This window comes from Sinohyriopsis cumingii, chromosome 14, assembly GCF_028554795.1.
Source record: "Sinohyriopsis cumingii isolate HCF-2022 chromosome 14, ASM2855479v2, whole genome shotgun sequence".
NCBI classification, from domain to species: Eukaryota; Metazoa; Mollusca; class Bivalvia; order Unionida; family Unionidae; genus Sinohyriopsis; species Sinohyriopsis cumingii.
This window is the reverse complement of record NC_142974.1, coordinates 51,180,356-51,468,713: the sequence shown is the minus strand read 5'-3', so window position 1 is coordinate 51,468,713 and position 288,358 is coordinate 51,180,356. Positions and strand designations below refer to the sequence as shown.

The 288,358-nt window shown below is 34.7% G+C and overlaps 3 protein-coding genes and 3 long non-coding RNA genes across 6 annotated transcripts; 5 read left to right on the top strand and 1 right to left on the bottom strand.

Moving 5' to 3' along the window:
• Positions 1–59,515: 59,515 nt before the first annotated feature.
• LOC149783790 (uncharacterized) lies at positions 59,516–61,122 on the bottom strand (the record flags this gene model as incomplete). The annotated part of the gene is made up of 3 exons (XM_089932914.1): positions 59,516–60,202; positions 60,461–60,637; positions 60,892–61,122. Coding segments are annotated over 3 exons (912 nt in total), but the record flags the coding sequence as incomplete, so codon positions are not given.
• Positions 61,123–62,198: 1,076 nt separating this feature from the next.
• On the top strand, positions 62,199–100,688 carry LOC149783789 (uncharacterized). The gene is made up of 12 exons (XM_089932913.1): positions 62,199–62,223; positions 64,277–64,321; positions 65,918–66,033; positions 68,254–68,321; positions 71,466–71,680; positions 76,015–77,385; positions 80,151–80,252; positions 83,208–83,329; positions 84,085–84,295; positions 91,401–91,613; positions 97,047–97,397; positions 100,612–100,688. The coding sequence occupies exons 1-12, from the start codon at positions 62,199–62,201 to the stop codon at positions 100,686–100,688; spliced, it is 2,916 nt and encodes a 971-aa protein (XP_089789039.1).
• A 1,629-nt stretch (positions 100,689–102,317) lies between these two features.
• On the top strand, positions 102,318–109,250 carry LOC149783788 (uncharacterized). Its single transcript, XR_016414070.1, has 3 exons — positions 102,318–102,603; positions 105,624–105,737; positions 109,152–109,250. It is a non-coding gene; the product is annotated as an uncharacterized LOC149783788 (long non-coding RNA).
• Positions 109,251–111,619: 2,369 nt separating this feature from the next.
• Positions 111,620–250,460, top strand: LOC149783787 (uncharacterized). Its single transcript, XM_089932912.1, has 36 exons — positions 111,620–112,007; positions 119,040–119,180; positions 121,158–121,205; positions 125,119–125,379; positions 129,544–129,669; positions 132,751–132,777; positions 134,253–134,421; positions 137,518–137,681; positions 141,119–141,199; positions 146,634–146,984; positions 154,232–154,390; positions 156,499–156,638; positions 160,230–160,437; positions 162,257–162,373; positions 164,080–164,439; positions 166,610–166,729; positions 171,385–171,726; positions 175,044–175,124; positions 178,845–179,195; positions 187,470–187,577; positions 190,162–190,317; positions 194,419–194,618; positions 200,977–201,109; positions 209,447–209,563; positions 211,468–211,605; positions 217,987–218,236; positions 220,167–220,456; positions 223,740–223,902; positions 224,091–224,266; positions 227,712–227,849; positions 233,019–233,129; positions 238,823–238,943; positions 239,764–239,865; positions 244,567–244,607; positions 246,351–246,522; positions 250,148–250,460. The coding sequence occupies exons 1-36, from the start codon at positions 111,620–111,622 to the stop codon at positions 250,458–250,460; spliced, it is 6,363 nt and encodes a 2,120-aa protein (XP_089789038.1).
• Positions 250,461–250,533: 73 nt separating this feature from the next.
• On the top strand, positions 250,534–252,488 carry LOC149783786 (uncharacterized). Its single transcript, XR_016413972.1, has 2 exons — positions 250,534–250,680; positions 252,313–252,488. It is a non-coding gene; the product is annotated as an uncharacterized LOC149783786 (long non-coding RNA).
• A 1,397-nt stretch (positions 252,489–253,885) lies between these two features.
• Positions 253,886–280,954, top strand: LOC149783785 (uncharacterized). The gene is made up of 3 exons (XR_016414069.1): positions 253,886–254,036; positions 277,872–277,939; positions 280,232–280,954. It is a non-coding gene; the product is annotated as an uncharacterized LOC149783785 (long non-coding RNA).
• The last annotated feature ends 7,404 nt before the right edge of the window (positions 280,955–288,358 follow it).

The window sequence follows — 288,358 nt, the reverse complement described above, 5'->3', positions numbered from 1 at the left end:
ACATGGGAATTCCCAGGTTTAAATTACATACCATCATCTCATCTATGTTATTATCTGAACATTTACTATATAAGCATATCTATGCATAAAGGATAGTTGGGAGAAGCAGGGCTTTAAGGGACACAAGCTTCCAGGTCAAATACAGGTAAAATTCTCAAAGGATGCACCATTTCACTCTTTAAGGTGTCCAGTGATGTGCCTCATTTTCCTCATGATGCTCCCCCTTTCCATATTTTGGTCAGCCATGGCCGATCTGCTGAATAGGTAAAGGCTAGATTTAAGTAAAGAGGCAAGACTAATTAACAATTAATCCTTATCATTGTAATTATCTTTTGAAAGGGGCTGTCACTCTGAAGGCTACTTTGACCTGCTTCTTAGAATCTGTGTATGTATACATCTATGTTTGGCATTTAAAACAATGAATGCCCTCTTTTGTTGTAATGGTGTTTATATTAAATTGGTGATGACATGAATATAAATCATTGAAGTAATCAAAGGTTGCATAGAGTTTGATTTGGACAGTATTGTCGAATCATAAAAATAAAAATTATTTATAATTATAAATTTGCATGTCTGATGTTTATTCTTAACATTCTGTTTACTGAAGATTTTTCCTTTTATTGTGATATTATAAATAGAAAAAAATTCAGTCATGACATGAAATTATGTGTATCATAGGGGTGCAAAATCCCCTTGGTGTCTGAACTGGGAGTCAGACTGAGTAAAATACAAACCTTGGTATCAAAACTGGGAGTCAAATAAATAAATTTGGGGTCTCTGATACACAAATGAAGGTAAAGGGAAAAATTACAATAAAATAATAGCATGTTCTTCTCAGATTCTGTTTTCTAACTTTTGGAAATAAGGGACTCCTGGGTTCTGTGAATGTAGATTCCATGACTCCTGAAATACTGTTGAAAATGAAGTTCTGTGAAGGGAAAGAGTGAAAGAGCATGGAAGTTTTCAGCATGTTTATATTACCATATTTTCTGGCTTAAAAGCTGAATTTGCTAATTTTGTATTTTTATCTGTTATCCCAATATAAGTCTATGTGGAATATAAGATGCAGCCAGACCAACACCTTGGCATTGTCTTTGTCATTAATAGCATTCGGTTTCATGAATGTCAGTGGTATCACGTTATGTGACTCCAATTGGGAAACTGCAGTCACTGATGCTAACATACATTTACCCTATTTCTTTGGTGGGGGGTGATCAGTTATTGTTGCATGTATCAGTATTGTTCAGTTTTACTGTTACATGATCATTGTGATCTTTCTCATGTACATCTGCATTACTGTATTCTATTAATTTATCAACTGACAGCTCTGAATAAACAGTTCATTTTTATTTTAAGTATGATAACCACTGTCACATGTGGCTGTCCAAATGTTATTTCCATGCTAATTTTAAGTATGATAACCACTATTACATGTGGCTGTCCAAGTGTTATTTCCATGCTAATTTTAAGTATGATAACCACTATTACATGTGGCTGTCCAAGTGTTATTTCCATGCTAATTTTAAGTATGATAACCACTATCACATGTGGCTGTCCAAGTGTTATTTCCAAGCTAATTTTAAGTATGATAACCACTATCACATATGGCTGTCCAAGTGTTATTTCCATGCGAATTTTAAGTATGATAACCACTATCACATGTGGCTGTCCAAGTGTTATTTCCAAGCTAATTTTAAGTATGATAACCACTATCACATGTGGCTGTCCAAGTGTTTTTTCCATGCTAATTTTAAGTATGATAACCACTATCACATATGGCTGTCCAAGTGTTATTTCCATGCGAATTTTAAGTATGATAACCACTATCACATGTGGCTGTCCAAGTGTTATTTCTATGCTAATTTTAAGTATGATAACCACTGTCACATGTGGCTGTCCAAGTGTTATTTCCAAGCTAATTTTAAGTATGATAACCGCTATCACATGTGGCTGTCCAAGTGTTTTTTCCATGCTAATTTTAAGTATGATAACCACTATCACATATGGCTGTCCAAGTGTTATTTCCATGCTAATTTTAAGTATGATAACCACTATCACATGTGGCTGTCCAAGCGTTATTTCCATGCTAATTTTAAGTATGATAACCACTATCACATATGGCTGTCCAAGTGTTATTTCCATGATAAGTTTAAGTATGATAACCATTGTCACATGTGCTGCCCAAGTGTCTTTTCCATGCTAATTTTAAGTATGATAACCACTATCACATGTGGCTGTCCAAGTGTTATTTTCATGCTAAGTTTAAGTATGATAACCACTATCACATATGGCTGTCCAAGTGTTATTTCCATGCTAAGTTTAAGTATGATAACCATTGTCACATGTGCTGCCCAAGTGTCTTTTCCATGCTAATTTTAAGTATGATAACCACTATCACATGTGGCTGTCCAAGTGTTATTTTCATGCTAAGTTTAAGTATGATAACCATTGTCACATGTGGCTGTCCAAGTGTTATTTCCATGCTAATTTTAAGTATGATAACCACTATCACATGTGGCTGTCCAAGTGTTATTTCCATGCTAAGTTTAAGTATGATAACCATTGTCACATGTGGCTGTCCAAGTGTTATTTCCATGCTAATTTTAAGTATGATAACCACTATCACATGTGGCTGCCCAAGTGTCTTTTCCATGCTAATTTTAAGTATGATAACCACTATCACATGTGGCTGTCCAAGTGTTATTTTCATGCTAAGTTTAAGTATGATAACCATTGTCACATGTGGCTGTCCAAGTGTTATTTTCATGCTAAGTTTAAGTATGATAACCATTGTCACATGTGGCTGTCCAAGTGTTATTTCCATGCTAAGTTTAAGTATGATAACCACTATCACATGTGGCTGTCCAAGTGTTATTTTCATGCTAAGTTTAAGTATGATAACCACTATCACATGTGGCTGTCCAAGTGTTATTTGCATGCTAATTTTAAGTGTGATAACCACTATCACATGTGGCTGTCCAAGTGTTATTTCCATGCTAATTTTAAGTATGATAACCACTGTCACATGTGGCTGTCCAAGTGTTATTTCCATGCTAATTTTAAGTATGATAACCACTATCACATGTGGCTGTCCAAGTGTTATTTCCATGCTAATTTTAAGTATGATAACCACTATCACATGTGGCTGTCCAAGTGTTATTTCCAAGCTAATTTTAAGTATGATAACCACTATCACATGTGGCTGTCCAAGCGTTATTTCCATGCTAATTTTAAGTATGATAACCACTATCACATGTGGCTGTCCAAGCGTTATTTCCATGCTAATTAATTATGCTAGAATTGACACATGTGTAAGGGAAAGATGCAACATAAGAGATCAGATTAGCGAGGCTACAAATAGGAAATTACAGAATGTGAAGGCATTTCACAATACAAACAGATGAGCAAGAAAAAGGAAAAACAAATACATGTAAAATCCCTTTTTTTTAATTATTTAAATTAATATATCTGTGAGATACTATAGCAAATTAACACAGACAAGAAAGAGAGGGCTTCATTTGGTATAGTTCTCAGTCCACTTGCGATCATAAAAATGTTAATTGATATGGATTAATGATAGAGAACATTCCCTATTACCCAAAGCCTTTTTAAGGGTTTAAACTTGTCTTCCATTTTAACAATTACAGTACATTTTAACAATTGCGATCCAGTTTAACAATTACAGTCCATTTTAACAATTACAGTACATTTTAACAATTACAATCCATTTTAACAATTACAGTCCATTTTAACAATTACAGTCCATTTTAACAATTACAGTCTATTTTAACAATTACAGTACATTTTAACAACTACAGTCCATTTTAACAATTACAGTACATTTTAACAATTACAGTCCATTTTAACAATTACAGTACATTTTAACAACACTAGTACTTTAAGTGATTTCAATGACATGACTCAGTTTTGAGTACAAGACAAAGCACAGACTTCCATGTCAAAAAGTATCAACTTGTAGGCTGGAAAATGCGGTAAATAATTAATAACTGTGCTCATGTTCATATCCTCTTGTTGGATGAGAGACAATCATCTTATCCGAAGGTGCAAATTCCAACATAACTCAGGCTTTTAGAGCCTATGCCTAATACAATATGTGTGCACAGTAATAAAGTCTTAATTTTAAATAAAATATGTGTGCAGAGTAATAAAGTCTTAATTTTAAATAAAATATGTGTGCACAGTAATAAAGTCTTAATTTTAAATAAAATATGTGTGCACAGTAATAAAGACTTAATTTTAGAAACAATATGTGTGCACAGTAATAAAGTCATACTTTTAAATAAAACGTGTGCACAGTAATAAAATCTTAGTTTTAAATAAAATATGTGGAAAAATTATTGAACAAATGAAACGCAGATTTTAAGATTTTAGTTGTGGTTGGATTTTCCACTGGTAACATTGACCATCGGCTGATTCCAACTACACAGGAGTACCAGTGATAAGACAGATGGAAAATGAAACTTTAAAAACATAAGTTCCCATTTTCTTATAAATTCATATGAAACTATATTTTTTTATAATTTTATTCTTTTTCCCACTCTCTGTTTCCTGCTCTCTCTCTCTCTCTCTCTCTCTCTCTCTCTCATAAAGGGCTGTGTATAAACAATTGTTTACTCCTTTAATAAATTTCATATTAATGACTAACAAATTAATTACCAAATTTAAAAGAAAATTAGAATACATGTGTCATGGATGAAACTGCCTAATTCTTGGTTGGAATTAGCCAGCTTGATTTGATTTGATTAATGTAACCCTTTTTTCAGCTGTTTTTACTTCCATGTTAAATTTAGAGCCAAATTTCATTACTTAGGTTACCACTCATTACCCTTTGACCTACTTGCATAAAATGAGCTGTCAGATATGCATGTGTACATGAAAAAGAGTAAGACTCTTAAGACTGGTTGGAATATAACTGATTATCCTGTCTGTTAATGCATGCTGTAGAAAAAAATAAACATTCCAATGTGAAGTTGCGATAAAAGTTGTCATAGTTTAAACAAATTCATAATTTATGTATATGATGATATTGTAGCAGTACCATTCAAATGTGATTTTGTGATATAAAGATTTTTAAAATTTAAAGAAATTTATTATTTACGTGGTTCAGTACCTATGCAGTTCTGTGAAAGTATGTTTTTTAAATTATTTATTACTCTGTAATGGGCTGTGTACAGTCAAACCTGTCAACAGTGACCATGCATAGGAAAAGGCAGAATGGGTCATTGTACACAGGTGACCTTTGTACACAGGTTCACTATTTAAAATTTTGTTTTGAATAAATGCAATACACAGAATATCATGATTGTTACTGTTATTATTATTAAATTGTTACTGGTAGTAGTAGTGGTACACTATCAACCATGTTTTATTCAAGAAAAGTGTAAAAATGCATTGTTTTGCTAACTTTAAGGCATATTTTCAATATCAGTCATGATTGACTTAAAATAAATCACTCTGTGTAAATTTATCTCTTGAAAACAGCTGTGTATGCTTTAAAAACAATATATGGATAAGCCACTTGCACAAATCAGTGAGATTAAAAGATGTTTAGCTTGGTTCAGAAGGCTGTAACAAAGTAGAAAGCCCAAGAAGCCATATAAGGCTATTTTATGTTATCTATCAAATGAAACTTTGCCTTAGAGACAAGTTTTAAATACAGAATGACCCAACTGAGAGGGATGTTAGTCATACTTCTCATTTTTCAGACGTACAGTAGCTTTTAATGCAAAAGCAAGTAGATGAAGATATCAAACTATACCTCACACAATGGCATATTTCTGATGTGATATCACAATTACTAACCCATCAGACAGGACCACTTCGGTGGCATAAATGGTTATAGCATCTGCTTCAGATGTGGATGGTCACGGATTCAAACCCCAGCCGCATCATACCAAAGACTTGTAAAAATGGTACTAATCGCTGCCTCGCTAGATGCCCGGCATTAAGAGTTAGTGTTAGGACCGGTCGGCCTGCTATCAGGATGATGTGACTGGCTGGGACATGACATTACATGTTTTTGTCATGAGGCCCCAGTGCTGGACATTGCAATAAACTGTCACACTGCAGACATCGTAGTGATATGACTGAATTTTGTTTAAAGCTACATTAAAAATCCAAGAGACACACACCCCAGAATGAATTGCTTTCGCTTGCTAATCTAATGATAACAACTGCCTCACTTTTGAAACTGAGATATTGACATCTTTGAGTTTTACTGTCAGTGTGACTGGAATTGAAAATTCAAGAGAGATAAGAAGCATTTTCACATTGATTCACATGATATTTCTGTAACTAAACAATGCCTACCTCATGACACAAATGTTCAGTTTGTTTAGGAAACACCAGGTCTGAGTTTCCGTCAGATTTGACAAAGGTAATAGTTCAGTATCACTGCCAAATTCCCCAGTTCAATATTATGAATTTAATCCTCAAAAAGCCCAGAAAACATTTTTTGAATTGTCTCCAGCAAACACACACAAAACAGACTGCATGTATCAGCTATCATGTGGTTCATATTCCATACCCTTCCCCCTACCAAAAAAAAATAAAATAATAACCACAATTGGTATATGCCATTTTTCGAAGCAAGAACCTACCTTTCAGAAGTCTGTTTTGATTGGTTAAGTGGTACATTTGAATAATAAAATCCCAGTGGAATATAAGCTTGATGTTTAGCTACTTTCAAAATCTTCACCAAAAATGTACAAAGTCCAAAAGATTCCAAAATATTTTGAAACAGCTCATACAAAATGTGCAGGAGAGTGCATACATTAAAAGTTCTTTACAGTCTATAGTAATAATCATTACTGTGATTACTGATGTTACACTATAGTTATAATCTTTTCAGACCATACTGAGTAGTGGTTACTGATGTTACACTATAGAGTAATCTTTTTCAGACCATAATGAGTAGTGATTACTGATGTTACACTATAGAGTAATCTTTTCAGACCATACTGAGTAGTGATTACTGATGTTACACTATAGAGTAATCTTTTCAGACCATACTGAGTAGTGGTTACTGATGTTACACTATAGAGTAATCTTTTCAGACCACACTGAGTAGTGGTTACTGATGTTACACTATGGTGGTAATCTTTACTGTTTATACTTAGTAGTGATTACTGATGCTACACTATAGAGTAATCTTTTCAGACCATAATGAGTAGTGATTACTGATGTTACACTATAGTGGTAGTGTTTTCAGACCATGCTGAATAGCGGTTACTGATGTTATACTATAGAGTGATCTTTTCAGACCATACAGAGTAGTTTCTACTGATATCTCCCTAGAGTGGTAATCTTTTAAGACTATACTAATTTAGAGTATAGTGGCATGGGCGCCTACAGCCTAGGTCAAGCGGGGATCACGTGACCCCACTTGGAAATCATATATTTTTATATTCTGATATTACACTTGCACACAGCACAGGGCTCATGGGACATCAGTTCAGTTAAAATGTGTCAGCATACTGGTATGGCAGTACCATAATAAAATTATCCCGCGTTTACACATGGCACTACACAACTAATTGTCCTGGCCTTGACTGACTGACCCCCCCCCCCACCGGCAAAAAATTCTGCGGGTGCCCATGTATAGTGGTAATCTTTTCAGACCATACAGGGTTGTGATTATTGATGTTACACTATGGTCATACAGGGTTGTAATTATTGATGTTACACTATGGTGGTAATCTTTTCAGACCATACTGATTTGTAGCCATGTTGTAGCTACCAATACAGAGGTGTGAATTACACTTGACAACTACATGTTTTAGGGGATCAATATTAAAGTGTGTGTGCATGTTTTAGACTTCATCAATTTATTGTGAAGTTTTAGAAACAAAACAAAGAAATATTGTTTGTTCTGGTTGGATTTTATCAATAATTTCACCTCTTTACAATGAATGTAATATAATCATGGTTATCCAAGTAATTGAATTCACTGCAATTGGTGGATTTGCTGTATTCGTTTCAAGTCTTTGGGTGCATTGTCGATAATGGAATGAAACACCGTAAGAAATTTTTATCCTAAATCAACAGAGATGTTTTTGGTAAAGTTTGCATGAACAAATGTAATATGCAGTGTTGCTTAAAGGTGAAATGAAAAATAAAATACACAAAATATGATTATTTGTTTCTACCATTGTCTTGTAAACTTTATTTATTTGAAGTCAAATAATTGATAAGTTAATGAAAACAATTAATGTTCAAAAGAAGCTGTTTTTGTTTCTTTGATTGCTAGTAGTAGGTGGGCCACTTTAGATTCAATGGAAATCCCAGTCAAAACGGTTGTGGACTATTATGGCATCAATGGGAATTTAACATGGGGAAATGTAACATGGAGTGAATGGGGAATTGAACAGTGACAAGGGATTGGGCCACTTTAGCGTCAATGGGACCTTAACGTTAAAAATGGGTGTCACTGGCAATATAACATGGGAATGTCACCTGGAGGTCAATGAGAATTGAACATTGATGACATCATTGGGTTTATAGGGTCAAAACTATTTTTAGAGTGAAATGTATTTGTAGGGACAAAGGGTTGATAGGGACAAACATAGACATACAGAAACAAGCAAATGCACATTCAAAACCACAGAAAAGAGGAATGAGATGTTCCAAAGAAAGACTCACAGACAGAATAGATATAGTAAGAAAAGTCTACTTTATGGGTACAAAACATTTATTCAATTATATACATGGGCTCTCTGGCCTGTGCTATGGTCTGAACACTATCCATTTAATACATACAAACTTGGACATGGAACAAACTTATTCACATGTTATCTATTTCTTGGTTCTAGAAAAAATACTTTTAAAAAGTTCATGCCTTAAAAAACACTTCATATACAACGTATATGCATTTCATAAAAGAATGATACTTTTCGTACTACAATTAATATCCAATTTTAAAAAAAAGCTAAAACATTTAACAAACAATCAAATAGGACAAAGTTCACGTTTCTCTCTATATCCGTCACGTTGTTTAATATCTGGTCAGCTACCACTAATGTCCCAGCGTAGATGTTTCCCATCATGTACTCCCTTTCGTTTGTAAATCTGCTGTTGTAGACCTTTGTGCTAAGTAAACTTATCGATAAGCAGAGCAATGGCAGTTATTGTCTTCATTCCATGGAGGTACAATGTACGCCATATGAAGGATCACTTTTCCATCGGTGATGTCAAATTTGTCGCTCATCGTCTGCACGTCTTCAGTAGCCCTCAATAGTTTGGAAGAAGTTAATTTTGCAGGTGTATTAAACCCGAGATATACAGAAGAGTTCAAACTGTCGTGATACATAGATAGGCTCAAACGACCTCGATCTTTGACTGGACACTGCCGTTTGAGTTCCTCTAACAGTGAGTCAAATAAGTCCGTAATGAAACCTGCTGCTTCGTTGGCTGGACCGTCAGACACTAAGTTTTTAAATTTCACCGTGTAGGTGTAAGTTGTCATCCTAAAGTTTCTCGATGATGCAGTCTGAGTCATTTGAATGCAAAAACACTCCATTAGGTCTACTGAATCCTTTTCCTTGTTGGATGCACTTTGCTGTGATGGTATGATAGTGAAAGATGTCAATGATGTTAGTCCCTTCTGTTTTTTTTTTTTTCTTCATCTGTGTAGAGTAATCCATCTTTTTCGGCGTTTGTCCTCACATTGAGGTGTCATTCTTGGAAGCCGCCCCGTTTTATACTGGGTGATATCAGCGTGTCCATAAGGTAAAGTCGTGTAGTCTGGATGTCCCACTGGTTGCGCATAGTTTTCCATGGCGTTAGTAAATAAACAAGTAAGACGTGGTACTGCATTAATGATGTGATCGTGAGGTACAGCATCGCATTTGAGTTTCTTGTTTAACTTGAGTCTTACGCTCGATACTTTCTGTGCGAATGGATTCATCTTTCTCGCTTGGCAATGGTAGTCGCAACGAACACTCGGTATTGGACGTTGTCCCTTTTTATATACTGACCAATATCGACGTGACCGTACGCTAAAATGAAGTGGTTGGGAAGCCACACTCGCTTCTAGTACACGATTTGATACTTTTTCTAAAGGCAGACTGACGATTTGGTGTGTGGCTAAACGTACAATCTTGTACGGTTGGTAGGTGGTCACTCTAAAACTTCGATCATCTCCAGACTGCAAGGCTTCTTTCAATACTCCAAAGTTCACCACTCGACTGGTGCGACAATTGCGATTCAGTCATTTCACTTTACACTCGGTGTGCCCATCTTGTGGGTCTCGGAATGCGTAGCCGTAAAATTTAGGACGGCCACTCGCAAAACTGAGTATCTTGTCGTCGAGGTGCTCGTCCGTCCAGGTTCCTAAATGGTCTCCTTCAATGTCAGGGTGACAGTGACCTAGCTACGATGACGTAGCCTCAACTTCATTTGTTGTGGATGAGGCTACGAACTGATCCCATATCATGTAATGGAGTAAAAAATAACATCACTAAAGTCAGAAAAACAATCAGTGTAGAAATCTACTACATAAGTATAATCATGTTGTGAAAGAAGTTTGGCTTATTTTGAATTCATTAAGCCCTTACACGATAAAATAAATTGGCATGGTTACACTGACCTCACCATGTCCGACATGACAGATGACGCAAGACTCTCGCCGTGACCTCTTTTCTACGCAAGGCTTGCCAGACCATATTTGGATATTCTACGCTATGTTATTATCAATCAAGTGGCGAATAATCGCTTCTTGGTGGAATTTCAAAGTTTCAAGGAATGTGTTCAAATTGTTATTATTGGGCTAAAAGAGCGTCGGATGTGAATCACACCAGGCTTGCTCCATTGACACGTATATGCTCATAATAGTACCCTGTGTACGAGGTATGAGTAAGGGTGCTAATATTAGTACTAGACAGTGACCTAGACTATTGATGTGCATGCAACTGTCCGTGTCAAAATAAAATACACGATCTCCTAATTGGTGTAACGCTTCGTACAATTTTAAACGAGCAGGTAATCTGCAGTGATGACATTTCAAATTAGTCGGCTTCTACAAAGTCCAGTTCTTCTTCGTAATTGACTAAGACCAAGTCCTCACGAAGGACGTCCACGCGTTTCATTTATTTAGTTTTATCATGAATCATATGTAGGTAGTGGGAAGGTTGTGTCAAACACTCCGTCTTAGGTAAACACGGTCGTTGTGCCATTTTTCCACACAAGCAATTTAACATCATTTTGGCTAACGATCTCCTTCCTTCGTTTTTCTCGATGTGGTCTAAAGTGATACCTTCCTACTCCCAGTATTTCTCTTTGAATTTCTTTTGGTCTTCGGGATTGCGGCATCAGGAAGGATAGCCACTGGCTTCTTGTTTCAGTTTCAAAAAGGCATCCACGTAGTCTGCGAAAATGCCTTTCTGAGTTTCGTTACCCTTGTGGTATTTTTCTGTCTTGGGAAAGCGGTAAATTCCGTACACTTCTAACAGTTGGTATCCCAGGTCCAGAGCTTGGAACAATTCCACACTGACCCACGTTCCTGTAAAGGCGCGTTCTTCCTGTCTGTGCTGACAAGGTCGGTCTTGGTTGCGCGTTTCGGTACGGCACAATGGAAACATCAGCTTTCCTTGGCAATGGTGAGGTAAAATGGGATGGTACAAATCTGTGGGAGTTAAGACTTTGCACTTAATCAATCCTTCGTATTGTCGAATGTTGTCGAGGTCGATTTGTTGCGTCAGTAATTGCGGGTGTCCAGCCAAAAGTGACAATATTTGCACACGTAAGAATACATCGAACACACGTCCAATTATTTGATTTCTTCTTCTTGCTTCTCGTCGGCTTGATGCAGCAAACAGGTGGCATTCGCTCGTCCTCCGTACAAACTATACCGTGGGTTTAGTGGGTCCACCAACTTGTAACTTTCCACGACGCGTTTAATCTCGGTGATCGTACTTGTGTTCTCACATTTCCACCACTTGGTATGCATGCTGTTCTAACTTCAAGCGCCGTTGACAAGTGATCTGGTACAAGTATTACATGGTCCGTTGTAAAATCTGATTGTCGGTGCCACGTTGAGGGTAACAGATGGGACATTCGTGAAATAATCATCCGTTAAACTCGTACTCCATATGAGGGTTTTCTATGTCCCAGCCATCCACCGAATACGTTCTGATGGTCTTTTCCCCTTCTCCGATGCGGACGTTTTGGATCCATTGTAATGTAGCCAGCATAGGGCTTTGACCGAGTATTAGCGTTTGACAAAGTACGTCGTTTGAGATCTTATGACAGCCGGGGTGTTTTCGGGCATGAATCGTTGGCGGTACACTAAGGAACACGCTTTTGCGATGGAGCAGGCTTCTTTCGTATGATTGATTTCTCCGTGCTATATGAAGAATTATCGACATTTTACACAGCAACGCCGTTAAATGTCTACTTCGGAACGAAAATACTTTAACATTTCTTCCTGAAAATTAATGGGGTCCGAGGCGTGAACCTGGTACCAAGCGTAGAAAGCTTCTCATTGTTCGGTACGCATGTTATCGGGGTCGTAGTAGTGAGCCTCAGGCAAATGGGGTAGAACGGTATGTTGATTGGCTTCGGTATTGAAAAAGTGCGGAAATAACCTTTGGACATTTCTGTCATTCCAAATGTTTTAGGCATTCGACTCCAAGGCATGGCCAAGTAACTCATCGAATCTTTAAACTGCACTTGTCCCACTTGCATGGAAATGATTTTGGCTCCGTTCAAAGTCACTTTAGGACGTTCGGTACTTTGTTCCGTACAGTATCTGAGAAGAAATTGCCCGTCGTATCCAGAAAAATTGTGAGCCCTCACCGTGGCATGGCGATGACAATCTCCGGAACGTTCGATGTCCTCTTGGCTCCACGTGTCGCCGACGTGTCTAAGATCCATTGGGCAAAATTGGCCAATGTGTTCGGTCCCCAAAAGACTTTTTAACATCCTCCAGAAATCTTGTTGCATTCAGGGCAATGATTAAAGATAGGCTGTTGGGTGCACTTCTCGCACGCTTGGTTAGCCACGCAGAAATTTAGATTGTGAATACCAGTCTCTTGTATGCATTCGAAATCGAAAAAGATGAAATTGTTTTTCTTCTGGTCATCTTCCTCTTGATGTTTGGAATGGTATTTTTGAATGAAGCAGTCGTGTTACATGTCCACGATTTGGCAACAAATGAGACATCGTTTCTTACCTGGACGTACGTGAGCCTTGGCATTATTGGTATATATGCGTTGTCCACAAGTAGGGCACAATCTCAGGAGTTGAGAAGCACTTTTCCGCTGTGAACTTTGCCCCTTCAAATATTGTTGGTAACAGGTTGGACTGACAAAAGTGCGCTGACAAACTGGACAATGCACTCGTTCTTGTCCTTCTTCAAGACAGGGTTTAGAGGCCAAACATCCCTCATATTTCGATCCTCAATGCTTGAGTTGCCCTCGATTGTTATAATCATAGTCACATTTCTCACAATAATAAATGTATCCCAGGAATCCAGTGATACTGGTAATGGTATCGAAATGTTCATCGTGATGATAGACGTGATGGTATTTTCCGTCTTTGAAATTAAAGTCTTCGCCTCAAAACAACAGAGGTCCACTTCTTGAGGGTGTACTTTCAAGGTGTAGCATGAAGCTAAGACGTCGTGCAATTTTTGCATTTCAGGAATGCCACAGGGTGTGTCTTTGTATAGCCCCTTTTGCTGTAGTAGGAGCTCTGCTTCTCTTTGCTGTTTGGCTCGGTCCGATTGTTGATTAGTTTTACAGGCTCTTTTCCATTATGCCGTGTCGTTCTTTGTCGGCATACGTTCATCCCACGACGATGGCAAGGGCTAAATAAATCTGGTCTTGAGGATTGTTAATTTGGACGAGGCTCTTTTTGGTGCTGCGAAGGTTGGTCCCCAATAACACCTTTTTGCGTCCTGACCTTTAGGGAAGAGAAACATGGGCTATGTGCAGTGATACATTTCTGTGGGTGATGTGAAACGTGTCGTTGGATTGTTGTATGTGTTGAATCTTGTCGATGACTTTGTAAGGTGTCAGTTCTTATGGGCTGCTAAACACGAACCAAACAGGGGACTTCAGACCGTCGTGATCAATTGAAATTGTCAAGCGATCGTCTTCTTTGGATTGGCATCGTAGTTTCAGTGCGGTTAACAAAGAATCCCACAAATCGGTGATGAACCCTTCTGCTTTCTCCAACTGTACGTCTGACTTGAAATCTTTAAACTTCACCGAGTACCTGTAGGCCGTACTTCTAATTTTTCTAGAGGAGCGTTTTCCCTCTCTCAAATGTGGTAATACTTTTCGGGTGCTACTGGTAAACTTTGGCTTGGTATAGGTTCTCTCGGTCTGTTCGCAGACGTGGAAGGTGTTGGTTCAGGTTCGCTCATGTCTTCGATTTGAGCGAACAATTATTTTCGTGTGTGAGACGTTACGTCACGTCGCTCTCTCTTACCTTCTTCTTCTCTCTCACTGAAATCGTGCGATCGTTTCATCACGATTGCTGATTCAGAAATCATTTAACCAAGTTCGTTCTTTCTGTATTTACCGCTTTCTACATCTTGTTGTGGCAATGACTTGGTATATTTCACAAGAGCAAGTGAAAGTCCAACAGTTAGGAACCCCTGACTGATTTATGCGAACGACAATGGTGCGTCTTAAACACCTCATGCATCTTGACGAACCTTCGATTCAAACCCTACCACGAATGAAGAAAATAGCAAGAAAAAACACCCAGACAGTTGGCGTCATCAAGAGAACAAGAGACGGTACTGTGCCGTTAGGACACGTACGTACTCCAGAAAACAACGCTACTCGACGACGATGTCTCATTCTCTCTGTCACTTCTACTTTGTCGTTGATTAGGATTTTAAAACTAGGAATGCAGGACTCCTATTTTGTTAAAAATAGGAGTCCCACCGAAAAACGTTGCGGTCCCCTCCCAGAAGCATATTATGCATGCCTGAAGTGGCCAAATGTCCAGATAAAAAGAACCAGTGGTTGCCACTCAATTTAATTTTCCAAATTCTTTACACCACTGACATATAGCTCTTGTTTGTCCATCAAAGTGAGACTCCATTTTGTCAATCCAATGAATGATCTTATTTCAAACACTAAGCCAGGCATCAGTCCTTTCTTACACGTGGCTACTGTTCTTTCCAATCTATTACTTCTAGAAATTCTTTTGAATCTCATTACAAACTTGTCAGTTTGCCATTTAACACCAAAATACTTATCCAAAATTTGCAAGCATCATGTTGGCTAAGTCCTGACATGTCTTGATTTAGAGGTCACATGTACAATTTATTCAGCTTCACCACAAAATGAACGAAATAATGAAAGCAAAGTTTTTCACTTGATGTACTTTTATAATAACCCGTACATCTCTGGGTCTTTCTGCCTCTGAATTGAGTCATTGTAAATATCAGCACATTTTCCCACCACTCAGCAGCTAGTTGAAGTCTTTGAACTTGCCGCCCAGCTATTGCATCATGTTCTTTTGATGTACTCTTATAATGATGTACAAATGTGGGCCTTTCAGCCACTGAATTCTGTCATTGTAAATATCAGCACAGTTAAAATGATCAATTGTTCAACACTTTTTCCCTACTCAGCAAGTGACTGAAGCATGACTGGCAAACCTTTGAATTTGCATCAAGATACACGTGAGTAAGCGTTTCCGAGACCTCTGGTTTCAGGATAATGCGACTAGGTGGTACATCATGCCACATGTCTGCGGCATGATGCCTCTTACTATATACATCACTATAAATTGCCACACTGCAGACGCCGTAGCAATATGACTTTTTTTTTTTAAAATCCAAATCACACTCACACACTTGTAATAGTCAACAGTCATGATCTTTAGCCTATGGAACCGTTTATTTTTCTTACAACTATTAAGAATTTGATTAATGATTTTTGAGCTGTAATCACTTGCAATTATGATTACACTATGCGATTACATTACCAGTGATGGTCGATTATGATTACAGAGCTTCTGAACTTTATGATATATAACCAGCAATTAAACCACATGCCTTAACTGGTCATATATATATCAATATCCAAAACCCCACAATGACACTACTTACGATCACATGACTGAAGTATTAATGTATGTTGCATATAAAATGACCACTGCATGTTCTCATTTTCTCGCCTTTAGAAGTTTCATTCAGTCCACTGTTTCATCAATTATTTGGTTTAAATATGGTACATAATTAAAACAAATTACACAGAGAACAAAGTACCTGCATTTTATATTGCCATACTATAATTATTAAGTTGCAATATTGTCAATGCTCTCGCCACTTGATAGATGGCTTTCATTGTTCATATGTAATGAATTTGTGATGAGTCAAAACATTAATACAGATAATTTTATGTGTATTTGAGTATGTACATTTGTGATACAATGTGGAGATTGGCGAGTACAATAGCTTGCAACAGTTATGTCTTAATATGCGTCATTAATTATTATCATAGCTGTATTGTATATCAACAATTTATTGATCATGATTATCATAATGAGAAAGTCATGAAAATTTAAAAAATAATTCATAATTTCATTAATTTGACTTGAGTGTTTGCGTTACGTGGAATGGGTTAAAGACCTAATAATGTTTCCCACCTTAAATATTTTCAGCATGTTTTTTTATGTTTTCTAATTTTATGGTGTTTGTTTTTGTAATCATAGCATTATATATGTTTGTTTTTTTTATGTTATAGGTGTTGTCGAATGTTGTAAAGCGCTAAGAGCTTCTAAAGATTAGGCGCTATACGAAGTCCTCATTCTTATTATTATTATTTATTATTAGTGCAGGGGTCACGCTACCAGGTGAAGTAGGCAACAAAGTCATAAAAAATGTGAACTTCACCTACTTTTTTTAGGAAAAGATGAAAATGACTTCGCCCTGTGAATTTTTTTTTTGGGTGGGTGGGTGGGTATGTACATTGAGTGACAGCAGTTTGTGACTTTTGAGATGCTTCCTCACCATAGCCAGTAGTTCCAGTGTTGTGTTGTAGCCCATGGCGAATTGCTGGTTTTAGATAATATCAGAACAATTATAAATCTAGGAGCTCTATGTATCTGTTATTCAGGCCATTACATTACACATGTTCAGTCCATAAGACATTTGTGAGTTTTAAGGACAACAGCATTGTTAGCACAAATACACATAAACCACTTGATTTAGAAAACTTAAACGAAATTGGGAGGGCATATTTAGATATTAATATTTACATGCCCTGATAAATTGTTAGGCCATTAAAGCAAGTTTTGTCATTTGAAATACATTTTGAACTATCAGGTTTGACTTTATCAAGAAGACGTTAGAACTTATAAGCGAAAAACAGTTGCAGGGATCTGTACAAATCTGAGCAAGTGAATTCCTCACCCACCCCTTTAACATCTCAAGTCCAGATTATTCATTCGTTTCAGCCATGATGCTACAGGGTTTATTGGTTCCAGGGTTCCAGGAGCATTTATGTTCGCATTGGCTTGCCACAGTCGATGCGAACATGACAAATTGCTAGAAGAAGGGACTGACACGGACTAACAACTTTGCTAATTGGAATGGCAGAGCTTTCTTTGACGTTTGGGACTAAAACACTATTTTGGGATTATTGTGAATTCATTCAAAAGATAGCCTGGATTATATAATTGTTGGTATATCACTCTAGTCAAGACTATTGGTACATCAGCTCGTTTAATGTTTAAATTCATTCGGAACAATCTATTTCTGGACTTGTGATAGAACAGTTGGGGTTATTTGCGATTTAATTCACAATAGTGGCTGTTCCTCATAAACGTTTTATTTGTACCTTAGAGAGATACGTTATCTGTTAATTTACTAAGCTCATTTCTGTCACTTAACCATAGAGTCGTAACAGATCATTGTCACTAACAGAAGCAGCAGGGAAGTCGTACAGACCAGGTGGCTCAGATAAAATTAAGCCTCCCACACAAACTTTCTCCGTAGAAGCCTCAGATTGCAGAAATAAACCTTCCTGCGTAAATTAATCCGCGAAAATTCGACCCAGGATGCAATTTCAGACATAAAAAAAAACAACAAAATTTGGGGGGGGGGGTCGGAAAATTTATTTGTGATTGCAAGATTGGGCTACAAATTTATGAGTAAATCTGATCAAGACCAACTCGATACCTACTACGCGGATCATGAAGATTAATCGTGACAAAACCATGTGGTGTTGCCTGAGCGTGACTGAAGAAATTTTTTAATTTATTTATGTCCATGTCGCCATTGCACCAAGTTTGATGAATATTCCTCAGCGTGTGAGTATCAACGCCATTGAATACCGATAAAATATTACAATTATCTCTAATTACCTTCGGAATTTGCGTATATCGCTGCGTCACGTAAATCACATCGGTGTTCTTGTGTCGGCCACGCGAGAATATCCTAGCTGGGTTAGTTTGTTTATCCAGCATTACATCATCGAATACGACAAGATTATTAACATCGCCATCTAAATTCTCCACTGATGGAGCCTCATTGATATCCGTTATAAATTCTATCGTGCCATCCTCAGTATTATCGCTAAATTCTTTTAATACCTGATAACATCGCTGATCATCAACAGACGGCGCAACCAAATACAATTTGTCCCATTTTAACCATCGCATAATCAAATTTAGCAACAATTGCGTTTTTCCAGAACCAGATGGTCCAATGATTATCATTCTAATCGAATTTGGTAATGCCTCGATATGTTTTACTTGCTCGCGTTTTTTTGTGGCTGAAAAATCAATTACATTCATGTTATTAGAATAACATGGATTCATATTGTGTTAAGTGTCGCACTCGAACTGCTACGATAAATCCAATCGAAGTCGTTACACGCAACAACAGAAATGCAATCAAGGGAGAATGTGAAGTTTGCAAGACAATTAAGTTTAGATTTGTAAAAAAAAAAGTAGAACCGGAGGAGACATCGCAACCTCCTTAACAAATCTGCCTGGAGCTCCTTGGGCGAAATATCCCGGAGAGAAACATTTACCAGGATATAATTACTGCGGACCTGGTACAAGGCTAGATATAAGACTTAACGATAATAATCAACCAAATCCTGGCGAGGATCCAGTAAACGCTATCGATAACGCATGCTACTATCACGATCTTGCATATCGCAGCGGAGATTTACAACAAAGACATCTCGCTGATATTAAATTAATTCACGCAATAGATGCTATTCCTGATAAAAATTTCAAAGAGAAATTGGCAACTTGGTTAATAAAAGGCGCGATGAAAGGTAAATTAGTACTAGGTGCTGGTAATTTATAATGGAGCAAATATATTATTCTCCGCGAGGATTTTGGCGAGGAAAATCAGCAATTGCCAAACTTGCTAAGGCAGCAAAAGTAAAGCAATCTGTCGCTGAATCGTGGCTATCGAGACAAGCAGTCTGGCAAATTTATCTTCCTCCGCCTAAGAAAATATCATATGCGAGTTTCTCTGTCAGCGTCCCTAATGAAGTCCATCAGGCTGATCTTATGTTTCTTCCTTACGATACCGTCGACGGAGTCACATATAAATACGTGTTGACGGTTGTTGATATCGCTAGCAGATACAAGGAAGCGGAACCGTTATCGAATAAAACAGCAACAGAGATTGCTAAGGCGTTTAGCGAAATTTATTCACGATCTCCATTAACATGGCCGAAGCTTCTCCAGGTTGATCCAGGTCGAGAATTTCTTGGCGCGGTTACTTCACTGATGAAAAAGAATAATGTTAAAATCCGTCGCGGTATTGTAGGTGTTCATCACAATCAAGCTATCGTTGAGAGATTCAATAAAACTCTTGCAGAACGATTATTCGGATATCAATACGCGAGAGAATTTATCCAAGATAAACGATCTCACGATTGGGTAACAAGATTACCTCACGTGATTAACGCACTAAATAACGAAGTAACACGAACAATATCAATGAAGCCCGCAACTGCAATTACAAAACCAAATATACCACTAAAGCGAAGTTCCACAATTCCGCCTGTGCTAGGTAGTGTTATTGTAAGATATTTATACAAGGAAGGAGAAGCCGAGGGTGGCAGAAAAAGAGCAACTGATCCAACTTGGAGCGTTACGACACATAAAATATCAGCCGTAACAAGATCATCAGGAAGGCCAGCAATTTATTTTCTAGATTCACTAGCACCACAACGCGGATTTACCAAAGAAGAATTACAAATAATACCGAGAGATACTCAATTACCGCCGTCGTCACTTATGTGAAATTTAATTCTACCTAGCTGAGATAATTTTCTTACTCGAGAAACTGCTAGATAAACTAAATTTGACCAGGAAATTCTATCATCGACGATCCAGACCTGGCCATCTACTGTTAATCCCTGTGACGAGTGTATCGTTGCTGCATATCCAAGTTTCCATGGCGATCTTTCCGCGTTTATTGCATCATTGACAAGATTAATATCAACGAAAATAATATCGTTTAGTACCAAGATCTTTTCTTCTCCACATGGCAAAATAACATTGATATTTTGTTTCCTAGTATCAGTTGGCCTATAACACAACGGCACCTGCAATGTTGGAAATTTATCACAATGAAGTTTGAATAATATTTCCTGAATAACATCGCGAACAATTTTTCTGCTAGCAACAATCAGATGATCTGGACGCCACAAAGTTAGAAAATTATCCATCGAAGTTTCGTCGATTATTTTTCTCATCACATCACATTGAAATTTATTAGGTTGCAATCGAATCATTTTTTTAAACTCGGTCAGTAAAATATCATTAGATCTATAATCAGCGTCAATTTCTTCATAATAATCTACAAAATTTCTAAGCCACCTGTGAGGAGATTCACCATCAATAGGATCAGGTTGGCCGTGATCTCCGCACATTATTACAGCGGTATTTTTTTCTTCTAGCCAACCCAGGAATAATTTTAACACAACTAAATTTACCGTGCAAATTTCATCAAATATTATAATCTTGTTGATATATTTATTTCCCATTCGAGCTGAATCCCACAATCCACCGCTGTACTTGAAATAACTATGATACGTACAAGAATTAACGCCACGCTGTTTTATTTCTCGCGCTAATCTATGAGTTGGAGTCAACACGATCATATCAGAGTTTGAAAATAAGTTTATCGCTCGTGTTGTTTTACCGCTACCGCCAGGACCATTTAGGTAAACGAATTTGTTTCGTGAAATCGGATCAAACGCAGATACTGCTGTTGATACTTCATCACATTTATCTTTATGAAACTTATCGCAATCTTCCACATCCGCGTCCTCGCAATAATCTAGAATATCCTCGTTTTTTATTCTCCAAGTTCCCCAGGAACCATCGGTGATTAAATTTTCCAGCCTGCACTGAAATTTCTTATCGATATAAAACGAATCCGTTGCAACCCTTACCGCGATATCAGAAAATTTATTTATCATCGACAGCAAATTGATACTCACATAGGCGAGCATTGACGACCTCAAATGAGTATACTGCGCTGACTCTCCATCGAGATAACTAATCACGGTACCCAACTTTTCTCCATCAATAATAATATTTTCTCTGTTACAAAATATTCCACGCGATACTGTATCGGCAATAATAAAATCCATCTCAGCATCATTGATAAATAACCTAGCGTGGCGATGTTTATGATCAACTGATCCTCCTTGAGTAAATTTACCAATTATTTTTCTTCCAATATCTTTCGCGTTTTCACAATCCGTGGGTAACCACACCTCGGTTTGCTTCCTATAGGATATAATCGCTTCACTTACCGTCAACGATATTAACATCGACGAATCCAGCATAAATCTCAACAATACCGTAGGGACCCATCTTCGCTGAGATAAATGCCGACCAAACCAAATATAACAAATTTTATGCAAATTTTCAGCAAGTTCGAATGAAGTAACATGAGCGAATCCTGTCATGACAAAATCAGGTAACGGTCCGTTAATTGCCACTCTCGTCATTTCGTTGGTGGGATGGCCGAATTTAGCAAAGTAATCCGCACAATCGCCATATCCGAGAAAACTTCCAGGATAGCATGCGCTCATATCAACGGAAATCATATCTTCGAAATAATACTTGGTATTCCATAATCCTCCATGGCCGTATTCGATACAACTAAGTTGAATATCATTAAGAAACTCATTCCTCGTAGGTTTCCACGAGTTTCTTTCTCTCGCAGCATGAGCAGCAACAGACGGAACAGTAAAGCAATTTGTCAGTAACCGATCTGGATTTGATGAATACTTCTCCGCGATATTTCTCATTGTTTCGTGTAATATTTCATCACGGTAAATATCTCCGCGTGGTAAGATAAATTGATCGTATCTTTCTTCGCTAGAAAATAACCAAATCGATATTGGATCGGACTTGGCTAATAGTTTGATAAACCTAAACATTGCATCGGAATTGTCTTTCTCAGATTCCACGGGATAAAACTTAACAACACGATCTCGCGGGAATATCATTACCGACTGACTCCACGCATGTGAATTATGATCAACAATTTCGATTGGTGTTCCTCGAGAATTATACGGCGACGAATATAATATTTCACCCGATAGCGTTTTTACTGTGATAGGAAATTTAAGTTTCTTACTTAACGCAGCAACATCGTCAATCGATGCGCCATCAGTAACTGTCTTTGCCCATGAATTAATTTTATCCAATCTCAATTGAGTCAGACCAGATCCACGTCGTGCATTCCTCATATGCTCGATGACGCACTCAGCTACACAATTTATTTTCGGTGATTCCCTCATCGTAGGTAGGTTTTTCACATCAGGATTATTATTCAGCCGATAAATTCCATAGACAACAGCACTAGAAGGATACGCCCTAGCATAATAAGGACCATCAATCCCTAATAACAATCCTGGTTTCGAATTTTTATCAAGAACAACATTTTTCTTACCGCCGCGTACCGGATCTCGTTTATCACGAATAATCCAAATGTCATCGGGCATTTGTGCAATAAATTTTATTCCGAAAATAAATCTCTCTTCTTTGTGTGAGTTTTTTATATGTTCGATTATCTTTTTCGCTCGCTCCAAATTCATCGTAGCATCAACAAAGTTAGTTTTCCATGTCGACCAAACATGAATCGCTCCATCATCAAAAAATTCCTTCTTCGCACGATCAACTTCAGGAATGATATATTCTGCCTCATCGAGATCAAATAAATCCATTATTATATTTTAGACAAATATCTAAATTATAATATGCAATGTTCATGGATAACAGTCGGATCAACAAAATCATGTAACAAATCCTGTAGAGGTGAATATTGTGGCGCTCACATATACGAAATTCGACGAGGTAACAAAGGACCACAGCGATGTTTAATTTGTCAAGTTGGCATTCGAGGAAAGACACGATTGTGTTTCTCCTGTGGAGGGAAAAAATATCGTGAGTTACGAAGATATTATGAAAAAAGATCTTCCTCGATAATAAAATGTGAAGAAGATTATATTAATCGTTTCAAAGCAAATTACGATTTAAACAAAGAGAATATCATATATGGAAATGAAATCAGCGATTCCCACAATGAAAATCACATGCGAGTATAAATCGCATCCCATCATCGAAGGTTACGAAGCATCTGAGGATGGTAATGTCAGAAACATCAAAACAAAGAAACGTGTTGGTAGTATTTGTAATTCGGGATATCTCAAATTTACAGTCCATAAAAGAAATGAAAGAACAGAATGTTATTCGAATCATAGATTTGTGTTCGAATGCTACAAAGGACCAATAGAGATCGGACTTGTTATCGACCACATTGACGGTAATAAACTTAACAATAAACTTTCCAATCTGCGCGCGGTAACCCAGAGTGAAAATTCAAGATTTAGTAATAACCGTGGATTTCCTAATTATTCGAGGACTGTTAAATCAGTGAATCAAGCAACAGGTGAGGAAATCGCGTTTACATCGATGTCTGCAGCAGCAAAACATTTCGTTATTGACTCGCATTCAGTAAAACGAGTGGCAGAAGGAAAATACAACGCAACATTTTCTTATGATGCTGATTCGTGGATCAAATTCTCCTATGTACCAATAATATTTGATTCGGAGAGTGACGAAGAATAATTGAATATCTCCGCAAAACAAAAAAAAAGATTAATTTTGAAAATTTCCCTGGATTTTATTTATTTTTTTCGCCCATTTTTTCCTGGGAGATAGATTTGGAAAATCTCGCTCACGATTTCACCAAAAGATTGATACTTACAGTTTCTCCTCGTATATCAAGTAAATTTCCTTTCTGATCCGTTAGTTTGAAATTTATTCTTGTCAATAATCGATTATGACATCGCAGGTAAAACGGATTCATTGGTTCCTTGATTATCAAGTAACCAGGAGATGCGCTAGGTGAAAATGAATACAATACAAATCCCTGATTCGCTTGATTCGACACTGACGAATCAACATTATAGCTACCCTCGACAACATCCGCGTGAAGATAAATCGCGATAACATCCGTTATATTAACGATACCCGGCGATATGTGCCGTCCACCTTTGTCAGGATCGTTATTGTGTTTAAGAATTAATTCTGAATGTATTTTTTTGGTCCATGCGGCATGTAATTTCGGAAATAAATCATCAATGGTATCAGTGACGGATTTTCTCATCGCATCAAAATCAGAATTGGGAAATTTGAAATTTGGCAGTGTTTCCTCGGTTAATTCAAATACTCTCATGAATTTTTGTTTTTCTCCTGAGTTCTTGATCAACTCGAATTTGCTAATAGGGAGAACATATTCGGCAATTGATATATCGTCGACTATCGCCTGAATAAACATATCATGATAATATTCAATATCATTCGCAAGTTGATTTAAAATTTTCACGTGCTTTATAATTTCGCTACATGAACCAGATTTATTTAGGATGCATTCATGAAATGATCCTCGCAATAAATTTAATTGTAATTCGTGTTCTTGAATAAACTCGTCTAGTGTTCTTCTTACCAAGATACCGTCTATGGGGGCTATTATCCTGTTAATGTGGGTAGCGTCGAAGATTTTCACATCTGGGGGGATTTTAGGAAGAGGTAACCACGAGAGAATTCTTTCGTTAATAAAAGTGAAAGCGAATATTACTAGGTTAGATTTGTAGTTGTTCATGAGATTGATGGCGCTGTGGATCAAAGGTTTGTGTTTGATATCTCCATACCATCCTTCGTCGGTTGTAAAATCCGATTTTTTTGGTTCCGGTAGTTCTGGAAGGGTTTCATCATACCAACCTGGAATAATAACATCCGATTTTTTTGGTTCTACCAGAGGTGCGACCTCGGGCCAACCTAATATATTTCTAATCGATGATTGGTAAATATCTACCACGTACGGTGATTTCACTTCTATCATTGACGATAGTGTTGGATCATGTGAAGATATCTTTATTCCCGGAGTAGCATCGCCGGTTAAATTTGATATTCTAGTGGTAAACTCATTATTCAGCTGATCAATTTCGTAACTACCGGTTGGTATACCAACGACGATCCAATCGGGTGTTCCATCGGGTTTATTTTTATTTGCAAAAACAAGTGAATTATTTGGCATCAAATTACCGAATGATTTTGATCTAACATTAGGCCAGCTATTGTAGACGCGCAATTGTGTTAACGCAATTTCGTTGACGCTGATTGGTGTTGAAAAATTAATGCTAAATTCTGGTTTCGTTGAACTTAACGATATTAACGTTGTTGTCGGCGGTGTCGTGTTTGTCACGATCTGGGCTAGCTCGGACATTATTAATATTCATTTGTTCAATCTCCGAGTAAATACTGATCATTGTAGAAAATTCTAGATCGGATATAATACCATCGTTGAGACTTTCGGAAAGTAGCGATGATAACTTCGAGTACGCGTCACTGATCTTAGTTAGTTTACTTTTGTACGAAGATAACTTTTCACTTGTGCACGAAGATATTTTTTTTGCGATGATATTTAAAACACCGGCGATTGTTGTTGTTGATGATATTATTATTGTTGCTACGATCGGCGCTATCATTGTTACCGCGGATAGAATTATTCCTGCACCGGCGACTACGGCTGATACAGCGTACACAGCAACATCAATAATAACTAATCTTCGTTGATACTTCTTTATTTTTGTCTGATAATCATCGAGAAGTTTTTTTAGTGAATCCTGCCATGATCGCGCCTGATTGTATCGGTAATCCGATGCGGTCATTTATTAATCTACGATAACAATTGCGGAATTACTGCCTATATTCGGATAAAAATTCGAAAATTGCAAAATACTTCACCGGTCCCATGGTGGTTCTATCTGGCGGTTCTAGCGTGAATGTTGGATTGCCATATTCACTTAACGAAATAATAAAAAATCCAGGGCAGAATTCATAAATTTTATTATTCTGATCCGGTTGTACCTTAAATTTTATATCGGAGATAATATGTGCTCGATATACGCCAGCAATTGGCGCGGTAAAGCTAAATGTGTCATTCTGGGGTGTCCAGGTAAGATTATTTATGGTTAACACAAATGTTAGATTGCATCGTATAATTCTGTCTATCAAATGATCTGGCACATAAAATTTCGCCAATCTTGGGATATTCAATGACGATATTTTTGTGTTAATATTGTTAATTTTTGTGGTTGTTTCGATAATTTCCCTACCTAATTGTTTTACGTCAGTGGCGTGACCAGTTTTATCGACGGATTGGTCAATCTTTACTGTTGCAGCAAGAAGTTTCGTGTTTAAATCTCGAATTTCTCCGTCGTACGTTGATATATCTAACTTTTGACGCGTCAATTCATGTACTGTGTTAATTTTATCGTTGATGGATTTTATTTTCTCATCTATTTGTCCTTGCATCACGTTAATCCCCTTGGTAAATTCAGGAACAACAACATCGCCGAGTTTAATAATTTCCTCGTTGATTTTTTTGCTGAGATCGTCGATTGATGGTTTCTCACCCATCGAGATATTTATCTTGATAATTTCCTCGTTGATGGATTTTACTCTATCGATGAGATCGCTGTGTGTATTTGAGGAGGTATCGATGAATTTTTTTATATCCTCGTCGAGTTTTTTTCCAAGTTTACTTGATGCATCGTCGAATTTTCTAATATCGCTAAATAATTTGTTGAGTCGCTTATTTATTTTGTCTTGCGCGTCATCGTGTGATGCTAACGCCGCTGATAATTCATTATTTTTTTGTTTTATATTCACGAGATCGTCCTTTGGTGGAAACTTTGCAATGATATCGGTAATATCAGCAATAGATTTTAATACCGTATCCGATTGACGAGTAAATTGACTGATATGATCATTATATTCTTCTCGCTTAATTATATCAGTTATTTTGATGTTGCTAGTTTGTAATCGCCCTTCGGTATTTTGAAAAACAGCAACTTCACCAGGATCAACTTCTGATAGTGATAGAAGATTGTTAATATCGCTCTTGGTTGCAAACTTTGATGTATCGATGCCGCCTACTACTTCTCTTTTTTCTTTTCTGAAGAGAGATCTACCGTAAATGTCAACCATGATATTTATCTAAGGTATATTCAAATAAAATTTTGCGATAAGGATTGGATGATTTTGAAATTGCATCAAGGACGTTAATTGACTCCGGGCCACATATTGGTGGATCCGCTAATGTTTGTGTTGGAAGTGTTGAATACCAAACCGGAAGTTTTAGTTTTGACACGTATTTGATAAATTCATTTGGTGGTGCTAATCCATACGAGTCAAAGTAAATGATTTCGCGAGTATTAATCGCGTAAGCAACCCAGTGAGTGCCAGGACCAGAATTTTTATCAAGATTTATTATTCCTGTCTCGGTACGATTCGGTTTATCTGGTAGTTGATCTCGCATAAATACGCCTCTGAAAAATTTTATTTTCTTTTTTTTTGCTTCACTGATTAAATCTAAATTTGAGGCTGGTAGGCTCGACTTAACCCGGATCCGTACGGGGGTCGTCTTAGGTAAAGGCCGGATCCTTGTCGTTGCTGCATCATTTTTGTAAGAAGAGGGAGAAGAGGGAATATCCCTCCCTTTTTTTTGCGATATCTTCCTCCCACGATCTTTTTTCCTAATACGGTACCCATCCCACCAAGTGCACCTAATCCTACTGCCTTTGCAATCATGGGGGCCGCTGCAGCTATTAATCCTGGAATAGCGGCGAATAAAGGAAAAATACCACCTACTTTGATCATATCTCTGATTGCTCCTATTGAGAGATTCAGGCGAATACCAGTATTTGCTGATCTGGCTCTGGTGAAATGTCCATGTTGATTTTTAGTTAACGATAGTTTGTTAGGTCCACCGTGAAGCTGATTGCTTTTTAAGGTTAAACTTAAACCTCGTCGCGCTGTTGTTGCCGATTGAAGCTTTTTCACCTGACCGGGGGTCAGAGTTACGCTGACGTGATCGTATGGCATATTAATAATCACTTAATCTAAATTTGGAATTTATTACATGTTCTCTACGGGCGCGTCGATAACTCTCATTCTACCACTGATGCCTTCCAGGATCATTGTTCTATCACTGAGAATAACTGCAATTGCTCTTGCGATTCCTCCTGTGTTAATTCTGGCTTTGAAATGAATATCGACAACCGACTGCTTTACCAAATCGAGATGTTCCAAGGAAAAATAATAGATGGGATAAAGATTATTAAAATCCAGCTGTGATATTTGCAATCCAGTATCAATATTTTGATCGCGACCCATAAAACTTAGTAATCGATGATATGCGCGTGCAGTGGAATAATTTTCAAAATTGATAGCTATTTCTTCGGTTGGCTCCTGTTGGCCATTTATTCTTAATGATACGTTTGTTGCCTCGAATTGATCAAATATCATGTGACTATGTAATTGATCGTATTTATTCATGTTTTGGAGAGCAACAAAGATATGTCTAGGTGCGGAGGAGCCCTGCTGTGAAGCAATTCGCCAGGTAAATATTCCGTTAATATTAACATCGAGGGAGTCGGTCATCGTTGTCAGCCAAGACATAATGGATTTTCCACCTTGATTCATAAATGACAATAATTTTTCTTCTATGATCATCGACGGTGTTATTGCTGGCATCCACAAGGTAATTCTTTCAAGGACAACTTTGCCAGTATCTGGACCAGCTTCTCGCCATAGGGCTCTGATATCATCGGCATCTCGAACAAAAGATATCGTATGTTTTGCTCCGTAAATAACTTTTCTGAAATGTCTGCAAAATCCAAAAATATGAGATAACGGAATTGCACAGGAAAATCTTCGTTCGGCGTCTTTTAACATTTTATTTCGTGTGTGAAATCCAAGGTTGTAATTGGTATTAATGTCAATTATCATATCTTCAACATCGGCATTGGCAACAGCGGGATTTTGGCGATCATTTGGCTGTCTCTTGATAAATGGATCACTATCAGGATTATCAGTGTTATCCTTGGCGAACATCATACTAGGACCGGCCGACCTGGTAAAATCATCAGAGTATCTTGCTAATCCTATGATCGTCGTTGCTATATCAACGTTATTTGTGATTGATTCGATCTCTTTTCCATCGATCATGTAAGTGGCGCTCTTGAATAATGCCATAATACCATTGTTAACAAATCCTATCTTATAACCCGCCGCAAAGTTGGTATCGTCGGTTTTTACAATTCTCCCAACAAATTCGATATACGCCTCAGATGGAAGAAAATATCTTGTTGTATCGTGGACTTGTATTTCCTTTCGATTTCTTGAATCGGGCTCAACTGCATCGTACGAGAAATACTGGAAATCTCGCACTGATGTATCCCTACCTACTGGTTCATCCATGTCAAATACTTCATTTGACACTTGTGCGAACATTTATTATTAATAATATCGTCTAAAACGAAGACCATCACCTGAAACAAAACTTGTATTTACTAGATTTGTCCTAGCAACATCCTGCGCTAGATTTGTATTAGCAACTTCCTGCGCTAGATTTGTTATAGCAGCTTCCTGTGCCAGATCATTTATTTTTTTATTTGCCGCATCATTTATGACCTTACTAACTTCGGGTGGCATTTCTCTGGTGCTAGGTAATTTAACAGGTTGCTTTTTACGTACTAAACTTAATATTTTATTTTTGATAGCGTTGAAGCCTTTACTGGCCAAATTACCGATACCAGAAACAGCAGTCTCACCTATCTTTCCTATCGCTTTCAATCCTAGTTGTTTTACCATTGGTCCAATTTTAGGTATTACTCGCGTGACGAGACTTCCAACGATATCGCCGAATCCATTACCGTGAATATATTTGTATACTGGCAATCGAGAGTTTACTATGCGGACCTGATTAGGTCTGCGTTGATGTTTATGAACAATCATATTATTTCAATTATATTGATTTAATCGATGAGTTCATCGACAAACTCTTTATAAATGTGAGAATCGATGATACCACCACGGAATAATCGCTGACAAATATCTGATGCTTCGTTGATTATCTCACGGGAGTTATTTCCGGCTCGCTTTCCTCCGATTAATACTTCGAGGCGAGATACATCGTTGACAACACTATCGGGACAAACTGAATATCCACTTCCTGTTTTTTTTTATTCTGGAGATTGTAATGGCGTTACGTAGAATAAATCGTCTGACGGCGTTGAAGATGTCCCTGACGACGATAACCCTGACAGCGTTGAAGATGTCCCTGACGACGATAACCCTGATGACGATGACTTCGGTGGCGAATCCCCTGTGGGACTATATTGTTTAGGATATTTATCCCTTATAGTAAGAAGATTACTCAGTTGAGCCTTTTCAGGAGTACCACTTCTTTCAGGTGGCGAACTTTCATGTGACGAACTTTCCTCACCTGTAGGTAATGAAAGGGGAGGGGGACGAGGAGGAAGAGGTCGTAATAAAGTAGAAACATCTGTAGGTAATGGATCGAGGTAGGAGTATGCTGATGCAGGAATATCCTTTTTAGGACTAACCTTTTTAGGTGTTGCTAAATTTGATGCTCTCGCTTCCCCTTTTGATAACGCTATTCTGTAATTACCAACATCCAATGTAAATTTCCCAAAACCTTCATCAGAATATCTTATTGGTTTTCCTAAACTACCAAAATAAATCATCGCATACCAATCAAGTAATGTAACTTTATCAACATTAATATTTTTTCGCAAAAAGAATCTTTTATTTTCCGGAGAATCATCCGCAGCCATTTGAATTCGTTTTTCATTGGTATTGATTAAATACAACAAGTTTGTATCCAAATAATTATCCGCCGATATATTAGGATCAATTTTAAACGAACTACTAGCCGGTGATGATTTATATTCGGGTACAACTATCTCATCACTCTGATCTTTTTTCTTTTTCGATTTTCTCTCTTTTTTCTGAGGTGAAGTTTTTTCTTTTGGTCTAGCTTCTGATTCCTCTGGTTGAAATATTGGCTCCTGTGGTTGAATATCTTCCTGTGGTTGAATATCTTCCTGTGGTATTACTTTTCTTCCTCGTGTTTTAGTTTTTTCTTTTTTTTCTTGTTGTTTTCTTTCTTTCTCTTGCTGTTTTCTTTCTTTCTCTTGCTGTTTTCTTTCTTCCGCCATTTGTTTATTATGATCATATCTATCGTCTGCTGCTGCCATAAATCTTCTAAAAGATGGATCCCTTTCACTCGCTTGCGTTTTTCCATCATAAATTCTAAATAACATACTAAACCAACTTTTACGAGTTGGATATCTTTCTCTTCCTATATCAGACAAATAGTCATTTCGAATACTGAACATATCTTCAGCAAGTTGACCAAATTGATCTAAACTATATATCGTAGATAGCGGTTGTGATATTATATTCCATCCCTCATCGGTGAAATTTTCTCTTAAATCATCGATATCAAATTTTCTTTTTTTTACTCCAGGTTTTCTCCCTCTGGGTTTTCCTACTCCAGGTTTTCCCTTGCTACCTATTTTATAAGCAATTGCAGGTTGTCCACCCTGCTGCGCTGCCGCTGCTGCTATTGCTAATCGATCGGGTAATGTTTGTGATTGCTCCTCAATACCTTTCAACGCGCGAAAAATTCCACGTTTTCTGGCTTCCTCATCTTCCTTATCTTTTTCGTCACCATATATAGTTTGTTCAATTGTTTTAGTAACTGGCTTCAACCATTTTGCCGAAGTTTCTAAAATTCCATGTTGTACATCTTCGTAACCACGAACATTTCTCTTAAATAATTGTTTTGTCGGAATGAGTTTCTTTAATGCAGCTAATTGTTCTCGCGCTAATCTAGCCGAATGAGGTTCTCCAACTGTACTAGTTTTCCGACTCATCTTATTTTCAACTATATTGTTTTATTGTGAGATAAAATTAGCATCTGCAACCTTTCCTTGCAATCGCACATAAATTTTTCCTACCCCCCCCCCTAAATTTTGTTGTTTTTTTTTATGTCTGAAATTGCATCCTGGGTCGAATTTTCGCGGATTAATTTACGCAGGAAGGTTTATTTCTGCAATCTGAGGCTTCTACGGAGAAAGTTTGTGTGGGAGGCTTAATTTTATCTGAGCCACCTGGTCTGTACGACTTCCCTGCTGCTAACAGATCATTCTCACTAACAGATCATTCTCACTTATACAGTTGTATTGTCTTAACTCAGGAAAATGACAACATTGTATAAACATATTAACTAATTTATCTTTCGTCTTTTTATTGTGTCCAATACTGGAACAAGGGACCGCTCCGGCGGCCTATTGGTTAGAGCGTCCACCTCGGATGTGGAAATTGCGGGTTCGAACCCTGGCCGAGTCATGCCAAAAACTTATAACAATGGTACTAACAGCTGCCTCGCTAGGCGCTCAGCATTAAGAGAATAGTGTTAGTACTGATCGGCCTGGTTTCGGGATCATGTGACTGGGACATCATGATACATGTCTGCGGCATGTTGCCCCAATGCGAAACATCACTATAAACTGCCACACTGCAGACATCGTAGCGATATAACTGAATTTATTTAAAGTTAGTTTAAAATCCAAATCACACACACACACACACACAGGAACATGGGACTGACGGTGTAATTAATACGACTATGCAATGCATACATTTAATGAATGCAACATAAGGAAAATTGATGAGAGCTGACAATAAGTTTTCATCAGATTTACGTAAGAAACAATTACAAGTAGTGAACACCACGAGCTATTTAATTAGTCTTGCCATATACATGGTTTTTTTATGACGCCATGATTCATGTTGTCAAAACGGCGTGATGTATACATGATTTGTTAAAGATGAAATGGTTCTAAATGCCAAATCGTTTTGTTGTATGTATCATTTTGTGGAATGTTATGTGACCTCGCAGTACAACAATTTTAAACCACTTTAACTCAGGATTTCCCTTTACGAATCCATAAATGTATCCAATGACTCCATATTACCAACCTAGTGTTCAATATAACATTTTTTTGGTGGGGTCTCTCCATTATTTGATCTTTCCAGACCAATTGACTAGTTCCCACTGCCCAATTTGTATTGTTGCCGAAAGTTTGTTTTACACTTTTGATGTTGCTATATGTGTTGCTATATTTTGATGTTATTTTATCTGTGATATGATTTTTTTTTTCCTTATGGATTATGGCATTATATATATGGTTTTATTATATGTATTTGTCATTGTCAAGTAGATGGTTTTGGATCATCTCTTCATCATCTTGACTTCTACGTCTCATTTTTCTTCTCTTTCATTGAGTAGTATGGTCTGGGGTTCTTTTTCCTTTCCATTTGTGGTGCTGTCCTTGTTCCTTGATTATTTTCTTCTGCGGTTTCCATACCATCTTTCTTGTTTTTGTTTTCCTTGGTGCTGGCATTGGTTCTTCTGTCATTTGCGAAACTATCTTTGTTATTATTGTTCCTGATGTTGTGTTAGAGTCCTCTCTCGTCTGCGGTAATGTCATTGTTATTCTTGGTGCTTTATTTAAGTCTTTTGTCACTTTCGGTACTTTTGTTGTTGTTGTCTGTCATTAATTCTTGCGCCGTTTGCAGTCCTGTTTTTTTCTTGGATATTTGTTTGTCTTAATGTTAAGCTTAGTGCTTCATTATATTCCTTGCTGTTAGATTTTGTCCCACTTGTTTCCTCCTCTGGTTGGATATTCTGTTCTTCTTGCTGCTGTTTTTCTTGTAGTTGTTTTGTTTCCGCTGATCCCGTTGTATTTGGTTTGGATAGTTTGTTTTTCCAGAAACTTCTTTCTTCCTCTCTTCTTTGTTTGTTGGGCAGTTGTGTGGTGCGTGACATGTTTTCCCACATCTGTTACATTTCCTATGGTATATGCAGCTTTCATATAATGACTTGGTGAAGAATCCATGCAAGAAGAATGATGGTTTAGTCCTCACTACCTCTTTTTTTCTAGAATTATTATTCTATTTCTTATGCGAGTAATAGGGATGATATCCATTTTTGTGTTTGTCACTTTCAAGTTTTTATTCAAATCTTTTGGGTATATCAGACAGGAATAACCCTGTCTTCTTTTTAATCTTCCTTAGTATTGGTTCCGGTTCTTTTACCAACACTTTTCCCCTTCTCTTGACATTTCCCCAAACAATAGTATAGGCCTGTTTCCAGGGACGTCATTTCAACTTTTTCTGTGGGTGGGGTGGGCAAAACTTTATGGGCGGGGTGGGTGGGTAAAGCCTGATTCGGTGGAGGGGGGAACCTGACTGGGGGTGGGCCAAAACTGTACGGTCTTGTTAATTTTCATATAAAGGCTACAGCAATTTTACAGCACATGCAAATTCGGGGGGGGGGGCAAATGCCCACCGCCCCCCCCCCCCAATGATGTTCCTGCCTGTTTCCTTTAGACCGCATGCTCTATCGTTTGAATCCTTTTCTATTTAGCGAGTCTGCCAGATTCACAAAATCTTTATTCTGAAATTGTAGTGATACATGATGCATGCCATGCTTGATCTTTGTTTTCTTTCAGTGCGTATCTCTGATAGATCGATCTCCTGTGTGCCTTGTTTATACGCGTACTCCAGAAAGTCTCCATTATCTGTCTCTAACCGTTTTGTAACGAAAAAATTCGCAAGTTCAGTATGTTCCTCGTTGGACGCCATTTTTCCAGAGCTGATCGTGCTGCTCGTGCTACTCCCTGCGTTTTTTTTCAATCAATTCCAATTTTATGATTCACTTTCGTACCTTAGTCTATATTTGCAAGTTTGTAGATTTGTAAAATTTTAGAATTTTGTTTTTTACGTCTTCATTTCATGATTGGTATTTATTTTCCTGTGGACTTACGCGCAGTTTGTTTAGTTCGTGCTAAGACAGACCTTACTTCTCAAGAATGAGTGTCAGAATCCGTGCTGAAAAAATGGATAATTTTAACAAATTATTTCCAGTTATGACCTCATACATTTTATTTGCTTTTTTCCTAATATGACTCCATTTAGCCCATGATCGCCTTGTAGGGTTCATATTAATTGGTAGACACATACATTACTATTTGCCAGCCTTGTACTTGGCGTGTAAATTTAGGGCGTGCACCATATAAGTTTTGGTGATACACGCCAGTGCTGATAAGATCTGAGTGACCAATGGCATGAATCTACTTAATCAACCGGAATATTACGTTTCAAAACTGACCGCTCCTACACAACCAGAAGCGTAGAGGTGAAATATGTTCCCAATTCTCCATGGTAAATGATGTTTTCAAGGCCAGCGGGCAATACATTATTCAGATGATAAAGCATTGCATTTATTTCAAATGTCGATTTAATCTAAATACTTTTATCATCTTTATCTTTACTAGCAGGTGTACAATATTTAGCGAAGAGAATTTCTAATGGTATAGAACGGAACGTTACCAACAAGACAAAACAAAGTACAATTTAAAATTTACTTTGTAAAATATTGTTCAACTTAAATCTCAGCTACTTTTTAAATATTTTTAATTCAGCATGTCTTATTTTAATTTAAATTTAAATTTTGTTTTGGTAAGTTTTTTTTAACTGCTTGTTTTAGTTTTAATTGGCTTTTGTTTCTTACTTTTAATTTTAAGATTGCTTTACCCATGGAGTAACATTTTTCTCTTTTCACGAAAAACACATTATATGCATTATTTTTAATGGCACATCAGCACAACAATGACTATGAAAATAACATGTAACATCCTAATCTCCAGAAAAGACCCTGTTTACCAAAAATAATGTGGATTGAAGATGTGGGATAGGGTGAGGGATGGGAATGCTGTATCATTTATGCCGGATATTAGTCAATTTGGCCCAAGACAAGTCGGCCCAAATTGGGCCGAAATTAAGACAATTCGGCCCAACTCGAAAGACAATTCGTCCCAACTTAACAATAGTTGGAACAAGTTCTTTTTCTTCAAACAACAAGTAGATCCTATGTAAGATATGTTTTAGGGAGAAAAAACCCCTAAATTTAAACAAACCAAACTATTTTGATACTCGTTAAAAGAAAATAATTAATAATAGTTCGTAACGTACATATATATATATATATATATATATATATATATATATATATATCAGAGAAAACACAAACTGGCATATCTTGCTCGTTCTAATTAAAATATTTATATACTTTTATTTTGTATGTTATATATGTATATATATATATATATATATATATATATATATATATATATATATATATATATGCACAACGACATTCTTAATTTAAGTCTTCCGGTCAAATTATCAATATTGATTTATAAAACAATAATACTTAACAGATAACATTCTACATAATACGTATACATTTTTCTAGGGGTAGAGTACATGAGAAATTTTAACAAATATATTTAATGCTAGACTTTATGTTTTAACACTGCTGCATATAATACACACATAATACACACTCGATTATACATGAGAGAGAGAGAGAATAATGTTGAGCATTTTGTCAGTGTTTAGTTGCTGCAATATGAAGCTCTTACCAGTTAATTTTATTGTTTGTTTTTATTTTTCAAGTTGTCTTAGTGTGTGCGCGCGTAAATTGAAAGCTTGTCATTACCAAATATCGTCATTCATAAGTGCTCCTTTTCTATAAAAATAAGAAAGGAAATAATTTTGTGTCCAATTTGTGCCCCCCCCCCCCCAACCCACACGGTACAATACAAATTGGTAAACAAACACTTATTTGAAAATAAATTGAAAGAAAGTAACCTTGCATTGGTATTATTTATTCCTTCTTTTTTCATCATGCGAAACATATTAAAGAAAAAAAATATCCACGAACTCATGTATCGGATGCCGGCTTGCGTATGCGTCCTTACTGTAGTGTGTATCGTTTATGTCAGAAAACAAAATCGTAAAAGAGAGTAAAATATCACCCGATTGTTTGAAATCACCTGCCATTCACGCATAAGTTACAAGGTGCAAACTCACCAAGACTGGATTGTATCCAGGTTAAATAAACGACGGTATCTCACAAATAAATATATAAAAAAAATCATTATTTTAAAATACATTCACTGTTGAGTGCAAATGATAAACTTTTCGCTAGAATGGGTTATAAAGGTAGAATTAAAGCAAGTTATTGTTATTATATAATATTTTCCCTACAAACATCAAGTATGGTTGCATATGGCAAACAAATAGAAGCCCTGGTGATGAATAAACACATCTGGCAGCGAGAAATAAACTCGTTGCTTAAACCTACCGACATGATATCAAACACAAAGGTTATGTTATCACTTTGCAAACTAATTCCCGAAAATGACTTGGTATCTTTAAAGTGTGTCGATTTTTTTTATGAAGTCGGCCGACATAAGGAAGCCATGTTTGGTTCTTTTGGATTCTTTTAAGCGTGCCGATTGTTTTGTTTTTTAAAGTCGTCCGACATAGGGAATGGAGCATTGATTCCCTTTTACCTGTATTAACGGGAATTTTCAAAACAAATTGAAACAATGGAACAGTTTTGAAACCGGCACAATCTAGTGTGTCGCGCACGCATATCGACATAAGGCTAAACGGTAAAGTAGTTTTCAGTAATTTCATCTAAATGTTCCCTATCCATATTTTATAGTGTTCTATTTTCTAACAACAAGAAGCATGCACTTCGTCTTGTGGGGATACGTCTTGTACGTCATTTCCGTTTAGCATCCTCTTTAGGTGGGAAATCGTATCTAAGGAGAAGTAACAGCGTTGTATAGTTCTCTTTCGAGTAATTAAATTATTATATTTTTTTTACACTTGATAATTTTTGGGTATTGTTGTGCGAGTATAACTACTTTTAATCATGTAATGAAAGTCTAATTTAAAAAAAAATGTTGGAGTATGGCCGGTGATCTTTTAAATATATACTTGTGAAGGTCGAGTTACTCGCCCGTGGTATCAGTGACAGCTACGGTTTGAATCTATTACCACTTTGGTGAGAAGACGTCTTCTATGCGTATGCTCATATGTACTCATTTAAAACTGTTTCAAACTAGCTGTTAACCACTGCCACAAATGCAGTCAAGGTGTTCTTATGAGATAGAAATTATTACAATGTATAATATATGCTGTTCTCGTTTGAAGTCTTACGACCCATTAACATGGTGTAAACACCACAATGGGTACATAACGTTTAGGCAACGCTATACACCGTTTAAAGGCGAAATGTTGCGCTGTTAATAACCAAAAAACGCGGCGATTCTAGTCTTGTCAGTAAATTGAGACGTGCATAGCCACTGCATGTATATCACAAAAGACCTCCGAAACGACTTGCAGAATACGTTTGTATTTCAAAAAAACATTATCTTTACCCCGCCACTTGTGTGGATGGGGTATATAGTATCTAAGTTGTCCGTAAGTACGTATTTGCGTCAATGTATGTTTCGCTCTTTATTTCAGTTTCACGGACACATTTTAGTCGCCCCGGGTTGTGGAATTGTCTTAGGCGCTAGTCTTTACAGATAACTGTCATCTTATCTCTGTCCGTGTGGGTTCGAGTCTCAGCTAAGCAAAAGCGGAACGTGACAAAGAATGTTAACATCTTCAAGTGGGTATTTGATACTTCCCGGGGTTTTCAGAGTTCTTTCACCACCAAAGGGATACTGGCCACCGTATTTGGCATATCAAGTGCTTTAAAAATGGTGTTTAACTCACAAACCCGGGCAATTAGTTCATTTTTAAATGGTAAAACTCAGAATACAAATCATATGGTGTGAAAGGCAAGAAATTAGGATAATAGGACTCAGAAGGGGAATTTTGTTTCAAATCAAACGAGGAGGTTGAAGTTTTCCAGACGATCTGTATTTACAGACTATCTTGTCGGGATCCTCAATATTTATTGTCATCCCTTCCAGGCCCGGCCCTAGGATGTGCGGAGTCCATGGCAGCATGCGGGACCCAAGGCAGCAAGCGATGAGGGCGGTGACCAAGCCAAAATGTTGCAATGTCTGAAAGTGCGAGGCCTAAGACGGTTGCCTCGTTCGCTTTGCCTATAGGGCCGGGCCTAATCCATTAAAATGTGGTGACTGGTTCGTGAAGGAAGGGAATAGATGAAATATTTCCTTACAATGCAAATGATCTAATATGAAGTCGTGTCCATTGAATACGATCGCACACTGTTTTCATTTAGAAAATTATCTGATATCCCTTCCGAAATTGATATACATCCCTCTACGGAAATTTAGGACTTGTAAACCATAAATAACATTTGGAAACAGGTCGATGGAAAACTATAACATGCCATGATAGCACACTTAACTTATGTGGAAGGACATAAGTGTGAGACGAGTTTCACTATTGTTTGTCTGTCCACATTTTTACGAGACAGAGTCGCTTGCATGGACTTTGAATTTTGCATTAAACTATATTTAATTTAGCCTCGGGAAATTATCTCCACAAAAATAAATCAAACTTATGAATATATCTGAATTTGTTAAATGAATTATAAGTGTTTCCGTATTATTAATATTTTAAGAATAATAATTTCGATTTTGCTTTATTTTTATAACGATTTTCATTTTATTGGTACAAATATGTGTCTTACATATTTTGTTTTTATTTAATAATATTTCTTTTTATCTAATTTGGTTACAGCGAGTAAAAAAAACCACTAAAGAATGTGCTGATTATGTAAATTTCCTAGTTGCACTTTCGTTGTGTGTTACTTATTATTTAATGGGAATTGAAGCATAATTAACATATACCTTTTGTACAAGGTGACGTATTTCAGCAGTTCTTTAATAAAAACATTAGAATTGTCATTATGTTGTAAGGTCTTTTGTATCATTGCTTAATAAATTAATTCTGTAGTTTTAAAATTGTTTATTGGTGTATTGAATTTACGGTGCCTATGCATGTCTAGTTTGCTCTTTATCTGTATGAATTATGAACATCCGAAGAAAAATGAAAAGTACTTAAGTACTCTCTGTCTGTCTGTCCCTCGCTCTCGCTCTCTCTCTCTCTCTCTCTCTTTCTCTCGATCAAACGATCAATCGAGTGATTGATCTTCGCAGTAAATAACCATTACTTCACTATATGAATACAGTAGGCCACCTACAATGAATTCGGGTTTTATCCAATACCAAATTCATTGTGCTTTATTGTATTGCATTGTATTGTATTGTATTGTATTGTATTGACACTTTCGCTTAGTCATGTTTTTTTTCCTATGAAAATACATTATTTCGAAATTCGTGACCGTCAACTGGCCTTTAGTTTAAAAGGAGTGGTTTACAAAAGATAGAACACGGAGATTAAGCCTCAGTGAGATAAATGTATTGATACAGGTATAACGTGTTGCAGGTCGTGCGGAAACCTGAATTTGTTTTCAATTTTGAGCACCTGTTAAGAGTGTGATAACATTTTACCGTTTCAACATGTGTTGACCACAGACCACATAGACAAAAAGTTAACATTCAGTTCAAGTTAAAGGTAACACGTGAACAGAATCGAATAATTTAATACATGTCAAATTATTCAGAAAAATAAAAAATAAATATAAAATATAAAATAATGAAATAATCAGATGCTAAAGATAAAATGTATATTGCACGCATCGATATTTTTATCAACGTACAAAACACGCATTTGAACATCCAACAAGTAATAGATTTTGTTCATTTTGATTTGTTCTTTTACGGCACAGCAACACATATGGGCTTTTGGCACCCAGCCAATTTGAGTAAAGTTCTTTGCACAAGTAAGCATGCGCCAGCTGATCCGATGGTGTGAATTATGAACACCCCAAACAAAATTCTCTCTCTCTCTCTCTCTCTTCGGTTGCGAGTCAAACAATCTAATCGCTGAGCCACCGCGCCTCGTTCTAGAAATAAAATATGCCGCTATAAGCATAATATGTCGAAATGCAGCATTACCTGTCTTGTAGAAAATTGTAATAGTTTGATTGGCGTGTTAAAAAAAAATCAATTTTACATTTCGTACAATCATTAAATTGTATACCATTACACGATGCACGTTTTGGGAAATGTTCATTTTTCTGCTATAGACAAAACAAATGATAATCATGACCTTAAAAATGAATCATCTAGGTTATACAATAAATAACTTCTATTACTTCTCTCGGTCTCTACATTGGAAAAAAAAGCATTCTAAATGTTGTCTGTGAATTATACATCTGAATATACAAAGATAAACTCTGAGTTGCCGATGGTCCGTTAATGATCAAAATATTTATGCAGGATAATTAATAATAACGAATTCTGTACTCTAAAAATATAATGATCTTAGCTTACAGATGATAAGGGACTTAAGAATAAATATTTCTAAACATGGAGGAATAATATTGGACTGTCTTTCGTAAAATGATGCGAAACAACGATTATCTTATATTGCAAACATAATAGTTTACATGTCTTATGGGGAGCATAAAGTGCAGCGTACATGACAAGGATTGCTTTTGTTTTGCTCGATGATACCATGTATATTTTCAGCTTCATGTGTCTGAATTGGATGGCGGGGGGAGGGGATGGAGTGAACGTAAAAAGCTGTCATTTTAAAACACATGCTCTGAAATAAAACTACTGATAATTAGCTTCAAAAAGATTGATCTTATTTTCTCAGATGATATTCTTTTTCAGTCATATGGAAGTCAGATACATACATCTACCATGATTGATTTGGCTCTTTTCGCCTGTATCACAGTTTGTTGCACACAGTTGCAGGTATGGTAATGCAGTAACAGTGTACGCAACTTCGAGGTGAACGCGACGGATCATATCCCGAGCATATGTGAACGAGGATCACTATTATTTTTCCTATGTTGTATCTACATTTGTTTTTTAATGCTGAACTTTCCACTGTGCCCTAAATTCTAATAAATCATATATTACTCTACAATATATCCATATAAGAATTAACGGTGAAGTTTTTTCATAGATTATACGGCATTTTTGAGAGCCTGGACTGTACAGGAAGCATAGTGTAATCGGTCACAGATCTCACTTCCGGATCAGCATCAGTGCCTCATAACTTACTGTGTAGTTTCGCCAATGCTCGGATTCTAAAGAATAAACAATGACCTTTAAATCAATATAAAGGATATTTCAATCTATCTCTTGTATGACCACCAAAAAAGAGAGTGAGGAAAAATGCTCTAAAACTAGACTCAGACTATATTCGTACTGAAATTTGGTATGATCTAGATGTAGTATATTTTCGATTTGCATTTCGTAATTAATTGTGTTATCTTTAAGCTAAAATCATTTCGTAATTAGTTGAGACAGTAGTCAATTTGATAACTGCCATAAGGTCCAATTAGGCCATTTTTTTCATTCGTAACATCTAGAACAATCCCACAGTTAATCTAATGGCGGAAACAGCCGAGGTGATCCGAACAGACTGCATTTTATGTTTCGGATAACTGTCTGACGAACAAAATGTACGAGCTATCCAGTATATTAACACGTCGATATACATCAAATATATTTTTGCCTCACAGAAATAACGGAGGTAGTATCTAATGGCATTCACATTTATCACTGTAAAATGTCAACTATGGTTGCAATGGCCCACGTTTCTTGCTAAACGTGTTATACCACAATTTTTAATTATGTACCATACAGGTGAAACATCAGTCAACAAAGTTTCGTATCGGTTCCTTCTTTTTGTAGACATTCAATTTTGTACGCAATTATAAGCCTGAAAGAAGAGAACATTCTTTGATATTGATTAATTTAATCATATTTTATACAATATTTCACACGCGTGCACCTTGGTGTTTTATTGTACCAATCGCATTCTTGTCATCCTAAAGTTTATTTTGTACTTGCGCAAAATAGTTGCGTCAATGACCTATAGTATTACGCGCAGTACAGGATTCCCCTTGTGATAAGTGCAAGTTGTTCATTGGATTCCTACTTGAGTATGCAAGTTTATGAAGTTTAGTATTATGCTCTTTGCATTAAGTCCTCATTGTCCTCCTCCTCCTCCTGCAATGAAATGATCTCGAATCTCATTTTGTGTAGGACCATATTTATATACAAACCTGGACGTCACTCTTTTTTAAATATAGAATTTCTGCCATTCAAATGGTAACATCCACAATTTGTTTTATCTCCGTGTGATCCAGCCCTCTCTCTCTCTCTCTCTCTCTCTCTCTCTATATATATATATATATATATATATATATATATATATATATATATCCTTTTTATGCACCATCTACCAAGCAAACTGTCTAGGCACATATGTAAATACCTGTAACTACCAATTCATCCTCAGTCCTCGTGAATTCGACTTTGGTGCATACGTACAAATACACCTGTACCTAGTTTGCAATCTGCAGTTTTCTAAGAATAGAAATTGTATATAATAAATATCTCATGTCTATTCCATTTAAATCCATTGCTAAGAAATACTTTTGTTTATGTTCCCTTCTTTCGCGAATAACCTGCAAGTTTTCTATCGTGAGAGGTAAAACTATGATGGGACTACATTTCATTATTTGCTTTCTTCCAAATTATCATAGAATATAACATTTTGGAGAGTTTTCTAAAAATCGCTAGGATCGATAATAGAACAAAGTATATGCCATTGTATATTCACCTTTAAGCATATTAAACATGTCATTTTGAATAGGTAGAAAAATGCACCAACTGCAAACCAATAACATGATTGTATACATTTGGGTGTTATTGTTATTACAGGTAAAGCGGTCATAAAATCCATAATTTCAATTCACGTTCGACCCTCTCCATGCGATTCCATTTGAGAGAATCATGAACAACGACGTTCTTGTACACGGATAGCGTAAGGACAGATAACTAAGACATTTTGCAGATTTCCAGCCAGACGTTTAGGAGTAGAAGTGCCAGTGATGGACAGATATATAGAGTATCATAATATATTCCTAGTGCTAAATAGTCTGTATAATAATGTTTACGAACCTTGATCATGTAAGGACCAAAATTACTGTTGCAGTTTTCAAGCTTTTCAATAGACAAAAATCGCCTTTCTTTCATTCTTAATTCATTTTATGGCTAAGTAACATGAATATACATTCGTTAATGTATTCAATGGCCCTATATTTATTGGCGGTTCAACTCTAGTAAGTATATAACAAAATAAAATTACATATATTCGTCATCACGCTATGCAAAACATTAATCACTCTCTATATGACAGATCTCGGTCCAAACGATTGAGCTCTATCCCTATTCTGTTAATTTCGTAGCAAAGCTCTGTTGAATAAAATAGACTGAATTACAGCTTTCTACACATGAATTTACACAAATTAACTATTAATTGCTGCTCATTTTTGCATTTATGTCAGAATTGCACGTGCACCAGCTACGATAACATAATTTGTAAGTTGTCAAACTAAATGAAATTAAACGAAAAACTGAAACTGCTCTAATAAGAATGAAGTGACAAGGTCTTTAATTAGTTGATCCGTTTATCAAGGTTTCCTCTATACCTAATCAGAAGGGTTCTTTATTACGAATTTGAAGTTATCACAGCCAGTTTGCAGCCAATAAAATCAGATTTCCAATCCGAGTCGGGGCCCCGAGTGGCCGAGTAAAGCGCTCTCCGTCACGGATCACTGCCATCTCACCTCTGTTTGCGTCGGTTCGCGTCTCCGGCTCTGCCAATGTGGATCTGTGAGAAAGCTTGCCGGTAGCTTATCGTGGGTCGGTGGTTCTTTCTGGGGTTTTCCCGGGTTCTTCCTCCACCATTAATACTGGCCGCCATCTATAGCCTATCTTGCGCTGAAAAATGGCGTTAAACCCTATAGCAACAACAACAACCAATAGTAAAGAATGGCAATTTGCACACAAAAAATAGTGAGATGCTGCGCCGTAACCCCGTGAAATTAACAAGCGTTTATATTGACTGACTTTGATCACAGTTTAGGCCCAGCCAAAATCTTAGGCTTTAAAGTTTTCTTGAGTTTCTGATGCGAAGCTGCGTCTACAATGGACATGTACAACCAGTATTTGCATTCATGTGAGAAACCACGACACAGCAGATCACTGAGTAGAAATTCCACAATAGATAGGCTTCATACATGTATATGCAACACAAGCAGATACAATGTTGTGGAACGCCAAGATAGAACACAATAATATGCAGAAACGATAAAAGCAGTAGAAGAATGTATGTGGGACATCACAACACATTAGCTTACAGTGCAGTGTGTTAGATGTAAGCCCCACGTTCCACTATGCTTTGCAGATAGTTTGCAGTGGGATGGAGCATCATGATACAGCAACGTGGTATGCTAAAACGATAAACAGGTCCAATGTCTGACTAAAAATCCAATAGATTACTTTGTGCGTGAAATCATGATACAACTCTGATGGTACAGGAGTTTACCGTGCATATATAGATCATGTAGCAATTGTACTATACGTAGGCAATATGTCTGGTACTAAAAGAGTTTTACATGAATCTTAAAAAAATATAAACGTTTGTACTCCGTTATGTAATGAAACAATTATTTTTTAAACTAACAAAAGCAATCCTTTTTCAGTTGAGTACACTGAAAATACAGTTTGTAACATATTCTCCAAAATAAATATCCGCAAATGTCTTAGAACATGCTATTTATAAATGATATTTACAAATGTTTCAAATTTACATGAATTACTACATGCAAATTATGTTAATTGTTGTACCAAAAAACATGTATAATCCACGTGCCTCTGGTCATAAGTTATGATAAACACGATAATAATAATAATAATAATAATAATAATAATTATCATTATTATTATTATTATTATCACTCCTATATGATTTAATATGCAGTGTCCCCATTATTCGATTTTGCATTATAGTGACCAATTAATTTTATCATTTCATTATAGAATGTTGCGATCTTGCATAGGGTTGGGTATATTTGTTTTCCTAGTGTTCATTTGCAAGACGCAGAAGAACTGCCAGAAAATGAACACGAAATTATTAATATTTGAAAAAGAAATGCAAACATACAATGTTGAAGGTGGCGTATATGTTATTTTTTGTTTTGTCTTTTTTTATTTTTTGTTAAACAGTCTCGCCTTTTTCACGCTTTATCATAGTTTTCCAAAAACATTATTCCAGAATTGGCTTGCAATTTCTCCTTATTACAACTAATTTACAATTTTATATATATATATATATATATATATATATATATATATATATATATATATATATATATATATATATATAATAGAAAACTCCATATTTTGCTGAAACTTACGGCTATTCAGGGTAGTCAGAAGGTCAGTATTTAAGCAACCAGTCAGCATATCTAAGTGGTCAGCAAAGCGTGACTGTAGAACGTTTAAACACAACTCCCAATTTAAATCGGCTAGATCAAGAAAGCTATGCGCTGCATTCGATAAGTGCTGTTTCGGAAAAGGCTTTCACTTTCAATGGCGAAATACATGAGTGGAAGACAGTGGGGTGAGGTATGTTGGACGAATATTATTTTCAGTTTGTTCTTTTTTTTCGCTTCAAATTAACATGACATTAAAAGTTAAATGACAATGTATTTGGTGTATCAACATTTTCGCAAATTACTTACGGCCTGAATTACATTAAATGATTCTACAATTGATAAATAGACACACTCGAATATTTACGGTATGCAGGCTTGTTACCGATTTGAAAAGCAGCAGTATTTGTACTCAGAAAATTGCGACGGCATTGAGTTACCAAATCAATTAAAGAAACCATCTGCTTACAAGATAGCATGTTGTCGAACACAGTATAAATACCATGTCCAAGGTGGTTTGTATTCTGTCACAAAACAAGAATGAAATTCAATAATGCTAAAATCCAAATCTTGATTCTTACATTTTTTACAGTTGACACTAGTCATCGAATAAATGTCCCTGTATCGTCTTAATGCAAAGTGCGGAACTACTTTATGGTTATAGAAATAATATATAATTGCTTCCAGAGAGAATACTCATTCACATCATGCATATGAACAAGCAGTGAGGTGATGCTCGTTGAAATGGAGGAGGGGGAAAGGAAGAAGACACTGTTTTCAAGCAAAAATATATTTTTTTTAAATTGTTGTAGCTATTGTTTGCCTTCCCCGTCGGTCCATATGTAATGTATGGGAAGCACAGCAAAATTCTGAATTTTACACTACACTTTTGGGCACAGTTGGATTTTCCCCCTCTTATATAACTGTAAATTTCAAGAATGTATGACTAAGTAGAGAAAAACAGTTTTATTAATATTTGCATTATGTATAATGCAAACTTATTAAAGATATAGAAAATAAATAAATAAATTTAAAATAAATATATTATATCTTGATATATCCTTGTCAAATGTTAAATATTTCATCAGAACTCAGTTTATATGATAAAAAATTATGGCGTGCATAATATTTACTATCAAGTATTATATAAATAATTAATAAATTTTAAGAGAATTTCAACGTGTTTTAAAATTTTCATATTCGTTTTAATGATGTGAGTGTAAAACATATAAATAATCTTTAACACGGTAACACATGCAATGCACACAGAATAATAATAATTTTCAACATATACAATGTACACAGAATAGTAATAATCTTCAACACATACAATGTACACAGAATAGTAATAATCTTCAACACATACAATGTACACAGAATAGTAATACTCTTTAACACAAAAACTACACGGAATAGTAGTAATCTTGAACACATAAAATGTAAACAAAATATAAACAATCTTTAAAACATAAAATGCACACGTAATAATAATAATTTTTATCACATAAAATGTACCCAAAATAGCGATACATTTTAGCGTATAAAATGTATACAGAACAGTAGAATCCTTAACAGATAAAATGCACACAGAAAATATTATTAAAATACCTTACTAATGCATAATGTCAAGAAAATTTGACAGGTACAAATCTATATGAGCATAGACATTCACAAAATGCACAGAAGCGTGATTATTAAGACACGTATCAAAACTTCAGCTCGAAGTCCACAACTCTCATTAAATTCTATTCCTTGAATTCGTCACCAAGTCTACAGTTCATATACCTTTTATTAAATTCTATTCCTTGAACTCGTCGCCAAGTCTACAGTTTATATACCTTTTATTAAATTCTATTCCTTGAATTCGTCGCCAAGTCTACAGTTTATATACCTTTTATCAAATTCTGTTCCTTGAATTCGTCGCCAAGTCAACAGTTTATATACCTTTTGTTAAATTATATACCTTGATTTAATCTCCACACCTTACAGTGTATATACCTTTTTAGTAATAAATCTATAGCTGCACTTCATCTCTATGTCCAGTTTATACACATTTTATTAAATTTTGTAGACTGATACACATTCTAGTAAATTCTTAACCAGGATTTCATCTCGATGTCTACAGTTTATATACCAATTATTAACGAGACAAGAAACTACACTTAATGACTGAAAGTGATTCTATAATCGCCAAGTGAGGCAGCTTTTAGTACTATTTTTTTAAGTTTTTGGTATGACTCGGCCGGGTTTCGAACTCGCAACTTCCCGCAACCGAGGCGGACGCTCTAACCATTTAAGGAACATGAGCGGTCTCCACCATTTAGTAAAGTATTAAATACTCCATGACTTTATGCATAAGAATATTGCCTTTAAATGCATCAATAGATTTTCAGATTTTCTAGACTATGATAACAAAGGGACACATACGCAAACTGCTGCTTTTTTGAAAATAGGGACAAAATCTAATACACCTATATGTTGTCACTATATATTAGGGACACTTCAGTGCATCGTCCATTCATATGTGCACTTGATGTCTACATAATTCTCGACAAATACGATGATATTTAGCTGAAAAAATAAATGTTAGATATGTCCTGTTGTTATACTGAAAATTTTTAACGTTTATTCATGACAATGGTCATTTTTTTATTTTACATGTCAGGCTGATGCAATATTTGTTTGTCTGGACTATTAATTCATTTGAAAAGTGTGACACTGTACATATAGAGAAGTAGTATGAAACATAAAATATATTTAGGTTTTGAAGGCATATGTTTAATATGTTTTAGTTGTCTTATCCGTACACGAGGTGGTTGCTGCTGCAACTTATACCATGCTAGTGCCCTGATAATTGTTCATTTCAGTAATGTATCTCACACAAAAATATACTGAACTCTAACCTCATGTTTATTACTACTAATAGCCCTACATATTCTATCACATTGTATTGGATGACCCGTATCATCTTTTACGCAACAACGCTAAATTAATGTTGTTTTTACAATTTTCTTCTTTCATCCAGTTCTTTCATTTTCTTTCTTTCTTACCTGATAGTATTTTACGATTGGGTCAATAAGTGTCAACATGTATACTGCAAGAATATAGACACATTTTTCTACAAAATTTCAACTAAGATTAACTTTTTTTATTGTTGTTATTCGACCCATTTTCCTTGCCTCAAAACTGAAAATAAATCAACCAATAAGTTCTTATTTCTAAAGTATGTACTTAATTAAGGTTAAAAAATTCATGCACAGGAGAACAATTCCTTAAAATACAATTAAAATCTCCTGTTACACAACGATTCATAAAGCTCAAGATTTATTTTCTAAACGGAGACCTCTGTGGCTCCTAACCATATTTCAGTAAGGATGATTAATGGCAGTGACAAGCTCGCTCTGCGCATCTGTGGTCCCGAGTTTGATTCTGTTAACTTTACAAACAAGAATACAATCGTCTTCATATATTACCCCAAGCGAAAGACTAGCATCTGAATAGTTTAAAGTATTGTGTAAATTTAAAAAAGAAAACGCGTAATTCAATTCAAGCACAATAAATAAAAGTTATATTTTAAATCATCTTTTCTATTGAATATTTTCAACAGGACCGCTTCAGCGGGAAGTATTACGATAATCCGGACGACACGCACAGTACTTTGCCGACATTTGCAGTTCGGTACCCCGCAGTCGGACGGCGGAGTTATGACTTACCTTCCATTGACCCGGAACCAACGAACCGAAAACAGACTTCTTCCATCAGCAAAAGCAGGATAGCCATAACTGTAGCAGTAGTTGTCACGATATGTGCTCTGATTGCCGCAATTATCGTTGCTGTATATGTTACAAGCATACGTAAGTAAATCTATATTAGTGTTTGTCTATACGAATGTCTTTCCTTCCTTTATTTGTTTATTACTTTTTGTAGATGCTTATATAAACACAAATGACCACGATGCAGGCACGAACAAATGATCTGACGCAGATGCAGCCATGTACAAACACACATATGCAACACGAATACAGACTCTATTTTTGCTGGAAAATAAGACTTTTTTAAACTAATCCCTTTCTTCATCCAAAATACGACCACTCCGGTGGCCTCGTGGATAGAGCGTCCGCTTCGGATGCGTGAGGTCGTGGGTTCAATCCCCGGCCGAGTCATACCAAAGACTTACATAAATGGTGTTAGCAGCTGCCTCGCTTGGCGCTCGGCATTAAGAGGTTAGTGTTAGTGCCGGTCTGCCTGGTGTCAGGATACTGTGAATGGGTAGACATCATGCTAAATGTCTGCGGCATGATGCCCCAGTGCTAGACATCACTATAAACTGCCACACTGCACACATCGTAGCGATATGACTGAAAAATTGTTAAAAGCTACGTTAAAAATCCAAGTCACACACACACAGACACACACACACACACACACCCAAAATAAAAATTGCTTGTGTCGTTCTCTACCTGACTGCACCACGGATACTACTCCATACTAATGTTATTTATATCTATATTATGTGGTTGACTTTTGTCCTTAATTGCGGGTAGATACCTACTTGACTACTCTACCATTTTATTTTTGTAGTAAGCTATAAAGACGTTGTTTTCTTCGGACTGAGTTTAAGACCCAGCCTTGGTGACAACTTTAGAAGATTATACAAACAAATTTGTTTTCCGTTTGGAGTAATTGTCCTTTAAGATCATATAATATTTTCAGAATAATTTAAATGGGGATCCTCTTTTTATATTAGCCTGTAATCGTTTACGAATGTGTTCAGATATAATTTTAGAGGAATAATTTATTTCAAATATTTACTGGAATTGAGACTTTGAGACTAAGTCACTATGAGGAATTGTGAATTCATTCAAGGATATGTTTTGATTATATCATTGATGTAAAGCAAAGTTATTAGTATATCGGTACATTCAAGGCTACTGACACATCAGCCCAATCAATATTGGAATTCATTCGGACTTGTGATAGATCTTTTAGGACTATTTGGAACTTAATAATTCAAAATGCTGTCAGTTCCTTAAACTTTTAATTTTGTAGTATAGAAAATAAATTATTTGTTTAATTGTACAAAACTTGTCGGTTCTGCTATTTTCTGTTACTTAGTTTAAGACCATGGAATCATAACATTAAAGACGCCATGCTTGCATCACTTCCTGCTAGACTACTCCAAGAATGCATGGATGCTACTTCCTACTATAAAGATGTGATGCTTGAGTCAATCACTACTTGACTACACCATGAAGGCATGGATGCTACTTCCTACTATAAAGACGCAATGCTTGAGTCAATCACTACTTGACTACACTATGAATGCATGTATGCTACTTCCTACAATAAAGAAGTGATGGTTGAGTCAATCACTACTTGACTACACCATGAATGCATGGATGCTACTTCCTACAATAAAGAAGTGATAGTTGAGTCAATCACTACTTGACTACACCATGAATGTTACTTAAAGGAGACCAGAAACCAATGGAAATATAGAATAATAATAAAAGTACTATAGCAGAAAACCTTATTCTGAAGTATCATCTGCGACCGTAATGCCAATATTACAATATTGGCCTATCTTCTAGGAGCTGAATTTCCGTGACCTCGTATGCAAAATTTTCGCGCCTATTCGGTTACTTTCGGGATGTGACGTCATAGTAGCGACTCCAGCAGCCCAAGCGGGAGTTGCCAGAGTAAAAAGACAATACCGTTTTGCATTGCTTACGGGTGTAATAGAACATTAAGAAAAGCCTGTGGACAACATTTTTTTTCTTTTCCGAAAGAATGGATACATTATTTAAAAGGAGTCGATTTCAAAGCAATACCATACAGCACTCTGTGCTCGTTACATTTCTCAAAGGACTGTTACGAGAGGATTCTGAAAAATGGCAGCTCAAGGATACGCAAATGCTAGGCCTAGACTAAAAGTTGGCGCTGTTTCAGACATAACGTTGAATATTTTAAATCCTGGGAAAAGTGTTAAATGTGTGAGTTACGAAAATAGGCAGAAGGTCGAGTAAGTGACCATAAAATGCAACAATCAATTCACAGATCTTTTTTCTACACCAGCAGTGCTAAAAATAAATCTGATAGCTGGACACCCTGAGCCCCTCTGAGTGAGGTGCCCGTCAGGCTTGTCGAAACAAAAATTGTTTGCCTGAGGAAACTTTGATCGCGCTGGTGAAATGAGTAAATGTATTTTCAAGATGTTGACATACATGCCTTAACACGGCACAATCTAAATCAAATCACTACTGTCCAAGGTGAAATTTAGATTTGATTTTAATTAAATAGAGGCTTTGCCAAAAATAAGATTCTAAACCTGTCGTGTTTCGAGAAAACACAATTTTCAGTAATCTTATAAAAATTACAAATTTAAAAAAAAAAAAAAATCATTGTATACATGTAGTATGTATAAACGGTAATCTGTAATGATTGGAACTGATATAAAACTATTCCTTGGGCAGTTTAAATAGCAGCGATTAAAAGAAAAGAGGTCAAAGTTTCACATTAAATGGCTGACAATAGAAACTGGGGGGGGGGCGGACTATTGACCCGAACCCTTGCCCCAATGTGCAAGCGCCCATGGGACGTATCTTTTCTCCATGTGATACGCCTTATTATTCCCCCAGGACAAGTCCATTTTGCATATTGTGGTCAGCTCTGGCTAAACTGGAAAATAGCTAAAGTTTTTTTTTAAGTACGAAAACAATAAAGCCGGTGTGACTAATGAACATACTCCTTATCCTTGCATTGATCTTGTGAAAAGGACTGCCCTTCGGACATACTTCAAAGAAACCATGTTCGACAGTGTGTGTATGTGTAAGCACCAGCAATTGATTGCCAAATAAACTATGCCTATTTTGTTGTTACTTACGATGCCATGGACTTCAGGTTTAAGTCTTAATGCATGTAACACTGTTTGCTGAACAATATGTTTATTCAGAATTAGTTCTTTAGGGCCACATATACTGCATGGTATATTTTGTTTTATTCCTTGTAATTTAATCATGGTAATTAAACTTTACATATACGATAGAGGAATGTCAGGTGTTAACTGGCCGAGTTTCTTTGGCGGAAATGGAGATGCGATTTTGTTTGCAGAGAAAATTTTACAGTGATCATTCTTTTAATTTTTTTTTATACTATAGTACTGTTGTAGTTGTTTAAAAACATCTGAAATTTACTTGAATAATGTTTAATTTTCACGTTCTATTTACTGAAGAAGAAAAAAAAACTGTTGTGTGATATTAATTATTTCGTCCAGTGCCGGATTTAGACGTGTGTGCGTGTGATTTGAAATTTTAGCGTAGCTTTAACAGTTTTTCAGTCATATCACTACGTTGTCTGCAGTGTGGCAGTTTAGACTGTGGATTGCATACGTTATATCTATTTATAAACGGTTTGGGGTTGGGGTTTTTTCTTCTGACAAATGAAAATTGACAGACATAATGTAATAATCGGGACTTCGCTGCAAAAAATTTAGAGTTATTACGAGATCGGGATGTAGATGAGGAAATACCCCTCCCCCCCCCCAAAAAAAAAAAAAAAAAATCGGGAGGTTTTTCTCCTGGCTTGAGAGTTGACAGGTACGAACTGTCCGGGCTTGTGTAATTTCAGTCATGGCTTGAGTTTATTTAAGTCACCAGCCCGGGGCCTGTGCCTAAAAAAATTATTTTAGCACTGACCAGTACAGTACATAAACTGTTATATCAGGCTGCAGATTCAAGTTTTGAATGTGCAACGCAAATGTGGTCTCCTTCCGTCTGCCTCGCTCGCCAATGTTTATGTTTGTATTTGAGGACTGCTAGTATTGCGTCACAGTACCACGTGATCTGTCGTCTCATCAAAACTCGGTAATTTACGGAATCGTGGTATCTTCCATGCAATACAATCACTACCCGCTTACGATATTTAATTTATAAACATGACAGTCGAATTAAAATCTGTCGAGAATTACATACGTAAAAGGAAAATTTTGATTTCTAGTCTCCTTTAATACTAATGATGCCATCCTTTTGTTAATTGCTATTATATCAATGTCTAAAATGAAAACACCCCTATTCACTTCCATACAATCAATTTTAGGAAAGGACTTTGCTTAGTAAGTAGCACTTGCTCATTTAAACACACACACAACAACAAGAACAACAATAAAAACAAAACAAAAATTGCTTAACATCTTCAGAAAGATGCATTGGCATTAACTCAAGAAAATAATAATTTTGATGTGTGCCTGTCAAAAGAATTTGCAGCTTGAAAATTAATTTTATAGTCATAAGGTATTGTTAAAAGAAATCATTCCAAGTAATTATTTGTTACAAACATCAATTTATTTTTCTTTATTATATTTATATTCTTCTTCCGCTTTACACCTTTTCAGTTCGCTCCCCTCCTTCCATCTCCTATTTTAGCGACAAAAGCTAATTCGTGTTATGGCGTTTGTCATTAGCTAGGCCTAACTGTAAGATATAGGCCACTTCATGGGAATAAATCTATAAAATAGAGCTAAATCAGAAATTGCCGTTTATGCTCTGTCACTCTTCCCCCACTTGAACTATGTACGAAATACGGGATATTCACCATTCGATCACTGCTCTATACAGATAATTTATATGAAAAGTTAAAATTTTAAACGACATAGCTAACCATTTCTCACCCACCCGCCCCAAATACCAAGAGTTCTGTTATTTTGCTTCTCCTGCTTCTGGCTGCCACCAGTTTTCGAGGATGAGCTGCAAAATAAGACTAGAAATGTACAGGGCTACAATTTATTTGTCACCCTCACTAGATTAAAAATATATATATGTAATGACTCTAGTAGTTTCGGAGACATTACACACATTCATTACACTTCTAAAGTTGTATTTATTTACAAAACCGCTAAGCTCTACAATTAGACCAAATCAATTTTCACGACTGCTGCGTACCTTATCTGGAAAGACTGTTCGCACGGCCGCCTGTTATCTAATTTGGAAAAATTTCTCGCACTGCATACAAAATTTGTGTAAAACCGTTGGTAAGGTGCGTGTACAAAATATACTAAAGGAATAATAACCAAATGCACTGATTAACTTATTTTGATTAATAGTTAATAGACATTGAACTTTAGGATTTTCATACATGTGAATGAACAGATAAGTCAGTTTAGAACAAATTAGGAGATCTGAAAAATTTGGTCTGGAGTTTTTACTTTAAAAGAGAGGGGACTATCAAGGTGTATGGTGAATTTCCACTGAGTCACGTGTCTTCTATTTTGTTATCTCCACGAGGGCTCAAAGGTTGGGTCTTTATGCAAATATTTTCCATCTGTGTGTATGATAAGTTCGACAGTGCACATAGAAACACTTTTTTTAGACACTGGCCTACGGCTGTTGAGTTTAAAAGATCACAAGCCCACATTCAAATTCATCAAGCCCTTACTCCAATTTCCATATGCTCCAAATTTGAATATTTTGCATAACTATTATTCGTGACTACTTTTTTGCAATTGATGAAATCCAAATATCAAAAGATTAAACAAAATCATTTTAAATTGACTTGTTTTTTCAGGTCTCAAAATATTTCAAGTAAATCAATGTTTTCCTGCAGTTCTCTTTGTGTGTGTGTGTGTGTGTGTGTGATTTTGGATTTTTAACGTAGCTTGTAACAATTTTTCAGTCATATCGCTATGTCTGCAGTGTGACAGTTTATAGTGATGTCTAGCACTGGGCATCATGCCGCAGACGCGTAGCACGATGTCCCACCCAGTCACATTATCCTGACACCAGGCCGACCGGGCCTAACACTAACCTTTTAATGCTGAGCGCCAAGCGAGGCAGCTGTTAGTACCATTTTTGTATGTCTTTGGTATGACTCGGCCGGGGATCGAACCCACTACCTCCCGCATCCGAGGCGGACGCTTTAACCACTAGGCCACCGGAGCGGTCAAGCAGTTCTCTTAAACACTTTTGATGTTTTTGTAGCTGCTGAATAATATGTTTAATCAATGTTGCATTGCATAGGGTTGTTTTCACAGACGTCACGATTGAATACGCAAATACCCACAATGCAATGCGCGCGTACCTTGTGCCGCCATTTTGAGTCCCTAACAAACCTTTGTCAACATTAGTCATCATGTATATTCCAGACAATAATCTGACTTAACTGTCGATAAGGACAATTACTTCATTGAAACAATGCATAGATTAAACTTGAAATTAAGTGCCCTACAGAACGAAAAAAAAAATAAGGCTGGAAGCTCCCTTGCTTTAATCGAAAGACAGTATAGTGAATCTGAACCGTAATCATGTATACTGCTATCAAATAGAAATTCATTCTATGTTTTTTTTACAGACAATATTGACATTTTTAAAAGTGTGTCGTATCATTAAAATTTCATTGTGTTTTATGCCAGAAGTTTTATGTACAAATACTTTCCGCGACAACAGGTGTTTGTACCAAAGACAGTTGACAAACCAGTTTAATTAGTATGGTCAATTATTATATTTGTTGTGGAGATGATGGACGTAGGATGATACTGAATGAAAGCGATAACTGTTCAAAAATACATTTCATCTTCAGTTGTTATTCAAACGAAACACGTGCAAAACGGTACATAACTTTTTGTCGAATGTCAAAACGAAGTATTCCTGAAATGCCTTTAGAAATATGAAATTGTATATTAACAATTAGCTTTTTAACTTGAACGATAACCAAATGATTGATTTCAGCCCAGGAAAATTGAAAATCATTAAATGTTTCTACTTGTTTGTGTATCCATTTGTTTATGCGTTTGTTTATCGGTCGATCTATTTGTTTATTTGAGAATAACAAAGATTGTTGAAATTTAAACGTTTTACTTGAAGAACACAAGTAGAAAAGTCAAGCTTTAAGTCTCGTGCGGTTGACAGGAACAACATAATGTGATGTTTTATTATATTCTTACGCACAAAATGAGACGTGCCTTCGCAATTATGCGGGAAGAACAATGCTATTAGGTACCGGTTTGAGGGGCATGTGACTCAAAATGGCGGATATGGAAGTACACACTTTTTGTGACGTCACGTGAAAACAACGGTAAGAATGAGCAAGGGGACAGAACAATTTTTAATCATTAAACTTTAACTTCAAACAATAAAATCAATGCAATAGCAATTTAACAAAACCATCAATAAATGAAAATACTTACTCATAAGTATTTTGCTGAAATAATTTTTGTTTGGCCTTTCCTTCTTATCTCACATCCACCAAAGGATAGCAGATTTTTGTATCAAAGAATCGAAATACATCACGCACGACATTTGACTGCTTTATTACTTATAATACTTTTTTTTTTTAAACGCATTTGGCCTAAACACTTTAGATAACACCAGTAAAGTAATCAATTAACGGCTAGATGGTTATACATATAAGCTTTAGTCAGTGCCGGTAACCACTCAACCGGTTTTGTCTGGTTTCTGTAATTCACGTAATAAACCAAATTAATAGTTTTATTCTTCTTCCCGGGAACAGGTTAAAACGTACTCAAACCGACACGTACCCAAGTCAAAAACGTACTCAAATCAAAACGTACCTTAGTAAAAAAGGATCCACACTTGAAAAAAAAAAAGAAAAAAAAAAAAGAAGACCCACACTCGCTTCAAATAATGACATGATTTTAGTGTATTTTCTTTCATTTGACAGTGACCGTTCTGACGAGCAATGGAAATCGACAGACGCAAAGGAACCATCTAATCGTATAACTCCAACGTATATTACCTTAGACTGAATCACGCGTATCGTTCGTCACTAATTAAGGTTATCAATTCACAGGTCATATGCTTCGCATTGTGCATACAAATTACGGATTATGGACGTTTCGCCCCATGGACGTTTCGGCCCAGGACGTTTCGCCCCACTTCAATGGACATTTCGCCCCACATGGTACATGGACGTTTCGCCCCATGGACGTTTCGGCCCATGGACGTTTCGCCCCACATCATTGGAAATATCGGACATTTATAGAAATTCACAAGCATTACACCATTATCTTCATTTTACTTTAGGGACCTGTCGTTATGATTTAATTTCATGCCCCATAATCCCATCACTCTCATCCATTTCAATTACATTCAGCGTGCCGTTATATCAGACAATATTTTCCTTTTTTTCTTTCTTCATTTATGTAATAAGACTGATCAGAAAATTAATCTATCGTTTACAGTACTTTTATTTTCGCTGTTACACATACTGATGAAAACCACTTTTACCGTTTGTAGGAAATTGGCATATCGCCACTTATCATGCTGTTCGTTTACCCAATCAGCGAGCGTACATTAGACACAACTTAAAAGGGGGCTTTGTAATTCTAACAGTCAATATCACGATCGTACATATGTAGTTAGATATATTCCTTTCGCGAAACAAAAGCTACGATGATTAAAGACTTGTGGTCGCCAGCAAAATAACTTTTTTTTTAAATGTTGAACTTTAATCATTTTTTTCAAGCTCGGGTTAATTGACTTTTTATCTCCTGCCATTTATTGGCATTGTTACTTTTAATTTTGTAAAACTAGCTATAAATCGGGTCCTAATTACTCGACTGAACTGCTGACAGAAACAGTCCAAATTAATGTATTTCATTTCTATATCCCGATCGTTATACATTACATCTTTTCAAAGCTGTGAACAGAATAGCCCGACATATAGCGAGCAATGAAAAGACAGGAGGAGGGGCGAGGAATGTTAATTGTAATTAACAATAAAGAGATATAAAAATGGTTTCAGAGATTTATATTTTTGAAATATGAAGCATGTATTTGCATTTTTAAATCAAAACACATCACTAATCAAAATTACATCTCATGACAAGGTATAGGTGTCAAATTATGATGTGCAAAAGTATACTTCTAAACAGTAACTATCAATGATTTATTTTTTAATGCATGCAAGTAAAACATCAACTACTGCTATACGAAACTGAAATACAAATATACATATTATCTCTACTGAAGTATAATGTTTTCAACATATGGACAACGCACAAGGCACGTGTATATAAAATATGTCCAGTTTTGGAAAGCATTACTCCGTCCAGCTTTACTGTTGCTATGTCGGACCATACAATCTGGCACAGCATTTAAGCAAGGTGTTCGTGCTGATTTGGTGGTTTCCATACTTCTCCCATGACTTGATAAGGCGACCCTGAACTTTTGTTGTCTGTTTCTTTTGATGTCGTCTTATCTTCCCCTCTTGCAACAGACGAACTACAGATCCAACTTCTCTGGCTTCCTTATGAAGTAAAGTTATGAGGAGATAGAAAGGCAAATTTCCCTTTCTTGCTCTCCTGTTCATACGATTATGCCACCCTTCCACATCATTATTGGTTCGGATGCTTCTGCCATAAACTGACCAGGAGTCAACAGTCCATATGTCATTGTGAATCCAGGTGTCTTCCACATATCGTAGGAATGACTGCACATTCACTGCCTCTGGATCAACTCTTCGTTGTAATTCTGCAAATGACGGTGGTATGTCTTCTGCTGGTAATAGGGGGAGCGCGAAAACCTTTCGCAGATGTTTGTACATACTGTCGTGTTCCTGATAGACCCGCTAGAATTGGAAACGAAAATACAATTATTTTTTAATTAAAAAAAAAGGAATTGGGATGAACAGATTTATACATTATCGTAAATAATTTAGATTTTGACTTCTCAAGATATTGAATTTCCCAAAATATTGTTGAGTTATAAGTGATTTTCAGCATTTCGAAAATAGTTCTGAACTGGCTATCCAAAATCTAAAGACATCGTAACTAGACTAATGAATATTAACATCGCAGCTCAATGGAGTGGACTGAAATGAGTTTACCTGTAATTCCATTTCCTGAACCTTTCTCCAAAGGGCCTGTCCAAAATGAAATGCGCAACCATGTATTTGCGGGGTTTCAAAAGCTGCTCTGATCCCTTGCCAAAGACCCTTTTCGAAGTCAACAACAAATGACTGGACTTTCGTTTCAGGCAATAGGTCCTTGATTGACTGAAAAACCTGAAAATGGAAGAGAAAAAGTAAAACTATTCATGGATATACTGATTATTCAGTATCGTTTAGTGTCTTTTATTTGCTCGTACAATAATTAATTTGATTACTGATTTTCTAAATCACTTTTTGATCTGGACGTGTATATTTAGGATAAATAAATTGAAAATATATTGTCTGTGATAAAATACTGTTCATTATTTTATACATTATGATATTAAAGTAATTATCATAATCTTATCTCATCCTCAGTACACACACACCTTTTTGTAATGTCTCTTCTTCTTTCCTGACATGATGCAAAAACACAGCGGTATCTGTTTTAAGTCATCACCGGATCTCACAAATCCATGTATAGATAGCAGTTGATAAAATGGCTTCTTTACTAATTTGAATGTGCCATCAATATACCAGGTTTTGGTCATTCCGAGAAGCTCCAGCTGTTTGTTAGTAGCAAAGATCAGGTGACGCTTCCTGCCAACGACGACATCAAATCAAAAGAACGGTTCACTGATGGTCGAGTTAAGAAATCCGTCGTCGAGCTGGAATATATATATATATATATATATATATAGAGAGAGAGAGAGAGAGAGAGAGAGAGAGAGAGAGTTATAACGATACAAGAAACAGAACGGCAAGACTTGGCAGAATTTTATAAATATAAATAAATAACACGTAGAGTACGAATTAATATATATATATATATATATATATATATATATATATATATATATATGGAAAAATACAATGCAACTACATATTATATACAGAAAAAAGCATTCACTTACAGTAAACGTAAGATCTCTGGGATCTTCTGGTCTGGTTGCGGACCTGGTCCGGTTGACCATTCTAACTAGGTTCGTCTCCGCTACCCTGGATGCCTCAGGTTGTAATGGTTCTGCATGAACATCTATAAACTCATTAACCAGTGCATGGGCTGTTTCAAACAAATTCTCTTGCCCTAATGCCTTGGCCTAAATGAAAACAAAACCTTATATAGTATATGTACGGATCAATGTATTAATGTATGTTGTGTTTGTATGTATATATTAATGTATGTTGTGTTTGTATGTATGTATTCATGTATGTTATGTATGTATGTATGTTGTGTATGTATGTATGTATGTATGTATGTAAGAACGGATCATTGTATGGATGGATGGATGGATGACGAAATGTCGTTCATTATTGGCAGCGGCGTATAATTTATCAAAAATGCTTATTTAAGATAGCAGAAGCTTGGAAGACGATCTTTACTGTATATAATAAAGCGATATTTCTGGAATTATCATACATTAATTATAGGTATATTGCTTACAATTTAACCATTATATATTGTTGATAATATATTGACAGAATATACGCAGTATTTAGATTAATCATGTTCATGCCAAATACCTCGGTTTTGATTTTGACGGAAGTTAAAACAGGTGCTTGTTCCCAATGCAATTAAGAGTTTGGCATTTTTTTTTGGTATCAAGACCTGTAACAGTGTCATTCAGAGTATGTTGGAATCGTCCCTAATTTATTGTCAGTTCTCAGTGTGGATAGTCGTTGCAACAGTGGGCACATGGAAGCCATGCATGTAGACTTTGGTAAAATCTCTGCATGGCTGCCTTGTGCCCACACTTTATCTCAAGTTTACATTTTTAAAAGATATACTACATAACATTTTTGGACTTTGTGTGATAGTTATTCCTGATCAGATGCTTCTAATTTATATTAAAGATTCCAAGAAAACAGAGAAAGGACTTTACAAACAAAACTATCATAGAAGAAACCAGAAAACTTTATTTTCTTGTATAAGATATCTCCCAATTATATCTGCATGTAATTTTCTAAATATATGGGGCTCTGGCCCAATGTCAAAAGATCTAGAAAAATATCTGGTTCACGTTTATGTAAACCCTTTTGCTTTACACAAGATAAAAACACTTCTGTTCATTGGTACATTTTTTCAGCAGTGGTGTTTGAAAATAGATCTACAGTATGAAATCAAAGGACATAAAAATTATGTACAATATGAAATTGAATGACATAAAAATTATTGCCTAGATTGAGTTATTACTTCCTGTAAAAAATATTGATCATTTCAGACTCTTTCACAACAAAAAGCAAATACATTTAACAATTAATCTTAGTCTGGCACCCTTTCCTATATATTTAGCAAATGATCTTTGTCTGGCACCCTGTCCAATACATTTAGCAAATGATCTTAGGCAGGCACACTGTCCAATACATTTATCAATTGATTTTAGTCTGGCACCCTGTCCAATACATTTATTAGTTACACTTGTATGACAACCGTGAATAGTGTTATATTGAAAGAGTACTTCATACAGATATCTGGTAAAACCACAGCACTAGGTATACTTTATGACTTCATGGATAATATTATACTTAAGGAGTACTCTTTACATATATCTGGTAAAGACATTATAATATCATTGCACTCCGAATTGTAGATTGTAAAGATACACTGCAAGTATTAAGAGGACATTAATGAGAGTTTATTAGGATCATCACAATTTTGATACAGGGGAGGCAAGCACTTTCAGCAGCAAGATTTCGCCTGGCCATGATACCCTAAAACATGGAATGTGATGATTGTGATTTTTATGTTGATATTGCAAAAAGAAGATAATTTCTTTCATCTGAAGTGTTTTAAATGTTTGAAAGTCAAACTTTGTGAAACCAGTTGGGAAGTAATGAATATATACATTCCTGAAAAGCTGAAAAAGTGGCAAAAGCAACTGTTTATTATTATATTGGACAAAGCATCTGACATAGCTGTTCACAATAAGAAAGTGCTGTTTCAAAATTAATTCATCCAATTGATGAGCACTGGTCACTGAATACATTTTAAATTTATATATATATCACCGAATATTAGGTCATAAAAGCCATTTGAATCTAATAGTTTGAAACAAATTTGTTTTGTTATTCTGCTGATATTACTTAATTTTGAAACACCAGATTAGGGACAATTTATTTCCGTATGCACTGAGAGAGTTCTTCATAAGCATAATATAAATACATACCAATTTACATATTGTGGGTTCAGAAAAGAACAAATATAAGACAACAATGGGATCTTTTTTACAATTTTCTCTGCATCAGTAAAAACATCAACCTCATGTTGAAACAAACTACCATGTAAAAATTATTTGTTCACCAATTTCTAACTATTTACTGATTCAGCTTTATGAAGCAAAAACTCCATTCTTAAATGTTTGTTTGTATAGATACAGCTGTGTCAGGAAAGTAGGTGTATTCCCCATTCATGTACCATTTTATAAGAAACCTGCACCATGTATGACATTAGACCACAAAACAAAACAATGATAATTGTAGAGATTTAAAAAAATTGAGAAACTTTTAATTTAAACAAATTTGTGATTTACATTATTGACATTATTTTTAAAATGGGAAGCTTTAATTCAATATTTATATCAATTGACACATGATATTTGAATATTTTCACACATATCAGTAATTTCCAAGGCAATCAGCAGTTGAATATTTTCTGCCCACCTTGGATGCATACAAATTACCAGTTACATGACACTGTAAATTTAGTTGCTCATAAGTACACATTGACTGATACGTTGTGTTCTTTAAATAAAATATACTTGTTTTCTTTTCCAGCTGCCCATAAAAATGAATCAGAGGTGATTATCAGAAAAGTGGAAGGTAAATCTGAGTAGTACCCATGTCCAGAGCAAGAAGGGTCAATGTATTAGAAGTGATTTTACTTGAATGTCCAGTAATTTCAGAGCTTTATCTTTTGATTGTCATGTATGATCAATGACCTTTGCAACAGTTGCATCTGTTGACTAACTTTGATAAAAATCATATAAATAATAGAACTAATCAGAATTGTTTTTCCATATTACATTTGCATATATTTTTAGGCAGTGGCTAAACAAAACCTCACATGAAAGTTTAACAGTTTTGATCCAGGATGAATATCATTGGATTAATGGTACCTTAAAACAATGATATAGAATTCAATAGACATCATATATTGATACGGACTGGGTGGCCATATATCAAAAAGCTGATAGGAAAAATTACATAAACTGATGAAAAGAACACTTATTAAAGTATCTTATTTGTGGTCTCGTGCAAATTAAATATGTATGTAAACTTGTATGACAATTTTGATTAGCAGAGCTGATGTTGACTTACACGTATTGTGTCCAGTAAGGACAAACATCATATGGGACAAAATTTGGTAAAAATGTGGATTACATTCATTTAGAAGCCTAGCCAAAAAATCTGTTGGGCAACCAGATTTTCAAAGTTGGTTACCTTGGGACACCCGTACATTTTTTATTTGTTCTATGTCTGATATATAAGGACTGTTCCAGTAATACATGCTTGGTACCCAGGGAGGGCACTTTGAATATAGAATAGTGACCCATAAATGCATGAAGAATTTTGTGTAATGCTCTAGTGAACTTTTAGTAACCTGAGTAACCTGGCATATATCTGTTTAAGCTGGTATACCTGAGTACCTGGCATGTTTTAATGGAACATCCTTATTATACCAGCTAGCTATATTCATATAATATTTACATAAATTAGTGTACCCTCCTCATCTGGGTCAAAACTTACAAAACCATGCCCTTATTGAGTGCACATTGGATCTGTTCAATAGTCTCATGAATATGTGAAGTGTCCCTATTAAAAATGCTGAATACAACATCTACAACCTCAGGGACAAGTCATTTTATTTTCAGGGTGGGCAGGGTGCTTTTCTTCTATTAATCAGGGCAAGTTTATTTTCTGGTGCTATTTGAGGGCCAGAATTGTTTTCAAAATCGCCAAGGCCCATCCCTTCCCCAAAAAAGAAATGGTAAGTCCCAAAGGAAGCTAAATATTCCAGTATATACATATACATGATTGGGACACTGTTTATATTGTCTGTGCATAATTATCATGAAATTATATGCAAATAAATATTTTCTTTTGTTGCCAGTTGGGATATTATGTCAAATAGGGTACATGTACTTGTCTGTTAGTTAACTCATCAGATCACATTTTATAAGTACCCTCTGTAAGTCAAAGACTCCTTAAAACCCAAATTTGTATTCTCTTATTCATTACTGTATTACTGTACACTTAAAATATTTACTTTAATATACTATTGAATTCCTGTCTTGTATTAGCATCAAATACCATATAATAAAGGACTTTGTATTTCAATTAAACCTTCAGTTTAAAACTATTTTGCAATTCAATAAAGATAGTTCTTGGTGTAACTTTGATATTTCCTGAATATAGTTACCAGATTGAAGACATACCAAGGAGAAGTTGGTTTGGCGAAGGAATGGAATGAAAACCTTACAGACCCTGCTTCACCTGTGTACAAACAGGAAGCCAACAACTTCATATCTGCTGTAAGTTTTATTCCATCTTTATTATACTTTCCCCAATGGTTCTAACCTGTGTAATTGTGGTACATCACTTTCTGAGAGTGCTTATAGCCATGGTGGTGACAGTGACAGTAGTGGCATCAACAGTATTTAGTTTGGGAAAACATTTTGTGTTCAAGTCCAGCAGTGAGATGTGCACACCAGTTGGAGAATTGGGATTCATCCCTTGGAGATGCATGGAGTGTGTGTTTTTTATAATTATAATTGAATGTGTATATTTTCATTAGTTTTGATTGTTAATCTCACCTCTCAAAATTAAGACTTGATAAGTTATTTTAAAAAGATTGGACTCAACAGCTTTGTCAAACAGGATTTCTAGTTGTGTCTTGTGAATGAAGTTCAAACAATTTCTAGTTTTGTCTTGTAAAATGAAATTCTGATATACATCAAAGTATGGATGCTATTGCAACATATCAATTTGTAATTTTTTTAGCATAGCAACTGCTTTTTGTCTTGAGTGTTTCATGATTGAGAAAAACAGTTGGCATTTTTGTCTTGATTGCTTCATGATTCAGTAAGACAGGTGACATTTTTGTATTGATTGTTTCATGATTAAGACAATGTAGGCATTTTGTATTGATTGCTTCAAGATTGAGTAAGACAGAGTAGGCATTTTTGTCTTGATTGCTTCACGATTGAGTAAAACAGTTAGCATTTTTGTATTGATTGCTTCATGATTGAGTAAGATAGAGGTGACATTTTTGTCAGCTGTGATGGCATTGTTGTCAATGATGTTATGACTCTATGTTCAAGCATCATAACTGATACTTAACATGCATCAGAATGTGGTCCTAACACAACATTTTGCTGTAATCTCATAAACATACATTCTTAAGAAAATTTCAAAGACTTCCTGTAGCTTGTTATTAAAGAGAAAAGTTCTTTGTTTTTCTTTTGATATAAATATTATAATAAAATTTTCTGCAACAATTTCCAGAAACAATTTTAGTATAGAAATCTGAGCAGAAATATTTGATCAGCTGTGCCTTAGTACCAGTTTGTTAATGCATGGGGCCAGATTGTTAATGCATGAAACCAAATTGCTGATGCACAGATATATTTTATTGTACAGTGGTAACAATATATTTTTTAATTTTGGGGTTGAAAATACTTACATGAGTTACACAGTTTTATGGCTTGTGGCAGAAATGTAACTCCATGCATGTTTTAAGACAACAGTTCTCAGATTTGGACAAAAGTTGATTTTAAAGTATGTTTCAAATCAGTTGCACATATTAAAATAAATCTCATCTGTTGTTATTTGTACAACTTAAAATTTAATGAAAAGTGTATAAAAATTACACATAGTTGTTTTTGGTATTGCCAGTGAAAACAAGTGGAGCAAAGTATTTTTTTTCAGTGGAAGTTGCCAAATATAGAGACAATGTATTCAGTGACTAGCCTTCACTATATACCTGTATCAGTCTTGACAATGAAGTTCAGCCCTATGTATTGAACAGATTTGACAGAAATAGCATGTCATAGACAGTCAAATGTAGTAATATGTCATAGGCAGTCAATGTAGTAATATGTCATAGACTTTCAAAAATGTAGTAATATGTCATAGACAGTCAAATGTAGTAATATGTCATAGGCAGTCAATGTAGTAATATGTCATAGACTTTCAAAAATGTAGCAATATGTCATAGACAGTCAGTTGTAGTAATATGTCATAGGCAGTCAAATGTGGTAATATGTCATAGGCAGTAAAATGTAGTAATATGTCATAGGCAGTCAAATGTAGTAATATGTCATAGACAGTCAAATGTAGTAATATGTCATAGGCAGTCAACTATAGTAATATTTCATGGACTGTCAAATGTAGTAATATGTCAGGCAGTCAAATGTAGTAATATGTCCTAGGCAGTCAAATGTTGTAATATGTCATAGACAGTCAATTTAGTAATATGTCATAGGCAGTCAAATATTGTAATATTTCATGGACTGTCAAATGTAGCATCATACAGCTCAGACAAGACTATAGGTGACATTAATGTAGAATTTATTGCAGTCTATGTATTTCCTATTAAGACTTTTAAAATGCACATATCTCAGGAAAATAGCATTCTTTACAAAAGTTTCAACTTTGTAAACAACAATTTGAACATTGGTCTTTTGAAAGCTTCTTAAATAATTATGGAATCATTACATTTAAATACCTATTTTTTTTCTTTTTTCTTTCAGATGAATCAGATATGTGGAAACAGTGCATACAAGGACAGGTACAATGGCACAGTTGTGGATGGCTTCAGGTGAGTGTGATTGTTTCATTTCATTTGTAATAGTTAATAGAGATTGTTTATATGAGTAAGGCTGTTCCCTCAGTACAGTGTCCCTCAGTATACTGCAACTTCTTTATAATACAGCAATGGTCATGGCTCCGATTCATTGCTTGAATTGTATTTTGTCCTTGTTTCTAGAATAAGTTCAATTACTCTTGCTCTGGTTAAAGAGAACAAATTATAATGCAATTTTAATTCGATAAATATCCTCTTTTTAAATGTTTGGCTAGGGGAATTTGGATTTCAATCTCTCCATGCTTAAGGCATGGTGTTCATTCTGTGTTCCCAAATATATTCTTCAGTATTAAAAATAGTAACAAAGTTTATGATTTTATTGAAAATTTCATAAAGTGTATATAATTTCACCCTAATTATCAGGTACAATTGTCAAGAGAAGCAACTTTAACTTAGGTAATAATTAGATATGACATTAGTAATTTTCCATGGATATTGTTCCACGAATGGTCATACTTGAAACAGTAGTAGAAAATGCTTTCAAAAGGATCTCAAAACATTTCTCAAAAAATGTGTAATATATTTGTGTAAATTCTAGTGACATGAAAGAAAAGAAAAGTTGGATAAATATAAAGATTATTTATGAAGTATAAGTACAATGGTAATATGACCATGAATAAAAATATTTATGTTTGTTTCCATGTAATCTTTTATAAAGTAGTATATCTATATCTTTATTCAAGCCATTAGTATTTTAAGTACTTTGATTATCTACTTTTGTGATCTGCTCCTCTAATTACTCTTATGGGGGCCCAGAGTGTCTGAGTTATCTAAAGCGCTCTCCGTTACGGATCACTGCCATCTCACCTCTGGCTGCGTGGGTTCGAGTCTCGGATTCAGCCAATGTGGGTATGTAAGAAAGCTTGCCAGTAGCTTCTTGTGGGTCGGTGGTTCTTTCCGAGGTTTTCCTGGGTTCTTCCTCTACCATTAATACTGGCTGCCATGTATAGCCTATCGTGTGCTGAAAAATGGCATTAAACCCTACAATAACAACAATTACTCTTATGCCCTGCCAGTACACCCTGTTGCCTTGAAAGTGTTCCCTTATGGCTTGCTTGATAGTACACCTTGTTACCTTGAAAACATACCCTTATGCCCTAACAGCATACCCTGATGCACTGAGCATGTACCCATTTGCCCTGACAGCATAATATGATGCCCTGAATATGTACTCTGCTTTGAGTATCCAAACAGGAAAATTGTGTCCTTAATCAGGAGAAAATGCTGATATTATGGCTTGGATTCTGAAGTGGAAGTATTGCACCCTATGCACTGGAGACAAAGGTTTATTTTAAAAAATATTTTGAAAAAATGCATTGCAAATACAAAGGTCTTTTGGTACTTGATGTACATCATCTTTGCTAGCCAAGGTTCTGATATGATAACCCCATCTACACCTTGGTAGATTGAACAATTATAATGGTGCTTTGTCCTAGTGACATCTGTTGGATTTCATGAGTTGCCTTCCTTAGTATGTAATGCTAATTAACCAGTTGTGTGGTGCATTGTACACAGGCCAAAAATGGTGGTGGCAATTAACCTAAAAAGGATATTTTGAAAGTTTATCATTGAAAGTATGACTATGTACCAGAGGGAAGCCATTGCAGATGTATTTGAGAGATAGGTATTTGTGCAAACACAGATCGGCTAAGGAAAATGGCTTATTTGTAAGTCCATTCAAGTTGTATGATCCTCTTTTCTTGATCATGCATGAACAGTGTTACCATTTGAACAACTAAATTTTGACTGGATATGGTGGCTTGCTGCCACATCCAATGAAATTCACAGACCCGAAGCACATAAATATCTGCTTGATATGCCAAGGTGTAGATAGGATTATCACATAAGAACCTTGGCCAGCGAAGATGGATTACGTCTGTAAACTTGTTTTCTTTTGGAATTTGCTAACTTGTAGGGTTTTATTTCTGGATTCAACTGAAGACAATAAATTTAGCAGATTTTGTTCATAGCAGTGATTCCAGGAAAATGGACATAATTAGAAATACAATATGTCACTGAGGATGCTAGACTTAAATTCCTACAATAGCGTCAAATACTCATTTTTTCCAAAGTGACATTGTTTCAGTCAACATAACAGACATATCAAACATGATCTGGATTTTTGGGTTTTGCTTTACAATTCTAAATATGTCCTTTTTTTGACAAAAATTGTATCTCACCAGGCACATAGATTTTCTGAAAGATTATGCAATTCATTGTTATTCAAAATCTCATCTGAAACTAAAGTGGCTTTCAGACTGGATAAGTCTGAAATGTTTGTAGAAGGCAAATATTAAATATGTCAGTTCTTATTTGGTCTATGGTAATTTGTTTAATATCACCACATAATATCTAACCTATGTAACAATATTTACACTTGCTCAAAATAATGCATATATCAAATAATAACAAGGAAATTATTCCCTTGCAGCACCTATATATACATATATGTTACAGATAGCTCAATATTGTGAAAATCCATGAAAGTCAAAACCAGACACATCAACTCTGTACTGTATCACGACTTTTTCCACGTCACATTTAAGAACCTAACCTATGTAACATTGTTTTCTCCTGACACATAATAAATTAAATATAATTAATACAATGTGGACAAAATAATTTGTCCTATAATAGAGATAAATCCCTTTAAATGTTTTATATCTTTTTGTGTTATATAAACTTCTAGCTGCCATGACTCCAACTTTGATAACACCTAAAATTTTATACTCGATTCAAGGTAGATACTTATATGCATTTTCTTTGAGTATATCAACACCTTTTATATGAAAAATATCATAAGTCACTCATCAATCACATATACTATTTTGAAATTATATTTCCAATGATATAACCTCCGTAACATAATGTAACGTCAATGTTAAATGTGTATTAAGCATTGCAGTGCTCAATAAGCAATTTTTAGTGCATGTAAGTATTTAAATTTGGAAGGAAAATGTTTTTGTGATTAAGAGCAAAAGGATTGATTATCTTAATTTAATACACAATATTTTTTCTTACTTTTTTCATCCTAACTGAAGCCATTTTCCTGGATTGACTGATTGTCATATTTTTCTATTTTAACCTTTCTTTTTATAGGAATGGCAGTACAGTTGTCGACTATAGGATGTTTTGGACTGGCATGTATATTCAAGAAATTGACACCTCTGTAAAACCTACTAATGGGCAGAAAGTACAGGTAATCAGTGAAGTTGAAATTAACCCAGTAGAAACATCAGCTCTGATAAAACTAATCAAGGATGAACTACCAGATCTACTTGGAACAAGTTTGACAACAACACCAAAAATTCAAGGTAATTGTCCCTTATTTTTTTTGCATTGCATTTTTTTATATTTTTGCTTTGCCTTACAACATAGAATATTGTTTCACATTCTGCAAGATTTGTCCAGTTGCTATACATTTTTCATGTTACACTGATGCCATTGTAGGTATTACTGAGTCGATGGACTATTTTACACTAGTGTCACAGTAGGCAAAGCAGATTGCAGTTCAGTGACATATTGGTGTTGTTATATATAGTTCAGTGTAGTTCAGGTATGAGTTTGTCCATCAGGTCAATAAGGACCATGTCATAGCGGGAATGAACAGTAGACTGTGTGTGCGCAAGTGGCCGAAGAGGCCAATTTGCACCCTGGCTGTTCTCTGGACATGGTATGGCAGCAATGCAGACGGTGGAGTTACTGGCTTGGTATTTCCCGGCTTGCCTCAATTGTTTTGCTTAGTAACAGCTGTCCTGCTGGCCTTGCTATGACTGCAGCATCTTTCCCAATAGAGTAGAGCCACCTGCCCCTGTACTGGGTAGTCTGCTCCCATATGTTGCTCTGCTGACTAAAAAGACAACTTTAACGTCCAGTTCTTATGTACATCTATTTTTTCTTAACTGATGATTGTTGCAACCATCTCTGATATTATTCAGAAACACTGACTCTGAAATACTGTTCAGAGACACAGACATGCTAAATTGGAAACTAATTAATTTCTTAAATGTTTCAGTTAATATATCAACAAGATAAGTCTGTGCATTAATATAAAACTCTTTGTCAAGGTCTTTGACCATGAACCATGTATCATTAGTAGATCATTGATCTTGTCTCAGGCAATGCCATGCTATGCATTCAAGGTATGTTTGGTTTAATCAGATGTACATATTGATATAAAAAAGAATGAAGTTATTGAATTGGTATCATTCAAGTTATTGATGTGGTATCATTGAAGTAAGGTAAAAGAACCAATAATTTAAATATTTTCATAATTTTGTGTTATTGAGTAATTAATTAAGTAGTTTAATTGGTATATTTTTGTGGTTTTATTATATGAGTCAAAGATTTAGTAAAACTTCTTTTTAGCGACTGTTGTAAGTATTCCAAATTTTGAATAATCTACACTCACTTATATATAATCATATTTTCCAATCACTTTGTCTTATTCAGGCATTAGAGAGAAGTTAATTTAACCCAAAAAATTTTGTCCAGCAATCATCTCACTGGACAAAAAGGAATTTCAAAGAAAGTCCATGTCACATTGACTTTTCATGCAGGAGACATAGCTATACTACATTTTAAGATGACTAACTTAGCTGCCAGATTGTTGGTCTGATCAGCACCATCATTTCTTTTGTGCCACATTGCTATCATAAGAAGGCCTTTTAGTGAAATTCCTGTGTCTGTCTGACCATTGACCTAGAATATAGCATATATTTATTTGTTGTCAGAAGGACTAGAATTTAGCATACAGTTATGTGTAGGCCTGAAGAAGGACTAGAATTTAGCATACAGTTACTGGTAGGCTGGGAGAAGGACTAGAATTTAGCATACAGTTATGTGTAGGCCTGGAGAAGGACTAGAATTTAGCATACAGTTATTGGTAGGCTTGGAGAAGGACTAGAATTTAGCGTAGATTTATTTGTAGGCCTGGAGAAGAACTAGAATTTAGCATACATTTATTTGTAGGCCTGGAGAAGGACTTGAATTTAGCACACAGTTATTTGTAGGCCTGGAGAAGGCTAGAATTTAGCAGCCTGGAGAAGGACTAGAATTTAGCATACAGTTATTTGTAGGCCTGGAGAAGGACTTGAATTTAGCACACAGTTATTTGTAGGCCTGGAGAAGGACTAGAATTTAGCATACAGTTATTGGTAGGCCTGGAGAAGGACTAGAATTTAGCATACAGTTATTGGTAGGCCTGGAGAAGGACTAGAATTTAGCATACGGTTATTTGTAGGCCTGGAGAAGGACTAGAATTTAGCATACAGTTATTTGTAGGCCTGGAGAAGAACTAGAATTTAGCATACAGTTATTTGTAGGCCTGGAGAAGGACTAGAATTTAGCATACAGTTATTTGTAGGCCTGGAGAAGGACTAGAATTTAGCATACAGTTATGTGTAGGACAAAGAACTAGAACTTATAATACATTTTTATGTAGCCAGAAATACTAGAAGACTGAGAAATTAAAGCCAGTAGCGCTGCTGAATCTTCACTAATCTTTTGCACAAAATGCTAATTGGTGATAACTGGAACAATACAAGCCATTGGATAATTTAAATTTTAAAAGTTAAATGAAATTTAGTAGCCTTGGGCTAACAAGTAATTTATTAGTCACAGGCATGCAGACTACCACTAATTTCAAGCTCTTCTGATTATCTCATATTGAGAGGTATTATTAATTGCAGGTTAAACATGGCTACCATAGCAGATGTATTGATGTTAGGATTGGCACCATTTGTATTTAGGATCAAATAGACATCATGGCACATCATATAGTGAAAACCCTCAGTGCCCCTGGGACATCCAAAAGGAAAAGTGTAGTGGCCAGCTGGAAGGTCTTGTTTTTGCTGCCTCTCATGTCAGATTGAAATAGGGTTTTAAGTAAAAGATTTATACTTATGTATTGTTAGTTATAAATGATATGGAACAAAGTTGACATCCAGTTTATCTACCATGATGGCCAATCTTGTAAATAAGATACTGTGGCTTCCTCATGAGTTCATATCAATGTTTTGTGGCTTTCCATTCTTGAATTCTCTGTAAATTGATAATTGTTACGTGATGGCATTTTGTGGCTCTTCAGTGCTAGAATTATCTGTATAATTGATAACTGTTATGTGGTGTTTATCCTCTATCTCATCTCACGGAATGATCAACATATTCTCTAATGAAGTATAATTTGCAGATATGCCCAAACATGTTCTTCTATGTTTCTGATTTATTTTTCCTATTCCATTCCTTAAACCCCCTCCCCAATCATAATGTCAGGTAGATTGCCCCCAAGTTATTTTTTTGTAACTCCAGATGTGAGAAAAATATCTCATATTCACAGAACAGTCTTTAATCATCTTGAATAAATAATGAACTAGTAATTGCCTTCCATGTTACTTGTTCTTCTTCACTGATATATTTGATTAATGTCCCATGAATAATATAAATATTGAAAATATTCCAAAATTCCCTATAAGATCAGTTAAGGAAGTTAAAAATAATTATTGTTATTTCTATGGCTGTAATGTAATTCTTATTCTTCTCTTATTTACCATTATTAATGTTGTGAATGCAGTGTAATATGTACAAAATTGTAGGGGTCTCAGAGTGGTCTAAAGCGCTCTCCTTTATGGATCACTGCCATCTTACCTCTGTCTGCGTGGGTTTGAGTCTCGGGTTCGGCCAATGTGAGTATGTGAGAAAGCTTGCCAGTAGCTTCTCGCGGGCCAGTGGTTCTTTCCGGGGTTTTCCCGGGTTCTTCCTCCACCATTAATACTGGCTGCCATGTATAGCCTATCGTGTGCTGAAAAATGGCGTTAAACCCAACAACAACAACAACAACAAAATTGTCACATCAAATAATATGCATGCCTCTTAAAATATAATTATCAAATAATCACTAATTAATCTTCACATTATGTTGGTAATCATGCATTGATCATTACCATATTGTACCTTGTACTTATTTCACATGACCGAGTAAATTCAAGCATACATCAGACATATACTTGGTTCACATGACTGGGAAAATTTGTCCATACAACAGACATACCTGGTTCACAACACTGAGTAAATTTATGTATACAGCAGACTTATGTCTGGTTCACAAGACTGATTATAATATTGCATACAGCAGACTTACACTGGGTTCACATGGCTGAGTAAAGTCAAGCATCCAACAGACTTATACCGTGTTCTCAAGACTGAGTAAATACAAGCATACATCAGACATACTTGGTTCACAGCACTGTGTAAATTCATGCATACAGCGGACTTACACTTGGTTCACTCGACTGAGTAAATTCAAGGATACAACAAACTTATACTTGGTTCACAAGACTGAGTACATTCAAGCATACATCATACTTGTACTGGGTTCACAAGACTGAGTACTATCAAGCATACATCAGACTTGTACTGGCTTCACAAGACTGAGTAAATTCATGCATACAGCATACTTATACTTGGTTCACAAGACTGAGTAAATTCATGCATACAGCATACTTATACTTGGTTCACAAGACTGAGTAAATTCATGCATACAGCATACTTATACTTGGTTCACAAGACTGAGTAAATTCATGCATACATCAAAATTTATTTTGTCTTTTTGACAGTGATCTTCATATTGAAATTGTTCTTCCATTCACAGTGGTGACAACAACCAATGCAACAGTAACCACTGAAAAACCAGCAACTGCTGCCCCTACAACTTTAAACCCAGAAACTGCTGCCCAAACAACTGTACATCAAACCACTGAAAAACCAACAACTTCTGCCATAATAAATGTAACACATATAATTAATAAACAAGAAACCTCCACTGATACCAAAACTGAACCTGTACCCACAACTACAACAGCTGCCAAGAAAACAACTACCACTATGACAACTACACCCACCACACTTACGACAGCAATCACCACAGCTGCTGCTACATCAAAGTCAAGTACTACCACTAGCACTGCAGCAACCAGTACACCTACCACAGTAGGTACTACATCAAAGTCAAGCACTACCACTACCACCACAGCAACCAGCACACCAACCACTGCTGCTACTGCATCAAAGACAAGCATTACCATTAACACCACAGCAACCAGCACACCAACCACAGATACGACTACATCACAGTCAAGCACTATCACTACCACCACAGCAACCAGCACACCAACCACTGCTGCTACTAAATCAAAGACAAGCACTATCATTAACACCACAGCAACCAGCACATCAACCTCCACAACCAGTACTACTACCACCATCATTCCTACAGTTACATATAAACCTATCACAGCTGTCACAACATCAGCACCAACTGCAACAAATACCACAGTAACACCAAACATAGCTTCCACAAGTACAACAACACAAAAAACAACTACAGCAAGTACCACAACAATACAAAAATCAACTACAACAAATGCCACACCAACAACAAAACCAACTACAAGTACCACAGTGACACAAATACCAATTACAAGTACCACTGCAACACCAAAATTAATGGCAAGTACCACAACAACACTACAGCTAACTACAGCAGGTACTACATCAATACCAAAACAATCTACATGTACCACAACAACACAACCAACTACACCAGGTACCACAACAACAGCAAAGCCAACTACAAGTGTCACATCAACAACACAGACAACTACAACAAGTACCACAACCCCTACCCCAACTACAAGTACCACAGCACCAAAACCAACTACATCAAATACCATAACAACAACAAAACTAACAAGTACACCAACAGCAGCTAAACCAACTACAACAATTATCACAACAACACCAGAACCAACTACAACAAGTACCACAGCAACACCAAGACCATATAACAGTACCATAACAACACCAACACCAACTACAACAAGTGCCACAATAACACCAAAACCAGGTAACACAAGTACTACAACATCAAATCCAGCTACAACAAGTACCATAGCAGCACCAAAACTGACCACTAGTGCAGGACCTGAGCTGACAACAGCACCATTTCCATGTGAAGTATCTGGTAAGTTTATCAGTTTACCATTAGAAAATAATTCTGTATTTGATACTGTCATATAATTTTTTTTTAAATTTTAACTATTCTTGTTTTGTTGACCTGGTGATTTTCATGGGTATATCTTGGCCCTAAAAATTGCTGTTTGCATAACAAAGTTTGGTTAATGACCACACACTATTACAAGATATACAGTACAGTTAAACATGCACGTATCATTCACTGTGGAAATGGCCAAAAGTGGTTTACATGTGGCATTTACTAGAGAATGAATAAAAAACCAACTGCCTTTATGTTTATTGCTGTACTGAAACCATTATCATAAACTCAGATATCACCACATTTGACATTAAAGAAGCCTGAACTTATGCAGACCTGACAATTCCATAGACGAACATATACCATATATAGATGCAGGTAAGTCAGGTGAAAGCTGCAAATAACATAGTATGCTGGCAGATAAAGAATTTGTTGTACCGATTACTCCTAAAAAGCAGCATAGACCCAGCTTTGGCAGTGCATTATGTGATGGTGCATTATGTAATGGTAGATCTGGTTCTGTCAAGTTTGCTGTTGGATCACACTTATATGTGAGTATATATGGTATTTTCAGGACTGTTCGATCACGCTTATATGTGAGTATATATGGTATTTTCTGGACTGTTCGATCACACTTATATGTGAGTATATATGGTATTTTCTGGACTGTTCGATCACACTTATATGTGAGTGTATGTGGTATTTTCAGGACTGTTCGATCACACTTATATGTGAGTATATATGGTGTTTTCTGGACTTTTCGATCACACTTATATGTGAGTGTATGTGGTATTTTCAGGACTGTTCGATCACACTTATATGTGAGTATATATGGTGTTTTCTGGACTGTTCGATCACACTTATATGTGAGTATATATGGTATTTTCTGAACTGTTCGATCACACTTATATGTGAGTATATATGGTATTTTCAGGACTGTTCGATCACGCTTATATGTGAGTATATATGGTATTTTCAGGACTGTTCGATCACACTTATATGTGAGTATATATATGGTATTTTCTGTGAGTATATATGGTATTTTCAGGACTGTTCGATCACACTTATATGTGAGTATATATATGGTATTTTCTGTGAGTATATATGGTATTTTCTGGACTGTTCGATCACACTTATATGTGAGTATATATGGTATTTTCTGGACTGTTCGATCACACTTATATGTGAGTATATATGGTATTTTCTGGACTGTTCGATTACGCTTATATGTGAGTATATATGTATTTTCAGGACTGTTCAATCACACTTATATGTGAGTATATATGGTATTTTCTGGACTGTTTGATCACGCTTATATGTGAGTATGTATGGTATTTTCAGGACTGTTCGATCACGCTTTTATGTGAGTATATATGGTATTTTCAGGACTAATTAAGGTGACCACTGATAACTTTGGACAGGTCATTACCAACATTTATATAGAAAAATGAGAGAAGACTTAGTGAATTTGACTATTTATGAGTAGGTGTCTGCAGCAGAACATTTGTGAGATCAGATTTTTGAGTCTGTTTGTTATGAACAGGCAACTGCTACATAATATTTGGATAGGAAAACGAGATGGATCCAAGTGAATTTGACTGTTATGAACAGGCAACTTTTGTATTAGAGATGACTGATACAGGTTTGACTGTTTCAGTACTATTTTGATACTTTTTCAGGTAAATATACAAGTACAACCAAGGGACCATCTACAGCATCTACAACAATGTCGACAGTGCCAAATTATGCCACCACAACTACCATATATAAGTTACATCATTGTACCTAATAATAATAATAATAATAATATTGATAATAATAATGATAATAATTCATTTAGGTAGGAAGAATAACTCAGATTGATTTGGTTTACCTTCATAATCCACATTAAGGTGAAATAGTCATCCTTGAGTTGTTATTTCTCCTAAAGAGGACCTTGAAATGAATATCACTTGACTTTGCATTGATTTATGGCATTCCTCATATGACCTTTTATTTCTATATAGTACAATAATATTCAAATTAAATGTTAAGTTCTGTGTCAATGTTTCAGTCAGAGAGTTAGGGAGCACATATCATTTCATCAATAAATTCCATCTTAGGTCTGATGAATTTTTAACCAAAGATGAAAAAGGTACATGGCCAGTTTTTATTCAACGTACTGTTTGAATTATATCTTAGTTTAGAATTATTACAATCTGAATTGTCAAGTTAGGGGGTACACATTTTTTTATTCAAGAGATATGTCACATTCAAGCTATAGCATTGACTTAAGGTTCTTCTTCTGTTTCTCTACATCTTAAGTGTTACCAATACGTTGCCGTTGCCATTTAACTAGTAGGCTAATGTTGGTAAAATTGTGATTGGGCCAGTTGGATTTGGTTTGATTTATAGACCATGTTACATCAAATGTTGGAATTGCATGTGGCAACTCTTCACAGGATTTTGTATTTTTAATGTAACTTGCATTTGAAGGTATGTTATGTTAATGATTGATTAATAAATAATTGACATGAAAGGATCAGGATCATGGATCAGGTCTTTTTTTTCTTGTCATGATTCTTTTTGTCTAAATTCTACTACTAAATTCTACTTACTTTTTTCAACTCAAACCACCATATTAGAGTTTTAAAATATGTCAATATTTGTATTGACATTTAATGCCCTGTTTCATATGTAGCAAACGTTTTGGAAATGGGCCTTAATTAAATTTTACAGACTTTACTATTCTGCAGTTATAGATCCCATCACCTGCATGGACGACTTCCAGAAATGTGGATTTACCAGAAGTAGTCAAAGTGAGGGCTTCATTTGGAATTGGAATGGGGACTTATATGGTAGGATTTCAAAATTGTATTTGTAGTTCCTTGCTGCTTCAAGCTTGGCTTTTGCAACCAGTTTTTTGATATGGTATGTATGTATGTATGCACGTATGTTTGTATGTATGTTGTTGTTATAGGGTTTAATGCCATTTTTCAGCACAAGATAGGCTATACATGGCAGCCAGTATTAATGGTGGAGGAAGAACCCAGGAATATCCTGGAAAGAATCACCGACCCACAAGAAGCTACAGGCAAGCTTTCTCACATATCCAAATTGGCCGAGCCCAAGACTCGAACCCACGCAGACAGGTGAGATAGCAGTGATCTGTATGTATGTATGTATGTATGCATGTATGCATGTATGTATGTACGCATGTATGCATGTATGTATGTGCATGTGCACGTTTGTGTGTGTGTGTAAGTATGCAAATATATGGCTAAAATGTAAAGCTTGGAGGAAAATACACATATATAAACACATTGGTTAGAAAACTCACTGGAAATGAAAATATAAAAATAAAAATTACCAAGATGAACATGTTATAAAGAGTGCAGATATCTTGGTAACATTGGAATTATTTATGTTTGATTTGACTAGCATGTTTCAAATGAATTATCATGCTCTCTCTTCCTTGGAACACCAGCAATCTAACAGTTGTGAATAATATATATGGTAGTCAAATATGAAATGGGTCAATTGACCTGATATAATGTACACAGGTAATGTCAGATACTCCTAACTGAGAACTAATCTGGCTTTGAATTTCTTACAGTTGTTATCTGCATGTAGCATGCTATCTGTATGTAATACGTGTTATCTGAATGTAACACTTGTTATGTAATACTTGCTCAGAGTGTGAGGATAGCAGATTGCGTCCTCTTCCAACGTACTGTTGATAATGTGACAAATCAAATGCATGTTTCAGGCACTGCTGATTCACACTAGATTATGCATTACAATAACTCTATCTGAATAAAATGCATGGGGAAATCTGCAAATCTTCATATTCACAATTGTATTGTAAGCTGAAGACACCAGTAATATTTGTTGGAGATTGTAGCATCCACAGTTGTCCACTGTTGGTTTAATCCTGATGCTAATAATTGCAACCCAAGAACAAATAATGGATTAACATCAACAGTTGTTGTTGTTGTTGTTGTTTTGGGGTTTAACGCCATTTTTCAGCACGATAGGCTATACATGGCGGCCAGTATTAATGGTGGAGGAAGAACCCGGAAAACCCCGGAAAGAACCACCGACCCACGAGAAGCTACTGGCAAGCTTTCTCACATGCCCACATTGGCTGAAACATCAACAGTCCATTTAACATGTTCGTATATATATAAGAAGATTCAGGTAATGATATACTTAAATTTGGGAGAACATGAAAGTGTGGATGAAAACTAATGTACATCTGATGATAAGATTAAGATGGGAACCTTGTTTACAGTACACATAACATGAAAGTGTAACATGGAAACCATGTTTACATTACACATAACTTGACAATGGTAAAATGGGGACTATGTTTACAGTGCACACAACATGAAAGTAACATGGGAACTGTGTATACAGTACACACAACTTGACATGTACAGGCTGGGAACTGTTTTTACAGTAAACACAACATGACAAGTGTAAGATGGGAACTGTATTTACAGTACACACACAGCTTGACAGGCTTAAGATAGAACCATGTTTACAGTACACACAACTTCAGTTGTGTAAATGGGAACTCTGTCTACAGTACCCATGGCTTGACAAGTACAAGAGGGGACCTGTGTTTGCAGTTCACACAACTTGACAAGTGTAAGATGGGAACTGTGTTTACTATACCCACAACTTGACAAGTACTTGATGGGAACTGTGTTTGCAGTACACACCACGTGACAAGTATAAGATGGGAACTGTTTACTGTACACACAACTTGAAAAGCGTAAGATGGGAACTGTTTACTGTACACACAACTTGAAAAGCGTAAGATGGGAACTGTTTACTGTACACACAACTTGACAAGTGTAAGATGGGAACTGTTTACTGTACACACAACTTGACAAGTATAAGATGGGAACTGTGTTTACTATACACACAACATGACAATTAATGTAACACAACCTGGAAAGTTTCACAAGCCTTTGAATTTAGGTAAATTGTTAATCACTGGGTTAAAACTTTTAATATTTGACTTAGTTTTGTCCCTTGTGAGCAAGCAGTGTCAGCTGCAGTATACAGGCAGTACTAGAGTCTGCCTCATTTAATTACTACCTGACTAGGCAAAAATAGTATTCATGAAAAATTGACAGAGGGGAAAGCATAAGAACTCTACAGATAAAACCAGTTTCATCTGTACATTTGAATTATCAATAAATCCTTTAAGTAATAAAGTGTCATTTGCCTTAAATATTTCAAAATAGGGAGTGGGGGTTCGCTCACTTTCTAGGTTAGGTAAATGTTAATGAAGTCACCGTGTTACATACTTAGCACAGCACAGACCCAGATCTGCTTTCCGGGTGTTGTGCCAGATAAGGTATGTGCTGTTTGTTCTATTTTTGTGAACAACATAGATCCAGATCTACTGGATAGTTATAAGTTAACAGATCTGGAACCATGATGTTTTGTATTTGAAGATTTTAGGATGTTTATAGTGGCTTTAATCTCTTAAATTATCTTTACATGCAAGACAGATATTTATAATATTTAGATGCAACAATTTTTGTACTAGAGTGTTTTACCAAATAATCAAACAAGACTGTTTCCCCCACTTCAACACAGTTTAGGCAGTTGCTTAAAATTAGCAGAAAATTCAATTTTCTTAAGGCACTTGCAGGGAGAATCATGGTGTCTTAATGGAATCAATATTCTGGATGCTACATATCAGATTTGGCTGCTGTAATTATTGATTTTCAACCAATCAGAAAGCATGCTGCATTCAAGGTATGTAAGAATCTTTTTATATTTTCTTCATTAAGATGGGATGAGTGCTGCAGCTGAGGGCCAGGAGGCAGTGTTGAGGTCTCCAGCTTTCCAGCTCACAGGGAAGGCACAGTACCTGATGTTTTACCACCAGATCCTCACCACAGATACGATAAAGGTAGGACTGATGATGATGATGATGAAGATGATAACAGTGATATGAAAATAATGATGGCAGGAATGTCACTAATTATGATGCCTAAATTAATTTCACCTAAACTATTTGGAGGGTTGCCTTAAAATTCTATGCACATGTTCATCAAGTGGCCTGGTTGGTCCTAAATGAAAATGGTGCCACTTGGATATTGAATATGGTCCCAACAGCAGCCATCTTGAAAATCTTGTTACAGCTATTCCTCTGTATAGATGATCATATTTGCACAAGGCTTGCACTAAAAGACTTTTTGTGATGTTTAGTTGGTCATAAATTAAAATGGTGCCAGTCTGACATCCAGTATATTCACCAAGGCAGCATTCATGAAAATCTTGATATCACTTCAATTTCCAAGATGGATGGTCAAATCAATATTTCTTAGTGTGTAGTTGGTCTTATATCTGATATCCAATATGGCTACCATTGAAGCCATCTTGAAAAATTGTCATTGATACTTCTCCAAAATGGAAAGTCATATCAATATGGTGATTCCACCAGAAGGCATCTTATTTCTTTGACAGAACTGTGAACCAATACCCACAAAAAATAAATTCATGGAGCATTTGTAAGTAACATGAGAGATGATATTGTAAATTATATGTGAACATAATAACTACTAGGGTACAATAGGTTTATCTTTTTTACCAGTAAGTTTGACATGGGTGAGGAAATTGGACTAGTCTGTATACTGTTTGGCTCATGAACAATTTCTCTTCCAGACAAAGTTCCTGAATAATCATGATGGCACAGAAACAATACTGTCCAGTCAGTCTTCCATTACTGATGGTCTAGAGTTGGTGTGTGTCAACCTTCCCCAAGTAACAGCAAATTCATCTATATCATTTGAGGCCATAAGAGGAGACAGCTCTATGAAAGACTCCAAGCATACAGCAATTAGAAATGTTGAAATTAAATATGGATACTGTCCAGGTATGTCAAGATATCATGCCCCATAATTGCTGTCCAGGTATGTCAGGATATCATGCCCCATAATTACTGTCCAGGGTATGTCAGGATATCATGCCCCATAATTACTGTCCAGGTATGTCAGGATATCATGCTCCATAATTGCTGTCCAGGTATGTCAGGATATAATGCCTTATAATTACTGCCCATGTATGTGAGGATATCATGCCCCATAATTACTGTCCAGGTATGTCAGGAATATCATGTCTTATAATTACTGTCCATGTATGTCAGGATGTCATGCCTTATAATTACTGTCCAGGTATGTCAAGATATCATGCTCCATAATTACTGTCCATGAATGTCAGGATATCATGCTCCATAATTACTGTCCAGGTATGTTAGGATATCATGCCCCATAATTACTGTCCAGGTATGTCAGGATATCATGCTCCATAATTACTGTCCAGGTATATTAGGATATCATGCTCCATAATTACTGTCCAGGTATGTTAGGATATCATGCCCCATAATTACTGTCCAGGTATGTCAGGATATCATGCCCCATAATTACATTCCAGGTATGTCAGGATATCATGCTCCATAATTACTGTCCAGGTATGTCAGGATATCATGCTCCATAATTACTGTCCAGGTATGTTAGGATATCATGTTCCATAATTACTGGCCAGGTATGTCAGGATATCATGCCCCATAATTACTGTCCAGGTATGTTAGGATATCATCCCCCATAATTACTGTCGAGGTATGTTAGGATATCATGCTCCATAATTGCTGTCCAGGTATGTCAGGATATAATTCCCCATTGTTACTTAATGCAGAATAAGACTTCAACAACTTTAATTTCAGTAACATGATTTAAACAGATTGCATTACCATATTAACCTTAAATCATCTAAATAACAACACATCGATATTTCCTTCATCTATAGCCATGGCTCCCAATCTTTGTGCTGTAGATCCCCAAGGGGTGCAGGGTAATTCCAAGTGGTCTGACAAGACCAAGGGGTCTGTCAAGTCCACAAATCAAATCCTCAATTAACAGGGATTAAAAGTACATGTGGGAGTCAGTGCAATTTTTCTAGATTAAGAAGTGGTCCTCCTACCCTATAAGGTTGGGAACCACTGATCTATGACATTTGTTTTGGTTTAAATGACATATGACCATGATGTTTAAATTTGAGCTATGAGTACATGGCTGCAGTTGACTTCTCCAGTTATGGTGATATATCTTTTAGAAGAATAACAAGGTGTATATGAAAGCTACTGAAAAAAAAAACATTAAAAAAATGCAGACTATTAAAAACCCCTAACAGATTTATTGAATCACTAGATTCTACTAGACATGAATATGAAATTCTGTTTATTGCATTATAGCCAACAGTCCGATTTACTCAATGGAGATGTGTCAGTTTGGCATATAATATGTATACCTTGTGATTAAACATTGTATCTAGACTTTATTTATAGTTGAGAACACAATGTGATAAAACATTGTATCTAGACTTTATTTATAGTTGAGAACACAGTGTGATAAAACATTGTATCTAGACTTTATTTATAGTTGAGAACACAGTGTGATAAAACATTGTATCTAGACTTTATTTATAGTTGAGAACACAGTGTGATAAAACATTGTATCTAGACTTTATTTATAGTTGAGAACACAATGTGATAAAACATTGTATCTAGACTTTATTTATAGTTGAGAACACAATGTGATAAAACATTGTATCTAGACTTTATTTATAGTTGAGAACACAATGTGATAAAACATTGTATCTAGACTTTATTTATAGTTGAGAACACAATGTGATAAAACATTGTATCTAGGCTTTATTTATAGTTGAGAACACAATGTGATAAAACATTGTATCTAGACTTTTTTTATAGTTGAGAACACAATGTGATAAAACATTGTATCTAGACTTTATTTATAGTTGAGAACACAATGTGATAAAACATTGTATCTAGACTTTATTTATAGTTGAGAACACAATGTGATAAAACATTGTATCTAGACTTTATTTATAGTTGAGAACACAATGTGATAAAACATTGTATCTAGACTTTATTTATAGTTGAGAACACAATGTGATAAAACATTGTATCTAGACTTTATTTATAGTTGAGAACACAATGTGATAAAACATTGTATCTAGACTTTATTTATAGTTGAGAACACAGTGTGATAAAACATTGCATACTTTATTATGAGCTGAGAGACCAGAGAAAAAAGTGAATTTGACTTTCTTTTAGCTTTGTCCCAGGTATATTGACATGTAAGGTGTTGTTTGGTAATTATTCAATGAAATAGATTGATTATATGCATATATTCACTGATGCTTGTTAGTTACTGTGTTGTGTATTTAGCATCCCTTGTCTGCTAACAGTTTTTATCACTTTGCACATAATTTCATCTTGCATTTGAGTTGGTTCTTAAATAGAATGTGCCCCTTTTAAAGCCAGTATGGTCACCATAGCAAGAATCTTGCAAATTAAATCACTTCCTCCTCTGGTCACTAATTATTAACTGAAATTCATTTAATATTATTTTGAAACTATTAGTGTGACATATCACATGCAAAGATTAACACTGATGTGTGAAGTGCTATGCCAAAATCCAAAAAGGGATATGCTATCAACTAAACTGCATCTGCTAACAGTCTGTAGTGCAAAATTTGGTATATAATAAGTATGTGTTAACTGTCTGTAGTGCAAAATGTGGTATCTAGTTAGCATGTGTTAACTGTAGTGCAAAATGTAGCATATAATTAGCATATGCTAACAGTCTGTAGTGAAAAATGTGGTATGTAATTAGCATGCATTAACTGTCTGTAGTGCAAAATGTGGTATCTAGTTAGCATGTGTTAACTGTAGTGCAAAATGTAGCATATAATTAGCATATGCTAACAGTCTGTAGTGAAAAATGTGGTATGTAATTAGCATGCGTTAACTGTCTGTAGTGCAAAATGTAGTATTACAATTTTTGTTTGAAAGTATTGCTGTAATTTTCCAGTTAGTGCATTATAATCCTTAAAGACAGTAAATAGGTCAACTTAAGGACAGTCGAGGCACAACACAATTCTCTAGTTTTATTGAGATCTTTTTACAGAGTTGAAATAAATGGATAAACATAAGGATAATGAAGGATCCACAAAGATGTGTCCATTACATTCAGATCATTTATAAGGAGATGAAATGAATAGATAAATTTAAGGACTGTCAATGGACCACAACTTACATGCTTTATTTCCTTTTCCTCTATATGGAGGTGGAAGAATTACATGAACTTAAGATTACATTATGATGTCACTTTTTGCCTAGGTATATCATGGGGGAAGAATTGGGACTTAAAAGATGTGCTTGCAATTTCTGTCTCATATTGACTAATATTTAACAATCTTATACAGCTTTAATAATAATTATAACAGTTCTGCGAAAGAATCTGATCAAGTACAGTGTGACCCCGCTATAACACAGTAGTTGGGAGCCATAGAACCTGACCGCATTATAGACTGAGCTGTGTTATAAGCAACCAGGTCAGTTAACTGAAGAAAATTATGCATGTACCCAAAAAAAATTGCGGGGAGGGGGTGTAGGTAATAAATGCGGGCAGTGAAATACGTGCTTCATTGGCACAGTTACCATCTTAAATTGATGCATATTAAATGAGAAATACACCTGTAGTGAAAACAGAAGAGATATATAATAGTTTACTTTATTTAGAGAACCACAAATTGGTACATATACATAAATACTGTTTATATGTACATGTCTAATGTATAGCATGAATAGTATCAACACTGTGTACTCACCCACGAACCTCATCATATACATTGAATCCACAATACAAGTGATTCCATCCAAAATATGCACACACACAGCTTTAAAATATTCAGTAATTTTGTCACAGGTCATATTGGTCTGAATTCAGTGGAAAAATATAGCACAGTCATGTAGTGAATGACGAAGTACATTTACTTTTCAGTACGTGCCAAGTCGGTAAAAGTTAGTTTGCGTTTTAAGCTGCCGTTGGAAGCGTTCATAAGCATAAACATTTTCCCAAAAAAGAAAACTTTCATGGCACAGTTAATGTGTTACAGTCACGTTGGAAAATGCAAAAATCCATCAGATTCCATCACTTTTACTTAAGTTTGGTACTGACTTCCTTTGGTGAAAAGTTCTTTGTTTTTATTGAAAGATTGTAGTCTGCTTTCTTTGATGACGGGTGCATGTGTTATTGAAGTCACCGCTAAAGGACAGCTTTGGAGAACCAAACAAATGCCCATTTCTTATTGCGGCGGCAACATCAAATAATTGTATTGCATGACTGAGACCGATTTTTTTCCCATTTGCTGTGTACATTTTCATAACAATCGGTGCTTCAGAGGTAATCTGTTTCCTTTGAAATTTCAGCAAACTTATAATTTTATCTGGGTACATTTTTAAAAAGGAATTGGCCATCATTTGGACTATTCTAGTTACTCTCAATCCCTCCATGCCTATTGAATAAACCAATAAGTACGATGTAGTTTTTATTTATTTATTTTTTTTAAATTATTTTTTTTACATTTGTGGTAGCAGCGTGATGCTGCCTTCCACACATGCATCTGAAAATTAACAAAGGGTCAATGGACAATAGAGACGCAGGTGTTCAGGTTTGATGACAGGGATTATAACAGAAAATGTGAGTGTTCTGAAGGATTTAATTCTGAGTGAAAAGAGGAATTTTACTTACCATCCACATCCAAATGTCAGTCTTTGTAAATAAATTAATAGCGAGCGGCCGAAAATCCGATGAAATATAGATTACAGGATAATACCTCATCTGGTTGATCTCTGTTACCAGAAATGTCAATAACAAAAAGGCGGATATTTCACAACATACAGAACTCATGCTAGATGGCATAATAAGCGGATTATGATATAACAATGCACTGTTTAGATGGTTTGCCAATATGGACAAAGAATTTGTTTATGTAACAATAGATAAATTTCAGTGCATTTTATATCCAGTTTGTGGCTTCCTTTCATGTGGCCTCTGAATTTCTGCACTCCAAACCAATGGTTGTATATAAAAGTTTAAACGTCGCCAATAAAAAAAAAGCCACATGGTATGTTTTGCCGCCAATAAGGAAAAACAATCCAAATTTGTGACATTGGCGAAGACCTATGCGATCCCAGAATAAACTTTTTATGCGTTATTTTTCGTACTTTTAAGAAGAAAAACTACTTTTTCATGTACAAGAAAAATACATATAAAATTTCAGGAGCCACGCCGTGATCGTCTTGTATTATTCATATGCGATCTCTTCCCCAAGATGATAATAAAGGTTTTACGTTTTTTTCGTCCTTTTAAGAAAGAATTTTTTTTGTACAAGAAAAATACATGTATATGAAATTTTGGGAGCAACGTGGTGACTGCTTTATATCCAAATTTGTGTTATAACGGAGCACACTATAGTTGGGTCACACTACAGTAACAGTCCTGTGAAAGAATCTGGTAAACTGGTAAACTAGTAACAGTTCTGTGAAAGAATATGATAAAGTAATAACAGTCCTGTGAAAGAATCTGATAAGCTTATAACAGTCCTGTGAAAGAAAATGGTAAAATAACAATAGTCCTTTGAAAACAATGTGATAAAGTAATGTGAAAGAAAATGGTAAAGTGAATGTTAGTACATGTATATGCAGTCTAATTGCTTTAATAGCACTGAGAAAGGAAATAATGAAGTCAATATAAGCACACACACATTTACAAGATCTTTGGAAATCTTTACCAAATTACAACCTGCCATACATTTGGCCTCACATACTTTCTGTAATGGAAAACTGATATGATGTCAGTAATTGTGTTACCCTTAGAAATATACTCGTCTACACACTTTTTTTGAAACTTTTTTTTTTTATGAGGAGTCCATGATCTTGTAGAAATTCATATATTACTATAAATTGATGGGTAATTATTGACAGGGTATTTTATTATTTTATAGTTTTCCATGTAACAGTCCCTACTTGTGGACAGATATTTATCTATTCAAGAAAGGTTAATATCAGAAAATCCACACCAAGTTAACACTTTGAAATGACTTTGGATTTCATGGACATTTAGGTATGTAAAGGTTTCAGTGTTTCAAAAAGTTACAATTTTAAACATTTCAAGGTCATCTGACCTTACCAGGGTTTCTTAATGTTGTCCTTTTTGACCATGATAACCAGGTAGGTGTCCCCTAATACAGGTCTTGCTGTGTTTTCTGTGAGCAGGTTTACCCTCATAAAGGCATGTTTTGCCTGGTCATTAAAGGTTACTGAAAGTCTTTGAGAAATAAGCACCTCATTTCAAGAAGCTGGTTAATGTATTTTCTTATTGTTTTTGGTTTGTTCCTTGTATTTAAATAAGCAACAGGAAATAGAACAATTGATACCATGTAGAAGCCCCTGAAAACTAAAAATTTGTCTTTAAAAAGTCATTGAATTTCAGTTCTCCTGATCTGTTTGAACCCATGACCTGTAGGTGTCCACTATTACAGCCTTCACTGTTTTAAGTGAGCAGGTATCCCAGGGCTCAGGTTTCATTGTGTTTTCAATGTGTTTGCCAAGATATATGTCCAAGTGTTTAGTACAGATGAAAACAAAGACTAATATGTTATTACCTTTCTGCAGTGAATGGTGGATTGTATCAATAGATTGCTCTTCATGATCTAATACCAAAATAAATTTTGTACACTTTGGTATCTTGACTTTATTGTTGCTTGATATTATGTAACATTGTGACATATATTTATCACATGACAAAATACATTTTTTAAAACTTTGATATCTACAATTTATTTTTGTTAGATATTATTCTACAGGGTGGCAGACTTTCTATGAGATGATGAAAAGCATTTATTATACTTTGTTATCTTTAATTTATTGTTGATAGATATTATGTGAAATTGTGAGATAATATTTATCCCACAACAAAGTACATTTTTGCTATCTTTGATATCTTTACTTTATTGTTTCTAAATATTACCAGTATGTTACAGTGTAACATACCGTTAATGATATGACACTGTGAAATTAATAAGTGCAATCACTTTATGATCAATTTATTTTCCAGACACACTTGATGTACACAATTGTACTTTTGAGGAAGAGCATGCTCTGTGCAGTCGTAATGTTACATCATCAGTCACCCCAAGATGTGATCAGCCAGTGTACAAGTGGGTGCACCACAGTGGATCCACCTGGACAAACCGAACAGGGCCAGATTTCGACCACACATTTTTGATGAAGGAAATGTATAGGAGTTTCACACATGAGAATATGACGGGTTGGTGAATGTTGTTTAACTTCCCTAAACTGATATGTTCATATGCAGAAAACATTTTTACTCGAAATGCCTATTTTTTCTGATTTATTGAAATAGAAATAACATCTAACAACTCTTATTCATATATATAATAAAACACGATGATTATTCCTGTTCCGTGAGTGATTAGATGACAAAGATTTTACTGTTAGGTTAATCAGTATTAGTAAATATTAGTTGCTGAGGAATCTACGATCATGGATGTTTGTGAATATGAAATGTGGAATTTTAGTATTCATATTCATTTTAATACTTTATTTTATTTTGTTGCATTCAATATTTGAAATTGAAATTTGTTTCAGAGAGGTTTTACAACTTTGTAGAAATTAATGCAGTCATTGGCTGTGATGGTGTATTGAATGTATTGATTGCACAACTACACTTTATGGACTTGATCCAGAAAAGCCATTGGCTGTTGCGATATTAATGTGTATGTAACATGTCAATCAGCTTTTAGCTAAAGCAGTTGTAAAAAGTGGCTTTTGGTATGTCTCCTCTTCCATGATGTGTCGTCTCTGTGTGTGTGGTGCGTGATTTAGATTTATAGTCATATGGCTGTGATGTCTGCAGTGTGACAGTTTATAGTGATGTAAAGCACTGGGGTATCTTGCGACACATCTATAGCATCATGTTCCGTCCAGTCACATTATCCTGATGCTAGGCAGAACAGTCCTAAAATAACTTCATAATGCTGAGTGCCAAGCGAAGCAGTTGTAAGTACCATTTTTATGTCATTGGCATGACTCAGTTGGGGTTCTAACCTGCAACCTCCCACATCCAAGCCATATGATATAACCACTTAGGCCACCATAATGTTCATGTTGTCTCTAAACAATTGCTGTTTTTAACTTTTCCAAACTGAGGGATCAGTTCAACCAAATTTGGTGATAAGCATCATGGCATAATTGCCCTACAGGCACTTGCAAATGTTCACCAATTAACCATCAAGCACAAGCACCATGACTAAATATAGAAACATCGTTAAATGATTTGGTCTCAAAAACAGATGAACAGAGCTAATCAAATTTAATTGCAACCACCATGGCCTTAATATCTTTCAAATTTGTAGAAATGTTGCTCATCTGTCATCAAGCATAGCTGCCAATGGGGTCTCCAAAACTGAATTTGTCCAAATTTGACAAAAAGGGCTTCCACATTTGTACAAAATGACACCAATCTGCTTTCAAATATGGTGACTATTTCTAAAGGCTGGAAAACTATTCAGTGAATTCTCTAAAACTGCTCAACATATTTTAATTAAAACTGAAAAGACCCTGGCATGGATGGCTTTTAAGTTTAGTTCAGTAAGCCATTCCACCATGAAATATGGCTACTTTTCCTAAAAGTATAAGCATGTAAAGAGTTTCTTCACAGAAACTGCTCAACTTAGCTTGATTTGATTTGACAGTAAGCATCCTTGGTCCTTTTAAACTTACAAAAATTATGACAGTCTGACATCGTATATCTATGCTATTAAAAATCTAGAACATATAAGAAACTTTGAACAGCAATCATTACAGTACATTCCAGACCAAGTTCTGCAGATGACATCCTGACATAAAGGTGTTTCAGTTATTGGACAAATGATGCTTGTGTGCTATAATATATGTAGATGTAAAATAATTAAAATCAAACTTTTATTTGTATAATATATGCAATCAGCAGAACTGTAAAATATTTCTGATGTAAGCAACCATTTTCAGACCTGCCAGCCCTTATAACTGGACCCTAAGTCCAATGAAATGACACGTAAATTATGGACTCAAGGAATAATAGAAAGTGATATAAAAGTATGGTATGGATAGTGGCTTGTAAGTATTTGTACTAAATTCAGCTTTTAGTATATATTCAGAGAAGCTTTGTCAAGGAACTAGGCTAAACTGTACAGGAACTAGACTGAACTGTACAGGAACTAGGCTGAACTGTACAGGAACTAGGCTGAACTGTACAGGAACTAGACTGAACTGTACAGAGTAACTAGTATGCTTCAATCTGCCAGTGTGTTTCATGCTGAATGCATGCATGGTCAGTACATCAGAGCTTTTCTGGAATTGTTATCCAGTAAATGAAAGCATATTGAAGTTGAAAAGGATAATCAGCCTCTTACCAAATGTCATTGATGACTTGTTCTTAGATAACAAAGAAGACTTGAAATTGGGTCAAAGGTCAGGGTCAGGATCACTTTGACTGAAAGAAAATATTTTCTGCTCAATAACATTACTTCTAAATTACAGATGTGAGCCAAACTTTGGTGATAACTTTCATCTAATGTAAGAAACAAGTCACATGATTTGGAATTAAAAAGCTGAAAGGCTAAGGTCACTGACTAAAAACAAGATAAATGTCTTTTCTATTATAACTTTAGATGATATTAAATATGCAGCTGTAGGTGTAGAATGTGCCATCCGTGTTGAGTATTTTGACTTTATTTTATGAAGAAAAGAATGTGCAAAACCTGCTTGATAAATAAAATTTTATATTTAGTTTTAGCTGATTTTACACAATGTTTTTCTGTAAATTCAGTTTTGAGATTTATTTCTAATTTTCCAACTTTTTGGCCTTTGTATAAAAATCTTTGTTAGGATGCATGTTTACACAAAAATACTTGATTTTAGACAAATTAAATATTCTGAAATATTTGTAAGCATATGTCGATGACCTGATTAATTTGCAGTGCCAGAAATTATTTCTATTTTTGGTTTTAAGGGATTTCAGTTCCTCTATACTTACAGCCTAAGATCCAATATTATGTTAACATATATAGTTTGTTTTACTAAATTTAGTCCTACTAAAATTAGTAACAAAGTTTATGTCATGAGAAGAAACTAAGTACATGATTATGTGTGACATTAGATATTGATTCTAGCAGTAAATGCTTGCAAAGAAATGACACTAATCTCTCAAATAATGTTTCAAATGTTAAATATTATTTCCCTAGTAAGATATAAAAAGAAAACTTTGAAATATATCAAGAATACGTACAATATAAAAAGGGACTTTGAAAAAATTGTCTATAGAGTTATGTCCTGATGTTATTAGTATTACTTCAACCCTGCAAAACTGCTCCAGTGGCCTAGTAGTTAGAGCATTCACCTCGGATGTGGGAGGTTGTGGGTTCAATCCCTGGCTGAGTCATACCAAAGACTTATTAAAATAAATGATACTAACAGCTGCCTTGTTAGGCATTCATCATTAAGAAGTTAGTTTTAGGACTGGTCGGCCTGGTGTCAGGATAATGTGACTGGGTAGGACATCATGCTACATGTCTGCAGCATGATGCCCCAATGCTAGACATTATAAAATGCCACACTGCAGAAATCATACTGATATGACTGAAAAATTGTTAAAAATCCAAATCACACACACACTTAACCCTGCAAAGCATCAGTACTCTCATTACCTTGATTTTGTAAGTTTTTGAACCTTTTCTGTGTAGACTTTTCTCTTTGTAATAGGTTTTTGTGTGGTTTGTATGTAGACTTATGTATCTGCATTGGGTTTGTAAGTAGCTGTTTCTCTCTGCACTGGAGATGTACATACTGTAATAGACCTGGGGCTCTAAGCTGTAATAGGATGGATGAGAAGGGGTGGGTGGGTATTTTTTGTGTCATAAATTTAACATGTTGTTCATGTCAATGAACATATAAACTGCTGAAAGAATGAAGTTAAACACTGTAATGTATCAGAAGCGTATAGATCGCGACTTACCTTGATATATGTATTAAACCATTTATGTGTATGTCAACTGTGATTGCCGGTCATGTGGTAACATGCGTCATGAAATTCAACCTCGCACATCGTTAAATACTCACAAAATCATCTGGAATCTTATTTCATATGAATTTTTCACACCAAGAAATATGTTTATCACCCTTAAATTCCCATGTCAACTCATCATTTGAATAGCACTAAGCTGTATGACTCCAACAGCTGACATCACGAAAATACGTCTGCAGGCAAGATGGACGACACTAGATCACATGACCGGTTCCACACAGTAAATTTGTCAAGTGCACATTTTTTATTAAATTTCACATGTTGATTGTAAATGCTGGCCTTCTTTTATACTAGAATAAGTATGTTTTGAATATTTAATGGTGTATTCTTTGTTTTTATGCTGGTCAATATATTTTCAATGTTATCAGCGTTCATTGGTAGTTGTGTACTCTTCACCCAAGCTTAACTGTCTTGGTTACGATTTCAGGTACGTTGACGTTTGACGGACATGACAAAATACGTAATGTTTATATATTTGCTAATGACAGAGTGTGAACGGACAAGTGATGATAGTTAAATTGTATATTAACCCTCAGTTTGTGTCACTGGTTATAGAGTATCTGTTCAGCACCACCAGACCTGTTCGGCGTACCGGACAAGCAACGATTGGTTATGTTTACATCACATGACTACTTTCCAAAGAGTATAAATAGGAGTGAAATTTGATATTCGGCAGATAGCTGTCAACATCAGCGCTTTAATCAACATCTCTCCATCATTGAGGTAGTTATAATTACAACTTTATTGGATGGCGTTAAAAAGCTCACAGATACTTATAAAAATAAGACAAGTCTACAAATTTTAATTTCTTTATTCTCAAAACTAGACTGGAATTATGTATAGTACAACAATAGGAATCAATTCAATTCAGACAAATTCAATTCACTGCTATTGAGTCAAGCTTAATGTAAAAGTAATATGGTGCCACATAAATAAGCAGCTATCTCCCGCCACACTAAGAATTTAGGGTTAACTTTCAAAATACTCCGTGGGTCGTCCATTTCTCACTGAATGATTATGTTAAGGTTATGAAGGCCAGCATATTATAACATTTGTGTATTGCATACGTTACACGTAATCAAACACATACATTCATGTTTTAGTCATATTCCTTGTACTAAGCATCTTATCACAATTTCATAGTCAAAAATAAAAAGGTCCTGACTTTGAGCATTCTTGCAATTTATTATTATGTTTACACAAGTTAGCCCATACCCCCCCAATCTGTTACAATACTTTTTATGTAGACCTTTATTATTTCATTAGAGTTGTAAAGGCTTGTAGGTAGACTAGTCTCACAGCACTGTGGTGAACATGTGCATGATTTGTATATAGATCTGTCTGTCTGTCTGCAGTGGGAATATACATCGTTTGAATAATTTATATGTAGACTTTTCTTTCTGCATCAGAATCATACATGGCTTGCGCCTAGACATTTCTGTCTGCAGTCAGGTGGTCTACTTTGTTTATGAAAACAAATCAAATATTTTAGTTTGTAGAGTAAAACCTTAGAGACAAATTTTGTTCCATAGAATCAGAAAGCTACTGGTACCAAAGCTATGCACTACCTGCTATGTTCATGTCTATAATGTACCCTCACTTTGTATCTGATTAAAGGTCAAGGGCATTACATGTATGTTGATGCCTCTGATGGCAGTCCTGGAGACACAACAACATTAACGCTAAAGGATTTTCTTATCGGCAAGTTCTGTTCCCTCCGATTCTTCTACCACATTTATGGCAAGTCAACACCAGTTCTGCATGTGAGAGAAACAAGGAGACATATTGATATGGTTTTGCCCTCATTTGACTTAAACGCCTGGATTCCTGGTTGTATAGAATTGAAAAATGACTGTTCAGACGAGGAGTCAGCAATAAGATCTGTGTCATTTGTGGCTGAGAGAGGAGACGGTCCATATGGAGATATTGCTATTGACGACATCAGCCTATCCTTACAGAAATGTCCTGGTAAGTATATATCTTCAGTATGGAAAACATATCTTGGACTTGATGCAGTTTGGAGTACAGTACTGTTTTTATGTAATTATAGCAGAGGGAGGATATGATTGTACTTCTGTCTGTCTGTCTGTGTGCATTTCAAGAGATTGTACATAGTTTTCAGGTAGACAAGTGAAAATTTGTAGGCATGTTTATATACATACATAGATGACCCAATTTGAGGCTATTGGAGTATTTTTGTATTCTCTATTGTTCTTTGTCTTTATATTTGTTGCACGTGTTATTATTTTGGTCCTTAAGATTTCAGATAATTAAAAGTTTGTTAAAACACCTGTGAAATCTTAGGAAAATGCAGAATAATAATTTGAACATGAAAGGAAATTAGAAAAATGGATTTAAAATAGGCTTTCAGTTGCATTTTCATTAGTCCTTCATTGGATTTGAAATGATGCGTATGAATTTAAACTTGAAAAATCAACGTGTCTTAAAGGTGTTTTCCATTGAACTTTAATGCTATAAGAGTTATAAATGGAATTATAATAGTTTATAGATGGAATTTAAATGGATTTATGATGCATGAAATAGACTGGTGACAGTAATAATCTCACATTGTATAATCCATAATGATATATGTTAGCTTTTGTCATGGCTTCATTATTGTTTGTATGCTTTAAACATGCATCAGCTATTAACATTTGTAACAGTGATGCACTTTGAAAAAAACACCTAATTGTATAGTCTCATGATAACTGGATTCATCGCTGAATTACATAGAAATATGAACATCCAGATTCATCTCACTAAGTTTTGACCCATATCCTAAGTCGCTATGGGTATTGATGGACCCCAGGGTCAATGATAGTTGCATGTGTATTTTTATGACAAGCGAGTACTTACATGGTAAAGGTTTGAAAATCTCAGTCTCAAGACCCTAAGGTTTAGGTGAAACACAGGGTCAATGTCAGTGCCAAGGAAGCGTATTTATGGTTATAGGCCAAGACATTCACTAGTTTCTATGTAATGGGGATAGGGAAAATAAAGCAAGGCATTACTCAGAGTCTTGATCATACATGTTTGGACACTTGTGTCATTGATCACACATATCAATCCTAAAAAGAATTACAAGAAATATACAGATGTTGATGACATCATCAGCATAATGAGGTTATCTATGGTGTCATGGAGTGCATTTGTGTGGCATGGCTGCATTTCACATGACTTCCTTAGATGCCAACTGTATCATCTATCTATATATATATATATATATAAAACAAAGTATAGCATATTCATATTTGTATGGAGACTCTGTAAAATGATTGACATAAAAAATTGATTCTGAGATTCATTAGGAAACATTGTTAGTGGGTTGATTACCATCACTCAAGAGCATTACCACTACCTCTAGTGACTATAAGGGTGTTGTTAGAGCCATAATTACCTCTACTGTTAGTAGTTATTGGTTAGAGAGAAAATACCTATACTGTGAATGGTTATTGGATAGATAGAGATATTAACTTTATTGTCAATGCTTGTCAGGAAGTTATTAGAGAGATAACTACCTTTACTGTTAGTGCTTATCAAGGAGTTATTAGAGAGATAATTGCTTTTATTGTCAATGCTTATCAATTAGTTATTAGATAATTACCTTTACTGTCAGTGCTTATGAAGGAGTTATTAGAGAGATAATTACCTTTACTGTCAATGCTTATCAAGAAGTTATTAGAGAGATAATTACCTTTACTGTCGGTACTTATCAAGGAGTTATTAGAGAGATAATTACCTTTACTGTCAACAATTATCAAGGAGTTATTAGAGAGATAATTACCTTTATTGTTAATGCTTGTCAGAGAGTTATTAGAGAGATAATTACCTTTACTGTCAATGCTTATCAAGTAGTTATTAGAGGGATAATTACCTTAGCTGGTACTGGTTATTTGAGAGGTAAACCTTTTTCTATGTATCAACGTTTTCAATATTATTTTTCAGATGCCAGTATAAATTGCACATTTGAAGATGGTATGTGTGGTTATCTTGCAGAATATGATTGGAAAATCAACCAAACTGGTAAATTAAGTCTCTTAATCTTTTAATCCCTATCAGTTTATTTTTGATTATTGTTTTGACAACCACTGCTTAGAGTGGCTTCAGTTTGGTTTGGTCCTGTTGATAAGCCTGACCTTTGATCCCTTCCATTCATTCATCAATCTGCCAAATTAAATATATTGGACATATTCGTATCCATACGCAAATTACATGCTAAGCTTTATGACCATTACATAATATTTTTATTCATTTTTTTTCTTCTCTTTTTTAATTTATTTTTGAATTTGTTTGGACTCTAATTAAAAACATTGTTATCATTAGACATTTTTCCCTCCAAAAACATTGAGGTAGACAAATAATGCTTTTCATGTTTATATAAATGCTGATGACCTCCTAATTAAATTTTCAAGCCATTGTGTAAATTTTTTCATTTTTTATGCATTTTTAACTTTTGGAATATTGTTCTTTTTGTAACAAAATCTGTTTTTGCCTTGAAAAATTTAATAACACTCATGATATGAACAAATCTAATTTGGTAGACTTATTTATATTCAGATGTTAACAATTCTTAATTGAGTTCTGGCTATTTTAGCATTTTTAAAATATTGTTGACATTGCATTTTGCAATCCAATTTGTGTTTGACAAAAACAGTACAGTTAATAAAGGAAAACAATTTCAGGTAGACATATGAAATTTGGTCTTCTTGTTTGTATGTGTTAGTAGATATTTACCTAACTTGATTTTCATCTCACTACAGCAAGTTTTCAAACTTGTTTCCAAATTTATGTCATTGAATTAGAAGTTTGAAGTGTGGAGAATGCATCACTAACAAATGTAAATCTAGTTTTGAATCAAACTTTACACATTTGTGACAAATATCATGTTATCACAAGTAGGGAAGTTAGACAAAAGAAATTTGGTAGGCATGTTTGTATTCATAACCTGATTAGGTTGTTGGGTTTTACATTGTTATTTTTTAAGTTTTATAACATTTTGGAATTAGACATTTGTGACAAAAGCTTAAGGAAAAACTGCTGAGATAGACAAACTGATTTTAAAATGCATAAATGTATTCAAATGTGGATGACTGGTTACATTTCAGGTAATTAGAACAATCCATTTTTTTGTCTTTATGTTTTTTAATCTCTGTGGCTGACTTTTTGTCAAATACATTGTCAGCACATAAGCAAAAACCTCATGATGTTGTCAAATACATTGTCAGCACAAGTAAGCAAAAACCTCATGATGTCAAGTAAGCAAAAACCTCATGATGTTGTCAAGTAAGCAAAACCTCATGATGCTGTCAAATACATTGTCAGCACAAGTAAGCAAAAACCTCATGCTGTTGTCAAGTAAGCAAAAACCTCATGATGTCAAGTAAGCAAAAACCTCATGATGTTTTCAAGTAAGCAAAAACCTTATGATGTTGTCAAATGACATTTTGATAGGCAAATTTTTATCCGTGTGTAGTTAAATAGATCACATTTTCAAGGCATTACACACCTGCCTCATTTTCAATGTTAAAATATTTTTGGGGACCATTTTGACAGTATAATTAAGACATTATTAATGACATAATTTCCAAGGAAATAGGAGACAAATGAATCATATAACAGCTTGCGAATATTTTGCTTTTGTATAAAAATGATTATCAAAAAACACAATTTAATTGATTATTGGCATCAAAAATTAAAGACAACCCACTACTTTTATTCTTCATGATATCAGGTATCTGCCATTGGTTTTTGAAGTATAGTGTCATGGCATAAAATTGCATCGTACGTTACATGTATGTAAGTAGAAAAGTAGTGGGAATATTCCAAATTAATTATGTGAGAATTAGAATAGTAGAAATGATCCTTTTGAATTAATGTGAGAACTACTGAGTAGAGATAGAGGATTTATACTGATTATTTTAATTTCTGTCAAGTTCCACAGTATTGGGAAGTCATACATAGTAGTCACCTTTCTGGTGGCAATGGTGACATCAACAGCTTGTTTGGGTTAAAGATTTTCATGTGCATATATTTCCTAATCCTATTTATTGATTCTTGTTATTTTTGACTTGAATCATTATGAACCTAAGGCAGACCATTTTTTTGGAACACTAACTATTAACCACTTTAACGTTTGAGTCAGATCATAGTAATACAAATTTTGCTTTATTCTTTTTGAAATAGGACCAATGATTTTACCATATGAGAAATACTGTAATAATCCTGTCATGTGAGAAATACTGTAATAATCCTGTCATGTGAGAAATATTGCAATAGGACCCCAAGTCATATTGTGAGAGAAATGCTCTAATTGGCCCCTACTCATGGTGATTTACTGTATTGGGTGCCAAGGGTATTACAGAGTGAAAACTACTGTAATATATCCACTGTATTTTTAGGGAGATTTGTATACATTGTGTATCAGAATCTTTTACATGAGATTTCAAATGACTTGATTATTAATAAATAAATAAATAATCATCTTTGTCAAAACCAACAACACCTTTTGCTTATAATCTAACCACTTCAAATAATATAAATAAATCCTTGATCTTCTCTGCTTTTTGTTATCTTACATATGTTACTTTCTGTCACTGTGTTTGCCTTCCATTTTTGTCTTCTGTAAATTCTTTAAATTTCCTTTCTGTCATTTTGTGTCTCAATCTCTAATGTTTTGTATCTCTATTTCTGGCACACATCTCTCTCTCTAATTGACCCTATATAGACAGCATTTTTATGATGTACCGGTAATCTTATGCATGCATACATTTCATATAAGCTTCTGTTTTATTGTTGTTAATATTATTATTATTAGTATTATCATTATTATTATTGTTATTATTATTATTATTATTATTATTAAATTCAGGTGGATCTTTGGTTGCAAGAGGAAGAGAGGGAGGAAAATTGATTTCTCCAAGTGTAAAGGGACCAGGCTGTTTAACACTGTATTACACCAGTACAACTGAGGACATGTTTGATTTGATCATTGGCATGAGTCTAATAATAGGAGAAAGAGTTTACCCAATAATAATGGATGGTCAAACAAGGATGATAAATGTACCTGTCAACATAACAGGGCCGGATAACCTAGTGATAATGTTGTCTTCAGGTTTTCCAAGTGCTGTATTTTATCTGCACAATGTGACATTTTCTTCCGAGTGCCCTGTGCTAGGTAAGAGACCGATGACAGATACCCATCCCAATACTTTTAATATGCACAGAAATAGTATGACATGCATTGATAACCATATCCAGAGGGAATTTATCACCAAGTTGAATAGCATTAGAAATAGTGTATTTTAAGAGAAAGATGAGAACATTGATCATGTTAGGCAAAAACAACTACCCATTTTGCTCATAATCTAATCACTTAAAAAAAATAACTAAATCTGGATATGCCTTTGGATCAGACAGACAGACATACAATGGGGACCAATGAGTAGATATGTAGAAAAATAAATTAATACAAACAGGCAGACATAAAACAATTAGATTGGAAGATATCAGTAAATATTACGATGAATGATTATTTCTGGTATTAATCAATTTATAATATATACAGACAGTATGACAGCCAAAAAATCCCCAAAGTCAATCCAAAGCAGATTCAGTTGGAGAATACAGCTGTTTCTTGATAGAGCATTTCATTTTAATGTTTATGTCAGGCTGGAAACTTTCAGATCTGAGTCATCTAAAATCTTATAAAATTGTGTCATGTCATAGACATTAGCACTAATGTTTCATCCGAAAAAAAACAGCCAATGGCTATCATTTAACACTAATATCTCATTAACTATGTGTTGCATAAAGATTAATTTTGGCCATTGTAAACTTTCACATTTTAACTGGAAAATAAACTGCAATCAGCTGTTTGTATGTTAGACATATTTACCACTGCAAAAGATAATGACTGGAATCCTGATGTCAAGATCAGTTTTGATTCCAGTCTATTAGATTGGTATCCTGCTGAAGGTCACCTTCCATTCTGATTAAGTTAAAACTGAAAGAAAGTACTACCTGTAGGAATTTGCAGGTACTTCCTCATATTGTGTGAATTTATAACACTTCGAGAAGCCATGCTTCACCCCATAACAGACTTCACTTTTAAAAATTGATCTAAATTGGCCATGATCCACCCCATAAAGACTTCTTTTTTCAAAACTGATTGAAATTTGCCACGATCAAACCCTTAATAGACTTCACTTTGCAAAACTGATCTAAACTGGCCATGATCCATCCCTAATGGACTTCATTTTGCAAAACTGATCTAAATTTGTCATGATCCACCCCAAATGGGCTTCACTTTTCAAAACTGATCAGTATTTGCCATTATCCACATTTAACAGACTTCACTTTGCAAAACTGATCTAAATTTGCCATGATCAACCCGTACCAGATTTCACATTGCAAAACTAATCTAAATTCGCAATGATTCATACCTAACGGATTTCAGTTTGCAAAACTGGTCCATATTTGCCAAGATTCACCCCTAACAGACTTCTCTTTGCAAAACTGATCTAACTTTGCCATTATCCACCCCTAACACACTTAACTTTTCAAAACTGATATAAATTGGCCATGATCCACCCCTAGCAGACATCACTTTGCAAAGCTGATCTAAATTTGCCATGATCTATTCCTTTTGAACTTTACTTTGCAAAATTGATTTAAATTTGCCATGATTCATTCCTAATGAACTTCACTTTGCAAAACCGATCTATATTTGCCATGATCTGACCCTAACAGACTTCACTTTTCAAAACTGATTTAAATTTGCCATGATCCACCCATAACAGACTTCACTTTTCAGAACTGATTTAAATTTGTTGTGATCCACCGCTAACATAATTCACTTTGCAAAAATGATCTAAATTAAGGTAGTGCCACATTTTTGCCATGATGACAGCATCACACAAGTAAGTCAATAATAGAATACAAATTCTTTTTTATTCAGAAAAATAATTAGAGTTGTTTGGCTTCTTCCTCTTTACCCCCACCCCATAAAAAACAATTTATATTTGTTATCTTTCTAACTAATGACAGTTGAATATTGGCAGCATTAAAATATAATATCGTTCAACCTGATTGGTCCAGGTGCAAATGTTTGGATTGGGATATTCTTGTCTACACCATCCAGATTTGCCTATGCTGTATAGCCAAAAGAGTGGCTGCACCAGTTGCTACATGGTATATAAACCACAAACCAGCTAGACATTGCAATCAGTTGAACAAATACATTGATCAGAACTTTTTCCTCTGATGAGTTGCAAAGATAATAAAGCAAGTCAGGGGCCAGAGGTGAATATTGGCCGCACCATGGCAGATGGAGTCTCTACAATCCTTCAAGCAGCACCTTCTTATGCAAACCATTGTAACCGATTGTAGGTCAGACATGCTAACCACAGCAACCCTTAGGTAGCAAGCCAGACATGCTAACCACAACAACCCACTGATTGCAAGTCAGACATGTTAACCACTGTAAACCACTGATTGTAAGTCAGACATGCTAACCACTGGAACCAATTCATTGCAAGTCAGACATGCTAACCATATCTACCCATTGATTTCAAGTCAGACATGCTAACCACTGCAACCCACTGATTGTAAGTCAGACATGCTAACCACTGCACCCCACTTATTTTAAATCTAACTTGATAACCACTGCAACTCACTGATCATAAGGTTAACTTGATAACCATGGCAACACACTGATTTTATTTCAGACATACTAACAGCAATCCCCTAATTGTAAGTCAGACAAACAAAAGTAATTCCCAAGTTCTATGACTAATGTTTTTTGAGGTACAGTGAAGTTGAACATGAGGGTTCAATCATTCCAAGTGCTCAAAACAAATGTTTGATTGGGTACAAAAGATTAATTTTGAGTTCAGTCAACCTTAAAGTGACCTTAAATCTATTCCACAGAAGTTACGATATTTTATCATAGGCTTACTAACAAACTTATTTTATCTAGCAATGCTCCTTGGGAAAGTATTCTCAGTAATTAAAAAAGAGACATGACTACATGTTTTAATTGCATGACAATTTTAAAAAAAAAAAATATTTGTTTCAGAATTTAGTAAAATATTCTGAGAAATGACTCTTGAGACAACTTTATGTGCTCATCCCTTCACAGAACAAATGAAGAAATGATAGGTTTTTAAACAAATACTCATTTTTTTTCTTCCTTAGAATGTCCAAAGAGTGACTTTGTATGTGAACACAACTGTATCTTCAAAGCCGATGTATGTGATGGGCATAGTAGGCACTGCATTGATGGAAAGGATCAAGCAGATTACCACTGTTGTATGTATATAAATAAAGTAATACCTTATTATAAGGCACATAAGAGTCATGTGGCCTCCACCTACAGCTGCCCCTGACCTTAAAACCCCTCAGTATGCCACAATTCTTATAACAAGGGTATGCTCATAAATCCCTTTAAAGTGGTTAACCATGTTCCTTTTTGTTTTTAATATTATGCATAAACTTTATCAGTGTCACATAATTAAATACTTCATGTTTATTTTGGAATGCTTTGACATGATGGTCATGGTGAAATGTTCATGAACGGTATGTTACCTGAAAACTTTGGATCTCACTCATGACCAAGACCAGTTGCTCTAATGGAGGTAGGATTTTTGTGCCATTTCACCGTTTCATTCCACCCCCTTTATTTGATTTAATAGAAAAGACTTATTATTGTAATCATTGAAAGCAGGTCTCCTTTAAATTTATTGTAAGAATATAACAAATACTTCTAGAAGTTGCAGACCAAAACACTTTTTGGACTTAACTAGGTTCTTATAGAAATACTTGACAGGATTGCTTTGACAGTTAATTGACACATTTTTGGCATCTAAAATACAAGAGATCATACCATAATGTTAAGATGGCTATACACTGACAGAGTTTGAAGGTAAAACTGGGGTTTTATGTGGTAAAGTGGTCTGAGGCTCTCACCTTTACAAATCACTGACATCTCACCTCTGTCTACATGGGATAAAGTCTAGGCTTGGCTAGCATAAGTATGTCAGAAAGCTTGCCAACTTCCCATGGGTTGGTGGTTCCTCCTTGTGTTTTCCTGGATTCTTCCTTTACCAGATATACTTGTTGCTATGCAGACAAATCAAAAGATAAAAGCCAAACATGAATTTGACTTGACAAGCCAGATTTATTTGTGTTTATATCTTTAAACATTGCCACCAGTAGGTATTAGCAACACTTTAATTAATCAATATTTTGTCATATTTTGTTATTTACAGTGTATGGAGAGTATGTTTAAAGACAATTTTGCTAAATATATGTCACTTAATGTGACAGATAGCCCCACAAAGAGTGTTGATGAATTGATCTATAACTGAAAATTACCTTGAATTATGAAATTTCTAAGTTTATGTTGTAGGAAAAAGAATCTTTTGAGAGCTTATCCTAGCTGTAAGTGAAAAAAAATAGAGACATTGTTTTATTGATGGAATTTCATTCCTTCAACAATCTTGAGTTTGGAACACTCATTATTAAAATTAGGTGCGGAATTGAAAACATGTTTCAGATGCATGCAGGTTCAGAAAATGCTGCAGCTCATATCCTTTCCTCTACAAAGAAGCTGACACCCAGGTTTCATTTATACTGATAATTATAGGTTTGATCATGAGTACTCATAAATTTTAAGTTATTGCATTTTTAATATAATGGTGTTTGCATAGGTTTACTGTGTGAACTGAATTAGTACCGTGATTCGTACTAGAGCATCCACAAGGCTGACTACAGAAACTGACAATAAAAACATGGTTACATTTATATTCATTATTTCATTAGGTTTTGCTGGATTTCAGTGAAATAAAAAACAGCTTACTTTGTATAGTGTGTTATTCATATATTTCCACTTAATAAACTCCTACATCCCATCAATCATATTACAATAAATCCCAGTCATGTAGACTGTTTTGAATCACACAAAATAAATGCAATATTTATATGTGTACATATATAAAAACATGAATGAAATCCAATGATTATTAATCAATCCTGGCCAGCCTAATCCATATATACTCTATATTATGTTCACCCATTTCCAGGCTGGTTCCCATTTTTTCATACCATTAGTTCTGTGTGTCCAGTATTCAGCCTAGCAACCAGCCTCAGTAGTCTCAGTAACTGATATGATAACACTCAGCGGTAGTGAAACTGCACAACAGCTGTTGTAGCTAAATGGTTAGCATGTCTAAATCAGCAGTTTAATATTGTGTCATATCAATTTTTATTCTAGACTATTCGTGGAAGAATTTGTATAGTTTTAGCTTTCTCCCCATCATCTTTACTATTGTGCCATTTATTTTTAATCCATGAATCAAAGATTTCATCTTAGACTTTCCCTGGATATCTCTAACAAGCTTCCTCCTCTGAAGAATTTTTTATTTTATCGGACAATTGCTGATTGTGGAAATACATTGATTCATGTATTTTACTACAATTTTATTTCTTTTGTCATGATATAAAACTTAGATGTGGGTTTGGTATACATTTTGGTCAACTGTAAAGCAGGTTTCTTGGTTTAATGAGTTTCCTAAATTCATTGTGCATCTACCTGGTTGGGTCATGACACAATTATTAACAATTTTGTGTGCCATAGTTTTATTTACTGCATCCTAACTTAGCAATGCTATCATTAATGTTGGATATATTGGATTCAGTAAGTGATATGCATATAGAGTGTACATCATAAGACCTAAGGCAATGAATATGATATAGTGTGGTGGGCATCGACAGTGAGAAGGCTGGGGGCTGTTAAATCATTTAATGCTCATTTTATATTCATATTGGGGATAAATGTCATTAAAATATGTTTGTTAATGAAATTGTTTGCTTTTCTGTATAAATGATGATGTGCAATTTCATTGCAAGTAATTTCAAAATTTCTGCTCTTAGTGCCAAGCATTTTAAGTTCACTACAATCTTTGGAACTTGCTACTCCACAATGAACCTTATTTTGGGAAACATGCACTGATTATTCCTATTGCTTGCTTCTCTTGCTATCATCGATTAGATTTGCAGATTATTTGGATAATTGCCACCAATTAATATTATATACTTGAATCATGTTACCTCCATATTAACTCATATGCTTTGGATGATAAAAAAGCAATATTACAAAGTTTCATTTACTTGATTTGATCACAATTTACTTCAGGTTCAACAAATAGTATTCAATTATTTTGGTATTTTCTAGAAGAAAAAGCATTGGATTAATGCCTGACCCATTATTGTAAGTGGATTCATGAGTTATCCATGTTTGAGTTATCAAGAGAGATGTGTAATGGGGTACATCATACAGTGGAATATGGAATCAGAAGGAACCATGTGATGTACATGTACATCATTATACAGTTGTAATATGTTGTACATGATACCTACTACAGAGAAATTAAGAAAAGGTGCTTCTCATTTGTCAGTAAGTCTCTTTTTCCTACGGGTAGAACATGACAGTAAAATTAGGAAGAATTGCCATTGTGAACAAGTGTTCCTTACACAGATATATAATGTGAAGTTAAAAGAAGAGATAAGGTCTGTCCATTTTATGTAGGTGTCCATTAAGACAGGTTTTACTTTCAGTTGTGTACATTATCATCATAAGGAGAATATTTAATTGCTAATTGTTCCAATGATTCATAACTTTTCCATTTAATAATGACATCAGAAAATGTTTTTTTCTTCTTGCAGTACCTTCCATTGAATGTGATTTCAATCAACTGTATGCATGCAGCTACACCTTTACAAATGCCAATTTCACTATAACTAACTTAAACATAACAACAGGTAAGTGTGTTTTATCTCCCTTTATTTCATACTCATTTAACCGTACATGGTTGATCTTCCTTTATTTCATGCACGTTTGACAATACATGGTTGATCTAACTTTATTTCATACTCCATTAACTATACATGGTTGATATCCCTTTAGTTAATGCTGATCTAATCATACATTGTTGATCTCCCTTTATTTCAGAAGCATTTAACTATACATGGTTGATCTCCCTTTATTTCATGCTCATTTAGCCATGCATGGTTCATCTCCCTTTATTTCATACTCATTGAATTATGCATGGTTATGTCCTCTTATTTCACACTTATTTATCCATACATGGTTTATCTTCCTTTATTTCGCATTCATTTAGCCATACATTGCTCATCAGGCATCTGATACAGATGTTCAATCTGTATTTCCATATCACATACCAGTACTGAAACTAATTAGGTGTATTACCTGACATCCAGGTGTCAGTATCCTTAGATGTACTTAATTAAGCCTTTGTAAATACCAGGCTGATTTAAATTCCATCTGCATCATCTGTCTAAAATAATTAGAAAAGTTGACAAGGGCAGGTATTGTAGCAACTCTATGGTCTTAGACTAACAGAAAAAAGTGAAAACAAACAAGTTTTGTAAATTTCAACAAATAAATTATTTCCAAGGAATGCAAACTGAAAATTTAAAACAAGCCATAGTTTTGTTACTTAAATACCAAAAAGTCCTAACAGTTATATCACAAGTCTAAAAGTATAGATTGTTCTGAAAGAATTTGAGCGGTGTTTCAAATGAATTATTTTTTAATATGATAATGACTCAACAGTCTTTGATGTATCACAATGAGTTAAAATATATAACTTTTGATACCACAAGATGAGATATATCTGTAATTTTATGTGTGCAAAGAAAATTTTGTTTTGATTATGAACTGAACTTATTCCAAAATTGAAGCTAAGAAAATTAAACTCTACTCAGCACAACATAATACCTCCCACCAACTATATTCATAAATAAATTCACCTCATTTTCTTAGGTGTATCATATGAATATTAGTGACTTTAGAGAGCTGTAGGATTAGGATGACCTACACTTTGGCATTGTTGTAAACTAGTTGTTCATATCTGACCTCAAAGCAAGTCCGATTCAGCAGTAGATGACAGAGGGGTGATCAGTCCAATACATCACAGAGGGGTGATCAGTGTTGTCAGAGAGAAATAACCATATTGAGATACAAACAGCATTGAGTCAGATTTCTTTGGCAGAAATTAATGTACGTGCTAGAAATGTAATGCAGATTCAATTTATTTGATCTATCTCACACAGTGATTGTTTTATTGATGCATGTATGACTTGTGTAGGCATACACAATCAAGCATTGCATGGCATGATGGGAATTCTGATATTTTAGCACATGAAACTATAAGGATATATTTTCATGCTTGAAAATTTAAGAATGAAATGATACAAAATTTATTTTGCCAATAACATTCTCTCTTTCACACTTGACTGAGTTACTAGTGTGTCAGAATATAATCCATCAATCCTGTATTTGATACACACTCCAGCCAGCCAGGTTGTCTGCCTTGGTGTGTCTTTGAGAAACACACTTAACTTGCATTTTCTCAGCATGATATAGCCAGTAATGAGTAAAAAGTGCAATTAAATCCCCAAAACATTCTATATATGTAGATGTTTCATCCAATACACAGTCAGGGACTTAGACTTTCTCTGAGAACAGTTACAAAAAAAATGTTCTGAAATTCACTATGTTGAAGCAAATGAACTGTTACTTTATCTCATATGAATAAAATAGAAGTAGGAACATTCACTTTGGGAAAATGCATTTCCAATTCATGTTTCAAATGAATAATGATAGGATCATAGTTCAAAAAATGCAAATACATCTGGAATATTAAATGAATGCATTTGGGATACAAATGTGACACAAATGGAAAGTTAAATTTCAAAGGTAAATGCATCACAGAAGGGTGATCAGTCCAGTGCATCACAGAGGGGTGATCAGTCCAATGCATCACAGAGGGGTGATCAGTCCAATGTATCACAGAGGGGTGATTAGTCTAGTGCATCACAGAGGGGTGATCAGTCCAATTCATCACAGAGGGGTGATTAGTCTAATGCATCAAAGAGGGGTGATCAGTCCAGTGCATCAGAGATGGCGTGCTAAATGAAAGCATGCCAGCACAAATGGAATGTTAAAGCATTTCAGGTTTACATGTTATTTTTAATTATTGCATTTCAAATGTAAATGGGATACAATAGTAACACAGATGGAATGCTAAATGGATGCCTGTCAAATGCAAGCAAATTACAAATTTAAAACACAAACTAAATGCAGATTTGGTAAAAATGCAAGTTAAACTATGCCTATATATGTAAAAGAAGATTTTATTCAGTTAATAGAGTCCATTCTGCCTCTAATTATAGGTACTCTGGATGGCTCAGTCCTTCTACAGTCCTCTCTTTCCTTCATGGAAAGTCCCAAAGGTGTCTTTGATAATGAGTCCTGCTTGTGGTACAAGTATACCCAGTATGGAGAAGGAAGACACAGACTGGTGTCCAATACATCAGATTTCCTCAAGAATTTATACATATTTGATGGCCTCAAGACTCAAGGCATTCCTGTGACTCTCCAAGCCAGTCTTCCAAGTGGCAACTATAGCATCATTTTTGAGTTCCAGGCCAACTACATGACTGAATCTTATGCACAAATTGATGACGTGGAAATTGTCGATGGAAGATGTCCTAATTGTAAGTATAGAACAAAACAAAATTTCCAAAGTTTGTTACATACATTGCAGGTGACACTTGCTATATGCCAATTTATGTGTTTTCAGTTTAACACCATTTACATTTAAGTAATAACATTCAATTTGTGCCACTGTGCTCAATTTTTTGCCATCATTGACGCCATGTGCTGTGACTCATGCAAGTATTTTATGTACTACTTTGTTTGATAATGATACATAAATAATCATTACTTGAGAACTTAGAGGAATAAATTGCCCAAGAACTTCCTTAATTTACAATTATTCTATGTGAAAGTTATTTCTGATTTACATCATAACATCATGAATACATATATGATAATTTGATCATCACATGTGCAATAATCACCTGTAAAGTCCAAGATTTAAACAATAGGATGGTGCCTGCAGCCTTACAATAGCAGTTACCCATGGTAAAAGGACAACTTGGTCTTTGTGTGTAGATGACCATTTCATGCAGGTTCACCTTTCAGACTTGCTTTATAAATAAATAACATGCACCAAATACCAGTAGTAGTAGTAGTAGTTTGGTAAGTATTGATGGGTGTAATTATATTAGGGATATTAATCACCCCAGTGACATACTAGTTAGGTCACAGTGTAATTATATTAGGGATATTAACCCTTTACCTCATGCAAGCACCTTTGGACACCTCTACTCCATTTGCATGGAAGTGCCTTTTGACATCTGCTGTAAACATCAGCCATTTTAAGCTGGTTTTCATAGCGCCACCTTCGGGGAAAATGCCCTATTAAATACTACATTCATTTCTGCGAATGACAATTACGTCAGATGACATGGTCACTGTTTATGTACTGGTCGATGTCTGCTATTCAAAGTAACTGGGTCGTAATCTCCCCTCTCCAAAATGGCAGTCGCAGATTTCATTCAGTACTTACGAAGTTTTCATGATTAGAATCACAACTATGAAATCTTCAATAACTTAGGTAAAGGCTCTGATATTGATGTAGGCAGCAATTAGTTTTTATAAATTATCAAATTCAGATGACTTAGTGATGTAGACATGGACAAAAAGCTTGTAAATTTCGAGTATGGGAAATGGCAGCTATGGTTGGTCACACGGTCTCACTGACTTGATGGTGAATGAATTCTCTCAAGATTTTAAAGCATATAAAAAATTCTTCTGTTAAAAATAATTACACAGCTATAACAATTGGACTTTACTCTTAAATTTTTCCACACATAATTGATGTGTACCAAAAATGTAAAATGGCTAAAATTGCTGTTAAACATAACATACACTACATTGTTTAACAGTTAACAGACATGCCTATGCGTATGGAGTCAAATAGGTAACAGGTGTTCTATTTATGCGCGCTGCACTTTGCAACTATGCTGTATGAGGTAAAGGGTTAATCACCCCAGTGACATACTATTTGGGTCATGGTGATTTACTTTTGGTGTTTTATTTTCTGTGCATTGGGTATGGATTATGCCATAGTAAAGGAGGCAAGACAGCATTCTGCAGAATTTATGTTATTATACTGAAGCCAATTTATGGCAGGTCATATATTGTTACTGAATGTTAAGATGTTTTTGTATTTGTTATTTCCATCATTTGCTTTTGTTTTCAATAATGTAGATTGGTATTTAGAGTCTTGGAATCCATTACTGAATCACAGAAAGATAATTACTAGCACTTGTTTTGAAATGTAATTGTTACTCAAAATGAGCAAAATCTAATTAAAATTAAGTTTGTCAAATGGATGAGTATTTACATGAAATTACTAGTAATTATAAGTAAAAGAAAAATAAGTAATTGCAAGTAAAAGACAGAAATGAAGTAATTTACTTAGTAATTAATTTGCTAAATTATAACACTTCTTAGTAATTATTTTACTAAGTAAAAATACTTATCACTAACCATTTTGCTAATTAACACTACTTCATAATAACTTTACTAGTTAAATTAATACTTAAATTATTATTAGTAATCATTTTACTTAAGTTAACTTTAAATGAACACAGAATTAAGTCACATATTTTACTTAGTAATAAGTTTACTAATTAGAGTGTTATTACTTAGTAATAAATTTACTAATTAGAGTGTTATTACTTAGTAATAAGTTTACTAATTAGAGTGTTATTACTTAGTAATAAATTTACTAATTAGAGTGTTATTACTTAGTAATAAGTTTACTAATTAGAGTGTTATTACTTAGTAATAAGTTTACTAATTAGAGTGTTATTACTTAGTAATAAGTTTACTAATTAGAGTGTTATTACTTAGTAATAAGTTTACTAATTAGAGTGTTATTACTTAGTAATAAATTTACTAATTAGAGTGTTATTACTTAGTAATAGGTTTACTAATTAGAGTGTTATTACTTAGTAATAAATTTACTAATTAGAGTGTTATTACTTAGTAATAAGTTTACTGATTAGAGTGTTATTACTTAGTAATACATTTACTAATTAGAGTGTTATTACTTAGTAATAAATTTACTAATTAGAGTGTTATTACTTAGTAAAATTTTTGTTAAGAAATATTAACAAAACACAGAGTTAGGCCATTCTTAGTAAATGAATAAACATCTGCATGTTCATGTCAGTTAAACAAATTTGTAATGAGAAAATAATGACCAGTCTAATAAAGTAAATGTCACAGTACGATCACAAATGTAAATTCAGAAGTGTCTTTTCTTATGTCTCTGTAGTGGAAAATCACAATTTGTCTTATGTGATTTTTTTTTTTTAAAGCAAAATGTTTCTCTTGTTATCTGTCTCAACCAGAGAACAATAATTATTCATGGATGTATAGACAATTATGTTGTTATTAAGTAGGAAAAATACTGTTAATTTATTAGTCTTCTTCTGGCACCAGATTATAATGGTATTATAGGGCTAAATTTAGTTATTTCAGGTGCTATGGTATTTATATAAGTTTTAGAAGAGAAGATATATTTGTTAAGTGTGTAAATTTTATAAATTCTCTCCATAAATTTAGTAATAGTATGTCTATGATAGAGGAGTAGCGCTACAGTCACTGTTCAATTTAAAGGCTGAGATTTGGGGTGAATACAATGTTATCAGCAGCTACTCAAATGCAATGGTGTCAAGTTAGAGTGCTGAGAAATTGAAACAAAGAAGGCAATATGGCAGTTGGATTATGTTTGTAAAGCTAATTAAAATCAATTATAGTAAGTTTCCCTAATACTTAAACATTAAAATTAGTGACCAGTTGAAGGGAAATTTGAATCTCTTTTAGTAGGTATAAAGCGCTTAAAATAGAGTTGGGTAGTTATAGTTTAATTTTGAATTAATTTGCTCACGAGGATAAATTTTACAAGTAATTTCCTACTCAGTATAATATATTTGGAAATTCTGACATATAGTATCAGTGGGAAAGAGTGTGTATGGGGAGTACATATACGGCTTTATTTTGGATTACATAATTTAGATTCTGTACATTTTGATAAGTAGATTAGAGTTAGATAAAGTGTCTGCACCTAACACAATCAGACCAGAAGTTTAGTTCTAGAAAAGGTCTTCACGGAATGCTCTCTCTGAAGTCCGCTAGGTTTGTTTATAAACCAGGTCAAACATAGTGCAAGGAGTTTTATCAAAGAGGGATACCAAACCAATTCGGTTCCTTATGAATTAAGAGGCAATTTTTAGCCCTAAAGAGGGCTTTATGTCGGCATTCGGAAGGTATTACGGCAGTTTTCGTAATCCCATGTTTGCGCTGCTGTATGTTGCTCCTCATAGGACTCTTCAAGGGGAGCCTCATACCCAGTACTGTTTGCCAGTATGTCTGCCGTATTCACAATGAGAGTGAATGGAAATTCTTGGTAAGCCATGGGATAGTGGGTAGAGAGGATGCGTTGAGCGTAAAACCATTGCTGTTGAGATGGTTTCTTCTTCGTCCTCAGTGACGTCCATGCCATGTACCTTACAGAACTAATGTTGCTCATACAACTCGATCCCTACGTCTTCCAGTTCATTATTTCCTTCTGCTGCTTCTGTTGCTTCCTTCAATGGCTGAGTTAATGGTATCTCAGTCATAGTGGTAGCTTCCCTTGTGGATATGCCCATCTGTGTTACTGCATCCTTCCTTTTTTTGACTGCTGATCCTTAGTCTGGGTTGCATTAGATGTAGTTCTAATCATTTGGGGCACCTTTACTAGTTGTTTGTGGCTTTGTATACTGCCTAAGTTGGAAGCAGGAGTAACGGAGTGGCTAGCTGCCTCGTTGTGGGCAGGTTTCCTTCTCTGGTTACTTTTCTTGCTTTTCTTTCTTTTGGCTATAGGTGCGCTCCCTCAGTGTTAGAGTCCCATACTAGTAATAGTACTGTTCTTCTTGCTCCAGCTTTTAGGCTCCAATCTGAAACTAGAGTTAACCCAATAGCTTTAATGGCCCTTAGTGCTGGTGCAGGTATTACTGCGTTTGCCGGTAGCCATCTTGAAGCCATGCTTGGCATGCTTTGTACTACAGTGTTGATTTCCATCACTGTTGCTTCTTGCTTGGTCTCAACATGACTGATCCACAATGTCCATGGCTGGCTTGCTGACTACCTTTTCCTCCTTTACCTCGCTCGGACGTCATACACGTGGCAGAATGTGGAACGATTTCCACCCGCCACAAGACCAGGTGTCCTAATGTGACATCATCGCTGCCGACCAATCGTAGCGGGTGTCACATTCTGCTTGGTTGACACCTGGGGTGTACAACTGCAATCAAATCATTTACGACATGAGTGTGTGTGGGTCCATTCACTCTGATGTGACTAATTAGTCCTTAACAACCTGATGGCTCAGTTAAATAGTACTCTATGAGTACATAAAAACCTGGGAGATGTGGCTCTCCTTCCTTCCCCCAGGAGCAATTAAATAGCATGCTGTGCAAGCAGAAAACAGTGATACATGCTCCATTGGAGTGAAAATCACTATAATTCAAAAAAGTAAGTAAGTGCAAGGAGTCAGCTTGAAGAACTAGAGGTATCAGAGTTCCATTAAATGTAGAAAAGAAAAACCCTCTTGCTTGTTACTAATTCCCCATTTTGGAGTTACATCAAATAGGCACTACTACAGTAGCAAGAATAATAATAATTTGCACTGTTTACAGCAGCAACACTATCAGTAACAACAACATGGGCAGGATTAATCTGTCTGATGATAATAAGCAAAGGAAAGATTCAGAAGAATGATCAACTGAGAACTTCATTTATCTGTAGACATTAAATACAGGCAATATAGAGAACATCAGTAGAAGAAAGATAAAGGAAGTTACGTGGATGGTTATTAAGTGTCAGATTCATGTAACCAGTTGAATACCAGGTCTGCAATTTATAAGAGTGCTGTTATATGAGTGCAAGGCTAACAATTGTACTGTACAGGCTGCCAGAGAATAGTGCTTGCAGGCAAGACCCAAGGCTGCCATCAGTTAGTGCTAGATGGCAAGATCCAATGCTAACATTGATTAGTACTTGCTGGCAAGACTCAAAGCTGCTAGTAAATATTAATATTATTAAGTGTTAAATTCATGAAACCAGGTGAATACCAGGTCTGCATTTTATAAGAGTGCTGCTATATGAGTGCCAGGCTAACAGTTATACTGTACAGGCTGCCAGAGAATAGTGCTTGCAGGCAAGACCCAAGGCTGCCAGCTATTAGTGCTAGCTGGCAAGACCCAAGGCTATAGTGATTAGTGCTTGCTAGCAAGAGCCAAGCTGCTAGTGAATAGTGCTTGTTGGCAAGACCCAATGGTGACAGTGAGTAGTGCTAGCTGGCAAGACCCAAGGCTGACAGTGATTACTGCTAGCTGGCAAGACCCAAGGCTGCTAGTGAATAGAGCTTGCTGGCAAGACTCAATGCTGCCAGTGATAAGTGCTTGTTGGCAAGACCCAATGGTGACAGTGAGTAGTGCTAGCTGGCAAGACCCAAGGCTGACAGTGATTACTGCTAGCTGGCAAGACCCAAGGCTGCTAGTGAACAGTGCTTGTTGGCAAGACCCAAGGCTGCCAGTGATAAGTGCTTGCAGGCAAGACTGAAGGCTGCCAGTGAATAGTGCTTGCAGGCAAGACTCAAGGCTGACAGTGAATTGAGCTTGGTATAAAGACCCCAGGCTGCCAGTGATAAGTGCTTGTTGGCAAGACTCAAGGCTGCCAGTAAGTAGTGCTTGCTGGCAAGACCCAAGGCTGCCAGTGATAAGTGCTTGTTGGCAAGACCCAATGGTGACAGTGAGTAGTGTTAGCTGGCAAGACCCAAGGCTGAGAGTGATTACTGCTAGCTGGCAAGACCCAATGCTGCCTGTGAATAGTGGTTGCTGGCAAGACCTATGGCTGCCAGTGATAACTGCTTGCAGGGAAGACTGAAGGCTGCCAGTGAATAGTGCTTGCAGGCAGGACCCAAGGCTGACAGTGAAGAGTACTTGCTAGCAAGACCCAAGGCTGCCAGTGATAAGTGCTTGTTGGCAAGACCCAAGGCTGCCTGTGAATAGTGGTTGCTGGCAAGACCCATGGCTGCCTGTGAATAGTGCTTGCAAACAAGACCTAAGGCTGCCTGTGAATAGTGCTTATTGGCAAAAGCTAAGAGTTCTGACAGGCAGCTTTCCATGAGCAATACATGCTAATTTTGTTTCATGCAACTAATGCATAAATGTCTTGCCAAGTGAGATAGGTAAGCCAGGGCTTGGATTACTTAGACACATGGTTAAATTCCTTTGAATGTTGTATAACTAATGAGGATTCAGACCTGTTTAGCATTCAGATATAGTAATATGCATTTATCATAGACATCCCATAACCTCTAAAATTACCTAATGTTACATGCATATGTTAAATCTTTTTAAGTTATGGATGCAATGCTTAATGTAGTATCTGCAATTACTTTTAAATAAGTAAACCAAAATATACCATTGCATTAAGCAGATGGTTTGCACTGCTTATTCCTTTATATGATTTCAGTGAAACAGCTTAGATCCTGATCAGCCAACACATTGCTTATTGTTTAATATACAGAGGCATTTGCAGTCAATCTTGCTTTTAAATTTCAGACTCAGTTTCTTGTAATGTGGAGGAATTCTTTTGTCAGAATGCCATGTGGAATGGAGATGTAATTGATATCTGTCTGCCAAATGTGGCCAAGTGTAATGGCCATGTTGACTGTTCAGATGGAAGTGATGAATTGGGCTGTCGTAAGTATAGTTAGCATACCGTATAAATACCATTTTCACTTCAACTGGCCATAACGACAAGTGAGCTAATATTATGGTCCTGCATGTGTTGTGCATTGTGTATCATGTCAACAATTGCTATTGTAAACTTCTTTAAAATAATTGCCTCATTTTGACCAAGAAAGATTTTCAGATTTGTTCTAAAGATGCTGATCAACCATTCAATATGAACAGTTTCTATAAATCAAAAACAAACTTTTAAAGACTTTTCAGAACCGATTAACAGAATTTGATCCAATTTGATGGAAAGCAGCATGGCTAGAAGACATTTGGTGTTATTAGAATATGATTCTGCATTGACATAAATTTTCCTAGCTTGAATGCCTTTCATATAGATAGAAATAATGCTGTTCCACAATCAAATATGACAGCCAGTGCTAAAGGCAGAGAAAAATATTTACACAACTTTATCTTAAGAAATTGCTGAACAGATTTTGACCAAATCTGGTATAAAGCATCTGGTCATAGGAAAATTTAAATATTGGACCAGTGATTCTGATTTGACATGAAATGTGTATGAAGATGTAATAAGTAGAGAAAAAACCTTGAAACATTTGCTTTTGTAAAATATGCAAACAAGAGGTTTGGAATAAATTTCAACTGAAAGTATTTGATTTAGCCAGATTTCTTGGTCCACTGAAAAATACTGTATGGGGATTATTCTGATATGAAAGCTGCCCACCCCCCTTAGAAATGTTAAATCCCACCTCACAAAATATCACACTTGGAACAGACCTTGAAAAATCACTGGAAATATACCCATTCACTTACTAAAAACTGAGAGAAACATGCCCACTCATTAGCACCTGCTACGAAACTGTGAAAAACATGCCTTATGCAATAACACTTAGATTTCAATTAAAATAAGCATGCCTAACTTTGGATGATATTACCACTCATTTGCACTTAAGTATGGAGATATATGCATCCTCTGTTTTACTTCCAATGAAACCAATTATGCTGATAGAGATAAACATACTTACTAATTACAACTATCTCTGAAACTGAGATAAACTTGTCTATTCAATAGCTCTTCTTTGAAACTGAAATACATGTCTCCTCAGAATAGCACATGACTGTAAAACTGAGAAAATCATATCTACTCAATAACAATTAAATTTGAAACTGAGATAAAAATACCTGCCCATTATTAGATTAAATGAAACTGAGATAAAATTGTCTACTCATTAGTACATAACTGTGAAACTGGGTTAAGATGTCTACTCATTAGCACTTGCTTTGAAACAGAGATAAACATGTCTACACATTAGCGCATCATGTGAAGCTGAGATAAACATGTATATGCATAATCACATTCTATGAAGCTGAGATAAACATGTCTACCCATTAGCACATCATGTGAAGCTGAGATAAACATATCTACTCCATAGCTTGTCTCTTAAACTGAGATACATTGGTCTACTCAATAGCTTTGAGCTGTAAATCTGAGAAAAGCATGTCCACTCAATAGCAGTTAAATGTGAAACTGAGATAAACATACCTTCTCATTAATATGCACCTTGAAAATGAAATAAACATGTCTACCCATTAGTACTTTCTGAACTTCTTTTTTTCTATTTATTATATATTTCTGGTTGATAGTAACGATTGATTCACAATAGATGAAAAACAAACTATTACCAATTCAATTTAAATGCTATATAGTTGAAATTGTCTTGTCTATCCATTAATGTGACATAAATTCTTTAGATATGCTAAGCTTGGACAAGTATAATTATGAAATGGTTTAAAGACTGAGACAAGATTCACTGGTGGCCTATTGGAATTGCAATATAAAAATCAATTGACTTACAGCTGGTAGTGGGTTGGTGCTGTTTGGGAATTCATCATTTCCAAGTCACACTGTTTCAGTTCAAGAACCATTGTAAACTGATGTCATTGTCTATATAATTGTCATACTAAATTATTGTCTTTCAGGTGGCACTGCAACAACAGCAACAATGCCAGTAATCAATGTCATCCAAGGTAAACATTTTAATTCTTAATGTGTAAGTACCAGTAGTTACAAGACTAGCTATATATTTTTGATCATTTTATAATGATGACCATTTTAAAGAGGTTTGAGTAGCACTAAAATGCCTCAGTTAGAACTAAAATGTGTGTTAAGTGTATGAAGGTTGCTGTTTTATATAGGCTCTGCTGGTTGAGATAACTTGTATTTGTTTCATTCATCATACTGATCTGGAAATAATGCTTTATAAAAAAGGGCATGCCATGTTTATCCAGTGATACGACCAGGGGCCAGATGAATAAATTTGTCAGAAAGAATAGATGGGATTATTATCCAACAGCAATGCCCACAACTAATATGAGCCATATTTTTTTTTTTAAAGGGGTGGGAGGGGTGTGGAAAATGTATTATTAAGCTGGGATTTATCATGTGACAATAGTCTATTTGACTTGATTTGTCCTCCAGAATTTCTCCAGTGATAATCCCATGATTAGTGTTAAACCATTCCTCTTGCTGCAGAATGGTTTATAAGTTTATAATTACATATTTTTTTCAGATTAAGCCCCTCCTCCCAATTTTCAGTACATGTACCAGTCTGGCTCCCTTGCCATATTAAAGGACACATATAGACTGGCCCACTAGGCTTTTAATAGTGGACATACAGTCCTCTAGTCTGGTCATGGGAGACATATAGTGTGGCTCCATGGGCTTACCATGGGAGAGGTAAAACTTAGTCCCAAAGGCTTTTAATATGAGACATATTGTATCAAGCAACTGTCCAGCATTGTATTTCCAGTAAGATAATAAGATTACAAAATGGGGTTAAGCTACAATTCTGCCACCTTAATCATTATATCAGAAAAGCTGAAAATATACTCATAATTATTTTACTAATCTATTGCTATTACATTCATCCTGACCATATAATCAAATTAACGAGGGTTACAGTGGCTTATGTGGTCATGTGCTGGAATCATGACCAGAAGAATGTGGGTTCAAACGCAGTCCAGACCAGACCATATCAGCAGTCATGATGTGTCTCTGGGCAAGAGATTTTATTCTGATTGTTTTGACATGATATGACTTGTTTTGACATGATATGACCTTTCATACATTGATATGCTGTTAACCATCAGTCTTTCAGACAACTATGTAACATGTCACATGAGATAAGTCATTGTTTTAAATACACCTTGATCATAATAATAAATATCATAATGTGTATCTCACAAAGTTGAATGTGTTTTGCTGTCATGATAGTTTTGATGTTGAAGGTTTTGGGTCAGATCAGTTTGACTCCATAATGTTAGTAAGTTTGGGGTTCAAAGTGAATCATGCAAAGTTCATGACATTGATGCCTTGATGGTTAGTCTATGACAAGTCAGTGTAAAGCAAACTTTACTTTGATACCCTTTCTGGGTGTGCAAAATCTTGAAAAATGCATGAATTTAGGTGTAATTGAAAATAAGTTTCACTGTGGTTTTGCATGATCCTGTTATCTGGGATCACTTGAAACAGGTCAAAAATTGTGTTCAAATAAAATGACTATTTTTTACTGACTTAAGATCAATGAAGAAATACCATAAAGTCACCAGATCTGGCGACTCTGCAGAAAATTCCTTTGTATTTGATATTACTGGTATTGCTAAATTCCCCATTGTCAGCATAACTAGGGACCTGTAGAGATCCAGAGACTTAAGCTGCATCAGTGAGAAAAATTGCTTGAAAGTTTCATGACAAGGACAAAAAAAATGTTTATTAAATGTTGACAATAGGAATGAGTTTACAGACTATGGGGCTATAGAGTCCCCCTGACATGTGTTACCAGTAACTTGCAGGAAACAACAGTCTGATCCTTACATCTAGACTCCTTGGTTTATTAATACTGGAGAGGCAGTAGAAAATTAAAGTATGACAGTATTCATTAGGTTTTGTAAACATGTTTAAAAAGTTTGTTTCTAGACTGGTAAAGTTTACATTCTATTAACATTGCCCTTTCAGATGGTGGGAATATTGTTGGAACACTTTGGTATAAACCAGTCTTGCTTCATTTTAATCTTACTAGTCCTGTTGGAAACTGAACTTCACAATTTCAAACACTGCAGACCAGTCTGGGTCACTCTCAGTGATATACTGTCTAAGAGGAAGATACCATACTCTGCTTACATCAGTATGAATTCTGTTATTTTGAAGGATATGATTTGTGTGGTATTACAGAATATATCCATTTTGTTAGATTCTTGGATCTTGGAAGTTTTCCTATTATTTTCATGTATTATTTCTGTTCTCTGGATCTTTAAATTTTTGGTTTTTGCCACCACAAAATGCTTGACAATTGGCACCATATAAAAAATAGTAAATTCACAGTAACCTTTTAATGTGCTTTTAATCATCAATCAATTACATAGTTAATCAACAGAAAAAAAAACACACCAATCAGTAAATTAGCCAAGAGACAAAACACCAATCAATCAATCAGCCTAGAGACAAAACATCAATCAGTCAATCAGCCAAGAGACAAAACACCAATCAGTCAGTCAGCCAACAGACAAAACACCAATCAGTCAGTCAGCCAACAGACAAAACACCAATCGGTCAATTAGCCAACAGACAAAACACCAATCAGTCAATCAGCCAACAGACAAAACACCAATCATTCAATCAGCCAACAGACAAAACACTGATCAGTCAATCAGTCAATCAGCCAACAGACAAAACACCACTTAATCAATCATCAAAATAAACACCAGTCAGTCAGTAGAGAAAAACACCAGTCAGTCAGTTAATCAACAGAAAAAGAGAAAACATCAATCACTTAGTGAAAAGAAGGATACAAATCAGTCATTCAGTGAACAGAAGAAACACTAATTAGTTGCAGAATGATCCAGCTTGAATACAGGCATATAATGCATGTTATGTACATTCAGTATAGTACTGACTTGAATGCAGGCATATAATGCATGTTATGTACATTCAGTATAGTACTGACTTCAATGCAGGCATATAAATGCATGTTATGTACATTCAGTATAGTACTGACTTCAGTGCATGCATATAATGCATGTTATGTACATTCAGTATAGTACTGACTTCAATGCAGGCATATAAATGCATGTTATGTACATTCAGTATAGTACTGACTTGAATACAGGCATATAATGCATGTTATGTACATTCAGTATAGTACTGACTTGAATGCAGGCATATAATGCATGTTATGTACATTCAGTATAGTACTGACTTGAATGCAGGCATATAATGCATGTTATGTACATTCAGTATAGTACTGACTTGAATGCAGGCATATAATGCATGTTATGTACATTCAGTATAGTACTGACTTGAATGCAGGCATATAATGCATGTTATGTACATTCAGTATAGTACTGACTTGAATGCAGGCATATAATGCATGTTATGTACATTCAGTATAGTACTGACTTGAATGCAGGCATATAATGCATGTTATGTACATTTACTATAGTACTGACTTGAATGCAGGCATATAATGCATGTTATGTACATTCAGTATAGTACTGACTTGAATGCAGGCATATAATGCATGTTATGTACATTCAGTATAGTACTGACTTGAATGCAGGCATATAATGCATGTTATGTACATTTACTATAGTACTGACTTGAATGCAGGCATATAAATGCATGTTATGTACGTTCAGTATAGTACTGACTTGAATGCAGGCATATAATGCATGTTATGTACATTCACTATAGTACTGACTTCAATGCAGGCATATAAATGCATGTTATGTACATTCAGTATAGTAGTACATTGAATAAAGAATATTAAAATCATTACAGTTCATCAGATGCTTTCTAAATTATGTTTGACATTTATTTATAAAAGGTTGGCACAATTTGAAAATACTTTAAAATATTTGTTGTAGTTCAGATGGTCTTTTACAGATGGTTGTCTTCCAAATCCATTCCCTTCTTGCCTGCAGTTTGGTTTTCAACAAGTCATGATGCCTAGCATCATGGGTCAGACATCTGTCATTGAAGCTAGAAATCAACTGAGCTATTTAATAAACGGGATCAGTTCTTGGCATTTATTCATAAAACCAGTAAGGGGATGCTTGGAGCCAGTCAGAATGTTCATTTGTGGCTTGCACATGTCTGACTGTATAGTGGGGGAGGACCGTCCCTTGTGCAGAGAATCTTGTGAGGGTATGTATCATATAGGTTGTAATAGTCATGTTCCATTTTGCATTGGTTTATTCCACATATGATCACTTGATTATGTTCTCAAAATCAATTAATTACTAAAATTTTGACTAGGAACACACACACACCTATGTTAAAAAATGATTATCACGCTCATACATGACAACCAGTACAAAATCATAAAGTATGGAAATAGCGAAATACAGTCTTCCACCATGCAGATAGTTTGCATGAGACAAATGGCAAAACAAGTGGAGGATGAGATGATGGAATGTGAAGCATGGTGATATAGTCAATCATTAGTCCATCTATTTCTGATATAATGGTCAGTTATAATTTTTTAATGGATTCACAGTAAACTTGATCTACGTCCAAATATGTATTATCTATAAAAAAAAGAATTAGATTGTCAGTGTTCTAAGGAAGACATTTTACTGGCATTACAGTTTCAATTTTGATTTTGTACATTTTTCATCCACAAAAGCATAATATGACAGTATTCATTGCAGTAGTGTTTAATAAAATATTTGTGCAATGTTTTATTCTCTTATTTTATTGTGAAAGGAAGAAGAGAAAATGATGGGTATCATTAGGATGTATCTAAATAACAATATATACAATTGAATGATCTTTAGACTATTGTCAACATATTCAGTTATATGCTGTCTGTATAAATGGCAACATATACAGTTATATGCTGTCTGTATAAATGGCAACATATACAGTTGTAAGCTGTCTGTATAAATTGCAACATATACACTTGTATGATGTCTGTATAAATGGCAACATGTACAGTTGTATGATGTCTGTATAAATGGCAACATATATTGTTATATGCTGTCTGTATAAATGGCAACATATACAATTGTATGCTGTTTTTAAATAAATGGCAACATTTACAGTTGGATGTTGTCTGTATAAATGGCAACATATATTGTTATATGCTGTCTGTATAAATGGCAACATATACAGTTGTATGCTCTCCATTTATGAGAGTTGGCCATTACTTGCAGTTGTTACCTGATGCTAACCATCTGCAAACTTCTATTCCACAGTGTGTTTTACGGAAACAACTTGTTATATTCAGTGTTCATGTTAGAGTAAAATTACCAAAAATGTTTATTGTAATTTATAAAGTCTTCAAGTGCCACGCCCAAGCTGGATCCTTCTGAGAAAAATGTAAATAAAAATCTCATTTTGAAAAATATTTACTTAAATCTACTGTAGAGGAGTAAAGTTTTCAATGATCTGTTCATGTCTTTGTTACTATCATTGGAATGAAAATTTATTTTAAAATTTATGAAAATCATACTGCTGTGAATATGTGATGCAGAGCTATCTGAATATGACATCATTGGATCCTGTAGAACCGCTCCGGTGGCCTAGTGGTTAGAGCGTCCGCCTCGGATGCGGGAGGTCGTGGGTTCGAACCCCGGCCGAGTCATACCAAAGACTTACAAAAACGGTACTAACAGCTGCCTCACTTGGCGCTCAGCATTAAGAGGTTAGTGTTAGGACTGGTCGGCCCGGTGTCAGGATAATGTGACTGGGTGGGACATCATGCTACATGTCTGTGGCATGATGCCCCAGTGCTAGACATCACTATAAACTGCCACATTGCAGACATCGTAGCGATATGACTGAAAAATTGTTAAAGCTACGTTAAAAATCAAAATCACATCACATGGATCCTGTAGTGTGATGTGGGATTTAATGTTGCATTTTACAGGTTGACTATACACTTGAAATTCACTCCGATAAAAGTTATTTTTATACTTGATGAAAAATGGCTAATAATCAATAATTTATCAGTGCAAGAAGACTGATTATCACTATTGATTTAAAAGTCAATTGGACAGGACTTGATTTAAATTTTCAAATATTTGTGAATAAATATCACATTATATGTAAGTGTTAAATTTCAACAAGGTTTCAAATCAAACCAGAAAAAAACAAAACTTTCAAATGAATTCATCATTGTATCATTTCTCTGGATAGAATATAAAACATCTTGCTTAAGAACTTGTGTTAGCAATTAGTCAGTGATAGAATACATGTGTTAGTAATTAGTCAATGATGGAATACATGTGTTAGTAATTAGTCAATGATGGAATACATGTGTTAGTAATTAGTGATGGAATACATGAGTTATTAATTAGTCAATGATGGAATACATGTGTTAGTATTTAGTGATGGAATACATGAGTTATTAATTAGTCAATGATGGAATACATGTGTTAGTAATTAGTCAATGATGGAATACATGTGTTAGTAATTTGTCAGTGATAGAATTCATGTGTTAGTAATTAGTCAGTGATGGAATACGTGTCTTAGTAATTAGTCAATGATGGAATACATGTGTTAGTAATTAGTCAATGATGGAATACATGTGTTAGTATTTAGTGATGGAATACATGTGTTAGTAATTAGTCAATGATGGAATACATGTGTTAGTATTTAGTGATGGAATACATGTGTTAGTAATTAGTGATGGAATACATGTGTTAGTAATTAGTCAGTGATGGAATACATGTGTTAGTAATTAGCGATGGAATACATGTGTTAGTAATTAGTCAATGATGGAATACATGTGTTAGTAATTAGTCCAAGATACAATACATGAGTTAGTAATTAGTCAATGATGGAATACATGTGTTAGTAATTAGTCCAAGATACAATACATGAGTTAGTAATTAGTCAATGATGGAATACATGTGTTAGTAATTAGTGAATGATGGAATACATGTGTTAGTAATTAGTGATGGAATACGTGTGTTAGTAATTAGTCAATGATGGAATACATGTGTTAGTAATTAGTCAATGATGGAATACATGTGTTAGTAATTAGTGATGGAATACATGTGTTAGTAATTAGTCAATGATGGAATACATGTGTTAGTAATTAGTCAATGATGGAATACATGTGTTAGTAATTAGTGATGGAATACATGAGTTATTAATTAGTCAATGATGGAATACATGTGTTAGTAATTAGTCAATGATGGAATATATGTGTTAGTAATTAGTCAATGATAGAATTCATGTGTTTGTAATTAGTCAATGATGGAATACATGTGTTAGTAATTTGTCAGTGATAGAATTCATGTGTTAGTAATTAGTCAGTGATGGAATATGTGTCTTAGTAATTAGTCAATGATGGAATACATGTGTTAGTAATTAGTCAATGATGGAATACATGTGTTAGTATTTAGTGATGGAATACATGTGTTAGTAATTAGTCAATGATGAAATACATGTGTTAGTATTTAGTGATGGAATACATGAGTTAGTAATTAGTCAATGATGGAATACATGTGTTAGTAATTAGTCAGTGATGGAATACATGTGTTAGTAATTAGTCAGTGATAGAATTCATGTGTTTGTAATTAGTCAGTGATGGAATACATGTGTTAGTAATTAGTCCAAGATACAATACATGAGTTAGTAATTAGTCAATGATGGAATACATGTGTTGGTAATTAGTCAATGAGGGAATACATGTGTTAGTAATTAGTTAATGATGGAATACATGAGTTAGTAATTAGTCATTGATGGAATACATGTGTTAGTATTTAGTCAGTGATGGAATACATGTGTTAGTATTTAGTCATTGATGGAATACATGTGTTAGTATTTAGTCAGTGATGGAATACATGTGTTAGTAATTAGTCAGTGATGGAATACATGTGTTAGTAATTAGTCAATGATGGAATACATGTGTTAGTAATTAGTCAATGATGGAATACATGTGTTAGTATTTAGTCAGTGATGGAATACATGTGTTAGTAATTAGTCAGTGAATGAATACATGTGTTAGTAATTAGTCAATGATAATACATGAGCTCTTGTCACCATTATCAACAGGCAGTACTTTTTGTAAGAATTTCCCAGGAAACCAGCTTGTGAAGTGCTGGAAATGAAAAGGAATAATCAGTACAAAGATAACTATGAGTCAGTGCTTGAATACAGTCATTGTTGTCACCATAATTAACAAAAAATGTACTGCTGTAACTTCTAAGAAGCTCCCATGAAACCACCTTGTAAATTATTTGAAATGATGGGGAAAATTTTTTCATAAGACAAGGTCTTTTGACATCAAATTTTAAGAAATTGGCATTATAATCAGATATATAAAGTGTGAATAAATTTACAATATTTTGTTCTCAGTGGTAGCAAGGACTTGTGTAAAGGAATCTTTATATAACTCCTGGTCATTCTTAAATATGGAGTATTTCTGCAAGTTCCTTCCCTATCAGGTGGATGACCCAACTTGCCTGCCCATCAGCACATCAGGTGAGACTTTTATAGCTGTATGCTATATTGTATATATTTTTGTTACCTTCAACTCTTTTGTACACCACTGTTCATAAATATAATAGTTATTCCTATTTATCAATATTAATATAATAAGTTTCATATACAATTTCCAGGCACCTTAATACATTATTTAAGTCAACATAAAAAATAAAAATGTATCTTGCATATAAACTAAGGAATGTTTTGTGGATAGTTTGCATTTTTGGATAAGGAATATGCATATTGACTTTTTAGTCCAAAGATCATAGGTCAAGGTTACCATGACTGAAATAGGACAATTTTTTGTGCATAACAACTCTTTTTTATATTATGTCTTTTTTATATTATGTCACTGAAACAAAGTTTTTGGACAACTTGCATTTAAGGTATGGGAGACATTGATTGGTGTGGGGGTCAAAAGCTCAAAGGTCAGGGTCATTGAGGCTGAAATAAGAATAGAATTTACATGATAACTGCCTAAGTCATGATATACTGGGAATTTTCATCTGCTGATTGATAGTAGCAAAATTGTATAATGAGTCATAGTTGAACTGATCATTATCTAAATTCGTGGAGTTCTTACTGGATATTTTGGAGATTGTGGAACTTTTCAGTCAGTATAGGTGCAGTTACTCTATGGATCATTTGGGTGCTTGCCCTAAACATATTTTAATAGTTATTGAAAGCACTCAGGCAATCATGAGATAGGTCAAGAGGACTGGTTATCCAATAGTCCACTCTAAATTTGTATCTTTAATTATGAAGAAGATATGAAGACCAGTCTGGTGTCACATTGTACTGTCATGTTACAGAACTGTCTGTAACATGTGCGTTCAATAGGTTTAAGAGAAACATCATCAAGATTATCTTTCCCAGTTTCTTAACAAAAACGTATTGTGATAAATCTTCACTTAATATGTGGTATGTGGTAGCTTGCACTGGAAACTACATAATCGTTAACATTAAACATTACTGTCAATAGTAAACTTCAACACCACTTCCACTGCCAACTAGACTTTGCATTGCATTTTGCTACCAGACCTTGTTATGTACCTAGAAATCTACCAATTGCTGGGGCACTTGTCATTGCATGATTGCCATTGATTGCATTAAATATACAGTTCATCGTCAAATTGCATCGAAAGTAGATACTAGGGCACCAAGTAAATATATGTGGTTTTCTTTATACAATTGAGTCCTTCTTTTAATACAAAAGCATATAGTTTTTAACACTTTTGACAAATTTTAACTTCAAAACAACTCTTTTCTAAAGAGACTTTTTAATACCAACATATGCATTTAAGCAGTGTAAAGATGTAGTTTTTTAATGTAAATTTTAATGAGCTATATGCAGATTTTATGATGCCCAATATTCATTCTTGTTTCTAGCGATTTATACATGGTTGTATTTGTAATTCAAATTTTATATGAGAGTCTGCAGCCTTTGATTTCAAGCATGCGCATTTTTTCACACCAGGTTGTTGTTGATTCCATCTAGTAAGGGTCAAAGGTGAACCTTTAAGAAGTCAATTTCATCCTGGAAAAATGTGGAACCCCTGTTTATTCTACAATAAATTCCTTGACCAAAACATTTTGGATCACATGCATGTGAGATAATAAAGTGACCAGTAGATTCACTGGTCTAGAGTTTGAAGGTATATGCATGTTAAAGCCTCGTAAAATCATAATTGTTTTTTCTTAGAAACTGTAGTTTATGACCTTATACCTTGCATAAGGTGTGTGTCATTCAAACCATTGGGTCACTAGCCTCCTGAGTTAACCATGCTCTACCAGTCCCAATGCTGTGGACTATTAAAAATGGGACTGATATATAATTTGTTGTTTACAATGCTTGTGTTTATCATTTTACTGCTGTTTGAGAAAGCCAGAGATGGGCAGGTGACCAGATCTTAAGCTTTTTTAAAACTATATTCTTGCCTCACCTAAAAAGACTCTAGCCATAAATTAGAATGCAAAATAATCTCACTTTAGATATGTAATGCATTAAGAATCAAACTCTGCAGTATAGCAAGTCAATATTTTGCTGAGTTGCAGACTTTGATTGAATAAAAACATAAGCCTCATGACTTATGAATCAGCCATTTACCTTTTTTTATTTCAATCAAAATATATGTTAATGGTCATATTTGACAAAAGTTGAAATCAGTAGTTCCAAACCTTTTTGAGTTTGATGACCCCTTCTTAACTTTAGACAATTTTGTGGACCCCGACCTGTTAATAGTTGTAATTTTAGGCCAGCAAAACTACATGAATTTGCAGACTCCACCAGTTGGCTTAAATGATATTTATTTCAAGAAATATCATCGCCATATTTTACTGAGTAATTGCCCTTGATTAACAGATTAACAGAGTATACTCATGATTCACTGAATTCTCTTGGTTCACAGTACTTCGGTCATTTGGTTGCAGGCAGCAATGCAAAATAGATATTTTAGTTGCAATTTCTTCTTTGTACATGTAAGAAATCATTAATAAAAATTATATGAAATACAGTATTAGAATGTTAATTTCTTTAAACTGTAAAATTATTTTAATTTTTAAACATTATGTGTTCATGAGCTGAATCTCAGCAATTAGAAGACTGTATCACATGCTAATTCAAGCATACAGTCTAAAGTTCATTTTGCACCGTTTTTTAATGTTATCTCCTGTTCCATTTACTATTTGGTGCAAAAGACCCAGTTACAATGTCAGTTCAAGATCATTACTTGCGTCTTTTCTATAAATGTCCCATCCTATTTGAAATTAAGTTAAAAAGAAAATCTATACATGTTGACTCTTTTGGAGACAAAAATAAATTTATGCATTATACAATGCCACATGGTTCTGAATTAATGGCACTAAGAAACACTCATACATAACTTCACGACCATCGCCATGTCCATATTAAAGTATTTTGTGATGATTCATCTATTACAGTTTACAAAGTATCATGTTTAATTTTACTGACATTTTTTATAACAATAAATCATTTTATTATGTGAGTTATAACTGAATTACTCTTATTATTATTATTATTATTATTTTGATAGTGATTATGATAATTATCATTTGCAGGGTTAGAAACAATTCCTACAGTTCAAGGTGAGTTACTTGCAAATCTGTTGATGTACTATGGAATCTGTTTACATTGAACCTCATATATCCAACACATTACTGGTTTCTTAGCCCATACTTCTTAATGCCTACCACTGTACTATATATGTGTCCTAATACATTGTACAATGCATTTTAAATAGAACATCATGCCAACACTTGATTGTATCCCAATACAGCTATGAAAAGCTTTGCATCTTAACATAGTATGGATTTTAAATAGAACAGCATACCAAGAATTGACTGCATCTTTTTACAGCTGGCTATGAAAAGTTCTGCATATTGACATAGTGTGGATTTTAAATAGAACATCATGCCAACACTTGATTGTATCCCAATACAGCTATGAAAAGCTTTGCATCTTAACATAGTATGGATTTTAAATAGAACAGCATACCAAGAATTGACTGCATCTTTTTACAGCTGGCTATGAACAGCTCTGCATATTGACATAGTGTAGATTTTAAATAGAACAGCATGCCAAGAATTGACTGCATCCCTGTACAGCTCACTATGAAAAGCTTTGCATCTTGACATAGTATGGATTTTAAATAGAACAGCATACCAAGACTTGACTGCATCCCAGTACAGCTCACTATGAAAAGTTCTGCATATTGACATAAGAGTTTAAATAGAACAGTATGCCATGAATTGACTGCATCCCAATACAGTTGGCTTTGAAAAGTTATACTAATTACCTTTTACCATACTTCAAATCTTTAAAGCCAGCATCCTGTAGGTTATTTTCAAGTTCATTTTAGGTGTTATATGAATTTTCTATCATCAGGAGTAAGTCAGTAAGAAAAAGAATGATGATTATAAGGTCAGTGGTTCCAGAATTATTTTACTTTTGGAAATGTGACAGATGTCAGCCAGATGAGCAATCATAGACATAAGTGAGTCTCTTGTTTTCAATTTCAAATAGAATTTTGGCATGCTTATACATACTGCATACTTTCTACCTGAGTTATTTCAACATACGATGCAGAGGAAATGGGAACTAAGTGTCTTTCCCAATGACATGCTGAGGCAGCTGACCTGTGTAGGTATTATAGGTTCAAATGCCCTACCTAGACAAGCCCAGGTAGGCTGCTTAAGGGTATCGTTTCAAACCATAATATCCTCAGCATTACACAGCCTGTTAAAAGTATAGTAACTGAAAAACCAATAAAAACCAAATTTGTACCCACTGGTATCACTAATTCAGACAGGGCTGAGTACATCAGGACTTCTGTATCTCATGGAAAAATGTATAGACTAAGAACAAAAGGAAACTTGTACAAATTTATAGAGGACGTCAGTGTGTAAGATTATTTAAAAACAGCAAAATTTTACAAGGAAATGCGCAAATATGGTTTCTGACTAATTAAGTAAAAACTCAGTTAAGGTTTAGAATTATCCAAGAATTGATACCATAATTTATAAATGTTCTTGAAAACTTTTTTTGCTTTTTGCCTGAATAGATGGTGGGTACAGGTCACTGATCGAGGGTATTCGGCTTATGGATGGAAACTCAGATTATACAGGCAGACTGGAAGTTCTGGTGAATGAAACATGGGGAACTGTCTGCGATAGGGATTACACCTTTGATATCAACTCTGCTGCATCATTTTGCTTTGAATTGGGATTCAGGTGTTGTAAATAATTTATAGAGGATATTTTCTTTTCCTACATTAAAACCAGATATATTTAATCATGTGCTACCAAATAACATGATATTTTAATAGGTGGCAAAGCCACAGGATAAAATATGTAGTTTTTGGTGCCACAAGATGAAATATATCTAGTATTAACATAAGCAAAGAAAGTTTTTTTTTTATTATATACCTAATTTGCTGCAGAATTGAAGTTTAGAAGATAAAACTCACTCTTTTGCACAATATGCTCTGATCCCCTATCCCCTTTTAATAAAGTTGCCTTACTTTCATAGCCTGGTCATAAAAAGATATATTAATTACAAAAGTAATAGGATGTGGTTGACCTAATCTGTTGAGGTAAATACACTTTTTGTGTCATTTTGTAAACTATTTGACCCAATTTGAAAGAAAAGCAAGTCTGATTCAGCAAGGTATCACATCGGGTTTGTCATTTTTGTCAAAGAAGTAAGGGGAAATATCTTTGGCGAGACGTGAATGGCAATCTGGTCAAATTTCCTTATCAAATATTAATTTCTAATTGTTTGAAATGTAAGGTAGTTTATATTTATTTGTTTTAGATCATACAGTACTCATTTTTGTTGTTGCATGTACAAGTTTTGTAGGCACACACAATCAAGCATCAAATGGCATAATGGGGAAATCTTTTATTTTCACATGTGAAAATACAAGAAAACATGTTATGAGAGACTGCCCCTTCTGCCAACAAAACGCGGTCTCTCAAGACGGGTAGTCTCTCATAGCAGATTTGTACGACAAAAAAAACAGTTTTCAAGGTCCAGTTTCAGAACAATTTCAAGAAAAATGGCCACAATCACTGTACATAATATTCAATTCTTTATTAATAGTTATTGCTAAAATATTGTATGCATTCATCTAATAACAAAATTAAATAGCAATAAAGATATACTTCTATCATTAAACACGAAATCACATTTACATTTGAAGATCACATATTTTAGCAAATGAAATTGTTTCTGAATTACTCTACATATACGCTAGTCTGGTTTATGACAAAAACTGTAAAACAATATAGGCATAGAAGAAAAAAAATCACTGGTAGCCAGCCTATTTTGTAAACTTTTTATAAAAAAAATTTAGAATGATATGAGCAGTTGTTTTTACGGGGATTAAATAAAGGTCGGTAGAGTTTATCCTCGTTTTGCGATGCGGTCATTCATAGCAATGTCGAAATGCATATTTTGCCAAGACATCGCAGTCGCTGGTCGCATTCAGCAGGTGGTCACTCATAATAGAGCATTTATATAATAAAATCGATCCATGCATTACGATTGTGGTTGGAAACGACAGGTGGTCGCTTATTGCAGAGGTCGCTCATAGCAGTTTTTACTGTAAAAGGATATATGTTTTACATGTGAAAATATTTTTCAGCACATGATAGGCTATATGTGGTAGCCAGTATTAATGGTGGAGGAAGAACCCAGGAAAACCCCTGGAAAGAACCACCGACCCACGAGAAGCTACTGGCGAGCTTTCTCACATACCCACATTGGCTGAATCCAAGACTCGAACCAACGCAGACAGAGGTGAGATGGCAGTGATCCGTAACGGAGAGCGCTTTAGACCACTCGGCCACTTGGGGCCCAAAATATGAGGATATATTTTTCACATGAAAGTATAAAGATATATTTTTCACATGTGAAAGTATAAGGATATATTTTTCACATATGAAAATAAAGGCACGAGAAAAAAATATCAAATTATTTCATCAACTAGTCTCTATATCTCGCACTTAAATATATAATAAAAGCTTATATTTGTTTATGTTATAGAATTTCCTCTATTACCTGAAGGAAAATATATCAATCGGAAGAAACAAAGTCTTTCATATTTGCTTATAATGTTTTAATCATTATTGATCTATTACTTTAAATAAAAATAAAATCAGTCAGTGCAATTTATGATTTGCCAAAGAATATGGGAAGGGAAGGTAGAATGTGAGTATCAGATGATATGGGAACTGTCACTGTGTTTTGTAACCTTGTAATGAACATCGCTATTGACATGCCTATGATATGTAATTAGGTTTCAGCTAGTTTTTAAATTATGTACAGTGGTGTGCTGCTTTCCATTTATCTGCCTCACATTCTTAAGATCAATGTCATGGCAGTGGAAAATTATAATTCTGTGTCTATACTATGTATAGTTGGCATATTGCATACAGGCTAAGACGGCCAGTCCAGACTGGAGGTCAAGATTCAACATAAAGAAAAATGTATTTTTGTGAATTATATCCCATGTTGAGATTATAATTGTTTAACCAATTAAAGTATTTTACTGAAATTTTAACCAGTTATAGGTCATGACTAGACCATGCAACACTTGCCATAAACATTCCCTGTGTCAAGGTCTAGATCACAGAAAGAGAAAATGTAAGCCAATAGTCTGTTTCCTTATCCAGAATGTTACCCCTACAGATATATTGATGAAACCTTACTTGGTCCACACATTATGAAACAATAGACAATTCCATTTTTCAGAGATCAAGGACATTAATAGGGAAAAGATGATGAGAAAGGCATGTCATTTGCAATTTGTGATGCTCTTTGTTGCAAGTTGTTTTCAGTTTCACAACTTAAACAAGTTGCTGTAATGAGTTTATCTTAAAAAACATTCATTGTGTTCAAATGCAGTTTGGTGTCCGGTGCAAACACTCTATTAGAGGCAGATATGCATTTTAGGGGAATTCATTTTATATACACTGCTTTAGACTAGAGTTATAATTCTTGTCCAATAAATTTTTGTCTTTCCATTGGACATTTTGTGTCTGAGCCTCCATCATAGCTTGAAAATATTTATGTTTAAATATTCTGATATCAGTTTGGTATGTAAAGTGTCTTTAGGACACAAGTGTACTTAATAAACTAAAGAATTTTGTCCCATTCACTTTACTGTTAGAATTATGTCCCTTTACATTCTGATTCAGTTTAGGACCATTTGTGACTTGGCTGTCTTTATTATTATTATTGCAGTATAGTGTTATTTTTGTAGCACTAGTAGTAGTAGTTGTTGTTGGTGTTTTAATTTAATTTTATTTTTGTTTTCTGTGTAGTTACACTGGTTTTTGGGAGTATGACAGCTATTATGGTGATGGCCCAAGAACACATATAAATAACATCGTTTGTTCATCAGGACAGAGAAGTCTTGACTATTGTACCATACATTTTGATTCCTTCTGCCCAGACAGCTTTGGAAGTAACATGGGACTTGAATGTGGTAAGTACTGTCAAATTCCTTGGTCAAAATTATGTTCAAAATAGGACAAAAGAGAACCAAACCTGAACTTTGCTCAAAATTTCAAATTTGAAAACACCTTACTTAGAGTCAGTCAACATTAATTCAGTTTCATGTAACACGAATTGCAGAATCTTATTATGCATATTGTTAAGAAGCTTTTAGCATGGTTATTTTTGCAGAAGCAACCAATATGCTTATGGAGAAACAGGTGGTATGGAATCCAATCTCCATTGGTTTGCTGCAAGCTTTTCCTGGTCAGAACAGACAGTTGCAAGCTCTCATTTACCATCTGTCTTGATATGACAGAAATTCCTGCAGTTTACATACCAAAAGATACCAGTTTAGCTCTCTTATCCAGCTTGAACATAAGTCAATGGGCCTGTTTGAAACAAACTCATTTATTGTATATCTGTTACCATATGACTTTTTATACTTCCACAGCAACATATTTGGACATCTTCCATAAACATATGACCACCTAAATGCAGGTCAAAGGAAAGAACATTCTCATATTCTTCGTACATCACCTAGTTTTTCTGACTAATTGGGAACTCTAATCTTTTTCCATCCCATCAGTTCACCCGTCTGGTTATATACTTTCTCTTGCACCTATTCTCTACTTTTGGGTGGTTGGATTCGTCATCCTTGCATGATTCATTTCTGACATGAAATGGATCTCAACCAGGGAGTTTCTACAACTCCTTGGATAGCATTATGCAGCAAAGGATCTTCTGCCACTGGGGCACGTAAAAATGTGCCATTTACAGATTACATTTCAATCTCAAGTGTGCTCCCCTTCCATGTCATCCAATTACAGAAACAAAGTTATGAGAGAGATATTATCATTCCAGGACCAGAGGCGCAACCAAGGTTGGCTCATGATAGAAATACCTCTCAAACTGATGATACGTGATGTGGCTCTGTGTACCGATGCAAGCACCTGTGGATGAGAAAACCATTTGTCACTGGATTTAGGCAATGTCAGCTACCAGCACAGTGCATAGAATATGGTCCCTTTGTGAATCTCTTGGAGATGAAATCTATCATCAAGGCCTTCTTTTTTGTTTGGAATGACATCATCAGACCAAGGTCTAGCATATCATCTCATACAAATCGGTGGTTTTAACATTCCTCCTCAAACAGGACAGCAGTAGTTCACCCCAACTCTGCATTCTGGTCTGGGCAACATTGTGATCCAAATCAGACACATTCCTGGCAGTTTACATGTCTTGGCCAATGCAAGGAAGGGACAAATTCTCCATACAGAATTGTATCTCCATCCTTTGGTTTTTTATTACATTTGCTTGCTGAAGCAGCTTCTGATGATTGATTTGTTTGCAGCCAGGTGGAATAACAAACTGTCAACCTTCATTTTCCCCATACCAGATCCTGAAGCTTGGTCCATTGACACTCTTTCTCTTAGTTCAGAGGGCATGTGGGCCTTTACCTACAGCCAGTGATCTTAGTTGTTTAGATTATATAGAAATTGATGTACCAGGAGAGCGAATGATTGCCTCTCACCATGTGACTAATTTTGGATCAACATCCTTCTTGGACTACCAAAAGATCTACCCAGGAAGGTCACAGCCAGGCTGAGTCTTCTCAAACAATCTCTGACCATTATGTTTCATCCTTGCCAGAACTATCTTCTCCTTCATGTTTAGCTTTTGTCTAGTAAATCTTACATCATGAACAATTCAACCATTCAGTTGTGGAATGAATGGCAACTGCTAGGCAGCCATCTACTTTAACAGCTTATGAAGGGAAGCAGCATGTTTTACAGGGACTAATGCAATGTCATAAACATTTTAATGCTTCTTACCCACAAGTAGCTGACTTTTTCTTTGGCTGTTTGAGGAGAAAATGTATTAAGGCTATCTTTCTATGATATCAGATACATTCTGTCATCATGGCACACTTTGTCGACTTTTGATATCCATATGCCTAGATCACTTATATTGTTTCATAAGTGGAACCTTTCATGGGATTAAAAAATATTTTATCCTTTAGCCATGACCGTGCTGAAGCTCCTTCCATACAAAACCTGTTTCATGATAGTCTTCAGGATGGCATGTAGATTTAGTAAATTATATCCCTCTCTGTTGTCCCAGTCTACCTTCAGTTTTGATCAGATGGCTTAGTGGTACTTATGATACGATCTGGTTTCATTGCCAGGAATTGGTTGTGGTCAGTGGGCAATCACAAAGACATAATACAACCTCTCTCCTGTATTGACACTATGAAAGAGATTTTCAAGCAAGACCCAGTACATATGTTTGACTTTATAAGAAGTGAACAAAAGCAGTTTGTAGAGCTCAGAGATACTTCATTCTGCAAATTACACAGTAAACCTTCTTGAGTTCTTTTCTATGAGATTTGGTTCCATTGAGACAAATGGATCTGGTAGACCCAGTATCAGTCACACGAGTGGCTACCTAACCAAATTGACATCAGCACAACCTCCGGATGGGCAACCTGTATGCCTGTTGCTGGATGGTCAAGAAATTGTATGTGGTAAGAAGATCTCTTTCTTTCATCTTCCCAAACTTAATTACCTCACCTGTGGTTATGCTGCTCACATGTTTGGAAAGTGGTTTTATCTGTGGAATCCAGTCTTCTTCCCTCAGAGGTTTAAAACTGAGAGATTGGTTGGATGCAGACGATCAGCTCCAACTTTATTTTAATCTTAATCTTAATGTAATAAGTGAATGTATTCAAAGGGGAAAGGAAATTTTTCACTAAAGTATCTTTCTCCTAGATTACTTACATTTCTTTAATAAACCCCTATCCTTCCCACCATGAATTACATGATGTTCAACTCAGTTTTAAACTAGCACCACCTGTAGGTGGTAAGTGGAAGTAATGGTAAAGAGTTATTCCCTCTTGTCTAAGATATAATGTTGGCAGAAAAGTTGTCTTTTGGAAGGCTAATTTGGGAGGTAGTAGGGCTTATATTCCTAATGTTAATGTGATTAGGTAAGTATGTGGATTATTGTGTGATGTTACTGCAAGTTATGTTTACATATTATTTTTCAACTGTTTTGGCATTTATATTTGTATTTATGACCTTCTTTTGCTGGAATAAAGCAAATACATTTTTCATTTTATCCATTTTTTTCATGAGAATGCAATAAGACCTGAACAGGATGTTTGCCTGACACTGTTTCATAAAATTTTTATGTCACTAATATTCTGTTATTGTGGATTCATACAATTTTCAAGACATTTATTGTTTGAGCAAATAATAACACACGCATGATGTGACACAAACAAACAGTCATACAAGTTTCTCAAAAGAATGTATTCTTTTTGTTGGTTCAGGCAAAATAAGTTCATTATACACCATTGGGTAGGTAAGCTACTTCAGACTTCTTATACTAATGTCAAATTTGTTGATATTTCTTTGTTAATTTCAGTTCCAGCTGATCCATCTTGTAACTTCCGTACATCTGACTGTGATTATCATGGTGACAAATGGTATCGGACCTTTGATGAAGGTATATTACTTGGAATATCTGAATACTGTGTCTGCAACACATATATAGGACCAACACCACATATATAGGGCCAACAACACATATATAGGACCAGCAACACATATATAGGACCAACAATACATATATAGGACCAGCAACACATATATAGGACCAGCAATGCACATATAGGAGCAACAATACATATGTGGGACCAGCAACATATATATAGAACCAACAATACATATATAGGACCAACAACACATATATAGGACCAACAACACATATATAGGAAGAGCATCACATATCTAGGACCAACAATACATATATAGGACCAACAATACATATATAGGACCATCAACACATATATAGGACCAACAATACATATATAGGACCAACAATACATATATAGGACCAAGAATACATATATAGGACCAACAATACATATATAGGAAGAGCAACACATATATAGGACCAACAACACATATATAGGACCAACAATACATATATAGGACCAACAGTACATATATAGGACCAAGAATACATATATAGGACCAACAATACATATATAGGACCAGCACCACATATATAGGACCATCAACACATATATAGGACCAACAACACATATATAGGCCAACAATACATATATAGGACCGGGGCCCCGAGTGGCCGAGTGGTCTAAAGCACTCTCCGTTACGGATCACTGCCATATCACCTCTGTCTGTGTAGGTTCGAGTCTAAGATTTGGCTAACGTGGGTATGTGAGAAAGCTCGCCAGTAGCTTCTCGTGGGTTGGTGGTTCTTCCCGGGGTTTTCCGGGGTTCTTCCTCCACCATTAATACTGGCCGCCATGCATAGCCTATCATGTGCTGAAATTGGCATTAAACCCCACAACAACAACAACAACAACATATATAGGACCAACAACACATGTATAGGGCCAACAACACATATATAGGACCAGCAATACACATATAGGAGCAGCAACACATATATAGGACCAGCAACACATATATAGGACCAGCAACACATATATAGAACCAACAATACATATATAGGACCAACAATACATATATAGGACCAGCAACACATATATAGGACCAGCAATACACATATAGGAACAACAATACATATGTGGGACCAGCAACATATATATAGAACCAACAATACATATATAGGACTAACAACACATATATAGGACCAACAACACATATATAGGACCAACAATATATATATAGGAAGAGCAATACATATCTAGGACCAACAATACATATATAGGACCAACAATACATATATAGGACCATCAACACATATATAGGACCAACAATACATATATAGGACCAACAATACATATATAGGAAGAGCAACACATATATAGGACCAACAATACATATATAAGACCAGCAACACATATATAGGACCATCAACACATATATAGGCCAACAATACATATATAGGACCGGGGCCCCGAGTGGTCGAGTGGTCTAAAGCACTCTCCGTTACGGATCACTGCCATCTCACCTCTGTCTGTGTAGGTTCGAGTCTAAGATACGGCTAACGTGGGTATGTGAGAAAGCTCGCCAGTAGCTTCTCGTGGGTTGGTGGTTCTTCCTGGGGTTTTCCGGGGTTCTTCCTCCACCATTAATACTGGCCGCCATGCATAGCCTATCATGTGCTGAAATATGGCATTAAACTCCACAACAACAACAACAACAACATATATAGGACCAACAATACATGTATATGACCATCAACACATATATAGGACCAACAACACATACATAGGACCATCAACACATACATAGGACCAACAATACATATATAGGAAGAGCAACACATATATAGGACCAACAATACATATATAGGACCAACAACACATATATAGGACCAAAAACACATATATAGGACCAGCAACTTGTACATAGGACCATGGAAGACACTTTCAGCGCAAAGCAGTCATCCATAGATGCAGTTTACAATTTTGTTTTTGAATAATCAGAATTCCCTGTGAATTTAATTTATTGATGAACCTACACAATCATGAAGCAAGACATAACTGCCATTTTTTTAACGGTGTTGACATCATCAAGAATTTGTTATAATTTCAGTTTATGTTTTTCAGCAATGCTTTGATAGTGGTCTTCAAATACAGGCCATGGCCTTCCATGCGGTTTCATGGATTTAAATTTCCACAATTATGCATAAATTATATTTACATTAATTAATTTAATTGATGGGCATGGGATTCCTGTCATTTTAGATTTTATTAGTTATGAATTTTTGTTTATGTGGTTTAATTTCAGGAAGCACAAAATTCATTACCAAAGAATAACGATACTTGTACTATATTTCAAAATAAGCTTGAACTTTATATATAGAAAATAAAGAAGTCTGTTTAGTGGGTGACTTCAGTTACAAGACTGTTTAGTGGGTGACTTCAATTACAAGTCTGTTTAGCGGGCGACTTCAGTTACAAGTCTGTTTAGTGGGTGACTTCAATTACAAGTCTGTTTAGTGGGTGACTTCAATTACAAGTCTGTTTAGTGGGCGACTTCAGTTACAAGTCTGTTTAGCAGGTGACTTCAGTTACAATTTGCCTTATGATATCAATCAAAACTGGATTAAAATCACAGTTTCCCTGAATTATCAACAAGTGGTTCATGTACCCACTAGGATAATAGAGGTGTCTGAAACACAAATTGATTACAACTATACTAATAATGCTGAGAATGTTATAGAAGTTGCAGTTCCCAAATATTCCATAAGTGATCATTATCCTATATGCTTTATGCAAAAGTTAAGTCAAAGAAGTAAAACTTACCATTACAAATATATTACGTATCAAATACTGAAAAGATTCAATTTACAAATATTCCTTAAAGAATTGAAATACATTCCTTGGTAAGTGATTTAATCTTTTGATGACCCATCAGATGCTCTTGACATCTGGTTAGATATGATTACCGACACCCTGAATACTCATGCTCCTATTAATTTCAAGAGAGGCAAGCATCACAATCAACCAAATTGATTTACAGGAACTCTGGGAAACCTTCACGATTTGTGAGGCAGATCTGCCAATAACCTGCCATTTACATGTATTAGTGTGATGAAAATGGTGATATTCAGTAAGAACCTCTTCAAATTGCAATGATTACTTTGTGAATATTAATGAAAAATTTGTAGATCTCAAAGCTCATAAAAGATTGTCCAGTGATGAATTAAATGAGCATATTTCTTCAAAACTTAGCTAAGAAGAGTGCTTCAAAATACCTAAAATAAGTTTTGAAGTCATTTGAAATGGATTAGACCAATTTGATGTCAGAACAGCTTCAGGTCTAGATAATATAAGTGCTAAAGATCCTAACACTATCCTCTCAATTGATTGTACCTTCACTTATGTATATCTTCAATCTAAGCATTTCCACAGATATTTTTCCAAACAGACTAAAACTGGCAAAAGTGACTCCAATACATAAGAAGGGAGATCATTCTGATAGGAATAACCTTAGACCTATATCACTTTTATCAGCACTTTCAAAGAGATTATAAAGACTTGTTTGTAGTGAATTTAGAAACTACCTGGAATCATTTAATTTACTACATTCAGAGCTAATCAGGCTTCTGTGAAGGACATTCATGCCAGGCTACACTAAATATAATGGTGGATGATTGGTTGATAGCAATAGATCAAGGTAACCTTGTAGGTACAGAGTTTCGTGACCTTACAAAGGCTTTTGACCATGTAAATCACAAAATCCTGCTGGAAAAGCTCAGCAATTGTCATGTTAACCATGAAAGCATAACTTTGTTTCAAACCTGTCATGAAGGCAGACAACAACAACTTTCTAATTTGAATAAACTTTGAGATAAGAAACTTATATTGTCAGGTCTTCCACAAGGATTAGTAATTGAACCATTACTCTTTCTGCTGTACATCAATGATTTACCATTATCACATTGAGCTATCCGCCTGTGACCAACATGTTCACAGATGATATGACATTATATAACATTTGATCAACAGGCCATGAGATTAGCACTGACTAAATAAAGGTTTGGTAAAAATAAATAACTGGTGTGAACACAGTGGGACTCCACTCCCTTGATAACATGTGTCCTGATAACTTGAGAACCTGCCTATAATGTGGCGTGAGGTATATATATGCAGCAAATCAAAAGCCATGATCATAGGTAGTCGTGCAAGAGTAAAAGCTGAGAACAATGACTTCAAAGTAATGATAAAAGGAATGTATGTACAACAGTCTGTACATGAAAAACTACTTGGCATCATGATAGACAATATCTTGTGCTGGAAAATGCAAGTTGATAAGGTCTTTAAAAAGTAATAGCTCACTGCTTTATCTCTTGAACGGAATAAAATCTTATCTCCCTCAAGAACAGATAAAGATATTCTACAATGCATATATCATGCCAGTACACTTAGAATATTTTTGTTCCATCTGGGGTAATGGTGGCACAGAAAATCAGAAAAGATTACTGAAATTTCATACAAGAGCAGCATCTTGATGCTGCTTTAGATATGCAATCAAAATACCTTTTTACAACTCTAAGTTGGCTTCCATTTCAGCAGAGAACACAGTTCTATTTTTTACAACATTGTTATCATGTACTCACTTATAATGTTTTATAAATGTTCGCTACTACTATTTGTATGAATCCTTTATGTACTCATCCTTGAAACCTTGTACATATTTTATTGTTGCACTAGTTCAGTTGTCTGGTTTTTAATAGCATTTGTTGTCTAAAGACACCTCATCTTGTAAAAATTGTTCATTATAGAAGGCCTCATGGAATTTTAGTCAGTTGACCGAATGAGCTTGTTCTTTAAATAAAGCCATTATTATTATTATTATTATTATATCATGATAAGGCTAGTGTGCCAGTTTTTAATGCCACCACACTATGATATGTCATGCACTATAATGTGACCAGAGTCTAGTTTTCTATTTCACACACTATGATATACCTGATGTACCAATTTTCCATGTGACACATTATGCGGCTGGTGTGCCAGCTTTCCTTTTGACACACCATGATATGGCTGTACCACTGTAAATTTACCACATCACACACCACATCATGTCTGGATTGCTAGCATCTCATGTGTCACACTTATAATGATACAGCTGATATGCCAGCTTTGCAGGTTTCTTTTAATTCTCTTTTTGAGTGTATAGTTTTATACTACACGAGTTCTTATTGACATTCCAGTTAATGTCGTTGGACAAATGATTTCAAATATCATGTGACATGCCATGATAGGGCTGCCATGCCACCTTTTAAAGTGACATTATCAGGACCCACATGTCTTTAAGAACTCGTTTCGTCTTGAAAATTTGCTTGACCCTTGAGAAAACTACTTGCCAGTGTAAAGTGAACAACCCTTAAATTTTAACTTAGCATTGTATTTTATTGTTTCTTTTACATATTTCAGAGAACAAAGGTTACATGACAACTTATGCTGAAGAAGGAGAATTATCAAAATTGATGTCACCAAGGTTTAAATCAAATTCACCTAGCAGTATAACCTTCACTTACCAGATCAGCAAATGGGCTTCAGGGAAATATATGTTCAGCATAGATGACAGCAAAAACAGAATAGCACTGTGGCAGGTGGATGCAGAGAAACATGAAGGAATATTTAGGGACTGTGTAGATCTGTGGCGCTTCAGTGGAGTCAAGGTTCAGCTGGTGTTCTCTGTGGAAATTGGTCAGCCGCTAAACACAAAGTCGACAGCTCAACGGATATTTGACATATCATATGACTTAAGTTCATGTCCTGGAGGTAAAGATACATTTTAACATTGTTCTTTATGAATAGAGTCATATATATATATACACCTGGGCGTTGATAAAAGTTGTTAGTTTTTTCTTTGTTTTGCCACACAACTAGGGGTGATGGTTGCAAAGAAACATTGTTCCTCAATATGTTTCTTATATGTTGGTTGTGAGGGTGGTAATAGGCATGATTTATTTTTCCTTGTCTCTGTGATATAGACTCAAACAACAATTTTCGTTTGCTTTGGTAGGGGTGTATTCAGGATGTAGAAGACATATATCCCCTAAAATAATAAAAATATTATGGTTGGGTAAATAGTGTCAGACAAACATAATTTACTTTAAAGTTTTGTAATCTCCACGTTGGATAACCCTAAAACTGGATCACATACCAGTCAATTATCTATCAGTTGGCTTTATTGGATTGTAGCTTATTTCCAAAGCAATCCTCTATGTTTTATATCATATTATGAATTTATAAGAACTGGAGTTTATTTAATTTGCTGTTACAAGTCATTAAGTTTCAGTACTGGACCACTTGCAATGGCATCAGTTTGTAAGTTCAGTTAGTAATATATAGAACTGACTTTTTCCTTCTTGGTTCCTGTTATTATAATTGCTTTGCTCTGCTTTTATTTTCTGTATGATTATGGTGTGTGTGTGTGTGTGTGTGTGTGTGATTTGGATGTCTGCAGTGTGGTACGTTTTAGTGATGTTGAGCACTGCAACATCATGCCACAATCATGTAGCAGCATGATCATGGTAACCTGTATAATAAATGCTGGAAGCCGCTATAGGCTTCAAGTAGGCAGACTGATGATTGATTCTACTATTTTGATGATCCTAATCCTTTAGTCATAATGGAAAGATGACATCCTCTTGGTTTAATTGAAAGATGTTATCCTCTTGGCTTAATTGAAAGATGACATCCTCTTGGCTTAATTGAAAGATGACATCCTCTTGGTGTATGTACATGATTGTGGCCATGGGAAGTCATTGGTTTATTCTTTTTGAGATATTGACAACTTGTTTCAGAAGGCAGCTATGCATTTTTAAAACAAATTTCTTGTTTGAGTTCTCAGCACTTAATGTTGCATTCTCTATATGTCAAACTGCTGTGTCAGACCTTGTCCATTAGTGATCCCACAATGACCAGGCAACATATAATGGTCATACTTTTGGTAATAGGTAAAGAAATAATAAAATACTAGCAAAGAACATTGAGTCCTTTGTTGTATGGTCTATTAGGTATACCTTCCAGTTTCCTGAAACAAAGACTTTCAACTTCAAGCCTTGACAGCTTGAGAGGTCTTTTAATTTGGATTAATGAAATGAATATCACTTAGAGCTTGATGTTGAAGCTGATGCAGAAATTGTACAAATCTGTCATTATTTAAAATCATTTTGGGTAATTTTCTGCAAGGTTCTATGAGAACAACTATTTTTATATTTCTTCTTTCATCCAATTGTCATTGATATAGTTATCAAGTAGTCAGTGTGTAACATTGTACCAATTGTACCCACATTGACATGCAGAAATATATGCTCAGTGACTCGCAAAAATAGCTAACTTTTACAAGCCTTAGAGTATTCATGTTTACTAGTGTTATCAGCTATAAATTATACTTCTAACTGAGACTGATTTGCTCCAATCGCTTTACCTTAACGTGTTCTAGGCTTGTAGATATTGAGTTTTATCTAATAAAGTATTTTATTTAGAAAGGTCTAATATATTTATTCTAGATGGAATTGAACTGGGCTTTATTAATAACCAGACTTTGGAATTACAGATAATTCTCCAACTCTGACTTGAATTAAAATTATGATGACTAATTAAGAGATCATAAAATTTTTAATAAATTATTTACTTTACTCCCTTGTTTTGAGCTCTTTGAAAATAGACATAAATGAATGTTTATGAAGTAGTTTATGACCCACATGCCACACATTTCTTACTATACCAGATCCAGTCTTCCTCATCAAGATGCTTATCATGTCTTTAAAAATAGCCAAATATCTTAGTGACAAAGGCTAATATAGTGTGTGCCCAGGTGGATTAGATGAATGCACTCACATTTGTCAAGCACCATCATAGCAATGACTGTCTGGAAGATGCTTCACTTACATAGTTAATATCATTCACATGCACAATAATAAAATAAATGACTTAGTATTATTCAAATGCTTTATAATAAACATTGATGCTTTATAATAAAACATTCACTGCAAGGACTGTGTGGAATCTGCCCCACTAACATATTTGGTATGTATATCTATATTATGTGTATTATTTACTTGATAACAGTTTGTAAGAGTTATTAAGGTAATGATATATTTTATACTAATATTCTTTATCATTGAGATTTCCACTTGAAAGAAGAGACCATTCTTGTGATCATAATCCATTCATTCATTCATTGATTCAAGGATGAGTTGTACTATCAACCAAGTAAACATCACATGACCTGACTTCAGGACATGAGTTCTTGAAAGGCCAAGCTGACCTAATTCCTGATTGGTTAATGTAAAGCACCTGACCTTGTTTACAAGTTCAAATCATTCTAAAATAAATATGCATTTTTCATTTGTATTCTGACTTAGTTATTTATAGAAGAGATGTCTATGTAAGAATTAAGTACTCCTTGTGTTAATATCAGGTTTGGAAGCCATTCAGTTGTATTAAATTGAAAAGATTCATTTATTTAAATTAGGCTGTAACAAAATGTAACAAGAAAAAAGTGAAGACAACAAGCTTTATAAAATTTAACAAATAGTTTTTTTCTCTAGAAAAACAAGGTAAAAATGAGAAAAAGAATTTATGGTTCTATGAATCAAATACAAAAATATCCAGGATTAATCCAAGATTTAAAGAAGTCCTATTAATAAAAGTCCCAATGAAACTGAGGTCAAATCCCAATGAAATCCAAACTGGAAGGCGATGACATATGCTGTGGTCAACATCGTACTGTTGTATCACAAACAATAATATTCCAGTGTTTTAATTCTGTGTAAATTGTGATAACTGTCCTTGTCCAAGAATTAATTTAGAGCACTAGTATTTCCAGGGAAAACAAACTTGTAATCCAAAAAAAATGTAATTAAACAAAATAATTAGCCTAAAACTGGTCACACTTTAACATCTCAAGTGTTAAGGCACTAATGACTATTCTTTCTCAAAACATCAATAATAAATCTAGCTACAGTGCAAAACATATGCCCGGATGTGGGTCCATCCTCTGGATAAACCTAATTGATACATGTTATTTGTCACGTACTCCAAGTATGGCCTCGATTCCACTCTATGATTGTGTGTGTGTGATTTGGATTTTTAAGGTAGCTTGAACAATTTTTCATTCATATCGCTATAATGTCTGCAGTGTGACAATTTATAGTGATGTCTAGCACTGGAGCATCATGCTGCAGACATGTAGCATGATGTTCAACAAAGTCACATTATCCTGACACCAGGTCAATCAGTCCTAACACTAACCTCTTAATGCTGAATGCCAAGCAAGGAAGCTGTTAGTACCACTTTTGTAAGTCTTTGGTATGACTCGGATGGGAATTGAACCCATGACCTCCCGCATCCAAGGCATACACTCTAACCAGTAGGCCACAGAGCGTTCTCCACTCTATGAATCTTACTCTGAGAAAGAATTAAAATAGAAAAAAGGTTGTTTAATACAACTCTTACTGGTTCCAAATCAAGTTCAGGAAGAGGTCAGCATTAGATACAAATTTTCTAAAAAAAAATTTTTATGCCAAAAATTAAAAAAAAAATCAGAAATGAACTGTATTCCAGTAAAAAAAGTTACAAAAGCATGTAATGGAATAAAAAAAATTAAAACTTACAAACAAACATTTAAATTAAATCAAATATACATAACAAATTCATTGGAAATACAAAGTGCTTTGATATTCTTGGAATTGGAGCAGAATTATAGTTTGGAATTTCTGTAAATTCTTTACAATACATTTTTAGAATATATTATCATAATTCATAACTATTATTGTACATCTGTAAATTAGTGAATATCATATAGAATACCACTGGAACACATTTTGATTGCTTGATACTTTTAGACTTGGTAGAGCATTTAAGACTATTTAGGATTATGATCTCCATACTGTAGTTACTTTTGATTTTTCAATTTTTATTTTATTACAATAAACTACATTTTCAATTTACTAAACCTGCTAGTTTTCATTCTATTTTTATTTTTTATTTTTTAGTTTTGAGACCATATAGTCATAACATAGTTAATAATATTCAAATGTGGTAATAATAAAACATTGACTGCAAAGATGTGCAGACTGTTTGGAACCTGCCCCACTTACATAATTACTGTGAGTAATCTTAGTAACATGTCCTCAGATAAGATTTTAAAATGCAGATCATAATTAATGCTGTCATGTCATATCATACATAATTTTATCACACAGTCGGTTTATGTTACATGTAGTATGTGTAGTTTAATATTTTTTGATATGTCAACTTGTTAACATATCACTTTATGTGAATCTTTATGGTACAAAATAAGCCTATGAAATTATTGCACAGTATTGATTCACAATGACCATGGGAATTTGTTCAATACGTATAGAATTAAGGCCACCTGTCCATGGATAAAGGGTTGAAGTGAAAACACCCAACAGCATGACAATCATGGTTTAAATGTTAACATATTAATGGAAAATAAACTTACTTCTTTTTAGGGAAGATTGTGGACAAATGACAGTCATAAACTATCTGGTCACAGTATTGTTCTAAATTGAATAATGCAGATATTCAGTCACCAGAACATTAAGTCTGCAATTACTATACTCAACATCATCTTTAGTATAGATTTCATACAATTTCTGCATCCAGTAATCATCGTGTCACAAGAATTTTCAACAACTGGAATTCTGCATTTTTTCTGCCATATACAGTATTACATCCATAATAGTGGACTCGACACATATTAGGTGGAAAGATTGCAAACATTCTTATTATTGAAATCGATGTATATGGTTCATCTAACCACCTTAACAAAGTGAACTATGTGATGTCACACAGGAATTTCCATCAAAGTTCCAGTGTTGAAAGGTATTGTCTTTGTCAAATGTTCTTTTCATTTTGGAGATACTACAGTGGAACCCCGCTATAACGCAATAATTGGGGTCCACAAAATTGGATTGCGTTAATGCGAGGTTTTGACAGAACAACTCATTGGCACATATACATGTATTCATATCTACAGTATATGATGAATAGGGTATCAACACCGTTTACTATTTGTGCTGCCGTGGCATTCAGTTCATCTATAATGCATGTAATTCCACAGAAAAATTACACACAGATTTACAATATTCAATATTTTTTCCCTAATCATTGTATCTGAATTCATGGTGCAAATAGCAGAGAATGATTTGTGTTTGTGAACTTGCTTTTCCATAACGGTTAAATATTTTTATAAAAAATAGGATATTAATAACGAGTTCATAAACAAACACCATACCCATGTAAAACCCGAGAACTAAGTGCAGTAGGCCTGCATTGGTCACGAGTCACATTTTAAAGAAAAATGTAAAGCTGAACGCATGTACAATTTCATACCCTTTCAATTTCCAGTTAATAAAGCAGGCATTATTTACTGGTCAACTGATTGCGTCTAATAACACTGCCAAGCCCAGCAAACATGTTGGCGGCTTTCATTTTTTGATGTTTATTAAATTGTGAGAATCTTTTATCAACCACCGCATTGTCTGCTGATTGGTTGTGTATGCAGTTAAAGAAACACATGTCGGCTATTGTTTGAGCAGCGATGGTATACAGAATTAATTGGAAACAATCACAAAGACAACTTACTCATGGATCAGTAACAAGTAACATTTCCGATAATGTTTATTTTGGCATTAGACTTCAGGAACCTGGTGAAATTGTTACATTTCAGAAGCCAAGCCATGATTGTATTATATTCAAATTCATAAGCGAATTCTTCCACAAAATGATAATAAACGTTTTACACACTATTTCTCTTACTTTAAAAAAAGTATTTTTCCAGGTACGAGAAAAATACACGTACATGTATTTAAAATTTCAGGAACCACACCACAACCATATTATATATCGTATTGTATTCAGTTTCATACATGATCTCTTCCCCAAAATGATAAATCATTTTTTTGTGCAAAGTGCAGAGAACGAATTGCGTTTGTGAACTTGCTTTTCCATAATGGTAAAATATTTTTGTACAAAAATAGGAAGTTAATAATGAGTTCATAAGCCAAACCCATGCACATGTAAAACCTGAGAACTAAGTGTAGTAGGCCTGCAAACTTCACGAGTTACTTTTATATATTTTTTTTAAAGCTTAACGCATGTACAATTTCATACCCTTTCAATTTCCAGCTAATAAAGCGGACATTATTTACTGGTCAACTGATTGCGTCTAATAACACCACCAAGCCCAGCAAACATGCTGGCAACGTTTTTTTTACTGGATCAGTATAAGTAACATTTCCGATAATGTTTATTTTTGGCATAACACTTTAAGAACCTGGTGATATTGTTAAATTTCAGAAGCTATGCCACGATCATATTATATTAAAATTTATACACAAACTCTTCCCCCAAAATGATAATAAACGTTTTACACCCTATTTCAGGAACCATGCCACGATCATATTAAATTGGAATCCATACACGATCTCCTCTCCATAATGATATTAATTTATTTATACACTATTTCATGTACTTTGGAAAAAAAATATTTTTTTTCATGTGCGAATATACAAAATTTCAGGAGCCATGCCATGACCGCGTTATATCCGAATTTGCGTTAAATTGGGGCACATTATAGCAGGGTTCCACTGTATCTGAATTATGTATAATTTGTAAACAAAGAACTTACTTTTATATGTTACTGGTTGTAGAACAAACATTATTATGTCAACTAGCTTCTGGGACTGTCCTTCATGCGCAACAATTGAAAGGTGCATCATCTTATCTAGAATAAAAGAAATCATTTCTTCTTTCTCTCTAACATATTTCCATTTTAAAAAAACCTGATAAACATAATCTCAATAAGGTAATGATTTAATATTAAATTTATGAAACTCATTGAATAATTGCATTACTAAAGCATTACCTATTTTTGAAACCAAATATATATATATATATATATATATATATATATATATATATATATATATATATATATATATATATATAAAAGCATAATGTCTCATTGCTTCTTTGGTTCTAAACAGTATTTCCAGCTGTTGCCTGTACCTTTGAGAGTATCACTGCCTGCCCATTTGTGACCACATGTAACAAAGAAGACAGCTACAGATTTCAAATCAGAAGTGGTCCAAGCCTCTCATATTTCACTGGACCAAAGGCAGATTATACAACTCAGAATTACACAGGTACCTGATTTTATTTAGCTAGTTTTTAGGGACTATTGGGGGACATCCATATTTTATGAACTCATTTGTTTTGTTTTTTTTATAAATTTTATTAAATTATTTTACTTTCATAATACGACAATTAATTAGGGAAGTTTGAAACTCAGATCATATGCTAGGTACTCTCTAGCCGAAAACAGTTTTGCACGCATGAGGACATTTTATCTGGGAGAGTTATGAATGCTTGACAGATGTTTTATTATCTAATGCTTAAGGTAGTGGAGAATGCTATTTTGTAAACTGTAAACAGTAATTCTGTATCCAAAGACTAACCCACAAAAATGCATTAACCTACCCCAGAATCAGGTCAGATACAGAAATATTGTCTAGTATTGTAGGGGTGGGGTGAAGTGTAAACAAGCAGGTAAGGGGACTGGGAGACTGATCAGGGACCAGAGATTCAAGTCCTTGCAGCTTATGCATTATAAGTACTTCCAGTACACCATTTTAAGCATCTGATTGTAATGAAAACTTGCTTTAGGAAACTTTCTGATTGTAGCACAGTCATTTTGGGGAGTGACACACCCCTGTTCTGATTTGCCTCTATATTGCTAGAGATGAAAAATATGTGTTTGAGCAAAATCTCTCGTGATAATGTTTAGTTGCTTCATAAAACATAAAATGTATATTGGCGCATTAATTTTAATAACCATGGGTTCAATATGGACATTCTACTTTTGAACAAAAAAGAGGAAAAGATATCATGTTATATATAAAGATACCATGTTATATATAAAGATACCATGTTATATATAAAGATATCATGTTATATATAAAGATACCATGTTATATATAAAGATACCATGTTATATATAAAGATATTATGTTATATATAAAGATATCATGTTATATATAAAGATACCATGTTACATATAAAGATACCATGTTATATATAAAGATATCATGTTAGATATAAAGATACCATGTTATATATAAAGATACCATGTTATATATAAAGATATCATGTTATATATAAAGGTACCATGTTATATATAAAGATATGTTATATATAAAGATACCATGTTATATATAAAGATATCATGTTATATATAAAGATATCATGTTATATATAAAGATACCATGTTATATATAAAGATATCATGTTATATATAAAGATACCATGTTACATATAAAGATACCATGTTACATATAAAGATACCATGTTATATGTAAAGATATCATGTTATATATAAAGATATCATGTTATATATAAAGATACCATGTTATATATAAAGATACCATGTTATATATAAAGATATCATGTTATATATAAAGATACCATGTTATATATAAAGATACCATGTTATATATAAAGATATCGTGTTATATATAAAGATATCATGTTATGTATAAAGATACCGTGTTATATATAAAGATATCATGTTATATATAAAGATACCATGTTATATATAAAGATATCATGTTATATATAAAGATATCATGTTATATATAAAGACACATTTTAATTAACCAGTTAATGTTCTTTATATAAATATTGGTTTGAAAAATAATATTGAAGCTGGGCTTCAAAGGTGCTGACCAATGCCCCCTCCCCCTTGTCCATATCTAAACATTGAGTGGACAATCAGAATTCTATAATGCATGTATTATATTAAGGCCAATTGTTTCTGTATCTGGAGTTATTGTGTTGAGATGATGAAAGGACGATGCTATTTATCTTTTAGAAGTAAGATTGCATGTAGTCAGAAAAATTAAATTTGCATATGTTATGATTATCTTTGTCACATTCATATATAAGTTTCTAGCGATGATTGATACTTGTTGGTCTAAAATCAATTCAATTTGTGAATAATTTGCTCAAAACAAAATAAGCAATATGACACCTTTTCTGGTTCCTGAACTTTCCCACAGTAAAACAAAATTAAATCCTGTAATTATATAATTGTTTGCTGTTTCAAACTTATCATAAATGACCATGAATGCACTCTATGTAGAGACTGACATAGATTTGTAAGCAAAAAAAATCCAAGAAGAAATCCAAATATCATTCTTTATTTGTACATTGATGTACTTTAAGTCATCATCATTTCAAGTGCCTTTATTTGTAGGACACTACATGATAGCTGATGCAAGCTTCGGAGAGGGGGGAGATTCTGCAGAGTTTAAGATATCAGTCAGTGTTCAACCAGATCGGTATTACCTGTGGTATCAATACTATATGTCAGGGCCAAACGTTGGTAATTTACAGGTAGGTAGATACAAATTTACATTGATATTTGTAACATGGGTAATGTTATTGCAGTGAAAACTCTTTTTTTTATCTGGCCTATTATTATTTCATGAGACAGAATCAACATCATGTTTGTCCTACTTAAATATCTGAACCTTGTTGTGAAGATGTCTTGTAATAAAATTTACATAACATTTCATTGCTATACAATTTGACCACAATAAGGGCCTTATGTTGAGTGAGTGTTGTATCTTTTATTTGTCACATATACGGTACACATTACATATTATTATGACTCTGTGGTCTTAAACTAAATAACAGAAAAGAGCGTAACCAACAGGTTTTTGTAAAATTCAGCATATAATTTATTTCCCTAGATGACAAAGTGAAACTTTAAAAAGAAGTTACATCATTGTGAAATAAATCCCAAATAGCCCAAAAAGTTGTATCTGATTCACCAGTCCCAAAGAATGAAGTCCTAATTAAATTCCAGTCATGTTACAAAAGAAATCTAATGCTAAGTTAATTGAATTCACTACAAATCCCACTTCATGTCTCTGTGCAGGAATACTATTTATGAGCACTTTCTATTTCCAGTGAATAAATAATTTGAATAAATAAATTCCAGCACAAATCAGATACTGAAAACAAACAAATAAGACTAATTTCTGCTTCAGAAACAAGATCAGTGTCTTTTGTCAGAAATACAGTGAACTTGGTTTTGGACAAGGTCAGGTACAAAATACAATTATCCATAGAATATAATCGATTAAAAAACTAACAAACTATGCAAATAAAATATACATAGCACTATAGTGTGTGCAGTTTAATGTTTTTGATACATCAGCTTTTGAACATATCTCTTAATGTGAATCTAATTGTCGATGAAATTCTTGTGAAGTATTCTCTCTAGTGATTAGCTGTGACAATGGGAATTTTCCTTCTTCTGCCTTCTAGAACTTTTCTTGACTGTTACTAGTGACAATGTGGTGGCCATTTTTCAAGTTTTTTGCCCAAGGAATTTTGGGGAAAATGCTACATCTGTTGGAATAAATTGAATTTATTCCAATGACTCACTGCAGATAAAATTAAGGGTATTGGTCATTGAATAGAAGGCGAGATGGGAAGTTCCAGACCTGTAACATGTACCCCACACCTTGAATGTTAACCTATAGAAGCAAATACACTCACCTCTGTTTCAAAAAGAATGTTAACAAATGCTTGTCTCGCAACTGACAGAAAGTTATCTAGCTACAGCATTCTTCTTTATCTCCAACTTAGGTAAGGCTGTCTTTTAATAAAGTTATACATATAATTTCAGCACCATGTTATAAAATGGGATCCGTGGGGATCTGTGGGGGTCCTCATAATGACTGCATGCTGTATTTTCTGTATCATGGCACTGAAAATATTATATACATCATTGAAATTTGGCCATATGACATAACATGATATTGCCTAGATGGCAATGAAAACTGTATTGCTACTGCAACAATATCACCTCTGGAAGAAATTTCTTTACCCATTAGGATATGCATTTGTCCATACATATATATGCCTTCCATATTTTATTTATTTTTCATTTTTCCCTCATTCTCTACAGTATGAACAGATAAAAATTAACATGCCTTTAATCACATAATTAACATTTTTTTGAATGTCTAAGTTTGGCTTGATTGTTTTTAGGTACAGCAAAAAGAGTTCAGTATTTGATGAATGTTTTTTCATACAACTATTTTTGTAATTGCTTATATATTTGTAATAAACTTTTACATATATAATAATTGGTTTTATAATTGAATATTATATATAATTATATATATATATTGTAACCAGAATCCCTCCAGTATAAAGCAAAATAATACTGAAAATCTGTTCTGTACATTTTTCCAATCAGATTAAAGTAATGCATATCGATAAAGTCATGTTGACAATAGATTAAGTGTATAATCTCAATATTTTTAACTTTTGTACCTTACAGTGCCAGTATAAATTCTTTTTCTTTCTAGAGCCCACATTATATCCCACTTTTATTCCTCAAGTACATCTCTATAGGAAATTAGCAATGTTTACTAATTGACATATTTTTAAAACTATATTTGGGGCAACTGCTTTTTGGTATATATTTTCAGTCTGTTTTGTTTAACAATATATATTTTTTTAGTATATACAGTACTATGAAATGTCATATGATTATTCATGTATGTTTCCTAAGCAGTGAAACCTTTGTACTCGCAAACTAAAGTGTCATACTTTTTAATTTAATTAAAGTAAAATGAATGCTTAGCAAACTCAAAGATCAGACCAAATGCCTCCTAATTACAGGAAGTGTACATGCACTTAGACATAAAGTGTAATCTTATTTGATAGAAATGGAGATGTTATTTTGCTTGCAGAGAAAACAACACAGCATTGCTTTTTCTCAAAAGTATAAAAAATTCAAATCCAGGAGGTAGTTTACCTAGATGAGAAAACCTTTTAATGATTGAATTATTTCAAGCAAACGAAGTTAAGGATGATACTAGATTACATCATATGCTTTTGATGTTACCATGGAGTTTAAGTGTGTGTGTGTGTGTATGTGTTTGATTTGGATTTTTAACATACCTTTAAAAAAATGTCAGTCATATCGATACAATGTCTGCAGTGTAGCAGTTTATTGTGATGTCTAGCACTATGGCATCATACTGCAGACATGTAACATCATGTCCCACCCAGTCACATTATCCTGACACCAGGTCAACCAGTCCAAACAATAATATCTTAAGGCTGAGAGTATAGCAAGGCAGCTCTTAGTACCATTTTTATAAGTCTCTGGTATGACTCGATCAGGGTTTGAACCTGTGACCTCCCGCATATGAGGCAGATGCTCTAACCACTTGTCTACCACTGAGCAGTCATGGAGTGTGAGACTTCTGGTAATTTTATATTTAAGAAGATGAGTTCTGCAGTTGTACAAAGATCTTTCTTTCAAATGGACTTGTCATGCTCTATATTTCTAAAATGTTTCATACTCTGAATTACTAAAACTTGACGTATTTCTATAACATGTCATGCCATGTATGTCTATAACATGTCATGCCATGTATTTCTATAATGTTTCTTACCATGTATTTCTATAATTTTTCACACCCTCTATTTTTATAATTTTGTATGCCCTGTATTTATATAACTTTTAATGACCAGTATTTCCATAACTTGTCATGCCCTGTATTTATATTTATATAACTTCAACCGTACTTTTAGCCAATCAGATCTCTGGATTCTAGGCTTAAATTTCAGTCAGATAAGTTACTGGATTCTGGGCTTAAATTTTTGTCTAGACTTAAGTTCAGGTGAAAAAATTTAGACCTGAATTTCTGTAAAAGTTTACAATGTTGCAAACCTTTGAGAAAATTCAGACATTAAAATCAAAATGTCAGAGATGACTGTTTAGAGCTAAGGTGCACACAGCTTGTATATGTTCCTATAAGCACCATACTTGAAGCATCATTTATACCAAATAACCATTATTTGATTCAAATTCCATCATATAATTATGATGTCATTGCTTAATGTGAAAAAACAATATCAGTTATAAATGAAACAAATGTTTATTCATTTTTCTAGGTACATATCACTGACAAAGATAGAGCAGTCTCTGTTCTTGTCGATGAGCGTTACGGTGATCAAGGAAAATCCTGGTACCCAGCATGTTCAATTCTTCCAAGTACCAATCTAAGTATGTATGATATTGTCTTCACAGCAACTCGAGGAAATGGCACACAAGGAGACATTGCTGTTGATGACATTGAGCTTAACCACAATCCTTGTCCTTGTAAGTGCAGTTAAACTTCTTGTATTATCTCTAATGTTTTACATTTCTTTAATTAATTACCAATTATTTAATTAAATCTTTTACTTGTATGAATAATGTAAGCCAAAATATCAATTCTGACCTTAAAAACTTGAAATATGCAAATCTTTATTGCAAATATGCAAATCTTTATTCTCTTTATGAAAATTAAGAAGACATGTATATATCTGATTTTCAGTGGAGAAATAAATGTATGAAAAATGATTGGGTATAAAAATAACCTATCGTGGTACTTACTATGGCAGTCACTTGTATATTAATGCCATTTATAAATAAAGGTTATCATACTGATTGGAAGTGGCCATGATGGCAGTCAACTGTAAAATCTTGATATTACATCTATTCCTAAACGGAAAGTCATTGACATGGGCTTTGACCAGAAAACTAATTATGATGTCTCATTGGTCCTGAATGAATGAAAATGATGCAGATCTTTCTTTAGGTATGAGTCCCAAGTGGAACACATTGTAATTTGAATAAATGTTCATATCGACATGGCATTTTCACCAAAAGTCTTGTAACAATGTCCTGTTTGTCTTACATGAAAATAGTACTTACCCTAAATTCACTATGGTTGCCACAATAGCTAATTGAACATCTTATTGCTCATGAATATCAGGTATGGTTTCAACACTCAGCATTTTCAAAGGAGATAAAGTCTTATCTTAAATTCATGGCACTGTTTCAGCCACTTCAAATGATCTTTTTCATTTTGGCACTTTTTTGGGGGGAGGGGCAACTGTGTTTTATGAATACAAGATTTTAGGCATGTTTCGACCTTGATAACAAATCCTTTCAAAGCAAAATATAATATTTATTTAAAGTCACACAAAATCAGTGTTTCTTGCAAATCATCATGTACAGTGGAAAGTTACCTAATGGATTGTAATGTTTATTTTAGCTTGACATGGGCAGCAAACAGTGGGAATTGTGAATACCTGTTGTAGATTTGCCTCTAACTTGAGAACATAAGCCAAATTAGAGCCTTATTTCAGTATTGAACCTTGGTTGAGCTGCTGTAAAGAGGAAATGTTTTCTTCCTCTGTCTCCGAATGAAGTATATCAATATTTACTAAATTTTTGGGGCAAAGCTGTTTGGCAGATTGAAATCAACAAAATGGTGAAACTCTATATTTTATCTTGACAATATGTTTTTAATTAATTATATGCTAAGATACAAGTCTTGTGTAATACTCTCATCAGGATACATGTATGATACATGTAGTCAAAGATTAGTGATATTCCAGGATACATGTATGATACATATAGTATAAAATTAGTGATATTCCAGGATACACATCTGATACTGTAACATATAGTCAAAGATTATTGATATTCCAGGATACATGTATAATACATGTTGCCAAATATTATTGATATTCCAGGATATATGTGACACATAAAACACACACACACACATATATATATGTCTCCTAGAATGTCAGTAGTATAGAGAGAGAGAGAGAGAAAGAGAGAGAGATATACCCTATTGACATTCCAGATGACAATTTTGTGTGATACAGATAGCCAAAAATTATAATATTCAAGATACAGCTGTGAGATATATATCCAAATACTTTTGATATTAAAGGATATATGTGTGATGTGGCTAAAAATTATATTCCTGGATGCAGGTGTGATACATAGAGCAAAAACCAGTTGCTGTTCCAGAAATAACAGGTGTGTTAATTCCATAGAGTGGAAATGTAGTGTTATCCACATCTCTAAATCCTTTTTGCAGGAGTCATAATTTTATTTTTGTTTCTATTATTTTCATAAGATTCTGTAGCCTGTGACTTTGAGAGGCCAAACTATTGTGACTATATCATCAGCCAAACAGCATACCACTGGCAAGGAGACTACCTGCAGCAACAAACTGGAACTCTACTAGCCTCTGGTAGGCATAATTAATAAAATAGCAAGTCATCATTTAAATTTATGAATCCCCGAGTTCCGCCTACCTACCATCAATGTCTGACAGTCAGTGATTGATTATTCAACATTACATTAAAGCACTGCCAACTTTCAAGCCATGTTATTTGATTTATTATGAATAAGAACATGGGAGGTGCAAAATAAAGCTAGTCAGACTATAAAGTACCTTGGTTAACAGATTGTCTATCCCTTAGCCAAGTTTTTATTATGACGTGCAAATTCTATTACAAATTCACTAAGATAAACTTAAATTTTTGTGAAATTTTCACAGTGAATCAAAACTTACTGTCTCAAAAAGTAAAAAAAACAACTCAGTTTTTTGTAACAAAAGGTGAAAGAAAATGCTATGCTGATTTGTAGGAGTGTGTTGATCTCTAATTGGTTATTCATCAATTAATGGAACAATATAATCTAGATTTATACAAAACTGTTTAGAAACTACATGTTCTTCATAACCAGTTTCTTACAGTTGGGATTAGTTCTGTTAAATACTTTGATGAGATACCATATTTTACTGGCAGTAGACATTGTTTTCAAAAGAGGCTTTAGTACATTTGAAGAATTGAGTTGCTTGTAGGGGGAATTATTGTTTCAAACGAATAAATTGCTTTTGCCAATGAATTGTCATCAGAAAAGGTTAAATATTTATTGTTGGACAGAGAGTCACCGTTAATTACCTTTTATCTTTAAGTACAAGACTCTGCGCTTGATTCTTATGACAAGATAGCAGAATATGTCCCAAAAAAATCCTAAGTTTAATTTCCCTTTATCTGTATCACTTTGAGTGTCATCACATCACAGCTGTAGCATCATTTCCAACAACCATCTGGATTTTTTTCTGCCACAGGTGCTGACATTCTATCAGTCAGAAAGTGTGTTACAATGAGGACGTCTTATTTCTATGCATTGATGGCATATATATTATTGACTCTTTATCATAAAGAGTTGTCCTGCCACCTACCACTTATGCTTGCTTACAAATCGGATCCAACAGCAGCAAACAACATTGACCCTAATCTGCTGTTGAATAATGTACCAGGAGATAAGGGTACATCTGTTTTTGTTCTACTTATTGTTCCTAAGAAACTGCTGTCATTTTATGCATTGGCAGATCTGGGTCTGTGCAGGTTGCAGTTGGATGAGATTTATATGCAAGTAGATATGATAAACGTGTGACTTCAGTTCTTGTGGCATTCATGGTGTCCTAATAAACCTTATCTATTTCTCATTCTCAGTATGAACATAAAATTAATGGCTGCTACTTGGCTGTGCATCTTTGGTTCATGTAGTAGTCGTATTGTTAACTTTTTTGTTCTCGATAACCTAATAAAACAGTAACCCACTACTTTGCCAAGTAACTTCAGGGCACATTGCTATTGCCATTGTTAACTTTGTTTGGGTTCTCAATAACAGTATAAAACAGTAACCCACAACTTAGCCATAAACTTCATTTTCCATGCATAATGTCATTGTTAATTTCTTTTGTTCTTGGTAGCATAATAAAACAGTTACCTGTTACTTGGCTATGCAACTTCAGGACACATTCATAATGTCATTGTTAACTTTATTTTGTTCTCAGTAACAGCATAAAACAGTAACCCACTGCTTTGCCATGTAACTCAAGTTCACATTCATAATGTCAGTCTTAACTTTTGTTTCTAATCCTAGGTAACTACATGAGGACAAATCCATATAACAGCATTGAGGGGGATGTAGCAGAAATGCGCTCACCAAGTTTCATTCTAAGTGTGGATACAAAATGTGTCTCTTTTGCTTTCATCATGTCAGGAGATGATATTGGCAGTTTAAGTGTGTATGTTGTCTACAACAATGATGTTACCCAAATAAAACATGACATTTATACTGCTTTCAATCAGGAATCAAAATGGTATCAGGCCAATGTCATTTTGGAATATGCAAATTCAACTTATAAAACTGCTGCCATTGTATTTTCAGCTCAGAGAGGGTCTAGTGCTGATTCATTCATTGGCCTGGACAATATCAAAATTTCTTCAGATAAGTGTGTATGTAAGTATGATAAAATTTTATATTTCTGCAGGTATCACCTGATGTGTGATTGTTTTTTGGTTGTTTCTTTTAATCCTTTAAGAGATTAATTACCTGCACTTTTAAATATTTGTAATCAAAAGTCTTAAGTTTCCTTCTTCAAATTGATATTTTTAAATATGTTCCTTATTTCTTTACCTGCAGGGGCAATATTTTGAATGAACATTTCATATTCATTTATTTGTAAATGTATAATTATGTAGAAAATCCATTAAACATTACATTCTTAGATATAAATAAAAATGCCATGTATTTTCTAGTTATATTGTGCTTGAAATGGGAAGGGTGATGGTGGGTCTGACATAAACGATGTTGATATTATAATCATATGTTTTATAAAACAAGTTTTAACCTAATCATTATTTTTCCACATGCAGTATTAAATTTTACCACCTATTGTGCAAAGTGACCACTTTTGTGGATTTTCTTGCAAAATATAGATTTTTATCAATAGTGCATATTTGTTGGAGATTTGGCAGTTTTGTTGAATTCTCTATGCATTTTGAACTTTTTCCTTTGCACTTTTCAAGTAGTGTATTGTATTCTTTTAGCCAAATTAAAAATTTTAGATTTTGGTTGATTTTAATGCATCATAGATAGATTGCAATATTTAAATACATGTAGATAATGTTATATTACTTGTGATATTAAATATTTGGGGAGAGTGTGAACTTGCCTTACTCTGCTGTTCTTACAAAAAACATGGATACTGCTCAGAACTAAATACTGTTCAGATATTGATTTTTGCTGATTTTTTAATGAAAATTTGATGATTTTCCTAATAATTTCCTTTGGTCACCCAGCATCATAGAACACCTTTACAACAAGGTGACTAATACAGTTCTCATCAATGGCAATATAGGAATTGATTCAGAACTACAGCCATTGTCAGTCAGGGATGCCTCCTCTCACCCACACTCTTTAACATCTATCTGGAAAGGATCATGTCTAATGCCTTGGAAGACCATGAGGGCAGTGTCAATGTTAGGGGCAGAACAATTGCTAACCTGTGCTTCATTGACGATATCGTTGGCTTAGCAGGAGATGACCAAGATCTGGAAACCTTAGTGAGCTGTCTCAACTAAACATCACTAAAGTATCGGATGAAGGTCAGCACTGAAAAGATCAAGCTAATGACAAATAACCCAAAAAGAGTGAATGGACTGAAGCAAAGCACAGTGACAAGCTTCAAATTATGAGGTGCTATTGCCTCTGATAAAGGTTCAAAACCTGGGGTTCTTTCCAGGATTTCATTGACAACAGCTGCACTGGCCAGGCTGAAGCCTATTTGGAAGGACAGCAATATCACACATGGGTCCAAGATCAAGATTGTGTGCTTCCTTGTCATGTTCATATTTATGTACACATGTGAGGCATGGATTCTGACAGCCAAACTAGAAAGAAGAATCAGTGCCTTAAAGATGAGATGTTATCAAAGGATCATGAATATTTCATACTTAGACCATATTTCTAATGAGGCTGTGTGAAAAGAACAGTGGAGAATGGGCAAAATGGAGAGTGATTGTTGCAAAGTCATCAGTGGCACGATCAGCAGGCTATGTGAGGAATGAAAAAAAAGAAACAAATGGCCATGCATTTGATTAAGGCTTTCATGCTGTATCTTTAGCTTTATGTTATTAGTAAGGTAGATATAGTAGGTTGGTCAGTAGATGCATGTATATTACCGGCATGGGAATACAATATTTCTGAGGCATCCTGGGTTACACCTTGCAAAGAGTTTTGTTTATTCCCTAAATATTATTATAAAAATCATGGGCTTTTTAATGAACCTAAATGTAATTTCTATTTTTTTTTTAAATAACATAAAATCTATTAATTACCAATTTTAAAAGTTCATTTATATTTCAACTCTCTTTCACTAACTGTGGCAAAACAACAATATTGTAAAACATTTCAGATATGACTTGATGATGTCCAGACTGTAAGCATGTTAAGACTCATGAACTAGAGAATTGCCTTTGAATGCTAAATCAAGCTTTTATAATTGTACCAAATTAGTTCATGTCTTAAGAAAACTGATTATGCTTGAATTCAGGCCTCTTTATTCAAGGAATAATTAAATTAAACTGCATTGTCAAATTTATTGTACTTCCCTGTTTGTTTCTTGTAGATGGAATTCAGGATGAGATTTGTGACTTTAATCACCCATATCTCTGTGGACTTAAGTCTAACCATACAGAGGATTCACTATACCAGTGGCAGATTTACCATGGAGCCTCACTCACTGATGGTACTGGAACTAATTGGGATTCAGACATTGTTTTTCATAGGATAAGAATTTATCATTTTTGTATAATCTACATTATTGTCTCATGGTCATGGTTTACTGTCTACATTTTTATTTCTGTCAATGACCACATAAAACATTGTCAGTAGAAGATTGCATTTACCAAGCTGTGAAAATAAATCAGTGAATTTAAAACATCCAAAAATCTTACCTTAACAACCTTCAGGATGGATTCATCACTAATATCTATATGTGGAAAGTAGCAGGTTCCTTTGTAATGCATTAATCATGAATATCCATAATTGTAGAAAGCATGTCCCTTTTATTAATACCTACAGAGTAGGAAGCAGACCCATTTGTGATGCATTCATCATTAATAACTATTGTGTAGAATGCAGACCAATTGTAATGCATTCATCATTAATACCTATAGTGTAGAAAGTAGGTCTACTTGTGATGCATTCATCATCAATACCTATAGTCCTATAGTATAGAAAACAGGTCCATTAGTGATGCATACATCATTAATAACTATTGTGTAGAACGCAGACCCATCTGTAATGCATTCATCATTAATACCTATAGTGTAGAAAGTAGGTCCACTTGTGATGCATTCATCATTAATACCTATAAAGTAGATAGCACGCCCATCTGTAATGCATTCATCATCAATACCTATAGTGTAGAAAGCAGGCCCATCCGTAATGCATTCATCATTATTACCTATTGAGTAGAGAACAGGTCCACTTGTGATGCATTCATCATCAATACCTATAGAGTAGAAAGTAGGTCTACTTGTGATGCATTAATCTTTAATACCTATAGAGTAGAAAGCAGGTCCACTTGTGATGCATTCATCATTAATGCCTATAGAGTAAAAAGCAGGCCCATCTGTAATGCATTCATCATCAATACCTATAGAGTAGAAAGCAGGCCCATCTGTAATGCATTCATCATCAATACCTATAGAGTAGAAAGAAGGTCTACTTGTGATGCATTCATCTTTAATACCTATGGAGTAGAAAGCAGGTCCACTTGTGATACATTCATCATTAATACCTATAGAGTAGAAAGCAGGCCCATCTGTAATGCATTCATCATCAATACTTATAGAGTAGAAAGCAGGCCCATTTGTAATGCATTCATCATCAATACCTATAGAGTAGAAAGCAGGTCCACTTGTGATGCATTCATCATTAATGCCTATAGAGTAGAAAGCAGGCCCATCTGTAATGCATTCATCATCAATACCTATAGAGTAGAAAGCAGGCCCATCTGTAACGCATTCATCATCAATACCTATAGAGTAGAAAGCAGGTCCACTTGTGATGCATTCATCATTAATGCCTATAGAGTAGAAAGCAGGCCCATCTGTAATGCATTCATCATCAATACCTATAGAGTAGAAAGCAGACCCATCTATAATGTATTCATCATCAATACCTATAGAGTAGAAAGCAGGCCCATCTGTAATGCATTCATCATCAATACCTATAGAGTAGAAAGCAGGTCCACTTGTGATGCATTCATCATTAATGCCTATAGAGTAGAAAGCAGGCCCATCTGTAATGCATTCATCATTAATACCTATAGTGTAGAAAGTAGGTCCACTTGTGATGCATTCATCATTAATACCTATAAAGTAGATAGCACGCCCATCTGTAATGCATTCATCATCAATACCTATAGTGTAGAAAGCAGGCCCAGCCGTAATGCATTCATCATTATTACCTATTGAGTAGAGAGCAGGTCCACTTGTGATGCATTCATCATCAATACCTATAGAGTAGAAAGTAGGTCTACTTGTGATGCATTAATCTTTAATACCTATAGAGTAGAAAGCAGGTCCACTTGTGATGCATTCATCATTAATGCCTATAGAGTAAAAAGCAGGCCCATCTGTAATGCATTCATCATCAATACCTATAGAGTAGAAAGCAGGCCCATCTGTAATGCATTCATCATCAATACCTATAGAGTAGAAAGAAGGTCTACTTGTGATGCATTCATCTTTAATACCTATGGAGTAGAAAGCAGGTCCACTTGTGATACATTCATCATTAATACCTATAGAGTAGAAAGCAGGCCCATCTGTAATGCATTCATCATCAATACCTATAGAGTAGAAAGCAGGCCCATTTGTAATGCATTCATCATCAATACCTATAGAGTAGAAAGCAGGTCCACTTGTGATACATTCATCATTAATACCTATAGAGTAGAAAGCAGGCCCATCTGTAATGCATTCATCATCAATACCTATAGAGTAGAAAGCAGGCCCATTTGTAATGCATTCATCATCAATACCTATAGAGTAGAAAGCAGGTCCACTTGTGATGCATTCATCATTAATGCCTATAGAGTAGAAAGCAGGCCCATCTGTAATGCATTCATCATCAATACCTATAGAGTAGAAAGCAGGCCCATCTGTAACGCATTCATCATCAATACCTATAGAGTAGAAAGCAGGTCCACTTGTGATGCATTCATCATTAATGCCTATAGAGTAGAAAGCAGGCCCATCTGTAATGCATTCATCATCAATACCTATAGAGTAGAAAGCAGACCCATCTATAATGTATTCATCATCAATACCTATAGAGTAGAAAGCAGGTCTACTTGTGATGCATTCATCATCAATACCTATAGCGTAGAAAGCAGACCCCTTTGGGATGTATTCATCACTAATACCTATAGCGTAGAAAGCAGGCCCATTTGGGATGTATTCATCACTAATACCTATAGCGTAGAAAGCAGACCCATTTGGGATGGATTCATCACTAATACCTATAGCGTAGAAAGCAGACCCCTTTATGATGTATTCATCACTAATACCTATAGCGTAGAAAGCAGGTCCATTTGGGATGTATTCATCACTAATACCTATAGCATAGAAAGCAGGCCCATTTGGGATGTATTCATCACTAATACCTATAGCATAGAAAGCAGGCCCATTTGGGATGTATTCATCACTAATACCTATAGCATAGAAAGCAGGCCCATTTGGGATGTATTCATCACTAATACCTATAGCATAGAAAGCAGGCCCATTTGGGATGGATTCATCACTAATACCTATAGCATAGAAAGCAGGCCCATTTGGGATGTATTCATCACTAATACCTATAGCATAGAAAGCAGGCCCATTTGGGATGTATTCATCACTAATACCTATAGCATAGAAAGCAGACCCATTTGGGATGGATTCATCACTAATACCTATAGAGTAGAAAGCAGACCCATTTGGGATGTATTCATCACTAATACCTATAGCATAGAAAGCAGGCCCATTTGGGATGTATTCATCACTAATACCTATAGCATAGAAAGCAGGCCCATTTGGGATGTATTCATCACTAATACCTATAGCATAGAAAGCAGGCCCATTTGGGATGTATTCATCATTAATACCTATAGCATAGAAAGCAGACCCCTTTGGGATGTATTCATCACTAATACCTATAGCATAGAAAGCAGGCCCATTTGGGATGTATTCATCACTAATACCTATAGCATAGAAAGCAGGCCCATTTGGGATGTATTCATCACTAATACCTATAGCATAGAAAGCAGACCCATTTGGGATGTATTCATCACTAATACCTATAGAGTAGAAAGCAGGCCCATTTGGGATGTATTCATCACTAATACCTATAGCATAGAAAGCAGACCCATTTGGGATTTATTCATCACTGATACCTATAGGATAGAAAGCAGACCCATTTGGGATGTCTTCATCACTAATACCTATAGCATAGAAAGCAGGCCCATTTGGGATGTATTCATCACTAATACCTATAGCATAGAAAGCAGACCCATTTGGGATGTATTCATCACTAATACCTGTAGAGTAGAAAGCAGACCCATTTGGGATGTATTCATCACTAATACCTATAGCATAGAAAGCAGGCCCATTTGGGATGTATTCATCACTAATACCTATAGCATAGAAAGCAGGCCCATTTGGGATGTATTCATCACTAATACCTATAGCATAGAAAGCAGGCCCATTTGGGATGTATTCATCACTAATACCTATAGCATAAAAGCAGGCCCATTTGGGATGTATTCATCACTAATACCTATAGCATAGAAAGCAGGCCCATTTGGGATGTATTCATCACTAATACCTATAGCGTAGAAAGCAGGCCCCTTTGTGATGTATTCATCACTAATACCTATAGCGTAGAAAGCAGACCCCTTTGTGATGTATTCATCACTAATACCTATAGCGTAGAAAGCAGGCCCATTTGGTATGTATTCATCACTAATACCTATAGCGTAGAAAGCAGGCCCATTTGGGATGTATTCATCACTAATACCTATAGAGTAGAAAGCAGGCCCATTTGGGATGTATTCATCACTAATACCTATAGAGTAGAAAGCAGGCCCATTTGGGATGTATTCATCACTAATACCTATAGCGTAGAAAGCAGACCCATTTGGGATGTATTCATCTCTAATACCTATAGCGTAGAAAGCAGACCCATTTGGGATGTATTCATCACTAATTGCTATAATCCTCAGATAAGTTTTTTTTCTTTCAGTGTGTGATGAAATAAATGAGTAGAATTGTTAATTGTTACATTTTAAAGTCAATCATTTCAAGAATGCCTTGATAATTGCGCCTATTTCTTAATGCCTTCTGTACATTTCAGGGTCCTATCTCAAAGTTGATAGCTCATATGGTGGGTTAGGGGACGTATCTTATGCCTGGTTTCCACCTGTCCACACATCCTCAACAACAAAAATGATCTTTGATTACCATATGGTTGGGAGAAATGAAGGCTTTGAAAATCTTACAGTATTATTTGAGACTCAATCTGGACTGACAACTCTAGATCAGCTTTGCTATAGCAGAGGAAACAGATGGATCTTCAAATGTCTACCACTTCCTGCCAATGCACAAGGAGTCGTGTTTTTCAAAGCTATGAGAAAAGATGGAATTTTAGGAGATATTTATTTGGATAATGTTGGTTTGATTGAAGAGGACTGTCCAAGTAAGGATTTAAATGTTTGACTTAATTTGAATTTAATGGAACTAAATAACATTATATTTTCATAATGTGTTACTTTTTTCTGAAGATAAATTTAATTAATTAATTATTTAATTTGCATTGTTATGATTCAGTGGTCTTAAATGAAGTAATTAAAAATGCAAAACCAGCAGTTTATGTCAAATTTTTAAAAAAATTGTTTTTTTCTCTATAATACAAAGTGAAACTTTAAAAGGAACTTCTGCTATTGTGAATTAAATCCAAACAGTGCTAACAGTTTCATCACAAGTCCAAAAATATAGAGTGTTCTGAATGAATTTCAGTGGTGTTACAAAAAATGGGTTCCAGTTTTGAATGTTGCCTTGACTGTAATAATGTGCCAACAGTCATGATGTATCACAATAAAATGGTCTAGAATGTCATTGAACATGTTGGATGAATTCACAATAACTTCATGGTAGTGATTTAATCCTAATGTAAATGAGTCCTTTGTAATTCCAATGAATAAGTTAAATAATGCCTCTCAAATTGTAACCAAGCAGAACCAAAATTGATTCCACAAAGACTGATGTCAAGACAGAAATGTTCAATCTTGATGTAAATGATATTTTCCCATTTGACCTATGTTGACCTTCCCACTTGACCTATGTTGCTATAACCATTTTCTGCCATCTTAAGGAAAATTCCGTCAAAGTTGCTATAACCATTTTCTGCCATTTTAAGAAAATTCCATCAAAGTTGCTAGGCAGTTCAGGTCTATTTACCTAATTGTAGCAGCCAATCTGTCAAAAGTCAGATATACCATATATGTTTCAAGAGGAAAAGCATTGTCCTGGACTTTAATCCAAGCAAGCATGCTCACAAATATGATCATAACGTTTAGTTTACAATAATGGACAAAAGTAAGCCATGACCCTTACAATCTATAATCATGGAAAAAAATTAAACACACAATATAGATATACATAACAGCATTCACAGGTTGTTATATTTTATCTTCCCACATAAGCATTTTACTACTTTTTGAACAATTTTATAATATTATTTTTACAGAGTTTTGAACTTTTGGGACTATTTGTTATGAAAACATTTTTTAGAATGATAAAGCAAAACTAATGAAGGTAGAACATTGAAATGTTATAGTCATATGACATTCATATATAGATGATTTAATTGTCTCTTCAGAACATTATTGTAACAGTTCATATCAATGTTTTACACATTTGTCAGCTTTATAGATTTATTGGCAAAACCCTTGGTAACACAATTAAGCAAAAGCACATTAGGTGGACTACTTCAATATTTAGGTATAGTTGTATTCTTATGTGGATTTTATTATGTAGAATATAATCTTATATATGAAACCTGGTTTATTTCATTATTTTTGTTTGTATTCTGATCAAGAAAGCCTAATTTGAATTTATTAGCTGCTATGGTTGTAACCATATGTAGAAAACCTGATTAGATTTCATTAGGTATAATTGTACTGTTATTTAGAAACCTGATTAGATTTCATGTCAATATAGCAATTTTAAAAACTTTTTTTTTACACATTCATGAATGTTTTTGTTATGACTTTTGTTTTATAAATCAAGTAATCATGATTCAACTAAAAGTACCATCTGAAATAGATTAATGCAATTTGGCATTTTCACATTTTTAGCTTTTGTTTTTTTACACCGTTCGGTCTATATGTTGATACATACATGCTATACAACTGTCAATCATTTTATTTTTATTTTGCAATAACAAACACAAGTTGCAACACCTTTATTGCATGAAATTTCTTTATTAGTTCAGTGTGCTACAATACGTTTTTCTAGCAAGTAAAATATTTATAGTTAATGTTAAAATGTAATGATCTTATCATTTTATTTGCAAAGTAAACATTTATATTACAACAATAAGCATTCTTAAACTTTTGAAAATGTTAATAGATATGTCCTAGGTTTGTTCATGGGTAAGACATACATTCTAGGTTTGTTCACTGATAAAACATCCAGCCCAGGCTTATTCACATGTAGGACATATATTCTAGGTTGTTCACAGGTAAAATGTCCAGCCCAGGCTTGTTTACAGGTAAGACATACATCCTAGGCTTGTTTACAGGTAAAACACACAGCCTAGGCTTGTTTACAAGTAAGTCATACATCCTAGGCTTGTTTACCGGTAAAACACACAGCCTAGGCTTGTTTACAGGTAAGGCATACATCCTAGGCTTGTTTACAGGTAAAACACACAGCCCAGGCATGTTTACAGGTAAGACATACATCCTAGGCTTGTTTACAGGTAAAACACACAGCCCATGCTTGTTTACAGGTAAGGCATACATCCTAGGCTTGTTTACAGGTAAAACACACAGCCTAGGCTTCTTTACAAGTAAGTCATACATCCTAGGCTTGTTTACAGGTGAAACACACAGCCCAAGCTTGTTTACAGGTAAGACATACATCCTAGGCTTGTTTACAGGTAAAACACACAGCCTAGGCTTGTTTACAGGTAAGGCATACATCCTAGGCTTGTTCACAGGTAAAACACACACCCCACACTTGTTTACAGGTAAGGCATACATCCTAGGCTTGTTTACAGGTGAAACACACAGCCCAAGCTTGTTTACAGGTAAGACATACATCCTAGGCTTGTTTACAGGTAAAACACACAGCCCAGGCTTGTTTACAGGTAAGACATGCATCCTAGGCTTGTTTACAGGTAAAACACACAGCCCATGCTTGTTTACAGGTAAGGCATACATCCCCTGCTTGTTCACAGGTAAAATACACAGCCCATGCTTGTTCGCAAGTAAGACATACATCCTAGGCTTGTTTACAGGTAAAACACACAGCCCAGGCTTCTTTACAGGTAAGACATGCATCATATGCTTGTTTACAGATAAAACACACAGCCCATGCTTATTTACAGGTAAGACATACATCCTAGGCTTGTTTACAGGTAAGACATACATCCTAGGCTTGTTTACAGGTAAAACACACAGCCCATGCTTGTTTACAGGTAAGACATACATCCTAGGCTTGTTTACAGGTAAGACATACATCCTAGGCTTGACATACATCCTAGGCTTGTTTACAGGTAAGACATGCATCATATGCTTGTTTACAGGTAAAACACACAGCCCAGGCTTGTTTACAGGTAAGACATGCATTCTAGGCTTGTTTACAGGTAAGATACACAGCCCAGGCTTGTTTACAGGTAAGACATACATCCTAGGCTTGTTTACAGGTAAGACATACATCCTATGCTTGTTCCCAGTCAATGCATACTGTTCTGCAGAGCTCTTATTATAAATCTTAATTTATTTCCAGTACAATCAGTAACCTGTGATTTTGATGGAGGTGACTTTAATTGTGGCTATAGAGGCTGGGAAAGAACCAATCAAAGTCAAAGTAAGTTAATGTCAATGAGCCATGATTGGTGTCAGTGATTTTGTAATATTTCTGTACCAGTTTTTCCAGTAATGTCTGAAGCTCTGCTGAATATTCGCAGAAAACATGCGCTCTGCACTACAATAATAAAAATGTTTTCAAACATTACATAATATATGCCTTTTTAAAATGACTTTTGACAACATGCATACCATATATACTTGCTTATTACATTGATAATACTTGCATATATCCAGATCTACCATTGAGAATATTGCAGCAGATTTAGATTGATGCAGTTTGATATTACAAAAGTTACACAGGTTATGTAGGCAATCAACAGTGACTATTTCAATAATGGGTGTATTTTTTAGAATTTGATTCTTCATACCTTTAAGTGGCAAGTATTCACTTCATTTGGATTCATATGCATCCATATTCCTGTGGAATGTCATTATTTAGATGCCCCAAGAAGTGCATATGGCAAAATCCATCTTAATGTACATACACATTTTTGGGAAATGAACCTAAAGCTGTGATCTGGTACAATCAGAATTGAATGTCATGTACTGTGATGTCACACTGAAAGTTTCACATATTGATAAATTCATACTACCCTATATTGTGACAATTCCACTCTACGTGCTCTTTTCTAGACCCAAGTTTAGTATACGGCCACCATTGTGAAGGACATAGGGATTGATAATTTTCATCTTAAAATTTCTTGATGACAGTTAAGATGAAGAGCATTCAATAAACAGGATTGAATAGACTTTGGCTAAAGAAAATTAGTGTTAAATTTTAAAAGAACAATTTATATTTAATTTAAAATGAGTAAATGTGCATACATAACCAGTGTGACTTTTACTATTGGAGTGATCACCAGTGTGACTTTTACTATTGGAGTGATCAGTAGAACAGGCAATATAGACACTGATGTGAAGGTGCAGTATGCAATATCAGATCCGGGTCTATACTGTTTTCAGTTGTGCATGACTTATAAGTGGGTAAATAGAGTTGGATTTTTTTTATACAAAAGACCTCTTTCATTATACGTTTAATATATGATGATACAACACTGAAAGCATGATTTCAGAAATTGGTTCTTATTAGATAAAGAGGAGTTTTTAATATGAAAATGAAATGTTCAAAGTCAATAAAACACAGAGAATTAACAAGGACAGGCAAAATGACTGTTCAGTAAGTGTTCACAAGCTTGATTTTATCAGAAATGGGTTTTAGGTGGTGCTGCTCAATAATGATTTCATGTTCAGTGGGCCATTATTGATTATAGAACAGTTAGCCTTGAAGGACTGGCAATGACTTATTGCTTGCAATACACTTAATTTAGATGTTGGTTAGCTATGCACTCCAGACTGGTCCTAATGGAATGGGTTAGAAAGACACAGCACAAAGCATCTGTCTAATTTTGACAATTAATCAGGAATCATACATTATAATTGACAAATAAACAATGCTTGACAAATTTAATCATTTTTCTAATTTCATCAAACCTGTAACACTTAGGGATAGTAAGAGATGATGCATGAGTCATTACAAATGTTACTGGATACATGAGTAGGGACTCATGGCAGGTGGGCAGAAATAAAATCATTAAGGATATTACAGGTTTTATTAAATTGTCATCAAACTTCAGCTTGGTAGGTATTGTTTGAATTTGCAATTTCATCAAACCTCAAACATTTAGTACCCTAAGGTCCCCCCTGGAGATGTTAAAAGATGTGACAGAAACAGAGTAGAAAAAAAGTGAATTACAAGGCATTGTAAAACAGTAAAACATATTCAGTAAAGAAACTTGATAGAATGAGGCATTTTAATGGATTGACTTGAATTTGGTTGGAATATAATTACTCACTACCTAAGCTTTTTTAATGCATACACAAGGGCGTGGTCCTGTGGAAAAGTCAGAAAAAAATGTGTGATGGAAAGTATGTCTGACTCATCGGACATGGCATAACAAGTTGGGGAACCATGGCAGAATTCTACAGATTGGTGCTACCATCACAACCTCCCCTTCCTTCTCTTGCAATTTGTGTAAAAATCTGACAATTACATTGAAAGTGGAGAAATATAATTTAGAGAGAATGTGACATGTTAAAAGTGAATTTACCCCCTGTATTGCTTGGACGAGTGTGCCTTGTCATTACCAGGGACATATTTCTTGTTACTTTGATCAAAACTGGCTTTTGAATATCCTGCTTACATGAATCTACTTTTAGAAGATGGTAAATGAAAACTTCCTTTGACGGTAGTGAAAACACAAGCTGACCATTATTTTGGACTTGGATATTTATCAATCATGTGACCTATGAATCATCTGAAGGAGTCCCTTAGGATATGAAAGGTTTATTTAAATGGAGGGATAATACTCTGTCCGATGTTGGCTGATACATACGGAGGACTTTAATGGAATGCATTGTCTTTGACTGAAGTTTCATCACATTTAAAATTGCACACTGCAAATCATGAACAATTCTTTATGTTGTTGTTGTTGTTGTAGGGTTTAACACCATTTTTCAGCACACGATAGGCTATACATGGCGGCCAATATTAATGGTGGAGGAAGAACATGGGAAATCCCCGGAAAGAACCACCGACCCTCGAGAAGCTACTGGCAAGCCTTCTCACATACCCACATCGGTCGAATCCGAGACTCGAACCCATGCAGACAGAGGTGAGATGGCAGTGACCCGTAACGGAGAGCACTTTAGACCACTTGGCCACTCGGGGCCCCTTCTTTATATTTTTTGTGGGCTGAAAGCCACTTTGTAGCACAGGATAGGCTTTACATGGCAGCCAGTATATCTTGTGGAGGAAGAATGTGGTAAAATCCAGGTAGAACCACTGATGTTTGGAAAGCTACTGACAAGCTTTCTCACATACCTTCATCGTCCGAGCCACAAACCAATGCGGACAGAGATGAGATGGCACCACTGTTATTCTTCCTTTACCTTTTACCATATATGCTCACCTATAAGTCCAACTGAAATAACATTGAATCTAATCTGTCAATGCATAATATCGAGTCTATTTTATTTGTTCTACATATTAATCATACTTATTAATCCTAATGTACTGCATAGACCCAGATTTTCCAGCACATTTTTCAGTAACATTTGGATCTATACTGTTTGCAGTTTGATTCTACTTATGTGCAAGGTTATAGTATAATGTGGTACAGTGTTTCACCCATCATAAGGGTCCCCTTGGTCCCCAAGTGGTCTAAAGTACTCACCTTTACCGATCACTGCCATCTCACATCTCTCTGCATGGGTTCTAATCTTCAGGCTTGGCCAGTGTTGTCATGTCAGAAAACATGCCAGTAGCTTGTGGGACAGGGGTTCTTACTGGGGCTTCCTTCACCAGTTATACTGGCTGTGATGTGTAGCATAACATGCGCTGAAAAAGTTCAGATTAACAACAACAGCAACAACAACCCATTATATGACCCGATTATCTATCTAAATACATTTGGTAAAATGTTGGGGATTGGCTTATTATCTTACACTTACTTCCTTCATAAAGACTGTCCAGAAAATTCTAATATTGAGGAGTGGGCTTATCATTGGATACATATGGTAAATAAATTGTACAAAAAATGAACTGAAACAGTACAAGAAATTCTGATTATTTGAGCACAGATAATGTCACAAAAGCATGCACCAAAAACCTGCTGGACCCAGTCCAATAAATCAAGATTAACTTTCAATGCTTTTTCAGACCGTTTCATGGTTTCGTCGGATCCCCTTGGAGTTAACATTCTACTTTCTCCATTTGCTGTGTATGAAGGCCCTGCTTGTGTTGCCTTTGATTACAAATCCTCATTGAACTGGAACACTTGGTCGGGAACTGGCTTCAGGGTCAAGGTCGGTTTTGAGATGACATCAGGCTATCATTTAGTAGGATTGTTCAGTGTGATGGCAGACACTGGAAATGATTGGCAATCGAGACAAATCAATATCCCGGATCAGAATAATGCAACTGGATTCTGGATTGAATTTTCTGCATATGGAAGAGGCTATTTTGCTGTAGACAACATAATACTAAAACCTGGTGAATGTTCATTATCAAGTAAGTGTTATTCTTTTGCATCGATACTTTTGCTGTAATGATACACATATTAATTTAAGAGACAGAGTATTGACACAAAATGATACTTACCATATGCAAGTTAATTTAGTCTTCAGCGGTCATGAATAATTATTATCAGTTTGCCTTTTTAATTTTTAAAATTAAAATTCTTCTGAAGCATCATCTGCAGTCGCAGGCACCCATATTTATTAGTAAAAACGAAAAAGACTATTGAGAATACATGCTGGCCATCTGTAAATTAACACTATGTCACATGATTTATAATTTGCAACCCCCCCATGCATGCTAATTATCTTAACCCAACAGCATGTTCAGCATATACTATACATTCCAAACATGTCCCACATTTATATTGACATACTTTACTCATCATTTAATAACCACTTTTATGCAAAGTTTCTACATTGAATGGTATCATATCTGCTTTTGTCGATTTGAAAGCTACACTATCGGTGTCACACAGTTAAATATGTTACCCTGAATACTCATTGATGGTTATTGCTTCTTTCTGTCCAGGTTAAACAATAACCACCAATCAGAAATCGCTGTATCTTACTCCCTGCGTGACAAACAGGAAATATTGGCAAAGCAACAGAGAAACTTTGTGCAGAAGTCATTAATTGATATGTAAAGTACTGAGGGCTGTTCCATTAAAACATACATGGGACCCAGGGAAAGCACTTTTAAAGTGGGGCACTCACTCATAGATGCACTTTAGAAATTTCTTATCATTTCAATATAAACTCTGTGCAGTCAAAGTATCCTGTCATATATTTTTTAAAAACTGCCTTCCCAGTGTACCATGTATATTTAAATGGAACAGCCCTAAAAAAGAGATGCTGTCAGGGTGTGTAATTGTAAACTTTGTATGAATTCGTGAACTTGTAGGACAGTGATGAGTGAGAACTCCCGCAAGTTAGTTGAAAGCCCTGCACATGAAAATGTGCTTGGTGAAGTATGCAATTGTTATTTAACTGTTCTTGTTGTGATGTGTTTTTCAGGTAGGCAACTGTTTGCACATCTGAGTTCTTCAAACATGTCATGAATGGTTGTTAAACTAAATTTGATTGGTACATGGTGCTCAGGAATAAGCATTATTATGGCAATGTTTCAATCTTCCAAGAAGGAAGTTTCACAAATGCATGTTTAAAATACAGGCTACCTTGAATACCCATAATGTCTGATTCCCGGCATAGTTCATTATGACTTCATTTGGCAAATACTGGCTTATGGTGGTGATGATGATGACAGTAAGTTTTAAAGTTATGAAGTGTATCAAATTACTGGAGCTGGGAAGTGCTAATGGAAATAACAGTGAGTGATTTTGAGTCCAAAAATGGTATTAAATACGAGTCAGATGTACATGTTGGATAGACAAAAATAGATCGCATGACGGTCAGTCTCCCTTTCAGCAGTATTTCAAAATGTAGAAAGTGCAGAATACTAAGCTTAATTAAAGTACAGACAATTAAAACGTATGATGCAATTTTAATTTTTTTATCAATTAATTTTTAGCCCTGTGGATCATATGCTAGAAAACCATATAACCATATCAGGGTAAGACAAATTGAATAAATATGGGTAAAAAAAAAATTCAAGTAAGAAGTCAAGGTATTTATTTGAATACCTCTGTCTGAACAAGCAGACTGTGATCTTGATGGACTGAAAAAAAAAGCACAAAATTATGGAACAGATAAGATATCTGCCATAGTAATCAGCAAACGACTGAGTCAGCAAAGTTTATGTTAGTAAAAAATCCTATTTTCGACAAGATTTATCCAAGCAATAATATCTGTGAGCTCTGGAAAATTGTACATAATAGTCCTAAAGATCAGTTTCCCAGTATATTTAAGCTGACAAAGCTAGTAATGTACATGCCGCTTTAGAAGGAAGCACACAACAATAGTCTTACACAGATAAAAAACAGAGTATGCTCAGAACTAATTAACAGATTAATGGTTATACCACTACAGGTGATGTCTTTTAAAGATGTTTATTTCAGTACAGCTCTAAGAAAGTGGAATAGGAAGAAAGAGATAGATATTATAGTGTGGCCATTTCTTCATCTCCCTCCGTTTCTTCCAGTCCCCCTTATTTCTTTGACAAAGAGGTAGGTCTTCACTAGGATATGATCCTGGCAGTATTTCCCCTTAAATTTTACAACAAATTTGGAATTTCTCTTTTTATGCAGAGATTTTTAATCAGTAAATGAAGGTGCTGATGGAATAAATACAAAATTAGCACAGAATCAGTGATACGGTAGATTTCAGACCACTCAAGTTTATTACCTTCTGTACATTTAAAAAAATTATAGGAATGATGTTGTGTTTTGAGCCTATGCTCTTAAAATATGTAACAGAAAAGAGTGAAAGGCAACAAGATTTGTAAAATTCAACAAATAATTTGTTTCCCTAGATACTAAGTGAAAAGGAGAAAAAAGAACTTACAGAATTAAATCCCAAAATAATCCAAGAATTAGAGATACAAGTCCTAGTAATTTGAAGTCCTGAATAAAATTCAGCAGAAGTCCAGAATAAGTCCAAAAACTAAAGGTAGTGATGTGTCTGTGGTAGCTTATAGAGTGTTGATGTGTCAACATTATTTTGTTGAATCACAGAAATATAATTCCAGATTTGAATTCACTTAAATTCAAGTGAATGTATCTGTCTATGAATTTTATCAGAGCACTTTTGTATTTCCAGAGCAAATAGTCACTTGAATTTAACAATTAGAAGAAATACAATTTCCAGCCCGAAATTGAAATACTGGACAAAACAAATAATGCAACCTGAAAATGCTATATCTTAAAGCATGAGTGAAAAATGACCTAAGCTACAAGATTATATAGTTTTCTACTTGACCTCAGGTCACAATTAGCATTTCCTAAAAAGAAAAACCATTTTCTAATGATAAAATAACCTTCTAGAATGATCCTGGTGTTTACAAAATAAAAACCATAACCTGGAATATGTAAAATGCACTAAGGAAATTCCAAAACCTAGATCTAGACACTAATAAACGTATTTACTTCTATTAATAATAATACTGATTTTAAACCCATACATATACAGAATAATTTAGCTTTGTTACAGAATAAATAAAAAAAGTCAATTCAGGTCCAGCAGAAATGAATTTTTTTGGACAAAGTCATGTCCAACATACAATGTTACATTACAATAGTATATAATGAAATAAAAAAACTTAAAAAAAACTAACAAATAGTGCAAATTAAATACACATAACAGTTGTTAAGAGTTTCCTTCTTCACTAACAAACACAAGTACCTGTGGCTGCAGCAGTCTTTTGCATCCGCAGGAAGTAGAGTCTGATAGATTGTGTTAGTATTCATCTTCACTGATTTATTCTAGATGAGATTTTCTTTGCACAAGGAAACTGCATTATTTCTTCTGTTTGAAGGTAACATAATAATGTGTTCCAAGATTAAGTAAAACATGAAATTGCTAATAAGATGTTTTCAAAGCATTCATGCTATGCAAAAGAAAGGGCCTGGTGGCTAAAGTGAGTTAAATGGAGACAACTTTATATGGCCTAAAACACTGAATGAAACTCACTGACAACCAACAGGAAGGTATTTCTATCTCGTCACCAATGAGAATAGCATATAAATATATAACTATATATCTGTCTGTAATCTACATACTGGAAATACAACTAAGAATGTCAAACATACATAAAATGGCACCACCTCCCTTCTAAAGATGTAAAGACCATCAAGTTCTTATGTGTATCGATATGTATCATATCGCAAGCTGTGTATCATGAATCGTATTGATACAGGGCACAGGTGTATTGTTTCACCACTAGTAGTCACTATAGTCCACATTAAATGGCAGATCCAGTTTAGCATTGCTTTTATTTTTCATTCATATAGTTATCATCTGATACTGTGTTATTTAGCCATTATTTTCATATTACACACATAATATCAATTTGATACCAAATGAGATCATGCAAGGCAAATGTATGATGTCCATAGCATCCATATTTTATCTTAAAATTAGTTATATTCAAACCAAAGCTGTTTTATTACGTAATATTAATAACTGGTATCATGTGATGAATAGAACATTTCATTTTGTGCTCACCTCAAGCACAAATAATATAACTCTGAATAAGTTCTGTCTCTTACTCAAAATGGCTCTTAATAGGTTGTAATTACCCAGCGTAGATGTATTTTATAAATTAGATTTGAAGTGAGCACTGACATCAGATCCTTTATATCAGAAGAGGGTTGATTTATTGTTAAACCCGTGAATGGCTTGGCAATGGGTATTTCATTTGTTGCAGCAGTGGCAGCAGCAACACCTATAGTTTTACAGTTTTGTGTTATAATGTCAGCATGTACAATGTTATAAATTTGTGTTACAGTATCAGCATGTACAATGTTATAAATTTGTGTTATAATGTTAGCTGCTACAGCGTTACAGTTTTGTGTTAAAGTAGCAGTTTTGGCAGTGTTATGTTTTGTATTTAAGTAGGAGTGTTGACAATATCACAGATCTGCATTCATGTGTTTACAGTGCTACAGTTTTGTGTTCAAGTAACCAAATTTTTTGCCTGTCAACTTGTACAATTTACCCATAATTTGTACATTTTTATTTTCATTTTTCAGTGTATGGCCATACAACCATTTTGTACATTTTTTTCTTATAAAAATGCCCTTTTTTTTTTAAATAAATTTTTTGTTAATCCTCGGAGTCTGGATGTAAATTTATTTTTAAACCAAGCGTGATCCAGAAGCTTTTTAAGCTATGCGCATTCAACATGGGGATAACTCTAATATGTTTTGGAAAGCAATGGAAACTGGGAATGCTGAAATCGGGTTAAGTGAAAGTATCTTTCTTTAACAAACTGAATAAAAAATATATTAATATTGATGAAAGTGTTTAGAATGCTTCATTTCATTCTAGATTCTTATGATCATTTTAGCCGATTTTGGTTTTCTCAACTGCCATCACATTCCAGCCAGCTGAAATGTAATCCAACGGAACTTGAAAACATGTCCATTTGCTTGTGTGGGAATTTGAATTTATTAGGAAAAAGACATCAGCATGAGTAAAGTCTGACTAAAACATTATAACTTTAATTTGTAGAAAAGTGCCAATATGGGATGCCAAGTGTGTGAGATATTTCTGAAAATTTTACTTCTCGTTATGAAGTTAACTGACATCAAAACAGGCTACACAGCGCTGTCATTGGGCAATAAGACCATGACATACAAAAAATAAATATCAGGTTGAGGTCTTACATTGTGGGACTAAGGGTTGATGGGGGAAAAATATAAATATGTAATAATGAGACCATGATAAATCCAAAGAAGTTAATGTTACTCCTTGAAAATTTGTTTTTCAAAATACTTTGCATGTATCTATTTTTTTACTAGTAGTGACGTTTCTGTTTATGATTTGTTCCACACCTGAATCATGAAGCACTTAAAGATGAGTTTGAGGATTATTGTATGCTGCCTGAAGAGTGTGTGCCTGTATTAACATAAAATAAGAAAAGGAGCTTTTGTAGCTACTGGCTGGATATTATCAGCCAGACAATTAGTACTGGTGGCATCCACTTCCCAAATCTGAAAGTAGTTATTCAGTAACTACATACCTTGCCACACAACAATGCTGACTGTGAAAGGTCATTTTCTATGATGAAAAAATTACATACATATTGTAGGAAGTCCCTGAATGCAGACATGCTAACATCATTTTTATAGTGTAAAATAAAACATTGACACCTGCTGCCTAGACTTTAAAACCACTGATTAAATTTTGAAAAGTGCAGTGGGTGCATGTGTTGAATATCATAATGTGTGTGTTACAACACATTGAAAATCTAAAGAATAAAATGAAATAATGTTTCAGAGATGTAAATAATTATGTAAATGTGTGCAGAATTTGTTTATGGCATTTGTTGTTTTAAAACTGTTGGTCTTATATAACATATGAAAACATTTTTTGTGTAAGTTTTCTTTTGGTCTTTGTAAGTTATATTTTGGTCTGGTGTACAGGTTTTCATCTAAACTGGTGCACAGGTATGATAGTTACAATATTATAGTTTTTTGTTCAGGTACCTGTACCTGTATTGTTACTGTTTTGTGTTCAAATAGCAGCATTTTCAATCTTAGTTTTATATTCAGAAAACAATGTTTACAATGTTATAGTTTTGCATACAGATAATAATGATAATAATAATAATAATAATAGTAATAATAACAATAACAATAATAATAATAATAATAATAATGATAATAATAATAAAGGCTTTATTTAGAGATTAGGTAACTCAATTAGTTACAGAACTAATCTACCTTGAAGCCTTTTATCTGTTATTTACAACATATACAGTATATACAACATGATGTGAAGAGTCTGGTTTGACACTAAATAATTAAGTAATTTTAAAATTCAAATTGTCAAACCTGGAACACATGCACAAGCATCTGTGAAAACATAAACATATATAAAACATAAAATATCACCCTGCATTGAAAAATTCAACAATGGAAATGACGCAAAATTACGGAAAAGCAGGTGGTATTTTTTGTACTAGAACTGCTCAACTTTCTAAAGATTTCATCCATTTAAGGCATTGATTATGAAAAGAAGAAAAGCTAGGAGCCTGCCTTATGTCACTGGGAATGTTGTTCCATACCAGTGGACCAGTGTATTGAAAACTATTTTTAAATAATTTCTTCTTTGGCCTTGGTATAATGTAATTTTTACTTCTTTTGGACCTTAAATTTGGAGTACCATCAGCATCTCTTTGGTGAAAGATATTGCTTAGATTAACAGGAGTGGCTCTTCTGGATACTTTATACATCTATTTGGCCTAAGAAATATTCTTTCATGTATTGTTAAAACCTTTATATTATTCATTGCATCCTGAAAATTGTATATACATTGATCTAGAATTAAATGGCAAGCCCTCTTTTGGAGTCTTAAAAGTGTTGTTATGTTTGAATTAGAGGTATTACCCCAAATTACATTACAGTAGTCCAGATATGGCTGAATATAACTTTTATAAAAGATGAACCTATACTGAAGAGGAATGTATGTTTTGATTTTCCTCAGTAGCCAAAGATAAAAATTAACCTTTATGAAACATGTTTAATGTGAATAGACCAAGTAAATAATAAAGTCAGCAATGTTACAGTTTTGTATACAGATAATAAAGTCAACAATGTCACAGTTTTGTATACAGATAATAAAGTCAACAATGTCACAGTTTTGTATACAGATAATAAAGTCAACAATGTCACTGTTTTGTATACAGATAATAAAGTCATCAACAGTGTTACAGTTTTGTATACAGATAATAAAGTCAACAATGTCACAGTTTTGTATACAGATAATAAAGTCAACAATGTCACAGTTTTGTATCCAGATAATAAAGTCAACAATGTTACAGTTTTGTATACAGATAATAAAGTCAACAATGTCACAGTTTTGTATACAGATAATAAAGTCATCAACAGTGTTACAGTTTTGTATACAGATAATAAAGTCAACAATGTCACAGTTTTGTATACAGATAATAAAGTCATCAACAGTGTTACAGTTTTGTGTACAGATAATAAAGTCAACAATGTCACAGTTTTGTATACAGATAATAAAGTCAACAGTGTTACAGTTTTGTATACAGGTAATAAAGTCAACAATGTCACAGTTTTGTATACAGATAATAAAGTCAACAGTGTTACAGTTTTGTATAGAGGTGATAAAGTCAACAATGTCACAGTTTTGTACAGAGATAATAAAGTCAACAGTGTCACAGTTTTGTATACAGATAATAAAGTCAACAGTGTTACAGTTTTGTATACAGATAATAAAGTCAACAGTGTTACAGTTTTGTATACAGATAATAAAGTCAACAGTGTCACAGTTTTGTATACAGATAATAAAGTCAACAGTGTCACAGTTTTGTATACAGATAATAAAGTCAACAGTGTTACAGTTTTGTATACAGATAATAGTCAACAATGTTACAATTTTGTGTACAAATAATAACATCTACAATATTTGTTGTATTCAGATAACAATGTAACATTATTTTGGTGTAAATAACAGTGTTAACAATTCTGAAAGTCACCATTTCTGTATCTTTTACATTAATAATCTGTACTTTAATTACATTACATTGTTTTCACTATAATTACATTACATTATTTTCACTATAATTATGTTTCTCAGTTTCTACTCTAAATACATTACACTTTCTTTTTTTCTGTACCAGCTTGTGCTGCAGATAAATTTGCCTGCATTGAGAACTGTATTCCAATAGAAAAGGAATGTGACAAGAAAATGGACTGTGCAAATGGAAGGGATGAGAAAGTGTCATGTAGTAAGTATGCAAGTATTGGTGTGCCTGCCAGACTGCTATCATATGATGGCTATTTCTAACATTTTTTTTTGCATTTGCTCTGCAGCAAATCTTTTACATTTGGTCAATTTTATATTAATGTTCCAAAAGCCAGATGTTATATGATATTCAATACATGGTCCTTCATTACAGTACAATTCCTGTAGAAGAAGAGTATGATCATGGGCCACTTTTTGTTAAGAGATAGCAAAATCGTATGTAAAGTATACTTCATTATGAGGCAGTCTCACTTTACAGCAGTATACTCCATAGTTCCCATGGACAACATTATAAACAGTGAGTGCCATACCTTGGAAAAACTGCGGATTACATGTTCAGAGCTTAGGTATAGGTCAAATTTTAGTAATGCTTGACAGATGTAATGAAAGTTTGGCAAGGAAAATGATTATACAGGGTACTGAACCTTGAATCCTATTGGTGCAAAATGTGCCTCATTACTCTGCTGTGCATGTGTCTCCAGAATCTGTAGCAGGTGAATTTCATGTATTATTTGGTGGAAGGGCATTTGTTAAAAATTCTGGAATATAATTCAGATCTATGTATTAATACAGTCCCTGTTTATGACCATTGTAGACCCATACTGCTTCCAGTGGATTATCTTCATTTAATAAGTTGTCCCTCAGTGCTGTCTATTTGGTATTAAAATGTCTCCTGAAGAAAACCATGCTTTTTGATGACCATATGGCAGTTAATCTATATATTCACTTGTAAATTGAGTCCAGCTGCAAACTGCCCAGACCCAAATCTGCCATTGCATAATATGCCAGCCAATCTTGATATTTATGGACTGCCAGGAATAATCAGTATAACAAACAATGATAACTCTTATCTGCTAGCACATTATGTGATGGCAGATCAGAGTGTATGTTGTCTCCAGTTGGATATGCAGATTATTCCTAAGATTATGGTACTAAAAGTCTTAGCATGCCTATAGCATCTGCCTTGGATGTGGGAGGTCGCAAGTTCGAACCTGAACCGAGTCATACCAAAGACTTACAAAAATGGTACTAGCCACTGACTTTCTTGGTGCTCAGCATTGAAAGGTTAGTGTTAGGACTGGTTGGCTTGGTCGTGGGATGTGCCTGGGTGGGACATGATGCAACATGTCTGTGGCATAATGTTCCAGTACTAGACATCACTTTAAACTGCCACACTGCAGACATCATAGCAATATGACTGGAAAATTGTTAAAGCTACATTGAAAATCCAAATCACACACACACACACACACACACACACACACAAAAGTGATTTTGTACACTATCAGTGAAATGCAAGCAAAAAAATATATGATTCAAACATTAAATTTGTGATGTTCATGATTATGAAGTTAACAAAGCTCACTCATTGTAAATTCTCGATGTAGGACTCATTGGCAATTTCATGACAGCAAAATTAATGCCATCATACTCTTGCCTTCTTGTTGTAGCATCAGCATATGGGTTGTGATACAAATTCAATCTTGATTGTACAAAAAAACTAGCATCTGTCATTTCAAATTTGAGATCAATTGTATTAAATCAAATTATGAATTTAGAAAATATGTCTGTCATTTCAATTTGGGCACCTGTTGCTTGTGGTATGCAATCAACCTCAATTGTGCAAACTATGCTTTTATGTAATTTCAAGTAGGGGATTTCTTGGTTGAAAAATATGATACCAAACATATATATGATACAAAACAGGTGTTGCTGTCATTTCATGTACATAATCTGTGGGTTGTGGTACCAAATCAACCTTAATTGTGCAGAGCATGTCTCTTTCTTTTCAGTTGGGTGAGTTTTAGGTTGGGATACAAAATCATCTACTTGTAGTATGAAACTAGAATACTGTACAAAATAGTGTTCATCTCCCTGATAACTGAAGCAGTGATTCAATGATTTTTTATGTGGTTTATTTTCAACAGTAAAATTGAAACCAAGATCATTTCTACTATTAACATTGGCCACTATACTGGCTACATCATAAATTGCTTTTAAATCCTCCAGTTTTGATTACCCTGCCATCAACATCTCCAGATTTCATGCTTTCTGTCATTCTAAAGTGTCCTTCCTCATGGTCAGCTACAATTGGACCTGGTCTATGTTAAATACAGGGAACATATTGACAATAGTTTTGCTTCACCTGAAATGAATGGAACAAGGCATTAAATAGTTATACTTCATGTAAAATAAATGGTACTTAGACTTAAATATGTAATCTGACCTTGTCTATGATTAATGCAATCAAAATGTTGAATGGTCACTCATAATGCAAAATAAATGAAACTTGATATTAAAGAGTTATAATTCATGTAAAATAAATGGTATTTAGTATTAAATACACAATCTGACCTTGTCCACATTTAATATGGAGGGGGGACATATTGATTAGTTATATTTTAATGCAAAATCAAAATCAGTGTAACTTAGTAGTTGTATTAAATATAGTCTGACCTTTTTAACATGTAATGCAGGGAAAATAGTGAATAGTTGCAATTAATGCAAATGGAAGTATATAATATAATAATAGTATGTAATTAATACAAAATATTAATTTCTTTCAGTGCCATCTATTTCATGTGATTTTGAGACCAGTTATCATTGTGGTTACATGAATATGTCCTCTCAAGTCTCCATAGCAGGCTGGACATGGACTAACAATGTGACATTAGATATATGGAACACCACAGTGAATATTGTTGATGAGAGCAATGAAAATGGTGAGACCATCTTACAGTGCATATTCTCTGTACCAGAAGATTATTGAATGGCACTTCAAAGAACTTAATACTCAAATGACTCAGTGATGATATCACAACTAAAACAGTTCATGGTGTATTAATTTCCATCAGGCTTTAGATTTCAAGGGCACCAATTTGCATGATTTTCATGTTAGCCACAAAACATGAATTTAAGTCTTGAAAACAACCATCCTTCTGTGGAAACAATAGAAGATGTACCCCAATCTATAAGTAGTGACAAAAGCTATATTATTTACATATAACCTTGTCAAACAATAGAAGATGTACCCTAATCTATGAGTATAAGTAATGACAAAAGCTATATTATTTACATATAACTTTGTCAAACAATAGAAGATGTACCCTAATCTATGAGTATAAGTAATGACAAAAGCTATATTATTTACATATAACTTTGTCAAACAATAGAAGATGTACCCTAATCTATGAGTATAAGTAGTGACAAAAGCTATATTATTTACATATAACTTTGTCAAACAATAGAAGATGTACCCCAATCTATAAGTATAAGTAGTGACAAAAGCTATATTATTTACATATAACTTTGTCAAACAATAGAAGATGTACCCCAATCTATGAGTATAAGTAATGACAAAAGCTATATTATTTACATATAACTTTGTCAAACAATAGAAGATGTACCCCAATCTATAAGTATAAGTAGTGACAAAAGCTATATTATTTACATATAACTTTGTCAAGCATTAGAAGATGTACCCCAATCTATGAGTATAAGTAGTGACAAAAGCTATATTATTTACATATAACTTTGTCAAACAACTGACAATATAATTGTTGGTAGCTTAAATTTAATTCAGATAGAAAGCGTGTTCTTGAGGTTGTAACTACTGTTGCCATATTGTACAGTTCTGTTTTAGGATAGTGTCTCATTACTTTCATTCTCTGAGTTTGTCACCCACATTTTGTCTTTGCACATTGAAGACCAGACAAGTTTATATGAGTTTGTTTTATCTACCACTTCCTACTTTCTAGTAGGAATGCCAGAAGACTTAGCAGACACAAGGTCTAGTTGGTCCAAAATGAAACTCTTGGCTCTCTGTCAGTCTCTGTGACTGCCATGGCTGTAATCTTAAAAATGTCATTATTGCAGTTCCTTCGGAGCAAACAATCATTTCAACATGAGGTTTTCACTTTAAAACTTGGTATAATGCTTGGTTGAACATAGATAAAAAGGGTACCAGTTCGACATTCAAAATGGCTGCCATGGTGGTTAGCTTGAACATCTCATGAACAGAGGATGGTCATATTGACATTTGGTTTTCACCACAACACTTTATGATGTCTAGTTGAACTTGCAATTGTGGTGCATTCAGTCTCCCCAAGTTTGCTATAGCTACTCATCTTAAACCACATATAGTATCACCATAAAACTTTACACACACAATCATCACAAGTATAGATGAAATGAATGAAAATAGTGCCTCATTAAAACCTAATATAACTGCCACAGCAGCCATCTTAAAAAAGTTATTGCTGTCGTTCCTGAATGGAAAGTCATATTGACATGAGGATTTTACCAGAAGACTTTTATAGTGCCTAGTTGATGTCAAATTAAATTGGTGCCAGTCTGAAATTCAATCTTGCCACTATAGTGGCCATCTTGAAAATCTTGTTGTTGTTACTTTGCGTGAATGTATGGTGATATCAATATGGGGTTTACACTAAAAGACGTCGCATGATGTCTACCTAATTCTAAATAAAAATGGCACTGATCTGACATCCAATATGGCCACTACAATGGCCGTCTTGAAACTATTGTTATTGCTACTAATCTTGAATTAAAAGTAATGTTGACATGAGGTTTTCACAGAAAGGCTTTCTATAATGGCTAGTTGGTCCTAAATGAAATTGATGCCAGGCTGACATCAAATGTGTCCAACACAGCAGCTAAGTTTAAAATGTTGTTATCCTTGGTGATGCTTTCAACACTCAGCAGTTGAAAGAAATAATTGATGTTATCTTGAAGCCCAGGAAATTCAGCTACAAGAATAATCATTCAGTTTTAGGAGCTGTCTTGTTTATTCATTTTTTTGTCCCTGAGAGAACATAAGAGTTCTCACCTGTCATGGGGATATACAAAAAATCCCCCCTCATTTTACAAAAACTTCTTTCTTGTGTTCTGTATTCAATATTTGAGCTTCCAGAGCCCACTTTTGGATAGATACAAATCTTGTCCTATGTTTCACAAAAGTTGAACCTGTCTTTGTGCTAATTTGACCAGACCTGTTTGGGTCTTTTTAAAGAAAGACTTAAATCTTGACCTGAGATCTGATCCTGTTATCAGAGATTTTCATAACTCAGAACAAGTATAACTCAAATGTTTTTATAGAACTTTGTAAAGTACATAGAAATTCCATGTTAGTTGATTTTTATAGGCTTTCCATGCTTTTCTAACCTGTTTTATCATGAATACACCCACATTCATAATACCTATTATTCTGTCCTGAATAAGCCTTTGGTCCTTGTATCCAATTTTTGAATATGCCTACAGTCATAATCTACTTTGTATGTGTCTTGTCTCTTTAGAAACGTGCTATACATTGCATATAGTTGTGAATTTCATAATTGGAAAATAAAATAATTACAACATACCTGCACGGTGAGATTTTGCAAAAATCTGGTCGAGAATAGTCCATGCTTGCTTGAAAATTGATAGATAAAATAACGGACAACAACTCAGATGCTAACTTGGATGTTGACAGTGTAGTGCAATTGTGGCAGATGATACGGAAGATTCTGATGATAATGGTGACTTAAATACTGGGTTATAATTGTGTGAAGTTGACAGAAGAGATGACACATGACTCTTGCACTGTTCAACAGGAATTAGGAGAATGAAGTAGACTTTGAAGATTTCCAAGTGTCAGGGGCAATTCTTCACCTCAGTTGCAGCCATGATTTGTTTGAGAAGTTTTTTTGGTCAGATTTTATTAAAATTATTATAACATTTGAGCTAGAATCGCAAGGAACTTCAAATTTTAACCAAAATACTGGAAATTGTCTTGATTGTATTGAGATAGTTTTAGAAACATTTCAGTCATCTTCATGGATAGAAAATTCACTGAACATTGTGGTAAAAAATTTTAATCATTGTTTTTTTCTTTCAAGTTATATTTTAAAATGCAGTTGTGAACATGTACTATAGTAAATGATAACAAAGTAGATATCACTGTGTTGTGCATTTTATTACCTTGTCAGAGGGGGCCCCGAGTGGCCGAGTGGTCTAAAGCGCTCTTCGTTACGGATCACTGCCATCTCACCTCTGTCTGCGGCGGTTCGAGTCTAAGATTCAGCCAATGTGGGCATGTGAGAAAGCTTGCCAGTAGCTTCTCGTGGGTCGGTGGTTCTTTCCGGGGTTTTCCGGGTTCTTCCTCAACCATTAATACTGGCCGCCATGTATAGCCTATCGTGCTGAAAAATGGCGTTAAACCCCACAACAACAACAACAACCTTGTCAGAGATACATAGTTTTATATTCTTTAATTAAGAAATAACAAATGCTACGACATTTTAGGTAAACATGGTTGTTGTTGTTTGTGGGTTTAATGCCATTTTTAAGTACATGATAGGCTATAGATGACAACCAGTATAACTTGTCGAGAATGAACCTGGAAAAACCCCAGGAAGAACCAATGATCCATGCAAAACTGCTGGCAAGCTTTCTCACATACCCACATTGGCTGAGCCTGAGACTCAAACCAATATGGAGAGGTGAGATAGCAGTGATTCGTAACAGTGAGCCCTTTAGATCACTCAGCCACTCGGGGCCCCAGCAAACATGGAGAAAGTGATCATACTTTTTTGTTGCTGCTGCTGTGTGATGCACCATTTACCACACTGTATTTAGTAGTGCTTCTCAGGCATCAGACACTGCAGTTGAAATTGGTAAACAGGATAAAATGGGCTAATGATACCTGCAGAGGCATTTTTGATAAACTGTAATTTCAGAGCCCTTGCAACAATGCCCCATACCATGTTCTCTTCTTGCTAGAACTTAATGTAATAATTTATCGGTTCTGACCTTATCTTTAATTATAGGTCATTTCCTTTTGGCCACTCTTTATAATTCATATGATGCCATCACAGTGAAATCCCCAACTGAAAATCATGAAGAAGAAACGTGTCTGAGATTCTCTTCTTTTGGGAATGGAGAGTTGTACGTGGAGACTGATATGATCGGAGGATCTGAATGGTTTATTGTTGAGAATGTAGAGCCATTTCTCTGGCGGACAAGGCAGGTGGGTATACCAGATTTCATTTTTTGATATTAATAGCCATTCATCTTGTTGGTATAGCAAATTTTATGGTCTGATATGTATTGTCATTCTTCTGACAACCAGAGCATGTTGATGTATTAAACTATACGGTTTGATATGATAATAATTCATCTGGCAACCAGAGTATAGCAGAGCTAATGGTTTGATTTGGACAAGAGCAAGCAAAATGTATTGTTCATTATAAGCTTTGTCTTCAAACATACGTTCTTTGATCATAACACCTTGTGAAAACATCTATGACATAACAAATCCAGCCCTCCCTGGTTAGAAAAGGTTTTAGCTAAAATGTTAAATGTTATATGACAAACTTAGGTGGCCATTAGTTTGAATGATCTCCTCTTGAGACCAGGATGGGTGCTAAATCTCGTTAATTCTTCAGTTACCATTTCTGGTCAAGCTGAGTAGCACATTCTCCACAGCTGAGCTAGAGAGGCCTCACAAAATCCATGCAAGGGAAGCTCTTTAGCACTGACAATCACTTCTTGGGACATTGTAGTCAACAATGGCATTTGCGGATAACGGAAACTTTGAAATTGATAATGCGCATAAAGACAAATCTTCAAACGGTAATTTGATATGGTGCATGTTTAAATAGAGTAAATGTCAGAAAGTAGTACCACAATGAACTATACAAGAAACAAATGGAATAAAAGTAGTACCACAATGAACTATACTAGAAAAATATGGAATCAGACGAGTATTTTTAAAAATCTCTTATAATATGTTCTTAACAATCTTGCAATTAAGGCATAACTTACATGCTGAAACTTGTCAAATGAAATAAGTTCCATATGAAGAAAGAAAAAGTATCAAATGTTAAATTGATAATGTTTTGGGTGATGAAATCTATTACATCTTTGAGTTTTTTTCCCGGAGGCTTGACTGAATTTGATTAAGAAGTAGTATTACATATACTAAATAAGTTGAAATATCAACATTAAATGAATATAAGAATGAAATATCAGTGTAAATTTGAAGCACATTATTTAGCAAATTATGAACCATTTAGAAACTGAATAGTGGACTGAATAGTGGACTGGATATTGGACTGAATAGTGGGCTGGATAGTGGACTGAATAGTGGGCTGAATAGTGGACTGGATAGTGGATTGGATATTGGACTGAATAGTGGACTGAATAGTGAACTGAATAGTGGACTGGATAATGGACTGGATATTGGACTGAATTATGGACTGAATAGTGGACTGAATATTGGACTGGATAGTTGACTGAATAGTGGACTGGATATTGGACTGAATAGCAGACCTGAATAGTGGACTGGATAGTGAACTGAATAGTGGACTGGATATTGGACTGAATAGTGGACTGGATAGTGGACTGAATAGTGAACTGGATAGTGGACTGGATAGTGGACTGACAGCTAACCATGCTGACTTTACTTTTCAAACATTTGCAACTCAGTTACATATTAAGTAAAACACATCAAATATATTTTCATTTAATTCATCACTTTTCTTTAGATACTTCCTTGACATGTAATATCTAAATAATCCATTATCTCTCTCATTGCCTTTCTACCTCTTGTTATTTTACACCTTTCTACCTCTTGTTATTGTACTTTGATTGCTTCTTATCTAATAGAACTTTGTCCAACACTCATATGCCTGATTTAATTTTTACATCAAGCCTTCTTCTGTTCTGTTTGGTAGTTTTACAATGTAAAACAAATTACCTTAATCTGATTAGTATTTAGCAACAAGAGAACTAGAGAAATATAATACACCTCTGCAAAATCCACTCAAATCCTATTAATATCTGGGTGTTTTCTATTTTCATTCTTTTTAGCAACTTAGGATTATGATCGGCTGTCACAGTATCTGCACTACATATACATGTTTTTGACATTATCTTACCTTTTTCAACATGCATTGCTTTGCTCTTTGTGAGAAGACCAATTACGATAACAAAATGGCTGACCAATAACTGTTTAAAAGAGCCTCCATATCAAAGAACATTTAGCACTCAGGGCTTTTGCTCATTTTTCAGTCTGTAGTTTCAAAACATTTAAAATAAAATCAGTCTAAACCAGACCAAAACTCAACATCCTGGGCTTTCTTTAATTTGTGTATTTCTGGTTTTACAAAATACATCAACAGTATGACAGATTCTGCAAAGCAATAGTCCCGAGAAGATGAGGTGCCTAGGTGGGCATGTGCACTAAGTAAATAGAAGAGTTTCAATTCAGTGGGAGGAACCTAGTTTTTGAAAAGGCTGATTACCTACCTGTATTGACCATGTGCACCCTTTTTACAGGTCATTGTAACAGTATGTAGTTCTACACAGACAATCCAAAGTTAATATAGCGTTATGTGTGTTTCTTACACCTTTATATATGGTCTGCTCTATATTTGCCTGACAGATTTAGACTGTGGCAGAGACTGGAATGATATACCCTCTATATATAGCTTACTCCTGTTGTTTTTCTATGAATGCATGTCAGACTTGCATATTATGGACACAAGTCAATGGGGGCAACACTAGGGGTACTAATGCAAAAGGCACAGATGCACACAACAATTGATCATAAAGTATAAGTCACCAGAAGAATGAATTTTGTCCAGATTCTTCACTCACATTATAAGTGCCACTAGACACTCCCTCTGTACATTGCCTGGCATAATACCTCACTTCCCAAGAACTCAGACTCATGAACACAGTTTATAATGCAGTTTAATGTGGATACTGATAGTGACCTTCTATGTATAAAATCCAGTTTGTACAGGTACTCTCTTGGATCAGCCTAAGCCACATAGTGCTAGGCACTTACTGCATAGGATGTCTAACTTGGTGCCTCGATATCCAATTGATATCACTTCACTTATCCTCAAGCCTTTGCCACCCAAATGTAGTGAGCCACCATCCTCAGCATTCATTGCCAGCTGGCACAAGAGATGTTGGCTTTGCTACTTTTATTAAAAGATGATGCCAAAGTGTTTTCATGTTCTTTCATCATTATGAGACCTTATCATCATGCATGAATACTCAGTCTTCCAGACCTGGAAATAACAAAATTTTCTGCCTACTCCAGATGAAGTTCACTGATCCTCATTCCTCTACAACACTTGCCTGGCCTACAAATTCAATACCCAGTGATCATGGAGTAAGGAAAACTCCTCTTTCAATTGCATACACAGTCCTGAGGAGTTATTCACATTTTGGGCTGCTTACAACATCAAGTACTAGTCCCAAGCATCTACCAACACTTTTCTCAAGTTGTCATTTGCACTGTAGGCACTGTATGCCAGTATTCAATTTGGATACCTGCAGCATCTGATATGTTACATCATGCAGTGGGTTCAGTATTAGATCTAGTACCCATGGCATCTTTCAATAGGCAAAACACAGCTTATCCTGTCCCAATCTATACAGTCTGATGCTCCATCTTGAACATGGAGAAAGCTCACAGGATTCGCATTGGAGATACCTCTGCAAGTACAAGCTCAGGCAATCACAATCTTCATGAATGCAACACAGAGGACTGGTTGATGCCAGTGGAGTGTTCACCTTTAGAATCACATCTACATATCAACAGTTTCTAGATGAAAATCATTCCAAAAGCTAATTTTTAATGGTTGCTGGTGAACCTACTTGGGAATGGAGTTCTGACTATGCTCAACAACTTATCTGAAATGGCAAGGCAAGGAAAAGCAAAGCCTCCAGACCTTGCTATTCTTCATTGAGATTTTCTAACATGGTGTCATCAGCAACAACTTCAGGTCCAAGTTAGAAATATCCTAGACAGAAGGTTAAAAAATAGCTAACTCATCGTCCTGATATGTCCAACTAATACCACTGGAAGGTTGTCTTTGTCCTTTGGTTTTCTCTCAAAAGGTGCTATATGGGATCGAAAAGTGTTGGACCTATTTTGTAACTGCCACCTAGGTGGGCTGGATTTGTGAGGTAGTAGCAGTTCTCTTAAATATTATTGAGTAAACGTATTTTACTGGGGAAAATAAATCTTCATTGTAAACTAATTTCCTTCCAAAATTTTCAAATTAAAGAAATGCCACTAGTATGCTGCAATGCATAATGTTTAATCATGAAAAAGAACTGTAACAACATTTTTCCCTGAAGAGGTTACAGTATTAATTGAACATATTTTCATCAGATGGAGAATCTTTATTTTCAGTAATTCCTAGGATATTTAGCATGTCTCTTATCACAATTAGGATGATGATGAGCTAGTATCCAATAAAGAGGTTATTGTATGAAAAGCTTTCTATAGGATAAAAATCAGCTTAATGTGACAGTGTGCAATTATTTTAATATTTCCACCCAAAGCAAATTTCAAAGAGCTCTGCATGACTGATGAAATCATTATACTGGTAATCATGGCTATTAGAATGTTTATTAAAGTGCAGAGCAAAATATGTACTACTTAGAAACTTCTGATTTGGTAACCTAATTTGCCATAGCACTAAAATGTTGGTTACATAAATTAGGTACCAGCCACTTAATTTTTTATTTTAAACCTACATTTTACTATTATGTCACAGTTCTCCCCTGTTAGTTTATGGTATTTGGAGTAAATAAGCACTGAATAGATTTTGAACCAAATCACTTTAAACAGAGCATCACAATATATACAGGATGATGATATATTGAGAATATTGTAATTTAGAGAACCTTGGTGCAGAGAACACTATCAAAATTTTCTCAGTTATGGTGTTATGAAAAGGAAATCTAAAAATAGGACTACCTTCCACAGTATTTCTTTTCAACCCCTTTTGTAAATTAGACTAGCATGATTTTGGGCATGACATCTATCGTAGCACTACATTATATCCAGAGTTGAGGGAAATCTGAAGTGCTGTTTATGCTATGTTAATGAAATTTGTCAGCGATGTCTTCTTACGAAAATAATGTCATTCCCAAAACAGCTAGAATGGAAGCTCCCCTGTGAACTGCATTTATTGGGGTTGGAAGCATTACAGAGCAGTGCATCATGGGAAAAAGGCACCGAGATAATAAATCCATTCGTCAACAAAGATGGTCTCATGAGAACAATATGTGTGACATTCGTTACCAAAGAATTTCATAGCACAGTTGATAGATTTGCTTACCTGCATGAGATTGATAGGCAGAATGGTAAAATCACAATTAAATTACAATTTGCTTGTCAGATCAACTAATATACAAGCCAAGGCTTGAGTTGATCTCTCTTTATCTCATCCTGGAAGACATAAAAGTGCATTACCCATTACTACTAACTTAAAGATCACAATTGGACTCGAAAAACACTTTAAAAAGATAATTTTGATATGAGACCACATTTATATATACTTATTGGTTCTCAAAGCCAAGAGATAAAAAACCAAGTGAAAGTAACATACCAGTAATGTTTGAGTACCGATAATAGAACAAACTGTGACTGACTTCATGGGATCAGTGAGTGTATTACCTTAATATGAGGGGAGTGCCATACTGAGAGGTTTTATTTTGAAGGACAATTGTGTAAGTCAGAAGTTTAATGATCAAGATTTGCACTTGGTATATAGTTTGCATTTTTTGTCTTGTGATTTATCCTTGCAGATTGGATTTTTCCTTGACATCAAGAGTTACATAATAGGAAACTTTGTGCATTTTAATACCATTTTTAAGCATATGATTTTCTCTGCATGGTGGCCAGTATACTTGGTTTAGGAAGAACCCAAAAAAACTCTGGGAACAACCACCAAGCCATGGAAAGCTAATGGCAAGTTTCCTCATAGGTACATTGCCCAAGCTGAGACTCTGACCCACACAGGAGGGCCCTGAGTGGCCGAGTGGTCTAAAGCACACTCAGTTATGGATCACAGCCATCTCACCTCTGTCTGCGTGGGTTCGAGTCTAGGATTCAGCCAATGTGGGTATGTGAGAACCACACAAGTGACCCACACAACAAAACGCGAGCACCTTAGATCACTCAGCCCCCCCCCCACTGCATGATACAAAATAAGTCCACTTTAAAATGTTGTTAAATGGGCTGGATTTGTTACAGGTCTTTTTTCCAAAAAATTACATCTGTAAATCTACGAGATGTAAACTGCCATTTTTCTAACTGTACCTCCTATGTTTTGTTTTCTCTCACTTTTTTCTGTTTCGTGTTATTAATCACCCAGTCACATATATCCAGAGAATTCTGAGAGTCAGAATTTTATTTAGTATTTTAGTTTGAAATATTTATTTTTATTTTGTATTTCAGTTTGAAATGTCTATTTTTATTTTGTATTTCAGTTCAGATTATTTATTTTTGTTTTGTATTTCAGTTTGAAATATTTATTTATATTTAGTACTTCAGTTTGAAATATTTATTTCAGGTCAATGTCCCTGCTGGTGATGTAATTGTAAAATTTCATCTGCTTGCACCTACAAGCCAAAGTGGTACCATTCACATCAGTGGCATTGACAATATTGAGCTGTTAGATGGGCCGTGTAGCAGCAACAACTTAAGTAAGTCATGTTAATGTTAAATAATAATGCATTCTGCTAAATAAACATACCCAGCATGTGAAGATGGGTGAAAAATGTGCATCTGTTGATGACTGGCAACAGATACAATACAGCTCTCCATCAAGTTACTGAGGGACCTCATAAAAAATATGATAGACGTCCAGAAAGCCTCAGGGGTGGGGTCTTGGGGTGGGAACTAGCTGTTTAATGACTGAATCCTCATTTTATAATCATGTCAAGAATAATTGTCTATAAAGCGCTTTTTCTGTTTTTATTCTGTATAAATAAATTACATATATTTTAAAAACGTCCTTTATCTATAAGATCATTAACTTTAACTGGTTTCAACAAAAGCATTTGTATATTACATCACTGCTCTTTGTTTTGTTAATTAGTCTGGTTCCTGCAGTAGTATATAATAGTATTGTGCAAAACAAGGAGTCTACGAAGCAGAAAACCAAACTAACTGTTGATACACCACCAAACAAGATTCATTTTTCGCAAAAACATGTGACATTTATTTTGTGAGATAATCATCTATGTCAAAACTCAATTTTGTATTGTTCAGTTAGTAAATTATTGATGCTGTGATTTCATTGTAAGATATCTCTACGTGTGAATTCAGGAATTCATTGAAACTCATTTTCTCCACAATGGTCCATATCTGTGAAACAAAGCTCTTTTATTTTTAATGAAGCATTAATTTTACTTGCTATTTTTATCACAGTTATAATTGAGTAGGTTAATTTAAGGTAGCTTAATTAGATTACTTACACAATAATATTAATCAACTGAAATGAATTCACCCAACATACAACTGGGACTGCTAGATCCTGAGCATGTAGGATTTGTACGATTTTTAACTTTTTTTTTTTTTATTCCAACTCTTTTATAGACATGATTAATCTGAGGATGCAAAGGAGGCCAGCTTTTAATTCAGTGCAGCACTGCAACAAATACAATTTCCTTCAAGTTTAACAATATAGTGATCAATTTTATTTTTGTATTTTCTGGTTTAAAAAATGGGATTCATGCCTGACATCACGTTATAAGTTGGTTTGCAAGTTATCAGGGCACAAGTTTTCGAGGGACTGGTGTATCTTTCTTTCTGAGTGCAATGTTTGGCATTTAGCAGCTCATAGTTGCTGATGTAGCCCACCAAGACAAAAACAGAAATAAAATTCAGCTTTTTGGAAACTAAAGAGGGCATGAGCTGATGTCATTTGTCTGAACAATTACTTGTGTATTATGCAACATTTTTAAGGTTCCAAATAACATGGCACTTGACATTTTGTTTTGTTCTGAAATTGTCATTCTATTGATATCATGTATGTACAGTATGGTCATCAAGGGTGTATTGTGTGTACAGTCTGGAAGTCATGGATGGCTTGTATGTACAGTCTGGAAGTCATGGATATCTTGTATGTACAGTCTGGAAGTCATGGATATCATGTATGTACATTATGGTCATCAAGGGTGTATTGTGTGTGCAGTCTGGAAGTCATGGATAGCTTGTGTGTACAGTCTGGAAGTCATGGATATCGTGTATGTACAGTCTGGAAGACATGGATATCTTGTATGTACAGTCTGGAAGTCATTGATATATTGTATGTACAGTCTGGAAGTCATGGATATCTTGTATGTATAGTATGGAAGTCTAAGATATATTGTGTGTACAGTCTGGAAGGCATAGATATCTTGTATAGAAAGTCTGGAAGTCAAGGATCCTCTTGTACAGTAGTTCCCCTCTTAACCCCCCTCGAACAGCGGCCACCTTCTTCTTACGGTCAGAATCCCTAGGCACCAACGAGTTTCTATTCAAAAGTACATGTAACAGTATGATTAATATTATATCCTTGTCAATAAAAGCTGGCATTTACAGGAAATGGGCTCAACAATGTTATGATAAAAGTTTTGGGCTTCACACATCTGTTGAGTTTTTCTCTTTGATGATTACAATTGGACATAATCGTCAAGATCATAACAGAGTTAGCATAGGCAAAAAATAGATTTTATGCATTAACACACACACAGAACAGAGGACCAGACAAAGGCTGAAAAACTATGTGACAACACATTTATCACTTCCTTTACGAAGAAGGCATTTTGGTTCTCCAAAGCTGTCCTTAGCGGTGACTTCAAAAAGGTTTGTCTGCATGACTAAATTGCATACAGTTGGCAACATCCGAATAAATCATTACCAAACATTACATGTCATCACCTAAATGGGGACATATTATTTTAGAAGAAATTAGGTTATTCTACTCAACGACATCAGGTGAGGTGGGGAGGGGAGGCCTGCCAAACAATTTTATGTAGAACAGACTGAAATAAAATAATTTTATATTGAAAAGATTTGAATAAACAACCTTGTAACCAATAAGGAGGTTATTCGGAGCTGTGGGAAAATGGAGCAAATGGAAAGAGAATAATGTATGTACCAAGATTTAAATGACATTTTTGAATGGTTTTGCAATGTGCATGACAACAAAAGCTGTTTGCATATCACGATTACGCAAAGAATAAGAACTATTAATGTACATTCAGTTGAAATATGTCTATTATTATAACAAGAAGAACTTTTAAAAGATTGGTGTTACTTTTAAATGTAGATATTAAATGCTTTGAATTATGTAGTTTTCTTACTAGGACTACATTACATATACTTCTCACAAAAATGTTAGTCCCCCTCTGGAAAGGCCACCTGTCTTATTAGGCCACTTTCCCGTTGCAGAAGGGGTGGCCGTATAAGAGGGGGACCACTGTATGTATGGTATGAAAGTTAAGGATATCTTCTATGTACAGTCTGAAAGTATGGAAGTCTAGGATATTTTGTATGTACAGCATGGACATCAAAGATACATTATATGTACAGTGTGGTAGTCAAGGATATCTTCTATGTATAGTATGGAAGCCAAAGATATCATGTGTACAGTATGGCCATAAAGTATAGATTGTAAGTACAATAGGGAAGTCATGGATATCTATGTACAGTATGGAAGTCAAGAAAGTCACATATGCTCAATATAAAAGTCAAGAATATATTGTATGTACATGTATAGTACGAAAAGTATATATTGTGTGTAGAATACAGAAGTCTAGGATATATTGTATGTACAGTCTGGAAGTTATTGATATGTTGTATGTACAGTATGGAAGTCAAGGATATCTTGTACAGTAGTCCCCCTCTTGAACGCACCCCCAAATAACGGCCATCTTCTTATGGCCAGAATCCCTAGGCACCAATGAGTTTGTATTCAAAAGTACCCCTCAAGAATGGCCACCCCTCTAATGTGATCAATGGCCAGCATATTAGTACAAAAATGTAAATTGTTCCCCTCACGAGCGGCCACTTTTTTTTCAAATGTATCCAGAACCAATAATTAATTCATATCATGAGGTAAGGTAAGTAATCAGATTATCTCTGTTGTCGATACATGACCCCCAGTGTCAAGTTTCCATTACTGAAAGAAGTTTTGAGTAAAGTGCAAGTAACAGTATGATTATCCTTTTCTGTAAAAGCTGACATTTACAGGAAATGGGCTCAATAATATTATGATAAGAGTTCTGGGCTTCACACATCTGTCAAGTTCTTCTCTTTGATGCTTACAGTCGGAGATAATTGTCAAGATCATAACAGGATCAGAATAGGCTAAAAATAGATTTTATGCATTGACACACACACAGAAATTAACCTTGAACAAAACAGAGTATCAAACAGAGACCTAAAAGTCACTTGACAACACTTTTATTGCTTCCTTTACGAAAAAGGCATTTTATCCACTTGACAAAAGTTTTGTCTGCATAATTAAATCTTATGCAATTAGCAACATCAGAATAAATCATTACCAAACATTAAAATTCATCACCTAAATGGGGACATATTACTTTAGAAGAAAATAGGTTATTCTACGTGATGACATCGGGTGAGGTGGGGAGGGGAGACTTGGCGAACAATTTTATGTAGAAAAGACTGAGAGAAAACAATTTTATGTTGAAAGAACTCGAATAAACGACCTTGTAACCAATAATGGAGCAAATGGAAAGAGAATAATGTATGTATCAAGATTTAAATGACATTTTTGAATGGTTTTGCAATTTGCATGACAACAATACCCATTTGCATATCACGATTATGCCAAAAATAAGAACTATTAATGTATATTCAGTTGAAATATGTCTATTATTATAACAAGAAGAACTGTTTAAACATTAATGTTATTTAAACAAAGATATTAAATGAAGATTTTAAATGCTTTGAAGTATGTAGCTTTCTTACTACGTCCATTACATATACTTCTCACAAAACATTTAGTCCCCCTCTGGAAAGGCCACCTGTCTTATTAGACAACTTTTCCATTGCAGAAGGGGTGGCTGTATAAGAGGGGGACCACTGTATGTATAGTATGGAAGTCAATGATATTTAGTATGTACAGCCAGGATGTCAAAGATACATTATATGTACAGTATGGTAGTCAAGGATATATTATATGAACAGTATGGTAGTCAAGGATATTGTGTGTACAGTATGGCCATCAAGCATATATTGTAAGTACAGTCTGGAAGTCATGGATATCTATGTACAGTATGGAAGTCAAGAAAGTCACATATGCTCAATATAAAAGTTAATGATATATTGTATGTACAGCATGGAAGTCAAGGATATGTTGTTTGTAGAGTACGAAAAGTGTGGAAGTCCATGATATGTTGTATTATAAAGTATGGAAGTCAAGGATATATTGTATGTATAGCATGAAAAGGATATATTGTGTGTATAGCACGAAAAGGATATATTGTATGTAGAGCATGGAAGTCAAGGATATATTGTGTGTAGAGTATGGAAAGTGTGGAAGTCCATGATACATTGTATTATAAAGTATGGAAGTCAAGGATATATTGTATGTATAGCACGAAAAGGATATATTGTATGTATAGCAAGAAAATGATATATTGTATGTAGAGCATGGAAGTCAAGGATATATTGTGTGTAGAGTATGGAAAGTGTGGAAGTCCATGATATATTGTATTATAAAGTATGGAAGTCAAGGATATATTGTATGTATAGCACGAAAAGGATATATTGTATGTATAGCAAGAAAATGATATATTGTATGTAGAGCATGGAAGTCAAGGATATATTGTGTGTAGAGTATGGAAAGTGTGGAAGTCCATGATATATTGTATGTAAAGTATGGAAGTCAAGGATATATTGTATGTATAGCACGAAAAGGATATATTGTATGTATAGCAAGAAAATGATATATTGTATGTAGAGCATGGAAGTCAAGGATATATTGTGTGTAGAGTATGGAAAGTGTGGAAGTCCATGATACATTGTATTATAAAGTATGGAAGTCAAGGATATATTGTATGTATAGCACGAAAAGGATATATTGTATGTATAGCAAGAAAATGATATATTGTATGTAGAGCATGGAAGTCAAGGATATATTGTGTGTAGAGTATGGAAAGTGTGGAAGTCCATGATATATTGTATGTAAAGTATGGAAGTCAAGGATATATTGTATGTATAGCACGAAAAGGATATATTGTATGTATAGCAAGAAAATGATATATTGTATGTAGAGCATGGAAGTCAAGGATATATTGTGTGTAGAGTATGGAAAGTGTGGAAGTCCATGATACATTGTATTATAAAGTATGGAAGTCAAGGATATATTGTATGTATAGCACGAAAAGGATATATTGTATGTATAGCAAGAAAATGATATATTGTATGTAGAGCATGGAAGTCAAGGATATATTGTGTGTAGAGTATGGAAAGTGTGGAAGTCCATGATATATTGTATGTAAAGTATGAAAGTCAAGAATATATTGTATGTACAGTATGGAAGCCAAGGTGTATGTAAAGTGTGGATATCAATGATATCTTGCATTATTGTATGGAAGCCAATAATAATATGAAGTATGAAAGTCAATGGTTGAAGTTCTGCTCATTTGAGAGAATTATTTTATATAAGTACTTGCTTATATTTTAACAAATTATATGGTGCATTCTTTTTTATGTTTGTACATTTATTATACCCAAAATGTCTTTCAGTGTCCTTTAATATTGTTTTGAAAATATATTAATTTTATAAATATTGGGACACAATAAAATAATTATTTTTTTCCTGTCCCAGAACTTAAGGTGAAACTTTTTTTCACCTGAGTCATCTGTCCCAAGACTTAAGAATTGAAATAAATTTGTATTGCATTTGTGCTCCCCCCCACACTGCATGTTGCAATAAGATAGATAAACAAAACACTTATTTGATAATAAAAAGAAAGAAACTATGCTTGTATTGTATCATTTATTCCCTTTTTCAACATGAGCATTAAAGAATAAAATATATCCACAAAATCCGTATATGTATCTTAGGCTTCTATACTGTAGCTTGTATCGCTTATGTCCAATAACATGCCACTTTGTTCATTGACATGAACATTGAGAAACAATTTGTGTTCATTTATGCTCAAAGGTTTGAATGTTATCCGACTGAAAACTAGATTCAACAAAATCACAAACAAGAGAGAAACAATCAACTGATATCTTGAAGACAAAGGTTACTTTATTGCAAAGCAAGCTGACTTTGAAGCAGACTATGGATTTTTTTAAGTGTGCCAGTCTTTTTAATTGGGGGGGGGAATATACTAAACAACCAAGATATGGAAGCAGCTTTGGTTCCGTTTCACGGGTATTCATGGGAATTTGAAGAAATTAAAATCGTGTGATGAATTTGTGAAGGCCAGAAGAGAAGCAGATGATTTTTCCGACAATATGATCATTAACATGGATGAAATTCTGGTGTACTTTGATCTCATTCCTGGATGGACTGACGATAAGATGGGCGTCAAAAGTGTGAGAATTAGTAAGACTGGTGCAGATTTGAGAAATGACTAAACATTTGTATTTTCTTAAGATCTTTAAACTATTTTTAAATTTTGAACTGCATTCTATGAAGAACAGTCCACAGATTAACCAAAAGCAAAAAACAAAAACTGTTGTCTATTGTGTGCAAATTTGGAAAGATATTAGGTTGACCGCATGCACTGCTGTTATGATAATGTCATAACCTTTCATACCGGTATATTATAATCATCTCAAACAATTATTCTATTAAATTAGATAGTGTCTTAATGCCAACTTTCTCAACAGTTGTCAGAATAAATCATTGCTTAGCTTACAGTATTGCCAGCAGAAGGCATTTCAAAACATTTGCATTAGATATTGTCTTATGCATTGAAAAATATGACAAAACCAGACCTGTTTACCGCCTGCTGTATTTTTACATCATTTTCACAGTTTAATTTTTCAATGCAGGATGATATTTTACATATGTTTATGTGTTCACAGATGCCTGTGCATATGTCCCAGGCTTGATACTTTGATTTTTAAAATCACTTAATTATTTAGTGTCAAACCAGATTCTTCACATCATATTGTATATACAGTATTATACTGTATATATTGTACATAACTGATAGAAGGCCTCAAGGTAGATTAGTTCTGTAACTAAATGAGTTACCTTCTTGAAATAAAGTGTTCATTATTATTATTATTATGGATTCTCCATAATTTTGTATGGTTGAAGCCTGAAAAATACTCAGTATGGATCATTTAGGCAGAATCTGCTCATCAGTGTTTTGTATTTCTTACAGTATTGACATCAGTAGGGATTTCAAAATATTTGTATTATGTATTGTGTTATGTATTGAGTAAACGTTTTCTTTTCAAAATTAGCAAATATCATATTGTCTAATTTCATGCACAAGCCACTGTTCTTAGTGAAAAAACAGGTGATATATCAAGCTTTCAGTTATAAATTTTGATATGATTTTAAATTTACATTGATACAATTAGATAAAATAATTGAATCCACACATGCCTTCATGTTATAAGCAGTTTGAGTTACCTGTGTGTGCTGAAATGAGGGATCTGTGTAATTCATATTAAAATATTTGACTTAATAGCTGCTCTGTATACATACATTGTTAATGTTAAACTTAATGAGGTTAATATACACCAAAGTAAACACATGCCAATGCATTTAAACAGTGTTAGCTTCCTTTGTGATAGTTTGGAACACTCTGCTGTGGGCCCTGTTTTCTTTCTCCCAATATGTTCTTGCCAAATATGAACTCCTTTCTGAGACCTGTTTAACCCGCATGGTTGACAGGAAATCTGTATGTTGTTAATTTTAACTGTCACCTGTTTTCCACATTGCTTGTCATCGTACAAGCTGCTATGCAATTTTTGACAAAAATAGAAGAGTGTGGGCTTTCTTGGTCACATGTATTAATTTGGTACAATATGTTACTTGATTTCTGTTTCAGACTGTTCTGCAGGTTTGGTACCATGTTCAGATAACTCCAGGTGCATACAGTCAAGCCAGATTTGTGATTTTATCTTTGACTGCCATGATGGTTCTGATGAGACAGAAGAGGCCTGTCGTAAGTTGTATTTTTTATGTCTCTTTTCATCATGTTGAGCCATGCTGGTTAAGTGGTTAGAATATTGAACTCGCTAAGAGAAGTTTCAGTCCTACCCATACCAAGCAGAGTTGGCTGGTCTGGCTCTGAGCAAAGCATTGCATCCTAATTGCTTCAGCATATGTCCTTTAAGTTATTGGTGTACCATTAAACACCCAGCATTAACAATAATAAATGTACCAAACAAAGTGAATTCGCTATTAATTAATGCCATCATTCTGTTCTTTTCTTTTCTGGAACACACAGACAGTTGTAAAAGATGGAGACAAAATTTCACCTGTTGATCCAACAACATTTTCAACTGGTTTCTAGATACAGCCTCAAATGTTGCACCAGAAATTAAAACCATATTGCAATAAATAAATTATAACAGTTCCATGCATACCTCCCTAAGGGTCAACCTTTCCTGGATTCTGTACATTGTTAGTGACTACTAAAAATTCTTTGACTTTCTAGCAGAATATAATTTATATCACAAAATATGATATTATATTTAAATATTTTATTATATTTAAATATTTCTGTTTTTGAATCTTATTTTATACACCAGCTTAGGCATTAATATACCTACAGGCATTCACTAGCAAAAGATTTCAACTTGAATGAATTTCTCGTTAATGCAGTTTCATATAATTTTCTTTTCAATTTAATTTTTTAGTAAAGAGTAAAAACTGATGAAATTATTTGTCTAACACAAAGAATTTAGGATTCATAAATGGCTAAAATGAGTGGCATTAAAGCTAACTGAATTACTTATTTTTTGATGAAAATTAAAGGTAGAGAAACCAAACATTTTGAATTACATGATTTCTAGTTACCCATCTACTCTTAGAGATGCAACTATCTTTTATGTCAGGTTTAGCAAAGTGGGCTTACAATGAGACCTACCTGTGTGAAATTGATAAGATAATTTATTTTCTAAGGTACAATGATTAAAATAAATTCTGTCTTTTTAAAATATGCATCTAATGCCAAACATTACGATGCCTACAAACTTGACCTTCAAGTTGCCAAGGTCAATTCTGACATTGCTTGATCATTATCCAAAGTCTCATGACCTTCATTTTCCTTAATGGCAGAAATCAAACTTCATGTGATTTAAACAGCCAATGAATGGAAAAGGTACAGGATGTATTTAAATGAGGAGACATTGAAATATGGTGATCGTGTGACTAAACTGTGCAGCATCAGAGTAGAACTATTCAGTAATGAAAACAAAACTTCTGTATTGGCATATTCATGTCACAAATTATGTTTGAATTGCTATATCTAAGAAGCAAAATATTTTTCTTCAATTTTTGAAGCTAATTTATTGACAAAATTATTGAATATTTTAAATCTGTGTGTGTGCATATTTTTGATGGAATCACTTGTATTGTGGATTAATTATATGTGATGAGATTCACGGGTGAGTACACGGTGTTGATACTCTATTCATGCTACACGTTAGACATGTATATATAAACAGTATACAAGTATATGTACTGATCTGTGGTTACCATAAATAAAGTAAAATACTATATATGCCTTCTCTGTTTTCACAACAGGTGTTATTTCTCATTTAATATGCATCGATTTAAGATGGCAACTGTGCCAGTGAAGCACATATTTTACAACCCGCATTTATTACCTACCCCCCACACACAGGTTTTGGGGTACAATGCATCATTTTTTCAGCAAACTGACCTGGTTGCTTATAACATGGTTTGGCCTAAAACATGGTTGGGTTCTATGGCTCCCAACTACCGTATTATAGCAGGGACACACTAAATTAGCTGGTTTGATGACATGATGTTTTACAGTGTTTGATTTTATTACAGATGTCTCAATGACATAAAGTTTTACAGTATTCGATTTTATTTCAGCTGGTTCAGTGGCATGCCAGTTTGAAGATGCCTACCAGTGCTGGTACAGAAACCTTCAGCATGATGCCTCATGGGATCAGAGATCTGGGAATTTCTTCAAATTGCCACCATATGACCACACATATAGCAATGATACAGGTATAGTTAGAGATCACTATATTTCAGTAGCATTCAAGTAAATTTTACATCACTCAGCAGATATTTACTGCGTGACTAAGATGTCACTGTTTTAGTAATTAATGTATGGAAATCAATAACTCAAAAATTTCTTAATTGGGAAAGTGTTTTAGATGCAAAGGGAACCTTACCAAATGAGTGGGCAGCCATTCAGAGTGGATGTCAGATTATTATTTATACAGAATTGGGCGAGTCTTCAGACTTGTATGAAAACATTTTTTATCCATGTATGAAGTCATATATAAGATAAGTAAATCATAGTATCCTTTAGCTTGTAGACTGGACATCATTTTCTACTGTATGAGAACAATTCATTCAAGTCTGACACATTAAGCCAAATAAAAGATGTTATCTTAATATTGACATGAAGTCTATAATTGTACTTTATTTAAATGCCCTCAACAAATATAACTAATCCTAAATGTGTGTGTATGTATGTGTGTGTGTATATATGTATATATATATATATATATATAGTAGAACCTGTCTGAAAAGACCACCTCTTCTGCCAAACAAGAATGGTCTCTCAGGACAGGTGATCTCTCATGACAGGTGAGAACACTACATAATAAATATATCCAAGCATTGCGAATGTGGTCTTTCAAGTCAAATGGTCTGTCATAGCATTTTTCTTTCAAGACAGGTTTTACTGTGTATATATATATATATATATATATATATATATATATATATATATATATATATATATATTTGTTTTTTTATTGGGTGGATCAAGGTGAAACACAACACACACACACACACACACACATATATATATATATGTTGTGTTTCACCCACATATACATATATGTTGTGTTTCACCTTGATCCACCCCAATAAAAAAAACAGCAGCTCACCATAATTTTAAGCTCCTAATTGGGAAGTTAAATAATAATCATACTATTTATGGGTTTTTTGATTGTGTAGATTTTACAAGTGAAAGAAATTGGCAAATTTTACACTTGCTAATATTTCATAATTGCTTAGCAGTATACTATTTGTATTAATGACTTTATCTAATAATAATATTTTAAATTTCATTTCAGGTCACTCATATTTATAATGCAATATTTTATACTGAAATTTTGTAACTGGTATGGTCAAATTAGTGTAACCAAAATGTCATCGAAACTCCTTTTGCTATATGTTATTTACACCTGGAGAGAGGGAGAGAATTGATAGCCATACTGGTCATTGAACAAAAGACCTATGCAATTGTCTGGCATCAATTCTTGTTCTTTTTTGACATCCATCCATTATCTTATGCCAATGCCTGACATCATTTCTTGTTCATCCATTACTGCTTCATCTCCTGTGCTTCATGGAAGATGTTCTTGAAAATGTACATGCACATTCATCAGGTGATAAATAAAAATGGTGCCCCTTTGAAATACAACATGGCTGCCAAAGGTGCATTCTTGAAAGTCATATTATTGCTACTTCTCTGGAATGGAACATCACCTTAATAAGGGTTTCCAATGATGTCAAATTGGTCAAGAAAAAAGTTCCAATTTCACACATATAGTATGGCCACAGTAGTGACTATCATTGAAATCTTTGTATTGCTACTCATTCTAAATGGATGGTAAAATTTACTTGGGATATTCACTACAAGACTTCTTATATTGTCTGGTTGATCCTACATGTAATTTTGACTGACATTAAATATCTTGACAGTCTTCCAGCTAATATATTATTTGAGCATTTGAGGTTTTCACTAAAAGGTGTATTATGATATCTTGTTGCTCCTAAATATAAATGGTGCTGACCAGACCTCCAATACTATAACCACATGTGCCATCTTTAGAAAATCTTGAAACAGCTCATTAATAGCCGATAGCCACAACAACGATGCCCGTCAACTTTTCAAAAGCCAAGTAGGGATATTGAATGAAAACATAGGGAGATTGGGACCTAAATTCGAGAGGTTTTTCACTGCATTATTAAGCCTTGTTTTAACAATATTTACTGATTTTCTGGGTCCAATACATATGAAATTTTCAAAGGACATGCCGTTTCTCCCTGTGACAGATCTTATTTTCTCCCAGGACATGTCCACTTTTCATATTCAGTCAACTGGAGCCAAACTGCACGATAGCTAACAGTTGGTCTTAAGTAAACAAGCAAGAAAGCGAACAGTTAATCCTTACTATCTTATGAAAAGGACTGGCCCTCTGACATAATTCTTAGAAACCATTTTCTACAGTGCATATTATGTTAGCACCAGCAGTTGATTGGCAAATAAACTATGCCCGATATTGTTGCAACTAACGGTACCTAAATATGCAGTCTCAAGCTACAATGTATCGTACATGTGGCAACTTATTTTTCCATGATTTATATCCCTTTTTTATTCTCAACTCAAAAGGCATTTAACATTGTTTACTAAATAACATATATTCTAAATGATTTTTTTGAGGGTATATAAACTGCGTGGTATGTTTCTCCATTCCTTCGTTCAATTTAATGATGGTAAGTAATGTTTGTATATATGGTACAGTAATGCCAGTTGTTCACTCATGTAAGTTTCTTTAGTGGGAGTGGAGATGATAAAATTAGAGAGATTTTTCTCCTGCAGGGAGAGTTGACAGGTATGAACAACATTTAAAACAATCCCTCCAAAATTACACTATTTGTTTTATATAATTGTTGCCATTATTAAATGATGCTAAACAAGCCTCTAAAATGGCTGTCTAGACAGACATCATGAAAATCTTGGTATGACAGCTTCTGCTGAAAGGATGGTTGTATCATCATGTGGTTTCACTGAAACACTAGCAATGTGTAACTGATTCTGAATGACTAATATCATGACACCATAGTGGCTATTATTAAATGTTTGGTCCAACATGGGATCATAGTGGCCATTGTGAACATTTGGTCCAAGATGGTACCATAGTAGCCATTTTAAACATTTGGTCTGATATGTTACGGTAACCATAGTTGTCATTGTGAAGATTTGGTCCAACATTACATCATAGTGGCCTTTGCAAATGTTTGGTCCAAAAATGGAAAAAGAGTAGCCATTGCAAAACATTTTGTTGTCTCACTACTCTTGGATCAATGGAGGCATTAACACAGAATTATCACAAAACAATAGCAACATTTAACTGGTTCTGAATTAAATTATTGCCAGTCCAACAACCAATATATCCACGTTTTTTAGATGGGTTTTGAAAGCCAGACCTAATTGACTTTGCCATCAAGTCAAAGGTCGGTGTCTGCATTTTTTATTCATTATTGAGCTTATGTTCACAATGATTTGTGCATTTGCAAATGAATTTATATCAGACTTTGTATTTAGTTTCATTCCAGTGACAAACAAGATTTTGAATGATACCACTTTGCAGTTATGAAGTTTTCTGTTCATCTTTATCATTATAAGACCCCATGTTATTTTTACATGCTAACCATGGTGTCTATTATATCGACTGACTTCTATTTTTACATGCTAACCATGGTGTCTATTATATCGACTGACCTATATTTTTACACGCTAACCATGGTGTCTATTATATCGACTGACTTATATTTTTACACGCTAACCATGGCGTCTATTATATCGACTGACATATTTTTGCACGCTAACCATGGTGTCTATTATATTGACTGACTTATATTTTTACACACTAACCATGGTGTCTATTATATCGACTGACTTATATTTTTACACGCTAACTATAGTGTCTACTATATCGACTGACTTATATTTTTACATGCTAACCATGGTGTCTATTATATCGACTGACTTATATTTTCCATGTGATGAATCCCAGTATAAATTGTGTACTCACCAATAATATTGTTAACTTTTAGTGCTCCCCAGAATAGCATTAAAGTGATAGAGGACTATCAAATGTGCTGACAGTTCAACTGAAAAAAAAACTTAAACAGTAATGACACAGATCTGACATTGTATAGCAGTGCATGCTGGTCATGAAGTCGATTATATCGACTGACATATTTTCTATGTAATTTATCCCAGTATAATGTGGACTCACCTGTAATGTGGTAAACTTGTATCACCACTCAGACTAGTGATGGAGGACTGACATTTCATCTGAAATAATACATTAGAACTAACATTAATGACAGATCTGACATCATATCATGAGCTGACAGTTTAAGTTATGCAGTGTTTATCTGCAGTGATAAATAGAGCTAACAGTAAAGACAGAATTCTGGCATTGTATGAATTACTGATAGTTTAGATTGGTCAGTGTTCATCTAAAATAGTAAATAGAACAAGCAGTAAAGTCACAGATCTCTCATTATATAATGTTATAATCATCATCTACTCTGCTCAGCTGAAATCATAAATGGAACAAGCAGTAAAGTCACAGATCACTCATCATATAATGTTATAAGCATCATCTACACTGCACAGCTGAAATCATAAATGGAACAAGCAGTTTAGTCACAGATCACTCATCATATAATGTTATAATCATCATCTACACTGCACAGCTGAAATCATAAATGGAACAAGTAGTTTAGTCACAGATCACTCATCATATAATGTTATAAGCATCATCTACATTGCACAGCTGAAATCATAAATGGAACAAGTAGTTTAGTCACTGATCTCCAATTGTACAATGTGTTGACTGATCAGCATCTGCACTGTTCATTTGACTATATATAGAACAAACAGCACAGACCCTGACCTGCCTTCATAGAATGTGGTGACATATCAGAGAGTACACTGTTCAGCTGATGTCATTAATAGACCTTTATCTGCCAATGTATAATGTGCTCACATGTCAGGGTATGCGCTTTTCATTTTAAATAATAGAACAAACAGTGTAGACCCAGATACGTTATGTGGTGTGATGACAGATTAGGGTATATAATGTTCCTTTGAAGTCATATCTACAAACGAATAAGAGAAACTTATCTGCCATTGAGCTGATGTTTCAAGATATATACTGTTCATTTAAATTAATAAATAGAACAAACAGCACGGAGTATGATCTACCATTATATAGTACTGTTATGACAGATCAAGGTATAGCTTGTTCATTAAAAATGATAAATGGAACAGTCTGCACAGACCCTGAAGTGCCATCATGTAAGGAACAAATATCATAGACCCTGATCTATAGTGTGATGACAGATCAAGGAAAAACTGCACTCACCCTGACACGCCATCAAATAGTTTGATGACTGGTCAAGGAATGAACATTATTGACTCTGGTCTCCCATCATGTATTGTGATGACAGATCAAGGAACAAACATTATTGACCTGGATCTGCCATCATTTAGAGTGAGGACAGATCAAGGAACTAGCTGCATTGACCCTGATGTGCCATCATGTAGAGCGATAACAGATGAAGGAACAAACAGCATTGACTGTGACGTGCCATCATATAGTGCAATTGCAGATCAAGGAACAAACAGCATTGACATGGATCTGCAATCATGTAGTGTAATGACAAAACAAGGAACAAACAGCATTGGCAAGAACAAACTTAAAGACCTAATAATGTTTCCTACTTTAAATATTCTCAGCATGTTTTTTAATGTTTTCTAATTTCATGGTGTTTGTTTTTGTAATCATATCATTATGGTTTTTTTATGTTTTTTTTTTTTATATCTTATAGGTGTTGTCTAATTTTGTAAAGCGCTTAGAGCTTCTAAAGATTAGGCACTATACAAAGTCCTCATTATTATTATTATTATTATTATCTACAATTATATAGTATGATGACAGGTCAAGGAACAAACATCATCATCCTGGATCTACCGTCTTACAGATCAGTGAATAAACAGCATTGACTTAGATCTACCATCATATAGTATGATGGCAGATCAAAGAATAAACAGCATTGACCTGGATCTGACATCATATATTGTGATGACAGATACAGACATATACTGGTCATATGAAGTCATAAATGCAAGCTACATAGTGGATCCTTATCTGTCATTGTATATTGCACCAAGATTTTTGCATCTGCGTGGTTCACTTGAAATTGTAAATACAAGAGAGTGCCATTTTATAATTTAACAACAGATTACTTTATATCCTAAAACTTGAAAATTACGAACAGTAAAAATGTTGTTGACCCTGACTTGCCATTATATAATATGGTTGCAGATCAAGGTCTACACTGATATTGGAAATGATAAATAGAGCAGCCAAAAAAGTTACTTATGATGCCCTTATATAATATGATAATAAATCAATACCAAGTTTGTTTTCTTTTTAACTATAAATGAAACCAACAAAGGAGTTTTATATCTGCTGTCATATTAAGTGATGGTAGCTCTGAATCAGTGCCAGTCTCAGTTGAAGTATAAATGACACTCTAGCAAAATAGTCTTTTTTTCATTTTCAGGAAAATTCATGGTTGCATACAACAATGCTGACATGGCATTGTATTATAATGCATTAACTCGTTTGGGCCCTGAATTCCCATACAGACTTGAGTATTTAAATGCCATACTGTCTTCACCTACAGAAAACTTCACAACTGAATCCTGTGCATATTTTTACTACTATCTTAATGGTACAGCTGTAAGACCAAATCCTCTCTCAGCTCAACTCTACGTTTATGTTAATGGTAGTAGTGGAAGAAGGCTGGCCTGGTAATTATATTTTTTATTCATCATCATTTTAATAACAATGCTAATGATTTATTTCAAGATGGCAACTTAGTTAATGAATACTATTATCAGTTAAAGCCCTCCACAACCAACCATACTGAGAAATGGCATTAAACCCCATAACAACCAACTGTACTGAAAAATGGCATTAAACCCATAACAACCAACCATACTGAGAAATGGCATTAAACCCATAACAACTGACCATACTGAGAAATGGCATTGAACCCACAACAACCAACTGTACTGAGAAATGGCATTAAACCCATAACAACCAACCATACTGAAAAATGGCATTAAACCCATAACAACCAAACATACTGAGCAATGGCATTAAACCCATAACAACCAACTGTACTGAAAAATGGCATTGAACCCATAACAACCAACCATACTGAGAAATGGCATTAAACCCATGACAACTGACCATACTGAGAAATGGCATTGAACCCACAATAACCAACTGTACTGAAAAATGGCATTGAACCCATAACAACCAACCATACTGAGAAATGGCATTAAACCCATAACAACTGACCATACTGAGAAATGGCATTGAACCCACAACAACCAACCATACTGAGAAATGGCATTAAACCCATAACAACCAACCATACTGAAAAATGGCATTAAATCCATAACAACCAAACATACTAAGAAATGGCATTAAACCCATAACAACCAACCAACCAATCTTTTCTCAACAAATTTGTATAAAGTTACTTTGTACAAATGCAGGGTAGGGCTTATATAAAGTTATTTTGTACAAATGCAGGGTAGGGCTTATATAAAGTTATTTTGTAAAAATTAAGGGTAGGGTTTATATAAAGTTATTTTGTACAAATTTGGGGTAGGGTTTATATAAAGTTATTTGTACACATTCAGTGTAAGGTTTATATAAACATTTATATATAACAGAACACTTCAATGCAGGTTACTGTGTAACAATGTAATAACTGTAATCATTTAAGTGATATGTCTGTGTAGTCATACCTACTGTTCATAACAATGCAATAACTGTAACCAGCATATCACATGTTTATGTAGTCATTACCTACTGTTTGCAACAATGTAATAACTATAACCAGCAGTTTACATGTTTTTGTAGTTATACTTACTATTTGTAACAATGTAATAACTAACCTGCATTTAAGTGTTCCGTTTATGTGGTCATACCTACTGTTTGTAACAATGTAATAAATGTAACCAGCATTTAAGGGTTTTGTTTATGTGATATTGTTTATTATTTGCAGTAAATGAACTAAACATAATGACCAACAATGCCAAATTTTTAAGTTTCTTTAAATCAAGTATTAAAGTAGGTTGATACCAAAGGAGATCAAACATGGAAAATGGGAAATTATTACTTGTTTGTACAAAATAACTCTAGATAAACTCTTCCCCAAATTTGTGCAAAATAACTTTATATTACATTGTTACAAACATGTATGACTACATAAACAGAAGTCAAATTTGAGTTGCAGTTATTACATTTATTAGAAATAATAACTATAACCACATAAACAGAAATATTAATGATGGATTAAATTTATTACAGTTGCTACAAGTTAAAGGTATGCCCATATACACCAAACCATCAATGACTTGTTACAATTATTACATATACACCAAACCATCAATGACTTGTTACAATTATTACATATACACCAAACCATCAATGACTTGTTACAATTATTACATATACACCAAACCATCAATGACTTGTTACAATTATTACATATACACCAAACCATCAATGACTTGTTACAATTATTACATATACACCAAACCATCAATGACTTGTTACAATTATTACATATACACCAAACCATCAATGACTTGTTACAATTATTACATATACACCAAACCATCAATGACTTGTTACATTTATTACATTTATTGCCAAAATTAGGTATGACCATGTAAACAGAACTGTCTATGGCTGGTTGAAGGGCTGGGTACCTCTTAAGCCAGGAAACGCCAACATTATTTTTGAAGCAAAGACCATAACCACCACTACAATCTGGCCAGGAGTTGTAGGCCTTGATGATGTGTCTGTTATCAGTGGACATTGTCCAGCCTACCCAGACTGTGGCCAAGATACATTCCGATGTACCACAACCAGAGTTTGCATACCAGTCGACATGCAGTGTGATAGTGGTAATGATTGTGTAGATGGCTCAGATGAGGAAAATTGCATCAGTGAGTTTTCCTTCATCCGTCCTGTGTTTGCTTCTCATTCTTGCTGTCTTCACACTCTTTTTCTAGTGATTGAAATACAGTATCCTCTGTTGTACCACATGTTTTTGTGTCATAATAATGAGATAAGAATTTTATGGACTGTATTATAATTTCTGGATATGCATATCTGATTCATCTTTTTAATGTATTTCACTGTATTTCATTAAAAGACCTTTACAGTGGTCTTGTATTTTAAAACCCTTTAGTATAAAGGAACTGAACATTATCTGTGTATGGGCAAGTAGCCCATTACATTTACCTTATTTAGTTCTGTCATTTACATCGAGTGTATTTACATTAACTCAAGAGAACCAATTATGAGTTGTACCATATTTTTCTTATTATTGCCTGCAAAACACCTCTTTGGGCTTGTCATTTACCTCATTGTAAAATATACACTTTTAACACAATGTAATTGAATCATTCCCATAATGAGCATTACATTGGTGATAACTGTACAACATACTTCAATATGGCTGTGACATCTAACTATAATTATTTGCTTTCATGACTGCCATGATTACCATTAAAATGATGGAGAAATGTACACCATTTCTCATGCTGATTATCTACCTAAATATAAAGTATACACATATAATGGTATAGTTTTATGTCTACATAAAGAGCATTACAGTGAGGGACAACTAGACAACATGCCTCATTATACATGTTATCTACCTCAGTATAAGGTATACTTCTAATGGTATATGTTTATGTCTGCCATAAAGAGTATTACATCAATGGATACCTGTACAACATACCCAATTATTCATGCCATTTACCTCAATAAAGTGTACACTTCATGGTATATTTTTGAGGCTTTTATTATGTGCATTACATTGAAGTTGGATTGTAATATATTTATCCTTAATCTTGTATGTGCAATCTTTTCGTTTTACTTTTATTATATTTTTAAAATAATACAACAATCATTAGCTTATAATAAAGTATATTTTAATAATTTTTAATTGTAATTTGTTTTTGTGGCAAAAATGCATGTTGTGACTCTACTGTTTGAAGAAAGTGATACATGTGTTAGCCCCTAAATTTAAAATCTGAAGTCCAATGCAAAACATTCTTGAATATTTGTGATGAGTCTGGATCTTTTTTATTGGCATATCAGTCTGTCTAATGTGCCTCTATAGAATGTCATATATTTTGATGTTTTCATGATCATTTTTGTTGATCCCTCCTGAACGGAATGTGAGACATAGCAATTGGCTAGTTTATTAAGGTTTTGTTTAAAATTCTTCATTAAATAAATTTCCTCAGCCATGGATAATCTTATACAAAATTTTATTCATTATGAAACTAAAACAAATTTTCCTATAAACATGGTTACAGCCATAGATTTTTGCATTAAGGATTTGATGGATCTTCCTACTATATCAGAAGTGGGGATTGTAGCCCATAGAGTTCGGAAAAGTTGCATCTAAATAAACTAAACTGAGAATTTATTCAAACAAGACTGCATCTATTTTGTCAAGCTTAAAGTACAGCATGTTTTAGTACTGTAACTCCAGATGTATTGTCATATAGTGGACACAAGCAATGCCAGATAATCCACTGCAGCAAAATGTTTATACTTTCCTATTTAAAATGAGTGTGAAGAGATTTCATTTATAGTGGTTCTTTTTCATTTTTCACTTCAGAATGCAATGAGAAAACAAAGTTTTTTGTTATTTTACTTTCTATCTGAATGTTCAACATAGCTCCTGTCCATGGATAATTTTGTAGGCAAAATTTGGAAAATGTATGCACTTTTGGATTCAAAATATGGCTAAAATTAAATGCCAAAAGATGCCAAGTAAACACCCTGATTTTGGGTACAGCTTATTTTATTAAATATATTTTGATAATCGTATGTTTGACTGTGTATTTGGATTAAATGCATCTCTTTTGACAATATTTATCAGTCAATATGCAATGGTGGCCCTACAGATCTGGAGACCTTATCTATTTTCCTTATATCATCATTGCTTATGGTACTTTACGACTTTCTTTTGGTATGTTTTATATCATATAAATGTTTTGTGGAGCTATATAGCCTCACAGTGCTGCTGTGCATTAAAAACCAAAATCAGCCATCAACCCTACAGATTTTTTTTGACACTGTGCTCTGATTTCCCATGTAAAATGGCTGTTTGTTGCATTGTAGGATGGATGGTTGCACTGTGTGGGCACATGAATGATTGTTTGACACTGTGTTCTGATTTCCCATGTAAAATGGCTGTTTAGTGCAATGTAGGATGGATGGTTGCACTGTGTGGGCACATGAATGATTGTTTGACACTGTGCTTTGATTTCCCATGTAAAGTGGCTGTGTTTAGTGCAGTGTAGGATGGATGGTTGCACTGTGTGGGCACATGAATGATTGTTTGACACTGTGCTCTGGTTTCCCATGTAAAATGGCTGTGTTTAGTGCAGTGTAGGATGGATGGTTGCACTGTGTTGGCACATGAATGATTCTTTGACACTGTGCTTTGATTTCCCATGTAAAATGGCTGTGTTTAGTGCAATGTAGGATGGATGGTTGCACTGTGTGGGATTATCAATTATTATTTGACACCATACTATGCTGTTTAAATGGACTACACAGTGCAAGGTAGACCAGTCTGTGAGGGCATATCATTGCAGTAGCTTTCATGCTCGTTGCACATCTTTTCATGTTATTTATAAATACAATAAGACATGTCATTGATTCCAATTATGAATCTAATTAATCAGTCCTAGACTGCATGTTCAGAAATAAATGAAGAAGGTTTGCAAGTATTTGATCTTTTGAGTTTATTTTGAGATGTGAGACAAGCCCAAATACTGAACTGCATGGCTTTATAGCATTCACCACAAGGCAAGGCTTTTTGTGAAAAAATACATATTTTTGAGACTTAAACAAATGAGAGTAATTTGTTGTTAAACAGTTGCATTGAAAATGATTATTACATGGGAAAGTCCTGACTACAGCATTTATCACTGTGATGATGTTGTTGTAAATCCTAGAAACTGAGAAGAATTTGACTTAATAATATTTCTACCTTAAATATTCTCAGCATGTTTTTTTAATGTTTTCTAATTTCATGGTGTTTGTTTTTGTAATCATATCATTATATGTTTTTTATCTTATAGGTGTTATCTATTGTTGTAAAACGCTTAGAGCTTCTAAAGATTAGGCGCTATACAAAGTCCTCATTATTATTATTATTATACAGGCAAAGATGGTGATTTATTTCTCTTAATTCCACAGGTAAAGCAGACTATCAAGTCAAGTTAATCAATGGGGATGGTTCCTATGGCAGTATTGCCATTTTCTACCAGGGTCTTTGGAGGCCAGTGTGTATGGCACAATCCAGTTTGATGGAAGGCAACAGCACTGTTGTTCAACTAGCATGCAAAAAAGTGGGTTACACGTAAGGATGACTTTTTTATTTGTTAAAATTAATAATACATATTATCAGTGCTTTTTATTTTGTGCACATTTCCATTTGCTGGTTCAGAATAATGTCTCATTTTCCCAAGATGCAATTTGTTATTGCCACTACTACATAATGTCAATTAGTCAAATCATAATAACAATCATGGTGATACTTAATTTTAGTGGCAGATTCCAAGGTGCTTTTGTCAACTCATGGCACCAGCCAGTCCAGTTTGCCATGGAAGTATTTTGTAACCATGACCATGTGGACCTTTCCAGTTGTAGTATGAACTTAACCAAGACCACAGAAAATACCTACTCCTGCTACTACTACCAGGCTGCCTTTTGTAGTAATGATGGTAAGAAACACTTAGAAATGATCTGTAACTATCAAGTTGCCTGACTTGCTAAATCATTTTTTTAGGTATCGCTTTTTCAGTATTGACTGATAGATTATGATGAAATTTAGTCAACATCTGAAGATGTGTATATCAGCAAATCATTCTGATCATGCAATTTTTTACATTTATTTCCAATTTTAACTTTTGTAGTAATGTTGGTTAGAAACATACACAAGATGTTTGCATTCTGTATGTGCAGTTTGTGTCCTAGAAATGATCTGTAATTATGAAGTTGCCAGACTTTCTAATTCATTTGTTTAGGTATCGCTTTTACTATGAAACTTTGTAAATATTATGATCATCTGAAGATGTGTATATCACTAAATCACTCTGGATCCTGCAAATTTAAAGTTTTATTTATAATTTGAAATGTATTTTTAAAGTTTTGTTTCCATTTTTAACTTACAACTGAATGCGTTGCATGACAGAGTTTTATAAATGAAACTAGTATCACATTTATTGATGGATTGCCGTAAAATGTCTCCAAAGATAAAATTAATGGGAGATACATCTTTGTTTAATGAATTTTCCTTAGCAAACAACTTACAGGGAACACGCCCCATTTGTAAAAGGAAGGTTCATTTATTGCATTATCTACCATGAACTATAATTATTTTGTAAAATCTACCAATTTAAAGTGCTTGCATCACAAAAGCAACTGAATCATAATGATCTCAAATGCTAAAATTGATAAGCAATTGAATATAGACCAATCAGATTGTGGTTGACCTTAGAGCACTGATTTACCAGTGATAGTTGAAGAAAGATGTTGATTAAACAGCCAAGGATGATTATACATGCACAACAAAACAAAATATGCTGCAGTAATTATTCAGTATCATTTTCCCACAAATGAGTTCATCCCTAGTTGTTGTCTGTACTCAGTCTTGCTTCCTGTTTATTATATAACATATAAGTTAGATTTGATTTGGTTACTATATTAGGCAAAGAACACATTATAATTTAGTTTTGCTATAGATGTACATCTTAGATTAAACCAATCACATTGTAAATAATTGTGCAAATAGAATTGCAAAACAAAATTACACAATCAAAATGAACAGGTAGAATCTCTAAGCATTAGCAGATTATTTATTTACATTTACAATAATTATAATTGATTTGAAAAAGCAATTTCAAAGATTAAATTAAGAGGGCAAAATATCTTGAGTTGCAAAATTAAGCAGATTCAAAATTCCAAACTGGATTCTCAAAGCATGAATGGTGCATGAATATTGCATCTTTGCATTCGTCTTGTGACATATGAAGGCAAGGCAGGAAAGATGATTGTAGGAAGAAAAATGTATCTAATTTTTGGTGAGTAAACTTTCCAAACTTTCCATCTGCACTCAGACATTACCTGTCCACAGGGTGAGACAGATTAGAGATTTGACCCCTCCCAAACCCATATGAGCTGCAAAACAAGCCTGATGTGTAGTGTGAAGCAAACAAATTTTAAGCAGAAAATCAATATAAAAGTGTGTCAAAAATCTTAGCCCTAGTGGTTAAAACAGATTAGAGCTTACCAGTGAAACAGGGAAGTTTAACAGGTAAGAAAACTAGCATTAATAACAGAAAATCCAGTATTCATAAAAAGCAACAAACGTAGTAATGCATGTGCTGAAAAACAAATGAGGAGAAAATAGAGTTTATTATATGCTCATTATTTTCTCCATTTAACTTTACACTGTCAGAATCATTCAGTATTTTATGATATTGCACTCACGTGTACTTCATATTGCACTCACCTGTGCCCAATAGTGTATCAGGAACTACTTTGTAAGCAAATCATGTACACTCATGTAGTAGGCACTTTACGTTTTGGTTGATGAAATTTGTTTCTGAATGAACTAAAGCAGAATATCAGCTGCTTTGCCACATTCCTTGTTAACTTTCTTGATACAGTGTTTCAGATTTAGACTAGCGATAGATGCTAGATTTCACAAAATTGTAATGCCCTCACAAACATACAAGTAACAAGGCATAAACTGTCTTCTTTAGCTGGCAATAAGAATGGCAAAAAATATACTTACAGTTTTACATCCTGAATTTCCTCAAAATGTACTTTCTTGGTTCTGCAAATCCAAATTACATGAGCTATGCCATGCGTTCTCCAGCTTGATTACACATTTTGAAATTGTACTCTAGTTTTGACTATATTCCAAGTGCAATTAAATCCTCCTTACTGCACACAAAATGAAAAAAAAATATATTCCATAGCATCATTTTGATAATTGCAATTGAAAGACTTCATATTTTTCTGTACTTGCTTATTTAGTTTAGAATAGGCCATAAATTCAGTTACTTTTTTCTTGTAGTGCATTTTTGTTTATATAATTAAGCCTGGGGTAGAATAAGAAAATGAGCATATAATAAAAAAGTTACTGCATTGTATGGGAAAATATGAACTTGTTTTGTCAAATGGATATACTGCACTCCCAAGGTCATGCTGTATTTCCATCTGAAAAGCTTGTTCATATTTTCCCCATACAAATGCAGTAATCTGTAAATTCTATGCTTCCAAAAAATACTGATGACTCTATCAAACCATTCAATAAGTTTGATTATGTAGATTGTATGAACACTGGAGAATCCTTCCTTGGACACTACAATAAAAAGGATCTTTAGAGAGTTTATAATGGACACTGTAGAGTCCTTTCTTGTACCTCATAATAAAATGGACCTATTTGGGTTTGAAGGCAAATATCAATGAAATAAGTATTCTACTTAGAAACAAGACCCAGTAGCTGCATGGCTTCAGAAGAACTTTTTATGGAAAGAGTTTCACAACCTAAAACAACTTTTCAAGAAATAAAGAAGTGGTCGTCATCATAAACAATAATACAGCCAAATTAATATCGGTACTTAATTGTAGTATGGGGCTAAATCCTAGATATACTCTGCTAACATGGGGCTAAATCATGGAAATACTTTGCTAAAATTGGATCAATACAAAATATATCCTGCTAACATCCCAATAATAGTCATACCCTGATAGCCTCTCAATGTCAAATAGCACTGCTACATTTTCATTTCATTTTTTGGCCTATTTTTCCATTTTATATTATGTTTTAATTAGTACTGTTCATTTCATATCAATTAGTGTCCATTATCAAATTATAAGAAATAATACTATATGTGTACTATATTTTTTATCTTCCTAAGCTATGACTTATATACCTGTATTATCACATGACAAATATCCCTAATCAACAATTAAATTAATAGGAAATTCATCTTCATTTAACAATTTTTCCTCTAACAAGCAACTTTTGAGGAATACATCCCATCTCTTCATGGAAGAAATACTGTAAAAGGACCCTGGCCTTGTCATGCGAGAAATACTATATTTGATGGTGCAAGTTAATAACTTTCTTGCAGCCAGTTCTATTCTTTACTTCAGATTGTTTCTCTGGTGAAAGGCTATGTCCCCAAGACCGAACCAACACCAACAACCCGGTCAGTGCAAAGTGTATATCGCACAGCTACTTCTGTGATGGGATCACTGATTGTCCAGGTGGCACAGATGAAATGAAATGTGGTATGTTTTATTGTTCTTTTTATGGGTATGACCTATGACCTTTCTGTGCCTTCCAAGAAAAAGATACATTTTACCAGATGCATTAATTAAAGAATCAGAGAAAGGGTCACTGAATCTATATATTTGTGGTTTCCAAGAGAGATGATCTTCTACTGGGTCCTTAAACTAATGGTTTATATAGAAAGACCATTGTTCACTGGGTCTGTAATTTTATGCTTTCCAAAGAAAGATCTTTATTCTCTGGGCCTGTAAAGTTTGTGTTTTCATAGCAAGACCACTGTCCACTGGGTGTGTAATTATCTGGTTTCCTTATTCAAAATCTTTGAATAATATTGAAACCTCATAAATAACAGTTTCAGTTATATTTCTATTAAAAAAATTCCATAATGTTTCTTGCATTGTATGCATTTACTATTTTATTAAAGCACACTTGAAATAGAATTTTAAAGCAGTGCAATTGATGGTTCTCATGTCAGAAAAGATAATGGTTAAGTGAGAAGGTAATGATCAGCCCTTTTCATCGCATGTGTCCAACTAGTTTGTGAGCACATGTTTTCCCATAATTAAATGATAGTATCCATTGTGCATTATTGGTAACTTTTTTGAACTAAAATTGTATCTGTTTATTGATGACTAAGAGACTTGCCATCACCTTCTTCAGCTTGTTGAACATAAATGCCTGATTTTTTCTGCCACTGATAATCTTTCTGTTTCTGATTTTAACCTCTATACTTTCGGTGATACTTCTTGATACAGGAACATTAATGTAATCATCTTTTCCACTGTTTTTGTCTGTCTGTCCAACCATCCATCTTTCTTGTAACCACCAACCCTTGCGCATACTTAAATGCCATATTGGTTGGTGAAATGTCTCTATTAAATGTATATGTGCCATTTAAAAGGATTCATTTTTTTAAGTCTAATTACTGCCTATTACCATTAGTTTCATGTTAAATCAGATCTACTTAACTCATCTTCAGAACAATTCAGAATATTCTGATGCAGTATATAAGAATTGTCTCATAGACTTAAATGATCTTTTATGCATTTTACATCAGTTCCATTTTGGATTGAGTTAAATCATGTCATCTCTATAGCTTTGCATGTAATGTTGCTTACAGTCTACATTTTAGCTCAGGAAAAACTCAGTGCAGGTTGATGTGAGCATTCTTTCAAAGACATAGATCATGTATTTTATGGAATGTTTTTCATCTTTACTCCATTGTGAACAGGGTTATAGCCCTTGCTCTTCATACATGGATATTGAATGTATTGAAGGATTCGACATTAATTTATTTTTATCCATGGCCCTTGAATGCTCCTATTATACTCCTTGCTTTCCCCACAGTTGTTTTTTAGTTTAAGGGCCTGTGGGAACAAACAATAGTCAAACTGGCCCTTTGTAGTGCTGCTAATAGTTATTGTAATTCTTATTCATCTTCTTCTTCTTATTATTGTTTCCCTATTTAAAATGAAAAATATTAGATTTTATGTATATAAAAGCAAAATATTTTATTGTAAACTTTCATATATATATATATATATATATATATATATATATATATATATATATATATATATATATATATATTCTACACTAATTAGTTTTAAGTTGAACAATTATGTACTTCCCCAGATCACAAGTGTCAGAAAAAATTATACAGTGTAAGTTTTGATGACACTGAGCAAATTCTCTGACACGTTTTTCTCGCATGAAGGATTACCTGTAGTTTTCTCTCATGAAGGGGGGCCCTGAGTGGCCGAGTGGTCTAAAGCACTCTCCATTACGGATCACTACCATCTCACCTCTGTCTGTGTAGGTTCGAGTCTCGGATTCGGCCAATGTCGGTATGTGAGAAAGCTTGCCAGTAGCTTCTTGAGGGTCGGTGGTTCTTTCCGGGGTTTTCCTGGGTTCTTCCTCCACCATTAATACTGGCCGCCATGTATAGCCTATCATGTGCTGAAAAATGGCGTTAAACCCTACAACAACAACAACAACTCATATGAAGGATTTTACCTGTAGTTTTCTCCTGTGGCAAATCTTGTTCTCATGTGATGTGATACAGTTTATAATATACAAACAACGTCATCACAGCAGTTATCAATATCGCAGATATGCAACAGCATTCTTGAAGAAAAAATTAAGTTTTTTTTCGGGGGGGTTGTGACATAACTTTGTGTGCTATCATGGGCACCAATCAGTATTACTAGTTCAACAGTTATACACATTAAGCCAGTCCAGTCAATATTGATATTGTTATTAGATGTAGTTGCTTCTTGTACACTGGGATAGTCAATATTGCTACTGTCCCTGTTCTCTCTAACATAGGTCTCTCTTTACTTCATGGTATCCTAACCTTTTTGTTCTGCTCCTGGCATTTCTGCTGGAATTGAGGAGCCTAATGACTTAAAGTGTAATCCCATTTTCTTTCATGATGCTACTGACTCTAAGGCAGGAGGTATGAAGCCATTGTGTTTAAGCAAAGCAATGAAAAGCTTTTGCCAGCTATTTACAGCAAGCGTACATCCAGTTGATGTCAGAGGATTGTATGTTTCCTCTCTGATTGCACAGGTTGATAATGGATGCCTTTTGTCATTTAGATGTATAATTCCATGTGTTCACCATTTATGTGTCATGTGTGAGCCTCTGGCTTTGTTGGCTTAATCTGCTGGTGTAGCATCTGTTGCAGGCACTTTCCAGGAATTTTACCATTTGACACAAGGTCAGTTGATTTCTTAGTATCCGTCATCACTGGATGATCAGCAATATTTATGTTGGTTTCCACTTAGGACAATTATTGTCTCCTCACTGATAATGAATTTTGAATGAGGGTTTTGGTAAGGTGTTCTGCCCATCATTGTGATGTTATTTCTATGACAGTGACCAGTGTTTTGCCATTAGCACTCAGCACTGGAGATGTGTCTGCTGAAAGCAGCTGACATATTCTCTTAGAGGAATATAGATGTTCTTCATGGCATTCACCTCTACATAGGACTGTATCTCATATGCCTTGTTGCCCAGCCATGACTCTTGCAACTGAGTTTACACATGACATTTCTTTGAATGTTGTTGAGGGATGTTTTCTTAGATCATGAATTGTCATCTTTTAAACAGACCGTTTTTGGAACTGATGGTTTTTTTCCAGTTCTCTTCATACGGCAGAAGCATTCTTGTCAAACTAATCTTGATGTTTGCATTTGGTGGAATTGAGAAGTTTTTTTCAGCCAATACAGTCTTTGAAGGATACTCAGTTTTCCTTGATGATCAAAGAGTTCTTTTGAATTTTTGCTTATTGGCTGCACAGTTCAAGAGTCACCTCTTTTATATTCTTCCTTTTCAGTTTGGGCACAAGAAGCATTTTGGTGAGATTTTCTGCCTTGCTGTCATCAGCTAGGCTGAATCAGAATATTGAGCTTGGAGGCTATGATCATCTGGTAATTTTACCATTCTGCATTTTTCTTAGCCTCCTCTGTCAAACGGAGATCATGCCTGCCACAACTCTTGACTATGCGGTAATCATCGACTTAACAGTTCTTGCAGCATGGGTGCATACATGGCATCTTTTTTGAGCCTGGACGGCAGAAGACTGTTATTGGTTAGGAGGTCATGTTAGCACATTTTTTGAGAAGGGGTTTTGATTGTCATTGGATTTGCCAAGATGGTGCCTGGCCATATCTGGTGATCTGTGTTCACACAAGGATTGCAGTCAACAAGGATGAAATGCTTGTCTGCCTTCTGCACTTCAACAGTAAGAGACTCTAGGCCTTCATAAAATTTGCCTTTGATGTGCCTTTAACCAGATTCCACTCACTTTTAACTTCTGATAATACCTCTGAAGAGGCTGTAACCAATTCCTACTTTAGTGTGTTTTCCTTAAGCAATCTGAATTTCACTCAGAGCCACTATCAGTATGTTGAATCTAGCAAGTTCTTTACCAACTAAAATGGTTTTCCATAGGTTTGCATTGTGATGTATTGTCCATTAGTCTGCATGCATTCCAGGCATTGATGGTGTGTGGTGTCACCTTTGTCATCTTTGGGACTTTCTTTACCAGTAATGTCAGAAACCCATTACCCACGATATGCTGATTAGGGTTAAAGTGGAGAAGGCAATCTTTAATAAACCTTTTGTAACACAATCCCTTCCTCATGTTAAAGAGGTGATCAGTTTCATCATATATAGGGCTGCTCAGACACTCTGGAGGGTGCTATGTTCTACTGCTGCTTCAGACCAGTGAAAAGCAACCCAATGCTCAGAACAGCCTATGTGCCAGTCTGTCGCTTTGACCCCCATTGGATCCACACTTGTAGCTTTGCCACTTAGCACTAACCACAGGCCTTGAAGGTATATGTTGTGTTGGTGGTTGATGATATCATGACTTGTACATGATTTGGACTTAAGTGATGCTACATTGCAGAGTCACTTTCAGTTTTTCCAGATCTATCATGAATCCAGTGATCAGGATATCTGGAGATATATAAGGATGCATAATTAGGCCATTAAGTCAAACTTCACCCGAGTTGTTGCCCTGTGCTATCCACAAAGCTCATGCCTTGACATTGAGAGGGATGAGCATATCTACTGATCTGTCTGATCCACCAGAGGGAGCCAGCTTTATATATTTACTCTGGGTCAATAACCACATGTCATACAATCTATTCTTACTTACAAAAATAGTGTAGCCTGACATGACAGTTTCATGCATTGCAGCAATCTATCATTAATTTTAACTCTAATACAAATTGTAATGGCAAATAACACAACTTTCATGAAGATATTTTTAAATAAGTTTGACTTGCAATAAATAATTTCAGTAATTAGTTGAAGAGACATTGGCGTAAGCAGAAGTCTGCCAAAGAAGACAGCCTTTTAGATTCATTTTGTGAACGTTTGTTGTTTTCTTTTCCTATTAGCCTCAATAAATGCTCTCACTTGACATTTATCTTTCTCAGCAACTCTTTATGTCATACACTGTCCATTTGTAAGCTTGTCTTTTAATGTTTTCTTCTCTCCCTCAAACTTTTTCTTCTGATTAGTATTTCTGTGTCACATTGTTTTCCACTATTGCTCATTTTGCACCTTGTAAATATATTTTTGATGTTCTTTTCATTGTCATTGTTACTCTCTGCCTGTCCTATGAAATTAATTTTACTATTATTTATTAACAGCTAACTGCTCCACCAGTGAATTTGAATGCACTAACCATGAATGTGTTCCTGCTTCCCAACGATGTGATGGCACCCCACAGTGTGGTGACAAGTCAGATGAGTATGGCTGTGGTAAGTCACAACAGATGCATTAAAAAGCGGTCTACTTTATTTATCAACATATATATAATGTCCATACCTCTGCTCCAGGCAGAGCTGACAAGGAGGCAATTAAATCCAATGCATGGTCACATGTTATGTCGTCTCTTCATAAAATAAATAATGTTCTTCATATATCCAAAACTTTGAGAATATCAACCTCTAAAGGACACACAGTACTAATTATATGGAAGAACTGTGAACCAGTCTAAAATGGGTGAAGAAATAATAGAGTATTTATGGGTTTGGTGGTCCATAATTGGTTAATGATGAAAATTAAAATTTTAGTAAAAATATCTTTTGAGAGCTTATCCTATATGTAATTTAAAAGAAATATAGACAAATTTCTACTGATGCAATTTTAGCATTCTTACAGGCTTGACTCAGGAGTACTCAATAATGAAAGTAGCACCTGATTCATTTGGTGCAAAAACAATAACATGTGTTTCATGCACATGTATGTAAACAAAATGCCGTGGCTCATATTGGCGTTTTCCACACATAAGCTTGCACCAAGGTTAGATGTGCATGGAGAATTATAGGTCTCATCATCAACACCCAGAAATTTTAAGTTGTTGAATTTTGAATATGATGGTGTTTTCATATGTTTACTATTGAGTTGAATTAGTGCCGCGTGTCCTAAAGACATGTGGCCACTTCACATAGGTTCATTGGAGTTCAACTCCAAAAAGTAGACAGAGTACATAAATAATCACATTACCATCCATCCACTTACATGTCCTTCTAGCTGTCTGTCCAGGAGCAATATTATCATTTCACAGACCACTTTGTTGGTCTAAGTGGTTAGAGCATTCACCTTGGATGCAGAAAGTCATGAGTTTGAACCCTGGCAAGTCATACCAAAGACTTATAAAATTGGTACTAGCAGCTGCCTCACTTGGCACTTAGCATTAAGAGGTTAATGTTAGGACTGATCAACCTGATGTCAGGATAACGTGATGTCCATAGCATCATGCCCCAGTGATAGACATCACTATAAACTGCCACATTGCAGACATTGTAGCAATATGACTGAAAAATTGTTAAAGCTACATTAAAAATACAAATCAGACACACACAAACACACACACACACACACATAAACACACACACACACATGCATGGTTTCACAAGATGTTTTTTCTGTGCAGTGTTGGCTTCCATTAATTAGCATAATATAGCCAATAATGTGCAAATTAAAATGAACAAAAACAGAACAAATATGCTTCCAACATTTCACGTCACATCAGTTAGAAGAGTTATGCCCCCAATTTCTTCTTCTTCTGACTTTTGTTTCCACAGTATAATTTTACCAATGTGTGCAGGATTGCAATCAAACTTGACATAGCTTTATGTTAATTTATTACTGCATAATGTGCATGAATGTGATCCAGAGCTTCCCGTTACATACTTTACAAAAGTTATGTTCCCTGATTGTGCATCCTCCCAATCCTGATTTTTGCATGACTTTAGCAGTGACTGTTGGGAATGAATGAAAGTTGGCTTGCAACTTTATTTTGATAAAACCTGGAATGAATTAAAGTCTGTGCAGTCCATAACATCAATTAGAGCAGTTATTGCACCTGATTTTCCATGACTAAGTTAGAATTATATAATTTACAGACATTATGTCCTAAATGCCCTCCTTACCTTGGTTTGTGCAGCATCAATTTATGAAGGTTTCTTGGATTTCATTTGGCATTCAGTTTACTATTCATGAGACCTTGAAAGGGGTTTGTTAATAGCTTGCATATTACCATTTCAAAGAGTTGATGATTTTCACTACTTTGATTTCCAACATAAATTCATCTATTCAAGGCAGTTTATCTAAGAGATTATAGTGTAGCAATGTATAACATGCTAGATGTCTCTGGGTGGTCACACTATTTAGTTGGATCCTCATCCTGCTGATTTTGTCAGGTATGTTTAGCTTCTGAGTCTGGGTACCTGCTCACAAAAGCCAAGATAGATGGAATCTAGAATCTATCATGCATTTTGTGGGCATTGTCAAAACCACCTTAAAAACCCATTTTAAACAAATGTCTATAATGATGTATCACATTTTTCTGATATGTATAATGAAATATGTTCACATTTGCATGTCCCTGATGCAATTGTAGTAGCAGGGTGCCACTTGTAATTCATACACCAGCAAGTCGATACAGCTGTATGTCAAAATGGCAGTTTGTCTGTTCATATTAATGCAATTACACACAAACTGTTCATCTTAGAGCCATTCATTTGTGCACACATTACAAAGAAATTACCTAATATTTCAGGCTATTTACATCTAGTTTTCATGTGCTGGTGTGTATCATGTTTCAGTGTTATCTCTGTGTCTATACATGTCTGTGCATCCATCTGTATTATAATTACATGCAATAAATGAAGTTCTCCTACATGAACTATTACAAAGCTTGGAGCTAGAGAATTTTTTTGGTGTCGGATGCAAAAGGTCAAACATGAAAATTAAATGAAGCAAACATGTTTCAAGTGTAATAACTTACCTAGTATATCATACATCTTCACAAAACTGTGCTGTGCTGCTTGTGTTTGAGATAAAAAGACCTATATAGTTTGGCTTTTAAAAAGATATCGAAGGCCAGGACCTCAGTGTCACTAAATAACAAATAATCCACATGATCTGTTGAGTTTTTTTACGACATATTTTGTCCAAACTAAGTGAATGACTTCATATAATTTGTTTCTTTCTGAGACTGAAGCTTTCTTAATTCTATTTCCATCTGTTTTCCATCTTAATTCTATTTCCATCTGTTTTCCATCTTAATTCTATTTCCATCTGTTTTTGATCTCAGTTCTATTTCCATCTGTTTTTCATCTTAATTCTATTTCCATCTTAATTCTATTTCCATCTGTTTTCCATCTTAATTCTGTTTCCATCTGTTTTTAACTGCAATCCTTCTAATTTGCGATCAACACCAGACACCTACTTACGATCAAACCAAAAGCACTTTTATCCAACTAATTTTTTTTCCACCAAATATTGAAGTAAACTGTTATTTATATATTGCTGATAAAAATTGCCTTCACTTCAGAAAGATCATGTTGTCTGCCCAGTTTGAGCAATTCATCTTTGCTCAAGACTCTATCCTTTCATGGGTAGGATTTGAAACAAAGTGTTTCATTTTAGATGACAGTGTAAAAGTGGTTACACTAAAGATTTATGAAATGTATGAATTTAAAATGCCAGAGACTGAAAATTCTAAAAAAAAATGAATTTAAATTTCAGACAAAGTTTTTATTTCTTTGAAATATTTTCAAGAAATATGACACCTGGATTAGTGCCCCTGATTTATATTATGAATCTGTGGCATTAAAATAAGTATGGTGAATTAAATCTCAAATAGTCTTAAAGGTTTTGTCACAAGTCCAAAACTATATGGAGCTCCAACTAACCCTTTACCTCTTGTAACTGTCTTTGGACGCCTCTACAAAAGTCGCATGGAAGCGCCTTTTGATGTCGGCTGTAAATATCAGCCATTTTAAGCCAGTTTTTGTAGCGCCACCTTCGGGGAAAACCCCTTATTAGATACTACATTCATTTCTGCGAATGACAATTACGTCAGATGACATGGTCACTGTTTATGTACTGGTCGATGTTTGCTATTCAAAGTAACTGGGTCGTAATCTCCCCTCTCCAAAATGGCAGTCGCAGATTTCATTCAGTACTTACGAAGTTTTCATGATTAGAATCACAACTATGAAAGATTCAATAACCTAGGTAAAGGCTCTGATATTAATGTAGGCAGCAATTAATTTTTATAAATTATCAAATTCAAATGACTTAGTGATGTAGACACAAACGAAAAACTTGTAAATTTCGAGTATGAGAAATGGCAGCTACGGTTGGTCACATGGCCTCACTGACATGATGGTGAACGAGTTCTCTCCAGATTTTAAAGCACCTAACAAATTCTTCTGTGATAAATAATTACACAGCTATAATAATCGGACTTTACTCTTAAATTGTTCCACCTATAATAGATGTGTACCAAAAATGTAAAATGGTTAAAATTGCTGTTAAACGTAACATACACTACATTGCTTAACAGTTCACACACAGGCTATGCGTATGCTGTCGACTAGGTAACAGGTGTTCTATTTATAGCACGCTGCAGTTTGTCACTATGCTTCAGGAGGTAAAGGGTTAATTACAGCATTATTATAAATGCATTTGAATCTTGAATATATCCTTGAATGTGCAAAGATGCAGAATGTTTTCATGTACCACAATGATATAACCTATCAACCACAAGCCCAAAACTGTAGACTGTTCCAAATGAATTCCAGTATTGAAAGTATAGATGTGACATTAGCATTGAAAGTGCTGATATACCAATAGACTAGATGTATCTCAATGATATAATCAAAAATTCTTTGAAAGAATAACCAAAATTGCAGAATAGTGATTTAGTCGTAAAGTGAATGAGCACTTTGTAAGTGCAGTGAATAAATCTTTCCTCTAACACTAAATACAAGCACAAAAGTAAATGATTCCAGATGTATATTAAATGGAGGAATTAACAATCTTCTTGATCACAAATGATATAGATCCCCACCTGACCATTATTGCAATATCCATGTTCTGAAAAGAAGAAAAAAAATATTCTTATTTGCAGAATACCCCAAACTGTAAACAAATTCATTTATAGAATCTTATATGTTCATAATCGATGTTGGGTCTTGAATGTATGCATCCAATTTATATCTTAATAAAAGAAGAATAGTCAGGTAGGAATATCTCTTCCCTAAGTTATGTACAAAAGGTCAACCACACAGTATAGATATGCATAACAGCAGCAAAGGTTTTGCAGATTTTGCTTCATCTTGGTAAAGAAGCTTATATCAGCACTGTCGTTGACAGTTTCTGCAAATAATTGACTGTATATATATTTACATATTAATGAGATCATATTTGAGGTTGTTACTTCATCAGATCTTGAAAATGTATTTTTTTTATATAATTCTGTTAAAACTTTACAGAATGTTTTAAATCAACAAGGTATTGTGTGCTTGATTTTGTGTAAGAGGCTTTGTATATTATTATGCCTTTGTTTTTCCAAAGACTTTTCTGCAGACTTCGGTAAAGTGATTACAATTGGGAGACAGTATGCATTGCATTCTTAGGATACAACATAAGCCTACTTAATAACTGTTTTCACTGTTATGTAACTGTAAACCAGGTAATTGGAGCTAATGGTGCCTCTCACATTTACACATCTTGGGACTTTGAGAGTCATTTAAGTGCCATTTGGCAAAAACCACTAGTATGTAGACCAATAGAGATTCTGTAATGATCTGGTTACATTTTAATTCTTTTTTGTGCAATAGAGGCATGCATGTTTCATAATCACATATCAAATTCAATAATATTTTTATCACAGCTTAAAAGAGACTTGTAATTAATTACTCATGTTATATAATAATAATTGATGTTTACATTTGGGGGGTGTGCCATAAAAAGTACACCCTCGTTTGAATGTTTACATTTTGGGGGCTTATGAAAAGTACACCCTCATTTGAACGTTTACAGGCAAATTAACCAAAGAGACAAATTTGCAGTCTTTGAAGCATCTGAAATAAACATTTAGTTTATGTATCACGTTCGTCTTCAAACAATATTTTATAGTTTTATTTTCTTTCAGTTATTGTTGCAAACAATGTGTCACAGATCTACCATTCTCAGTTGTCAGCCTATCTCCCAGTTTGCTATAACAACATGAATAGGATACTGGCCAATGTGCTGTGTTCATTATCTGGGCAAGGGTGAGTAGAATTGATAAGACAAATCTTTGTCAGGGGCACATTTTTTTTAACCAATGAAACAGGCCATTTTTAAAAATATTTATTCATACTTGTGATTCCTCTTTGCTTGTCAAACTTGGCTCTTTAAAAGTATTCTTTAAGAAGTAAATTATTTACACTGATTTTGAAATTCTGAATTAGGGAGCAGATTCAAACTAAATGACAGTGGTGAAAATTAAGAGGAAAAGTGTTATTATTCATGAGTACATCTAGGGTCAATTGAACATGTTTTTGGGAACTTTCTAAGTTTTCTAAGAAGTAAATAGATAATTACTTGTATTTTACCTGTTGTGTTACATGTTTGCACCTGTATTTTAACAGTTGTAACATATATGCACATTTTAGTCAATTAGTCATAAAACTTGATTTTTAACCTTGATTTTGACACCTAATCCAGCCAGATATCTTTAAAATTGGCAAAGTTGTGTTATTTCAAAATCCACAAATCATTTTGCTTTACAACTCCAAAGTTACTTAGTGTTGAGGACTCTATGCCCCCAAAGTTACTTAGTGTTGAGGACTCTATGCCCCCAAAGTTACTTAGTGTTGAGGACTCTATGCCCCCAAAGTTACTTAGTGATGAAAGGGTTAATATCTTGCTATTTCCTAGGATATGGAACACTGATATGAAAATAATCTTAAGGGATTGTATTTTTGTGATTTTTGTTATAATAACTATCTTTAACTTTTTAATTATTGTTATAGCCAATTTATTCAAAATATTTAATATTAGTCTTGTATTTACTGCATTGTTTCTAATTCCTGATGTATCTCTTTTCAGGACATCTACCCATTACGAATCATACACCTATGATCAGGGTACAGTGTTGTCCCCTCAGTTAGATGCTGCCCCCTCCCTTGTCCCTGGTTATAGACTTACAATGTGAGTTGGCACAGATACATTTCAAGACAGTTTAGATATGCAGTCAGGCTTCATAATTGCTTCTCTATATTTTACTAGCAACCAGATGTTGGGTCATCATAAACTTCTATAAGAAATGTGAGGTAAACATTGATTCCCTGATTAATTGAATGGCCTCTAGAAAACTTTCTTTTGGAAACAATGGCATCATTAAATGCAGTATGTAAATACTAGTATATATGGTTAGTACACCTTAAAATTTCCATAAAATGTGATGGTTTCCTTGAATTAAATGCATTAACCCTTTACCTCATAGAGTGTATCACTTTTTAGCCTCTCGATACACATGTAGCAAAGCTATCAAGTGCAGTGTGCTATAAATAGAACACCTGTTACCTATTTGACTCCATATACATAGGCCTGCCTGTTAACTGTTAAGCAGTGTAGTGTATGTTATGCTTAACAGCAATTTTAACCATTTTACGTTTTTGGTATACATCTAGTATGTGTGGAAAAATTTAAGAGTAAAATCTGATCGTTATAACTGTGTGATTATTTTTCATGGAAGAATTTTTATGTGCTTTAAAATCTTGAGAGAATTCATTCCCCATCAAGTCAGTGATGCTGCATGACCAAGCGTAACTGCCATTTCTCATACTCGAAATTTACAAGTTCTTTGTCTGCATCTGTATTACTAAATCAACTGAATTTGACAATTTATTAAAACTACACCGCTCCCTCGATAACTCGCGCCCGGATAACTCGCGATCCCGCTTATAACGCGGTGTCCGTCTTGGGTACCGATTTTTTCCAGACAAAATGTATTTAAATCATCTTTAAAATATGCTGAACATGAAAAAAAATACGATAAGAATTGATAAATTAAACCTTGATACATTGCTCATTTTATCATCGAAAATGGTGATTAATTCCCGTAAAAATATAATCCATATTTTGCAATTTGCAAGCTCTAGAGAAGAATTAATTTCAGAGATCTCGAAAACGCTTAATTACGCGTATTTGGATGCCAATTTTTGATCTGGGACGCAGAAAATCACTGAGGCTGGAGTCCTCCGTACGCATGTAATAGGTGCGCGGGAAATTTCAAAGATTTGCTGGTCCTGTTTCAGCCACCTGCTTTGTGGGAAAATGTGTTGATCAGTTTACTGTGCTGATATTTACAATGACAGAATTCAGTGACTGAAAGACTCTTTGATGTACTCTTGCTATTTCATAAGAGTACATTAAAAAAAAAAAAAGAACATGATGCAACAGCTAGGCGGCTAGTTCAAAGGCTTTGACTTGGCGGCCGAGTGAGAAAATATACTGATATTTAGTGATTGAATTCAGAGGCAGAAAGACCCAGTTTTAAAATCCTAGCGAGACCTCTGTTTAAAGATATCATATATTATGTAAGTTTTTAGGATAAATAGTTGTCATTATACTGTAAATAAACAGTCTGGTGAAATAGCGATCAATGAAAACTTCTGGTAAATGTTAACAGGTGGCAACAGAGAATGAAATAAACACCAATTAAACGACTTCCTGTGTGAAAGTCACGTTCTAATTCTTTAATTCTGTTTCAGTGTAAATATTATAATCACAACATAGTCTGTTCATTGAAAACATGAAAAGAGTCAATCGACCGTCACATCGAAACCCGTGAGTACTTCTGTGAGAACCTAATTACATGTACATGCCGGCTTTGTTTTGATCAACAACTTGGGGAAGTGTTTGTTGCATTAAAAAAAAAATCGATTACAAGAGACCTCGGGTGCTGGATTAAGGATCTTGGAGCTGTCTTTGACGTAAAGCAAAACAGTAACAGAGACAACGACGACGATAGTGACTTCGAATGTTTCAGTGAAACTGATGTCAATAATGCCGAGGCTGTTTGGGAGAAATTAGTACAGACTCATGGTCCTGAGATGGGCGTTTCTCTTGGTGGAGGAGTGGATTTGTGCTGACAATGATTGCCCTACAGCCGAATACATGTCAGATGAAACTATAATTATTTCTATAGCGAACAAATTTGCAGCAGAAGACGATTCTAACTGGAGTAACACAAGTGTTGAAAGTGATGTAGACACAGATGTTGCACCCCCACCCCTCTGCACAGGAAGCAAATATTTTGATATTGCCATAAGGTGGCTGGAGACCCAAAATGTTGACTACGTAAAGCTCATGCAGTTGAGAAATCTGAGGGATTTTGCTCGGCGGCAGAGAAACCAAGGAGTAACACACACAAAAAAAATTAACTGATTTTTTCAAAAAGCGAATTGATATTTGTCAAGCGTGGCACAAACGGCAAGTATTAACTTGTTCTAATTTACGTTGTTTTAAATTTGTAGACCAATTAAACATGTCAGTACTGATTAACTCTTGTTTTTTTTGGTTTTCCATTTTACTTCTATCGCATTCAAATCTATCTATCTATCGTTCGATCGACACTGTTTCTCGAAAAGAGTCGATCTTTTGTGTATAAAAAACTTCTAATTTGGCTCAAACAATAAAACTAGAATGCATACAATTCAACATAAAACTTAGTGACGTAGTACACAATGTGTGAAGTGGTACACATGTTCAGCAAACGGAAACCACGTGGAATAATGTTTTCGATGATCGCCTCAATATACTGTAATTTATCCTGAAATTTTTAATGTTGTCCTATGAGAAAATAATAAAGTACACCGTTATGAAGAGATATTTATTAACTGTTAATCTCAGAACGATTATAAAGTGAGTATTCAACAGTATAATCTGCCGACCCCTCCCCCCTTATTTTTCCGTTATGTCGTCAATCACTTTATTGGTTTTGGGCTTATTTTATAGGTCCCTCGATAACTCGCCCCTCGCTTATAGTGCGGTCGATGTTTCTGGACCCCGATGTGCGCGAGTTATCGAGGGAGTGGTGTAATTGCTGCATACATCAATATCAGAGCCTTTACCTAAGTTATTGGAGCTTTCATAGTCATGACTCTAATCGTGAAAACTCAATTAAGTACTGAACGAAATCCACGACCTCCATTTTTGGAGAGTGGAGAATATGACACAGTTACTTTAAATAGCAGATTTTGACCAGAGTATAAACAGCGACCACGTGATTTGATGTAATGGTAATTCACATAAATGAGTGTAGTATCTAATGGGGGTTTTCCCTGAAGGTGGCACTAAGAAAACCTTCTCAAAATGGCTGATGTTTAAAGCAGGCGTCAAAAGGCGCTTCCATGAGTATGGTATAGAGGTTTCACAAGGCGCTTGTATGAGAATTGAGTAGAGGTGTCCAAAGGCGCTTGCATGAGTAAAGGGTTAATATCATTCTCGGTAAGTCCATGAACATATTAAAAAATAATGTTTTAAATAATGGAGGAAACTTATTTCAAATGAAACCCACAGCTGTTGTTGTTGTTGTTGTGGGGTTTAATGCCATTTTTCAGCACATGATAGGCTATACATGGCGGCCAGTATTAATGGTGGAGGAAGAACCCGGGAAAACCTCGGAAAGAACCACTGACCCACAAGAAGCTACTGGCAAGCTTTCTCACATACCCACATTGGCTGAATCCGATACACGAACTGCTGCAGACAGTGGTGAGATGGCAGTGATCCGTAACGAAGAGCGCTTTCAGCCACTCGGGGCCCTGAAACCCACAGCTGAAAACACTGTGTATATATTGCCTTGACAACCTGACCTCAGCTGAAAACTCTGTATATACATTGCCTTGACAAACTGACCTTTGATCAGAGCAGATCTAGTCATTCACTAGCACAGCTTTTTAAATACAATAAAAATGTATATTTTAAGAGTGACATTGGAGATTAAAATCAAATGAATTAAAATTAAATTTGGAGATTAAATTCACAATATAACAGTTTTTTTATGACCATGCAATTTTTGTGTAAGTAAGATGCAGCAGTCACCTTTTTAATGATGTTTTTGTTAACAGCTTTGCAAAAACTATGGTTACAATTCATGTGGTCTAAAAGTCTTACCTCTGCATGGGTTTGAGTCTCAGGCTTGGCTGATGTAGGTATTTGAGAAATATCGCCAGTAACCTCCCTTGGATCAGTGGTTCTTATTGCTGTTTTCCCAGGTTTTTCTTCTATTAGTTATACTGACCTCCATCGCTTTCAGATATGAATTAAGTAAATACATCACATGGACAATATTAAATTGTTGCGAGTTAATGAAAAGTGTTTAATATATAATGTGCTGTAATTTTGTCAGTCTTTTTGGTTTAATAGTTTTTTCTTCTTGGCTAATTCTAGGCACCATATTCACTAAATGTTACATTGGTGAAGCAATTATATGCAACTTAATAGTACAAAGTTTTGCAGTTGTTTTAAAATAATAAAAAATAAAGTTTTGTTTTGAAAGCACTCTAATTAGTTACATAGAAATATGAAGGCTTATAGTAATACAGCTTCCAGTGTCTATGGTGACTAAGAAACTTAGTTAATTACAAAAATTAAATCACTGTGACCTTTAATTCATGCCTTTGTGATTTTTGTTACATTTTTCATTTAGGTCAGTTTTCAGATGTTTGTTACATTAGAGTAAAGGAAATCGGAATGTGTCTTAGTGAGTTTATTACTATCCTACAAATTGTGGATCACTGTATCAAGGTATTCTTGTAATGTAAATACAATTTATCATTCACATTTTGTTACTCATTTTCTTCCAAGTTCTTGTTTGAGTTATGTGTTTTTGTTTGATTTCAGTGAACCCTGTTTTTCTGCATTGATTAAGTGTGCATCAATTGGTAAGTATGACTGCAAGGTCTTATTCCATTCACCCATGATTTATGATCAAAATGTATGACACGAGTTTATATCATCCAAATCTCAGCTCATTTACCTTTAATATTTAAATCTGACCATGACTAAATCATGATTGGATCACCTCATATAATTGTACCAGTATTTGCATACAGACAGGTCAGCTCATATAATTTTACCTGTATTTGCATACAGACAGGTCAGCTCATATAATTTTACCTGTATTTGCATACAGATAGGTCAGCTGCTGTATTTGCATACAGACAGGTCAGTTTATATAATGTTACATGTATTTGCAGAACTAAATACACAGAATCTCAGAACCCAGAATGATAAAAAATAAAAACAAGGTTACATCTGCCATTGCAATGACCCACGGTAGCATCTTGAAACATTTACTCAGTAAAGTTTTTGTTTTTGTGCTTAAATTGTAGCTTTATTCAAAATTTTGTAATATCATTTAAACTGTATAAACAAAAAATGAACTGTATTGAATAAATGCCATTTTCTGCCCATGTTTTAATGGGAAAAATAATTAGTTGTATATTTCATGACTATCTGTCTCATTGTATTAGTCAACATATAAATCACACTCTGCTGCATTAAATATGCTTACAAATTTATTTTCCATACCAAAACATGACCTTTGAACATCAGCTGGTATAGGAAATCGAGGACAGAATTCTCCATTTGAGCAATTTGAAACTGGAAATTAGGTCTGAGCACGGGCCTACTCCAAGAAGGAATTTGTATTGATTGAGTATTTTTAATGAGTTTTTTTTTCTCCACATTAACTTATGTGAGTATGGTTGCAATAATCACTAAATAGTAAACAATTCTTGATTTTTACTATGTAACGTAGATTTTTCCCATGTTGCACAGTAACTGCCTATGTGTCACAACGCACAAATGAATAGAACTGTATTTTCTACTGTGCGCTATATTATTTCTTCCATTATTATGCCCAAAAAGTTATTTTAAAAATATTTAGATATTTTAAAAATAATATTATTAATTCATTTCTTTTTTTCTTTATTTTTTCTAAATTGCCTTGGGCACATGATTTTTCATAGTGACATTAAAGGGGCATTTTAAACTAAAAATAAATAAATGTTACTTGGAATTTTATTTTTATGTTTTCTATTTTTCACAAAAGCATGCTGAAAATAATAGGATATATATATATATATATATATATATATATATATATATATATATATATATATATATATATATATATATAAATGCAATAAACTGACAATGAACAGTGTGAAACTAGTATAATAATAGCTAGCCTGAGTGCTTTTGACTCTTTTTTACTATTTTGACTCTGAGTGCTTTTAACTCTTTTAATGAGTCTTTTTCAAAGGCAAATACAAAACGTAGACAAGACAAACAAATAAAACAGAAAAAAGGTTATGTTTGCAAAGCCTTACATAGCTGTTTCTACAGAAATTCAACCTTTTTGCTCTATTTCATGTACACTGGACCAGTGAATATTGCTACTGTCCTTAAGTGTAGATACTTCCTGTACACTGGACCAGTGAACATTGCTACTGTCCTTTTCTAAGGTGTAGCTATTTAATGTACACTAGCCATTGGTGATAACACTTGTAGTATGCGAGGTCATTATTTCATGAGGTTATAGCTATAGTTCAACAGAGTACTATTCTACGAACTAAAGTTAATGACATAAACTTCACTTTACATTACATTTCCTTCCTTAGAATGTGGTACAACTATTCTTGATGATAGCAGATTACCAAAAATTCTTCATGGTCATGATGCAGTACTTGGTCAGCTACCATGGCAAATAGCACTATATGGAAATGGATTTTATAGCTGTGGGGGGGTCATTATACATCCTAATTGGGTCATCACAGCTGCTCACTGCACAATGTAAGTAGACCTACATTATATTTGTCTTGCCAATGATTGCTTCATTATACTTCCTAATTGGATTATTTCAGGTGCTTACTGCAGAGAGTAAGTTAACTACATTGCATTCTTGATCTTGCTGTTGTCGTTCAGTTATCTGAACTGGGTTATCACAACTGCTCAGTGTGAGTGGACTTTCACTGTATTTTGATCTTGCCAAATGTTTTTGTTTCCTTTTCTATTGTTTTTTTCATATAACTTATTTCCAGTGTAGAATTTTGCTATGTATGATATTTCATTACATTGATTTTTGTTTCTTTGTATGCTGTTGGGTTTAACACCATTTTTCAGCACACGATAGGCTATGCATGGCAGCCAGTATTAATGGTGAAGGAAGAACCTGGAAAAACCTCGGGAAGAATCACCGACCTACAAGAAGCTACTGGCAAGCTTTCTCAAATACATACATTGGCCGAATCTGAGGCTCGAACCCATGCAGACAGAGGTGAGATGGCAGTGATCTGTTATGGAGAATGCTTTAGACAACTTGGCCACCCAGGGTCCCCTCATTACATTGAAAGAAAAGATATGTTAATGGATTATTGTTGGATTACGCATTACTATAGACTAACATGTCAGTTTAGTTTCATTATTTAAAGTATGTTGACATCTATGGAAGTGTCATCTCCCTAAAAGATCAAAACTCTAAACAAGACAAATAACACATGAAATGCAATAATGGATGTAAAAAAGAATTTCAGTGTTTTGAACAAAGTTTGAAGGGACATGAATATGCACTCTGTCATTGATGAAATGTACATTTTATGAAAAATTCTAATTTGATTAAACAGTTTCAATTGTGAGATGCCCTTGCATTGAACATCATCCATAATCTACCCACAGGCAGAAAAAAAATGAAACTTCTTGATGGACTCTTTCAAGTCCTGCTAACATTGCTACATTCTGTTGCAGACACTTAGAAGGAGATTTTTCTATCATAAGCAAGATGCATGCTGTCACAGTAGGAAAGGTGGATTAGCTAATGACATATCATCTGCTAAGAAATGAGATCGACATTTATGAGGACCACCATTAATCCATGCAATGATCTGCTAAGAAAGTCTAAAAATGATTTTGCTACATATAAAGACTGTTTTGACCATTTGCATGCTAAAAGTCAGGTTGATGAAAGTCTTTCTGTTTTGAACTCAAGCCACTGACAAAAGCTTTGCAAACCACCAGATCTGTCCAAAGATGGCCTCTCTGTTCTGTAATATGTATGCAGTTGCGATTCTAGTAGTTATCATTCAATGGACTTAAACAAAATAACAGAAAACCATCATGTATTTTTTTAAATTCAATAAATAATTTATTTTCCTAGATTTAAAAACTGAACTTACAGTATTGTGAAAAAAATCCTAATTAGTACTAAAATTTATATCACAAGTCAAAATGTGTAAGTTCCAACTGAATTCCAGTGGTGTTCCATGTAAATCCCAATATTGAATGTGCTGATGAGCTTGTAGTCTTGAATGTGCTGATGTGCTTGTAGTCTTTACTGTGCTAATGGCTTGGCATGTGGTGATTTGCTAACAATTTTGATGTATCATAGTACTATAATCTAAAATGTCCTTGTCTGAATTCACTATAATTCCAAATTAAAGTTTTAGTCCAATATTTTTTTCCACTTTACAATGAATAATAATTTGAATAAATAAATTCAACCAAATTAAAAACTGAACACAACAATAAGACTGATTCATCTTCACATGTTAAGACAAGAATGTGTAATGTTTTAAGCAAATAGGATTATGCATTTATTTAAAGCTAAGTCACAGTAATACAGCCAGGATGTAGGTCAGTATCCTCTGTAAAACGTTAAAGGGGCCCAGAGTGGCTGAGTAAAAGTGCTTACCATTCCGGATCACATCAATCTCACCTCTGTCTGCGTATATTCGAGTCCAAGGCTCGGCTATCGTGGGTATGTGGGAAAGCCTGCTAGTAGCTTCTCGTGTGTTTCGGTTCTTTACTGGGTTTTCCAGGGTTTTTCCTTCACCTTCCTGTGCTGAAAAATGGCATTAAACCTTTGAACAGCAACAATAACAAAAACATTCAAAGTTGTCAAAAGGTTCAGAAACTCCCAAGTGAAAAACTAAAATTTTACGTTCTGAGAGAGTAAACATGTGTGTTATTATACTGATCTGAATATTTAATGCACAATCATAGAGAAAAATTAGCAATGTATTATGTTATTTACAAAATAAATGTTTTTTTTTTCAGGTAATGCCATGACCTTGATTCTGTATGAAGTAAATTAAAAAATACTTCTCTGCATAATATATAATCCTTAAGAAAAGTCAACAGACAATAAAATTACATGTACATAACACAACATGTATCTTAAATGGTTAATCACAGCTGCTCAGAACATGATGTAAATATATCTATATTGCATGATTGATGTTGCCAGTGGTGTTCCATTATACATAAAAACTGGGTCATCAAAGCAGCTCTTTGCATACCATAAGTAGACCGATATTGATTTTATTTTTTTGCTAATGGTACTTCCATCATGCATCCTATCTTGGTTATCACAGCTGTTCCATCTTGGTTATCACAGCTGTTCCATCTTGGTTATCACAGCTGTTCCATCTTGGTTATCACAGCTGTTTCTTGCTGAATAATGTTAAAATATTAGACCTGCATTGCATTTTTGCCTTGTCTGGTTGGCTCCATTATGCATCTTAACTGGGTCATCACAGCCGTTCACAGCATAGGCAAGTCAACCTACATTGCTTTATTGTCTTGCCTGTGGTGGTTCTATTATGTATCTTTAACTTGATCTTCACAACCGCTCACTGCACGATGTAAGTAGACTTTCATTGGTTTTTGTATTTGCCAGTAAACATACAGTTTTGTAAACTTATCATCAAATTGAAAGATAGCAGCGGTGACAATATTGGTTAGTACATTCTTTTTTACAGTGTTTGATATTTTTTATATTCAACTGTAACTTTGGTGTAAAATTACTTGATGCGTTGTACATTTACCCTGATTTGCCAGAAATTCTGTTCTTGCCTAGAACCTGTACCCTGATTTGGCAAAAATTCCTGTTTTTGCCTAGAACTTATACCCCTGATTTCTTGGAAATTCTAGTCCTGCCTAGACTGCTTACCCTGATTTTCCTGAAATTCCAGTTCTGCCGAGAACTTGTACCATAATTTGCCATAAATTTTGGTCATGCCTACTTGTACCCTGATCTTCCAGACATTTATGTATTGCCTGAAACTTGTATCCTGATTTGCCTGGAATTCCACTCTTACCTAGAACTTGTACCCTGATTTACCAGGATTCCACTCCCGCCTAGAATTTGTACCCAGATAAGGAAGGAATTCCACTCTTGCCTAGAACTTGTACCCAGAAAAGCAAGGAATTCCACTCTTGGTTGTCTGTTTCAGATTAAGCAACTAAAAGTGTCTGCTTCAGATGCAAGATGTGTCTTCCTATCCATTTCCTTGTAAAGTCCATATATGAATCAGCTTGACTCACATTCAGCAGATTATGTCCAGGCTTTTTATATTAGAAACTACACTCTATGCTGCTGACAAAATTTGCAAATATATTTATTCCATTTTTATTTTCTCAGAAATTTAAATTCATACTCTGTCAGAGTTGGTGCCATAGAAATTGGATCAAACACCTCAGACAGCTATCACGGACATTTGTATAACGCATCACGGAAGTACCTTCATCCATTCTACAATAACAAGGAGGACAATGACATCAGTCTCCTATACTTCAATGAACCAATTGTCTTTAACAACTATGTGCGACCTATTTGCATTGCATCCAGAGGAACTGTTGAAGAAATGTTAAATGCAGGATATAGTTCAGAATGTTATGCCAGTGGATGGGGAAATTATCATGATTATATTAACAGAGGTAAAGCACCTTCCTAATGTGTTTTCTCATTATCATGATTATATTAACAGAGGTAAAGCACCTTCCTAATGTGTTTTCTATACTTCCTATACTTCAATGAACCAATTGTCTTTAACAACTATGTGCGACCTATTTGCATTGCATCCAGAGGAACTGTTGAAGAAATGTTAAATGCAGGATATAGTTCAGAATGTTATGCCAGTGGATGGGGAAATTATCATGATTATATTAACAGAGGTAAAGCACCTTCCTAATGTGTTTTCTTTATGACAGATCTTTAACATTTTGATTGTATTTAGTTTTCACATTAATTATATAAATTCAGGCACAAGTGTGACAAGCTATTGATGGTTCACTGGTCTTGAATATTATTGAAATCTCACAACATAGAGGAAACCAACCAACCTTTTCTATGGGCAGTGTCATATCCTTGTGAATAGTGTCAAGTATCAGTTGGTCAGTGCTTTCTGACCTAGTATCAGGGCTAATCAGACATGGAAATTTCATTGTATCTTCACAATAAATAAAATATTTGGGGAATAAATTAAATAATTCACATTATTTTGTACATGCAAACTTTAAGCTTATAACTCAAAAAGAACTTGCCTAAATTTCACTACAGTTCACCATCTTGACATGAAAAATTCCCCCATACCAAAACTGTTATCAAATTTTATGCTTGAATGACTTGTGTATTCTTAACTGTCCTGACATTGTGCCCTCAATATCTTGGGCAATATTTCACCTACACTCATGACATTTGTTATGTGGATGCCTCTCAATGAGAGTCAGCCAACCATGCCAAGCTATTAGTCACAGTTTCATAATTTTCATATGCTTGTGACATTACATTTGCATTTTTATACCCCAGGTAAATACTGTAGGTATATCAAGCTAGTATTAAATCTGTATGTTTGTCTGTCTGTCCATAACCATCTTTATTTCTGGGAATAACTTGTAAAATGTTTAACATATCCAAGCAAAACTTGGTACAGGTATTTTGGTATTTAAAATTTCTCAGTGTCAGTATTTTGATGTTCCTCTCCATTGTTTAGTCCATCCATCCATTCTTTATCTACATTTTCAACCCCAGGGCAAATATCGGTCGGTGGACAACTTTTAGCTCCCTTTAGCTTAAAGTAGTGTCTGTGAGACGGGATTTGTGAGGTAGTGATAGTTCTCCTAAGGATTATGATTGTGTAAACATTTTTGAAGAATCATATTTTACTAGGAAAAATTGATTTCCCTTTCAAGTTTATTTTGAATGGCAATATGTCATATTTTGTTCAGTCAATCATCATTTGCCAGAGGAAAGAAATAACTTGTGGCATTCATCGCTGAGGAAGGTCAAGGCCACTGAGCAGTTTCCATTTCAAGTAACAAGTCAGAAATGAATGTTTTTGATTTCTCAGTACTGCCTATTATTTTCATGGATAAATTCATATCAGAGTAAGTTTAGATGTTTACAGTGATGATACATGAATACTGGTCTTATGATCAAAAGGTAAAATATCAAGGTCACAGTCCTTAATTTATTACATGTTTGATAAAATGAACATGATGATCCAGGCAGTCTAGATGATGTTCACATTTTCATTTGTTTAATTTATTTTAGTAACGTGTTAGGAAATGTATGAAACTATTTCATTTTTTTAAAGTTAATTCCAAAGACCTGTATTTGCTTAATCGTATGTATATTTCTATTTTTCACTAATTAGCAAAGGCGTTTATTGTTAAAATTATGTGGTCAATCTCGAAGGGGTTGTTTGGTCATGTGCTATCAGAACTGTAACAGTATTATGGCTGGCATGGCCAGTTGAGTTTTTAATTTGCACATTTGTTTCATTGTGTTCATTTTCTATCTGACAGAAACATGGTTAGGGGACCTCCAGGTGGTTCGTGTTTACCTGTACAGCAAAGAGGAATGTGACCAGATCTACTACAACCAGAAGCGCTCATATCCTCAAAATACCACTGTTTGTATAGATAACCAGAACTTTGGCTCTTCAGCTTGTCATGTAAGTTTCACAAAGTCCATACTGTGACATGATGTCTGATTCACCAATTTTCCACTTTACCTCTTAACTACATTATACAACATGCCGGTAAGATGTGAGTTGAAAATTCTTTCTTAGCAATTGTACATCAAATAATGATAAAGTTTAACCATATTTATTATCACAGTTTCTCTTTGAGGCTACTAAATTTCTAAAATGTTTTCACTGCTAAAATTGTATGATATGCATTAACAAATCTGCTATCATATAATGCATTAATAGATCTCTCTAATATTTTATTGGCAGGTCTGCTATTATATAATCCACTGTCATATAATACATTAACTGATCTCTCTAATATTGTATTGACATGTATGCTGTCATATAATTCATTCATTTATCTGCTGTTATATAATGCTTTAACAGAACTGCTATAATCTAATGCACTAACAGATTAGAATGCTGATGTGTTTATGTTCTCGAGAGAATAAAAATATACAGTATTGGAACCAACCAATTTCAGTGCGAGTAATAAAACAAATTCTCAGCAAGTAGATGTTGAGGCAGGCTTTTCAAAGGCTTTACATTTCACGTTTTTTTTTAAAGATGAGAAGTCATTGGGTACAGGCCAAACAAAATTTATGTTGAACCACAGGTTAGATTAGTTTACTGGTTCTTGTTGCCAGTAAATAGAGTGTGTGTTGATCCATCTTGTCTCAAAGATTTAGTTAGGTTTCAAGTTACTGCATTTTTTCAGTTTTGTAAACATTATTTTTCTATTAAAAATGCCTCTCTTCACATAACTGGGCATTTTCTTGTTAAGTTTATGTGAAATTTTTTTAGGACTATCTGGGATTTCTTTTACATGATATGTAAATGGGTCATTTATTTTAAATTCCTTTAATGAAGTTAAAATACAGTTTATGTATAACCCTTTTTCTTTTGAGTAGCTAACAAACATTTGTGCTGTAACTGTCCATTTTTTTCCAATCTGAATATAAACAATTCCCAATTTGAACTGTCCAAAAATTCAACTCAGTTTACATTGAAAATTACCATAATGAATTTACCAAGGGATCTAATGTTTAAGTCACCAAGGCTTTTTAAATATTTAAATGTACCAGATAGTTATTCTGTTGACAGATTTTGTGAAATAACAGTGTGAAATAGAAAATTCATTTTTCCCCCACCTTGAACCTTTTTGATGTAATCATTCCCATTTTGCTTGACACCAGGCCCCATTTTGGAAAGGTAGAAAAATTCCTGCTATCAGCTATGCAAAATTGGTAGCCCTAAATATAATATCAAATTCATAGTTTGTCATCTTTGGCAGTTAGAACAAAAGGAAACAAAAATAAAACATTGTAGATCAAAACTTATGTAGCCATATTCTCAGCCTTGTACTGGTAAACTATTGCATCTGGTAAATTGAATTACAGGGCGACTCTGGAGGTCCATTGATCTGCCGTAACAAGTATGGGCGATTTGAAGTGCTGGGCACATTAAGCTGGGGCTACAGTAGCTGCTTTAAAGATGGCTACCCAGATATTTATCAACTTTCTTACCCACATGCAGACTGGATAGAGCAGATTACGGGTAAGTTCCCAGTTAATTATTCTGAGTGAATGGTCCCAATGTTACTCACATATATGAATACTCCCTTTAAAAATGAGGCTTTTCATTTATAATTTAATATCTAAACAAAGGTGGTCATGTTAATTTCCAACAGTGTTAATTTCATAATTACATCCCAATCTTTTCATACCTTGTGCCTGATCCTAAAATTTACACAACCTCATATTTGTTGCCCATTCTAACAACATATCAGTCTTAACCCTTTACCTCATAGAATGTATGGCTTTTTAGCCCTTCGATATACATGTAGCATAGTTACCCAGTGCAGTGCACTATAAATAGAACACCTGTTACCTACACCACTCCCTCGATAACTCGCGCACATCGGGGTCCAGAAACATCGACCGCACTATAAGCGAGGGGCGAGTTATCGAGGGACCTATAAAATAAGCCCAAAACCAATAAAGTGATTGACGACATAACGGAAAAATGGGGGGGGGGAGGCAGATTATACTGTTGAATATTCACTTTATAATCGTTCTGAGATTAACTGTTAATAAATATCTCTTCATAACGGTGTACTTTATTATTTTCTCATAGGACAACATTAAAAATTTCAGGATAAATTACAGTATATTGAGGCGATCATCGAAAACATTATTCCACGTGGTTTCCGTTCACTGAACATGTGTACCACTTCACACATTGTGTACTACATCACTAATTTTTATGTTGAATTGTATACATTCTAGTTTTATTGTTTGAGCCAAATTATAATTTTTTTTTACACAAAAGATCGACTCTTTTCGAGAAACAGTGTCGATCGAATGATAGATAGATAGATAGATTTGAATGCGATAGAAGTAAAAAGGAAAAAAAATAAAAACAAGAGTTAATCAGTACTAACATATTTAATTGGTCTCAAATTTAAAACAACGTAAATTAGAACAAGTTAATACTTGCCGTTTGTGCCACGCTTGACAAATATCAATTCACTTTTTGAAAAAATCAGTTAATTTTTTTTGTGTGTGTTACTCCTTGGTTTCTCTGCCGCCGAGCAAAATCCCTCAGATTTCTCAACTGCATGAGCTTTACGTAGTCAACATTTTGGGTCTCCAGCCACCTTATGGCAATATCAAAATATTTGCTTCCTGTGCAGAGGGGTGGGGGTGCAACATCTGTGTCTGCATCACTTTCAACACTTGTGTTATTCCAGTTAGAATCGTCTTCTGCTGCAAATTTGTTCTCTATAGAAATAATTATAGTTTCATCTGACATATATGCGGCTGTAGGGCAATCATTGTCAGAACAAATCCACTCCTCCATCAAGAGAAACGCCCATCTCAGGACCATGAGTCTGTACTAATTTCTCCCAAACAGCCTGGGCATTAATGACATCAGTTTCACTGAAACATTCGAAGTCACTATCGTCGTCGTTGTCTCTGTTACTGTTTTGCTTTACGTCAAAGGCAGCTCCAAGACCCTTAATCCAGCACCCGAGGTCTCTTGTAATCGATTTTTTTTTTAATGCAACAAACACTTCCCCAAGTTGTTGATCAAAACAAAGCCGGCATGTACATGTAATTAGGTTCTCACAGAAGTACTCACGGGTTTCGATGTGACGGTCGATTGACTCTTTTCATGTTTTCAATGAACAGACTATGTTGTAATTATAATGTTTACACTGAAACGGAATTAAAGGATTAGAACGTGACTTTCACACAGGAAGTCGTTTAATTGGTGTTTATTTCATTCTCTGTTGCCACCTGTTAACATTTACCAGAAGTTTTCATTGATCGCTATTTCACCAGACTGTTTATTTACAGTATAATGACAACTATTTATCCTAAAAACTTACATAATATATGATATCTTTAAACAGAGGTCTCGCTAGGATTTTAAAACTGGGTCTTTCTGCCTCTGAATTCAATCACTAAATATCAGTATATTTTTTCACTCGGCCGCCAAGTCAAAGCCTTTGAACTAGCCGCATAGCTGTTGCATCATGTTCTTTTTTTTTTTTAATGTACTCTTATGAAATAGCAACAGTACATCAAAGAGTCTTTCAGTCGCTGAATTCTGTCATTGTAAATATCAGCACAGTCAACTGATCAACACATTTTCCCACAAAGCAGGTGGCTGAAACAGGACCGGCAAATCTTTGAATTTTCCCGCGCACCTATTACATGCGTACGGAGGACTCCCGCCTTTTCTGCGTCCCAGATCAAAAATTGGCGTCCAAATACGCGTAATTAATCGTTTTCGAGATCTCTGAAATTAATTCTTCTCTAGAACTTGCAAATTTCAAAATATGGATTATATTTTTACGGGCATTAATCACCATTTTCGATGATAAAACGAGCAATGTATCAAGGTTTAATTTATCAATTCTTATCGTAATTTTTTCATGTTCAGCATATTTTAAAGATATTTTAAATACATTTTGTCTGGAAAAAATCGGGAGCCAAGACGGACACCGCGTTATAAGCGGGATCGCGAGTTATCCGGGCGCGAGTTATCGAGGGAGCGGTGTATTTGACTCCATACACATGGACCTGCCTGTTAACTGTTAAGCAGTGTAGTATATATTACGTTTAACATCAGTTTTAACCATTTTGCATTTTTGATACACATATATTATAAATTATGAAAAGATTTAAGAGTAATATCCAATTGTTATAGCTGTATAATTATTTTTCACTAAAGAATTTTTTATGTGCTTTAAAATCTTGAGAGAACTCGTTCACCGTCAAGTCAGTGAAGATGCATGACCAACCGTAACTGCTATCTCTCATACTCAAAATTTACAAGTTCTTTGTCTGCATCTACATAACTAAATAATCTGAATTTGATAATTTATAAAAACTAAATGCTGCCTACAGCAATATCAGAGCCTTTACTAAAGTTTTTGAAGCTTTCTAGGTTGTGATTTTAATAGTGAAAACTCAAGTAAGTACTGAACAAAATCTGTGGCCTCCATTTTGGAGAGTGGAGAATAAGACCCAGTTACTTCAAATAGCAGATTTTGACCAGATCTTGAACAGCGACCGAGTGATCGGATGTAATGGTCATTCACACCAATGAACGATGTATCTAATAGGGGGTTTTCCCCGAAGGTGGCGCTTTGAAACCTGCTCAAAAGTTTTAAGCAGGCATTGAAAGGCACTTTTATTAAAATGTCTTAGAGGCATTAAAAGACACTTCCATGTGAATCAGGTAGAGGCATCCAAAGGTGCTTCCATGACAGTGGAGTAGAGGTGTCAAAAGGCACTTGAATGAGGTAAAGGGATAAAGCTGGTGCCCAATCTAACAACATATCACCCTTAAAGCTGGTGCCCAGTTTTAAATGTACAAAGGCATAACATTTTCAGTCTTCTACCTATTGGTCAATCCAGATTCAACTCACCATTTAGTCTGCTCAATCATTAGAATTTTGACAAGAATGCCAATGATAATTCACTTATAATTTTACATTTAAAATGAATGGCAAATTATATATCATAATTCTACATTTCAAAATAATGTGCAATATTATACAGTTGTGGAATTTTTCTGCAGAACACCTGGGTTTGTTTTCATAAATTACATTTCTTTCAAATTTAGAATTATAACATTTTCAACTTAAAAAATCAGTCACTTTAAAAACATTTATCATCATCATCTTATTATAACTAGTAGTAGTAGTAGTATTCATAGTACTTTAAGGAATGACAACCATTCCAATATTTTGGGAGTAATCGCTATTTTTAACCTTAAAAAATTATGCCATTTCAATCATTTCTCTCAGATTCTGGCTTTGTGGTCAGATAAAATTTTATATAGGTGAACAGCAACTTGAACAACAGTATATTAACATGACAGAAATGCTAGTACAGTTGCATTGCAAGTATTTGGTAAAGTGTACTTAAGCAGTTTGTATCACAAAATCAAATGAATATTGACCAATCATAAATCACATCAAGAATTTTTATCACAAAGCCACTGAAGATTTACCAGTCATAAATCATATCAAGAATTTGTATCACAAAATCAAAGGAATATTGACCAATCATAAATCACATCAAGAATTTGTATCACAAAAGCAACTGAATATTTACCAATCATAAATCACATCAGGAATTTGTATCACAAAAGCAACTGAATATTTTCCAATCATAAATCATGTTAGTACGGCTGAGAAAGTTCAGGAAATTTGTCAGAATGAACACCAATGAGTATTTCTTATACCTTGCTAAAAACATGATGATTTTCAGAAATTCCAGGATTCAGAATTATTTTCTTGTATTTGCCATCTTTTTCACTGCACATTTGCATGTTATTGTGGTAAAGATGATTGCTGGAAGCACATTTCAAGGAAAAATCATTCAGAATCAATGAAGTGCAGTTTATACAATAAAATTGTGAATAAAAATTTTGAAGTACTCCCATTTGGATGTTCCGAATCCATTGTTTCATAGCTGATATTCATATTTCACTTTGTTTAGGATTGATATTATTTGTTGTTGTCACTGCTAGGAGTATTACTAGTAATAATAATAATAATAATAGTACTGGTATTAATGTACTACTACCTGCATATAATGCTGTATATTGTAGGCATTTAATTGGTTAGTAGTATTACTAGTAATAATAATAGTAATAATAGTACTGGCATTAATGTACTACTACCTGCATATAATGCTGTATATGGTAGGCATTTAATTGGTTAGTAGTATTACTAGTAATAATAATAGTAATAATAGTACTGGTCATAATTTACTACTCCCTGCATATAATGCTGTATATGGTAGGCATTTAATTGGTTAGTAGTATTACTAGTAATAATAATAATAATAATACTGGTAATAATTTACTACTCCCTGCATATAATGCTGTATATGGTAGGCATTTAATTGGTTAGTAGTATTGCTAGTAATAATAATAATAATAATAATACTGGTAATAATGTACTACTCCCTGCATATAATGCAGCAGCAGAGAGGGTGAACAGACCATAGAATTCCGACAAAACAAATAAAACAAACAAATAAATCATCTCGTAGAAAGGTCAAGATTTTACAAATGAACTTTTCCTTGAGATGTTTTATTTCTGCAATGACCGATTGTACTAATAAAACCTCAGTTCGAAATAGTATCTGAAAAAATAAAGTACTCTACGTGTTTATTTATTTCTTGTTTATTTTTTTGACGACCAACGTTGGTAGGTACCCTCTCTGCTGCTATTAATTTACCACCATACCAAGTTTGATGAATATTTTTCAACGCGTTCTCGCTGTCGTTTTTCCTCATCTGTTTCATCTTCATCTGAATCTTCGGAATTTGTTCTATGTTTCAAGTAATATTCAAGTTCTGATGGTGGTTTTTCTATTTTTGGATTTATGTTCTTTCTTTTTCTGTAATAGTTCATCAAACTTCGATATCGATCTCCACCGCAATTTTTGCAAATCTGATATAATCCTCTAACACCGTTGTTACAACCAACACAACTTCGTGGACCAGCATGAAGGTTTTTCTTTATAAGATAATTATGTTTCTTGCAATATTCTCCACGGCACCTTTTGTTGCATTTATCTGTTGTTCCTTGACGTAGCCACGCACACTTGTTCATTATATTAATGATATCTGTTTAATTCAATTTAATTTTATCATCACCCCTGTTACCCAAATATTTTATCAATACCCACACGATATCTTGTTCTTGGATCATGTAAATTTATTGTTATAAATCCATGTGGGGTAGCTTGCGCTCGTGAGAAGAAATTTTTGAATTTAATTATATCCATGTCACCACCACACCAGGTTTGATGAATATTTCGCAGCGTGTGTGTGTCTACGCCATTAAACACAACTAAAATGTTGCAGTTGTCTCTGATCACCTTTGGAATTTGTGTATATCGTTGAGTAACATAGATCACGTCTGTATTTTTGTGTCTACCTCGGGAAAATATTCTGGCTGGATTTGATTGTTTATCTAGCATCACATCGTCGTATACAACTAAATTATTAATAAATCCGTCTATGGAATCTACAGATGGTGCTTCATCAATATCGGTTATAAACTCTATAACATCATTATCCTCATCCAGTAATCGTGCGTTTTCATTGAAATCTTTAAGTACATCATAACATCGTTGATCATCAACGGATGGTGCTACTAAATATAATTTATCCCATTTCAACCATCTCATTATCAGATTAAGTAATAATTGCGTCTTACCCGATCCAGATGGTCCTATGATAATCATTCTGATGGAGTTCGGTAGCGCAGGATGATGCTTAACTGGCTCTCGTTGCAGAGTTGCTGAGAAATCAATTATATCCATATATATTATAACATGAATTTATATTGTTTACGCTGTAGAGTTAAAACTCCAACCACTGATTTAGCCACAGTTATAACAAAAAATAAAAAAATAGCGTACGGTGGAAAATGTTCTGTATGCGGTAGAAAGAAATTTTCGTTTTTACCTAATAGGCGCGGTGGTGATATTGCTAATTTGATGTCAAAGTTTCCAGGCGCTCCATGGGCTAAATACAGTGGGGAAAAACATCTACCAGGATATAATTATTGCGGTCCTGGTACTCGACTCGATATCAGGCTCGATAATCAAGATCAACCAAAACCAGGCGAGGACCCAATAAACGCTATTGATCGAGCTTGTCATGCTCATGATGTAGCTTATAAAAGTCAAAATCTACAAGATAGGCATATTGCAGATGTAAAATTAATTCATTCATTAAATTCTATAAAAAATAAAAATATTAGAGAATCATTAGCTAATTGGTTAGTAAGATCCTCGATGAAAGGTAAATTAGCGATTGGGGCTGGTAATTAATAATGGAATCAATTTATTATTCACCGAGAGGATACTGGAGAGGCAAAGCAGCAATTGGTAAACTCGCTGATGCAGCGGCGGTTAAACATTCTACTGCTAAAACGTGGTTATCTAAACAAGCAATATGGCAAATTTATCTACCACGTCCTAAACAAATTCAGTACGCGTATTTCGATGTCAGTGTTCCTAATGAAGTTCATCAAGCAGATATTCTGTTTTTACCGCATGATACTGTGCGTGGAAAAACGTACAAATACGCGCTAACCGTAGTTGATGTTGCAAGTAGATATAAAGAAGCAGAGCCGCTATCAGCGAAAACATCATCTGAAGTAGCCGATGCGTTTGAACGAATTTATCAACGAGGACTCGGACCACGAGGTGGTCTGCGATGGCCACAGCTACCACAGGTTGATCCTGGTAAGGAATTTCTTGGTCCAGTATCATCGCTGATGAAACAACATAATACCAAAATACGACGAGGTCATACTGCAATTCACCGTGATCAAGCAATTGTTGAGCGATTTAATCGAACACTTGCTGAGAGGTTATTTGGATATCAATACGCGAGGGAATTTATTCAGGATAAAAGATCTCGCGAATGGGTGGCAAGATTACCAGGCGTGATAGCTGCATTAAATAATGAGATCACACGAACAACCAACATGAAACCCATTAGCGCGGTCACAAAAATAAATATACCAACACAACGAAAAGATGTTGGAAAACAAAAAATATTAGGTGATGTCACAGTCAGATATTTATATGAGCCTGGTGAACTTGAAGGTGGTAAAGCGAGAGCGACTGATCCTATTTGGAGTGTTACCACACACAAAATATCTACCGTGACAAGATCCACCGGGAGAAACGTAGGCGTTTCCAGACCTGCAATCTACAGATTAGATTCGGCCGCTCCTCAACGTGGATTTACACGTGAACAACTACAAATAATTTCCGCGGATACACAACTGCCACCAAAATCACTCCGGTGATTTCGATCACTTAACTAGCGCCTCTACGTCGATTACACTCAAGACAGGTTAACATGGTATTTTCTCGTGTATGACCGCGACTATTATCTTTTCTATCTACGGTAAATTGTCTTGAATCATTACTCGAATACCGCCATAACATTATACAATTACAACTGGTGCAATGATTATTCTGCTGCTGTTTTAACTCAATAATAAATTCAACATCAAGATCAAAGTCACGTTTATTTTTTTTGTCAGATTGTTTGTATCCGATTAATTTTTTTCTTATTATATCATCATCGATGATGTTAAATTTATCAACGATTTCAGGAATTATAATTCTACGTAATTGAGATATCTTTCTGACCCTCGATACCGCCAAATAAACTAAATTTGACCACTCGATACGATCGTCTACAATCCAGACTCGTGTGTCAGAAATAGTTAATCCCTGAGACGAGTGGATCGTCATGGCGTATCCCAACACCCATGGAGATTTGTCAGCGTTTATTGCATCTTCGACCACACTGATATCAACAGCGACAATATCATTTAATACGAGATTTTGATTCTCAGTCTGTCCTGGAATATCAACATTAATATTCTGTTTTCGTGTATCTGATGGTCTATAACACAACGGTACGGGTAGTTCTGAATATTTTTCTTTATGTAGTTGAAATAACTGCTGTTGTAAAGCGTCTCTGATTATTTTTCTACTTGCTACGATCAAATCGGTGGGTCTCCATAATTTCAAAAAATCACTCATTGATGTCTCTGAGATCACTCCACGTATTATTTCACACTGAATTTTGTTTGATTGTATTCTGATTAATTTTTTTAATTCCTTTAAATTTGCATCGAAAGCTCTATGATCATCGTCTATTTCTTCGTAATAATCGACGAAATTTTTTAACCAATCATGTGGAGATGGTCCAACAAAGGGCGGCGGTTGACCATGATCGCCACACATTATTATAGCGGTATTTTTCGTCAACAACCAATCAAGAAACGTTTTTAATGTATCCAATGACACCGTACATATCTCATCCCAAATAATTATTTTAGGTATATATTTTTCTCCCATCCGTTCAGGAGTCCATGTATCTCCGCGCCACCGAAAGAAACTATGATACGTACACGATTGTACTTGCCGCTGTTTCATCTCGCGTGCAAGTCTATGTGTGGGTGTCAGCACGATCATATCTGAATTTCTAAAAACATTAATCGCTCGAGTCGTCTTGCCGCATCCACCAGGTCCATTGAGATATACTGTCTTATATCTAGTTATTGGATCACTCAACGATGGTGCCTTCGACATTTCTGATATTTTATTACCCTCACGATAAAAATCTCTCATTGGAACATCTGCTGATTCTGTGTAATTGTGTAATAGTTCCTTTTTTATTCTCCACGAACTCCATCGTTCATCATTACTTGTAAATTTCATAACAGACTCTAAATATTTACTTGAAATATAAAACGAATCTGTTGAGACTCTGACTGCGGTCTCAGGAAATCTATTAATCATCGATAATAAATTTATAGAAACATAAGCCAACATGGAAGATCTTAGATGAGTATATTGCGGGGATACGTCATTTATGTAACTAACGATCGTACCTAATTTTGTTCCGTCGGATAAATAAACACTCTCTCGATTTACAAATGTATTTTTCGCCGTTGTATCAGCGATTATAAAATCGTACTCGGCATCATCTAGAATTAATCGTGCGTGATGTCTTTTATAATCATATGCACCACCTTGAGTAAATTTTCCTATAATTTTTCTACCGAGATCTTTTGCGGTTTTGAGTTTATTAGGAATATCATCCTTAAACTCGCTGATAACTTCAGAATCTGACATGGGCAACCAAACTTTGGTCTGTGCATGATATGATATAATTGCCTCACTGACCACCAACGATGTCAGTATCATACAATCTAGCATATATCGCAACAAAACTATAGGTGCCCAACGTTTTTCACAAAAATGTCTGCCAAACCAAACATAACAAATCTTGTGAAGATTTTCGTTAAACTCGAACGATTCAATACAGGCGAATCCAGTCAGATCAAAATCAGTTAATGGTCCATTAATTGCCACTCGCGTCATCTCGTTTGTAGGGTGACCAAATCTTTCAAAGTACACAGAACAATCTCCGTATCCCAGAAAACTTCCTGGATAACATGCAACCATATCAACCGAAATAACATCATTGTAATTGTATTTGGTATTCCATAATCCGCCATGTCCATATTCGACGCAACTTGCGCGTACGTCCTCGAGTAAATCAAATCGTGTTGGTTTCCATGAATTTCTTTCTCTGGCGAAATGAGCCGCAACAGATGGAACGGTAAAACAATTAGTTAGTAATTTTTCAGTATTTTCCTCGTGCTTGTACTTGAAAAACGTCGCAAGATTTTTCATCTCGTCATGGAGGGATTCTGTGCGATATATTTCACCGTTCGGTTTGACAAACTGATCAAATTCACCCTCCTCATTACTTTTAAATAACCATACCGATACAGGATCGGTTTTACTTATTTCGTTGATAAAATCAAACATACTATCTGCCCCAGAATTATCTGTGGGGTAAAATCTAACAGTTCGATCTCGTGGAAATATTGTTACCGCGTTAGTCCATGCGTGCGCGTTATGATCGATAATATTTATTGGAGCTCCCTTCGATTTATATTTCGATTGGTACAGTACTTCTCCCGTTATTGTCGCCACAGTTATTGGAAATTTTAATATTTTTCCTAACTCAGCAACATCTTTTATTGTAGCACCGGTATCCTTAACTGAATCAGCCCACGAGTTTATTTTTTCACGCCTTAAATCAGTTAATCCATTTCCACGCATCGCGTTTGTAAAGTGTTCTATTACTCGTTCGGCCACACAATTTAACCTTGAAAATTTCATCGGCGCTAGTTTATCAACGTTGAGTTTTTTATTTATCTCATAGATTCCATAAATAACCGCTGTTACAGGATACGCTCGTTCATAATACGGTTTGTCAATACCCGTCAGTAGACCCGGTCTGGAATTTTTACTTAATATGATAGTTTTATTATTGCCAAGGACAGGATCATATTTGTCACGGATAATCCAACTACCTGTTTGTGTTAATACAATAAATTTTACTCTGAAGAAATATTTTTGATTGCCCTCGTATTCAGCGATGTAGTTAATGATAGTTGCCGCTCGCTTGTCGTTCATTGTGGCGTCCGTGACTTTGTCGACACTGACTTTGTCAGCTTTCTTGACTCCATCAGTGCGTATGATCTTGAACGTTGACCATGTATGAGATGCACCATCCGTGTAAAATTCTTTCTTGACGTCGTGAATTTTCGAGATCAAACTTTTATTTTTCGGATCAACCAGATCTCGCACTGGCAAGTCAGAAGATAATCTGTCAAGGTTGAATTTATATTTAACAGGCCTAGTTTGGGATAATCTCTCAAACTCGTTCATATAATTAAAACAAATATTTAAATAAAGAAAATTATATATATATATATACAATGTCCCAATGCAGATGGTTGATGATCGGCTCAGTAAATCGATGCAACAAATCCTGCAGAAAGGAATTTTGTTGGATGCACTCACAAAACATACGACGAGGAAGTCTAGGACCAATACCATGTCTACGGTGTGGTATTGGAGTGCGAGGAAAAACAGAATTATGTGGAAAGTGCGGCGGGAAACGGTTCAGAGAACTTAAAAGATATTATGACAAAAAAAATAATAGCGGTGAAAACGCTATAAAATCCGTGAGGGATTATATATCAAGATTTCAGACAAACAATGATTTAAACGCATAATATTATTATAATGGAGCAAAATATATTTGTCCCACATCCTGTCATAACAAACTATGAATCAAATATTAATGGTATCATCAGACACTGCAAGTTGAAGAGACAAGTTGGTTGTATTAATAATCATGGTTATCTAAGGTTCACATGCGAGGGGGAAAGAAACATTATCTATGTCATAGATTTACATACGAGTGTCACAAGGGTTTGATCAAAGACGGTCTTGTTATTGATCATATTGACGGGGATACTCAAAACAATAATTTATCCAATTTACAAGCTATCTCTCACAGCGAGAATAATACACGTGGAAATACAGGAAGATATAAGACAATCGGAAAGAGGGCGGTAATTTCCACAAACATAGAAACCGGCAAAGAAATTATGTTTCAGTCTATGAACACGGCTGCGACATATTTTGATATTAACTCGCGTGTGGTAAAATACGTCGCAGAAAATATAACCAGATCTACTTTCTCGAAAAAATATAAGCAGAAAATCATCTTTCAGTATCAATAACTATCATCACCACATTATTAACTATCATCACCACATTGAATTAATTTTTTTAATTTATGTCACAGTAGGTCCTCCATACACTACTGAATTTTGATTATATAAAAGGGAGATTACTTTGTAATATATAGTTTTCTTCGTAGATTTTTGATTTTTTATGATCGTAATTAGTCAGTTTAACTAATTACATCGTAATTAATTACTCGTAGAAGTATTATTTATGTTTTTTAAATATTTCCCCATCATACAACATTACGAGAGATCATGACAATGTTACTGATCTGCAGGAAGCTGTGTGTAGAACAGAAACCGTTGTCATGGTAATCGACCTGCGGGTGTGTTCATGCCACTGTTATTATTGATTCTCAGTCTGCTTAGGAAAACCGCTGTTATAAATACAGAAACTGTTGTTATTGATTCTCAGTCTGCTTAGGAAAAACGCTGTTATAAATACAGAAACTGTTATTATTCAGAAACTGTTATTATTCAGAAACTGTTAAATACAGAAACTGTTATTATTCAGAAACCGCTGTTATAAATACAGAAACTGTTATTATTCAGAAACTGTTATTATTCAGAAACTGTTATAAATACAGAAACTGTTATTATTCAGAAACCGCTGTTTAGTGTAAATATTGGTTCCTTAGCTATACAGCTAACTATATATTAACTTCCAAAACATATGTTCGTAACAAGGTTTGATAGCTCAATCAGTATGGTATTGGACTGTGACGCTCGCGGTCCAGGATCAAACCCGCATGGCTGACAATTTGTCGGTGGTGTACGCATAATTGCGATTTTTATAATAGTGGGGGGAACTGCAAAAAAACCCCGCTCAGCAAAATCCCAACCACAATATTGACTTGTGGTTGATACATATTTTCGTATCACCCACTGGATTAATTATTGTGGGTGGGGTTTTGCTGAGCGTACATGTTTGTACTGTCCTTAGTTAAGTTATATGTTTGTGCTGTCCCTGAAACATCCCGACGAACTCGCTAAACACTCGATAGGTGTTCTAGGGATATTTTTTTTTATTTTAAAGATTCATATATTATATAATGAACCATGAAAATATCAATGATGTAATTGTTGCTATTAAAAAATTAAAAAAAGATGGAATTAATATATCTGATGAACTTAATCCTGAAAAAATAGTTTCTGACTTTGAGATTTTACAAGAACGTAAAACCCAGGGAACACACACACTATCATCTGAATACAGGCTCATGAAACGGATTCAGGCGGCAATGTTTCAGTCGCTAGCTACCGTAGAAGATGATCATGTGAAGGAGTTCGTTCCCCTCTCTGCCGCCGTAGAAAGAATTAAATCGTTATTATCCCACGAGTATGAGGCAAAGAAAACGATTAGTACTCGTATAAGACAATTAAGAAAAATTATGTTAGATCGTGAAACGATCCAAAGTAACTTCGTTACTGGTGAAACGATCCAAAGTAACTTCGTTACTGGTGAAACGGTCCAGAGTAACCTCGTTACTGGTGAAACGATCCAGAGTAACTTCGTTACTGGTGATAATGAAAATGAAAGTTTTGGTAACTGGGGTCCATGTCAACGCTGACGACGTGTATTGGTAGTCAAAATCAAGAAAGTTCTAACTTTGTCAAATTGTTCCTAATAATCTTTATTTATTATAAATTAATTTTATTTATTTACTGAATTAATTTGTTTTTTTTTTACTGAAATTTAACAAAATTGCACAAATTTCTTAATTTTGGCTACCATTTACCCCATCAAAAACATAAAATTGTACAAATTTCTTAATTTGACTACCATTTACCCCATCAAAAGCATAAAATTTACAAATTTCTTAATTTTGACTACCATTTACCCCATCAAAAACATAAAATTGTACAAATTTCTTAATTTTACAAATTATTTATTTCTGAATTATTATTTTATTTCTGAATTATTATTTATTTATTTCTGAATTAATTTGTTTATTTTTACTGAAATTTAACAAAATTGTACAAATTTCTTAATTTTGACTACCATTTACCCCATCAAAAGCATAAAATTGTACAAATTTCTTAATTTTGACTACCATTTACCCCATCAAATTTACAAAATTGTACAAATTTCTTAATTTGAGTACCATTTACCCCATCAAAAACATAAAATTGTACAAATTTGCTAATTTTACAAATTATTTATTTCTGAATTATTATTTTATTTCTGAATTATTATTTATTTATAACTCTGATGGGTGAGTTGGTAAACCCTCCATTACATAAAGATCTACGATAAAAGACTTACGACAAAAGTCTTACGACTTTACATACAGATTTATTACAAGCTCTTCTTCACGTATGTCAATCAAGCGATTAAGGTGGTCTGTGAGCTTAAAATTGATTCGTGTTAACATATTATTGTGACACCGCAAATACACGGGATTAGTTGGTTCTTGCACGATTAAACTTCCAGGGGGAACTTGTGGTGTGAACGTGTACAGGATGTATCCTTGTTGAGCTTGATTTGATCTTCCGAGATCTATTTGATAGCTGCCATCGATTACGTCACAAACCAGATTGACCGCGACCGTCGGTGTTATATTAACGATTCCCGGAGATACGTGTCTTCCGCCGCCGTGTGGATCATTATCATGTCTAAGAACAGCTGCTGGTGGAATTAATTTTCTCCATGCATCGAGTATTTTAGGAAAAAACTCATCAATGACATCACTGACAGATTTTCTTAACTCGGTTACACTATACCCGGGAAATTTAAAATTTGGTACATCGGCTTCTGTTAATTTATATTTTTCTAACCATCTTTTTGCATGAGTTCCTTCAGAAAATTTTAAACTAACCATAGCTTGAACTATTCGGTTATTAATATATTCCATATCTGATATAAGCTGATTTAATATTTCCACACGCGTGATGATTTTTTCACGCGATGACGCTGATATGTCAAAAATATGTTCGTTAAAATATTGATTTAGTTGATCTAGTTGTTTTTTACATTCTTGATTGATTTCCTGAAAATATTTAATAATATCACTCCGATAAAAACCACTAGCAGTTCTTTCCTCGCGAGTGTTTTTAAAAGTCCATGCCTCATCACTATCGAAAAGTAGAAAAAAGCTAAACATTGATTTACTTTTTACATCACGTAGTTTTCCCCCGTATGATGGATTAATTTCATGATATGATTGTCTATCCGTGACATAATCAGACTTTTTCGGTTCTGATGGTATCGGTGTTATCGGTGGTGATATTTCAGGCCATCCTAGCACGGATCTTATCGTGGATTGATAAATATCAACGGCATAATCAGGCGAGTTTATTTCAATCGTCGAGGACAGGGTGGGTTCATGAACATTAATTGATATTTTTGCTTCTTTTCCCGTTATTGATTTTATTCTACGCGCAAATTCCTCACTGATCTCTTCAGTCTCGTAACTGCCGGTTGGTATTCCAACAACAACCCAGTCAGGTGTTTCATCGGGTTTGTTGTTAGCAAATACGAGCGAATTATTTGCTGGTGTACCATTAAATGATTTTGATCTGATATATGGCCAGCTGTAATATACTCGTAATTGTGCTAGTGCTATTTCTTTTACTGGAATTGCAGTAGGAAAGTTAACACTAAATTCAGGATTAATTGAACTTACCGAGATCATCGTTATCTTTGGCGGAGTTGTGTTGGTCACGATCTGCTGGAGTAATTCTGTCATTATTGATACTTGTATCTTTAATACCTTCGTCGTATATTTTGGTTATCATTGAAAATTCGAAATCAGATATAATTCCATCACTGAGACTCGCTGATAACAACGAGGATAATTTCGAGTATGTTACCGTCGCTGTATGTAATTTTATTTTGTAATCGGATAACTTTTCGTTCGTACAAGTACATATTTTTTTTGTGATGATATTAAGCACACCTGCAATAGTTGTTGCTGCTGAAATACAAATAGTTACAGCTACTGGTGCCATCGTCGTCAACGCTGATAATATTACACCGGTTCCAGCAACAACAGCGGATACTGAATAAACAATCACATCAACGATAACCAATCGTCGTCGATATTTTTTTACTTTTACTGTATATTGATCAACTTGATCTTTTAGCGCCGCCTGCCATTCACGTGATTGATTGTACCTGTATTGTGCACCGTCCATATATATTTTTATGCAGTAACCAATTGAGGTGTTTCAGCTACAAATTCCAAACACCACCAGAAGGATGTTGCGGTTAATTTCTTATCATCTGCTTCCAGAATAAATATTTCTTCGGTTCCGTTATTTAATACAACAGATACAACCCCGGAAAACCTGTCGGTGGAATGACGCCATGGAAACGTTGTAAATATTTCAAATTTTGCAGCACTAAACACAGACAGCCTGTACACGCCAGTGACTGTTGCGGTATATTTGATAGTATTATTTTGCTGTGACCATGTTGCAAATCCCGATGATACCGTGCATACGATGTTTGTAATATGCCCGGGAGTTATTGCAGCTGGAATTTTAATCAAATTTGTTTTGTTGACAATCTCAGGAATTCCCGCTACGATGTTTTGCTGTCTTTGTTTGATCGTGTCTAGGTCAGTTTTGATATCAGAAAGTTTCATGTCAATGGCGCGTGGAGTACCGAAGAATTTATCTATGGCATCATCGATTTTTTGAAAATTTCTTCGAAATCTTCCAAAAGCTCCTGCGTGAACGTCATACTCAGCCCGTAACGTGGATAATTTACCGTCTACGGTGCCATAGTTGACGTCGACGTATTTTTTTGTTGCTGCGTCTTCGTCAGATGTTGGATCTCTTAAAACTACTATTTTGTTCCCGTTCATGCTAAGTTCACCCATCATTGTGTCACCGGTGTTTCTCACGCGATTAGCAACACTTTTTGCAATTTCATCTCTGATGGTTTTAAGTGACATACTTGAATCTCTGTTTCTACCACCGTCAGTAAACACGGGAATATTATCTGTAACTGCACCAAGAACTCGCCGGACTATATCATTCCATTTGATATTGCTGGTTTTTAGTTTACCATATCGATCCTGAAAAATAACAACTTCATCTGGGTCAACTCCAGCCAGATTCATGATATCAGCGAGGTCATCCTTAGTCACATACTTCGACAGATCAACGTCGCTGGACTTTTTCTTAACGCGTGAAGAAGATCTTCCGTAAATGTCAACCATTATAATAAGACCCGTTGTTTAAAACGCCTTACGCGCAACAAATCGGTTGCTTGTATAATCGTGCACGACTTTATGTGGCGGCCTGGATGATTTTGATATAGCGTCGAGTACATTAATTACTTCACGGCCGCATATTGGCGGATCTTCATTGTTTGTGTGGGTAGCGTTGAATACCAAACTTTGGAACCTCTGGTTGTTGCGTGGAGTGGTGCGACATACTTGATAAATTCAACAGGTGGAGCTAACCCGTACGAATCAAAATAAACAATTCCACGCGGGTCAACCGCGTATGATACCCAATGAGTACCAGGTCCAGAACGTTCATCGAGATTAATAATACCTGTTTCTAGTTTGTTTGGTTGTTTCGGTAATTGATCTCGCATAAAAACACCTCTAAAGGCAGATATTTTTAATTTTTTAGCGGCATTAAGTAAATCAAACTTCGATGCTGGAACGTCTAACGAAATGATCCTGGAAGCCTTAGGCCTCTCCCCCAACGAGATCCTGGCAATCTTAAGCCGCGTCCCTTTTTTTTGTATCCTTGCCCTGTTGCTTTCTTTAGTGCCATTCCAGCGGCTGTTCCAACAGCACCTAACGCGGCCGCTTTTGCTACGGCTGGAGCAGCTGCAGCTATTAATGCCGGAATGGCCGCAAGTAGTGGAAATATACCACCTGTTTTAACCATGTCTTTGATGGCGCTCGGGGAGAGATGGAATTGAACTCCAGTTTTTGATTCTAGGGCTTTATTGAAATGTTTAATCTGATTATTTGTCAACGATAATTTGTTTGGACCACCACTAATATGATCTCGTTTTAGTGATATTTTAGTTCCGCATTTGTTGGCGGTTTTTGATTGAAGCTTTTTTACCTGACCGGGGGTCAGAGTAACATTAACATGACTATACGACATTTTTATATAAATAATATTTTTCTAACTAACACGATTAAATATTTTCCACCGGTGCATCAACGACCCTCATTCGACCACTACCACCTTCAAGTAACATGGCTTTGTCGCTAAGTATGACCGCGATCGCTCTGTAGAAGCCGGGAACAATTGGTGGACCGGGTATATCAGGAGGAGGGTTAGTAACATGAGCTCGAAAGTGTATATCAACAACAGATTGTTTGGATAAATCAAGATGTTCTAGTGAAAAATAATAAATCGGATATAGACCTGTAAAATCTAGTTGTGATATTTGCAAACCGGTATCTATATTTTGATCACGTCCCATGAATGACATTAAACGATGATATGCGCGCGCTACATGATTTTGATCAAAATTTAGTTGTATATCCTCGGCTGGTTCTTGATGTCCATTTATCCGTAAGGAAACTTCATTAACTCCAAGGTTGTCAAATATCATATGTGAACGTTCTTGATCATTTATCCTAGCATTATCTTGTAGTGCAATAAAAATATGTCGTGGTGCAGAAACACCCTGTTGTGATGCTATATGCCATGTAAATAAACCATTAATATTGCTTTGAGCAGCATCTGTGGTTACTGTTAACCATGATAGCAATGATTTACCGCCTTGATCCATAAAAGATAGTAATTTTTGTTCCTCAGTAATAGATGGAGTCATTACTGGCATCCATAGTGAAAGTTTTGATATATTTACTTTACCATCAGCAACACCAGCACCTCGCCAGATTGCATCATTATCATCACCTTTTCTTACGAGCACAATTGTGTGTTTAGCTCCAAAGATGACCTTTCTAACATTTCTGCAAAATCCAAAGATGTGAGATAATGGAATTGCACACGAAAAATTTCTATTATCTCCCGACAGCGCCGCCCGGCGTGTTGCAAATCCTAGGTTGTAAGTCGCATTAACGGTTCCTATAATATCAAAAGCAGCAGCTGGTCTGGCTGCGTGTTCAAAGTCAACTGGCTGTGGATCAGATGCAGTATCTTGTGGTGTCCGTATTTTGGTATACTGAACATGATCAGCGTTGTTGGTAATATCCTTAGCAAACATCATTGTTGGACCAGCTGATCTTGTAAAGTCGTCAGAATATCTCGCCAGACCAATTATTGTTGTAGCAACGTCGACATCATTCTGAACTGATTCAATATTTTTTCCATCAATCATGTATGTGGCGCCACTAAATAATGCCATGATCCCGTTGTTGACAAAACCAACACGCAAATTAGCAGCATATGGCGTATTAGCTACAACATTCGTTACAAGTCTACCTTCTACTTCAATAAACGCCTCAGCGGGCAAGAAATATCTACTTGTATCATGAACCTGTAATTCGATTCTCCCCCGCTGATTTGGTAGTCTTGCGTCATAAGAATAAAATTGATAATCACGTACCGACTCGTACTTAAGGACAGGTGCCTCCATATCAAATGCTGGGTCTGATTCGCGCCTGAACATTTTTATTATAGTTACCATTTTTCAAATGATGATCATCGTCGACGAAGACCGCAACCTGCTATTAAATTTGCTGTTATATTTTTTTCTGCTTCTTCAGATATCGCCGCTAGTTTTTGATTTGCAGCCTGATTTATTATTTTACTTACGTCTGCGGGCATCACCTCAGTACTTGCCAGTTTCACCGGTGATTGTTGTTTTCGTCGCAATAATCGTGCTAGTCTTTCCTTGATCGCCGAGAACGCCTTACCAGCAACATTGACAATTGCACCAGGAGCTTTATCACGAACAATATCAATAGCCTTCATCGATAATTGTTTTGCTACAGGTGCTACTTTTGGAGCTATCCTTGTAAATAATCCCTGAATGACATCACCAAGTCCATTTCCGTAAATAACACTATAGATTGGTAATCGTGAGTTTACCGCTCTAACCTGTGTGGGTTTACGATGATTATCATGCACAATCATCTTATTTTATTTACCATTTATCTAACAACTAGTCATCAACGAGCTCATCAATAAGTTCTCGGTAAACGCCAATATCCATGATACCACCTTGAAATAGTCGCCGACAAATATCAGCTGCTTCATTGGTTATTTCTGGTGAATTATTTCCGGCACGTTTTCCTCCTATGAGAACTTCTAACCGTGATACGTCATTGATGATATTATCAGGACATAAACCATGTCCTGTTTTAGGTTCATCTTGAGGTGTTTTAAATACTGGTGGTTGCATTACCGGAGTAAGTACTTCAGTGGTGACCGGGGGTGAGTCACCTTCTCGAAATCCATGTGGTGAATCTGTCGGTGTAAATGTTACATCCGGTGCAGAAATTTTATGTAAAGGTGAAGAAATTTTCTTCGAGGAGTATGATTTAAGTGACTCTTTAGCCTTTTTAATTTCCGACTTCAACCTTTGCTGCGGCGAAGAAAATTGTTGTTGTTCTATTTGTTGCAGAGGTGGAGGAAGCTGATACTGGGAGAACTCTCCTTGTTCTGGTTGTTCCCGTCTCCCTCTAAGTCTATTTACTTCTTCATTAAGTCTTTCAAATTCTGGATCTCTAGCTTGTTTTTTATTGTAATATACGCGATATATCCATTTAATGAAATTATCATTACTTGTTTTTTCATGAGAGGGTTTAAAAAATTAGATTTATTAGATATATTTTTTGATATCATCTCAGGTAATTTCTCTCTTTCAATATTTCTAATTTCCTCAACAACTCCTTCGTTAAATCTTGCAATTAATTTTAAGTTCTCTCCTCCTGATTTGGATTTAGATGCAAGTTTTTTTCTCACATCGGCGACTTCAGTACGAAGTTCTCCAATACCTTCAAGCATTTCCTCACCAACAGGTGGAGGTTGAGCCGCAGCTATGTCAGTTGGAAGGTCTCGTAAAATCTTCTTTGCCTGTTTAGTTCTTCTTGCTATTTTTTCTGATACCGGAAGAAGATCTTCTTTGATGACAGTTGCAACTTTCTCAGTAGCTGCAGTGACGGGTTTAAACAGTTTTTTAGTGTCTTCTTCATACTCAACTTTTGCTTCTTGCTGCGCTTGTAGATTTTTTCTAAATGAGTCTTTGACAGGAAGAAATTTTTTAATTGCTTCTAATCGTTCTCGAGCTGTTCTTGCAGTATGAGATTCTGGATGTATCATTTTATTATAACATAATAATTTAATTAATATCAGCAGAAGAGGAGCAGCAGAGAGGGTACCTACCAACGTTGGTCGTCAAAAAAATAAACAAGAAATAAATAAACACGTAGAGTACTTTATTTTTTCAGATACTATTTCGAACTGAGGTTTTATTAGTACAATCGGTCATTGCAGAAATAAAACATCTCAAGGAAAAGTTCATTTGTAAAATCTTGACCTTTCTACGAGATGATTTATTTGTTTGTTTTATTTGTTTTGTCGGAATTCTATGGTCTGTTCACCCTCTCTGCTGCTAATGCTGTATATGGTAGGCATTTAATTGGTTAGTAGTATTGCTAGTAATAATAATAATAATACTGGTAATAATTTACTACTCCCTGCATATAATGCTGTATATGGTAGGCATTTAATTGGTTAGTAGTATTACTAGTAATAATAATAGTAATAATAGTACTGGCATTAATGTACTACTACCTGCATATAATGCTGTATATGGTAGGCATTTAATTGGTTAGTAGTATTGCTAGTAATAATAATAATAATACTGGTAATAATTTACTACTCCCTGCATATAATGCTGTATATGGTAGGTATTTAATTGGTTAGTAGTATTACTAGTAATAATAATAATAATAATACTGGTAATAATGTACTACTCCCTGCATATAATGCTGTATATGGTAGGCATTTAATTGGTTAGTAGTATTGCTAGTAATAATAATAATAATAATAATACTGGTAATAATTTACTACTCCCTGCATATAATGCTGTATATGGTAGGCATTTAATTGGTTAGTAGTATTACTAGTAATAATAGTAATAATAGTACTGGTAATAATGTACTACTCCTTGCATATAATGCTGTATATGGTAGGCATTTAATTGGTTAGTAGTATTACTAGTAATAATAATAATAATGATACTGGTAATAATGTACTACTCCCTGCATATAATGCTGTATATGGTAGGCATTTAATTGGTTAGTAGTATTGCTAGTAATAATAATAATAATAATACTGGTAATAATGTACTACTCCCTGCATATAATGCTGTATATGGTAGGCATTTAATTGGTTAGTAGTATTACTAGTAATAATAATAATAATAGTACTGGTAATAATGTACTACTCCCTGCATATAATGCTGTATATGGTAGGCATTTAATTGGTTAGTAGTATTACTAGTAATAATAATAATAATAGTACTGGTAATAATGTACTACTCCCTGCATATAATGCTGTATATGGTAGGCATTTAATTGGTTAGTAGTATTACTAGTAATAATAATAATAATAGTACTGGTAATAATGTACTACTCCCTGCATATAATGCTGTATATTGTAGGCATTTAATTGGTTAGTAGTATTACTAGTAATAATAATAGTAATAATAGTACTGGTAATAATGTACTACTCCCTGCATATAATGCTGTATATTGTAGGCATTTAATTGGTTAGTAGTATTACTAGTAATAATAATAGTAATAATAGTACTGGTCATAATTTACTACTCCCTGCATATAATGCTGTATATGGTAGGCATTTAATTGGTTAGTAGTATTACTAGTAATAATAATAGTAATAATAGTACTGGTAATAATGTACTACTCCCTGCATATAATGCTGTATATTGTAGGCATTTAATTGGTTAGTAGTATTACTAGTAATAATAATAGTAATAATAGTACTGGTCATAATTTACTACTCCCTGCATATAATGCTGTATATGGTAGGCATTTAATTGGTTAGTAGTATTGCTAGTAATAATAATAAGAAAAATAATACTGATAATAATGTACTACTCCCTGCATATAATGCTGTATATGGTAGGCATATAATGCAGTATTACTAGTAATAATAATAATAATAATAACAGTACTGGCATTAATGTACTACTCCCTGCATATAATGCTGTATTTGGTAAGCATTTAATTGGTTAGTTATATTGCTAGTATTAATAATAATAACAGTACTGGTAATAATTTACTACTCCCTGCATAATTTGCTGTATATGGTAGGCATATAATTGGTTAGTAGTATTGCTAGTTGCAATGGTAGTACCAATGATAACAGCATTCATACTAATTTAGTGCTCCCCCTCTGTAATGATAGTTATTGTAGGCATCACACAGGCTGGTGTTATAAAGTGAGAGAACCTTATATTGAGGGTTGTCTATAGTACGTTAGGGTATCTGATGATGTCAAGTCACTTGTTTTATTTCTGAATAGCTAAGATTTAAAATTAAACTAATTAAACAAGTTGCCTTTGAGGAAACATAAGTCTAGCCATTTTGATGGGATGCCATACCTGGACAATAAGAGAGACAATGGTATACTGAAAAACTTTATGAGGGAAATCTGTAGTAGCCGTGGTAGTAATAGCAGTAGTGGTGGTGGTGGTAGTAGTAGTGTTTTATAGCTATAGTGGTGGTGGTGGTGGTAGTAGAAGTAGTAGTACTGGGATTATATTTATATTCAATTATTTTTTTCAGGTCTGGATTTCTCAGATCTTACCATGGATAATGATTAGAGAGAAAACACATGTTATTCAGTCCTGGAGGTTGGTTCATCGATTTGTTCCATTTTTACAGATTTTGAAACATTTCTTTACACATTTTTGTCCTCATCTAACTGTGCATCCATTTCTGCCTCTCTTGACCTGCAACAAAATAGTGCTGCACACTTCTACAACTTTGTCCATCACAAGAGATGGTACCCTTCCAATTAAGCTGCATTTGAATCACAGAAGGAGAGGCATCAAAAGAGTAGCAACATCATGCACAAGAATAAATTGTGTAAATTTTATCTTCATCATTTTGTGGCCTTATTCAATGTGATTATTGTTTAAGTCTCACCAAATTGTTTTGGATTGAGACAGTCTGTATTTTGCTTTTGTTCACTCCAAGCAATGTGTGAATAGGTGAATCTTCTTATATCCATGTCGTGTTCAGGTTTTACCCATTTCTATCAATATTCAACATCGTCATCTTTTCTTTGTATTTGGATGGAGTGAGTAGTTACTTGAAATTTGATAACATTAATCCAAGTGTGTTTTGCACCTTACCACAAACAGTTTACAACCATATCCACTGTATCATGTACCAAGAGCGTGTGTGGGTCTGCTGGACCACAAACCATTTAGACCCATATCTGCTGTATGTTATTTCAACAGCAAATCTGAGTTTTGTATGTTTAGAATAATATCTAATACATACTGTGTCAACAGCATGACTAGATCAGTGGGTTGTCCTTAGATTTACATAGGAAACAATGGCAGTCAGTATGTGCCAGCAGCTATTAAATTGGTCTTGTTTTATGCAAGATTTCTTTGTGATGATTTAAATTGTCAGATTGCTGTGCCTGCATCTAGTTCTGTTTGAATTTAGTCTGTCCCATTCCTATTGAAAACAGTGTTGACATAGTCAAAAACAAAAAGATCTTTGTCAGCAACAAAATGTATCTTTTGTGAAAGGTTTGGAAAAAATTGACCTTCTAGTCATCAGTTTACCTATTAACCTGTGATGCTGGTTATTACTACTGTATGTTTAAAATTAGTAGATTTTTAAGGGGTGGGATCCTTTAAATGTGTAAGCAAAAAGTTAACATCACACTAATGTTGTTCACAGATGAGAACCGAGTTGTAACAGAATAGAAATTAAGATATGGATTAAGTGAAAACACGAAACACAACATATTAGAATGGAAACAATTGATGACAGTCAAGTTTAAATCTCAAAAATTACAATAAATTTAAACAACAATGAAATGGATAAAGAAGTATAGCAATAATAAAACAACAACAAACAATAAACTCTAATAATGCACTGCCATGCACACTAAGACAATAAACTCTAATAATGCACTGCCATGCACACTAAAACAATAAACTCTAATAATGCACTGCCATGCACACTAAGACAATAAACTCTAATAATGCACTGCCATGCACACTAAAACAATAAACTCTAATAATGCACTGCCATGCACACTAAGACAATAAACTCTAATAATGCACTGCCATGCACACTAAGACAATAAACTCTAATAATGCACTGCCATGCACACTAAAACAATAAACTCTAATAATGCACTGCCATGCACACTAAGACAATAAACTCTAATAATGCACTGCCATGTACACTAAGACAATAAATTCTAATAATGCACTGCCATGCACACTAAGACAATAAACTCTAATAATGCACTGCCATGCACACTAAAACAATAAACTCTAATAATGCACTGCCATGCACACTAAGACATTAACTTTAATAATGCACTGGTATGAGAAAGCTAAAAAAAATATTGATGTACCAAAAGAATGGATCATATGTGTGCAGGAGAAAGGTTGTGTTGATGAGATGTTGCTGCATTGGATTAAAGAGTTTTATCTCAAGTAGACAGTTCTATATTTTTTTAAAATAAAATTTCAGTTGGAGTGCATTTTCTGACATTACAGTTTTTAAATGGTTTAAAAGGTGTCCCACAACTTACAGCTTGAAAATAATGATGTGTCCCAGAATATAGTGTTCAAAAAAATTACTTTTGAAAGTAATTTTTTGATGTCCCAACCATACAGTATCCCAACATGTATGGTAGATATGGTACTTTGTGAAGTAAATTAGTACCTCACTACAACCAAACTACAATGACATGCATCTATTATTACTCAATTACTATTAGGTCACATAAAACTATAAACTAGGTTACTGTAGATAGCATTGTGTGCATAAAGAAATCAGTTGCATATAATTGTTCTAATGCATCTCCAAGTTATTTTCATGCCTTATTTCTTAACACGCTTTCATGGAGCTTTTGTGTTGAACTTTGTTTTTTGGTTTCCTATTTCCAGGTACTACCTCCATAAGAGTCCCATGAAAAAACGCAATCACAGCTTCATGCTTGGAGTATGATTATGATACCATAGAAAATAACTTCTATAGCATTTTTAAAATGTAAATAAATAATTTAAAGGATTTGTTTATATGTAATTAATTCTTAGGATTTAATTGTAGCTTTTATAAATCATTCATTATTTTAAACAGAGTAAAGAGTTAGAGCTGATAGACAGTTTATATTCAACGCCTCAAAATTTATTTTTCCACATTTCAAATTTCAGAAAACTTAAATATTTAAAGAGTAACAGTGGTCTACTTATTCATGATTTTCATATAATTTTAATTAACTCCTTATCCCCTGATACAAGCATACAGATGGAGGGTCACCAGAGGCAGTCAGAGCTTGATATCAGTGCTTGTATCCTTGAGACTTTCTGACAATGTTTGATTTAATTTTTAGAATGGGGCAGCTTAAAAGAATTGGGTTTTTTTTGCTCTGTATTCCTTCATTTCAGGCGAGATTTATAAGAGTTGCTGTTAATAAATGTTGTCACCTTAATGAAATAAATGTTATGCAGAATGCAGAAATAAAACAGTTCATGTAGAATGGTAATAGAGTGATTTACTTTCCATTATTCATTTCCACATTGCGCATTTAATTATAAATGGATCTGAACCAAATATGGTTCTGCAGCTAGATTTTTAGACATTAGTGTTTGGCCATCATTATCATTTAGCAGAGTTACTACCCTTAATTGTCCAACAAGATTCTTGTTTATGCAGTGACTCCCTGAAATCATATTGGATTACAACCACATCTGGTATGCAAACTTGACAACATCTTGACTTATTTCAGTCTTCTTTTCAGTCTGAGTCATAATTTAGTTGAGTTGTAGCCCTTGACAATGCTTCTTACTTGTAGGAAATACAATCATTCCTTTTCACTCAATACCTCCAACGGGGGCCCCGAGTGGCCAAGTGGTCTAAAGCGCTCTCCGTTACGGATCACTGCCATCTCACCTCTGTCTACAGGGGTTCAAGTCTCGGATTCGACCAGTGTGGGTACGTGAGAAAGCTTGCCAGTAGCTTCTCATGGGTCGGTGGTTCTTCCCGGGGTTTTACCGGGTTCTTCCTCCACCATTAATACTGGCCGCCATACATAGCCTATCGTGTGCTGAAAAATGGCGTTAAACCCCACAACAACAACAACAACAACAACAATACCTCCAACTGTATTGGATTTCAGCTGCTTCTTTGTAGGTTGATGCTTGCATGAACGGCATGCAAAAGTATATTTTTTTCAGTGGTCCGATTGTACAAGTGGGTGTGTGGCTTCCAAGTATCCATATCAAGGGGTGACAATGTCTGTGAGTCAGAGTAACATTTTGGAAAAATAAATACGCCCAACTGGATTGATAGATGGGGAGATTGGAAAATTAACAGCACAAATGTATAAAACGTATTTGTATTATTCAGTGGAATATGTCACAAATAAATTAAACAACTTACAATTTGTTCTAATTAAATACACTAAACTTCAAAATGCTTGACATGTTAAATCCATTGATATGATAAATGATTTATAAATTATTGGTCACATGATGGTACAAAAATAGTTCAGAATGATCTGATTCACAATGTACCATAATGAGGGGTCACGCTACCCGGCACAAAGTATGTACCATAATGAGGGGTCACGCTACCCGGCACAAAGTATGTACCATAATGAGGGGTCACGCTATCCGGCACAAAGTATGTACCATAATGAGGGGACATGCTACCCGGCACAAAGTATGTACCATAATGAGGGGTCACGCTACCCGGCACAAAGTATGTACCATAATGAGGGGTCACACTACCCAGCACAAAGTATGTGCCATAATGAGGGGTCATGCTACCAGGCACAAAGTATGTACCATAATGAGGGGTCACGCTACCCAGCACAGAGTATGTACCATAATGAGGGGTCACACTACCCGGCACAAAGTATGTACCATAATGAGGGGTCACACTACCCGGCAAAGTGGGCAACTAAGTAGCCTAAAAAATGTAAACTTTACCTTCTTCTGTTAGGAAAGTGAGAACGACTTCATCCTCTGATTTTTCTGATGTAAAATGACTGGCTGCAGCTTAAGGCTTTTGAAATGTCCCCTCAATGTAGCTATTAAGTTTTGGCAGTTTTGTAACCCAAGGCAAAATGTATTTATGAGGTGTTGATGCCAATTAGCCTATGCTGACAAAAAAGAAACGCATGCACATTCACAGGCATGTTTTAATAGCTAACTGACCATTAACCCTTTCTGGAGCATGATATTACTGCTCAATTTCATGAAGTTGGGCCTACACTACTATGATGAAAATATACCAAGTTATGTTTTGAAATTTAAACATCAGTAGGTAAATAGTAATTTGTTTTTAAAAACTATAATCTGTGAAGAGCATTCTCTAATTTCTTTTTTTAAACTAGGGATTTTAACTGCAGTGTTTGCATTATTTCCTTTATAAAATCAGTTTGAAATCCTCAGTGAATCTGTAAATCGCCATGTCTATGAAATACCACTCTGTTAGATTGACTGTATTTTAAAAAAATTGGGCAAATAGAATAAGGAGGATATAATTCAATGAAACCAATGTTTAAATATTATGTGATAGAAAATTTAGCCTAAATACTTAATCATGTTCATCAGAATCATGGTAGATTACTATGTTGTGGAGTTCGAAAAACTGCTGTAATGTCAAGGTTGTTTTCAGACATGAGTCAATTCTTAGAAAATCTGAAAAACATTTATAGTAGTGAAGCGAATTATATTTAATCAATGTATGTCTTTACTACCAGTATGTAGGAAAATAATAAAACCGTACGTCTGCATTCCTATCAATGGATTTTCGTAATGAAGATAGAAAATCAGTGGTCATATTAAGAAAATCCCTCTTTCTAAAAATAGATGCACTTACATGGTGTAATATGCATTTTGGGATGTGTTTTGGAAAAAGAGGGTCAAGTTCAGTTATATATCGACTTTAATGATTCAGCATGTATATTAATAGGTACAGGAGTATTTTATTGGGAACAATGAAACCAGTACAAAGAGTAAGGTTTGAAGTCACTTGTGCATTTGCTCTTATTTACATGCTATTGGGGTTGTCTCAAATTATGTTAGAAATCTTTTTGAATGTAATTTTACAACAAAAAATTTACAAATAAAATAAGAAATTAAGCATTTTTACCAACTTCAATTACATAACTCTAATTTTGTTGCTCCAATACCCGTATCAGTTAAAATTAATTACAAAGCATAGTTTCTGTTTTTTATGTCATGGCCAGAATACATTGCATTTACCTCAGTCCAAACATATATATATATATATATATGCCTTCAAGTATGAATAGAATGTGTATGAATATAACATCTTTTGTACACATACAAAATGTGTTGATAATAAACATATAACACATATTTGTCAAGTTCAAAATGAAGTAGAGCTTGAAACTATGTTAACTGCATACTGGAAAAAAGGGCATAATTAAGATAAGAAACACGTTGTGCATGCTCATCGCAAAGATTGTCGGACTTGTGGAGGATGACCGCCGCCAATGCCTCACATCACCGAGATAGAAACGGCATATCGCAACATTCCAGACCATCACTTCTACAGACTTCACATGCCTGACTTGTGACATCTCGTGTGGTTTGGGCTCAGGAACCACAGATGTAGTCACTGTGTGCTGTACAACTAGCGTCATCATCGGACACAATAACAGCCGAAGGATAAGAAGTGTCTTATAGGATGAATCAATAATACTTTTCTACCATGTGATACAAGTACTGCTATTTTAATAATAAAAAAAGTTATACAACTTGCATTTTATACACATTCAAAGAAACTTCAATCGTAACTATCCTATCTCATATTATCAGTAAGTGATTATATATGAACTTGTTCTGGATCCAGCCGCAGGTATGAATATCGATAATGTAAATGTCCTTTTTCCACATCTTACATGCGCATGATTGGATAAAGGACGTGAATTTGTATGAAGCAATACAGGTTTTGTTTACAATGTCATTTGTTCATGCAGTAGCATCGAAGCAATATTGATAAAGATATTTGTAAGGCTCTATATTCATTGTTTTTCTATATACAAACGCAAATTTGGAAGCTTGTTTCCAAAGTAGATGCAGGAATTCGAGCGGTATTGCAAAACCCATTGAAATGGATATTAAATGACAAATTAAAGCATCGTATGATATTCCTTGATTGACACGATACACTTATTTCTAAATATCATCTCCAATGTTTTGACCATTTCAAGAAAATGCATTTACTTCCCTTGAATAAATGTGAAAAAGTTATGGTCGATTATGTATTCCACACATTATCAATACAAGATTTAAAAGAAACAACGTGAATTTGTATGGGGATAATGAGATCTGGTACTCTGTCATTTCTTCTGAGTTCTGTATGAGATTTACCTATGAATTCTAAACATTCTGCAACCAGTCGTGTCGGTTCAAGATCAGGATGGTTTAAGGAAGTCTGCAACACGAAACAGAACTACGTCCAATGTTGCATTGCGTTGTATGGTTGGATATCAGTTTTCATCGATATTAATCAATGAATCCTAAATATAAATTGTATACACTATATAAGGTGAGGTATTTAATTAATAACAAGGATCCATTTGTCCGATTGACTGCTGCTCAGTGTCTATGTGTTTGTGAAGGTTTGCGAGAGTGAGAGTGGCTGATATGAAAGGGTTTGTTTCCTCTTGCTCTGTGTGAGAGAGAGAGAGAGAGAGAGACTATGCGTAAGGGCTTTATTGGTCACTGTTGATGTCATATTTATCACCTGAGCAGAGAATCGGTTGCTCCTAACAGAAAATTTAAAATGACAACTCCAGAATCAGGTTTAATATTTCGCGTACAGATTTCATCTATGCGCGTAATAAACGAATGTGGGGATTCTGTTTTGCTGATTTTTGATATATCTTAATGAGAAAGAGAGAGGTAGAGAAAGAGAGAGAGAGGGATATACCCACCCCCCCACTTTATGCCAACATGCACTCAATTTACAGTCAACTTGCCCCTCCATTTATAATAACGTTAACAATAATGTAATAATTTATAACGGAATCATGATTTGCAAGTATAATTCCCTCACTCAGTGCCCTTTAATGGGACGTGGATAATTCATATAAGACAATTCTGAGCAATATAATCTAATGATTGTTTAATTACAAATGATCTAATTATGATATATTAGCAATGAAAATGTTATTGTACTTACGGTATCGAAGAAATCGAAACAAATTGTCGGCCGATCAAATGGATTAAAGTTCCTTAAAATAACGATTACAAAAGATGCTCTGAAATGTACATAAACGATAATAAAAAGTGAATTAAGTTCATGTTTGTTAGATGTAGAACGATACATAAAGCATTAGTAAAGAAGAAGAAGAAAAAATTCGGTACCAAGTCTCATCATTTTCTCATTACCTGTATTTATTCAAGTTACGAGAATCCATGAAATTAGTCTGTTCTACAAACACACAACTTCTTTAACCTACTTCTGTTCCTTAAGTTGTAGTAGTGCTAACAGAAACGGTTTAGTTATATGTCGCTGAAATAAATTCTCAACTTTTAGAACCTAATCGTTCAATTAATTATGCAAATCTTTTCCATTGTTTCCTCTGTGTCCTTGATCAACCGTAAGAACTTAGAAATTTCATGACTTTAATGTTTGCCAAAGTCGGACATTTGCTTGTTTTGAACTATTTGTGGATCAAAGTGCTCTTTGCTGACATTAGGTAAATATGACATATGCACAGTTTTATTACCATGTTCCTTTTAGTTAGAAAATATCGGTTATAATTAATTTTGTTACAATCTGAGTGTATTTTTTTTAAATTGTATTCATCAGGAGGTTTATCTTTTTAATGTGGTATTGCTTGTCTCTGGTTCGTACTGCTTTCTCATTTTATCATGCCAGTATGATTTTCATTGTTAATTTAAAAATTTAAATGATTAAATGAACCTAAAATGGAATGACAAGTGAAGCAACAGCAATATATAAGATGCTTTATTTATATGGGGATAGGTGACTGACAGTGGGTCGACATGACTCCCGAGTGCGAGCAAGTTGGCATATATTGGAGTCAAATTGGGGGTAGGAAGTTGGTTTGTAATGTGTCGAGTTGACTAAAAACAGCGAAAATCCTCTCAAAGTGAACACCATTTCTGGCTGGGGATGTTATGTGATCATGACCCATCTCCTACGTAAAAATGTCGTAAAAGCTGTTGTGTACTAGGTTGTGCTGACGGCAAAAGGGAAAACTAAGCTTAAAAAGTTTTGTGTGATACCAAATGAAAACTCTATGATAGACTGGTTAAATGCAATCAGCAGAATGAAGCTAGCCTCTGACGACAGTGTCAAAAATAAAAAAATGATGGTCACTAAGATATGGACACTATCACATTTCTATATACGGTTGCAGAATCATACCCCACCCACCGAAAACTTTTCAAGAGGAAGCTCCACTATTTTCTCGGCACTCTGGAGATGTTAGTTTGAGACTGACATCGAACCCAGCCTCATGTAACCGGAAGTGTCCATCCATGTTTTAATGTTGTGCATAATGAGCTGTAATATTAATAAACATAAATGAAATTCTATACCAATTTATCCCATTGACATGCCTACAAATAACCCTAGTATCGACACTTGGTCATTTTGCAGTATGATCAAATTTCTATTTCTGACCAACCGGTGTGCAAATCACGTAATACTGAGGAAACAAAAATGGCATAAAACTTTATTACTGTTTCGTGATTTATGTTTATTGTTTTTATCGCGATAGCACTCACACATTCACGTGCAGCTAATTAAACTAAAACAAAATACCACATTTCAAATCGATGATTGTGTACAATTTGATTACTTCCAAATAACAAAACTGATTACTGTTTAGTGATTCCAGTATATAATTATACTGAAATAAATACCACATTTCCAATTATGTGATTTGTGATTTTGATTTTTAACGTAGCTTTAACAATTTTTCAGTCATATCGCTACGATGTCTGCAATGTGGCAGTTTATAGTGATGTCTAGCACTGGGGCATCATGCCGCAGACATGTAGCATGATGTCCCACCCAGTCACATTATCCTGACACCAGGCCGACCAGTCCTAACACTAACTTCTTAATGCTGAACGCCAAGTGAGGCAGCTGTTAGTACCATTTTTGTAAGTCTCTGGTATGACTCGGCCGGGATCGAACCCACGACCTCCCGCATCCGAGGCGGACGCTCTAACCACTAGACCATTTCCAATTAAGGATTGTGTATAATTTGATTACTTCTAATTAACATACGTACATCTTGCATAACATTTATGGCACATAAATGGCGGTCATTGTAATGAATTCTTGTCTCATGTCGCACAAAGTTACACAATATAAAATTGCTTTGCTTCAGATCAGACTTGAGTGTGAGTGTGTGTATGTATGATCTAGACATTTAACCTAGCTTTAAAAATAGTTATCATATCGCTAAAATGTCTGCATTGTGACAGTTTATACTGGTATCTAACACTGGGGTATCATGCTGCAGACATGTAGCATCATATCCCACCCAGTCACATTTTCTTGATACCAGGCCGACCAGACCTAACACTAACTTCTTAATGCTGAGTGCCTACTGAGTCAGCAGCTAATAACACTTTTATAAGTCTTCAGTATGACTCGGTCAGGGTTCAAACCCATGACTTCCTGCATCCAAGTTGGACGTTCTAACCACTACAAGCCACCAGACCGAAGGGATCGAATCTGATTTTGAAAGAATTTGCATTAACTGAGACTTTATATTGAGTAATGTCTAGATACTTTATACTGAGTACTGGCTAGAGACCTTATACCGAGTACTGTCTAGAGACTTTATGCTGAGTACTGTCTACATACGTTATACTGAGTAATGTCTGGTCACTTTATACTGAGTACTGTCAATTAACTTTACAGCAACAGCTGCATCAGATCAACTATAAGGATGAAATTCACTTGACATCAAGTGTTTAGTTCAGGAGCCACACTAAGCCAGTTGGAATGCCATAGAGAATACATAAAAGTCCATAAAGAATCAATAT

Bases quoted from the DNA above. Each gene is read 5' to 3' on its own strand.
- LOC149783789 (XM_089932913.1), top strand. From the start codon at position 62,199: ATGGAAGCCATGCATGTAGACTTTG. The intron at 71,681-76,014 runs GTAATTGTCCCT...TTCCATTCACAG, and splicing joins AACAACACCAAAAATTCAAG to TGGTGACAACAACCAATGCA. The intron at 97,398-100,611 runs GTAAGTATATAT...ATACATTGTCAG, and splicing joins ATCCTTACAGAAATGTCCTG to CACATAAGCAAAAACCTCAT.
- LOC149783787 (XM_089932912.1), top strand. From the start codon at position 111,620: ATGCCTATATATGTAAAAGAAGATTTTATTCAGTTAATAGAGTCCATT. The intron at 224,267-227,711 runs GTAAGAAACACT...TCTTTACTTCAG, and splicing joins TGCCTTTTGTAGTAATGATG to ATTGTTTCTCTGGTGAAAGG. The intron at 238,944-239,763 runs GTGAGTAGAATT...ATCTCTTTTCAG, and splicing joins TGTTCATTATCTGGGCAAGG to GACATCTACCCATTACGAAT.